Raw genomic sequence first — 288,358 nt, forward strand, 5'->3', positions numbered from 1 at the left:
TATTTCTTTCGCTGTAGAGTATTTTTCAGCAGCATTACTGGAAATAATGTTCCAGATATTTTCCAAGAAATGTGGTTTCAACTGCGCTACTAGGGTGATTGAATTTACAAATTTGGAATTGTGCTTCCACCTTATAAAACCAAATTACAGGTTTATCCGTCCAAAACGGGGGTATTTTTATGCTGATCGCACTCGCTTCCAATGATGTCGGAGTATCAGGCATTGCGAAACGGTGTTCAGTCCAAAAAAACGAATAAGTCCACTAAAGTCCAAGGTCAACATTGTTAAGAAACGTTAATGCTATGTTTAATTAGTTACTACTAAGATTCATATTTAAAAAAAAAAAAAAAAAAAAAAATTCTTAACTCCATGTTGTTTATTCGGTAAATTGCTGACTACAAAATCTTACAGGTTACCACAGCAATGATACAATCAATCCGCGCACCACCACGTTTTTCATAACAAATCAGGTTATTTTTACATTTATGTTTTATGGTTTAAAACTGTGAGCCTTCGTGGCGGGTCGGAGAGTTAGATGGCTGACTTACATTCATGTTTAACAAAAGTTTTATTAGTTAACAGAAAATATATAAAAATTAATACAATGCTTTAAACACTTACAATATTTGCTGTAAAAATTAATAATTATTATTTGCAGTTACAGTACTATATAAATTTTACTCATAAATAATGAGAAGAATAAGGAATTTTTATCGAATGCTTCATGATTATTATGTAAATTATTTAAAATTCATTTTTAATTATTTTAAAACTACGCTTTATTGCATTGTATTGCTCTAGATCTACTGAAAAAGACTGAACTTTTATTAACACTTAGAAATTAATCTGAATAAGATTTGTGTTGTCGTTGTATTGTAATAGTTTTTATTTTATTTATTTTTTCCACCGATCACTATCGAAAGAGAAAAAAATTTTTAATCAGGTTTAAAATAACAGGAAACATAAACACTAATTTGAGGTCTAAAGTACATTTTTAATTCCATAAGATTCAATAAAGCTTATTATTTTTTAGATTGACATCTCTTGCCCAAAGAGAACTGTAGCGCCACCCGTGGCAGTGACCAGAACTAACAAAAAATAAGTCATTTTAACGAAGTTTTAAAAGTTCTGATGTATTATTTTAATAGCCAAATGAACAATAAGCGAGGGTTTATTATTATTATTATTTTGGACGAATATTATAAAATTCAAGAATATATAGTTTTCCACAATCAATTTTCAATATTTCTGCTCGTGCAATTTTGAAGCAGAACTTTTATCTATTTATATTCCATTTCACTTTAATTTTCTTAATAAAAAATTAATAGTACGTTTAAAATATAAAATGATTCATGAAAAAAAAATGATGTAATCATATTCTCGTAATATACCTTTAAATTAAAAGATTTTTAGAACTTGATAAGCATTTAACAAGTTTAGTGTTTTTCTGAACTATTAAATTACATTTACTCTTTTGAGAAACGTTCTTTCAGATCATATATCTTTTATTTCACATAATCACCCCTATTTATTAACTCATTATTATACTAACACTCCGAATATTTTTTTAAACTTCAAAAGTGATTTCCGAATTACACTCTTTTACTTAATCTTGGAGCATGCAGATCATATTCAAAATAATACCAGTGCTAAATTGAAACAATCAAAATATTGTGAACTGATTTCATTAATAAGATAATGAAAATAATTAATATTTAACATATTATGTAAAAAAGGCAAAAAAGCATTTGCGAAATTCATGTGTTTATTTAAAGGGATTTGTTAAATAGGACTTTTCATAACTTACTTATAATATAAGTAATTTAATAAATATCAATGCTAGAAATATGCATTCACAAGATGAAAATTATTATATAAGTAAAAATAATTAGCAAAAATTAAAATGCCACAAATATTCCATATCAAAAACGGAACACTTATTCGATATTTTCTTTCATTCAAAACGTAAATGAATAAGAATTTAATTGGTTGTTTGCTTTTATCTGAACAGAATCTTCTCATTCTGGACTTTTCTTTCTTAGAGGTATTTTTTCTTTCGTAACATTATCAGCGTTCACATTCATGTCGCTGATGACAAACAAGCAGAGTACAGACAGAAATAAAATAAGTAATATTAAAATGTCAAAGCGTAAGCAAAATATATGATACTCTCTCTATCTTTTCTTCACACAGAGTCAGGGCACTAATAACGATTTCGGTCTTTAGTTCTGGACTTTACGATCGTTCGTCAAACTCCTGAGTGAAGGTCCCGCTTCCTACTTAAAACCACAGAGAAGGAGACTGCTTTCTCTGTGCTTAATACATATCCTGCGAAGAAAGAGAACATTTCCATGAATGAGGGCGCTGCAGTCACTCCTACTGACTAGACACGGATACTTTTTTTTTATGTTTATGAACTCCCGAAGGAGTTCCCAAAAATTGCCTCAGCCGACGGTATTTCACGTCGACAGGGCGGGGTATTGGGAAAAGTTTTCAACTAGCAATAGTCACGCCTCGGTAGAACCTCATTGGCTATGACACTGCCTCTGCGCAAAGCTAACAAATTTACGATGAAGAAATTCTATATGTAAATTTTCTTTCTAAAAATAGTGGTGGATATAATAAGAGTAATTTTTTGAAAGGGCATCGATTCTGGGAACATTGCAGAAATAATATTGAAAGGTTGAATGCAAGCTAAAGTAAGAATCAAACACCCATGTTTCATTTATTAAATGTTTTATTTCAAGCATATTATATAAAGTAAATGTACAGCGTATATTTGTGCGTAGAATGTTGAATTGAACTATGTGTAGACATTCAGTTAAAACAAAATAAAACAGGACTTGAACAAAATCTGACAAAGAAAATAAAAGTTAATGCTTCGTCTGCTTTTCTTTGGATTTTACTGCATGACTGAAAGAAGAAAATAAAGTAGAATATTACGACTATTTGTCTACATTGCTTATTGTTGTCATTTCAAAATTATTACTGAAAGCTTGAATTTGGTCCACCCTTCAGTATGAAATACTAACAACGAATTCGTTCCTCACAATGAAGATTAAGAATAATCGAGCGAATTCATCGGAAAAAAAATAATAATAAAATATTGGATTCATTCTCATTAAGCCCCATTCCGTAAGTTATCACACTTGCATAACTGTATAATTGAACTATTTCCTACTCCTGTGACGCTTGCCAACTCAGGTTGCCCTTCAATGTACGGCAAGCGGAGAGAAGGACAGCACGATTCACAGTGCGAGCGCTCTCCGACAGGGGTTCGGGGACTTTCCCCAGAGCAAATGAGTTACAGATGAACTCGGACGCAGCTCCGAAAGCAAGTTGAGAACTAATCCAATGCTTCACTCCTGAAATTGTTTATTTATACTCTTATTTAGTTGTAAAATTAAAAAGTGGTAGATTATAGTACGATTTATTTTAGTATGCTGAATGTTTCTGATTTAGAATAGTGTGCAAAGGCGTCATATACTATGTTTTAATACAATTCTAAAGAAGAAAGGCATAACTGTTCGAATTTTAAAGAGTACTTGTATGTACTATTTTCACCCTTCTGCGTACTCTCTCGAACGATAAAAATTTCAATTTGGAACTTTGATGTATCAGAAGTTTCTTAGGAAACATCCGTCGGCAGTACAAATAAATTTAAACATTCAATACAATATCTTTTAGGAGAATAGAAGATTGAAACCAATTTATAAACGCTTGAAAATGGTTGATTCCATAGCGTACGTCGCGCCCTCTACAAGAGTGAGGATTTTCTATTTGGAATACAGAATGGGCTATAGACATTATTTTTTCACTATTTACCATAGAAAATTGTCTTAAACTTTAGAAATTTCCATATATGTCTTTTTATAATTTCTATGGTGAATATATATGGTGGAACGAATTTATAAATGCTCCGAAAATGGTCGATGCCAGAGAGTATGTCGCAAGGAACTAGCGCCCTCTATAAGAATGAGAATTTTCTATTTGGAATAGAGAATGGGCTATAGACATTATTTTTGACATTTTATGACAGGCAATTGCCGTAATCTTTAGAAATTTCCATATGTGTCTTTTTATAATTTCTATTGTGAAACGCATCGTCAAATGAGCTTCGGTTGAACTAGCTTTCTGTAAGGAATTTCTCATACTAATGGACCATTTGTTGAAGAATGAATTTAGGACTAAATACAGAATGGGTGAAGGAGAAGTTCCCTCGCGCTAAGCATCTTTTAGAGGGTATATACAAATTACTGGCTTCCACTGAAGTTTTTTAATGAACAGATCGTCGGTTAAACAGAAGAAAGTGGCTTCTATAAGAGTAATAGTTAATATTATTATTTAACTTTTTGTATACACTTAACAATTCGCACTCGGATGGTGCCTTTCACGCATCATTCAAGACGGTGCATCGTTTTGACGTTATATTTATTTACGTTTTAATTTAAATTTTTTTTTTACAAAAAATTTCTCTAAAGAATGGTAATAAGATGTAGATTAACTTTTCGGTAAAATTCAACTTAAAACTATAATATATATATATATATATATATATATATATATATATATATATATATATATATATATATATATATATATTTCATAGCAATAAGCAAGTTCTTGTGCTAGCTGAAAAATTTTGAATCGAATTACTTTTCCGAGAACAAAGGGTTAAAAGAGCTTTTGGAATATTGATATTGAAGAAGTAATGCAATGTCGCCGCAGGATCGGGCCATTGTTAATCTCTCTGCCTTTGATTCCTATGTGCACCAATTGCATCTCACGAAATATAACATTTTATATAAGATTCGGCAATCGCATCATTCTCATTGTCGATAATCTTCTCAATTGGAAAAATTATTACAATCTTCGGAATCATCAAGTGTGTGTGCATACTTTTCAAGTAATAACGTACTTTTATCCGCTCACATTGAGAACAGCGTAACTTGACATTTACTTCAGATATTTTAATAACTTACACTTTATACGAATGTCACAAAGTATCTAACAGATAATAATAAAAAAAGAGATAAATAAACAGAAACTATATATATATATATATATATATATATATATATATATATATATATATATATATATATATATATATATATATATATATATATATATATATATATATATATATATATATATATATATATATATATATATATATATATATATATATTATTTTTTATATCTGCTGTTGAACATTTCAATGTTATTTTTATTTTGCAATATGAATTTTGATTACAGAGAAAAGCATTTTTAAACCGTAATCGGTCACACGAGGTGCATTGATAAATTGAACCTTCCGAAATATTTTGGGGAAAACGACTGAGATTCTTGTTACAGTTTTTCTTCAGAAATATCTTTAATAATGGGGTTAGAGTTAAAAATAGATAAACAGATTTTGGATAAATCAGGTTATTCACTCAACAATTTTTTATTTGGTATGCTTTCTGATTTTTTACGTTTTATATTTAATGCCAGTTCTCACATTATTCCATGACTCTAACCTGTTATATTTGGCCAACAGCTCCTTTCCAGAAACTACATCACTTTCAAGATATTTAAATCCACAACATTTAGCTAATTGAGGAGTTATTTCCCAACTGAATATTGCTATTGCATAACGAGCAAATTTGATCTGCATTCACATAAATAATAAAGGTTTGTTAGGTGACATTTCTATCAATATTTTTATTTTGTAATGAAGTCATTCAAACCATATATAGGCCACAACGCAAGCATTAATAAATTGGATCATCTGAAAAATAATAGTTAATGCTTTACCCCATAAATTTACTGTTGAAAGATACTTATTAATTCTGTAACATGTAAAAGTTGAATATTTCAATATTTAAAATTCACACGCCTAAAAATTTCTGTGTTTTCTTCACTTTCTACATTCCCTTTGTTGATATTTTGGTTGGTAAATTGAAAGGGACTTGCTCCTCAAAGATTGCACAGTGACCGATTCTCTAGCAAACAATTAGCTGACTCGATAAACTTTAGAGCTAACATTTCGGTATCTCCGCTGAACCGTATTCCAAACGCTTTAATGACTGGTGTATAATCTCCCCGTATAATAGAGGCTCTAATAATAAATAAAAATACATTGTACCTAATATGCAGTGCCCATTGTAGATAACATTTCATTTTCGTTGTATTTTCTGAAGCTTTCTTAAAGATAAGCTTTGTACCTGAAATTAGTAAGTAAAATATTAATAGAATATAATATATAGAATCTGACTAATATGCACGATTGAATACTTTTCTGGTTCGCTCAACAGAAATACAAGAACAGTCCTAACTGCCAAAAAATTGTGCATCCCAAAAGTTTGTGGAGGTGGCGATTGTCAGCCAAACCAGGTGCAATAGTTGGAATCCACTGCCTAATCAAAGTATTTTCGGCGTAAAATACGGACTCGTGGGACATTTGTAGTGAATATCCGGGGCTTCTATCTATAATTTCTTTTCCATGACTCCAATTTAACGAGTACATGATGCAAGTGATTTTGAAAAAAAAAAAAAAAAAAAAAAAAAAATGGCGAACATTATTAATAGTTAAAGAATGTAAAAGAAAAATGTTGACTTTAAGGAAACCTTTAAACGAATAAGAATGACAAGAAAGAGACTGCATAGCTTCAACCGAAAATTAATTTGCATCTCAAGAACTGCTTCAATTTTCGTCTTCAGCGCTTTTCAGCAATATTTTGTCTACTCAACTGCCGCACCAATTGTATATTACTTCTGTTTTTCCCTCTGCTCCTTACTAACTCAAACTGAGTAGAAGTTCCTAGGCACTAAATCTTAGGGATGACGAATATTTTCAGAGCGGTTATCACGTAACCAATATCAAAAAGTCATAAATACAAGTGATCAATACTTTTCAAAGAGGGGTGTGATTCAAATCCTTCATACGATCTTACTGATGATATTTACTAGAAACTAACAATCGATACGATATCACTGAAATTTGCCGGAGCGGTGACGATACGATCTGTTCAATGGAAGCTCTCGAAAGAAATCTGTGATTGGATTGAAAAGTGAACAGACCGGTTATTGGAATTATCGTATCGTATCATTAAATTGCATATCACTGAAATTTATCGCAGCGGTGATTTCACCGGAAAGGGCGAAGTCACCACTCCACTTTACGGGAGTGACCGATATTCGTATTTGATGATGCACTATTCCATACAGATAATTTTTTATTGCTCGTGACATGATTGACTTTGATTACATGTACTCTGTTTACTGCTCGCGCCATCTATTGGTAGAATATAGGACTAAAGTAAACATTTTAAAGAAATGACATATATTTTTAACTCATCTTTTCCAGAAAATGGCTCACTCTAATAAATAAATTAAATAAATAGTTTTGAGAAAAAAAATAAAATTTAAGAAGTAAGCTGAAACAGATAAATTAATTCAATCACACGTTAATTAAATTAGTAAATTAAGTATTAATTACAATTAATAAATTTTATATTTAATATTAAGTAATAATTTTTAATTAATAATATGATTGAAATAACAGATATTTGGAACGCATATTTAAAAAATAACAATAGCAATATTATTTGTTATTCAAAAAATCGTGGATTATGCATCTCTACTAAATCTCTTCACGCATTTAATTAACGTCCAGTGTTTGTAGCGTAAAAATTTATTTGATTATTCCTTTGATTTTCTTTTTAGTTTAAAATGTGAAAAGAAATTTTAAATTGTATATGTTTTAACAGAAATTTTGAGATGCACTGTTTATCAGAAGAAATATATAGGATGCGAGTCCGAATCTGATTTCTATACAAAACATGCATGCACAAAGGTGGCCACACTGTCCTTAATAAAATTGAGGCTTGAAGTCGAATTGTTAATCTCTTTGGAAATTCATTAAATGCAGAGATGAAAGTTTCTTTTTTTCTTTTTTTTTTTTTAATGTACAATGCAGAAAAAATTACAGAGCGAGGAGGGGGTTAAAATAAAGTTGAACATTTTAAATCATCATTAAGTCAGGAATTTTTCATAATTAAATAATATAATTAAAGGGTTGAAACTTAATTAAGCAATTTACATTATCATTATTAAAAGAAAGGAGAATATAATACTGCCAAAAGCTTTTTTACGTATCCTTAATTGTAGAGAAATATTAAATTCAAAGAATATTTTTAGTTTAAAATTTCATTTTAAAATTGCAGTGAGATCATTATGTTGTATTTTATTGACTGGTTCTATGAAGCTTATCTGTATGAAAGTATTTAGAACTTTGAAAATATTTGTATGATTTTACATTTTTTTGATATTTAATGAGTTTATATAAAAGAATAATTCAGTTAGATATTAAATATCATCAAATTATATAATGGTCTATAAAATACTTTATTTTATATAAATTTATGGTTATATTCGCCAACAAGAGACGACATCGTTTTGAACAACTATATTAAGATAACCATATATTTTCCTTTCGTTTCTCAGACGTTTGTAAACTTTCACAAGCTTTATGTGATTTATAAACATTACGATATTTAAAATTTAACGAGAACTTTGTTCAGTTACACTGATTGTGACAGAGAAATGATTGTTCGCAAAGCCAATGAGTATTGAAAAAATGACATTCGTTACTTAAATGGTCATCCGACAAAAGTGTGAAAGAGAAATTGAAGGATATTGAAAAAGAAGGAGTTTTAAGACCTGAAATGACTTCAAGTGATCTTTTTGATTTATTGTTATTAATGACCAATATTCATTGATTCTAATCACTGAAAACAACAACAACGTAATTTAAAAAAAAATAACGATTTGGATTGTTTTTGAACTTTGTGAAAGTAAATATATTATAATCTCTAGGTGCTATTTAGTATCAGCCTTGACAACTACTTGTATAAATATTATCTATCGAAATATTAAAAATAAAAGCAGTCTTACTTTCGGCCTTTTATCTGCGTCTCGAAGTAGATGGCTATCAAAATGAATTAAGGCGTTTAGCCGAGTTTTACACTAGGTAATTAAGTGCATTTTATTAAGTCAATCTGTACACAAAACCAAGGGACAGAACGTGCGAAAGAGTAAAAAAAGTTTAAAGGTTGAACATAGCCAAAAGAAAGCAGTGGCGATTGGAGCAACCGCCTGGAGCCCGAGGCTATCTCCTGTCTTGGTCAAATATGAGACTTGGCTTCTGACTGCTACTTGAACTGCCAGTTTCCTGTAAATGAAATGAGAAAAGCTCTTGTGCTCAATCTGAATTGGCACTGGAAGACTGGGAGAGGGAGACGGGAAAAGATGTCAGGACCAATAGCAAAGCTGCTTCTCAGGAGAGTAGGAGAGGTTCAGACATGTGGGACTTTGCCGAACTTCTGGGACTGCTTAGTTATTTTCTATCGTTCATGGTGAGTTAATGAAGTTTGCGTTGAATAGGTGGGCGGGTGAGATAGAACTTATTCAAGGATAGCACTAAGAAGGATGTGTTTTCTCTCTTCTTTAGATGTTCCTTTTAATTTAGGTGCTTCCTTGATGAGTCCGGGGAATTCTTTTAGTCACTTTCTTTTCTCTGTGTGAGATTCAATGATTTCTTTGATTTCAGAGCTATTAGGGAGGTTGGATTCATCTGCTTCATCTGAGACTTTCTTAGGGAGGCGGGTGTAAGAGTTGGAACGATTGGGTGTATCGGGTTGACTAAGAGAGATTCAGGTTTCTGTCTATTGAAGAGTTTTTTTAAAGAGTAATTATAAGTGAGTGGTAAATATAATTTGGATATATGCCAAAATTCTGAGAAGGGAGAATGCTTTACGGATAATTTTGCACGAATGATTATATATGATTTAAAGTCGCATGATGAGTTGATGAGCTATTAAATCAAGTAGATTGAAAGGGCTTGTTAATTTAGTCCTCATAGTACTGCAAAACTTGCATTCACGAAAGCAGCCAAGCATAGAGAATGGATGCACTTTATCTAAATCAAATGCAATCTGGACTTGAAACTGTTCTTTTCTCTTGAATGCTTGGTAACTTATTTTAAATAAAATTTAGTTAATTGCAACACTTGAATTCGAACAATGTAAGTATATTAATAACATATAAAATGCAGCAAGATACAGTCAGATACATCATTACCTTGGAGATTTATTCCAAAATGAAATTTTTTCATTATTAACTACATCAATAATAGCGAAAATTCCAGTCTTGGTAAAAAAAAAAAAAAAAAAAAAAAAAAAAAAAAAAAAAAAGAGGAGCATGCTTTTTTTTTTTTTTTTTAGACTTACTCTAGATTTAAGTCACTTCAGAGAAATTTCATTTGAAGGCAGAGTTATTGATATGAAGGTAATTCCGATTTATATTCTCTAGCTTTCATCCTGCTTTAGATTCACCCAGACCAGAAATAGGACAATTATTTTATTTAAAAGCTTATATATATATATATATATATATATTAATGGCAAGAGATATCATAATGATTTTTCAGTATAAAGTGAAAAAAAATATCTATTTAGAAATATTTATCCAAACTAGACATTTCCTTGTTCATCTATTTCATTGAATTTAGTATTGAATAATGCTTTCAAGAAACGCTTGAGATTGTTAGCTTCTTTATTGTTTAAGAATTTTTTCTTTTTCTGCATTTCTTTATAGCAAAAGCATTTTTAAAACTAATCTTACTTTATAGCCTATTATCAAGACTAAGAGGAAATTTAAGGAGAAAACAATAAAACCCCTGAAACTGCAATTAAATGAAGCAATAAAAATTTTTAACATATTAACAGAAGATGACGCCCAAGATGAAATAAAACAATAATAATGAAGCTCGAAAATAGCCACCTGGTTATGATTTCTTAATTCAACAATAAGTGAATCGATTAAACTATACAATAAAATAATTAAGAGTTTTTTTTTAATTCTTCTTGACGTGATGCGACTTTAATATACTAAGGATGCCCCAGCTTTATTGACTAGCCTTGTTACTATTAATCTCCCTTTAAAAAGCTCAAAATGATATTTCGTGCTGCACAGATATATTCGATTAAGAATGTACATGCATAAACAGAGCAAAGATCCATAGTTATAATTTAAAGTAGAATTTTTTTAAACAGTTATGAATACTGTTTTGAATTCCAATAAAGAAAGGTTTAATTCTTTTATTAAAAGTAACACATTGTATTAATTTCTGCCTGAATTCAAGAATATGTCCGAAATAAAATGTAATGCATTGTTAAATTTATCTTGTGCAGATTTTGATATTTCTTTAGAAGATATTTTAATGAAATATTAAGTTTACAGTCGGCATTTGCTTGTTATCGAGAATCTTATTGGTCAATTAATTAAATTTGACACCGATTCATGAAATTATTGTAACAATTTTCTCACGCAATATTAAAAACATTTAATTTTGTTTGAAATAAAAAAAAATCATTCATTTACTTTAGTTAAATATTAAAATAAACTGAAATCAGTGATCATATCAGAAATTCTATTAGTTTCTTTGGTTTCTCTCTTCCTTTGTATCCAATTCTTTTCGTTTAAAAGAATTCATAATGCGTCCTTCCACCAGAGAAGATTTATCTGCATCTCGAATGCTTATATCTTTTTACTACTCTCCTTATTGTTACAGAATGGACTCCATCTGTAATCTTTAAGAATAATTAGATGTTGTTGAATAGATTTCTGATCGGATTTGATGGTTTATTGTCATTTGAATGTGAATGATCTAGAATTTCTCTAATTACCATTACCGTTTGTGGTTGTCTAGAGATGGCTATTTAGGTTTCGGGAACTGCTCGCAACGCTTCAAGAGACAACATACCAGGATTGTTTAAAATTGATACATTTAGAAATTTGTAGTCTCTTTGTTATGGTTCATTTGGTTTTACAGTGATTTTGTCCGCACTTGAGATATCCCGAATGACTGTCATAATTATCTCAACTACTGTAAAAATAACTGCAGTTCCAGAACTGTATCACATGAATTTCTGAATGCTTTCTATTTTAATTTTACGACAAAGAAGGGTGTTAATTTTTCAACATTAAAATATCTAGCAACTTGAACAAAATGCATGGGCTAGGATTATTTTTGTTCTTTGTTGAATTAGTTAGACCGCAGTTTTGACTACAGAATTTAATTTATGATTCTTATATCATGGTTGGAAAAGTGATAGCTTTATCTTTTATTTAATTTAGTACCAAAAATGAATTGTTAGCTTTCAGTTACTTTGAGTTCTCGGGAATTTACTAATTTCTCGGACTGAGAGAATACACACACACACACACACACACACACACACACACACACAACACACACACACACACACACACACACACACACACACACACACACACACACACAGTCTATTGGAAAAGGTTTTTTTAAAGCTTCTGTGGCTATTCGTGTCTCTGTTAACTTTGACATATAGATCGCAAATTTCACAATAAGTCAAGAAATCAAAAATATCTCACTTGCTGGATGAAACGATATTTCCATATTCTTTTGAGCTAGAATAATTCATTTGTCCGTTTGGATTTTTGAAGGAGATTTCCAAAGTAATTTTAATTATAGTATAACAATTTCATTACTCAAAAGAAATATTTTCTTCAATTGCTAGCTTGTCATGAGCTAGAAGCTAGCCAAAAGCTCAAATGCTATGATATTATTAGTATCGTTTGTTCCCTAGGCGCCCATGATATTTTAACCTTCTTCATTCGAACTCATTTGTGACTTAATCGTTCAAAACATAAGCTAACATGAAAATGAATCAGGTTAGAGGTTTGATGAAGGTGCAGGAGATGAACATCGAAATCATGGGGCAGCTATGTGGAAAGTCTTTACTTGGAAATTGAACCCTCATGGTCTTTACTGTTATACATATATAATATTTCTTCCCTGTGCAGTACTGCTGGTAAGAAAAATAGTTTTACAGATATAGGAAAGGCTGCAGAATAAATACCGAATCAATGACCACTGGAGTAAGCAATAATTTTAGCAATCAAAATGAAGGATACCGAATTTTTAAAATCTTAGAAATACATGCATTAAGATTTGAATTTCGGGCGTTTGTTTTAGAACATTCGATTTCCTGTCATGGAGGCTATTAAATTTCGAAGGACGGAGGGACGGAGTCAGTAGTCCAAAAATCGAGCTGAGAGAAGCGAACAGTCAAGTGAATAATTTCTTTGGGGTCTTGATCACTAGCGATTTTTTTTCTGCACGCTTCGTGCTGTTACGATTTTTTAACAATCATTTGCTACTTATGTGCTGTTGTTTTCGTGTACACTTCAGCTGTGTGTATTTTGCTACCAAGGATTTGTGTTTTCGTGTAGGATAAAGAGTCGTTATTCATTAATAAATCTGCTGAATTCTTCACCATATATCCTCAGGATGAATCTCCCATTAGTTTTATGTCGAAAGAGTTTTTTTTTTCCTTAAGCATGGTTTAATTTCTGTAATCGATTGATTTATGTTGATGCTAATCGGTTTAAATCCTCTTATCAATTAAATTCTTGGTTCTTCTTCAGGAGTTGTAGTTGATAAACCCATCATTAAATGTATTTCAATACTTGCCTTACTCCTTTTTGTCGCTGATATTCATCAATGAAGTTTACAATGTTTTAATGTTGCATTTAGAATAACAATTCTTTCAATATTCATCATTCCTTAATACGCAACCATTCTATCCACTCCTAAGGGATATGACACACACTTTCGATTAGACATCAATTGGTCCATTGCCGGTAATTCCTCAAATCCGGATTTTATCATTCACTTGACGGATTCGGATTCGTAGAACTTGTTTTGAGTAAACGTCACGTTGAGTAATCTGTTGTTATTTCTATCAATCACAGTCAATCATTCGTATAACAACAGAAACATGTTTATATTAAATATCTTATAAAAAAAGTAACAATCTTGATTTAAAAAAGAATGGCTTGGCAAACTTTATGCAATGAAGTTGAATTTTTAACACAGGTAAGCACAAATATCTTTAATAAAAATCGGTTTCAGGTGTGTGCTGTTAATATTATTTATATATAATGCATATTTGTGATATATATACATTACTATTTGGTAGGCATTTTACTGATTTTATGCTTTAGTGTTTATTTAACACGATTTCAAACAAATAAAATCTCTAATTTTCAGTCCTTCTTCAATGAAATTTACCCTCTAAAAATCGGATAGAAAAATTGTTCTATTGAAAATACATATATATCATACTTAAGTCCTTTTACCTAGAATCTGATGGTTCCAAATAATTTTGTATGATAAATGATAGGTAGTTTGATTAACATTGCAAATGTATGAGAATGATCTTTAACAGAAAATCTATTTTTGCGTTAATTCCGGAAGAAATCAAAGTGGCTTAAAAATTGCATTAAATACAGAGACTGAAATTGATATTTCGGATAATAAATAGCGTAAAACGTTTGAAACGTCTGTATTGATATACATTTTTGATTAAATAAAGATTGGAATATTAAAAAAATAAAATATTGTCTTGTAGTACCGGGAATATTTTTGTGTGTTTTGTTCTTAAGAAATTCTGTAATAGGGAAAATAAACCAGTACACACCTAGTAATCCATAAAAATTAGCATATTTTTGAAAGTAAAGGCAATATAGATTTATTATAAAGCCTTATATAATTAATGCTCTAATAAAAATTGTAATTTATAATCTAATAATTACTGTTTTCTCTACAAAGGCTACTTGAAACGGAAAATTATGGAAATGTTATAGCTAATTGAGGCCCTGATTCTTTTGTATGATACATTCCATAGTAATAATAATATAACTGTATTTTTCTTCCTTATGCTCCATTAATATTCATTTAAATATAAATTCTACAATAATTTTTTATATCTCAAGCACTTTTTGTATAAAGTTATTTTATAATTCAATTAAATTATATTACTTGTTGATGTTTTTGTCTGGTACGATTCATTATTTATGAAGTTCACCTTTATTTTTTTTTTTCAAGATTGTGTCGTGTCACCTTTTGTCTAGTATTTTCAATATTGCCGTAGTAGGTTAGCTCTGAACTTTTCATGATATAACTTACTGTAACACTGTTCCTGAATAGAAAAACAGAAATTTGTTTTAGCCTATCCTTTATTGCAATTATAATCTGATGTTTCTTTAGGGACACCAAAGTATGATATGGAATTGCGAGATAATCTTAATCCCTTTTCCAGCATTTCATAATATTTCCTGATCATACTAAATAAGTGACCAGTTAATGTGGATGGTAATTTCTTCCTAGAATTTGAATTTTAGGCACTTGTTTATTAACTACATGCAAATGATTTATTGAAAAAAAAAACTGCCAACAATGTTGCATTTAATGCAATCAGATCGTCAGATACATCATGTTAATCATAGCTAAAAAATGACTATGTTTACCTATCATTAAGCCAAAATTTTGTTAATATACTAGTAATAGATTTTATTTTTCTCCAATTATAATATGATCGATTGTTTTAGCGAATTGTTTATTTCCATTCGAGTAATTTCTAAAAAAATATAGAAAAATAATAGTGATGCTATTTTGAATTTTATCTAGTTTTTATATCTTAAAAGCTGCTGTACAATAGAAAAATTTTTACGTATAAATATTTCTGATTCTTTAAAGTTAATTGAAACTTATAAATGGGGGAAACTTATAATGGGTTATAATGGGTCATCATTTTTCTGAGACTTAAAACTAGCAAAATCAATTAGTGAAAACATCTCTACATTCTTAGAAAGATTCAGCAAATAAGATGGTAATCTTATTGATTACTATTATCATATCACATGGCAATTACAGCCCTTTTTGTGCTACAAATTATTAGATCTAATCTTATTGTACCTAAACTAATTGGAAATTTAAATGGATGTATGGATAGTTATTTACCGATGTATCTCTTTAAGCAAATTACATTCAAGTTCATCAAGAAGGAAGACATTGAAATTACTTCAGTTAAAAAAGTAAATAAAAAGAGCAGAAAATTTTCCATAAATAAAGATGAAAGGAAAAAGTATTTAAAATAGTATTAAATTGTACAGAAAATCTTAATTTAATAATTATATTTTGGTACTTTTGTTAGCAAGATTCTAATCATCACCAGCCCTGTATGTTGATGCCGTGGCATTTGTATTATTATTCATCAATATCGACGAGACTTATTATTATGATTTAGTGGCAGCTCTGCTAATAATATGACATTTGTTTTTAATTTATTAGATGCTAAAAATAGTTAACTGATTTGCTTGTTACAATTATTGAATTTTTAAATTTATATAAAATTTATATTTAATTGTATAATAGATAATCATAGACATTATAATTCAGTACAGAAGTTCTTTGAAATCTATAAGCATTGAATGAAAGAAATCTATAAGCATTGAATCAAAGAAATAAAACATTCCTAAAATAAAAGATGCTATTAGATGTTTTAGAAAAACCTATACTTAAGAAATTGAATTTAATTTTAACGCCAATTTTCTGTGATTTATTAAAATAGACTAATTTGTCAATTATAAACTGATACATATATTACCTTTAGGACAATTTGTATGTTAATTAAATGAACTGATTTTAATTACTTTAATGCAGTACAAAGATGTTCGAGTGTGATGAAATATTGAAATGTTTTTAGAGTATTTGATTATTTTTTTTAAAGTTATTTACTTTTAATTTCTGTGTAGTTATGGGGAAAAAAAGCCATCCAGATTTATTTTGCAATTGATAAACTTATGTGAAAACTAAAAGTACCATTTTAAAGATAGTAATGAATATTAAAAGAAAGCTGCTTCTGAAATTTTTGTAAGGGGCTGTCCAAATATTTAAAATTGTACAAACTTTGAAATTTTCTATGGCAACACCCTTTTTTCAATGAATAAATTTTTCGGGGAAAAAATACTTAAAGTACACCTTTGGTTAATATGCTATGAATACATTAGGAGATATTTGACATTTTCAGTTAAGGGGTTGTTTCTATAATCAGATGTGTAATATTTACATATTCTCTGGATGTTGGTAGTAGTATTTTTATTTATCATACTTTTAAAGCCATTTTAGTGCTTCAATCCAGATGGTAAAATCATTTACTATTTCATTCATGACAAAATATTTGCAATGGAAATTTTAGAAGAGTACAGATTTGTTTCAAGAAAAAAATATTCAAAATCATTGCAAGTTTTATTTAAATTGCACCCAAGTCTGATTTTTCGTTACACTGAAGGCACTAAAATAGAAAGTTTTATTGTATGAGTAAAAGATATAAGATTAAATATATTTTTTATTATTTAAATGAAATGTTCAATTTTATAATGAAAATGAATACTAGGCCAATTCAGAGAGAGAAAAAAAAGTAACTGATTTTTATTTTTTGTGTGCTTTATTCTTGCATGTCTTTATCATTATATATTATCATCACAGTTTATTATTCATAAATAGACATGAAATGATACTCTGCTTTATTTTACAAGTGTACAAAAAAGTAGTTCATTTCATTCTCTGATAAATTTCATATGAAAAATAAATAAATAAAAGATTTTTACTCACCGATGCAATTTTTTCCCATGCTTTATAGGCAACCACGTACTCTATGAAAATGGTTTTTGTTTGCCAAATATTTTATTGTCTGAAATCAAGTATACAAGATATGTGTGTGTTATAGATATGAAAAGAAAATTGCAGAACATCACTAAACATTCATTCATATCTTTAATTTCTATTACTGTTGCATTTTTTAACGCTATAATTAATTTTGCTGCTTCTTATATAAATAGAAATTCAAAAAGAGGTATAGCTATAAGAATTATTATATATAACTGTAAGAGTAATTATATATAAGTATTATTATGTACAACTGTACGAATAATTATTATATGTAGATAATTATTCCTTTAAATGCCTTTAAGAAATACCACCTTAATAAACTAATAATCAAAAACTAATTCAATAATCAAAAATTTATGTTAGAACATATTTGTTTAAACAAAACAAGTTAATGTAATTAAATTGGGATTAAAAAATTAAATATTTATTAATAAACTACATTAAATACATTAATTAAAGGAATAAAATGAATTGCAAATTGTAATGTTATGCTATTACAATTATACACATACACACTCTTACACAATATCAATATTAAAGGCTTGATAAATAATGTTTGGTTTTTTAACATTCCATTCATGATTATATATGATAATTACAATTATGGTAGATTAATCTTATGAAATTTGAGACTTGTGTAAGAATTATTGAGCACTTAAATAAATATCAGTATATTTAAGCAAACAGAAATGGCCTTTTTCTAGTTAGAAAATAGGGAGTTGTTTGTTATCCATAAATTATTAAATGAAATAATTTGCCAGAAGGTTTTTAAAATTAAATAGTTAAATTCTACAAAGCAATAACTACAAAAAAAGATCCAATTTGTCGGGAATATGTTATATTCTGATATTACATGAACTCATGAGTAAAAACAGCATTTTAATGCCTAAGAAAGATCTGTCGACATTTTGAAATTTGTGAATATGCCCATAAAGGCATCATTTTTGTAACAATGCAGAAACTTTTATATAATAGGAAAACTACTTGGAGGATTGAGGTGAAATTTTACATAATCCCATAAAGTGACCTTGTAATTTGATTCATGCAAAAATGGTGCAATTAAAAAAATGTTTAAACTCCAAATTTGTAACTTTTTTTCCCATATTAAAAATTACTTTTTTATGTTAAATATGCATGCAAAAATGTCTAGAATACCTTATATTTTCATAATGAAAAGAGTTTAGGTCAATAACTTTAAATTTTTAAGATATGAATAAAAGTTCAAAATTTAATTTTAATGTTAAAAAGTCAAAAATTTGCTAGCTTACTATTTCAAAACAAATAGGCCTAAGCTAATGAAACTTTTGATGCAGTTTTAAATTCTTATGAGAAAAATGGGTGTTACAATTGAAAATTGTGAAGTGTGCTCTTATTTCAATATATAGACAATCCCTTACAAACTTTTTAATTAAAAAATTTTTAAGAGTGCATTAAGCCTTTTCAAATATTATCTTTTTTTTTTTTATTGTTCAATAAAGGATGCCAGAATAAAACTTTATTGATCCTTTATTCCCCCCCCCCTTCTACTCTGCATTATTTTTATATAATTATTTAAAAGCTTTATTAAATTTGTTTCTAAAAATATTTGTTGTGTATTGTTTCAGCATCCGGAAGTTGGGTTAGCCGTTACTGATTCCACTGCACCAGTGCCAGGATATCTTTTCGGGGAAATAAATGGTAAAATGCTAATTATAATATAGTTCAAACAATTATTTATTTTAATCATAAGAAAAGGACTTAAATTAGGCATCTCAAAATTAGAATCTATGCTTTTTTAATGTCGGACATTTAGAAAGGAATTTTTAAGTTATATGACACAATTATTTCTATCAAGCAAATTGTTGCATTGGACCAGTATTACTTTATAAAGTTGCATTTTCTTTCCATTATGTTGGTATTTATACATGTTATATTTCTTTTTGTCTTAAAAACATAAATTGGAAAAATTTAATATTTTAGAATTGTGATAATTTAATGCCTTTATTTTTCAATTAATAATGAGATTTTCTTCTTTTTTCTTTTGCAGCTATAACCTATGTTGACTATGGAAATCACTGTAAACCTCTGGTAAATTTTCTAATATCCAGATTAGAAGCTAATTCTCCTTTAGTTTCCACAAAGGTAATTGTTAGTGAAATATGTATTGCTTTTAGAAGATAATTTATTTATTATACTGAATATAAGCTTTGAATATACATGATTATATAAAACTTATCTAAAGTTATTCATATATATATGATTGGTTTAAATGATATATAGTTGCTTTATTCTGATTTTGTATTTATATGTTTTTTTTCTAAAGCTTTTCTTAACTGTAAATATTGAGTTTTTTTTTTGTAGAGATTTAAATTATTTTTACTGAATATAAATATTTGCTTAGAAATTCTTTCTATGTTCTTTGCAATTTCAAAAGGTTTTTTTTGGAAATTATTTATTAAATTAATGTGTAGAGGGTACAGCAAAGTTAATTTTTAAAAAACATTGTGATATTAATCCTCCATACCAAAGACTCTCTATAATTTTTATACTTCATGAATAAGAATAAAAAATATTTTTAATTGTCCTAAAAGCATTTTCTGCTTAAAAAACCCCCAATTGTAAATGAAATGTCTGAAATCTAAATATAAAAAAAATTAATTTATATTATTCTTTTATATTAATAAATGATACTTTTTGGTTTTAATAAAATATAAACATACTAAACATTGTAATGATTGGTGGATAATAATATATAATATACCAATTGTTAAGATTTATTACTGGGCAAGTTTGATGAATGGTCTTATTTCATGGCAACCAATTTTAATACATTGGGCTTTATCTTCAGTAATTTAACATGCAAGTCGGGCTCAAGTTACAACCAGGCCCTACATTTGTTTTTAATTGATGGTTGTAGGGCTTGAGAGCTTTGTGAAATCAGCTCAGATTCTAGTTTCACTAAGATACAATGTGTTTAGAAAAGTGCAATGTAAGAGAAATCATAAGCTGAAATGGCCCTTTAATTCTGGAAGTGAAATTGTTATTAAAAAATCTATTGCTGTTTTTCGTAATAATTTCTAGCTAGCATATTGCTATGGATGCATAGCAATTGCTAGCATATTGCTATTGATGGAATATGTCAATTCCTATATCATCAGTAGCCAAACACTTTACTATTTACATAAGAAGCTTTGTACAGTAAATAGAATAAAAAGGACTTATGATTACTTTTATTTCTAAAAATTTGTTGACTCAAAACTTTCAGTGTTTGATTGAATATAAGCTTTGTGCATTTCACAATAAGTGACATCATTGTCTTCTCAATCAAGATAGTCTAAGAATTTAAAAGTGATGGCACAACATTTGCTTTACCATTATTTCTGGGCAGTTTTAAAACAGTATTTTTTTTGTTAATAATAAGTCAATCCTTGTGCACCACAAAGTACAGCACAAGGCTTACAGAAGTAAGTAGAATCAACTACATACATAGATAAAAATATGTACATATAAAAATAAGGATATAAACAACAGGAAAAAATAAACAACAAAACTAATTAAAAATTGAAGCAGCAAAGCAGCAATAAATTTAAAAAGCAGCAATAAATTTACAGAATGAGAAAAAAGCCATTTTGTGGTAGACCAAAACATGAAGCGGAGGTGGAAACTTAATATTACAGGCATCGAGATCCACAATAAAATCTCTTCTCCCTTCAGTAAGTTTGGAGCAATTAAAAAGCAAGTGTTCGACATTTTGAACTCCATCCACACCGCAAGAGCACAGATCACTGTTCGATAATCCAAATTTCTTGAGATAGTACTTGAAATTACCGTGTCCAGTAAGAAATTTTGTTAAGTAAAATTCATTGAAGAAATATTTGTTATTCAACCTTTGAAAAATTGTAAGGAAAAATAATTTAGTTAAAAACAGTATTGGGAGCAAGAATTTCCTCATTTTTCTCTTGATTTTCATTTTGTAATTCCATCTTCCCCAATATTATAGCCAATTTGCAAGTTCCACAAGTGTTATAATCAGCAGAATTCAGTAAGTGATTATTAATTATTTCTTCATTAGTGATTACTTCATTTATAGATACTTCAGGGGTGTTTGTGCTCCGGGGAAACCCCGGAATTCCGGGGATTTTGAACTTCGATACCCGGAAATTCCGGGGATCGTCGTTCAAAAGGAAGTAGGAATAATAATGAATTATTTATTTTGATCTGGGCGATTTTGTTTGCTTTGAAAGCAGAAAACGCAATGTCAGCGTGTGTGGTGAAAACTTTTCCTTTCTTTCTCCAAAGGCAGTGATAATGCGTGAAAAGGGGGAAAAAACTTCTTTTTTGTTCTTTCCTTATTGCGAGTTATGACTCATTCCCCCGTTTCTCGGACATTCTCTTCTGGATTCTTTTCGGCAAGTAGGCGCGGCAGAAAAAAAAAGGGAGAGACTTCGCGACCAGATGTGCGATCACGTGACTCTGGGTTCAAAGGTCTTATCTCTCCTGGCGTCGCGCCAATTATACTCTGTTTCACCCTAACTTGGCAGTAGTGTATATTCTAGGCAAGCCGAATCGCAGTCGTTGTCAGGGGAACTGGGTTACTTTAAAGTACGAAGTTACTAGAAATGCAGATCGCTGGCGAAACTTTATCTCGCAAATTTTTCGCCAAATAGTAAATATTTATTTTCTTTATTATATTATCACTTTATCGGATAATTAATTGTTTCCTTATTTTCATCATTTTTTCAATATTATTGATACATTATTTTAATAAATCATTAATGTTATTTCATTTCGTTTCATCGTTTCTCAAAAGAAAACCCTAAATCTTTCAATATTCTGTAAAGCTTAGTTCGGCTAATGTTTTTCGAAAAGATATTTGTATCATCGTTCACATCTTTTAAAACTTTATCTAATGTTGGGATCTCATTTCTACTAAAAAATGCATGGATTTTTCGTCAAATACAGGATAATGTAAAATTATCATATTTTACAAGACCTGAATGTTTACCTACTGAGCCAGGTCGCTTCTTTCCAGGGATACTTAAAGGACTGGATGCCTTTATTTCTTTTTTCAAAAGGAAAACTGTTCATTGCGAAACACCTGTAAGGTGCGAAACTTTATCGACGATTTGATTGATAGAATCTTGAGGGTTTTCTCGGAGTTGAGAATAAACATTTAATATGTTTCTGCATGCTGCACTTTTTGTTGGTTTTACTCGTCTTGAAGGTGTGCACAGCGTAGTCGGTGATAACACTTTCTCTTTTTCAGACATTTTAGAAGTGAATAAAATGACGAATCGAATAAATATTCAACAATGAAAACTAATAACTACTAATGTGATTAACAGTATCAAAAATATCAGCTGTTAAAAAAGCGAGAATAAAAAAGTAGGAAAGATGATAACGGTTGCGAACTGAATGAAACTGAGTTGGCGGAGACGTAAAAGAAAAGCGCGCCAAATATTTGACCTTGAAGACCGGTTCTAGCCAAAGTGGAATCTTTTAGTTTTATTCGTTCGCTTTATTTACAAAATACTTAACAGATAAGCACTTCTAACTTGAGAATAATTTTAAATACATACTGATAAAAAAAGGATTTATGTAATTTATGATATTATTTGATAAATTTCCGCGCATTTTAAGTATTTTAAAGTCGGAATTGATGGGGAACTCTTTCCCAACGCGGAGCGTCACATTTTCTGCCTTTTACAATACTGCCAAGTTAGGGTGAAACAGAGTATAGTAGAGAAGGGGGATTTTTCGCCGTATTAGCTATTTGTCATTGATCGCTTCGCAACTTTTTTTTCTCCGCTGTGTAAAATTTTCGTTTCTCTTATTGAAATATTTTTTTATTTATGTACGCAAGAGAATTTCACTTTGAAATTTCAGCATACGAAACAGAAATTACCCCTTAAAAATTCATATCTAATTAGTTTTACAGCATTAGATTCAGAGCTAAGAGGTAAAACCAGTACAATATTAGCTTTTGAAAAATTATCATCTTTTATGTCCCATATTTTTAGTGATAATGAAAAGTCAAAAGTAGAAGCTGAAATAAGGTTATACCAGAGTGATATTGATATCACCAAAGAAATGCTCTACACATCTAATGAAAGTGGAAATCAAGTCAAGTGTACAATTGATAAATATTGGTCTAAAGTTTTTAATTTAAAAGATGATTTCACAAATGATTATAAGTATCCTACATTGGCTAAATTGGTCAAAGCCTGCCTTAGCTGCTTCCATGGCCATTAGTGGAAAGTGCATTCAACTTAATAGATACACTTGTCACTGACTATAGAACCTCTCTTAAGATTGATTCCCTAGATGCAGTGCAGACTATTAAATATGATTTAATGGCTTCTAAAGAAACCTCATGTGAAAAATATGGCTCAAAAAATCCAATGACTGATCCAATTCACAAAGATCTCTTACTGAATATGTACAGAAGTTGGAAAACATATCAAGAGGACTTAAAAACATGTATTTCAGATGAGTCACCTATAAAAGTCTCTGAAAAACCTTCTACATTAGCAGAAAAGCAAACTGCTTCTACCTCTGCATGTGCAGTTCTCGAGGAAATTTCTTCAACTGTAAATGAGGAAAATAAAAGTCAATCTTCCTGCAATTATGAAGTTCACCACAAAAGAAAGACAAGCCCACAAACATCAGAAAATAAAAAAAAGCAGCAGAAATAAGATAATTTTTTTAAAGAATTAATTCAGGTAATTTAAAATATTTGCATAAAATGTAGTAGTTTATATGTTTGAAAATTTATGGTTATTAATTTTGCAAAAAAAGTAATTCATTGAACTTTTATAATTAGGTCATTCAATATTTCATAATTGTAATTTTTCATTTCTCTCCCCCCCCCTTCTCGAAACTCCAAAATGCCGGTAGTAAGTCCGTAAAAGTTTCAGGGGATTTTTTGGGGTCCCACAAACACCCCTGATACTTGAACAGCTGTAACTTTTTCTAATCATTTTCTTTCATTTTTATAGCTTTTGCAATCTTTTCTTAATTGATGCAATATTGATGCAGAAGTGTACAATAGTGTCGATATCAGTTTCCTGAGATAGTAATAATAACAAAACAAAACAACAACAACAAAAAAAAAAGTCAAAATTTTGAAATGTCCATGGTTAGCTTCCAAATGACTCAGAATGCAACTGTCATGAAACTGGAAATTATTAAGGAATCGAAACTCTATTAAGGAATCAATTTTATATTATATGGTTTTAAAGTCCTCAGAAGTCCAATGCCTTTGTTCCCATGTTAAATAAAGCAAAGTGACAAATATCATATGAAATGATGTTAGGAGCTTATTATTTGGAAAATTAAATTATATTTAAGTTATTAAAAACATAAAAAAAATTGCTTAAATTAAATTTTACTCCATAAATTTGTCTAGAAAATAAAATGTTTGAAAGGAAATTCTTAGAATTATAATGTTACTTTTCTCAAAAGATTTAGTGTGATATTGTGAATAGTTTCTATTATTGTTTACTTTTTTTCAAATGGAATAATTTGGTCTTCAGTATATTTACACTTGTAGCTTAATGTTTTTAAAATTCAGTTATTGAAAATTCTTTTTGTAACTTTTAGGTATTGAAGCTTCTTTTATATCTTGTTAAAAATGGACATGCAGAAATGGTAGAAGAAGTAAAGTTTCATGAAGTAGCATTGAAAGAGGCTTTGAGTAAGTCATTATGCTTTCATTATGTTTAATTTCTTTTTTTCTAAAATATCTATTTTGCATAAGTATATATATGTAAACATTAGCTGCATTTAGCAACCAACTCGTTTCTCTGATGTAGTAGTGGTTTAGTTTCATTTCAACCAAATCTCTTAAAAATGACATTTATTAAACTATGTTTAATAATTACAACTTTACTCTGCTACTTTTATCACTAGCAAATACTGATTCCTTGTAATAATTGTTGCTTCAAACATCAAATTTTTTAGGAAAGTTTAAAGATGCTTTTGCGAATGTAATAGTCAGTTATGCTTAGATTTTGGTGTACTTTCTGTAAAACTGGATAACATATATTTGAGTTAATTTTTGAGCATAGAATTATGGATATAATTTTAAATAAACAAACCAAGTTTTTGTGAAACATCAGCAGTCTGAAGAGATCAGAATTAAATTCAAGAAATAATGTGATAATATCAAATTAATTTTTATGTTATTGATATGTTACCTACTTTTAAAGGTTATTTTTATTTTAACAAAAAATATTATTTCTTAATTTAATTTCATTAATTTGCCTGCTTTTGCCTCTCTTAATACCCAAAAGTAATTTTTTTGCTTCTTGTGAAAAACCTAATATTATTAATGCAGTGTGTTTATTTTGAATCATGATGAAAAATGGATAAAATTAGATTTTTGACTATCGATCCACAACTGTTTATATATTTGAATTATTATTTTGATTTTGCTCTTTTTTTTTTTTCAAATATTGAGCAAATTTTTTTTTTTTTTTTTTTTTTTTGTATGTGCAGTTTCTACCATACTTTGAAAATGAACATTTTAAAATAATTATTTTTTACAGGGAAATCGATTGCATTACATTGAAATTGCTTTCTGCTTTGGTAGATTTAAGCACATTTCAGTTTTATTTATTTTGTTAGAATATTTTTATCTTTTCATATGAATCCAAATCTGATCTTCATAATTTACTGATTATATATACATTGTATTTATTTATTTTCAAATACAGATTTCAAAATTACATATATTTGTCTGTTCATGAAGTTTAGTTAATTAAACTTCAATTTTTTTTTTTTAATTTAGGTTTTTATGGAGTTCCTGATGATCTCCATGGAAAAGCATTTTATGAAAATATTCGCAAAATGGCTAAGGTATAGTTTGTAGATTTTCAATTTCATATTTAGAGGTTTTTAAAAATGCTTATTTTTTCTAAATCATATAATTAATTCTATTTGCAATATCATTTAAATTTGTGTACTTTCATTAATATGTATAGCCACAAATATACCAGAATTGATCTAGATGCACAATATATTTTCATTTAAGCAAATTTGAATTTGCATTTAAAATATATTTAATATATACCATACTAAAACTTTTAATTTGCAAGTTTTTCAAAGTTTGAAATCATTTGAAAATCTCTACTAATATAGAAAAATCTATGCATGCTTGTCTGGATATTCTATAAACCATGTCACTGATCTAGAGGTACCAAATATGACACAAATATGATATATAAAAAATCGGAGGAAGAAAATATACACCTCAGAGCAAATTTTGTGAAATTTTAATTTATTAAAAAATGAGATTTTGATATTTTCAGCGATAATTTCCCAAAATATAATTTTATCAAAATCATTGTTAAACCATTTTAAAATATTGACTTTATACTGACATAAGTTTAGTTATTGTGCAATTTTCTATACAATTTTGTTAATTAAAAGTATTTTTAGCACAATTTTTAACTATATTTTCCATATTAAAATGGAATACACACCATTTCCAATGTTTGATTAAATATTTAATTGCTTGACTTTCTTCCATTGTTGAAAGCAAAGGAAGAAGGATTCTAATTATTATGTGTGCAATTTAAATGCAGAAAGAAAAAAAGAAATTTTATCACTTCAAAAGACAAACTAAATTAGAAGATAGATTACTGGACAATTATGTTTTTAATAGCACCATGGTATTATGGAACTTGACTCCATTAGCAAGGGGCAGGTACACAATACACAGACCTGTTGTAAGACTATTAAAATTATGTGCTTTTAATGCACTCAAAAATACATTGTTGGGGGAATCATGGATATGCATAAGAGATGTAATTGAAATTTAACACAATAAATATTTCCGATAAATCAGGGTATTCACCAATTTTCACCATTTTTCTTGGTTGGTGCAAATAAAAATGTGTTATTCCTAAAGATTATTTTTTTCATTGTTTTTCTCAATGTTGAATATGAATTATTAGCTCTTAACTTCCTTTCTTTGGCTAAAATAATATTCTGCATATATATATATATATATATATATATATATATATATATATATATATATATATATATATATATATATATATATATATATATATATATATATATATTATTTTTCCTTGGAATTATGAAATGTATTAATTTTTTTGAAAATATATAAAAATGTATTTTGTTTTCTAAGATTTTTAGTAATTTTTCTGCATGATTCATTTATTTTTATAAATAGCATTACTCTTTTTTATTTAGTTATTACTTAAAATTTTATGGTATGAATATTTATTATGTTTTCACTTTAAAACACCAATTTGATTGTTCAAATGAATTATAATTACTTTCTAGAAGTATTTAATGTCAAGGCTTAAAAAAATAACATGATGAATAAAAAGTTTCAAATTGCATTTCTTCTTTACCCTAAAACTGATTCTTTTGACAGTACACATTATTATGCCATTTTCTTATCAATGACATAATAATATACTTTTATACTTTCTTTATATACTTTTATTGTTGCCATTATTGTATTGAAAGTATTGACTAATTTTTATCATAGAATAATCTTTTAATTTTTTACTTATTTAAGTTTTCATATTCTGTTTTAAAGTGGACTGAATAAGATAATTTCAATATTCTTATATGTTGTTAATTCATGACACTTTCCTTAAAAAAAAAAAAGGATCGGTTGATTTGATTAGATTTGTATTGTAATACTCAAAGCGAGGTATTAAACACCATTTCGTTCCAGACATTTTTTTAGTTCTTTAATTTCTATTTTGTTTTACAGGAGATTTTAGACTATGTATTTTCAGAAGATAAAAGAACACATGAAAACGTTCTTCCACCTGGTAAATTTTTTTGAAAAAATTATATATGTGGTAATTTTTTCTGGTTATTGAACTATTATAGAATAATGTGTTCTTTATATATATAATTATTATCCACTTTTTTATTTTTGCTTTTTCAGTTGTCTCTTATAAAAACTTAATATTCTATTGATGCTGACATCCTGTTCTTTTCCTTTGTATTTTCCGCTTTGTTTTTTCACTTCACTGTTTTTTTCAAAGTATTACACAAAGCTTGTCTTACAATTTCATGGCAGGCTTTTTACATAACATACTTATAATATTTTATTTGAATAAGCTAGAATCTAGAGCCTAAACTTAATTTAATAGCAAAAAATAACAATCTATATATTGAAAAGAATAATAAATTTTTTTTATATTACATTGTCTTTGGTATCAGATACTATAAAATATATTAAAGCAGAACACATCAAATATTTACTGAATCTGAAACTTTTGATTTCTAATTAAAGTGAATTGAATTGCATGATTGAATTTTGAATCTGGATTCTGTTATTTCAAAGTTTTTGTTTCATGTATTATTTATTTATTTTTTAAATTATAAATCCTTCAGATAATTTATTTTGAATATGAAATTGTAGAAGTTTTTTCCTTCTGTTTTTAAGTTTATCATTCCTAAACTAGGAGAGTGTTTCTTTTCATTCTTTATTTATCAAAAACTGTGAAAAGGTAATCTGAATATTGTATTATTTTTTATAATAAAATACAATCAATCTCAATATTCTATATTTTTTTCTCTTGCACATAATATTAAATTTTGAAATGATACCATTTAGGTATTTTGCTTGACATTCTGAATTTATTAAAATTTTTATTTATGTGCTTTCTTATAAATTTTAGTTTTTTTTTCAAAAATCCCTTTTTGCAATTTTTATATTATTAAAAGGAGTGGATAAGTTTTATCTAAAATATACTGAATTCCATTTTTAATGGTGGTAGTCTGATTTTTTTTGTTAGTTAAATGCAGTCATTATTAACTATGACAAATATTTCTATGATTGTTAGTATTTATAAGTGTTTTTTATTAGTACAAAGATGATCTTATAGATTATTTTAAATTAGAAAACTAATTTTTTTTGGCAAAAAAAAAGATAATAATAATAAATGTATATTTTTAGCATCAAAAAGAAAATGTTAATTGCTCTGAAATTTAATTTTTTCTGAACCAGTTTTCTTACCTCTTAAATTTTGAAAGTGGAGGAAGTTTTTTAAAACATTCATTGAATGTTTTAAAAAATCCAAATCAAATCAATCCAAACATTCATCTTAACATATTCCAGAATTTCAAGGTTTTCAAAAGTATTGAATATTTTTTGTTCCATTATTTTATAGTAGTATGTTTATAGTCTGTTTGCAGACTGTTCTTTATATTTTGGGAGTTAAAGAATCTATGGACACTATGTGGGAAAAAAAAAAACCTCTTAGAAATTTAGAGATTGAAATTCGTTTGTTGATTTATAATCAGACTAACAAATTAATGAATTTTTCTATGGGATCCCTTGAATATTCATAATATGTCCACATGATATAAGCACATGATTTCATGCCATATATTTGCTACCATTTGAGGAAGAAGAAACCATAGCATAGCATGGTATACTATTTCTGTTCCATAAATATATTACAAACTACTTAATTGATATTTGTTTCAAATTTCGAATGCAATTATTAAAAAAAACAAAAACACTTATAACATTATTTATCAGACTCTGAGAACAACTGTTATGTAAAACAAAAGTCAGTTGATTTGTTAACCTAAGTTTTAATGAGTTTATAAATTTTCAGCTGAATGTGCAATCAATTAGTCTCTCTCTCTCTTATATATATATATATATATATATATATATATATATATATATATATATATATATATATATATATATATATATATATATATATATATATATATATGTCCAAAATATTTGATTGATAATGTTATAATCTCTGTATGAAATTGTATTGTTTCTAATAAGACAAAAATTTATTATGTGAAAATTTAATAAAATTAGTTTAATAAACACTTTTATTAGTGTATAGAAATAATTTTTTATTTTAATTACTTTCTACTTTTTAATTTTTAACTTATTATTATTAATGTTTATAATTTTTTTTCCACAAATTCACTATCAACTAGCCCCATTTATATGAAATAAAATTATATTAGATTAAATAATTGATAGTTGATTTCTGAAAATATTGAGATGGTAAATGGACATTGAGAGAGCACACTTACATATTTAATTTTCAAACTACACATTTGGAAATGAGTGAAATATTGACTTAAAAATTTCACTTTTACAAACATTAAAAAGACTAATTAAGTGCCTTTGTTACAGCTGCATCTGAGTTGACTGGTTATGGATCAAGTGCAAATTCAAAAAACCTCCAAGGATTTGGCTTTTCTTTAAAAACTCAAAGTAAGTTTATTTTTGTATCAATCTCATGAACTTGCAATATAAAATCCTTTTAAAACTATCTGTATCATTTTATTAAGCATATATCAATTTGTATCCTTATTTAGTCAGCACAATTTAAACTGTCAAGTTGTCAGCTAAATTTGAAACTTAACATATTTACTATGATATATACGATTAACATATATACATTATTATTTAACATATATACAGTATCCATTAACATTTATACTATATTACGATTAATATATTTACATGATATATAAAAAGACATGTCAAGACTAAATTAAGCTATGCTTTTTTTTCAGGCAATGCAAGTTTTGTAGGGTTCCCTTTTCTCCTCAAATTTCTGGAACCAAATTTTTTTATTGATTTTAATTTTTTATAGATATATGTTACATTAGTGTGTATTTAATTTTTTAAGTAACAAATATTATTACAAACTAAAATATAAAAACATTTCATTGTGATGATAAATTCTTGAGACGATGTTCTGACATGCAACAGAAATATTAACAAAACTCTTGCAGCATAACTGGAAATGGCAGTTTAAATTTTGTCATTGTACTAATGATGATTTGAATATTATATAGATCTTTATATGAAAATGTAATTAGGTTTTGCACCATTTTATTTTGTTCTTCATATAGTGAAAAAAATTTCAATTTTTTTACTCTTGGTTTTTTTTTTTATTTGTGCTGCTTCTTCAAATTTGAAATCCAGAATTTTTTATAACTCTCTTCCCTTATTTTATTCTTTTTATACATTAATACTACATAGCATCTTAGGGGCGGAAATTCAAATAAAAGTAATCAAATAAAAGTACTAATAAAAGTTTTTAAAATAATGTTTCAGAATCTGTGTCTGAAAAGATGAGTGATGGTATTTCAAATTTTGTTGAAAAGTTATTGCCATCAAATAAGCCAGTAGAAACTGCCCATGTTTCTCACTTGAGTGAAGCTTTACCACAGTATAAGCCATTGATCATTAATAGGAGTATTCCAGATTGTGAAGAAGTCCCTTCCCAATTAAGACCTTCGCCTGTACAAATGCCTGTACCAACTCTTAGAACCAAAAAGAAAGCTAGTGGTAAGTCTGATTTGATATTGATACAAAATGTTTTAACTTCTTAAAAAAAAGGAATTAGATAATTTCACTTTCTAATTGCTTTAAAAAATGATGCATGCCACCTTGAATTGTGTGCACCAACTCTGACATTTTTTTTTTTCCAAATTGAAACCAATTTTATATAAAATTTTATGCCCTATGATCAAAATATGACTTCATTCCCCCACTATATGATAAGCTTTATTAAATTATAATTTTCTATGAATTTTTATTTATAATTTAATATTTTAACTATTAAATTTTAAAATAATTAATGTACTTAAACTCTCTATGCTATAAAATATATTGCAACTAGGAAACAAAACAATATCTCATAGAAATACAAAAAAAAAAAGGAATAAATTTAAAAATTTAGAATTTTCTTTTTTTATTGACAACATTATCAGATTTTTTTACAAAACATAAATTCTCCACTGTTGTCAGTATGCAAGATGTAATCTCAATTTTTGTAAATAGCATAAAAAGCTGAATTTGTTTAGCTCTGATATGACAGTGTCGGGATCAATGCTTTCTCAGTATGTTAAGTGGTTTTTTTTTTTGTTTATGTTTTGTTAATGAGTAGGTAACCAAGTTTATTTTTTTAATAAGCACTGAATTATAAAAGTTTTTACCATTGTGCAAACCTCCTTCATCTAAAAGATTGAATTCAACAGTCCAGATTAATTTCTATTTCACAAGAAAACAAAAACAAAAATTTAACTTATCCATTTACTTACATGACTTAAATTTATATATCCTAATCTCTAAAAATTTAATGTGGCTCTACAGAAAATATTGTGGTTTACACTGTTATAAAGATTGAAACTCATTATCTGTAAAATTTTCTTGCCACTATAATCCCCTTTGTATTGTTTCAAGTGTCATTAGTATTTCTTATTCTTATGGTAATTTTTTAATAACCTTCTCATTATTCACTGTAACATTTATTACATTTTGTTACAATTTCCAAAATGTCATCCTTCATATAATATTTATTAGTTTTCATACCTTTCAGATGATGCAATTTCTTGCTCACCTGATTTATTTGATACTGCTGAATATTTTTGCAGTATTTTGTAGAGGGAGGAAAAAAGACAAAATAAAAACTTTATTTGAAAAAATTTTGCTATATGGAAATTATTTTTTGTAATATGGTGAATAAATAATATTTAAATGTTATTCAAAATCAACATTCAATAGGAAATTTGATTAAGTAGTAAACTTGATCAAATTTGAGTTTTTTTAATAGAGACTTTTTGATTCTGGAATTCATTAAATTTGACTGTTAGTGGTAGGAGGCTCTATAGAATCTTTAATGTTGCAAGAAAGAATGAAATTGCAAATTGTAAGATCTAAGGAACTACATAATAAGGGCTAAATTATCATTACCTTATCCGTTAATCCAAAGTCAAATTATTTTTGCAGAGTGATTGTGGTAGCTCGTACAGAAAAGTGAAAATATAGAGATAAAGATTAATAATGTGTTCTTAATCCTGTAATCAGTATTAAAGAGGGTGATTTACATTTTTTAATTTTAAAACTCTGTGATAATTAGTTTTATTCCATACTTATTATAATTTAATTGAAAATAAAAAAAAACCTTCAATCAAGCAAAAACACATTTTTTCTCTAAAACTTAAAAAAGAAAAAAAGGGGGGGGGGTATTGTTTTAATCTTAATGCTAAAAAATGTGCATTTGAAATAAACTGTTGTTAGTCTGTTAACAATCTGTTAAATCGGATTGTTAACAGACAGCAGATTAATTACAAAAGTTGCAATAGAAAATGTTATGCTTGCTTGGACTATAAAGGACACACAGAAATAATAAAAACTGTTTGCATCAATAGATTTAACAAAGGCATTAACATTTTTCTTAATATTATAAACCCAATAAATGATATAACTCAAAAAACTCATCATTTGTTTTTTTCCCCTGAAATTGTGAATCATAAATATATATATATAGGCATGTATATGTCATAATTAGCAAAGTTTACTGTAAGAAAATTAAGAATATATTGCAAAAAGAAAAAAATAACCCTTTAGTATTTGTATTTAGCTGCCACTGAAAAAAATAGTTAAGATTCAAAATTAAAATATATATATATATATATAATATATGATTTTTTTTTCTATGAGAGAGTCAGTATCTGAATTAGAACTTGACAATTTCCATTTGAAACCACTTTTAATGTTCAATTTATTTTTGAACTTCTGTTTAAAAGAATCTAAACTTGAAGAAGCATATTTATATATATCACTAGTATCCTGCAGATCGTAGGTTTCAAACTACTGACATATATCAAAAATCATTGTCATTTCAAAACATTCCTCCTTATTGAAATATGTCATTTTTTAGGAGAACTTAATACCAAGCACACAACTGCAAGTAAAGAATGTTAGTTCAGCATTGGTATATCTTTTTATGTTTACCTTTCTTAAATGCTCAATTTCTCAAGTTTTTCTTGCCTTCTTAATAAAATTAAGCAGTGATCCGCCTATCAATGTGAACAGCAATATATGTGATTTGCAAAAGGTTTTACAATTCATGATGATTGGATGATATATTATTAAATACATATATGCACGGCAGTTTTTCTGCATTGAGTAAATTTGCATTTTCCAAAATAAATATCTCAGTATAAATTTGTGATAAACTTCTCCAAATTTTGAAATAAGCATATCTCTGTAAATTTTGCAAAAATGGAATGAAATTTTTATGTGCATGGTTGAATGTAAGAATTAAAGAATTAGTGTAAGAATAATTACCTTACTAACTGTCACTTTTATATAAAAGTTTGATATTTTTTTAAAAACTTTTTATTATCAATTTCTGCTGAAGCCGAAATTTTTTCATACATTTGCCTATTTTATTTAATGAATCTAAGTAAAATGCCAAGTGCTATGTTTAGTGAAATAAACACCTTGTTCCTCATTTTTTGAGGTACATTATATAAATATAATCCTTTGTATGCACACCTTTCAAATTATAATTTCTATAGTTTTCATTTCCTCAGCTAGGTATCTTTCCTGATCAACTTTTTGAGCCTCTTAAAACACTAATTCCTTATCTGTACCTTAAAATATTTTTTTAAAAATTGAAAAATTGTTTATTTTTTTATTGATTTTATAAACTATTTCAAGAATTCTGTAAAACCATTTTTTTCTTTCTGAACAACTCTAATCTTTTTCAAATAATTCTATAATATGTTATTACATTGTATATTACATTGTATAAATCATCATCATGAAAAAAGCATTTAGTTTGAGACATTTTCTGTTCCGTTTTAGTTTACAAGCCTGGTCGTCCAGGTGGTGGATGGGATGATTCTGAAGATGAAGAAATCGAAGCAGAAATGGCTGTTCCCGAAGAAATCAGTCACAAAAGCTGTACATCTGTTGACTCTATAGATTTTAGGTAAATTGCAACAAACAATTTTCATTATTAAGAAACAATTTTGTTTTAAATCTTTTATTAATTAGTATTTTACTAGAACATTATTGTTCAATTGCTGAAAATATCTTGATTTTTAATATTTCTTATGAAGTTATGTGTCCTTCAAAAAGGGAAGGGGTAAAGATATTAGGTATGTTTTATAAAATCTCTTACAACCATTTTCATAGCTTTTAATTTTTTTTTAAAAAATGTGATTATACCAGCGTGTGGCATTTTCGTCCATGAAGAGCCATTTTTAGAATATTTATCAAAATAATATTTATGGAGTTCAGCAACCTTAATTATAAACTATATAGTTTATTTAAAATTAAGCTTAAGTTTTCTTTTTATGTTGAATTAATTTTTGTTTGTTTGAAATATGTTGAAATAAAATATGTTGCATTTCAATTACTTAACAACAGCATCACAATAGTCATAATTATAAAATGCGTTCCTTACAGAGAAATTATTTTAAATATTTTTACATATAAACTATTCTTTTTTTTTGTATGAAAAAATACTCAGAAATTTCAAAAGTTTTTTTTTTTTTTTTTTTTTTTTTTTTTTAAATATTTAGCTGATATTAATCATAAAAATAAACTTGGTGTTTCATAAGAAAAAGAAACATAATATATAAAAGAAAGAAAAATAGCATATAATTTCGAATGAGATTTCTGTTACTGAAATTCTGGAAAAGAAAAGTTTGTCAGATATTGGCGAGTATGACATTATTGTTATTTTTAAACATACAAAATATTACTTGATAATTTAGAAATATTTGTAGATTGCTGTTTCTTGAATGATACTTTCTTTACTACTTTTCATCTTTTTTTTTTTTTTTTTTTTTTTTTTTTTTAATTCTAAATTCTGCTATATGATTTAAAAATTTTGCTTTCAATGGCAAGTAAGATTTATTACTTGTAATTGTGAAGTAAATCAGGTCTATCATTTTTTAGGTTGAACAAATAACTTGTATGAATTCTCTTCAAGAATAGATGATTTTTTTTTTTTTTTTTTTGAGGTTGCAAGATTTGATATGATTGATCTGCATGATTTTGAGGTTGTATTTCTAGTTTTGTTTGACCTCTAAGAATTTGTCAATAACAGCAATAAGTAATTTCATATGAAAAACATGCTAATGCATGTTACAGGATATTTGAAGTATTCGGAAATTGGTATTTTCATTTATCTATATTATCAATCAATAATCATTTACATTCTAAAATCAAATTTAATGGAATAAATAATTTTTTTAAAAATAAAATTTGTTTAATTGTATCACTGATTTCTTCAAATGACATTTTACTTATAGCATCTGTGGATATTTACTTTTACTCTTTTTTTTTTCTTTTTAAAAAGTTTTACATTTTATCATTTTTTTTTAACCTATTACCATTTTTATCATTCTTGATTTGTTAGGTTTTACTTTTTTGTCATTTGAGTATTGCCAATCTTTTCCAGTACTCACCATTTCCAATTATTTAGTTGTTTTGTATTGTTGCTTTAAATTATATGAAATTTATATTCTGTTGTATTTTTTAAAATACATTTTTCAAGCCAGCTATTTATTGATTTAATATTTCTATTTCAGTAAAATTGAATTTAAGGAAGTTACTGTGGATTGGGTGGATGAACACAAAGTTGTAGATGAATTTACAGTAAATGCAAAACTAAATAAATTAGATAATACAACTATATTATCGCTTGCAAAAAGGTAAGAATTTTGTTTAATTTACTCATTCTTAATTGTTTTGAAGTTTATATTTTCCTATATTAGTCCTTAATTGTTTGAATGATAGTATTCTGAAAGTTTTAATACAAATCAGAACATGTCTATCAAACCTGCAAATACTGAACTTAGTAAAAAAAAAAAAAAAATTTATGAGTTTTGTAAAGTCTTAAATTCTATTTTTTTCTACCGGAAATAAATATATTAATTATGAAATTTAGATTCTGTATTTTGAGAGGCTCTTAAAAATTTATAAAGAATTTAAGAAATTATCTCCAGTAATAAATATGCCCTTATTAATTCCCAAATGATTTTATTTGTACATAGAAATAACCATGATATTATTTGTTTTTACAGACTTAGAAAACTATTATTAGATTATAGGTATATTGTGTATTAGGATTTATTTGATTTAAAGATTTGATATTTTAAAAAAAATGAACATACAGGAATGAATTAAATTTTACACAGTTCAGAAATATACACAAGATATTATGTAACAACTTTTAAGTATTCCGTGGGACTTCAGTGATTGCACAATACATGCTGACCAATTACTTAAATTATACCCATATACATTGATTATCTTAATATTACTTCATTTATAAAAACTACCGTTTCAGATTCAATTATAAATAAGCTGCCTTAATATCTGCAGAATATGCATTTTTTTTTCTTAATAAAGCAAATTTCTTAAATTATTATTCAGCTCTTGAAAAAAAATTCAGTTTGTCGAAATTTATTTCAATAATAATATTTTTTTTATTGTTTAATGAGTAAAATTATTAATTAGAAATGTAATACTTATTTAAGAATGTTATTTAATTAAGTCAGATTGCAAAGAAATATTATTTCCATACCTTCGTCTATACTATGAATTTAGATATTGGTAATATTTTGATTCCAGTCTTGTCAAGATTTTAATTTGTTGGGGTTACAATTCAGATTACACACTCTGACAAAGAACAGATAGTCAGTTATGTTAAACAAATGATGAAACCATAATGTAAGTGTCAAAGCTTGAATTTCTGTGCACTTCATCCAGCATTTACAAAATTTTCTGCTAAGGACTCTTTTTATGTCAGTAAGGCAATCATTTTTTTTTTATATAAACATAAAATATCAATTAAATAAATCATTTATATAAATGATGGAAACTTGAAATCTTGAAATCTGTCTAAGAGTACCTAATAAATCTGCCTATCAGAAGTGAAATAAAAATTACCTTTTACTATTTATTTGCAATCAAAAATTGTCAGATAAGATTTTTGATACATCCTAAATAGTTCTATATAAATCCCTAACAAGGTTTTAGGTTGTTGTCTCCCTATGCTAAATAAAAATTTATGAGAGGTATTTTTGCATTTCATTATTAAATATAATATAACATGCGTAGGTGTATATAATATTAATCCTTTTTCTAAGCATAGAGTAAACTTTAGTCTAATTTTTTCCTCTGTTTTTCTTTCTGTTCAACTTATTTTATCGTAACTAAAACATTATTATCTGAGATGGCAATTTTTTGGATTATTTTAATCATGAGAATTATTTGAATTTCTTATGTAAAATTCCTTATTAATACTTTACTCGCGTTTATGGTGTAGCTTTTTGTAAGTTATATTCCCCGTTCTATTATAAATAAATTATATAGAATAATTGTATATTCATAATCTTGCAGGGACCTGGCTAATTTTTGCAGCTGGTTATTTTAAAAGTTTTTAATAAATTTTTCGTAAAAATAATTTTCTAGTTTAAAATTTTCTAAAAATTCTGTAAAAAATGTTTTTAAGGTTCAGTTTCTGAATTTATTTATAATGGAATTGTTTTATTATTTTTTCTGATCAAATATTTCTAACCACTTAAAAAAATCAGTGCTGGTTTCTTCAAAAATAAATTGTTTTTAGAGCTTTATTATATATATATATATGTATGTACGTATGTGTGTGTGTAAAACATGATATAATATAAAATAAAATTATGTGCAAGTTTTGACATGTTGAATTAAATACTGATATTTTCCCACTTCTATGTTTAAAATTCTAACAGAAGTTTTTCTGCTAATTTTATTTTTGGGAAAAATACACTTCAGTTGAGTCAAATATACAAATAAACATGTTCAAATTTACATATGAACTGCATATGAACTTTTATTTGTGTAAAAGATTATTGTGATTTATTTGTTTAAATGATAACCAACTTGATATGAAAGTGCCTAATTTTAAATAACAAGGAAAATTAAAAAACAACCCCAACTGGGATGCAGTGTTACTAATTTTTGTTTCATATGAAATTGTTGACTATGTCACCAATGGTGGACAGCCCTCTTTCATTTTTATTTCATATTGGAAAAGTGATTTAAACTTAATGAGCTGAACTTCTAAATTTGATAACTTTAGTGAAAATGATCTGAATGAAAACACTGCACATTTTCTAAGTGTAAAAATTGCAATAGAATTTTCCAGCTGCAACCGCCATGTTCTTATAGTCAAATGTGACTTTTGCACCAGTAAACCATATACAAACAACCAGCAATTATTATATCAATTAAAAAAATATTCATTTCGTATGAAAGCTCACAATCTCTTAAATACATAGTCAATGCCTTTTCCCCTTTTCAATTTTTGAAAGAAGTTTCAAAAACACTATTTCGCTGTATATTTTCAATGAAAGAAATCAGAACTAAGTTTCCCTGTTAACTAACAGGAAGTCAATTTCAACAATTTATTTCAAAATGAAAGCTTATGATGTTAAGATACATTAACAGAAGTTCATTTTCTAGAATTATAGCAAAATAAAATCTCTAGTGCTCAGTTTTGACAATTAGATCAACTGGCAATTAATTTTGCTACTTATCTGTATTGCAATCCATTTGGTATGCTTTATGTATATTGTATAAGTATGATTAAAAGAGGACTTCCGTTTTGAGTGTTAAAATGTGGTCATCAAAATTGGTGAGAATTGCTGAATGAATGCTTAGGATTGGACATCTGTGCACCAAAAATAGATAATTACATTTCTCCTCAGTTATTTTACATAAAAATTGTGTATAGACAGTGTGGTTTCTAAACTTGTGTAATTTTTATTAAGGCAGTTGAAATAATTTTGTTTTTTCAGATGTTCATCATTAAACTGTGACAAAGTGCTTAGTTTTCTTGTTGAAAAATTATCAGAAAATGAGGAAAATGTTCAATTGGTAACAATGTGTTTTCATTTCTTATGCTCTCTCCTTCTGTGTGATATATATATATATATATAAGTTTTATGACCTTAAATATTGATTTCGTAGCTGATTTTATAATAACTTCAAATGATATTTATTCATTTAAAAGGAATCTTTAATGTTAATGAATATTTGTTTCTTTTTTATTCATTTTATGATAGTAAATTATTGTTTTTCCACTACTATTTGTTTAAAAGATTAAATTTGAAAATCAATGTATAATTTGAATATGGATCTAAAGTGGGAATTTAAAATATGCATAATTTATCTAAGTATAAAAAATGTTCAATAAATTAAATATATAATTTTATTATTATATTTTAATACTCTTAACATTTTACATTTTTTTTTCAAGAATTAAATAATTGAAGGGATAAACTATTGAGAGTAAGATTTTATATACATTAAAAAATATTTAATTTTTGAAAAGATTTTAATTATTGTAAAGTATCTATGATTCCATGATATTTTGCAATTTGAAGTTGTTATTATTTTTAGTTATGGATATTTCTATAAAGGCATTCTTTAGACAGAAAATTTTTAAGGCATTTCTTTTGATATAAAAATTTCTCTTTATTTTAGAGAGCTTTGGTTTTTATGGAATATTTATTGTTCCATGACATTATCACCTTGGAGTCATTGCTGAAAATTGTTCTTCCTTCTTTGAAGGAACTAAATGAAAAAGAAGATGAAATTCCTACTGCAGTTAAAGTCAAAGCCAAAAAGGTGATTACTATTTCATAAATTCATATCTTTCTCTTGTAATTCATCTGAAAAATTCTTTTTCTTGTAAGAATTATAATTGCTAGTTCTAGTTTTAAGTTTCATTTTGAGTTTTTATTCTTATTCAAATTAAATGTTCTTTTATTCTTATTTATAGTTTTTACTTATCCTATTTTAAATCTATTTTTTTAAAATTTCATTTGATTTTTCAATCCTTATTGAAGCAAGAGTTAAAAATTTTAGAAGGCACTGAAGATAGTTTTATTCTTTGACATAATTTTTAATAATTCACAGAAAAAAAATAGCTAGTTGTATTGCATTTGTATTCCTTTAGAAAAAAATAATGATTTAATTCTTTGATATTTACTGTTATGGCTTGGATATTGTTATGGGGCCAGGAATTGTAAAAATATATTTTTACAAAGTTATTTTCAGATTGTCCTAAACATTTCAAAGAAAGTAATTGTTAATTTTTAAAAAGTAAAATTGGCCAAAAGTATTTGTTACAAATGCAACACTTTTTGAGAGTGTTATTTTTTCGTGTCAATAAAAGATAGTATCAAATAATTGATTGAGATAGATAGATTGCACATTAAAAAATTCTAATTACATAAGTTTTGAGGAGTAATTAATATACCAAGGCAGTTAAATTATGTGTCTGCTAATCCTTTTTTTTCAATTCATTTAATTATATTTAATAATTGAATGAAAAATTGTTAATACAATTGTAGTGTTGGGCAGGTATACTGAAATAAATAATTTTTTGCAATAAAACATGTTGTTACAAATTCAGTGAATAATCTTAGCAATAGGCTGTTTGTTGTGAATTAAAAAAAAAATGATATTGACAAAAAATGAACATTTGATAAAATATGCAGCATAAGTTTAGCAGAATATAAATTTTCAGTGGTATAGCACAGTATTATGTCTTTGGGAATTTGTATTCTACTCAATCTTTGCTGTATATTTTAATATTACCAGTTGTACGCAACATACTAAATAAAATATAGTCTAGAAAGCTTTTTAAATATTTTAAAAAAAAAGGGCTCAAAGGATTTGCCTTATGAAGTAATGTTTTCTGTGTTGTTATTCATATGTTATTTTTTTGTTTTATTATTATTTTATATTCCTTTGAATTTGCAATGCCCACATCATTTTTATGCATATGCCTGTTTTTTTTTTCTGTTTAATTCTCCGATAGATCCCCATTACTTAACCCTCTCTTGCATTGATAAATTCATTTTAAAATGATTTTTTACCCTGCATGTCTGACTTCTTAAAGTATGTAAATGATCGTTTTGGATACCCTGTATTGCCCTATATTTTATTTATTAAATTTAGATTTTTAAAAAAAATGCATTTTAATTTATTTTAAAATTTTCTATTATGCTCTATACTATGAAATTTATATTATATTTATTTATTTGCAGATAATCTTAATTATTGAAAATTTAAATAGAATTTGCCAACAACGACAGTCAAAACAACTTGCAGATACTTTGATTCCTTGCAACAGCTAATGAATATGAAATAAGTATAAACATATATATATATATATATATATATATATATATATATATATCAAAATGCATTATATGTATAATAATGTAAATAAAAAAAAATGTTGACTAAAATTTTGTTTAAAAAATTTTTTTTATTTTGATTATATTTTAACACATAAGTTTGTTGCTAAATAAAGATTTAAATTATGATCAGATTACTGGAAGCATATCTATATATATAAAACGCTAACATTCGTGGCAAAAAAATCATTCTTTTGTCTTATTGCCAATGGTATTAATCAAACATAAACAAACTATCATAGGAATTCCAGATTGCTTCATTGAACGTTTGTACGGTTGCATTGAATTTATCGCTCTACTTAGATGATAAATGGAGCTGCAAAATATTATTGGAAATGTTCTGAATGGGCTCATTCTGTCTAAAAAGTCCATTCAGGGAGAGGAAAAAGTTTATAAAAGAAATCAGGGAACATGCTTCAAACAAAGCTTAATCGAGTGCAAATATAGGCTTTGTTGTCGGCAGATGAGTTATTGCCATGACTTGCCTACAAAAATGGATATCCAAACCTTTCAAAACAATTACTTTAGATTCAAAGACTGAACACGGTGTCTTATTAATGATGTCAATTTGATTTCTGTATAATTCCCCTCTCCCTTAATTTAAATTTTTAAAAAAAATTGAATTTGATACACAATCTGTTTTTGAATTTTACGATGGAATTGGAATTCATCTATCAAAACATTCGATCGTCTGCTTTTGCAATTATTAGTAAGATTTTCACTTCCTCTTTTATTTTGCTCATATACATTTTTTTTTAATTTGCAGTAAACTAACTTGTTTGATTTCATGTTTTTCAGTTGTATCAAATAACAAGGTGAAATTTTTTAAAAAAAACCCATTCCATATTAATCATTTAACATCCAAAAAAAAATCAATAATCTAGGCACACAAGTTAGTTAGTAAAGGTGGCTGGTTTCTATTATTTCACAAGGACTGATGTATAGATAAATTAGCACCGTTTGAGCAGTGTAAATCGTGACCTGTTGGTATGGTCTTGGTTTCATGGCATGAAATGTCTGAAGAACATTTTTAATTCTTCTGAACATTCACAATTTATGTAAATTTGATATTCTTAATATTTAGTTACGAGTTAAGTGTTCTTGCATTTGAAGAAGTTTTGGCATAGGTATCATGAATCATCTGACTCCAGGTCAAATAGCTTAGGATGATTTTATTAGATCATTTGTATCTTTATAAATCTTATAAAATATGAAGCTACAAGCAATATATAGACATCCTTGTTCTTTATTTAGGAGTACAGATATAGGATTTTTGCCTTATGTTTACAAAGACATTTTTTTAAAATCAATTTTCAGTTTTTAAAAATTCATATCTATGTATTGGTATGGGTTAACTTTTGTCAAGAATTTAGAATTTGCTGAATCTCTCATATGATCTTTGGAGAGTTTTGGGCGATTAATCCATGACATGCGGTTAATAGTATCCGAAAATCCAATTTGTGTTTTAGACGCATTTTTTTCAATCGATTGAAACAAAAATTATACCAATTACAATTATGATTACAAAACCACATACCAAATTTGATATATTTAAGTCATTGCATTTTTGAGTTAACTTGTTTACATGTTTGTAAAAGAACAGGCTGACAACCGATTTCTTGTTGGATTTGCTGAAAATTTGATATGTGGTCTGCTATAGATTTTAGAGAGATATTTATGCCGAATTTTATCCATCTAGCTCTCTGCTTTTTGTAATTCTCGTGTTAATTTATATTCGAACAGCTAAACAGACTGACTTTCTCTAAATTGATTTTGTTCAAAATTTGATAGATATTTACAAACGTGGTACAAAGGCCATGTACCACATGCCACCCGTCTAGCTGAAAGCAGAGAGCGACAGACAGACGGTCAGACATTTTCCAGAAACATATTTTTTGAATTCTCAGAGGTCTACAGTATTCTTCAAAATTTCATGTTTGAATTTTATGACAATTGCAATAGTTTCTCCTTGCATGCTTCATAATAAGCGAAAGTGTAAAAAAATTGCACACTTCTTCTTCTGGATCAGTAGGATCTTCTCCATCTTGTTCATAATCATTTCTAACTGCGTTTTCAATAGTGGTTACATTCGGAATGATGCAGTTGAACTTAACTGCATGACATAAGAGAGAATAAAATTACATGCGTTTTACTTGCTATTCTGTTGAAATATAACAACACTTTTATCTACTTTTTTTGTCATATGTCGAAAATCCCCTTGTTACTAGTCTAATTACTATTGATCTGTAGATATAAAGTACAGAAAAAAATCAGCAAAATTATTAAACTGAAATATTTTCTTGCATTATACTGTACCGCATACTATATTTTATATGGTATAAAAAATCGCTGCATTGTCTGTGACCTTAATGAATTCAATTGTAAAAGACATTCTTTCCTTAGGGAACTGAAAAGCTGATTTTTCTCATTTCAATTATTTCCTACTCTTTGGCTTTTATTTTACCATTTTGTTATTACTATGCAATCTTATTGTTTCTGATATTTTCTATAATATGATGCCATTCACATGGGTTGGAAATTTAAATGCTTTAATCGATTAATTGATAGTTAAATTCTGAAAATAAGTTTAAGGCATAAAATAATGATTTTTCATGAAGTTTCTGCAAATGAAAGAAATGTGAAAACTTTACTGCATCAAGAAGTGAGTGCAAAAACAAATTCCGTCTTTTCAAACATGAGACATTAATTGAAAAAGTGTAAAATAGTTCGCCAACAGGTGGCGTGACAAGAATAAATTACGTCAGGAATTAAAGTATTGGATCACCTTCGTCTTATTTTATTTTAAAAAGCAAAATGAACTCCCTAACTTCGTAGGATATTTTTAGTTTCTTCTCCTCAGCCACTGCTGATAAGAGTTTTAACGTGGTTGGATTTAAGTATGCTACGCTATTAAGGAAATTAGCTGATTTTTGTCTCCTAAAATATTTAATATGTCGAAAAATTATGATCGTATTTTTACGTGCTTGTAAAGGATTACTCAAACTGTGGCAGAGAGTTTCGTAGAAAAATATGATACTCTCCTCATCTCCAGAAGTTGTAATTTATATATTTATTTCAGTTTGTACCGAATTATTTTGCCTTTTTTTCTTTATGCGTATCCTAAAACTTTTAAATAAATGCAGTATAACCTCGTTTTTACTTTCCTTTGACCTTTCATTGGTCTCCCTCAAATAATTCATATTTAGAATGTATTATAATCCGAATGAATGTTTGTGCCATAAGATTATTGTAATTATTGAATGTATTCAGATTGTACTTGAAATAATTTATATTCAGAATGAATGTATTATTTTATATTCAGAATGTTTTAAAATCCACAAAATTACTTTTATGAACATTTCTACTTCTCACTGTTTACATTAAATTATTCAATTACAAAGATCGAAAAACAAAGCTTAATAGTATTATAAACTAAAAAAAGAATTCGAATAATAATGGCAACATCTTTGGAAGGAAATAAAAATGATTTCGATATTTTTTTATGAGCCTGAATGGCAGATAGAAGAGATAAACAATTAGCGAAACAAATAGAAATCCGTTTTGTATGGCATATTTCAGTAGATAGTGGTAAATGTGGCTTTCATCTGAAATAAATGTTTGTTAATATTGTAAATTGTATATATTGTATTATTTATTTATTTTTTTTGCATTAAGAGGAAAGATATGTGTTGAATCTTAAGTGATTTATTATCTGTTCTAAGATAAACAAATTAAAAGTACAGTGCACTCCCGAGTATCCGGTTCGCGACTACCCGGTTTTCGTACTATCCGTCCTTGTTTTCTGTTATAGTAATTAAAGGCAGGAACTAGGAAGGCAAAGGCGTTGCATTGGCAACATTGCCAAGGCATCGAAAGCGGGCGTCTGCTACGATCCTCCTACATGCCATGTGCAAAATTGGACAGGAAAAAGCAGGGTTCTGCTCGTTGTTCATTGTTCCGTCAGTGTGTAACGGACCTCAATTGTTGCCGTTGGTCCTGATTATAACTGCACAGTACGTACAGTATTTGTAAATTGTACTTAGAGCGTTTAAATGTTTTTCTAAGTGTACCACAGTGAAAATTTCAAAATGAATGATGGATGTGACTTTGGAGGAGAAATTACGCCCTATACAGCGACTAGACTCTGGTATAACAGCAAAGAATGTAGCTCCGGAGTTATATAAACATATATAAATTACCAGTAGAGAGCCTCCTATTTTAACTCGATACGTTACCGGCAACTGCTTCTTGCATTCACCAGGCTGCTGCCATGTCCACATTCTACTTGGCTTGAGATAAATGGAGGCCTTAGTACTCAATAAGAAGCGATACAAGACGTATCATAACAGTTAGTTTAATATAAAAACTTTATCTTTTTGCATTGGCGGGCAAAGAAATGAGTTCATAAAACTCCAGCCTATCTGGCTTTTTTGTTATTCGGCCTGCCCTTCCGCTACATTGGACCGGGTACTAGAGTGTGTACTGTATATATTAACTACCTTTCTCCTGGTCATGGAGAGCAGAATAACAAAAGGAGAGTAGCATCAGAAAGTAATCCACTCTGGATATTTATATGAGAATGAAATTCTGTACAATATTAATATTGTGCGTTTGTGAAACAATTACCTTTATTTTCTTTCCGAACAGTTTTGACTTGGATTTTCACTTGCGTACTGTTTAAATCCCCCATTCCTCTACTTCCTTGAAAAGTGTAAAGGCAGGGTAATAATCATTCTTTCAGTGTGTTTTTTAACCTCTTCGCCTTCCGTAACGCGTCTAGCGCGTTCAAGTGAAACTTCTGCAGGGCGGCCGTAACGCGTTTCAAGCGTTCTTTTAGAGTTTAAAACTTTTTTTAAATGTTTACTTGTTTGAGTTTTTATTTTTGTTTGTTCTAATGAGGCGAAAAACAGAGAACTGCTGGGGAGATATTTTCGCGGACGGGAGAGGAAGGCGAAAGGGTTAATGTTTTTAGGGTTGAATGTGTATAACTTTTAAAAACATAAATGAATGATGTGCTTTTTTTTTTTTACGTTTATATTGTGTATTTTTTTGTCGTTTATTTTGTGATGAATTGTTCTTTGTGTGTCCATTTAATGTTGTCTATTTTGTACTTTACGGCATTGCAGAAAATCTAATAACTTAGATTAGCGCGCATTCTCAAATAAATGAATAAATTAATTTCCTTAATATTACAAAGCATAAAGTCTGTAATTAATAGTCTTGTTAATAGTTACATATATCTTGTGGTAAATAAAATTTGATTTTGAGCTCCAACATTCATTTGCATGTCTGGCGATTTATGAATTACTAGCCGCCTTTGGCGACCAGCCGGTTCGCCAGTATTACCGCTAGCTAAAATTTTCAATAAAATATTTTAAGTAACTGGTCTCTTAATAGATTCGCAAACAAAACATTTTTAATCTTCAAATTTTGATAGTCATACCAAACTTATACTGTCGTTTCGTTCAACTTACTATATATATTTTCCTAATTTGTTGTCATTTACAGTAAAACTTCAACTTTAATTTAAAGTGGAAATGCTGAAATTGAAATTAATATAAAGATATTTTTTAATAAAACAAAGCGTTTTATTTTATTTATCATCTTTATTGTTATTTATTTATTATTATTTTTTATTGAATATGAGTATTGCAAACAGAATCGCTCGGTATTTAAGTCTTATGTGAACTACAAATTATTTTTCATAATTTATGTAATGTCAAAAGAATAATTCCACAAAAATTTCTCAGATTCAGCATAAAATTCAGTTTTTAGTTTTGCTTTCAAAAGGATTGAAATGAAATCGATAGTAATATTTTGTTCCGGCTTATAAATATATTTAAAAAATTATGAATTCTAAATTTAATGCAGTAAGGTATCATATTCTGAGTAATATTCTGGACACACCAAATTTTAAATAAATGAATGAATGTTTCTATTTTCCACGATCGACTAAGATTTATTTATGAAGTTTTGAATGTTAAAAATTTAGAAAAACTCAACATTTTCATAATCTTAGGTCAATTAATCTTGAGAAACCTGCGCGCTGATTGGCGTATTTTCTTTGAAACGATCGATGGAAAATATAAAATTATCCTTTTTTTATTGAATAGTGATATTCAAATTTTCATAAATAAGTAATTGATTTAGTTGATTGGAATTTAACTCTTTTTATTTAAAATATTAGTGTTTCAAGAACATTTTGTTAAACGTGATTTCCACAGCAGAAGCTTTATGTAAAATCAAAAATTCGTTATTTATTGAATCAAGTTACATATAATCTTTTTCCATTTAGACCATTTTAGCAGATTTGTGTCTATTGCTAAAGGTTTACAAATTAGCTGTGTGGCCCCGATTTGAATGGATATCCTGTTCATATTAAACAAAACTTGCCTTAAAATGTAACTGATTTATTGGATTAATAATATAGAGAGTGTAAAAGATCATAAAATAATTTTTCTTGAATTTATTTTTTAGAAAAAATAATATTTCATATTTGTTTCATTTTCTACAGACGCCTGCTGAAATTTATATTTTGCAGATTTCATTTCCAAAAAGATTTAATTTATTTTTAATTGGAGCTTTAATCAATGTGATGGCAACACTTTGAAAAGAGCTAATTTTTTCCCATGACTGCAAAACGTGCTCGTGCAGCTTAAATTTTATTTTTATTTTGTAAGAAAAAAATTGTTGAAAAATATAGTTGAAATATTTATTTAAAAATTAATTAAAAATAGAAACTTAATTTTAAGGTTAAAACATTGGTATCGTTTAAAAGGCAAATTTTTGATCTTTAACTTCATTTAAAAATCTTTTTTATGTGGTAATATTTTCGGAAGTTATAGCAGAAACACGCCAAAATTTCGCTTAATTTTTAACTAAATAAAATTCTAATTAAAAATTCGAAAAAATAACCCCCAGGTGCACATTTCCGGCCTCCAAGGTATACATGTGCCAAATTTGGTAGCTGTAGGTTGAATGGTCTGGCCTGTAGAGCGCCAACACACACACATTGAGTTTTATTATAAGTATAGATAACCGATTAGGTCAGAAATTAAATTTCTTTGTCAGCATCAATTTAAATGCAAAATTTCGGCGACATACAGGGTGTTTATAAAGTCCCGGACCCATTTTGATGTTTAATAACTCATAAAATAATAAAGATATAAACACACTTATGGCATTTATTGATGGAATAACTCATATATTTTCCTTTTCAGGTTTGAATATTTTTACTTTTGTAAATATCGTCTGCGGGTGTGGTTAATTTCAGATAATTTCATTTTCCAGTCTAAATATCTGTACTTTTCTAAATATTGTCTGCTTATTAATTGCATTTTTCTCTCTTTTGTTTTTGGCAACTATTGCAATGTTATGTTTACTTTTGATGTGTTTGTTCTATGTAGTACTTTTGTATGTGATGTTTTATTCGAGAGGATATTAAGGAGAATGCATACACCACAAGAGAAAGCACAGATTTTATGGTGGTTCATAGAAATGAAATCGATAGTGCAAGCACAGAGAAATTTCAGAAGAATTTACCAAAAAGATCCTCCATCCAAAAACAGCATCTTGCGGTGGAAAAAGAATTTTCTAGAAATTGGAAGTATCGAAGATAAGAAACGTTCCAGACGTCCTTGCACAAGTGATTTTGATGTTGAGCGTGTCAGAGAGACATTTTTACTCAATCCTAGAATATCTGTGAGATCAGCGGCAACAGAATTGGATATGCCAATTTCGACGGTGTACAAGGTTATTAAGAAAAAATTAAGACTACAGGCATACAAAGTTCAAATTGTTCAAGTTTTGGAACCGAACGATAGGCCTAGGAGGATGGCCTTTGCAACAGATATGCTAAGGAGGATAGAAGATGCTGCTGATTTTCTGAAGAGCATAATGTTCTCCGAAGAAGCATCCTTTCATGTTTCTGGCATTGTTAATCGCCATAAAGTGCGGAAATGGCTCTGTGGATGCCGACATGCTTGTCGCTACCTGGCGTGAAATTGACTATCGACTTGATATTCTCCGTGCGACGAAGGGGGCACACGTGGAAGTTCATTGACAAGGGTCATGAAACTTTTTGAGTCTATTTAACCATTTATGTTATTAATTTAAATCTATCTTTATTATTTTATGAGTTATTAAACATCAAAATGGATCCGGGACTTTATAAACACCCTGTATTATTTCAATCTCGGAATTTTCAATTAATGCAATGAAGAAGAAGAAAATACGAAATATCGCAACCAACTTCAAGAAAGTGTACTGCCCAGCTGACCAAGTCAATTAGATAAAAGAATTTCACGATCATGATTTCTAATACCTAATTTCCAGATAGTTAGTTATATATATCTAAAAGGAAAAATCGTTCTTAAAAGAAGTGAAGAACACTAATTTATGCAGTTTGTGTCAATAAATGTTTCCGATAAATAACGAATTTCATATTTTTATACAGACCTTTGACCCTATGAGTCATCATTAATAAAATATTATTGAGACACTCACATTTTAAATATAAAAGGAAGACTCTCTCTATAGCGACTAAAATTGAGTGGCTAATAAATATTTTAATATTACTATCTTCAATATTTTTTTAACCACTCCATTGATTTTCTCAAAGAAGACAGCCAATCAGTGTCCATATTTTCATCAAGGCTGATTAATTTAAAATTGTGAAATTGTTGTTTGTCCTAAAATAGCGATATTCAAATCTTCATAACTCGGTCAGATCTGGTGGTAGGAAGAATTTTTTTTTTTTAAATTTAAAAGTTGGATTGCCTAGAATATTTCACCAATTATGATTCTTTATGATTAAAGGACTGTATTTAGACTTTTTCAGTATATTTATCGATTGAAATAAAAGAAAATATTATTATTTTTGTCTTTTAAATTCTTTTGAAAATAAACTAAAAGCGGAATTTTATGGCGAATCAAAGAAATTTTTATTGAATATTATTTTGAGACATTATTTAAATTATTAAAAAAAATATTCTCTAGTGTATACATAAGACTTCAATGCCGAATGACTCAGTTTTCTGTACTCATATTTTTGAAAAACATTCTTGGTTTCAGCAAAGTAGTATTAAATATTAGTACAGGGTGGTCAAAAAAAAACTTCCCCTATATATGAAGCCCTAGCGGCCTATCCGCTCGACCAATCGAACCAAAATTTCAGACATGGTTGTTTGAAGGTATGTGCTGGAGATTGTGATGATTCTAAACAACGCAGAGCTCAAGGTTACGGTTATAGTGAGAGAATTTTGAAATTTTCGAATGGCAACACCCACTTTTTCCTTGCGCAAATTGATCAGTGTATTGAAAAACCACAAATGACGTTGGAACGATTAGCGTGTGACGAAAATTGCCGGCGTAAAGCATTTGCAAAGAAGAGCATTATAAAGGACTAATGACAATACAGAGAGGAAAGAAAAAAAAAAAGCTTTTATTGGAGTGGAAAGTTATAATTACAGGTTTTCAACATGTTCGCCTTCGCAGGTGACAACGCATTGCATTCGGAAGATTGTGGACAACAATGTCGAACGTAACATGAAAGAAGGAATCTGCATAACTTCACGCGTGTTATTACATCTTGCAATTCTGACACATCTCCTGGACCAAGCGTGTACACCTTAGATTTCAGATAAACCCAGAAGCAGAAATCCATAGAAGTGTGGTCGGGGATCGCGGTGGCCACGAAACCTCAAAGTTATGAGAGAGGACTCTATCACCAAAGTGTTGTTACAGCACTGATCGAACACATTGGGTGACGTGTTGAGGAGCCCCATCTTGCATCCATACAATGCCACTAATGACATTTCGTTGCTACTGTTTAACCCTGTGAATTATGCAAGGTGCGTCAAAGCTCCTGCTCTCAGTGTTGTCATTAGTCCTTTATAATGCTCTTCTTTGTAAATGATTTACGCCGCTAATTTTCGTCACACGCTAATCGTTCCAATTCCATTTGTGGTTTTTCAATACGCTAATCAATTTGCGCAAGGACAAAGTGGGTGTTGCCATTGAAAATTTCGAAATTCTCTCACTGTAACCGTAACCGTGAGCTCTGCGTTGTTTAAAATCATCACAATCTCCAGCGCATACCTTCAAACAACCATGTCTGAAATTTTGGTTCGATTGGTTGAGCGGATAGGCCGCTAGGGTTTCATATATAGGGGAAGTTTTTTTTTGACCACCCTGTATATAATATTAGTATTTTGTATTAAATGAAGTTTAATTTATACCGCTTCAATTTAAAGTTCAAATTTTACAGGAGCTGACAGATCAGAGAGTACGATGAACAAAATGGATCATAAGACTTCCATAATATTATGAGTTAAATAACGATCAAAATCTTAAGTTTAAAAATATTTTGTTGAAGAAGCTATTTAGAGACTGAGTTACATAAATTATTTAATTAAAATTTTATCGAACATTAAACCTGGCAAAAAAGCTGGGAGCCACAAGCGGCTAGTAATTAAAAGTTCGATTATATTCGGCTGAGCAGATTTTTTTTCCGAGCAATCAGAAACAATTTTTTACAGTAACCCTGTATTTGAACTGAATTTAGTTTTATTTTTTGAATATCTGCAATTGATATTTGAAGTAATAAAACTACATTTAAAACGAAAATTATTTAAATTCGGGAAACTCTTTCTATGGATGTATCATATGGAGATATACGTATAACACCATTTGCCAGTTCATACCCTGTTTCACATTGTTAGTTTAAATTGCCGTTAACTACCGTCTTTCTTCACTTGTGAAAGCAATAAAATAAACAGATTCAAACAACACTTTTATTACTTACTCGTGCACGAATAATGCAGAGAAAGTATTACAATATTCAGAAATATGATTTCTGTTGATCGATGTACATATTTTAGACATTCTTGAGTCCGTAAAAGACATTTTTGGAATCACTATTCGTACATCGACCTATGACTGAGTAGGTCTCATTTTAACGATGCGCGGTAGCTGGCCATTAAGAGTTTTCAGTGTAGCTTGCAGCCAGATTGCAGTTTTCTCTATAGTTAATATTCACGAAATGTTCATACAAAAATGACGAAAAAAAAAAAAAAACATCGTTCATAAGCAAGAAGAATTGGTGATTATTTGTTTTTTCTCTATGAGATTCAAATTAAAACCATATGAAGCACTGTTTGTATTAGGATCTTGAGACTAGTACTTTTCGACGATTATACTTCACTGATTGTACACAGAAAGATGAGCAGTTCCCTATTAGCACTCATATATTATACAATATTGTATGATATTACACAATATTCGCAATATTGTATGATATTACACAATATTCGCAATATTGTATGATATCACACAATATTCGTAATATTGTATGATATTACACAATATTCGCAATATTATATGGTATTACACAATATTCGCAATATTGTATGATATTACACAATAGTCGCAATATTGTATGATATTACACAATATTCGCAATATTGTATGATATTACACAATATTCGTAATATTGTATGGTATTACACAATATTCGCAATATTGTATGATATTACACAATATTCGTAATATTGTATGATATTACACAATATTCGCAATATTGTATGGTATTACACAATATTCGTAATCTTGTATGATATTACACAATATTCGTAATATTGTATGATATTACACAATATTCGCAATATTGTATGATATTACACAATATTCGTAATCTTGTATGATATTACACAATATTCGCAATATTATATGGTATTACACAATATTCGCAATATTGTATGATATTACACAATATTCGTAATATTGTATGATATTACACAATATTCGCAATATTATATGGTATTACACAATATTCGCAATATTGTATGATATTACACAATATTCGTAATATTGTATGATATTACACAATATTCGCAATATTGTATGGTATTACACAATATTCGTAATCTTGTATGATATTACACAATATTCGTAATATTGTATGATATTACACAATATTCGCAATATTGTATGATATTACACAATATTCGTAATATTGTATGATATTACACAATATTCGCAATATTATATGGTATTACACAATATTCGCAATATTGTATGATATTACACAATATTCGTAATATTGTATGATATTACACAATATTCGCAATATTGTATGGTATTACACAATATTCGTAATCTTGTATGATATTACACAATATTCGCAATATTGTATGATATTACACAATATTCGTAATATTGTATGGTATTACACAATATTCGCAATATTGTATGATATTACACAATATTCGTAATATTGTATGATATTACACAATATTCGTAATCTTGTATGATATTACACAATATTCGCAATATTGTATGATATTACACAATATTCGCAATATTGTATGATATTACACAATATTCGTAATCTGGTATGATATTACACAATATTCGCAATATTGTATGATATTACACAATATTCGTAATATTGTATGGTATTACACAATATTCGCAATATTGTATGATATTACACAATATTCGTAATATTGTATGATATTACACAATATTCGTAATCTTGTATGATATTACACAATATTCGCAATATTGTATGATATTACACAATATTCGCAATATTGTATGATATTACACAATATTCGTAATATTATATGGTATTACACAATATTCGCAATATTGTATGATATTACACAATATTCGTAATCTTGTATGATATTACACAATATTCGCAATATTGTATGGTATTACACAATATTCGCAATATTGTATGATATTACACAATATTCGTAATATTATATGGTATTACACAATATTCGCAATATTGTATGATATTACACAATATTCGTAATCTTGTATGATATTACACAATATTCGCAATATTGTATGATATTACAGAATATTTGCAATATTGTATGATACTGTATTACATTAAATTATATAATGTAATATTGAACAATAATGAATAATATTGTACAACAGAATGTACTACTAAGGTTATTGAGCCTCCTATTTTTGCTTATAATCTGAGTTCAATATGTGCTAAATGTGAAAAGTTATACACATTCAACCCTAAAAACATTAACCCTTTCGCCTTCCTCTCCCGTCCGCGAAAATATCTCCCCAGCAGTTCTCTGTTTTTCGCCTCATTAGAACAAACAAAAATAAAAACTCAAACAAGTAAACATTTAAAAAAAGTTTTAAACTCTAAAAGTACGCTTGAAACGCGTTACGGCCGCCCTGCAGAAGTTTCACTTGAACGCGCTAGACGCGTTACGGAAGGCGAAGAGGTTAAAAAACAAACTGAAAGAATGATTATTACCCTGCCTTTACACTTTTCAAGGAAGTAGAGGAATGGGGGATTTAAACAGTATGCAAGTGAAAATCCTTTCATCTTTCCTCTGAACCCTGTTTTTTTTGTTTTGTTCTTTTTCATAGTTGATAAAATACACACACACACACACACCTGACGCATGTGAAAGAGCTCCGAAGGTTTCCGAATCCGAGAATGAACAGTGCAGTGAAGTGAATTCGTGTTATTTTTATTTCATAAAGTTAGTGATGTATACAGCATCGTTGCTTGATGCTACTTTTTTTTTAGTATGTGCATGTGGGGCAATAGCCTTATCTGCACAAAATGCTCAACAACATTATTGCAACATCTACACGACATTTGCCGGTATTCAGACTGTTGGGAATGCCGTGCAATAACTTGTACGAAGACAGGATTAAGTACGTTTGCTAAATAGTCATTCATCTCCACTGGACTCATGTGCAGAGTTGTCTCAACAAATGTGCGCATCTTATAATAGAATAATACGGCTTTCCATCAGAATTCTAGCTAAGAATTTGAGTGCGTGCAGCCCAAGAAAAATACTTACGAAATAAAATAATTAAAGACAAAAAGAGTCAGTTGGAGCTTGCAATTGAACGAAAATAATTAAGACATCAAAGAATTAAGGAGGAAAAAGAGAGCCAATTGCTTTTTGATTAAAGTCTTAACATTTGTATTTTTTAAAATATGTTTTTTTAGGTAGTTTTTGTTAACCTTGATTGTATATTTGATTAATTTCAAAGAACATTATCAAAATGTGTTTTTTCTATGTCTTTAGTTAATACGATTATATAATTACGTTGTTGACGGATTTGGGAATTGAAAAGATTTTAATTAAAACGTCACAAGCAAAGATTTATTTTCAGCTGATTTTTATTAATATTTACAGTTGATAAAGCAAAGGCAATCCAGTCTTCAATAAACAACAATAATTCAAACTAGCTCACTCACCGAGTGCGGGAAAAATTCAAAACGCTACTCGACAAATGGATTTAGATTTTCATTCAAATTCAGCAGTTTCATCTCGTCAATGATCGCGTGTCACATTTTACTCAATGAAAACAAAACAGTAACTGACTCATCGACGTCTATAGTAAGCAGACTTCTGAATTTTTTGGAAAAGAGCAGAAACTTTCCCAAACGTGATGCCAAAAGCCTTACTAACAAGTCAAATAAGTTCAACTACACGTTTCATAACAATTTACTGACTATTTAATTTGATGCTTAAAATATGTCCAATCATTCATTTCGTAAATCTTTTTATGTATTTAAAATTATTCATGGGTATATAAAAAAAGCTTATTTAATTTATTAGGTATAAAAATATTCAAATAAACGCATTTTAAACGATATAATACTTTTAAATAATATGATGTATAAATTTATATATATTTATACAATGCAAACGTAAATTTTTTTTAATGCAAAATTTTTATTGCATTCATTTGTGACAAATTCATCAATAATTTTTGTGTGATCTAAATTTTCTAAATCACTTTGTTCTATTGATAAAATACATAAAAACAACAACTTTAAACTTAGATTCATCGATTGATAATTTAGGCTATTTTAAAGATGGTGAAATTTTTTATTCAAATTAAAATAAAATCATTCTAGTAGACATTTAAGCGTTATCGGATAAAGAGCACCTATGGGAGATTGCCTATTGGGGCCGTTTGATAAAATGGCCCAGCCCTCGTTATCCGAGGAAGATCCAGTAACATACGAGGAAATTTCTTTTTGGTTTTGTATTTTCTTTCTTTTTGTTTAGTCAGAAAAAAAAAGGCGTTTTCTTGTTCCGCTGTAAATAGTGCCGGTTCTTTTATTAGTTTCCAGCAACTTCTAGAATGCTTTTGAAGTGCTCAATAACTGTGTGCAAATGTGATTATCGACACTTTCGTCAAAAACAACCCTCTTCGTTCTTAGGGATAACTGTTTGCAAACTGTTTTCTTTCATCAATGTCTAAAATCCTCCCTGAACGCCCACTCAATTAGGAGGATCACTGCTTGGATTGCGGAGTCCCAGCCCCAAAGAGGATTACGCATTGGAGGATCCAACTAACTGAGAATGTTTCTTCTCAAAATTGTTTCACAAAAAAGGGTCATCAAAACCCCTTTTCTCATAGATCAAACAAATACATTCTGAAAAGCTGAACTACGTTTGCTTGTAAGCGAGAAAATTTTATTTTGACGACAAGTTAACCAGGCTAAACGTTTAAGAATTTCTAATGTTAAGTTTTGTTTCCTTAAATACCACGTATATGATACCATTAAATACCACGTAATATGATGCCATTAAATACCACGTATATGATACCATTAAATACTTCGTATATGATACCATTAAATACCACGTAATATGATATCATTAAATACCACGTATATGATACGTACCTGTGAATGTCTATGTTCTATTTTTCCGGGAAAATTACTGAAATTGTTTGTAATGTTAGTCAAAAACAGCATTTCCTTCATGACCATTATTAGTTGAATTAAGTTTCAACTCATTCCATTGTAACTTTTTAAGACCTAAACAATAATGATTTTAAAAGAAATATGGAAACATTTTAATTGAAATTTTATGTGTTAGTCATTAGTCAGCTCAAATCTATTTGATTTTGGATTGTTTTTATGATAGAGTTCATTGATATAAGACATGTTTGCTCAGTGCGTTATTTTAAGATTTAAAAATACAAATACTATACGATATTGTATGGCATGGGTCGATATTCGCAATATCGCTTAATATTGTGGAATATTTATTACTATCTTATGATATCGCATAATATTGTGCATCAGGTTGTGCTACTGGAACTTATTTGATTTTAAATGATTATTCATCATTGTACCACAGATTCGAAGTGCTCATAAATATGATTCAGGATTGCTCTCCGTTTTTTCCTTGAACTGAATATTGTTGGAAAGTATGTTTGTGGCTGGAAGAGTTCTTTGTGACTCTTTCAAAACATTTCATTGAGATAGGCTAGATAAATGTTGAAAAACATGTTTATTTTGAGACCGTTCTGTGCAATTTTATGTCTCACGCATCAACTCCAGTAATACCATAATATTGCAAAATATTTTGGAAAATACAGTACACTACCGAGTATCCGGTTCTCGACAATCTGGTTTCCGTACTATCCGGCCTAGTTTTTTTTAAAATCATAATTAAATGAGAAAGCTAAAATGCAGAAGCTGTCATCTATTAAGAACTTTTCAAAAACTAAAAACTGTCAGTTTTGACTCTTATGTTAGGGTTACCTTTTCATATCTGTGTAATCATTTATCGAATGAAAAGTAAAATCAGTTTAAGTCGATTTTCTTAAGAATTATTACCTACGATCTAAATAAATGTTTTGTTTATGTTTCCTACATTTAAGTTAGGCATTACAGAAATTATGTTAAAATATGGTTTATATCCTTTAACTTATTTTTGATCTAATAAATTCTTGAAACTTGCAGTGCAATATATAAACATATATAAACTACCAGTACAGAGCTTTCTATTTTAATTCGCCATCTTACCGGCCAAGTTTACGGCATCTTACCGGCAACTGTTTCTATGATTCATCGGGCTGTGGCTGTGTTCACATTGAGATAAATGGAAAGCTTCGTACTCAATAAGAAGTGAGAAAATACCTATTGTAACAGTGAGTTTTGGTATAAAACTTTGTCTTATTCTATTGTTGGGCAAAGAAATGAGTTCACAGAACTCCAGGTTTCTCCGGATATTTTGTTATTCGGCCGGCCCTTCTGCTACATGAGGTCGGATACTCGGGAATGTTAACTATTGACAATATTGTGAATACCGTGGAATATCGTATCAACAATATTATACAATATATACCATTATTTAAAAAGCCTGAAAATTTAAAGAGCGTTGGTACAGAAAAATTCTAGCCCAAAAATATTAGCTTCAGCGTAATAATTCTTTTAATTCGAAATTCCATTCCAAAAATTAACTGCAGCAATTTTTTACTAAAAGTCGAAAATTGTATAATATTATGCAATAGTAAACTTCTGACAATTTCTTATTGATAAATGAATGGAATTCTAAAATAAATACAATTCTACACTGCAAATTCTATTTTCGATTAACAATATCGTGAACATTTCGTTTTTCAAAGTTGCTCAGCATTGTGATGTTAATACTGTAAATTCTGTGTTTAACAGGTTTCTCATTTATTATGTGCTTTGTCTGAAGTAAATAGGTAATCCGGATTTATTCTTTTATATTCTGATTTTATATGAACTGATTTAAAGAAAAACATCCGACTTTTAATAAAATGTCCTATTTGGTTCTTTATTTATTTAAAGTAAAATAAAATAATATTAAAAATGAGTAAAGGAAATAAATAAGGGAAATCAAAAGGAGTTAAATAAAAAAATAAGCTGCGTGTAGATATGACGAATTTTTCTTTTTGAAAAATTCTTCGTTTAAGTTTTATTCTAAATAGAACATGTCAAAACTATAATTTTGTTTTACAGGAAACTTTGTTTTATCTTTTTTTTAATAGTGACATCATTTCTTATAAACAAAGGCATTTGCATGCCTTTTATTTCAGTTGCTTTTTTTTGTTAGGGTTTTTTATAAAAATAAAGTGATTTTTATACTTTATAAATAAAATATTAAACAAAAGTGGAACTAAGATAATAATAATAATATGGAATTAATATTAAAAAAATTAATCAAAATGGAACTCAAATAATGTTGTGGAGGCAAAATTGACTACATCTACTCAAGGCTGTATTACTTCTCTGGTGACACTGATTTTAATTTTTTTATCGTCTCCTTGACTTAAATTTTGTACCTCACCATTTAGTTTAAACTGAGAAAGCGAAATTTTACTTTGGCACGATTAACAAAAGTTCTTTTTCCTAATCTTAAGAGAATTCTGGTGCAGTTTATAATGATGTTTATATGCGTAAAATGTTGCACTTACATCGATTTGAAATGGGTCAATTTATGCTCGTATGGCGCATGCCAAATGCGCAGAGCCGATTCCATTTCGGATGCTATTGCGCATCTTGAAAGAAAGATATGATGTCATATCACAAAGTTAAATAACATGAAGTTAAGTGACATGCGCAGCTGTGTTTCTCATGTTATTGTTATGGTTTTGCAAATTGTACCGGATGTATTAAGTCGAATTGTACCGTATTTATTTTCCACTCTCTTCCTTTATCTCACTTATTAAAGAAACGCAATTTTTTTAAAAAAATTATTAGTTTAGCTTTAGTGCAAAATTTATGTTTCTTTTTTCTTATATATAGAATACTTGAAGAGGAGCTAATGGAGTGATGGGGGAAAAAAATCGATGTTCAGCTTTTCTGAACTTTTGTAAGAGCTACAATTTCTTGAGACAGAAAGAACCATTTTTGTAATTCTGTTCTGTATTGATGAAATGTGACAAGCAAGACAAATGAAATTTAGTATGCTGTCTATAGAGCAAAATCATATATTTCTATCAGTTTTAGACCCTATTCATCAACGGATTGACTATCACTTTGTTCATCTATCTGCATGTACGAGAAAAAAAAAAGAAAAAAAAAAAACTGAAAAGTACAAGAACTAAGAAAAATGAAACTTGGTAAGCGCCAAAATTGTAGGTTTATATTAAATTTTGGTCTCTATCAGAGGCCCAAAATGCATGATCCATTTTCTTCAACATACTACGAAGATAAACTCAATGCGCGTTGTATTGATGAAATATACATAAAAGTCGAGAAGAGAACCCATATCTGCTTAAAACATGGATTGTTCGATGACTGTGTTTTGTTATATTCTCCGTAACAAAATAGGACACATTCACTCATTTCGAGGTCGAAATAAAACAAAACTTGTCATTCTGTTCCCAATTATCTATGAAACGGTATCTATCATCTGTTTCTCTATCAATAGAGAAAGGGATATTTTAAAACGAACTATTGTTTAATTGCAAAATGCGATATAGGAAGTCATCTGTTTGAGATATAAAAACCAATACGTAAAGAAATATCAGGTAGATAATGGAAATTGCGAAAATAAACGAATGGAATAGTTGGAAATTCGTTATATACAAACGTAGAGAGTTAGTAGCTCAGAAAATAATGGAAAAAGTCGAATGCTGACAGCAACTATTCGTCGTCGATCTTATCTCACGTGTTTGTGTGTTGTTCTTGCGCTACCTAAATTGATCTAGAATTGGTTGTTTTAACATCTGTGTTTTGCCGCCGAATTCCTTTATCTTACAGAAAGACACCGACGCTCACTTTCTCACGTGCTACTTATCTTGGACGCTGTTAAAAATGGTTTTATACGGAACCATCGCAGATTGAAAATCGTTTGCCGTTCCTCTTCCAGTAGTTTCATCTGAAAAAATTAATTTTTCAACTGTTTTGTCTCAAGATGGGAATTTACACACATGAGTCAGATTGTAAGTACTTTTCATTTTCTTTTCATATGCTCAATATGAACTGAATGCATTGTTGGTAGAATATTTTATTCATAGATGTGTGTTAATATGTCTAATTGAAAATGAGAGGAATCACATAAAAAAAAGTCGGATTGAAATAAACAGGGCATGAAAATAAAAGAAAATGGCAATTTTTAATTTAAAAATGATAATAAAAATTTATATTTATTATGTAATAAGAAAATAATGCATTAAAAATAAAAAAAATATTAAATACATCAAGATTTTTAATAAATAAGAGATTTCTTGCTCTTTGAATAGAACAAGTGTGCAATAAAAATTCAAAATAAATATTGCTATTCACATCTAAGGTCATTAATTTTTTTTAAAAGACATAAAGTTATTTATTACCTTTTTATTTGAATCAATTCCACCGTAGTACAAACCTTGAGTTAATGACGGATCTCAGAAAATTATTCACTGTAAATTCAAGGTACAAATATTTTAATCATCAAAAATAATTCAGAAATAAGGAAAAAAAATTATATTTTCTGAATTTGACTTAGAATGAATCATAAGAAACGATATTTTAGCTTCATGTATATAATAAGTTATAGGAACCAGAAAAAAAAAAGAATTTGAATTACCGAAGAATTAGCGGTAAGAATACCATTTGAATTAGTCAAGTTCCACAATATTAATTGATCGATCACACAGTTCATGATTAAATATGTTTTCTTGCCTTGATCAGAAAAAATGATGTTCCTATCCGTATGGTTATTTTCTTTTGACATTCTGAATACTATATTAATGCTGTCAGGTTTTCCGTAGGGATGAATAAATTATGAAGGAGAATATAATAAAGAATGATTTAATTTTAGAGCATTTTTCATTCTTTGCATTTCCCCTTTTTTAGCAAAAATTTCAAAATATTAAAAAAATAACAGAGTAAATATATGACGAGACAAAACACAAATAAAAAAAAAAACTTGCAATACCAAGGCGCAAAAAAGAATAATGTATAAAAAAAGGAGAAGGGGGGGCAAAATCCAAATCAAAATGGTAACGCATTCTGAATATAAGGTTCAAAGTAAAAATAATACATAAAATTAATTAATATAAAAACACTATATCTTGATAATTGGCAGAAGCATTTAGTTTTTTGAATTATGATAAAAATTGAAACATGATACAGAAACTATAACAAATTGAAGGAAGCATAGCAATTCTTCAACTCTACAGAAATGAAAAACAAATATAAGCTGTTACTCACTCACTCACTCACTCAATCACTCACTCACACACACACACACACACACACACACACACACACACACACACACACACACACACACACACACACTCACTCACTCACTCACACTCACACTCACACTCACACTCACACACACTGTAGTTTTCATTGAAAAATTAAAAAAGTGTTTTAGTTATTCCATTTGTCCTTGATATTTATTCTTTCCATCCCCCCCCTTTGCTTTAACGTGCCTCTCTCATAATGAAATTCGTCGGACGGCTTTCATGCAAGATTTTTAATCGGTTGATTGACTTGCAAAATATATTCTATTTTAAATATTTAAATTTTGGTTACATGCATTTCTGATGCAAAAGACTCATTTGCCAATGGTGTAGCGAGAGGAAAATTTACTGCATAATTTTAATATCATAAGTGAAATTGGATAAAAATAAGACCTAAGCCGCGGGAGTCATTTACTCTGGCTACGCCAGCATATAATACACGGTGTGTAAACGTTTTCATAATTACATTTTCTTTTTATAGAACATTCGAAATAAGGAATAAAAATTCTTGTTACGGGTCATTTAAATCGCATCAAATACCCTAAAATAATGTAAGCGTAAAAATTAAACTATTATCTTATTATTATTATTATACATTTGATGACTTACAATAACAATTCTCCAGTATAATTTACTCTATGCAATACGATTATAGACGAAATTGGTGATATAAAATTTTCCAGAAAGCTGGTTGTGAAATATTCATTTCACATCTGGTAGGAAATGCTTATTTTTGTAATCTGAACCTGAAAAAAAAATTCCCTACTTTCGCCTATTACAACTTGTGAAATGCTTGGTTTTTAAAAACTCTTTCTTTCGTGTAAACAACCTGTCTTCTGGAATGGTGAAACCACCATAGGATATTATGATGATCTCGCTTATCTAATCCACATTATTTTTTTTCAGATTACTGAAAGCACTGAAACAAGCGATTAAACTTTCTCATATTTTAAAACATAAAAAAAGTGTTCTGCTCATTAGTCTCCATTTTGGGCATGTGACATTGGAATAAACTTCGTTACTTAACGAACGAATGAAAATGTGCTTTTGGTGCTACTTGTTGACTTGGTGATCTTATACGTTGCTTGTCTACTAACGTGCCCAAGCAGCGCATCATTTCGTGAAATTTGTAAAAGTAATATTACAAAATATTTAATCAAATATATAAAGAGATCGAATGTAAATAAGTTCTTAATAATATTGTAATATATTTTTTCATGATAATGTGTAATGCTATACAGTATTGTATAATATTATGTACATTATTGTACAATATACGATACAATATTGATTATATATACATATTATATACAATATTGATTAATATTATATAATATTGAAAATGTAAAAATTAATTTATTAAATTACTGGTTTTTTTTATCTTCGTACATTCTAGTAGATTCTCTCGATTATTCTCTCCATTGCTTCTAACATTTTTTTTTTCACGGTGATTGCAAATAAGTTTGATTTTCTGGCCCTTTTAGTTGAATAATCAATGCAAAATGAAGGAAGCCTGTTGGATTTAAAATATTTGGACTCATAGGGATATATTATGGATACGGAGTATCACTTGAGGAGTTTTGATTCACGTGAAGCATTATCACATCTAATTTTGAATAATCCTTTAAATTAAATTAATTTTTAATTTACTATGCAATTTAAGATCAAAGGAGAGAATTTCAGTCGTAACTAAAATTTTAGAATAAATTTAGAAAGTTACGTTAAAAAATAAATAGTTTTAAAAGTGCGAGACATATTTTTTTGGAAGCCATTTACTGTTGTTTAGGTTTGATTTAAGTTATAAACAACAACATTCCATAAAAAAAATAAAAAAAAAACCCTCCCGTTAATTAATTAACAAATAAAACTGTGAAACATAGATTATTTTTCGAAGCTTTTGGTATTTTCCTTTTACAGAATACATTTGTAAGAGCTTATAATATCAGTATTAAACAACAGTGTCATTTGAAATAAGCATTAATGCTTAGTTTTTTTTTACATTGTGTAGTGAGATGATTTAAAATGAGATGTGAAATTAACACATACATTTTTGCATTGTTGAAAATTAAATCCAGTTTTAAATGTTACTACGTATCAATTACACGATATTATTAAGTTCATATTGAACAGTGTTAATCAAACGTAAAATTTACAAAATAGTTTTCATTGTATAGATATGAGATGTTGGTATCTATTGACTTCAAGAATACTTTTACTTTTAAAAATCCACTTTTCTTTTTGATTTCAAAAAATTTCTTCTTTCCTCTTAAAAATTTACAATGCATAGCTTTTTTTATCTCATTTTCAGTGCATTAGTGATGTTTTTACCATTTGTGATATTTTTGAAATATTTTCAAAATTAAGTAGACATTTTCCATATTTTCAAATGCGCTTTTTGTCTTCTTATATAGCCTAGATAAACATAAAATTTATAATATCGTTGTTATTGTGTTGTATAACATAAGTTTCAGCATCTTAAAGAATAATTGCCCTAGTGCATTTTCCAGTTCAATAATAATTCAAATTTTAGTGATGTTGGCCAAGTGCAGTAATAACTGAAATTTTATTGATATCTGGAGTCAAAATTAATATTTTTTTTAATATCTTTGAAAATTTAGAATTTTGGAAGTATTCATCCATTTTATACGATATTTTGGTATAGTATTCTATTTTGTGTTCTTTTGTATTCATAATAATGACGCGGTGACATGGTGGTAAGGTCTCGGCTTCGGAGCCGGAGAGTTTCTGGTTCGAGATACTATTCCACTGAAGAACCGTCGTGTAATTGGACCTGGTGCATGCTAAGTCCGTCAGGGGCAAATGCCCTTCCGCTGATATGGTGCTTAATCTTGGAGAGGGGGAGCCAGCTCAAGCATCTTCCTCGTCGTATGGCCACTGTTCAAGTTAGGTCCGTCCCAAAATAGCCCTAGTGTTGCGGTAAAACAGGACGTTAATATAACTAGCTTAGTATTCATAATATTATATAGCATTATGCAATTATTTTATAACATTCCTGTTCCTTTTAGGATGTGAAATTATTATTTTAAATAGTGAGAAGAATGTATTCCTTCTTCTTCTACTTTATTTGTTTTGAAGGGTGTGATTTATATTTTTAAAGGATTTAAATAATTCCCAAACCCCTTTGATTATTTTGTAATTACTTTCTGCTGCTGTGATGCCGTCATGAAGTCAAGAGGATGTAAGTCGCCACCATAAACTAATCGAAATAGGCATCGAATTGTTGCTGTAACCTTTCTGCGATGTTGCATTTTATGTCCAAATGGCGACATTTTGAGTAAATGGCCTCGAAAGAAAATGTTTTCAACTCTTTGAAACTGATTTCTACTGGACAGTAATGATATAAAGCTTCCACGCCTCATTCTTCCCTAATGCTATGTTCCATCGCCAAAATGGCGCTTCCAGAATCCGATGTCATGAACTCGAGATCCATCTTCTCTCGTTGCATCTCCATTTATTAAGTTTGCTTTTTGATTCGCTTCGACCCATTGTTGAGGAACTCTCTTCTGGCTTTTAGTTTTCTTTCGCCGTGTTGTCTGTCTCCCGTTTTCATCGACCCCAGCTTGGAATCGATTCTCGTCTTTGGAACTGCGAGATCTTTCAAGAAATGACGTATGGTTCTGCCGGGCTGTCGTCATAAATGGCGCCTTGGAGAAACGAACTTTCATAAAAGGATGGAGAAACTGCTGCTAAAGCATGTCTTTATGGAATGGGGAGTGATTACGGTGGAGTATTTTTAGATGGGGAAGCTTTTCTTGAAGAAAGCACTTCGTGATCTCTTCGATGTGGAAATCATTTATGATTTTGGCCAATGAAACAAGACACTCGGATGCATTTTGTGGGAGCTAAGAGTCTGAAGTGAGGAGTTTATTTTAGGTCTTAATGAGTTTGCGCCTTAGATATTAGTAATCTGTTTTCATCTATGATAATGCCGAGACCTAGTTGGTTATTTTGCATCATAATAAGATACAATGAGCAAAGGAGGTTCATCCGTTAGGGCTGCAGAGTTGTAAATTTCCCTGAAATTGTTTACGAAGTTTTCTTGTTCTTAATCTTGTTTAATTATTTTCCACGTTGATGGTTTGATGAACAGCAAAAATGAAAATTATAATATTAAAAATAAAGAAAAAAAAAAGGCAGAAAAGAAATCAATAATCAAAAGATACATAACTTGGGGTTACTGGAGAAGCAGTAAAAAGACCCAGCTTCGGATAGCATTCCCACTACACGATATAAAAGGCAAAAATTATTTCCATTGAATTTGGCGGTGGCTGGGTTCTTCTGGATTAAGTTTGATGCACTGCTAACTGTATGAGGATTTTTCTTTCTCTTGATTTTTCTTTCTTGCATTTTCCTCATCATCTGTTTTACTATTCTGGTTTCGCTTTCCCGTCGCTCCGATGGAAACTCACCTGTTGTAAAGCCCATTCATTTGAAAGTATTGTAATCGTCAAAAAATTCGAATTCGAGGCTTTGGCGAATTTTCACGTTTTAGACCTACCAGAGCACGAAAAATATGTTCCTGGAAAATGTCTGTCTGCTTGTGACAAAGGTTATCTAACGATGTGAAATTTAGTATACGGTCTTCACATCAAATTCTTAGACTTCGGTTAAAGTTTGAACAAAATCTATTTAGTAAAAGTCTTCCTGTCCGCCTGTTTGATTATATGTAAACACGATAATACAAAAAGAAGAGAGTTGGATGGTTAAAATTTGGTACACTGATTTGACATGTGTTATGTAGACATCTTTCAAATTTTAAGCCAAATCCAAAGGGTTTTTTTTAATGTCCACCAGTCTGTACTTTCAGAAGCATGTAAACGCAATTTACAAAATTTGGCATGCGATTTTGTGAACTGCATTTGTAGTTACGTCACATTTTGTTTTCTGTTAGTTGGGAAAACGCATCCAAGATGCTAATTTTCCTTTAATATAGAGCATGCGAGTTTTGGAGAGAAAACTAACTCTTGCTGATCATCTGTTAGAAGTTACTCATCGAAAAAAGATACGCGTATATTTTTCTAAAATACAATAATGATGATTACAGTGAAATAATTCTAGACTATTTAGAAGCTATGTTACGTTTTTAAGAATTGTATATTAATTATATCCTCTTGTGAAATAGTTTTTGCAAAGCTGTTTCCCTTCTGAAATGACGAGCCACAACTGCATGAGAAAAATGAAACTTTCTGCAAGTTCAACATTTTAGGAATACATTTAACTTTTAGATTTCATGATTATTTAATTTAGTTATGCCTACGATTCATTTTGAAATAACGTGAGGTCAGATGTATTTGGATCAACTTCGTCAATCTGAGCTGTTATCAGAAGCTGAAAGTCATAAATGACATCTTTTCTTTCTCTGAATCTCCGAAACAGAGAAGCGACACTTGACATCAGATTTAACATACACTTTAGCGGAACAGTACAAGTCGAGGTCTCATCACCAATGATAACGGAATGTAGAAAAACTTAATTATATTCTTTTACAAAGGAGATTTGGAAGAAGAAACAAGAAGATTCTTACTCTTTTCTTCTAAGCAACTGGAATAAATGATCTATGGTGCCCTTTGATTGCTTTCTGTACTATCAATCCTAATCCAAGCGCTTAATTTTTGTATAGAAGTTGTACAAGCTCGAGACAAAGGGGAAAATTCGCTGATATATCATCTGTGTAGTCTTAATTAGTTTAACAAGATTAACGTTCCATTTGGGAAGCTGTTGGGGTGTTATTTTGGGATGAATCTGACTGTGGGTATTTACACATTTTTTTAACGGTTTTGACCAAGAATTTAAATAAGCAAGTGTTTTGAAATAAAAATTTCTTGAAATAGCTTTTTATTTGAAATGAGAAGTATTGATAATAATTTTAGATTTATTCTTCTTTCAAAATGTGACATACAAACAAGTTGTGAATTAAAGGTTATGCTTTTGTGCTTTCTGAAGATAAATATTCCTATTTTATACTTCAAAAACGTTATGAAATGCATGCTAATTAAATTTATAAGTGGTAAATGAACAATAGTTTTAATTGAAAAGGAAAACAATCAATCATTCCTTCTATATGGAAAGAAGACTTCAAAGGAATATCCGAAAAAGGTAGCACTGTTTCAAATATTTCTACTGTGAAGTCGCTGGTAACAAGACGCCGACGCAGAAATCAGTTGCAAAGTTTTTAAATACATCTGCAGCAATAATAAATGAAAAATTATAAACAACGATTTATAACTCAAAAAATATTTAAAAAATATTATGTTTACCAATTTTTGCCGACACATGAAGTTAAACGCAAAACATTTTATAAAAACTAGAGAAAATTAAGGGGTTTATGATTATTGCTGATTTTTCTACAATGACGAATTAAAAATAAAAAGAGAGAGAAAAATGCTAATATCAACTAAAGTTATACGTCCTATACTTGAAGAAGAAATTCCATTAAAAAAATCCCAATGACTTTCAAAGAGTGATATTTCATCAAGCCGTAGCTATAAGTCATACTTCGAAAGGTAAAATGAAGATTGATACAAATATTTCATATATACCTTTCAACAACTTTTCGCGTTTTGCTATGGTACTTTTTGTTTTATTGAAAAGAGCTTATTTTAAGCTTCCCACGATTGATAGATTCTGGAAAATAGCAGAAGACGAATGGAAATGAATACCTTCGGATCTATTCTATTATGGGAATAAGACAGCGATAAGAAATTTAATCCTAGATGGACTTCACAAATATGGTAGATTTTTTGGTGCGGTCGCGGTTGGAATTCACTATCCCCCAGTTCCAAACTGTCTATAAGGAAAAATCTTAAGTAACTTTATGACTTATATGAAACAAGATATTCTGATTTTCTGAGCCCAGAACATTTCAGATTTTGGACGAAACGAGTGATTCACATACCGAGGCACCAAATCGGAGGCCGTATCTTCCCCATCTGTAATTCGGAACGTATGGTATTTTCATAGCATTAATGATAGAAGAACCTTCCCAGATTTTGTCAACATTCAAATAATTAAGGTATAAAACTGAGAGTACTCGCTAAGAAAAAGTGATCAAACATTGCAAAATTGGGGAGGAATAAATTCTTCAACAGCTTATTTCTTACTTTATGATTTATTTCTTCAAATTTGAATCAAATGGATGATTTAAAAAATATTTTTAAATAAATCTTTTATCCAAAAATAAAATTCTTGGGTCAGGTTACTCAAAACTGGAATGAATGATGGACGAAAAATCAGGCAAATACTGGATAATCCGAGGTGTCTAATCACTTTGTGTAGACCCTTAACAAGTATAAAATAAGTATGAATAATTCTTTTCATTAATTCTATATTTCCTGTTTCAGAGTTATAAATGAATACATTTGGTTAAGGGAATTTCCCTAAATCCATTTCACCACTTTTTATAAAATAATTTTGCAAAATCTATTATTATTTTCAAAAATATATTGTATACTAAAATGCAAAATTAAATAAGTTAGAAAAAAAGATCATCGCTTTCTTCTAGGTGTCTGTTTGGTAGATACTCCTATGCGCCATTTATTTGGAGACATTCTAGAGAATTATCTATTGTTCAATAATTCTTATCGAACTCTTTGATTCCATTCCGAAACTAACATACTTCTGGTTTATGGTGCTGCTCTATATGATACGATGGATTAGAAATATAAGCTGGGGGGGGGGGGGGAGATAACTTTTACTGATATAGTAGGAAGCTTTAAAGATCTGTTGCAAAATTTGTAGTATTTTTGGTAAGGCATGAATCTTTTTAAAGTTTAGTAATCAGATAAAACAATGTTTTTTTTAAAAATAATTTGTAATATGTATTTTAATTATTTGTAATCGATTAAAATACGACTGAAGATGAGATTATTTTTGAAATTACAATGTGCAAAAAGTAAAAATACAGAATATGTGAATTTGGCATCATAAATGAGTAAAAAGTTTTTTATTTTCTCAAAAGAATTACAATATTGTGAACAAAAAATCTGAATAAACGAATTCTTTTGGGGAACAAAAACTCAAGCAAAAAAAAAAAAAAAAAAACACTTCCGTGCAATTGATAACGTAAAACACAACACAAACGTAAAACGATTTGCCGTATATACGTTAGCTTTTATGATGCAGAGGAAATCGGCTGCCATTATCTCTGGTGCAGCAGGTGGCAGTGAGCGTATGTTCCTTCCTGCCTCCGAAGCGTACTTTTTCCCTCTCTGTCATTCGAACTGCTGCAATCGTCTGCTGAAGGAATGGCGTTCGACAGAATAAAAAAGGCCACCATGCCACAAGAAAAGCAGGACGACTCCGAATCAATAAATGAAAATTCTGACAGCTCAAAACCTGAACCAAAAGGTACAGTAAATCACGCACTATGAGTAATTTTTAGATGATGCTAGAACTGCACAAGAAAGCAAAGTTTCACACATCTTGCCATTTTTAAATATTTTTTCTTTCAGTGATCCAGTACATGGATAATATTTTGAAAAGAAATTTTCATACTGTTTACAGAAAGCGCTGAAGTGAAAGGCGCTATGAAATCTTGAGTTGACTTTTTTGCCCTCGAATGAAAGTGACTTTCGTGAAATAAATGTTCATTTGAACTTTTTCTTCAAGTTTCAAAATTTTCATTATATAATCGATCATTTTTAATAATTATACTACGCATTTATTTATGTAAGATGCCTTTTATCTTTGAGGAAATTGTTTTGCTGAAATTATAGAAATATTTAAGATTGCCTAATAATAATAATTTAACTGAAAAATAAGATTTCTTTTAAATTTCTTTATTTTCAAGACTTTATTTATATATGATATCAATGAAATTTTAACAAATTTTTTCGAAAAAGAAAATTTGATGAATAAACGAACAAATTGTAAAAAATTCTCGTCGATTAAAATGACTCCTTTTTTCCCTAGAAATTGATAATGGAAATAAATAAATAATAGCGGCGAATTATTATTTATAATTCGCCTCTAAATTAGTCTTTAAAATTTTAGAAACACAGGCACAAAACAAATCATTTGGCAATAAATGTAGAGATAAGTGTATTTAGAATATCAGTTAAAAATCCATTTCGTGTAATTGTTTTTTATCCGCTATCATTTTACTTGATAAGGTATTCTAATCAGTGGATATTTTTTCTGTGACCAATTTATTGGCAGTTTAGTTTTCATATACTTTTGCGGATCGTCCAAATTATAAAGAATCCCCTCCATACCCCCGCCATTTCTAAGCATTTTTTTTCTTTCTTAAATATTCTTAATAGGTTTTCTTTTAGTTTTAAAGATCTCCAAAGAGTTGTTGGATTCATTTTCAGAATTTGTTACTCATTCTTATTCAGAATCTCCTTTTTATTCTTATTGCTTGTGTTTCAAGAAAGAATGTATATTTCCAGAATTTGAAAAACAGCAATTTTTTTAAACTCAAATGAATACGAAAAATTGTAACTAAAGAACTAACTTTTAGAAGCTGTTTCCGTATTAAAGAAATAGTGTTAACTTTACGAATTTCCGCAGAATGGGGTGGTTTTAAATAGAACCAAATCAATTTTTTGTTACTATTTAGGCAATTTACGTTAAAAAAAGCAACTATACTTGAAAGACAGATAGGAATGTGCTAAATAAAGAAGAAATATAATTTACACAATGAATGATTAGAATTTTTTTTTCTTATGACATTCATTGTTACCTTATATTCTTCTCCTAATGATTTCTGCTTTATACGCTTTTAGGATTTTTGTTTTTACCTCTTGATTTTTAATTTTTTTTAATACTAGTAACAGCATTTTTAAACAGCTTTTTTGTATTTATTATTTTATAATTTTTAGTCTTTATTTCTTATGGTGTTCATTATGACTTAAAAAAAAAAGAAAGATATCACAGCTGCTTAACCATATGCAAAGCACTGTACCAAATCGACCCATTTTTTAGAGAAGTTAGTAATTATACTCTAAATAGCTTTGTAAAATTTCATCTTGAAAAAATATACAATTCTACACAATAATTAATATTTCAGTTCATATTTGCAATTATCCTAATCTAAGAGGATTTTTTAACATCTCTTTTAGTAGTATTTTTTAATTGCCAATTGCAATTAACCATTTTAATCAAAAATATGGATGTCAAAATAAAACTATAAAAATTTGATATTCTGGAGAAATATTCTGTAATTTTAATGATATTAATATTTTTAACTTTCATTAAATATCCAAGAGTTTCTTGCCCTTGCCTTTTAATTGCTATATATTACTGTTTAATTTCCGATAAAAAAATATTATCTAGTGATTTTTACTGCATTACAAACACGGTGTTTGAAAACTTCCCTTTTTATAATTGTCTATTTTTTTAGTTTTTAATAGATTTTGTGATTCTTGATTACAATATTAGGTTATCTAAAAGTAATCCAGTAGCTTCATATAACTTCAGAACTCTACTATAAAAGAGAAAAACGATTCCGACTTAAAAAGAAGCGTTTACAAACAGAAGATTTCGACATTTAAAAGCTTTTTTATTTTATTTTCACACACTGGATTTTTTTTGAAAAGTTAAAGCACTTTTTTATATTTATTATTAAAGAGTTTTTATATGATATTTTGGATTAATAACCGGGGATAATTGAGAGTTTACTGTATTTGTTTGTACATTTTAAGGTACAAAGTCTTCTTTATATTTGCATTTCAATTGCACTGTTGTCGTCAATTATATTGATTAAAAGATATTGTGCTTTAAACTAACCGTCTTCATTGCCTTTATAGGCTCACGGAATTAATAGCATTCATTCCGTCATGTCAACTGTCCTTATTGAGCTACAATTTATCACACTAAATGAAAGTAATAGCTCAAATGATATTTGTCCAATAAACATAGAGTATTCTGATTGGTTAGCAATGCTCACAAAGCGGCGAATTTAATTAACGAATGAGATCATTCTAGTTGCTGGGGCTGGGAACTCTGCCAAAGTTTCATTTTGTAATATCTCTCGAAAATGGAAAGTGATGAGGGATGGAAAGGGAGAATTGGGATAGTTGATGATGTATGCAAATATCGTTTGCATTTACGAATAGAAGGAAATAAGAATTGGGAAATTTGGTACAGTGATTGGATCCGGAAGATTCTGACAAGATTTCTTCTTTCTCATAGAGAATGCACAGTTAAGGAGTGTTTTTTTAAAGATTTATTTCGGAAAAGAGGATTGTTGATGGATAGGCAACCATTGATAATTAATATAAGGGTCATAATTTTTCATATGAAATAAAAATTGGCGAAATAGACACTGCATTTGTGATTGGGGGGCTCAATCGGGTTTCTTTCTTTCCATAGAGAATGTATAGTGAAGTAGTATTTTAACATTTCTCAGGTAAACGGATGGAAGAAAGAGGCCAATGATTATTCAATATCCAAGGGTTATGAACTGTCACCTGAACTATTGTCGAAAGGGGGAGGCCTACTGGTTCTTTGGTTTTTCTAATAATTTTAAATATATAGATAATTTATGGGAAAATACTATATTATTTTAAAGATCATGCTTCATTGCATTTTACTAATTTGGGTCAAAATGAAGGAATGGGAGGAATGGAATCAATGACAAAATGACACCTCAGGACGTCACTGACTCAATAAAACATTTCAAGGCATTGCATTAAAAAGGAGTCAAAATGACTAAGTTTTATACACTTGTGCGTTTCGGCAATATTAAATAATTTTTTTGTATGTAAAAGTTATCGTTGCTTTATAATTAAGAGTAGATTTTGAAAAATAATATGAGCACAGACGAGTTTCCAAAATTATAATCTTTGAATGTTTATATAAAAGTTTCGAATCTTTAAAAAAAAATTTCCCTCTTTATCCATGGACGTATTCCCTTCTCATGCGCAATAGTATTATCTATATAGAAATAATATGCAGAAAAACTGTTCAACTTCTATGAGCTTTTCCCAGTTCTTCTTTAATTTTGTAAGCAATTCGTATGTAATTTATATTTATCATATTTCACATATTTACATAGTTCCTTGCACTTATTTATGACAGCAATAATTTCAACATCCGTTGAATATAAGAAACTCTCTTCTTAAATGCTCACATTTTTCCCCTTAAAATGATAGCACCAGCTCCAGAGATTCCATTTCAGTAAAAAGATAAATATACCTACATATGTAAAACATTTTTTAATGGTAAAAGGGGATATAAATATTTAAATAGGATTTCGTAGCCTTTCATTCAACTTAACTGGTTTCTTTATTGTAAAGATGGAATTTTTCAATTGAATTTTCCTTCATTTCATAATAATCTAAGTTCTTGTCATTTGACATAATGATGCATTATTTATGCTATAGATTTGAAAGAAATATTTTAAATTATATTTTGATGTAAAATAATTCTTAATTTAATTTAAGTTTGATTTTTGTACCAATAAAAAGTCACCTGTAGTGAAAAATGTGAATTTAAAATTCCGTAATATTTATAATAATGAAAGCTAAATTAAAACTAAGAAGTGGAGAATAGTTAAAAAAGAATTGTACTTAATACGCATATGAAACTATTTTTAAGAGTGTTTTTATTTTATATATTATTAAATTACAATTGAAAATTTTACCTATACTTGTTTCCTTGTTTATTTTTCATAACTAATATTGTAAAAAGGAGCAAAAGTATATGTTTCCATTTAAAGTGGAAGGGCACGGAAGTGGTTAAATTCCTTGTTTGAGAACCTCTGCTGCCATTTTTTCTTGCTAAAATGTGATTTTTTTATATTTTCAAGAAAGTGCTTTCTAGTTATGTGGCATTAAATGGATGTTGCTAATATTTAAAAAGAAATTTAGCAGACATTTTTCGAATGATACGAAAAACATTCATTAATCGGTAATGGTATTATGTCATTTTTAAAGTCCTCTTTAATTAAATTTTAAAAAAATCTTCTTTTAATTAGTTAAAGAAAAGGTCCTTGAAATTTGTGTAGTATTTATATAGACATATAATTTCTATTATTCAAGAATTTTAAAATTTCGTAAAGAAAAAAATAATTTATAGTTTTGAATCTCATCTGTTATAACCTAAAGTTTATTATTTATCGAAAAAGTACGAATAAATCTTTAAAAAAAATGAAAAAGAGTACTTTTTTGAAAATATGCATTTTTATTTAATTGTCACTATGTTTAATTTAAAATGTGTTTTTATAGCAATTAAATATTAAAAGAAAAACTACTCTGAATAGACCTTACTTTTATATGATATTCATTTTTACTATGCCAAAATTAGAAAAAGAAATTTTTTAAAAATTAAACAAAAAGTTGCAAATAGTAGAAAAAATTAAAATGTAAGCGGATTAAAAGAAAGAGATTTATCAGAAAGAAATTCTAATGAATGTTATCATTAAGATGGAAAGAAAAGGGGAAAAAATAAATAAGAAAATGCTAAAGCAGTAAAATGCCATTACCTTTAAATTTAACTCTTACTTTCGATGTAATTACGGCTTGATAATTTCATTTCTGTTCTAGATTTAATTAAAAATCGAAAACAATCCGAAAATACAGTTTCTATTTCTAAAAATGTCTCAATTTTAATATAGCAATGAAATTCTTCTTCTTTCTATAAGTGCGCATATTTGCATCTTTTTCTGAAAATGAAAAGTATCAGTATGCAATTGTTTCCACAAACTTTAAATCGAAGAAGCTAGAAATTAATTTTTAAAATTAGATATTTCATTAAAGACAGCTAAAAACTTTTTGGATGTATTTGAAAATGAAAATGAAACAATAAAAGAGAGAAGCTTTTGACTTTTTAAAATTAGAGAGGAAAATTGGAAATAAAATCTACAAATTAAAGAAATTTGTTGTATATTTCTCTTAGAAGCCATCTGATAAATACACATAACAAACTTGTAAATTAAAACGTAATAAGCAAAATAAATGAAATTTGGTATGTCATCTTAGGTCCAAAGTTGAAGATGAGCACACGACAATGAATTGAACCAGGCATTGGAAAGGAATCCAAACCGTAATTTCTCACTTTTATTATATTTCACGCCGATACATAGCTAAACACAAGGGAGATAGTGTTACGTAATTGACAGATGAATTTTCCCCCTGTTGTTATTCATGTGCTTTGTTCTCTTTTGAAATTAAAAATTTAGCTAGCAGCTTTCAGTGACCAGCTCTTTTCATACTTTCCGCATATTTAAAATAACTAGAAAAAGTAAAGAAACCAATCCTCAAGCCAAGCCACTGTATCGATTTTGCCAATTTTTAATTGAAATAAACGCTGATGATATAAATGCGTTATTAATTTCCTCCTGCCTATTTTTCTCAATTTTTGAGAAAAGTCTCAAAGCCATTATTCCATTACGCATTCTCAATGAAAAAAAATTGTAAAGTTCCCTGTCATAATGACTAAATAAAATATGTATAGATTTCTCGAATTTTTACATTATGTGAAAGAACAAGACCCCCTAAATATTTATCTTAAATTGTTTGTCCTTTTTATCCCAGTTTAGAAGATATTGCAAAATAGACAGCGTTCCAAACATTTAGATTGATTTCGGTAATTATTTTTTTTTCACTTTTCAAATATAGCTAACTAATCAGAATTCTGTATCATTATTATTATAAAATAGTAATTTAAAATGCCACTTTTTTTCTATTTTGATAAGATATATTTCATCAAAATGTGTTCTCATCACTAAATTAATTGGTCGCTATTACCATCATTAATAGGGTCGCTCAAAGGGCTTAGCGTTGATAAAATTAATTTAATCATAGTGTTGATTTTAACGAACTACATCTTATTGTAACGAAAGTAAATTTCAAGTAATAAAAGTGAGCAAAAGTTTTATTTAGATTATATTTGCATAATAATAATTCATAATAATGAATTCTCTTTTGTTATCTGTACTAAGTGATGAAATTATAAAGACGGTGACGAAAATGGGCCGTTTAGTTCTCTAGACTGAAGGCTATCAGCGTTTAATCGAGCAATATCTTTCGAAATGGAGAGGAAAGGGATTAACAACCATAGAAGACATATTTAAGAATCATAATATCCAAACGAATTAAAAATTTCGAAATCTCTCCTGTAGTTCGGTCTCACGAAATCTGTGAATAACAAATCAGGTATGGTAAGCTCAATCCCTTTTTTTAATCCCTCTGTCAGGGATTAAAAAATAAGGGATTTTTCTGAGAGGAAAACATAAATAACATAAAAATACATTTTATGTTATTGTATTTTTGCTTATAAGTGGTCGTAATCTTCTAATTTATTATTTTGTTTTTCTTTTCTGTAAAAATAGTGTATCTCTTAGTCCTAATTTCAGGGGATTTTCGAGTCACGAGGAATCAATTGTTGGACTTTTTAGTCTGTTTTTCCTTACAGAAAAAAACCCTTTTTTTGAATCCCTGTCTGAGGGTGATCCTTGAGAAAGTCTTCAGGCCGGATTCTTATTTTATTTAGTTTATTTTTGTTCCTTTTTTTCCTATTAACTTGTTTTTTATTACTATTTTATTTACTATATATATATATATATATTGGAAGGTATGAACTTTCATAGGAAATTAAAGTTATCAAAATCGTTTCAGCGATTACGGCTGAGAAACTCTATTACAAGATTTCTCCTTTGAGAAAGCATTGAGAAATAGCGTTTTTTCGATTTTTCTCTGAACTAAAGGGTTCAGGAAGGGCGGCGAAGATTGAGGAGATATTTAGAGGCCATGAACTTTCATAACAACCGTAAAGATGCTAATCGGACCAGTGTTAGACTGATTAATTGGTTTTGCTTATTATTTGAAATTTATAAATGAAACCCCATCAGCGAGTAGTTGTTATCCCATCATCTATATATTTAAAATAATTGGAAAAAACAAACAACCCTCCCACCGTTTCTCCAGTCACAAACGCTGAACCGATTTCACCCATTTTTATTTCATATGAAATGAATGCCACCAGTGTTCATACGAATACCATGTCAAATATGTGATGCCCTTCTCCAACCACAGTCTGTTCTCAGACATATATTTTAAAAGCAATAGTTCGTTGTGTATTTGTAGGAAAAAAACCTGACAGAATTCGCGAATCCTATCTACTAAATTAAGGAATTATGAAAAAAAAAAAAATGAATTCATAAAAAAAGGAATTGGTAAAATCGGACCTGTGAATGGAACGGGATGGGGTATTGATTCATTAGTTTTGTTTATTTTTTAATTGTATAAATCAAATGTGTTTGATTTTTGTCTCTAAATTGTTGACACACACGGAGATAAAATAACTTCGTTATTTTTTATGAATATCTGGAAGCGAATAGCAATTTTGAAAACTTACTTATGTCGTCACACATCACATTGCACAAGGCCGTCTTGGAATGCGACATTTAAAGATGCGTTGTTTCTTGTCATCTTAGTCATTTGACCACAATTCGAAGATATAAGAGATTCGTTTTCAAAGTGTCAGTGTTTTTCAAAACGAGGCTTTTGTATTACTAAACTGAGCTAAACATTGAAAAGGAATACGATTTTTATATCTATCGTAATATCTTTAATGACCTTGAACAGCATTTCTGAATGTCCTTTTTGTTACTGCTTATTGCTTTATTGAAAGAATTGAAAAAAGCAATTTATTCAAAAGATGAAGAAATCATAATGCACCGCCTTCGAGAAGACATTGCGTAGAATTTCAGGAATGAATGTCTCTGGCAGGTGTTACTCACAATGAGTTAGTGATTTCTGTAACCTGTGACTGAAATATAGTCGGTACAAGGTTACGATTTATGGCTATATGCAGTCATTTTTCTATAATAAACTGTTATCTAAATACCTAACTGTAAATTTTTTTTTAAAAATTAAAAGACTTTGAACTTTTAGACTGAAAATTTGTAGTATGAAAATAGTTTAAAATTAGTGTCCCTGTTTTTATATTATTTTTAAAATATCAATTCTTAATTATATCGGAGATGAAAAGAAGTCACAAATTGAATATCGTCCCAACACGCATATATAAATTCAACAAAAAAGGGAAATGTTATTAAGATATGTATATAATTCAGCCTATTTTTAAAGATTTATTAAAATAAAAAAAACGAATAAAATAAAATTAAATTCATTAAAAAGTTATTTTTAAATTTAAATTAATATACCCCGAAATTAAGAAACAAATTAACTTTCTGTGAATTTTTACTTGAAAATCCAATTAAAATTTTGAATTTTTGTTTCCATAAATTCTTATTAAAAACAAGAGAGCGTTGAATTTGGTGATTGCAGCACAAGTGGTCTCTGCCGTTGAGCATTTTGAAAGATTTTGCATCATAACGTATATCTCATGCCGTAATTCGCTGATATTATCCAGTTTTAAACAATTTTACAATAAATCAGTCGATATTATTCGCATATTCTCTAATAAAAGTATTATCCCTATTCCCCTACAAAACACTGTGGACTTTGGAAATGACCATGAAAGCCAAAAATGCTCAAATTTTTATATTAGAATCCTGTACATGATAATTTCCTGTTTCTTAGTAAAGAAAACTGAATGTATATATTTTGCACACCTTCTGTCGACCGATTGAAACCAAAACCCCTCAGGGCCAAACGTTCTCCCGCTGGTGTGATGTGGAAGTTTGGAGAAGGGGTGCCAGCTCAGGTATTGTACTCGTCATGTAACCGCGGTTCAAAATTACGAGGTCCTTCCCGAAAATAGCCCTAATGGTCCTTTAAAATGGGACGTTAATACAACTAAACTAAATCAAACGAAACTTATACCAAATTTCATTTATTGTTGTTGCGAGTTTGAGTAATCGTGTTTACAAGCATGAGAAAGAACAGATGGATAGAGGATGAATTCCTGATTTGCAGAACATATTTAGTTCGGAATTCGATATGGATTTGCACTTCAGATGCTACATCCGCAAATTTTAAGTATACAGTTCTTTGAATTTTGTAGTAATTGTGTTTTCCTACGCTTGGACAACTAGACAGACATAATTTCTGAAAATGGATTTCGTTCTATATTTGATAGAAATATACGAACTCAGGATAAAGCACATACCAAATTTCATCCATCTTGTTCAAAGCATTTTTGAATAATCTTGTTCACAGGCAGACAGACATAATTTGAAAAATGTGCTTTTTGGACTTTTAAAGGTTTGAAACATGGAGATTCGCCAAAACTCGAATTCGAAGTTTTCGATTAAAATGCTTTATCTTTGCATATGAAAAAGTAAAAATACAACTAAGAATGTGAAACTGAATGTAAAAAACGATTGAAAGAAACTAAACAATGTCACTATTATTGAAAGTAACAAAGTTAACTCATTAGCGAACAAAAAATATATTAGTTATTGTTCTGTGTTGGAGTTATTCCTTGTATAAATTAGCTAATATTATGATTGTAAATAATTAAATAAAAAGGCAAAAATATATTTCGTATATAAAATGAATAAATTTTATTTTCTTTCAAATCTAATGACGAAAAAATATAGTTTTTATAGTAAAATTATTAAATAAATAGTGTTTAGATTGTCCTTAAAAATTCCTTATTTTTTACTACTTTCTTTATAATCGTTTCAAACCGGGATCTTGATTTTTTTTCTTTCGAGAAATACTGCCATGAATTCTAGCGAAAGAACCCCATCATTGTTTTCTTGTCAGATTAGCAAAATTTGTTTACACAATTAATTAAAATCAATAAAAAATTCTGGTGTAGGAAGTTAGAGAATGGAAATATGGGCCCTGAGACTTGCATTGCCTACTTCACCCAGACTTGATTACGTGTACTGGAAGGAGATGGAAACAAATAGCATCACACGCAAAGTAAGGCAAAGTATATGCAGTTTATTGTTAACTGTTATATGGATATTTTTATAATACTTCATGTGAAGTTATATGATTATGACTTTACATGAACTACTCCGTTATGCAGTACAATTTTTTCAATAACTTTTTCAAATCAGATCATTAACTTTGCGTTTATTAAATGAATGAATGCGCAGGTGAAATATTTTAAAACTAATTCTTTTGGTAATGCTATTTTAAAGCATTAATACATTCAATATCGTCGGAGTCATTGGTAGCCTGCACTTGACTTGCTGACACAGGTGACCGGAGCGCCCAGATTTCTAGAAAGACATGATTTAAACAAATGTCAATACTGGTGAATTTTTCATCATTACTACAGTTACTATAATGGTGTGAAGAAAGTATTGCATTATAAAACATCTAAAATAATTTTATTTATCTATAAAATGTAAGTCTATTGTTTTTGCACATTGTAATGAGTCGCATTGAAGCACTTCAAATAAAGAAAGGTTGAACCAACATAGTCTTTACAATATGTCATAGCTCCGTCGTACAACTTTTTTTGCAATTGCCCTTCTTAGTTACTCTGAATATTTTTCATAAAACGTTTTGCAAAATATTCTCAAAGTTCTAATCATTTCTGTCAATGCTTTTAATTTGTATCGTGTTTTCCTAGCAAGATTTTACCTGGAGAAATTCAAATCTCGATTTCCTTATTGTAGCATTTTGTTAACACTTTCAATGTTGTGAGAATCACCAGGGACCGGCATTCGAATTAACTGTGGCACAGAGAGGATCAACAGTGATCCACATTAAATAAATTCAAACATGATTATACACTGTAACACATGTGCTGTAGATAATATTTTAACATTACAATATACTTCTGAGTATCCGGTTCGAGACTAGCCAGCTTCCCTACTATCTGGCTTAATTTTCTTTTATCACTCTTAAACGAGGAAGGCAAGGCGTTGCATTGGCAATATTGCCAAAGCATTGGAAACGGGTTTCTGCTACGATCCGCCTACGTGTCTTATGCAAAATGCAAATTGTGTTAGGAAAAGAGCAGCGTTCTAGTTGTTGTTTATTGCCATTTATTTAAGATTTTTCAAAAAACCAAAAGCTGTAAAATTTGATTCATAACTGAGGGTTACCTTTTCATATCTGTGTCATCATTTATCAGTGAAACATAAAATCAGTTTGAGTCCATTTTCTTAAGAATGAGACCTACGATTTACGTTAATGTTTTCTTTATGTTTCCTGCATTTAAGGTAGGTATTATAGAATTTATATTAAACTGTGAACAATCCCTTAACCCTTTAACTTACTTTTTCTAACTTTACTTTCTTTACTTACTTCGCTTCTAATAAATTCTTGAAACGTGCAGTGCAGTATATGCACTTATATAAACTACCAATACAGAGCCTTCTGTTTTAACTTGACACATTACCGGCAACTGCTTTTATGATTCACCCGGCCGAGTTCACATTCTACGTGGTTTGAGATAAATGGAGGGCTTAGTGCTCAATAAGAAGTGAGAAGTTACCTATTATAACAGTGAGTTTTGATAAAATCTTTGTCTTCTGGTATTGGTGGGCAAAGAAATGAGTTCATAGAACTGCGGCGTATCGGCCTGCCCATTCGCCTCCTTGGGCCGAATACATGGGACTCTACTGTATATGTATTGCATTATAAAAAAACTGATCGCGGCATCATAATAAATCCCTGTGAAACTCATGCGAGATTCAAGGTGTGGCAACAATTAGTCTTACTTATTAATTAAAAATTATTCCTTTTTTAATGAAATTTCCTGCTGAAGTTGGATTTGAAACCAAGAAATTAAGTTTAATATTCATACCAGGAGTAAGAAAAGTACGAAATAAAAATCAAAATCATATCCTGAAGTTTTGAAAAAACCCTTTTCTCCAAAGAAAGGAATTCCTCGTTAAAAATGAACGAGATAGGATCCAATCCACTTTAAAAACAGTTAACCACCTCTCACATGCCATTACTCTTACCATTCCTAATCCTTATGAGATTACAGATCTTTCGATTCGGATGTTTGCTCTTTTGTTTTTATCTCCGCGCACGTGATAGCGGGTTGCAGTTACAGTTAGTGCAGCGCTCGCGAACCTTTTCTTTTCCGATTCTAATTTTGATCCATCGTTCGATTCGTTTTTATTTTCTTTCCCACCAACCAATCGATTCCAAGTAGTAGTGCAAGGAAAGAGGTCAGGAAGATGCTAGTTCAGGGCTTCTTTTTTTTTTCTTTGACTCGGTTTCTTGGATGGAATTCGCTATTCTTCTGCATAAACCATGGAGCAAAAATTGACTCGATTCAATGTTGTTTGGTTCCTTTTTTTGTTTGTTTGTTTCCTAGATTTTTTTCAAAGGAAAGAAACTGGAAGAAGAAACGATAAACGACTGAAATCTTTTGAAGTTTTGAAGGAACTTTTTTATTCAGATGTTTCATCATTCTAAATTTTTTATCTACAAAGGTTATTTAATCTTTTATAAGATTGAATACTAGCAATCCTACGAAAAGTGATCTAGTGATGATTATTTATAGTGATATATATTAAGAGCAAAATTATTTCATAGTTAATCTAATAATAATGAATTTATCAGAAAAGGCTTTTGAAAAAGCACGGCTCCTTGTATTTTAAAAATAGATTTTTTTTCCTTTTAACATTATATATAATATAATATTTCATTTCCTACATATAATATTTATTTTACATATAATATTTATTATGTTTATTTTAATTTTTATATTTTATTCTTTATTTCAAAAAATTATTATTAAAAGCATCATAAAAACGTGAAACTAATTCCTTTTAAGATTCAATGAGTAAAATATAATGAAATCAATCGATTAATTGTAAATTGAATTTTGAACATTTAAAAAAAATATTGGCTTCGAGAACATTCAAGATTTTAAAATTTCAAATCACTATAATATCAATAAACAAGAAAAAAAACTGATTTTAACATTCCATCTTTATAATCATGAAACAAGTGAAATTAAGTAATAGTGTATATAAAAAGAAAAAGAATGTAGAACATACAGTGAATTAAAAAAAATAACTGCTTTTTAATTTCAAACAAGCATTAAGCAAATTCTGTTTGATACGTCAATGCTCTATTTTGAGTAAAAGATGTACGTAGCTTGTCCAATAAATATGCTAATAGTAGCCATAATTTTATTCCGTCAATATTTAAGATAAAAAAAATTGCTCTCCTTCAGAACACTTTCCATAACAGTATATTTACCCTGTTCTCATTTCCAATGTTCAAAGGAACTCTTACTGAAGAGCCCTTGGGAATCAGGCTTTTCAGCTACCATTTTGTCGTTCCCATATTCTTCCAGTATCCCTTCATGAGAATATTTTGAATTTTAGACACGCAAAATTTATTAAAATGCTCAAGTTCAGTGAATAGCCTGGGTAATACAGGAAAGTGACAGAATTGCGGTCAGGAACTTATGAATAATCCTTGATGAATGTGCAGAGATCTGGCACGATTTTGCATGCAATTTTTTTCTTACTCGTTATTCAATTTATTAAAGAATGGCAACATAATTTTAGCCTGATCTCTTTTGCGCATGCTGAGGAAGCTTGAAGAGTAGACTAATGATTTAGTTGTTCATTTCGAAACGTGAGGAGATTTCTCGTCGAGAAGTTATAAGAGATTACATTTTCTTCTCCAAGAAACTCTTCTGCAGAATTAAAACAAGATGTTAATAAATTAGTTAGATGATAAGGTCTTTACTCATTTAGATAAAATAAATTTGAATAAATTTGCTCTCTAAATTTTCACATCACTTAAAAGTGAGTATGCTTGAACATTGAGAACACATTCAACTTGCTTCAAGTGCATATATACGGGAAGAATGAAATGAGATGGATGAATGGGATGGTGATCTTCGTTCAACGGCTAATTCAATAATAAGTGGAAAATACAAAGTGCGTATGAAAAGTACGGCGAATCGGAACGTAAAACAAATTATGGGAACAAAATATCTTTATTCTCCTTCAAAGTAACATCCATTGGCCACAATACATTTTTGACATCGTTGATAAAGCTGTTGGAATGAGTCAGCGAAGGCCTCTTTTGGGATGGAGCGAAGCACAGATGCCACACGTGTCGTTGGATGTCTGGTACGTCTGCAAAGCGTGTGTCCTTCAGGATCCCCTTGAGGCGAGGAAACAAAAATAAGGAAGTCCGTAGGCACCAAATCAGGTGAATACGGTGGGTGTGCGAGGAAGTTACACGGTGTTTGCCAAGAAGTTGTGTGCACGGATCGCAGTATGGAGACGGACGTTGGTCATGTAATAGACTCCTGTACCAGTTTTATCAGTCCTGTAAAACTATGGACGAAAACGTTGGATGCTTAATAGTAACCTTTTTTCCCAATTTAAAACACAACTTCATGTTAATCCGTAGATACATTTCAATTTGACGTGAGTTTTCGTACAACACGCCATTCGACTGCCCGTAGAAGGATAATCTGCGTCAATTCTTACGCTCCTTACTACATAGCGTCTCTCCATAGGTCTGAAGTGAGTATGGGATGCGCTAAGATAGAACCTGGGACCTTGTAGTTAGCAGTCCAGTAACTAAACCATTTTACAAAAAAAGCTCTTCGGGTAGAAGAGCTGCTACTGGCTTATATGCTATTCACCACAGGTCCCACCCTGCGCATGAGCCTGACCGCATTTCTCACTCACGTTACTTTTGAGATATTCAATCATTGACCAAACTTTTTAGACGCACTTTTTAATATCAAGCAAACGAATCTTTTTTTGAAGCCTCGTTCTGAGTAGAGCAGTAATCAAAGACATACTAAATTCGCATGATAAATAATATCAAGCAAACGGGTCTCTTATGGTTCTGCCAATCCGAAATATTGTTCCCCTACGAAGATTTTACAAATATTTTAATGGTTGTTGATGGATACCAGATAGACGAATATTTCAACATTGGCGATGCATTTGGCGAAAAAAGTGAAAGCTCCTGAAACTATTGGAATTTTGACAATATGTTGTTTAGGAGAGATGATATGATATCTTTCTAGAAGCTTATTTGTCTTGTCATAGAGACTATAAAAGCTCACGAGACAGAGCTCAAGAAGTAATCGAGTCGTTTCATCGGACGGATTCAACAGCATTCCTGCAATAACAAACAATTTTCAATTCATCTTCTATAATAACTTAAATAATTACAAAAAATAAAACCATTTTATTAAAAGGTATTTAGATATATTAAACACCTTCATGCATAGAGCAAAATTTAATTACATTTTTTTAGTAAAACATTTTGACTTCTGAAAATTATTGAAGAAATAAGTGTATATGTATATAGAATTCATTGAAAAAGTTGAATTAGAGATTTTGAAAAATTCTATATTTTAGATCTTCCTCAAAACGAGGAGGATATTTTTGGAAGCGAAGTAACTAAGTAGATAGATAAAATTCAGTACCTGTATTCAGTAAGAAAAGTCTAAACTCTGAAATAGATTTTGAACGAATTACGTTAATGAGTAAATTGTTTTTATATCCTTGTATGTGTGAATGTAAATATTCCTAAACAAGATCTAGATAAATACAAATTGATATGTAATCTTGACTTTAAATTTGTAGATCAATTTCAAATTTGAGATTCATTGATTAACTTAAGTTTATCCCAAAAAAAGTACTCGATTATTTCGTTATGCAGCAAAGTTAAACAGAAATCTTTCACTATTGTGTGAACATACAAGGAAGTCCAAAGTAGAAAATTCATCTTGGTTGCTCCAAATTCATCCAACACCCTTTTTATTATTGATTTTCTCAGACACTCTTCAATGTTGGATCCATACACCTGTAATTTCCTAAATTGGAACGATATAGCCTCGAAAGAAATTTATCATAATCATAATAACAGTTACCTAGCCGATTTAAAAATAAATTCAGATATATTTAGTGAAAACTCGAGCGAAGCGGTTATTACAGCAACGGAAATGCTTCTTTCATATCTTTTGTTTATCTTGCAATTTCGAAAATCGCACTGTTTGCAGAGATCTTCAAATATCTGGGAAATAAAATAAAGACACGAAAGCGATCCTTTACTTCGCCTGCTTTCAAAGATTAAAATTTTGTTTTTCTGAGTCACAGATAACTTTACATCAATTGGTTTCAGACATGAAAACTGTCAAAATATTTACTTTGTGAGAAGCACTGCAGCGACTTTTGTATACAAATATTTATCAATCGACAGAGCAAAATGAAGTTTGCTGGTATGTAATATATCGGATATATTTAGCCTTAAGTAATGGAAACAGATTCTGTGAATTTTAGAAATAATATCTGATATAAAAAATAATAGAATTTTATTCGTTATTTGCTACCAACTGGTATTAATTCATTTCTAGTTACTAACGAAGTTCAACCCAGTGTTGCTTAAATTTTAATTTAATATTTTCATGATTATTTTTTTAAATGTGCATATTATTTTTAATATAAATATACTCTAATTAAAATATTATAATACACAAATTCTTACTGTCTACAAATTATTTTTAAGTAAAATAAGATTTCATCTGCTCAAAATGATTTTTTAAAAACTCGTAGTGATTAGAAAATCATCCCGTATCTAATGGTTTTTAAAATATTGTCGAAAATTAATTCTTTCTTAAGTATTAGCATTTTATAAAAAAAGATTTAAAACTGGATTTAGCATTGTGAAGGGCATCTTTAAATTATATAAATCTAATAATTAAAAATATTTGCAATGTACTTTAATTTAATAAGGATAGTAAAATTAAAATGAATCTTTTCTATTGAAGGATACAAAGTTTTTAATTAAAAAATAACTAATTATCATATACATTTTATTAAATTTCATTTACTTTGTCAGCAAAATTTAAAAAAAAATTACTGAGTATTCTGAACTTTAACGATTATACAATAGTTACAGTAACTTTATTTTTAAACTAACTTACGTAAACTATTAATGAATTTTATTTTTATTTCTTTACATTTCAAAGTTAAATTGCGTTTGACAAAATTTATACGAAGAAAATCGCTTTAAAATATATAAAAGGATAAATAATTAATTTCAGTCTTAACAATTATCTAAATTTGTAAGCTTTTATTATTGTTCCGTAGTTTAATTTAATTTACATCTCGTACATTTATTCTTAATTGTGTAATATCAGTTTATAGAAGAGAGAGCGAATCATTCATACGATGAATGGAATTTTTCATTTCCATTTTTTTCTCGATTTTTAAAGGAAAGGAACTTTTTTAGATTCATTTCCTTTCAAAATGTTTAACTTACAATTTTATTTAATGTTTTGATGCAATAAAAAAGACATTTATATTTTTTCCTTCTTTCAAGATAGGACTTAAAACATTTTTCCAAACATCGTATAAGCAACAATTATGTTTAACTGCAAAATAACTAAAATAAAAATACAGTAAGGAAATCTGAAGAAGATCGCTTTCATATGCAAATTACTATCTCAAATTGAGGAAAAGCTGCTTTCTGATGAGTATTCAAATTAAAAATAAAAGAAACAAAAATCCACTATTTTGATTCCATTTCCATTAAAAGCTTGCATTCATTCGCTTTTGTCCACAATTGATTATGATTTGTAAATCACCCAAAATGGAATGATTTTTATTTCAGCATTTCTTTGATATTTATAGCATTCAATTATCTGTGAATGCCATCAGTTTTGCATTTCACGATTTTTTTCTTCATTATTATGGTTGTTGCATGAGATAAATAAAAAATTAAGTTCATGATCGCGAAGATATTTCAAAACATCGTGGAAATTATAAAAAGAGATTCGCTACAATTAAACAGACAAAGAAGGACACACCTTCAAGCTTGCATAAATATCTTGCACTATTATTTATTTTTATTAAATATTTATAATTTTTTTATTTTATATTTTACTTTGTTTTTTTTCAATATATGCAGTACAGATTTGTATATGAAAAATTCAGCGGCTCTATATTCGAACTTTATGCAATTCGGCACCTCTTGACGGATTCGAACAAATTTATCATATGTGTTTCTTAGTACCTAGCAGAATTTACATTACTTTAAAAAATGTGTCACGATACTCTAAAGGGGGTGGAATGGGAATGAAAATATGTTGCTGTTTTCTACCATAACTTTGGAACATATCATCACACACAAACTATTTTTACACCCTATTAAAATTTAAAAAAAATTAGCTTTTCAAGGACCTTAATTATATATTGATTTTATTTTTTTAAATCAATTTTTTCAAAATCAATTTAAGCAGGATTTTTATGAATTTCATTTTTTATCGGATTGTTACACTTATTTCATTCTTCAGTGATACTTATTATTCGCTTTTCTTTTTAATCAGGATTAAATTTATTTATTCAAGATAATTTCCATTTTTCTTTCATTAATTATATATAAAACAAATAATTTTTCTTCTTATCTAAATTTGAAGTTAGATATACTAGGCAATTTATTTAAAATTTCCAGTTAAATATTTTTAAAATTCAGAAAGGTATATGTGTTGCAATGAGTTGGATTTCAGTTGCTCTGCGGGAGACATTAAAAATGGAGTTTTTCTTCAAAATTTTTTTAGAAACTTAAATCTTTTATTAATTATATTAAATTTTATTAAAGTTATAAATGTGTCAAATATCCTTGCATACTTATAAATGCAGTGCATTATTTAAATTCTACTGCATTATGTGACGATATATCATGACCCCATACTGTATATATTGTAGCGACAGTTTGGAGAATGTCTGCTTTTGTTTCAAAATGATGGTCCTCTTGTGAAGAAAACATGGGATGAACAGAATTGGTTTACTGACAATTTGTCTGGCTTGTTCAGATTTTAAAACTGAAATTCATAGAATATTTAGGGAAGGAATTGGAACATAGAATTCAAGATATGCCATAACGTCCCAGATCAGTGACAGAAAATCCTGTAAAAACAATCCAAAAATTAATGTAAAGCATTCTTTATTCGTAGCAGACATTATTACAGCAAAAGAGGGCATCATCTAGGAGATACTGGATCAATAAAGTATACAGGTATCTGAAGGATTTTAGTTATATAATGAATATCAAATAGTATAATGCGACAATTCTATTGCTTGTTCAAGTAATAGAATTACATAATAATATTAATTGCTATACGTGATTAATTCAGTGTAATTTAAATTTCTATAAAAGAACTTTGAGTTATTAAGCATATTTCTGATCTTTACATAATTCAATAAAAAATGAGAAAGATTCACATTAAAAAAATAATATCAATAAATGGAGAAAAACTGCTATTAGCTTTTGTTAGTGAGAAACTGTAATTCAACTGGCTTCAAAGCTGACATCTTTTTGAATTTTAATAGCATTCAAACAGAATTTTTTATACAGAATATCTGGTATACAGTACCTTGTAATTAAAAAAAGAAGAAATATAGAATGTTTCACAAATGCGCAGTTAAAAATTATTTACTATATCTATTTATTTTTATTAGAAAATTCAAAATGTTTACTTCGAATTTGAATATAATGCTTGACTGCCTATTGTCGTCGCATATTTTATATGATATGATTTGATTGGGAATTTTACATGTTATAAGTAAAGGGCATAAGGAGCATTTAAAAAACATCTTAAAATCCTCTAATATGAGTGGTATTCTTATGTTTATGTTCATGTATTGCGCACAGCAGACAAAACTAATGTTCAAAGTCGCAGATCATTGCATTTTTTGAAAAGTGGAAATAATTTATATCTTCAACCATTCACGTTGGTCCCCTAAATATTCTTATGATAAATTCTTCAACGGAAATCAAACAACGAGTTCAAGCATACTCTTTATATAACTGACGTTCAAGGGAGATATCCAGAAAAACGTGCCAGTCAAGAAGCAAAAGGTTTATCAATTTACGAACCACTATATAAATTTGTATTTTTCCCCTTTTCACATCTTCTTGGATATCATATTTTATTACCATATCTTTTGTTTGCTTCACAACCAGCTTTTATGATTCCTGCTTTCCTTAGAGAAATAAATAAGAAATAATAATATGTATAAGTGTGGAAATTTATACTAAAAGTTTTTAAAAACAATTATAACGCATTACAGAATTTCACTGGATCTGATAAAAGTATGAATCTAAATAAAAAACGGTTTAATTTTTAAATTTGACTTCATAATCGAAAAAAAAAATCCCTATGATGAAGCTATAAAGATTCTTAAATTAGGAAGGTGTTTTCAGAATAATGGAAACGCCCTGATCATTTTTACATCCAGGTGTTGTTCCCTTCTCTCTAAACTCACTTTGTTACACCCTTCAACTACATACAAATGATTCATTTTGTTTTGAACATAGTTCTTCTGAAGCTTTTAATTAAAATCCTCGAACTGATTAATATACTTCCACTAAAGAAAGCTCAAATATTGAGCAGAAACAAGCCACCAGAAAGCTACCGTTAAATGAACGTCTTTCCAAAAACTGAGCATGAAGAGAATTGGAGGCAGTTATGCATGTTGGAACCAAATACCGTTTGAAGGATTTCGGATTCTCTATTAAGTGTATACGTCAGAATGTGTAGATTGGAATGCAAAATGGAATAAAGTGTCATAGATTTAAGAATGTAACTAATGCGCCTTTTATGAATGTTGATATTCATCCATTTGTTTTGTAGAAAAAAGGCATTATTGTAGATTTCGGTGACAATAACGCAAAAGAGAAAAATGATCGTAGGAAAGGAGTTTTCACATTCAGTTTTCACCTTAATTCAGAGTTATCAAAAATATTAACAGCGAGAATATTCGACAAAAAGTACAAACGTACATTTTGGTATATATCGCATTCTTTTGGCCTACACTGTTTTTCTAATTTATTTGCGAATAATTTAATACCTTATAAGATTTAAAAGCCAATACGGTTGGAATTCGACTTAAATTAATAATACTGATGAACACTAATGGTGATGTGAATAATAATAATAATAATAATAATAATAATAATAATAATAAAACCGAGATAAAATCAGCGAAAAGGAATGCTTGTTTACTGTCACAAAAGTAATCGGAGGAGTCGAAATCCATTTTCCTCTCTCTTTACAGGAAACTATCACTGTTGACTTTTTGTATAATTTTTTTGATTCAAGGAGAAACTGGTGTACAATTCGTTAGCAATATTTTTTAAACTTTACGATGCTACGAAAAGACTTCAATTTTTCTCCATTATTATGATTCAATTGCGAAAATCATGACCAGCAGCAGATGAGGGAAAAGAAATTGTGAGAAAGTATTTTGAACTTATATAGCTTTAGAATGGAATTTGATGAAACAAAATTTTGGGATGGCAAGTTTTAGAGTTAATAATAAGAAAATAAAAAATCTATGCAACCCAGTAGTTAAAATGAAGCCGCAGTTTAAGTGTTTTAAAAATAATTATGTTTAAAACGTGAATAAATTGAAATTGTTATATACAAACATACGTACGCACACACACACACTCGAACGCTCTCTCTCGCACTCACGGGATAGCTAAAAAAATGAATAAGTTTCATGAATGAAATTCGATACGTAATCCTAACAACAAAATGTATGTATGAATGAATGGTGATCTGTGTGAAATATGAGCTCAACGAATCAAAGAAAAGAAAGAGACTATAAAATACAACACACACACACACACACACACACACACACACACACACACACACACACACACACACACACACACACACACACACACACACACACACACACACACACACACACAAAAAAGGCTCGAATATGTATATAAGAAAAGTATAGGGGGAAAGCGGCCAGCAGGTTTCTGTATTGTGGTGCGGGAACTCCTATCTCTCGAGTTGAGCATTAAGCAGATGGTTCCTGATTGCATAACCACTTTCACTCATTTTTTTCCTTGTTAAACCCACACTCTACATAGAACGATATGTCATCATCTGAGAAAAGTTTTAGAAATCAATAATATTGATTCAACGACACATTACAGATAAGATATCCGGGAAACCACTTCAGAATGAGCAGGTCGGCCGTGCTTCCTTGCTTCGCTAAGATAAAAGAAAAATGAATTCAATTAACGATGTTTGAGCGGGCGACGAAATGTTTTATGCTTCAGCAAAGAAGCCGAGACGCTCCATTAATAAGAAAACCAGATGATTATGCTATCCTGAAATTTCAATTTTACGACCTGCTTTACACAACGCAATGCCGTCGAAATAATTTCTATGATAAAATCTACAGCAGAGTTTTTTTTTTCCTCCTTAGTTACACAGAGGGAATGTTCGACAATCATAATAGGTATATACTCCCATTCGAAAATCCCTTGAATGATTAAAATAATAAAATTTTACGCTGTTTAAGTAAAAAAAAAAAAAAAAAAAATGTATTGCAGAAAAAATTAGAGTCCTGTCTACATTTTTATATAGTCCTGTGAAATAATTACTATATTTAGTAAAATAACCTAGATACAATAATATTTTAAACAAAAACAATTTCGTTCTTCTTCGACAAAATCTGTGTGAGTTGTAAAGCTTTGAATATCATTATTTAGGACAATCAATGGCCATATATATATAAAACATCGTTCAGTGACAGTTGGATCTTCCTTGAGGCAGTTATTGAAATGGTCTAAAAATTATAAAAACTTGCTATTCAAAGCAATCAAGAATGTAACTTGCCCAGAAAAATCTATAACGCAAGCGTAGTTAAAAATATCATCATCTCTTTGTTCGGTGTCATTATTACACGTGAATTTTAACTTCTGTTTTAGTTTCAAATAACTCAGACATTTGGTTATCATTTGGCCGTCATATTAATTTAGTTGAAATGAATTAATATGACGGCCAAAGTTATGAAAACCCCCAATATCTCTCATGCGCATAATATGTACATTACCTTACAAATCATATTAAAAATAAATATTGTAAGATTTAAGGATAATGTCGGATTTCTAACCAAGCACGACAAAATTGTACCAACCTTCTAAAAACACGCCACTTTGGATGATTATAAGATATGATAAGAAATAACTTTTTGGGTTGCAATAAAAATGTGAAGTGTTATATTTAGCCAAATATCCTCCAAAAAAAATTCCAATTTTGGTGAAAGGACTTTAATTTTAAGTAAAGTCATAAATATTATATTTTTAAAATTATGCACATATAAAAAAGAAAGCTATTAAAATGTTTTTTAGACAGAAATTTCGCTTTACCCTCATTCTATGAAATTTTATGAACCTTTTTAACCGAGAGCTTAGCTTTTGATAAATAGTTGCTGCCCAACAATCTATATAAATTATTTGATATCCGGCGGTTTTTAATAATATTTTGTAGTTATCAATAAACCAAGTGGAAGTTTGAATTATGTGCAGCTATAAAAACAAAGCATTCAGTGAAGCAGTTTGAAATGGTCATACGACGTTTTTCTTATCTTTGACTGCTATCATAATAGCGATTTCTGTTCAATGCCCTTTAGTGTTTTAAAAATATAGATGTTTAAATGGACAGGTTTTTTTCGTAAAGTTTAGGATTTTGTAATTAATTTTTAACTTTGAAATAAAAATGAATTATGAAATCGTAAACTTCATATTTTATTTACATTTTTTAAGTTAGACTGTAGCAAAGGTGAGTGAAAGGAGGTCAATGCGTATTTATGCTGATTCATTATATTTTCATTTCAGAGACTAGTTAAAGATTATGGCCAATACTTTCTTTCAGCTTTTAAAAAAAATTTGTATTTGTCATTGTATTTTTTTTATCTGTTAGTGGATTATTATGCGTTCAATACCATTTTGGTCATTCGCTTTTATTTTGAGAGTTTTAAACTTTATGCGTAGAGAAAATAATATCACAAGGAAGCAAAAATTACCAATAGAAGGAATTTCCTGATTACAAAACGAAGCAAAATCAATTTACATGTTTAACCAGATCTGAAATATCATTAGCACCACATATTCTACTAGATGGTCACATCTTCTAATAAAAAAGGATGCATATAAATTTGATTTACCGTAGACTCCCGATTATCCGCGGGCGGGTTATCCGCGCCTACCGCACTAAGTTTTTTTTTTTTTTTTTTTTTTGCTTTCAAGCAAAGAGAAAATGCTTCCAAAGCAAGAAACAAACACAAATGACTGATTTCTTCCAAAAGGTGTAGTTTTACAGTTATGCTTTTGTAATTACATAATACATTACAGTATTAAAACAGTACATATGTATTAATTTTTCTGTGTATCCTTGGCGCCTCTCGTAAGTACAAAGCACTTTTCTGTTTTCATTAACAAAATGCATTTTAGGTTAGTTTTGAGTGATATACTAAAATATTAAGCGTTAGTTAAACATTTCCTGCTGTTTATTTTACGTTTTATTGTACCTAAAACGATTTTTCAAAGTCGGTTCTTTTTTGCTATACCCGTTTTTAGCTTTTTCCAGATAATCCGCGATTTTTGTTATCCGCGGCGGCCGCGCCACCCAATTCCGCGGATAATCGGGAGTGTACTGTATGTGAATTTTTCAACAGTACTTTTATTGACTCGAGCAAGATAAAATATAATTTTCCTTGCCATTTAATACATTATTACGATTTCTGACGATCTGAAAATTAACTTTTGAGCCCACACTCTATATTTAGCTTATACAATATAATTATGCTAAATGATGTGAAAATAATGTATCAGATAAAAAACTATAGTTTTTTTTAAATGATTTTTTTTTCTTTTCACGCTTAATTATAGTTATAAAGGCATTAGAGTTTTACTATTTAATTAGTATTTAATAAAATTATAATGTGATTATTATATATGCCTTAAGAGGCCTTGATTGATTTGCAATAAGATCTAGGATTTATTAAGAAAAATGCTAGGTAAACTTTGGTGCCGAAAAGAGTGATTGGGGAAATTAGCTTTAAATTTGACGTTGAAGGTCAGCCCCCCCCTTCCCCTGTCGTGGAGTGGAATTTAAAAAAAAAATGTATTGTAGATTACGCTTTAAAAACGTTCAAAAAGTTCATCTCAAAACTAACGTAAATACCGCCGTGGTAAAAAAGCATTCGGAATCTTCATTTGAAATGCACCTATATCAGATATTGTATTCAATCTTTTACCAAACACTTCTACAGTATCAATAAAAATCTGGCAACAGTCAGAAATGCACTTCATTTTTTGCCTGAAAATAAATGAATTTTTTTTTAATGAGATAAGAATTTTAACTTTGATGATTTTCCAAAATGGCGAATGTAACTGAACAAAGAATGCACATTAAAATCTAGTAAATGAATTATGGTTTGAAAGTCTGTCCGCTTCATTTTATCATCAAGATGTCAAACGGCTCAAATAATTTGTGTTTAGTCATCTTCGTTTAACTGTTACAGACAATAAATACTGAGCAACAACAACAAATCTCTTTGTCTCTTCTTGATCCCATTTCTAGATCATTCATTAGACACAAGAAAAATCTACTGCAAATTTTGAAAGGGTTTCACAAAAACGACTTTAAGGCCCATTTCAGTCACTGGATAAATCATTGAAAGAAGCACATTGCAACAGAAAGAGATTACTTTGATGGAGATGCAATAAATAATGCTTTTATTTCATGTCATCCTTCCGGTATGTATTGATCGTGGTAGCATATAATAAACAGTGAATATGACCTTCACGAAATCGATATACATAGCTGAGATTAACGTGAACTAAGTCACAAATCCGAGAGTGCCTGAAGTGGAGAGGTTATTACAACCGTCTTCAACACTGCGTCACATCCTTATTCGATAGAAAATAAAAAATATCTTCTTCAAGACAAAGATTCAACACCTCATGTTGATGTTTAGAAAAAAAAAATCTCCATCATCTTTCAAAATTTTAAATCGGCTTCCGTCTTTTACCATTTTCAAGATAACTTTTTATTCACTTCTTCAAGAAATTGCTAAAGAACTTTTATAAAATCGTGTCAACTCTATTAAATAACCTTTGTGATAGACAGCTTTATTTTGCAATTTTTGGCGTGCCAAATTCTTTTTTTCGCTTTCCAGTCACATGACAAGACTTCGTCATGCGAAGAATTAAAGCAAGCAGAGACTTCTCGGTGAAAACTCTGGCATTTATCCGAAGAGAAAGTGACAGAAGCATCGACGACACGTCATTCGGGTTGATCGCACAGGTGTCAAAAAAGAATAAGTGGAGGTTTTATCATGCTACCACAGAGTCCATTTCTGTATGAGGGTTATTCGTATATGCGTCCGTTCTGACCTTGGCAGAAGTGCCTTCAATTCTTTGAGACACCTGTCCGGTTTGTACTTTTTAAATACAAGGTAATATTTACAGAAAAACTAAATAGCAAGAACTTTTTTCTTTTGATTTTGTCGCCTACTTAGATAATATAAAACTTTTTGCTAGCTTCGTAGCATAGTGAGGAAAACCGAATATGTATTATGCGCTCTTTCCTTTCAATGGATTGTGTCTAAAATTTGATACAACTTAAACTGTCGATACTACATATCACTTATCTAGCTCGCTTCGTTTTAATCATTATTACATTTTAATGTAGACCAACAGACAATCGAACCGTTGTCTAATTTAGCACCAAATCTGACGTAAATCTAAATGATGATAAAACCATGTATTAAATTTCGTCTCTCGTAGAATTTTTCAGTTATTCTTTGACATATAAATAGATGGACTTCTCATAGAAGGACCGAGTCCCAAAATAGATAAAAAATATATAATAATGATGAAAAATAAAATTTTACCATCCCTTCTTATTTAAATCAAATTATCCAAATAGCATAACATAACATAAAATTCATTACAGTTAACGTAACATAGCATATCATAGCATAATTCCAAGCCCCTGCCTTCATAACTTTTAAGATTATTTGAATAGTGTCAGAGACATGAAGACAAATCACACTTCCTGAGGTGGGTGGTCTCTCTTGAAGGTTTCTCTTCAGAATTCCAACGCCAAAATGTAGTTATTAAAATTAAACAGAAAAAAAAATTAAAAGGAGAAAAAACAAACAACTAAAATGTGAACAAAAAAGTGAAAGAGTATAATAAGTTAAAGAAATAAAAAAGAAATAAATGAATAAAAGTATAAAACACAGGCATACACATAAAAATAAAGTGAAGAAAAAAACTAAAATAATTTTGTAAATAAAAAAATGCTTGAAAAATCCATGAAAATCAGAAAAAAATAATTTAGTTTAAAAAGATAGTCTTAGATTTTTATGATAAAAAAAAAGTTCGATTTAAAACATGGGATTTGTTGTTCCTCTCGAAATATTGCCCTATAACTGATACGAACCTACTCCTAATTTCTGTCACTAAAAGAAAATGATGCTTTCATGAAGGGATAAATGAGCTCTTTTGTTTAAACTAATTCCTCCCATTGCAAGAGATAATTACTTTACTTTACTTATATTAACGTCTGGTTTTAAAGCAACACTAGGGCTATTTTGGGACTGACCTCGTAATTTTGAACCGCGGTCAGATGTCGAGGACGACACCTGAGCTAGCACAACCCTCTCCAAGCTTCCACACTGCACCAGCGGGAGGTGCAAGAGATAGAGAAAGGTGATAACCGGTATTGATATTTTAAGATGATGCTGTATTTGAAAAGAGCGGAGGAAATTTCATGTTGGTCGGTAAGCAATTCACTTCACTGGGAGAAGAAATGAGTTCTCTTTAAAAGCGTAGAGGAAAACAATGGAATCTAGATGGAAAAGATATGTTTCATTTTGAGTACATATAGCATTTCATGGATTTTCTTTCTTGACGTTGTCCCTTGGCATGTGCCATACGGTATGAGGTTAAGAGGAGGCATTCAGTAACTTAATCGATTGGGATACTATTTCCTCCATAGGGCAATATGGAGTTTCCATAAGATGGATTGCATGGAAATAGAATGAGAAAGGCACATATAATGTTAAAAAAAAAATCGTTTTGTGTCCAGTTGATTGGTTGCGCTCTTATTTTAAAGTGATATTATGAGTAGGTCTTTATTCATGTTCATCATTCCAAGCCATTTGACAACTGGCCATCATATTTTGGCGCATTATTGTTTTGGTGCCAAATTTTCAAAAACTGAGCGGCGTTTCAAGCAAATTTTCACTATCTGTCTGCTACTTGGGCCAAGTATGTCTGCTTCTTTATTTCGGGTAAAAACAAAATGAAGTCTGATCCGTGACCCTCTCAGAAGGATTTTCTGAGCTAAAGCATATCGATTGCCAATCCTTTAAAAGGTTTAATTTCGTAAAAAACACAATCCTGGTTAAACGACAATGTATTCAAAATTACTCAAATATATTTTTGCGTCTTTGAGTTGCCGTAATCCCATATGCACAGAAGCGATAAACTTAGAATTCGAGGATTTCATCCAAAACTTTACAGATATATATTATTTTAATGACAAATTCGACAACATGGTGACAAAATTTCTTTCGTGAGCGTGGTAAGGTAGAGGCTTCGGAACCGGAGGGTTTCAGGTTCGAGATCGGATTCCACCAAAGAATCGTCGTGTAAGCAGGTCTGCTGCACGTTAAATCCGTCGGGGCCAAACATCGAACCGCTGGTTTGGTGTTGAAGTTTGAAGAGTGTGTGTGTGTGTGGGGGGTGCCAGCTCAGATGTCATCCTCGTCATCTGACCGTGGTTTAAAATTACGAGGTCAGTCCCAAAATAGCCCTAGTGTTGCTTTAAAACCAGACGTTAATGTAAGTAAAGTAAAGTAACTATCTCTTGAAATGGGAGGAATTATTTTAAACTAAAGAGTTTGTCATCCCTTCATCAAAGAAGCATCATTCTCTTTTGGTAGCCGAAATTAGGAGTGGGTTCGTTTCAATTATAGGGCAATATTTCGAGAGGAACAACAAATCAAGAACTGTTGTGTAAGTGGGTTTGGTAAACGTTAAATCCGTCGGGGCTAAACATCGAACCGCTGGTAAGGTATGGAAGTTTGGCGAAGGGGGGTGGGTGCCAACTCAGGTGTTGTTTTCGTCATCTGACCACGGTTCAAAATGATGAGGTGCGTCTGAAATCCTTGCATTACTTCCTTGAGTCCATGAGTTCTTGTATTGCTTTAAAACGGGAAAGTAATATAACTGAACTAAATTCATGACCGATTTTGAGTTATCATATTTAAAAAATTAGATGGCTTTTTGGAACCAAGGAGGCTTAAACAGGAATGTCATCAACAACCCGCTGCTGAGTTCTTTGAGGATTTTTATTTTGTTCTCCGTACACCAAAAAAAATTTAAAATAGAATTAAAATACTGGCAATACATCTTTTCAAACATTTTAATAATAAAAAGATCCCTCAAAAAACAAATTGCCCTTTTGTTTTCGAGCCTCCATTAAACGGGAAAATAACTATAATTATTCTAAATGATATATCGCAGCAGAAAATTACCATTTAGCAGCCGTTCCATTGTGGGTTCAAAGGAGCCGTGTTTATGTACAAAATTAGGTAAACAAGATAAAAGCTGTAATAGGAAGACAATGGGAGTGAGCCGTTCGAAATCTAAACAGAGTTAATTATCCATTAAAAGGACGGAGCGACGTCTTTTGAGACATTTCGCTGTGAAAGGGGAGAGATTTATGCTTCAGTGATGCTCTCTTCTTTGGAACTGTTAATTAAAGTTCGTTCTGCAGACTCAGGTTTAATCCCCGAGATCCATCGTCTTTGTGTGATGCTGAAGAGTGTACAATTGTTAAAAATGAGCAGGGATGAGATAATTAGTTTTATGAATGAATAATTGACGAGCTTTTATTTAAAAATCTAAAGGCTTTAAACCTAAAGGATGCGGACACTTGGCCAATTTGTTATTCATAGTCATTTTGTTATTCATAGTTATTCAGTCATTTCTTCGTGCTGTTTTAAAACGCAATTCCAATTTATCTTTATATATAAAAGGGGTCATATACACGCCCGTTTTTATCGTCACTAGGCACGCGTATGTTGATGGCGTATAGAAATAAAATGGGGCACGGTAATGAATTAGCATATGTGTGAATTACGGTCATAAAATATTAAAGATTCGAAATGACATTTTTTAAATTTATTTAATATCAAATAGTAACCATAGAAGGTTACTTCAACCATCCCGAAGGCACACTGAAATTTTGAATGATCGGAACGTCGTCACAGCTTAGGCGAGAACTATGTCCCAATTACCATCACCAGCCACAAAATAACACTTCCCGGAGGAGGCGTGTCCCGTTATCAGCAGAGGATATTTGACCTCACACCATTTCTCTACCCAACAAGGGGGCAAGAGCACATATCATACCGAATATTTGACATCCCCATGCCTGAAGTGCGCCCCCCCCCCCTACCCCGAGGTATACGTTAAGTAGTGAATTCGTTTTTTTAAAAATGTATTTTCAAAAATATTCTCCATATATTCTCATCTAAGAACTATAATTTTTAGATTATTGCTAACCTTAATACCCGTGTTTTCATCTACTTTTTCTATCCTATATGTTGTTAAGAAATAACCAAGCACAAATACAATAGCAAACACAAAACATACAGCTTTTATACTCAGCTCCTTTAAAAGTTTTAAAGTTCACAAGCGTATTTAATCTGAAGATTTGGGTAACAAATATTTTTAATTTCAAATTTGGTACATACATATAAAGATTACTTGGAGCTATTAATATTATAATAGAATTTTGAATTGAAACATTGAGTTTCTAGTTTCACACTGTATTTTATAAGCGATTAAATATTATTTTAAGATATTAACAACATAAGAAAAGGCAATCTAAAAGCTCTTTTGTGTCAGAAATAGGCCTAAGAGTTAATATTTGATGTAATAACTCATATTGATGCCATTGATGACATGAATATATTGCAAGTAAACAATTTTCTCGGAATAAAATGCAATGTGAGCATTGAAAATGCCAATACGTATATAAATAAAAAGTTATTTAGTAATTATTTTTGGTTATATCTATTTATTTTCTTCTAAAATATTTTTTGACTTATAGCAGATTTTATGACCTGCGTTCATTTTCGCTCTATTCCACAAGCCTTGTTATTTAAAATTTCAATAATATCTAATCAAATATATTTAAAATACAATGCTTACATTCTAAACTTGATGATATGGCAAGAATAAAGAACAATTACAAACAAACAAAAAAACCTCACCTTTCAATTTCAGATATTACGAAGTGAAAGGCCAAACGTCTGTAAATGAAAAACTGAAAGTAAATGTTTGTTTAAAAATGTTAAAAATAGGGATTGGTTTTCCCGAAATTTTCTCGCAAATTGTCTAAAAAATGGTGTTATTCCAGAAAATGGCTGAATAATATTGGCTTACAATTGTTTCAGAATATGAATATCACGATATTGTAGTTGGCTTACAATGATTAGGCAATACGAAATATAACTTAATTTTTTTGTGGATTAAGCATTTTTACCGAATCTATAGGGTGATCTTCGGCGAATTTTTTGGCAATTCATTCCTGACATGCGATTAATAGTATCTTAATATAGAATTTGCGTTTTAGACACGTTTTCTCCAACCGAATGAAACTAGAATATGGAACAAAACTCTACTCGTAGTCACAAAATGACATGCAAAATTTCATATATTTAGGTTTTTGCATTTTTGAGTTATCGCGTTTACAGGCTTCTGAAAATACAAGTGAAAAGACGATCCAGTTAGATTTGGCACAAAGCTTGTAATGTAGATGTTAGATATGCGCACTCACCTTTATTCATCTAATTCTCTTCATTTTGTAGTTACCGTGTTAATTTATATGCAAACATACAAAATTTCTTTGAACGAATTTTATTCAAAATTTGACAAAAATCTACAAAATTGGTGTAAAGATTGTATACCAGAAAGACAGACATCTCATCCTTATCTTTGAAAATATGATTGGCATTTTAAATTAGTGAAAGTAAAGAGCGACCTGGCAAGCGGTGGCGAAACTGAGTTAAAAATATTCAGATTACAATTGTTGAAATACATTCAATGTTTTGATTCTAAAAAATTATATTTTGGAATATTTTAAAGCATAAATGAAATGAACATAGATGAAAGAATGTTTTAAAATGTTTTCAATATATTCTTGTTTCCAGTTCTGGCCAGCTTCAATAAGCACTAGGTAATGTCTAATAAAAAATACAAAATTTAAAAAAATAATTATAAAATATGTATTATTCCATTGATGATATTTTATTATTTAACAAAACTTTTTAATAACTATACAAAATAATTATATATTTTAAATGTAAAAAAAAGAGAAACGGCTCCCAACTAACTTATCCCATCAATCACTTTCTTTCTGTCAATCTCCTCACTTCCAATAACACCATTCTAATCAGGAGGTTCCGGCGCGTCTAGTCCAGTTATATTATCAGAGAAATCATCAAACTATGGAACATCTCTCTCTTTTCTGTTTTAAGTTATTCAATGGGTCTTCCTAAATAGGCCAATATATTTGTTCTCCGATGTTTGGGCGGTTAGAGGCAAGAAAGATGAAAATGTGGAAATATTGATTTTCCAAATGGAAAGCGAAATTTAAGTTGAAAGTTAGAGCTACTATAAAAATCTACAATATGAGGTGCTAAATTTTAAGATAGGTTCATTCAATTTTTAAAAATTTTTGCATTCCCTTTAAGAACTGTTGCATAGAAAGGGATACTTGGTAAAAAATTTCAGGTCGATAGATACATCGTGTTTTTGTCGAAGTATACAGAGTCAAAATTGTTTAAAAGGGCTTTTGATATCCATTCAAATTAGATGTAAAAAATGTGATTTGAAAGGGTCTATTTGTGTCTAGAAAAGAGTCTATTCTATGGTTTTTAAAATTTGTTACAATAATCGATTAAAAAAATGAAAATGAAAATGGAATTTAAAGGGACCCCCCCCCCTTCCTCAATTTTTAGTAACCGTTTTCGAAAGATATTAAACAGCAGTTAGCTCACGCATTAAAGTGCCTGGTTTGAGCCATCAGAAAATGAGTTCAGACATAATCATTGATGCAAAATTTAAAGTTCACTACTTTTTCTGGTAATTGTGAAGTATTGCACTTTTTCATGTCAAAGCATCATTTGAGTGAGCAAAATATGCGATTACTTTACTGTTCAGATTCTTCTGTGAAAAGGAGGCTTCGGTATTGGAAAAATATTCATAAATCGAGCAACTGGTTTAGGATTTGGAGTTTTCATCCAATCTATTGTGTCCAAGTAATGAGTGCTGGAATGGGACGTTAGTTGCTGAATAGGATACTTTTTTGACTATTCAATTATCAGGGCTTAATGTCTGACTTGCACTTTTATATTCCTATGTCATTTTTTTTTCATCCGTTTGTTCGAAAGATATTGTAACACATCTTTAAATTTGTCCCATGAATACCAAAATACTCTGTATTCAATACGGCATGTATCACAAATCACAAACTGCCGACTCCGACCAGCCAGGAGGCACACGGAAACACTTGAATGACCGGACTGGCACGACAGCAATACTGGCGGAAACTGTAGTTGAGTCTTAAGGGCCATCAGCGGCCACGGTACAACTCTTCCCTAAGGTCTCGTCATCGGTGGAAGGAACCAGAGCCCCGTCTTTTCGTGTATCCACAAGGGGGGCAAGAACCAACCACAATGCCGGAAGCTTCTCATCCTCAATTATGGGTGCTTCCCCCCCCCCCCATGTGGGACCAATACGGCTTATAAAACAAAATGGTGGCGCATGGCTGTAGTTAAAAAATAAAAATGTAGAGTCTTTATCCGTTTAAAAATAAAATCCCAGTTTTTACATACAATCAAACAAAAATCCTTCAAAAAAGACCTGTCTTTGATCAGATCATACTAATTAAGATTAAAACTTCCTTATGACTCATCAGGAAAATTAATTTTACAGAACTTGAATAAATATCTAAAGAATATTTTATTTGAATGACTAATTAGTTGGCTAGACATCCATTCCCGCATGAGAAGAGACGGTGCCTCTTTTATTAATCAACCAGAAATTAGAACGAACAAACAAAGCATAAAGTGCATTCCGGCTTTGATATTTAATTTCATTATCAACAGCCATTTGTTGAATGGATTAGACTGTGTCTATAGCAAATGCTAATTTAGTAAAAGATAGTTAAAATCTTTTTTACTAATATGTCAAAACTCAGCTGAGAGCATGCAGCCCAAATGAATAGTTTTTAGTTTTGAAGTAAAATCCAAAACTCATTGAGGCAGAAGATTTTCTGGGAATTTATTGCGTGCCTCTACTGAATAGAAAACCATAGTTTTCTTGAATAATCCCCTGGAATGAATAGAAATACCCTTCATCCAAAGAATAAAATACGCTTCAAAAAAGAGGCTCCTGAATTCTAATTTATTTTTATCGGTGCCACGAGCTGTCTGATGTAGATTCTGGATTTCAAAAATTCTATTTTAGGATGTTGAAAGGGAAGTTTAAAAAGCTTATTTCATTGCTTACAACCCTAAAAGACTTCTGAAAGGAAGTATGTATTTAAATTTGAACTGCTTCCTGGAAACTTAAAGATTCCGTGAGATACTTTATGAATGAAAATTCTTTCGACATTTTTCATTTTCTCTTGAATAAAGAATCAATACGACCCATCTTTGGGTTATTGAAGATTGAACATCCTCCTTTAAAATCATTTCTTTTTTTTATAAAAGCGTTGCGTAAGAACTATTTTTTTCAAAATGAAGGGATGAACTAGGAAAGTTTTTTTTTCTCCCAAAGTAACAAGATATGTCTAATATTTGATAATTATTCTTTTTCTTTTTTTAATTTTCAGTGTTTTGCTGTAATAAACCAGCCGGAGGGGTCTCACCAAAATTTTCTCTCATAGATTTTAATAAACTTGTCATGCCAGAGAGCGCTTCACATAACATTGGAGTACAATAGTTACGAAATCTTTCAAACTCTCGAGCTCTAATTATTGATATACTTTCTCAAAATTAAAAAATTATTTAAAAAATAATTTTAATTTGTCTATGATTATAGATGCCAGCCTTCTTTGATTTTAGTGTTTACAAGAGAGAAAGAATTGTAATCGAAAAATGAGATCACGAGATCTTAATTGATTTCAATGCTTTAAATTTACCTTAACCCTGATAAAAAATTTTTAGAATTATATAAATCTGTCTATTAAAATATTTAAAAAATGGTGCAAGTCAACTGAAATTCGGTTTTATTTACCTATACCCATATCACGTTGTCTATCGATCCATCCGTCCGTCCATGTGTATCCAGATCGGATGATCAAATAAGAAAAGTAATCAATTACTATGGGCCTTGCAACTTTAGATAATACTAAGGGCTCGATTTTTTTTCTTCTCATTTTTCATACTTTTATTTCATGCACGAACAAATTATATTTATGAGAGAGATTAATTATAAGATTAATTATGAGATTAATTATATTACGTGCAAGAGTCATGCAAAAACAAACTATAATTAGTGTTAACCTTTTAGAATATCATTTTTTTCTGTTTTCAAATTTGCTTGCAGATTAGTGTGTTCCAGTCTGTTTCGTCTTTGACTGATGAATCGACACCTCTAGAAAAATTTGTATTAAAAATTAAGTAAAAAGTTTTGAAATATGTTTTTACCTTTTTTAAAAAAAGTTAATATTAAATAATTTTTTTTCATCCGAAATATTTAAAATAATTACCTAGAAGGTAAACCATAACCAATTGTTTTGTAATTTTACTTTGTTACAATATTTGTTATTTAAAATCTGCTTTTAAAAGATTTATTAAAAATTCTGTTTCGTAACTCAAAAATCAATACTAAACATTTGATTTTGGATGTTACGGAGGAAGTTTCTGAAATGTTCATGTCTGTAGATTTCCAAAAGATTTAAGCTTTCTTTGATGATGATGGAAATTTCCATCATAACATTTAGTGAATAAAAAATGGTACTCAAAACAGGTGCACAGTCAATGGGTTGTTGCTGGCAACTTTTTTCACTACTATTGCGTAATAAGGAAAGTAGCTGTCATTTCTCTATTGTTGTGGTTGGAAGAAAAGTGCGATTTCTTTAATATTTTTATAACTAAACTAAGATTTATTTTTTTGCTAATAAAAGCGATAATGAGTGGAGAAATTTAAAAGAGTGAATATTGGAGATCATGTACTGAGCTTAACATTTAAATTTGCATTTTGATGGATCTTCCAATCATACTGTTTTTTAAAATTATTTTGTATTATATATTTATACTACTATTTTTTAAAATATTTTTCTTTTAATCTAGAGCATGAATTATACCACCCTGATTTATTTCCCCCAAAAAGAAAAAAAATCATGAAAAGAAGGGTTAATCAGGCATGAAAACATAACAATTTTAAACACAACAAGCTAAAGGGATAAAATTTGACATGTAATTTTACTCCTGGTTTCACAGACCTATATTGATATCTGGACCAAATATCGCAATGGCTCAACAGTCTGGATATTCGAACAAGAATAATAGGATCAAAATGCTCTATTCTCTTTCACATACGACGAAGCTAAGCAAAAAGAGCGGTACGCTGAGGTTGATTGATGATTGAATGGATGGGGTTTACTGGAGCAAAATATATTTTTGACTGTACAGCGCTAAACATGACATAGGATTCGTAAACATAGGATTATGCAAACATAGGATTCGTAAAAAAGTATATGATCGTATATTAAGAGGTTAATTAAATTCTGTTCTTTGTTACAAATAGTCAATTTGTTGATCTGAATAAAAAATGTGAAATCCTGAAAAAAATCTGAAAAATCAAACTGTGGAAATAACCGAATATGTCGAAATAATAAATTTTATACTGATTTAACATAAGTGTTTGTATCCTTTTATTTCAAAACATTCATTAAAATAAGGACAAATATCACATCATTTTCTGTTTCCTACCGCTGGTGTGGTGTGGAAATTTGGATTGGGGGAGGGCAAGCTCAGGTGTCGTCCTCGTCATCTGATTGCGGCTCAAAATTGAGTCCCGAAGTAGCCTTTGTGTTGCTTTAAAACAGGACTTTAATATAACTAAGCTAAAATTAAACCACAGCGTTTTCTGAATCATCAAATGATCTTCTACAATGTTGAACTCAAAACAAAAAAAAAAATTATGCTGCACGAGATATGTAAAAATATCCTTGTGAGTCCCTTATGTAAAACTCGAAACTCCAAATTAATTTAAAAAACATTAAAATGCATTTTCCATTTAGCTTTCTTGCCAGTTTGGAGCATTTCAAATTCATGAGTTCTTGAATTGTGTAATCGTTCCCTGAGGATTCAGATTACGACAGCGTTATTCTCCCGACCGCAACAGATTAATTAATCTCATTAAGACAGGAGTCCTGAGTCAGCACTCGAAGAAAGCGGAGGCGTCGGAAAGCGCTATCCATTAAGCCTCCTCGAGACGCGCTTGTTTTTCTCTGAGTCATTAAATTTAATGCCCCAGACACCGAGGAAGCGAACTGTTTGGTTCCCGTTTGTGACGCTGTGGTTTAGACGATTAACAGCACTTTGTAAAGACATAAGTTTTGGTGAGAGACGACTCTCGCTTTGTGAATGCTGCGCCGAAAGCAGTTTGTAATTCTATTAAGCAAATTATCCAATTTTATTTCCGTTGTTGTTGGTCTTGTTTTGAAGCTATGTAGGAGCTGTTTCCTGACCAACACCATTGATTTCGACTGCGATTTGAGCCGGCTGAAACATGTTTCACTCGAGCATCATGAACGAGAGATATTCGTTAGATTTGCATGTCAAACGGAGATGAGGGAAGGGGTGCAGTGGCTTAGTGATATGGTCCTGATTTCAAAATGGTAGAGCTAATTACAACAAAGATCTGTTGTTATACATGATACCTGCAGAATAAATGTTTTCAAGCTTATTTCATCTGAAAGTCTGGAGAGTGGGATGTCTACTCAGGCATTCATCTTAGTTTAAAATTGTAAGGTTTATTTCATCTTAGCCTTCATATTACATCAAAATGAAAATGTTAATTCAACAACTCCACTCACTTATGAATTTATGTCGAAGACATTTGAGTCTTTATCACACTTGAGGTCACAGTGGCCTGATAGTAAGGTATCGGCTTCGGAACCGGAGGTCTTCAGGTTCAAGACACGATTCCACCGAAGAACCGTCGTGTAAGCAGGTTTGCTGCATTTTAAATCAGTCAGGGCTAAATGCCCTCCCGCTTATGTGGTGTGGAAGTTTGGAGAGGGGTGTTCTAGCTCAAATGTCGCCCTCGTCGCCTGACCGCGGTTCAAAAGTAAGAGGTCCACCCGAAAATAGCCCAAGTGTTGCTTTAAGAACGAGAAGTTAATGTACCTAATATAAACTAAACTTTATCATCTAATATATAAAAATTATTTTTTGTTTGTTCGTACCTTATGCGCTGCTGTACCGTTCAACCGATTGCGATGAAAATTTTCCAACTTATTGCTTGCACTTAGGCGAATGTTATATTTTAAAATTGACAAAAGACAAACGGCAAACAGCACACATGTCTTTCTCAGTTAATCGCACATATATCAGATAAAACAAAATTATTATGATTGATGCCAATCAATGGGAGTGAAATGAAATCAAAAACATTTAGTGCAAGAGCTAATTTTTTCCTTCTCATTAATGAATAGTCATCTACACAGGATGTTGCCATTATTGAGCACAATATTTTGTCTGAGCTAAACCGACAAAAGCATACTGTCAGACTGGCAGTATGCTTTCATTTCACACTTCATCCATTAATGGTGATTGATTTTCTACTTTTCGTTCAGTCCGCATCAGTCACCGTTGACTGACAATATCAGTTTAGTTCAAGATTAGTTCATTCACTGCTGACTGACAATATCAGTTTAGTTCAAGATTAGTTCATTCACTGCTGACTGACAATATCAGTTTAGTTCAAGATTAGTTCATTCACTGCTGACTGACAATATCAGTTTAGTTCAAGATTAGTTCATTCACTGCTGACTGACAATATCAGTTTAGTTCAAGATTAGTTCATTCACTGCTGACTGACAATATCAGTTTAGTTCAAGATTAGTTCATTCACTGCTGACTGACAATATCAGTTTAGTTCAAGATTAGTTCATTCACTGCTGACTGACAATATCAGTTTAGTTCAAGATTAGTTCATTCACTGCTGACTGACAATATACATTTTTTAAAATATATTCTCTTAATAAATTTGAATCTGGAGATCACAAAATAATGCACCTCAATGCATGGCCTTTTACCGCAACTTTACTTAGATTTCTGGTTGTTAGCGTGTTAAAGAAATCGAGTATTGCAGACTAAAAGGAAGAAAGCAAAAATGGGTTTGCTACTTAACATTTTTATCTTAGAATAGCTTGAAAAAGATAATAGTCTAGTATATCAATATTTTCCAAGGACTTGCCTTTGGAACTGAGTTACTAAACTTAAAATGAAAGTGTTTGTTTACATCTAAGATTAGAGTAAATAAGAACGAACAGTTTCAATGGGAGAATATTTCGCAATTCATTTTTTTCTTTCGCTACCTTTATTCTATTATCAGTGAAATCAGTTCAGAATGAAGGTCTTTAATGTAATTGCGTGTTGTTTCTGCTTTTTGCTCCCAAATCTTTCACATCTTCAATCTCAGAATACAGCCCAATTTTCATTTAAAAAGAGAAGCATTTTCATCCACTTTTTTATGATAAACTCACGACTTTAAAGAATCGCATGATTTTTTAAAATGCGATATTTCTTTTTTGTTGTGATAAAGCGAATTATTTCAGATCCGGGTAAGGTAACGATAACATGATGGTAATGTTTTATTTCTTCATCCATCACGTTAGAACGCTGCAAAAATCCAGGTTAGCTGATTGTCACATATAGCTCTCAATTTCACTCCTAAGCTAAAAGCTTCAGTGGTGCTATTTATTGTGACTTTGAGGCCGTGGTGCCCTAATGGTAAGGACTCGGCTTCGGAACCCGGTTTCACTGAAAAGCTATCGTGTAAGCGGATCTGGAACACTCTAAATCCGTCAGGGCCCGATGGTGTGGTGCGGAAGTTTGGAGAGTGGGTGACAGCCAAGGTATCATCCTCGTCATCTGACATCGGTTCAAAATGACGAAGTCTGTCCTAAAATAGCACTAGTGTTGCTTTTAAATGGGACTAAGACTTATTGCGACTTTGATTCGATGGCTTTATACAGCTTCGAACTGCATCCAGTTAGCATCCCAACATAAAATAGGCTTTAGCTGATTGCGGAGCTGAACCGTAAGAAATCATTAGATGCATAGAAATTTTGATGTGTGCTTTTTTTCATATCAGTGATTTGAGTTGTCATTAGATGGTAAAAGAGAGGTAAATGAAATGGTATATTGCATAATGTTCGATTCTCGCACCAAAATGTATCTTTATGCTAATTGACGGAAATGTTTTGTTCTGGATCCATTATTAACCTTCAGTTGCTTTTGTAAATCAATTTTAATGAATTTTTTAAATTCTAATTGTAAGACTTAGAATTTTCTGCCAATTATCACCATGTAAAATTGAATCTTGGTTGTCAGCTTCTTTTTGTATTTATTTATTTATTTGTTTGAACGTTTGCCGCCACTCCTTAAAATATTCAAAAGAAATTCAGCACATACGTTTCATAGCCTTTAACTATGGTACAAAAAGTTTATTGTCCTTTTTAAAAAGGAGTGAAAAAGAATTAGTAAGATTTTGGCTCACAGCTTCAAATTTTATCATTACTCAAAATGTACTTTTAGATAATCTAAAAAAGAAAAAAATTAGCTTTCCAGTGACATAAATTTCATTCTCGAATTATTGTTTCTTTGATTTTGATTCATTTTTCACTATTAATTTAAAGGATTCGTAACAATTCGTTTTTTGATTTCGAGATATCAATTTTTTTTTGTTTAATCATTTCTATTATTTTCACGTTTTGGTTAATATTAAAGTTAGGTTGTTTCTTCTGATTTTTTTCACTTTTGCTTTTATTTCTTAATACGAATGCATTTCAATTTGCGAGTGTAATAACTTAACTTTAAATACTGTTTTTTAAAACTGCTGTCATTTTTTTATTGCTTGTCTTACTTTTCTGTCATATTTCAGCTCTTTCAAATTTTTGATTTCTCATTTGACATATCAATTACCTTTCTAATTATAAATTTATAACGAACATTTTCATCTAGCTTTGACAAACTACAAACTATAACTAATGGGAAACAAGGTTGCATTTGCACCACATACAAATACAAAAGTTTGAATCCTGCGCCTTTCAGAACACAAAAATGGAATCAGACTTCTAGTCTCCACAGCTCTTAAATAGTTAAGTTGATTCCAACGAAGAACATTGGAAGTGAAATCTTCTGGAAGGGAATCAATTACTATGTGAAGCCTCCGCTCTCTGGCATACTGTTCTTCCCCATCTTTCTTAATCGAGCAACATTGGATACATTCTTTTTACCATGATAGTGTTTATCAGCTGGATAGTCTGTAATTGAATCATTCGAATAGTTCAAAATGTTCACTTGGGTAAACTATTGGATTTAAAATTGGGGAATTTGGCACAGAGTTACTTCTGGAATAGAAAGATATCAATAAGAAAAGGTTTTTCAACTAAAAAGTTTCTTCAATATCTTTGGAGCACAAAAAGACACTTTTACAAAAATGCAAAAAATGAGCGTTTCAGTGAAAGCGATTTCATTTCGTGTAATTTTTATCTTCTGATTTTAATAAATTTTTAAAAATATTTATGTTTTGAAACAATACTTTTTAATTATTGTTTCAAAATATAAATATTGAAACACGAATTGAAATAATATTAAACACCTCATGTCTTTTTTTATGTACGTATGATGAATGCTATAATTATGTCATTTCTAAAAATGTGTTCTTAAGAACTGATAAATAAAACTTATAAAGTTATCACAGTACCCTATTTGTGCTGAAGGTTCGAATCAATTAAAAAAATTTGTGTGTAAAGAAAAAATTAAACGAATCTTGAATAAAAAAAATTGGGAAGATCTAACATCAGTTACAAAAAAAGATCTATGAGATTCATAATTATGAATATGAATGGAGCCCAAATCAGTATTCAGCCTTCTTTGCACTATGAGAGGGCTTCGCCACTTAGCATATAATTTAGAAACATGATCTAATGACGAATAAGATACACAAAGCCACACCCTATTGCCTTACCTTTCATATCACACTAACATGAGGGAAACTGATCCCCGAAGACAATTTTAATATAAACCAGTTATACTAGCATTTCGTTCGTATTTGCGACCAATAAATCCCTTATTGATAAGCGAAGGTTTTGCCAGATAAAGTCACCAAGGGTCTGAAAGGGCCTTTCATAATTCCAAAATGTTGCTTCCTCCTGGGAGGTTTTGTTTCTAGGACGATTCGGACTCCTCTGCGACTAGTATACGTGATCATTCTGGGTGTCATTATCCAAATTCAAGCTCCTTCAAGCATCTGTTACTCACACTGCAGCTGAATCAAATATGAAAAGGAAAATGGCTCTCATCGGTGCAATAAACTAATAAACCACTTTTTATACGGAAGAGTTCCTGCTGAGGAATTCTATCTGGAGACAAAATTTCCTGCTTTTTTCATCTCTTCAGTCTTATTTTCTAGAGCCTCTGACATGAATCCGATGAAGAAAGACCCCTTGCCTGCAGGAAGCTGGTGGTAAAATTCCGAGTTCGAACCTGATAAGTTCCAAACTCCCACCCAGAGTGTCTTTTAAGATCCACTGTGTCTATGGTCCTGTTAATGTTATATGTGACTTCGAACGTCAACCATCCTCCGTCTAATGTGAAGGCTGATTTAGAAAAAGAACGTATGTGGGCATCTTTCTCGTCAGCTGAAGGCCACCATGGCCTGGTGGTGAGTCTCGGCTTCGCAACTGGAGGCCTTCAGATTTGAGACACGATTCCACCGAAGAACCGTCGTATTAGCGCGTCTGGTGTAAGTTAAATCCGTCGGGGCCAAACGTCCTCCCCCTAATCTGGTGTGGAAGTCTGGGGAGGGGGGTGCCAGCTCATATGTCGCACTCGTCATCTGACCTCGGTTGAAAATTACAAGGTCTGTCCCAAAATAGCTCTGGTGTTTCTTTAAAACGGGATGTTAATATAACTACACTAAATTTCTGCCGGCGTCCTGGCATAGGGGTTGCGCGTCTTCCCCGTGATCTGGGCGTCCCGGTTTCGAATCCCGGTTTGGGCATGATTGTTCTTCCGTTGTTCTATCTGTGAGATGTGTGAATGTGCCCTCCTGTAAAAAGGGGTTGTGCAAGCGAATGTGTGATGCCTGAATAGCAAAGTCGTACTCTTGGCCCTAGTTGGCGCTACTGTAAAAACAAGAGACGCTCCCCCTCCAGCTTAAATCGCTGTCTTCGTAACAGCGGGCTTGTCCGTGGCAAGTGCCATAAGAAACAACAACTACTACAACAAATTTCTTGTCAGCTGATTGCATTTGAAATTGAATTTGATATCCGTTACGATAGAAGCTATAATATTGTTTCAAATGGAGCTTAATACGACTAAAACCAAACCAATCAATTCTCCATTTTATCACAAATGTGATCAGAACATTGAGCGAACTCACAACTTCCTGCATACTGGAGCCTGATGTTGCACAAAGAAATGTGGGACTGCTCACCCTGAAGTCATTTAAATCTTAAATGACCCCTTAGTTTTATGATTATGATGCAGATATCATTATAGTGCTATGATGCAATAGTGATGAAATAATTATGGTACGTGCATAAATGCGGAAGGTTTGGTCTTTATTCCCTTCCTTTCATGCACTTTTTTTGTTACTAATACAAAACTGCATTAAGATTTTAAATTAGTTTTAGCATCTTTTATTTTATGGCTGTTCTTTTTTATATTAGATGAATCCATTTTATTAGACGTCTCTTTAGTGTGCATAAAAATATTTTTATAAGCCTCCATAAAGACTTTTTATATCCAAAAAAAGAGGTTAATAATGTTTCTGCTGCATATTTTTTATGATTTTTTTCTAATCCTTAATTTAAAATATTAGCGATAGAAAAGTTTTTGCTTCTTTTTGACAAGCGCGTGCTTAACTGTCGACCGGGAAATAAACTCTCAATTAGTTCGTGGTTCAAAGAAAAAAAATTGTTCGTGTTTTTCTTTCAGTCGGGCCATTGCTGCTTTTGAAAGCAAAGGAAAAATTCAATTGATTTCTGTTCCACCGTGGACTTTTTTTCTGCAATAAAAGACTTTATCGATCTACCTTTAAGGGAAAAGAAATGAATATGGCCGGCGTATCCGTGGTATGTATGTTGTTTGGCAGACATCGAAATTTATCACTGAGTCTATTCTATCTCACAGTTTTATATGGCTATCTTACCAGAAAATGTAAATGTTAACAGAATGCATAAAGTTAAGTTTCAGTTGAATATCTACACGGGGTCTAAAATACAGATAGGAGCATGGGAAGTTTCGTTGGGCTTATATTAGAAAATTAAAAATATAAGTCAAAGATCAAACTCGTTAGTGAAATGAGTTGAAACTCCACTCTTAAAATGTTATAAACCTGATTATTTTATGGTCTTAATTTTTAAATATTATACTCAGGAAGTATTTCATGGAGTATTTACTATGTAATGTTTCATTGCATAATTTTTAACTATGATAAATTTTCTATCATTTATCTTTAATAATGCGCTTACATAATTTTTTAATTAATCTAACTTCACTTTTAAATAAATGAAAAATAAGTATCAAATATTTAAATGAACATCGTGAACTATGTCTTGAAATCCGATTTTGTCAAACATTTCTTTTCTTTGAGATGAGTATTGATAGATATTTAAAATTGTATGTCTGACTCGTAATGTTAAATTAAAAAAAAAAAAAATGAAATAATAATTTTTTCTTTTAATCAATCTTGACGGAGAAAAATTTTTAGCATTTTTTGTTGTTGTTTTTGGAAGAGTATATTGGTGATCTATTTTAACATCCATTAATTGTCTTTATTATTAATAAGGTATCGATCAGATTTTAAGTTATTCAATAGGAAAAAGAAAATAAATTTATTTTCTGTATTATTATATAATTGACATAGAAATTTCAGGTGACATTGAAAATTCAGGTGCATATTTGTTCAGGTGAAATGTTCAGGTTTAATGGTTTAAAAGTATAAAATTCATAACTACCATGCAGAAAAAAAAAGTGACTGCTAGAGGTTCTGAATCGATTGTAAGAAAATTTCTACCTCAAGTATCAAATTCAGGAATAGCTTATGTTAGGCAAGGTCTGAAAGCCTTTTGTTTTTAAAAAAATCTTCCTTCAGCTACCAGATTATGGTGGTATTATTGGTTTGTAAAATTTCAGTTGCTTTTGTTTTGTACTTATTCGTGCTGGCTTTCTCGACGCAGTATTTTTAACCTTTAAATTGTAATAATCATGTAACACGTACTGTTTTATAAGTCTTATACAATTATATTTATTATGATTACCTCCTTATTGTGCTTCTTTGTTCATTACGCTCAAGCTTTTCTAATTCAATTTTTAAAAAATTCAGCATATTATTAGAAAGCAAAAGATCAAATTAAAATATAAAATGTTTAAAAATATGCAAGCTTAACAGATTCATTACTTATGAAGTTAAACATTAGCTGCAATTATCACAGTATTCCAACATTTTATTTAAAAAAAACATGCTTTAATATGAAATCTCTTCAATATGGAAATAAGAAAAATGTTCATATCTTGATTCACCAATAATGGGAGAAAAAGCATAAAATTTTAGTTGCGACAATGGAAATGGTTTGAGTATCAATTACAAAACTGAAAGTACTGTTACAAATTATACATAAAATCAGCTTTGAATTAAACCGAGAAAATATTTTTTAGCAATTAAAATTTTTTTATAGAAACTAAATTAATTAAAAAGATAAAATGAATTTTATATCGGTTTAACAATTGTTTTTGTGCCATAATGATTACAAAAGCTATAGTAGAAAAGAAATTAGCCTAATTTCTAATTAAAATTTAAAAAAAAACCCTTCTAAGTGCACTTTTGTATTTTTCAAATTTATATCTCAGGTAAATTTGATAACTGTAGGTAAAACAGCCTAGACAGTAAAGCAATAGCACTTGCATACGTACATGCTTATATTAAATAAGATATCTGCATTACAATTTGAATTTAAAATATGTATGCAATCTGAATACTCGTTTAAAATTATTAATAAGGTTTAAAGGATATTACAATATTAAAGATAAGTTTGCTTCCATTAAAAAAATTTATGAAAAGCTCAAAAGGTGAAGAAAATCGAATTTTGTATAACGAAAGATACATCTGATGATTACAAAAAAGCCAGTTAAAAGCTAAAGATATTAAATTTTTTGTACTATCAACTAAATAGTGTAAGCAAGACAAGTTGCATATTTAGTTTGGAATCCGTTAACAAATCTATTTTAAAGAGAACTAAAGTTTTTAAAACAATTAGTTTCATTGAGCTAGTCATTCTTTGAATCTTATTTAACAGTCGTAATAAAACTGTATCTTATTTTATTACGTTTGAGACTTGGAGGCTTTGTGAGCGATAAAGTTTGCTCGTAACATCCAATCGACACATAAATTTACGACTCCGCAGGAAATTCATTATATACTCTGTATCATTAAACTGGTACGCAGTTGTTTGCTTTGTAGATCATGAAAGTTAAAGGCATCATTATGAATGTTGTTTCAAATGACACAACAAAGCCATTACGACTGCTAAATAAAAGCGTGAAACCGAAAGTTGATTCGGGTTTTTATTATCTTTCTAATGGTCAGAATGCGTTAATGCTACTTGAATAATTGGTTCCCTGTGAATACATTTTATAACGATTATGTTATGTTTGAAAAGTTCCTTTTTCAGTTAACTTTCAACTCGATGTTGAAATCGGAATACTTGTAGTTTCGAGATAGGTAATTTTTATTAAGAGTATTAATAAAACGTATTAAGAGCATCTAATACGTAAAATTCCTAGTTTTAATTTTACAATTATAACTGATTAGTCTACTTATTGGGTATTAATTAATATCTAGATATAGAATTTAAGTCTAAACACTTTTAATTCGTTTCATGTTTATAAATGTTTCATAATTAACACGCATATTCTGTATTAATTATAAAATACCACCTTTGCTAATTTCACATGGAACGTCTGGCCGATATGATCTCATTATGTGTTGAATATTTAGTTGTGGAATTGCAACATACAAGTTAATTTATGCATTCATTCATAATGCATTTATTTTACTTCAGGCTTATGGAGTTGAAACACAGTCTTTTTTTAAATATCTATGTTCTGTATTACATTAAATGTTTTCAAGCCATTTCAGTAAAGATGAGAATTTTGAAAGATTTAAAAACATTGAACATTTACTCGAATTGTTTCTAGTACTACTCTTCGCTTCACCGATGACTTTTATCCCTCATAGCGATACGAGCAAATTCAGTACCATTACCGGTGCGAATGTGCGAATTTTTTTTTGCCTCTTAATGTATTAAATTTTTGAAATTTTGTTCGCGTACAAGTTTTGGATATCGATATACTGTTTTAACATTTTCAGAACTTAATCAGCAGTTATCTATTAAATTAAATTCCGTATCTGTGGTATTACCTGCTTAAATGATTTAAAAATAAAGTGGAAAATTAGTAAAATAAAAAACATTTTGTTTGATGTAGTGATAAATGTTTTTGTGAATAGTTTTTAGTAAAATTTATTGAACTTAGAGACGTCTATTTAAGCTTGAGTTACGATGTGGAATTGTCTGATATATTAGTTGTGTTGCCTAAAAATTCAACATTCTCTAAAGTGTCTCGAGGGATTTTGGTAATCTGATATCATTATCTCTGCTTCGAGGTTAGAGGTATTCTGTCGAATATCTATGTATGTTCCAGTGGAATAATATTCTAGACATCGTTTCTCAGTCATTTCGTACTATTTTGTAGGCTAAGCCGTTAGAGCATAACATAAAATTTTTATGCCGTTGCTTAAAGTCTTACAAGAAAATTTTTGCATCTAAAGACAAAAGTGTTTTTGCTTGAATAATTTAATAGCCCACAATTATCCTGTCAATTGCAGTAAAAGTGAAAATAAAATCACCCTCCTCCCCTTAGGTTAGAGAATTAAAATTGGGGTGTCAAAGATGGAGGGAAATTGTCGATTTGAATTTTTTTCTTATAATTGGCATGAAAATCTATAAGTTATATGAAAACAAACAATCCCAATAATTCTTTTGTAGATTTAAAATAGAATTATAGTAAATCAATGATGTTTCTAAATTTTTTTCTGCAATTAGCAATTTTTTGAAATTTTTCAGTGCACAATGCGCCCAATGAAATATTTTGTTTTCAAAAGAATCCATCGATGATATCTAGATTATTATGATCGTTGTTGTTGGTCATTGTTGTTCGGTTAAAGTAGGAATTGGATTTAATTTATGCTTTGGGTATTATAGTGTACTAATAGTTATTGTGGTCGTCTTGTAAAGAGCTATGTTATACGAAATGATAGGCGAAATTGGTATATAATTATAATATTATGAGTTCCGATACCCTAAAACATGGACTTTTTAGTTTTTTTTTTAAAGTTCTGTTTTGATGATGCTGTAGTGATGATGGTTGTCACGAATAAAGACTGACACCTTCAAAAGTGCCACTATTGCAGCTGTCGATTACTGTTAAACTACATTACTGCTTTTTAAGAAAATCCAATAATTGTTTTCTTATTAAATTTATAAGGATTTTTAAATGCATGTTTATGATTGAAGTATTCATAATATGTATGGCGAAGCCTTAAAACTGAAAATTTTGATATTTCAAATTATTTTTAAATATTTTCACCCGAATAGGCTTTTGCCCTTTATGTTGAGCCAATAAAACAATCAGAAAAATGAATTGCTCGATTATAAAAAATAAGGACAGTTTCAAGATGTGTTAGTTTCGATTTCGAGAAATACTGTTTTAGATACGACTTGTTCCAATAAAAAAAATCTAATATTTTACTACCATCAATGTTTGCTCAAAGAGATCGAAAGATTTCAATCTAGGAAACACTCTTAAATTTTTAATATAAGATACAAACATCAACCCTTTAAGAGAAATATTCACTTCACCTCAACGATTTGGTTAGTTTCCATCGTCTATTTTGGCCATGATTAGAATTTCAAAATGTATAATCTTTGAGAAGCACTTTGCAAATATTTTCGAGAAAAATTGAACTAGAAAATTTCGATTTGTTTGTTCATTTCCGCGCCGCCCGTAGCCAGTTACGTATGCATGATGCCTTTGAATTAAATTTAGTAGCTGTCTATTTTGCATCTTTTATGTAATACTAAACATAGATATGACTATGCAAAAATACTGTATAATCTCTGAATAACAATGAATTTTTTTTAATCTCTGATAAAAAGAGCATACCTTCAAAAGCAAATAAACAATATTATTTATATGAAATATCGATCTTTTTGAATATATTTATAATTGGCTATTAATATTCTATAACAGAGGATAGTACGGATTTGGATATTTTTTCTTGGCCTGTGAAAAGATTGAACATGAGGAAACGTAGCTTCTCGTTTAACTTCATTGTTAAACGTTAAGGTAAATACAACAGCTATGAATAAAGTAAAGTTAAGCTATGAACAAGAAAATTTTTAAGTAAATATCGCTTCGAATCTGTAATATTGCTTCCCTTCATGGTTAGTTTCATGGTAGCTAAGAGATTTTTTTAGATATTTTAATGGTGCAGAATGGATGACCGCTCAACGAACCCCAAACTTGGCGACATCCTTAACTGCCATTTGCCGACTTTAGCAGTAAAAACGAACATTTCTGAAACAACAAGAATATATGCGCTATCTCGATAAAGGTGAAAATAGGATATCCTTCTAGAAGCTATTTTGTCCTGTCTGGAAATCAAAAAAACCAAGACAGAGCTCAAGCGATCAATTAAGTGAAATCTTTTTTAGAATTACTGATCCCTAGCAAGTTCTGAGTGTTTTGCGATTTTACTTATTTTAAGAACGATTTATTTCTTGTGTGTTGATTTCTGCAAGTGCTGTTTTGTGTACGCTTTGTCAGTGTTCTTTTACCTGCGTTTTTTGTATCCGTGTAGAATAAAGCTTCATACGTACTATTATTGACCCTGTTGTTACCACCTATCCATTAGGGGGAGTTTGTTATAATATAGCATCTATAAAGCACAGAACGAAGTATTACGATGCTGGTCGTAGAAGTACGAGAAACGGGAATCATTTCCGCATCTCTAACACATTCCGTGAATCCAAAACTTTGCCCTATGAGACTTTGACTTTAGAATGAGCAATTATAATACTTCAAAGAAGTAAAGACAAATTACGATTTTTTAAAACAGAAATTATGAAAATACGAATGAATGGAATCTTGTGACAATTTGCTCTACACATTTGTAGCTGAGAAAAAAGCATTGAATTTATTTTCTAGCCAAGTTTGAAATTCTCTATTCGTTGATCAAAAAAAAAAAATAAGAAACATGCTAAAGTTCAGCAATCCCTCAACAAAGAATCCTCAAACAATTTCATCTTTCAAAGTTTTGCTCCAAAAGTCGATTTTTAATAAGCGCCACCTATAATTTTTCTTTAATTAGGAAATTTTTTTCCCTATGTCGATCAATTATGTTTTCTTGATATTAAGGAGGATATCCTTTGTCCCTAAAGGTCCCAATTAGTTCATTAAAACTGTTTTTCTTCTAAATTTATTGTTTATACCCTTTGCACTCGCAAAAGTAATTCGATGCATAATTATTCACCTAATACAAGAACTTTTTTATTGCTTCTAAAAATATATATAATTGTTTTAAGTCGAATTCTCTCATTTAATTTGCATCTTCTTGCTATTTTGCAGTATTTTTAACATTCAAAATTAAATAATTGAATAAATAAATAAAACGTCAAAATGATGTACCGTTTTCAATGATTGAGTTCACCATCCTAGGGCAAAGGGTTAATAATTGGCCATTTTGATGCATTCGTTTTTCGAACGGTCGCGGTGGCCTGGTGGTAAGGCGGTCAGATGACAGACCCTTCGGAACCAGAGGGTTTCAAGTTCGAAACCCTTGTTGTTTTAAAACGGGGCGTTAATATAACTAATACTAATTTTTAGAAAGTAAAAAAAAAAATGAATGAAAAAAATTGTAAGAGCAAGAAAGACCCAGAGATTTCGACATATGCAATGGAGCATTCACCAACTAGACTGAACTTTTCAACCACGTCTCAATTTTATAAACTTGATATTTCCTTAGAACTTTCTACAAAACGGGCTCAGCAAATTATACCTTTTGAAGTTCGTCAGACCTTCACAAGGAATGAAAATTAATTGAATTCGTGTGAAAACGTACGTCGATCCTCTTGAAAATTAACTTAGAAGATTTTAAGAGATCTCTTAAATTTTAAGAGATTCTGATTAATGTATTCAACAGCAAACGATACTTTTAAAGACGAGGCCTCAAGCTTTCAAATAATTTCGCGTTTTAATAAAAATGCTAAATACTCTTTTAACGAAGTAGACGTTTTGTCATATTGTTTTCACTCCACTGTCTTCAGAAGCAGATCTTTTTGAAACCGACGGAAGAGGAGGATGGAAAGATTTGCATTTTCATAATCGGGTTCTCTCAGGCCGTCATGTAATCGTGATTATAAAAGTGGTCTGAATAAATTAATCCAAAAAGATGAGCTAATTTCTTATTTCTCGCTACATTAATTCAGACAACCATTATTTTTATCAACTTTTAGCCAGTAGTAGTAACTGAAGAGTGGTTGTTTCGTTATTAATCTTGAGAGCTCTTTGTCTGAGAAACAGGAATGTGCGTTACCGTTCTCAACACACTGAAAAATAAGATTTTTGCAGCAAGCTCTTGATTATCCGGCCTTCGTATTATATGATTTAGTCAAATAAATTCTCTTTAATAAAATCGTAAATAAGTGGAATTTCCGAAAATTAAAAATTGTTATTTGGACTTTTATTCTTACAAGAGGAGCGTACGGGGTTGAAATCTGAGATCGGGATGAGATTTAGTATGATGATAGTATGCGTTTAGAATGTTCATTCATGAAAATATTAAAACGCAATGGCCAGTCAATTTTGAGAAAATGGTCCTCAAACCTGTGGTAAAGCTTATAACTTGACTCCCGTGCCGATGATCCCGATGGCATGTTTGTCTAGGTAACCGTCTCGTGTACGGAAGGTCAGGGTTCGAACCTAAATAGGATTTTTTTTTCTTTTTTAATAACTTTTATTCAATTTAAAATTTACAAATACTCTTAATGTTTTTAATTTTTTTCATCCAAAATAAATATTTATTATCAAAATACATAATAAAATTAAAATTTTAAAAGAAAAAAAATTATAAATACAGAAGTATTTTTTAAACAAAGTAAAATTATTTAAATTTAATTAACTATTTGCAGATAGTTTTAATTAATACGCTACTTATTTTTATGCGAGTATAAATATTTATTATTTCAATTCTTAAATTGTAATTTAATATTTAAAAAAATAGTTATAAATATAACATAAAGGGTGATAATGATTAATTATAAATACTTACATCATAAACAAATTATTCAATATTTCTAAAAAAAATTATCCTATATATACATATACTTTCGATTATAGACAAGAACCAAAATGATAACTATAGTAAAAACATTGGAAACAAAATATATTTCGACATCTTGCACAATTGATAAATGATGATTGTCCACAAGAGGAAGGTTTCTTTAAGAGATGTATGGGAAAACAACTTCATTTGCATTTAAAAATCTTTCACCAGAAAGTTGGGCAGCGTACTATGCATATCTTATTAAAAATTTGTGATGACAATTGATAGTGTACAATTAATTGAATTTTTACACTATCTTCGCAAGAATTTATTTCTTGATCATGTTCGATTAAATCTTCGTCAAGTTAGAATTGATAATTTATTATTATTAAAATCCAGGAATTTGAAAATTAATTGTTTGAAAATGATGGAAGCAAGTTAAATTATCTGTAGCCATTAATATTACGTTTTTAATTATTTTTCCTTTAATCATTAAATTATAATTTAAGTACTAAAAAAATAAACATTTATCCTTGCATAAAAATAAGTAGCGCATTAATTAAAACTATCTGTAAATAATTAATTAAAATTAAATAATTTTTTTTAAAAAAATGTATCTGTATTTATAAATTTTTCTTTTAAAATTTTAATTTTATTATGTATTTCGACAATAAATATTTTGGATGAAAAAAAAAATTAAAACCTATCAAGAGTATTTGTAAAGTTTGAAATGAATAAAAGTTATTAAAAAAGAAATTCCTAGCCAAGTTCGAAACCTCACCCTCCGTATACGAGTCGGTTACCTAGACAACCATGTCATCGGGATCATCGGGAGTCAAGTTATCAGTATATAAGCTATATCAAAAGTTTGAGGACCATTTTCTCAAAATTGATATGCCATTGCGTTTTAATATTTTCATAAATGAACATTCTAAATGTATACTATCATTATACTAAAGCTCATCCCGATCTCAGATTTCAACCCTGTGACCTCCCCTTGTTAGCCTAAATTGAAGTATCTAATATTTATTTTTTTTATTTTATTTCAAAAGTGCATATAATCATTAAAGTCTAATGTATATTTTGTTTTCTATAAATGGGCAAGTCTTGTTTAAATTTATCTTAAGGCATACATAATACTATTAATAATTTTTATTCTGTGAAAACTATTTAAAGCATACAATACATAATGAAGTTCTAGAAAATAAGAACAAGAGATAGGAAACATCAGAAAATATAAAGTGCGTGTTTCGTTCCAAAGCATTTATTTTTAATGTTACAGTTGGAACAAGAAATACAGGTGGGTGGAGAAATGAGTGAAAAGATGTATGAATAGGGGGTTGGACCACACTTTGACTAAATTACAGATTGTATGTGACGCAGTATTGTTATAAAGAGGTCATGAACAAAATTTATTGGAATATAAAACCATTCTTCTTCTATAGCAGTCTGTAATTCCGAAAGAGTATAGATACTGGAGGAAATCGAGTAAGGAGTTTACATTCCAAATTTCCCCACAAATATTCAAGCCAAGAATGGCTGACGGGGCAAGTATGATGTTATATTTCTCCTCATGTTCGGGGACTAGGTGACCTGGTGGTAAAATCTCGGTTCGTGAGCCGTAGAGTTTCAAGTTTGAGACCCTATTCCACCGAAGAACCGTCGTGTAAGGGGATCTGTTGCACGTTAAATCCGTCAGGGCCCGACGTCCTCCCGCTGGTGTGGTGGTGTGGAGATGGGGATGCCAACTATCGTCCTCGTCATCTGACCGCGGTTCAAAATTACGAGGTCTGTTCCAAATTATCCCTAGTGTTACTTAAAATGGAACATTAATATAACTAAAACTAAAAATTCATCTCATGCTCTTCAAACCATTTTCGGAAGAATTCAGCAGTGTGGATAGGAGTGTTATCTTGATAAATTGGAGATTCTTGGGGAAATAAAGTGTGGTGAAAAGGTTGCAGCTGATCTCCCGTAAGATCGACTTAATGAGAATCTACAACCTTCCCATATAAAGTAACCAGAGGTTCAAAACCACACGAATATGTCGCATCCCATATCACAAGAAATCACTTCCATCTCTACAGTGGATAAGAGGCAAACAAGAGTAAATGCTTCTGTGGTCGTTCTTTACACATGTGTCCATTTTCCTGAAATATGGTGAAAGTTGATTCATCAGACCAGATGACTTATTGCCGCTGTTCTGGAGTCCAGTTTCTGTGTGTTTTACACACTGAAAATCATGGAGTGAGGTTACAAATGGTTTACAAATTTCAACTTTTCTATAAGCTTTTGAAGCATGAAGTTCCCTTCGAACAGCTTTTGATGAAATGGGGTTACGGATATAAGTGTTCTCATACGGTTATCTAGGATAAAGATTGCTTTCGCTTTCTGGACTCTGTGACTCAGCATCTTTTATCGCTCTTAATAAGCTTTCCTTTGCTTCCCTTGTTAATCTCCTGTCATAACGGCGGAAACAGTACTCCTCGCACGCCCCAAATAATTGGCTGTTTCCATCACCAAGCAAACTGAATTCCTAGAATCATGCCATTTTCAAATTCTAATGACTGGTCTCACATCATTATTGAGTTTATCAGAAGGTACAGGTAGACGCATGCAACCCCTATGGCAGATATTGAGCGATTGATCCTTATTTTTCGTAATTACTGGGGGAAGACTTGAGTCTAAAGTGATAAGTGTGAACTGCTTCTTTGAAATGGGCTATGACTTTTTCATGGGTGTTCGTATTATTTTTCACACCCATTTGTAAACCTATCTGACTTTTTCTGTAATTTGGTTTGCTCTTAGGTGTCTTTAGATCGGATAATTGCGAATCTACCACAGTTCCTTTCATATTTCCATGAAGTTGCTTATTTTTGTCTTCATTGAATCTGTATTGTCCATTTGATGATGCTGTAGTTAAAGTAATATCCAAGTTGAATATTGTTCCGAGGGGTTGGACATTCTATTCAATGATTGTTTGATTTAAAAAAGAAAATCTAGTCGCATAAGGAGGGGAAAATATTTAGTATAGATTCCAGGCCTTCTATAAGCACCAGCTAACTTAAGTTGATGATCATTTTGAAATTGTGTAAATAAGTAGACATTTTTTTTTTATCCAGAAGCAATGCCACCTCGTTGATGCAGGATAAAATATTATTCACATAAGTATTTTTCTGTAATGAAAGATAACATATTAATAATATGTTGGATGGATATTTCTGGAATGGATAATTGAATGGATATTTCTGTAATTTGAATGTTCATATTTTTCTGTATACATTTGAGAATTAAATATCAAAGATCATACTAGTATTGCTTTAAGGGACCAGTGAAATAATGGTGGAAATGGTGAAAAAGTGTACCTACCAGGAAACAACACATGACTACTCCGCCCCGCCTAATTAAAGGCATTCGGGTTAAATCTGAATGACAGGACAGACGCCGCAGCATTGGCGGAAACTAAGGTTAAATCCTAAGAGCCATCAATGGATAGGTACAACTTTTCCTGTTGAAAGCATATCCCGCCATCGTAGCCAAACCCCACCACTTCTATACCCACTCGGGCGATGAGAACCAACCACCATGCCAGAAGCCTCTCATCTTCATATGAGTCGCTCTCATTGGGAGAAGCAATTTAACATAAGTAAAAAATTCTCTTAAGAAACACATTATTACTGTTGAGCATCGTTATTGAACGTTATTACCATTATAGATTACTTCATTTTCATTGCCATTATTTGAATGAAATAATATATTTCCTGACATTACTCTGCCTTTGTTATGCCTGTTATCTATAGAATACAGTAAGGATGGTAGTTAAAATATCATGTAATATGTTCATGTAAATGGGTGACCATTCATAGTAAGGATGTGGAATTATTTAAGACGGAAAAAAATACTCTTTTTGCATGAACCATTCATATTTTTAAATTAGTATTTGTATGTAGAATCTTAACAAATATTTATTCGTGATAAAAGTAATTTCTGCTTCCTATTGAAAGTATATTCCAAAATGGATTTCTGTTTGCTTCTCATATTCCTTATTCTTTCTCTTTTCCTTTCAAATTCATAAAGATGATTTACGCTACTTTCACATTCTCGCCTATAGATGGCTCCCCAAGCGTTTGTCTTTTTCCTCTGTCGAGCTGCTAATTGTGGCATAAAATGTAGGAAAAGTAACATTTTATTTAAGCTCGAGGATTTTAGCACATTTGAATATTAGAAATCTGAGAGTCATAAAAAAAAATCTACTCGCAAATTTTAATGTAGACGAAGATAAAATGTTATAAATACAATATTATACTAAAATTAGTATATTTTATTTAAAATTAAAACCAATTTACATATTTTCTTCTGAAATAGGAAATTTACTACATGCTATCAATACTTTATAAAATATCGATAAAAAGTGTTTTGAAATCTTGTAATTTTCCATCTGCTTATTTTCATTATTATTTTTGGTCTGTGTACCGTTACACCTTCATCCTTTGCTTTTCCATCGTTTTTTCAGTCAATTTTAGATTATTTCCTTATCCTGAAGACAGAGTGTGAAAAGAACAAAATAGAATGGCCTACATCTACTTGAGTGTGCGTTTCCTCTTCACTCGCTCATTAAATAATTCTACATTTCTTCGGTCTACATTTTAGAATGAAATCCGAGTTTTTATAGGCCCCATTACTTTGAGATTCCCAGTTGATTGGGTATCGGATAAGAGAGATCGGATGAGAAGTTTTTTTTCCCTCTCATAAATTTTGATGCATGACGGCAGAGTTCGACAAATTCATGATATGATGGTCATAGGTTCCAGAATGGATTATACTCCAGATTTACTGAATCTGAACATGCTGTATATGAACTCTATTTGGAGGGCGGGGGGTTGATTTTTGCTAATAGTATGATGTATAAGTTTGGAAAATGGAAAGAATTTTTCCACGAATATTTTCTTTTTATCCGTGACAAACACAGCATGACAAAAATGTGTATTTTCTTTGAATATAAAACTCGCTCATTCAGATAGTATTAATCTGTATAATCTCTTTATACTATAACGTTTTAATATTTTGAAAATAAATTATTTAATTAATTTTAATCAAGTTTTAATTTCATGTGAGAGATGGTTACTTTTAATGTATGATAAGAAAAACCGATTACAATGTTCATAATATTTATAATAATAAATAATAAAATATATTTAAAAATAAATCGCAAATATTTTCGAATCACTTTTAATAGTGTATTAGAAATTTTATCAAAAGTATAGAAGCCTAAACAAAATTACAAAAACGTGCAGATCAATCAAAAATACTGTAATTTATCTACTATAAACATAAAAAAATATTAAAAAATATATAAATTTTAATTCTTTAACCTGTAACTTACAATTTAGTTTCCAGCTACATTATTTTTAATTGCATTTTTTCCTTCTAATATCCTAATAAGGGTTTCTGAAAATTTTCTTTACATGCATCAAGTAGAAATTTGGTATTTGTAATATTTTACGACGAAATATGAATTGTATTAATACCAATGATTGAATGCTTCTCTCCGTCTGGGTTAGTTTTATTTCCGAGCCATTTGCTTCGTCGCTTTTTAATTGAAATATATACACAAGCGAAATGAACTTCATATAAACTTTTTTTATTTTAGAACAATTTTCTGGTCTCAAGTTTTGAAATAAAAAAAAATTTAAATACATGAAATGAGAAAATAAAATAAAAAAAAAACATTTTAAATAAATATGAACAATTTTAAGAAATATTTATATATAATTATATATATATAATGTTTTCATATATAAGATAAGTTATTCCTTAATTCTTTAAATTTTAAATATAATTTGTAAGAAAATGCAACTCTTAATCGCGAACGTTGAAACCTGAGACCATTTCTAAAAGTAAGTTATCATAAAAATTCTTTCGAAGAAAAATAAAAAAAAAAAAATTCATTAAATAAAAATATTTTAAAGAATTTTCAATTATAATTATTAAATAGCACATCCGATTATTAGAATTGTAGTATTCTTTTGAAACATAATTTTTAATTCAATACCGTAAAATATCTAAACTATTTACCGGATATTTTTCCTATTAATATTAAATGCTTGAAAGGAAATCAGGCACACATTAATGAAACGGAATGTTTGAATGTAAACTGTGAGCACACTTTGAAAATGCTCTATAGGTTATTCAGAATTTTAGACAGGTTTTCAGAATCTCGTACTGGCGCCCTCTTTTCTTCTTGGACCCGAGACCTTGGAATATTATCTTTTTCAACCCTTTTGCTGGACTGTTTGCTTTTGTAATGCTCTGAACAGGAATGCTTCAGTTCAAATCAATTTATGCGTAACTAAAGTGGAGAAGGCAGGGCAAATGCCTTGGATTCAAAATTACAGTTTAAAAAATTGTAGCCAGAAAAGTATATATTCTATTATTCCCAGTTTAAGATTCATATATTGAATTTGCTTAAATATATTCTTTATAATTAGTTATGTAAAGGGCAGTTATTATAACTTAAATTTGTTTGATCAACGATAAATAATTTTGAAGTCTTTCTAACCGCTATAGTAGTTAAATGTGATGCCTAATATCTAGTATAAAATTGCAAACATTATAAATATAATAATTGTACGCACCAAAATTTATTTCAAATAATGAATTTTTATGTTTTCGTAGTTTTCGATTTATTGTCTCGCTGGTTGCAACAATTAATGTTTCAGTGTAAAAAAAAAAAACAAAAAAAAAAAACCAATTAATTAAATTAAAATTGGCTGATATTATGAAATTGATGTAAATAATTTGATTGACCAACTGATCATTCAAGGCATTTAGTTTGTAACAATACATAATATTAATTCAAAAATTTTATTAACAGCAATTAATAACAATTTTAGTATAACATTTTTATTAGTAAACATAAGTATAACAATTTTATTATTTCGGCTTAGTTTCAAATTCAGTATAAACATTTCTTATCGTGAAATTTCACTAGGAAATAAGCGGATTGCGGTTTTTAAAATGCGGACATGGATGCCATTTGATATACTCTGAGCACCATTTTACGCAAATACGCCTCTCAAATCATTATTTATTCTCTGACATGATTCGCTTTCGTAGTTACCGTCACATGTATTTATACAATTATATAATACATTGAAAGGTTCTTTAACCATCATCTGGCCGGGCAGCGAAAGTCCTTGAACATGAAAAACAGGTTTCTTCCGCTGCCTCATCAGTATTCTCGATCCGTTTCCTTCCCGTTGTCTTCGTACTTACGGCGGCGCGAGTGCGCGAAATTTGCACTTTTACCGGCAAAAAATTCTTACATAGCGGAGTCTGTCGGAACGCGATGAGACACTTCTAACTTCTGCGAAGCGACATTAGAATAGAAAGCATTCAGCGTTTACATAAGCTGTAAAATAATACTTCGCTAAAAGGACTCGCTTGAATATACAAGTAAATATTGTTTTATATTTTAGATATGATTTTTAAGATTTTTTAATTAGAATTTTCTTCTAGTTATAGCGAATAACTATATTTCCTGAATGGTACAAATGTTGAATCCTTGAACCAATTGTTTTTCACTGTTTTCTAGAAAATAGAGATATGGTACTGTCTTGGTTTCTCGCTTGGGAAATGACAGTTCCTAAACATGTTGTATGTTAAATTGCCATAGGGAATTTAATATCCTCCATTGATGTGGCTTGGAATTTTTAAGGATGGGATTTCAGCATAAGAGTCTTTGTCACCAGCTGATTCCCCCCTCCCACCTTTTCAAAATTATCTGTATCATCTTGGAATAATCTTCATTGAACTTAGAAATAAGATGTTAAATAAAATTTTTATTGAATTAATTTAAATGCCTTGTTATAACCCTAAAGAGCGAGTGATGCTAATGACAGAGCTTCTCCTAGACATATGGAAAATGGAGAACCTTATTTTTCTGTTTTTTACATTTTTTATGTATATGTTGTTTAAATGCTTGAATCCTCGTTTTAAATAAGTTTTGAGAGTTTTATCACCCTCATTTAAGTAATCTCTCGCCTGTCTAAAGTTTTCATCCTGCCAAAGAATGCAATGATTTGATAAGCTTCGGAATGATATCGATTGCTGGTTTGGATCTTCCAGAATCCCAGAATCGATATCTCAGAAAACTTGCTGTATGAGTGAGGTTGAGGCTTGTTAACGTTATCATTGGTGTTCAAATATCTAGAAGGTTGGAATGTGAAATATTGGAAAAAGGAGGTGCAGTTTGGTATAACATTGTTGCTGGCCTAGGATCAAATCCTATAGTTCGCATCCTTCAGTTTGCATGTGGTACCAACATTTTAATCACTCTGACATGGTTCTTTAAGATGTTAACAATTTTGTCTATTTCTCATGAGAACTCGTTCTAGAAGGTAACGGAAGCTACATAGTAATATTTGAACAAGTCATTCTACGAAGTTCCATATCTTGGTCAAATGTGTTATTTTGAACTTTCGAAAGTAATTTTTTTATAATGGTACTTGATGGAATATGGGAAAGAATAAACCATTTCATAACTCATTTAAATAATATTCATTTTAACATGGAAATGCAAATGCTTGTATTTTCATTCGTGAATTAAAATATCCAATAAAGAATCAATCAGGTTTATCAACTCAACAATCAGCAAAATTACTATAAATTTAGTATACATACTGTTTTGAAACAAATTTAAAATTGGTGAAATGAAAATTAATTATAACGAAATAATTGGATTCCAACCCAGACGAAATCTGTATAGATAGTAGCTATATATATATATATATATATATATATATATATATATATATATATATATAATATTTCAATTCGAATACCGATTTGTTATGAATATTGTTGTGCTAAAACTTTTTCTATATTTAAATAATTTATTGTTAATTATAATGAATTCAAAGGGAAACGAATTGCTATTAATAGCAAATATTTCGATGAATATACTCTGGAATGGATTCGTTACATTGAAATGCCAATACAAAACATGAGTTATGAAAGCAAGCATCTAAGAAATATCATTTAATGCAAATTACAAAGTTGCGATTTCAAAAATAAATGATTAGGTAAATAGCTAATAATCATAATAACTAGATAAATAACTAATAAGCATGTCATAAGTCACTGGAATATTTAAAAAAAATTCTATAAATACTATTGTCAGTGAGTAAATTTTTGAAGCCTTTGGATCTTTTTAAATTTTTAGAGCATACAGGTTTGAAACCCTTTTCCTACCTAATAGCCGATTACTGTTTCTCATCAGATCTGTGACTGAAAACAAATCTTTCCCCTGGAGTGGAATCAAATTTTAATGAGAAGAGTGTCGATCTATCTATTTTCCCATCACCAAAACACAGCTTGAAGTTAACAAGCTTATTATATTTTTCAAAACAGGGTAGTGAAATCAAATAGAAATGAAATTGATTAATGGAATTGGTTCTCTACTCATACTTTGTGTGCGTATTTCAGAATGGCATCTTTAATCGATTTGCTTTCTCAAAAAATGTTGATTATTTTAGTAACTGCACAAAAAACATTATTACGTATGTAACTCATTTATTTTTAAACTTAATTACTCTTTTTACAAATTTCTAAGCAAATTTTATCTAAGAAATCAGTTTAATTTTAAAATTATTAATTATTTTGATTCTCAAATTATTTCTGTCAATTTATTTAATTAACTTCTTTTAAGTTATAATAGTGCGAATAAATAGGTAATATAGGTTTAAAATTTAAAAGCCAATTGATTTAATTCCAGAAGTTGGATATTGATGGATGAAACAATTAGTCTTTTAATATTATAAATTATGTTTCCTTGATTATTTAAGTGTATCCTTAACCTTCTGTAATTGCATTTTCTCAAATTCTCGCAACTCTATCCGAAATATTTAATATAAAAAACATTCTTTATAATAAAAATAACTTGTCTATTTGTGACAATAACTTGTTTTCGAATTTCTAATTTGAAACATTACAACACGCTAATGCCTTTTTTGATTAATCTATCTCGATTTCATCAGACATTGCTATATTATATGTAACTGATTTTAAAATCCTAATTTACAGAAAGAATATTTTTAATCTGTTTGTTAGTCTTAAAATAACTTTTTATTGCTAGTTTTCGTCCACCCCCCCCCCACTTAACAAATTTCTCATCTAGTCTCGCCATCTGTAAATTGAAAAACAGCATAAAAATATTATCTCGTATAAATGTCGCACCTTCGTATGTATTTAAAAAAGTATGGTATGTGTGTGTGTGGGGGGGGGGGTGTATGCTAATTTCTTGATGTCCTGGTATCTTTATTCTGATATTTTACAATAATTGAGTAAACTATACCATTTTTGTTAACTAAATAGTTTAAAAATTTTAGAATAATTTAGTAACGTTAATACTAGTTAATTATAATACGAGAAGTTATACATCATTCAATATGGGGAAGTATTGCATACTGCATAGCAAGCACTGAGGATGATCTAATTTAAACCTACTATCTTTATAAATTCATTTTTGGAAGAAAGTTTTTAAAAATTATTAGAATAAATTTTCATCCTTAATGGTCGTAAGTCACTTCTCTCTTGACAAAAATGTTCTGTCAGCTATGTCGTGTACAAAAATCTAGTATTCGATAAGGATTAAGGAATTTTAGGATTTTTATGAATTGAATTTAAATTAAGAAGTTGGCTTAAAAATTCGAAATATTTCATATTTTGATCTAATATTTCAGCCATGCACCGTTTCGAACTGAAACACATCGCGGAGCTGTTTTATAAGAGTTCCACGACAAAAGAAGAGAAAACGCCGATTGTTAAGAACAGCACCAAAGTCCCCGACAGCGGAAGCATCACAAAGGAATCGAACATGAACGGAGCCCTCGATTCGAAATCGACTTACGACAGTTTGATCGGAGCAGATGCGGACTCTGGCGAGGAGGACTCGGATATCCCGCCCAAGATGACCTTGCTACGGAAGCTTTGTTTCTTATTGTCACTGAATGGAGGGATCGTGTACGTGGCAGCACTGCTATGGTGGATACCTTGCCGACATCCCCTTTGCATGTCCACGCAAAACTGGACAGTCAATATCAGTAGTCGTAAGTATAATTTGTTTCATTTTCATGCCAGTGGCGTGCATTCAACCGAAGTTGATGAACAATGTTTCTCAGACGTGTCTTATATATAATGTATTCTAAAACACACGAAAAGAACATTGTTTTGTCTGAACGGATGAGCAATAAAACGGATTTCACAGTAAACCTCCTTTTCTTTCAGTATTTTTGATTTCCCAGGCGCTATGTTGAAAATGTGTTTTGTCTAAAACTTTTATAGAATTATCAATAGCTATTATGAGATTAATATAGCTTACTTAGCTATATAGATACTTAATATAGCTTATAATAAAGTATATACAGTACACTCTAGAGTATTCGATTCGCGACTACCCAGACTTTGTTTTATCCGACCTAGTTTTCTTCTATCATAGTTAAATCAGAAAGGCAAGGCGTTGCATTTGCAACATTGTCAGGGCATTGGAAGCGGGCTACAACTGTAATCTATTAAGGACTTTATCGAAACCTAAAAACTAAGTTTTTATTCATATCTTAGAATTAGTTTTTAACATCTGTGAAATAATTTATCAGTGAAAAATAAAATCAGTTTGAGTCAATTTTCTGAAGAATTAGCCCTACAATTTGATGTTTTTTTTTCCTGCATTTAAATAAGGCATTAAAAAATTAGTTTAAATGTGATTTACTTTTTCTCTAATAAATCCTTGAAACGTGCAACGCAGTATATAAACATAAACTACAAGTACATAGCCTTCTATTTTAATTCGATACGTTACCGGCAACGGCTTCTATGATTCACCGGGACGCGGCCACGTTCTCATTCTACTTGACTCAAGATAAATGCAGGATTTGTTATTCAAAAAGAAATGGGAAAATACGCATTGTAATAGCAAGTTTTGATATAAAAAAAACTTTGTATTCTGGGCAAAGAAATGAGTTCGTAGAACTCCGGCCTATTCGGCTTTTTTGTTAGCCGGACTAACCCTCCGCCACATTAGGCCGGATACTCGGGAAGTGTACTGTATTTAAAATGGCTTACAAACCGAAGTTTGTAACAATGCATAATATCACAATTTTGTTTTAGATTCTGAGATTTCATGCTCGGTAATTTAATATACATGAAATTTGAAAGAGAAAATCTCAAATTTAATGATTCGAAATGATTCATTCTGTTGCAGGAACTAGAAATAAACTCATTTTCAAGTAATTTGGAAATTAGAACTGCGATTCCTTTCGATCCCTTAGCTTTAATATTTTTGGGTTCCCTCATCAGAAATAACTTTAGAAACCGCACTAGGTTGAGAAAGGAAACTTATTGAAACTGATATTGTGCTTATTAGAATGAGAAATCTTACCGATTCGGATTTAAAGAAATATTCAAAGGGAAGATGTATGTAAGAAGCGAGACAGGTGGATGAAAATTTCTAAGGCCAGGTCTAGAATGGTCCATCGGTCAGAGATAAGACGACCAAATAACTCTATTTTCAATAGCATGCTAATTTTATTCGTGAGGATTATGCATGATTTGAAATTATCTTTTTACATTCATTTTAACAGAGGTTCTGAGTGAGATTAAGGCCACGGAGGCTTGGTAGTAAGGTCTCGGCTTCGGAACCGGAGAGCTTCAGGTTTGAGACCCGATTCCACCGACGAACCGTTATGTAAGTGGGTCTGGTGCGCATTAAATCCTTCGGTGCCAAACGTCCTCCAGCTTGTGTGGTGTGGGGAGGGGGGCCAGCTCAAGTGTCGTCCTCTTCATCTGATCGAGGTTCAAAATGACGAGGTTCGTCCCAAAATAACTGCTAGTGTTGCTTTTAAACCGGACGTTAATACAACTAAACTGAGCGAGATTAAATGAATATACATGAAATGAATCGAGAGAAGGTGAAAGAGAGGAGTTAATAAAATTTCTAGGAGATAGTTAAAGCTTAATTAAGAATTAAATAATAATGAATGTAAGTTTTTAATTCTTACTAATTGTTTAATTCTTTTACGAGATTGTAGAGATGTTATTTTGTGCGTTTTGTCAAAGTGGATGGGGATACATTTTAATGCCCAATACTTCAGAACGAGATCTGTTCTCGGAGGATCTGTGTATAGATTGTGTATCAGCTTACTTGCAGAAAGAAATTTTACTGCCATCTTCATCACTTCATTACTTCGAATTAGAGGTTTTGACTTCCCTTTCACACACACACACACACACACACACACACACACACACACACACACACACACACACACACACACACACACACACACACACACACACACACACACACACACACACACACACACACACACACACACACACACACACACACACACACACACACACACACACACACACACACCGAGTTCTGAAAACACATTTTTGGCATTATGTTCTGCCCGTCTGTCTGATATAGATAACTTAAAGGCTTTGAGCTAGACTAAATAAATTCAGTTTGAGGACTTTCTGTCAAAGATTAAACGAAATCCCTTCTGAGGAAATCTGTTTTGCCCGAGTATAAGTGAAAACAATAATTACATAACGTAATAAGCTAGATAGATGAAATTTGGTACACACATCACATCTAAAGTGCATGCTCTTAAATTTTGAACAAAATTTGTCAAAGAATCGACCGTCTGTAGGTCCGTACTTTCTCTTGCATGTAAACGCTGCTATAACTGAAAAACGCAAAGACTTAGATGAATGAAATTTGGTATGTTATAAATAATATTGTAGTTCTGCATTAATATTTAGTTTCAGTCGACGCATTTAAAATATTTGTTCGATTTTTGGGTACTTATTGCTAAATATCTGGGATTAATTGCCATCATATGATAGATTCGGTAAAAATGCTAACTTCAAGCCGAAGAGGAATGTTTCGTATTGACTGTTCGACGCTATCATGCAAAGCATTTGCGGCGTTATCATTCGACTACAATTTTATGCGGAAGAAGGAGGATAGGATCTCTATTGAAGTATGCGAGAAAGTTTTGGGAAGACCCCTTCCGCTGGATTGCAACGAGGTTCGCTTTTTACTATTAAACCATTGTAGGACAGAATGAAACTGTTGGGGCCCTTAAGCTTTTTGGGTTAAAAAAGGAAGTTTTGGGCCTCTTCTTTTATATCCTCGATTTCTGAAATCTTCTATTTTTACTGAATATCGCAGATCTAGTCTGTATTTAAGAGAGCCTTAAATTTCAAACCCTATGTCATAAATAAAAAAAAAAATATTTTAATCGCAAACCAATTTAAAGAAGTAGTTTGTGTCTCGCATGTGAAATGAATTCAAGTTTAGAAGTAATTTTAAACAATATCATTATTTTAAACGATTAAACAAAATTTATATTTTAATATAAATTTTAATTTTTATATTTTAAATACTCTAAAGTGAAAAGCTTTAGAGTATTTAAAATGTAAATGCTCTATTGTGGAGTTTCAAGCAAACGGTTGAGTTGCCCGTTAGTAAACCTAATATTTAATAACACTATGGATGTTTTTGAGAATAGGAAGATATCCCGAGGATATTCTAAATTTTAAATGATACTTTATTTCAATTTAAATCGGTTCAAATGCAAGATCTTTATAAATGAAATAAAACAACTATAAAATTAAAATCGTGTAAAAAATTAAAAAAAAAACTTTGCCTTGCCTTTAAATGTGTGGAGCCTCTTGGCAGTTACCTACTTTCTCTTTTTGATAATCATTACCAACTAACCATTTGTCGCAAGCGCCATTTTCATTAACTTGACAAATCCTCTATTTCCATGCTCTTCTCTGGAGTAGTTATTTCTACCATTTTGACATGCAGCGTCTGTTCTGGAAGCAGCAATATTCTGATACTTGAAGATGCAACAATGCATTAATTTTGCTGATTACAGAATTTCTACTATTCAGATGCATGATCTTAATAAAAGAAATAAATGAACAATTTTTATGTATGCCATATGCTACAGACTTGTCGAAATGAAATCCCCCCTCCCAATTCAGACAGCTATGTACAGCGGTGTAAAACGTAGAATTTTGTTTACGGACACTACAGACCATGCGCTCGAGATTATTGGAAAAAAAAATCAGCATAAGAAGTCTCAGATGACATTCAAACCATGGCAAAATGGTCTGCGTAATTTCTGTATTAATCATTTCAACTCTTTCCATCGCAAACTATTGCATCCACAGCGGAACGTAATAAATCCTCACTGATTCCATGAATAACGCTGTCTTTCAAATGGTTGTCCTTCAGATGGAATAATGTTGTCTTCTGACCAATGTTGAGGGTTGCTCTCCATGGACCTGATATTTTATGAATCTTCATAACCGAAGGTCGCACAGAGTGTATATGGCAAGCGAGAAGGCCACTCTTTTTGAAAACAAAGACTGATCACATGTCCGTAGGTGAAAATTTGCCATAAAACTTGTTTAAAGCTACGATGAATATAGGGAGGTGCACCGTCTTGCATAAAAATTATTCTGAAATTACAAATGCTTTCAGTATGATATTTTAGTGACGGGGCTGAGTTACAAACCGTGTTTAGTCCCCAAATACGCTTATTATTTTTTCTTTTTGAGCAGGAATTCTCCAAATTTCGTATTCACAAAGTTTCATTTGCAACAACAGAAAAGCGAAAATACTAGCAAAATGGAATGGAAGCGTTGTTTTCCCTAAGGTGGTTGCCATGTGGCGATCATTTGAATTGCTGGCTCTTGTTCCACGCGAAAAAAGACGAAAGGAATGATTCAATTTTATATCTACCAAATTGAGATTAATGGCAGATTAAATGAACAAGCAAGATAAACATATGACATCTTAAAAATTCATAGTCTGTTAGCCGGAATTAAGAATAAAAATCAATATCAAAGCTCTTCTACCATCGGAAACACTATATCCTAAAGCCTTTAATTCGAATCTATTTACTATTAAGACTTTTATTAATAGTAGTGAATTTTATTTAATATTTTTATACATTAACTGCTTTCGAAGGCCAGCTGTACGTCCGCTATCTATATATTTGCAACAACTGACTAGGGCAAAAGAACTAGTTCTGAAAGTAAAAACACTGAAATCAATTTCACCTATTTTTTTATTTCTCATCTCCAAATATATCATCACCATCCATTTTTGAAAAGATGGTGATGATTCACTATCAGAAGCACTACTTCACTGTAAATTCTTTAGTAGAGAAAAAAACTTGACTGAACTCCCAGTCACAACCACTGAAAATATCTTATGTTCCGATTTCGCTCATTTCTCCTGCCATAAAGAGAAAAACTAAACTTGGATAGTGAATCCAACTTTTACAACTGAGCAGTTTTCACTCATTTGAAAGCAGAAATCAACAATCAAAATGCCCCATCATTATTATGTAATTATATTTCAAAATAGCATTTTCTTTTGATTTGAAAATATATATTTTATCAAAATTATCGACATGACTCTATTAGTGCCATTAATAGGGCAGCCGAAGATGGCTAGAGATAATAATTTTCCTCTCAATCCATCTTGATGAATTACATCTTATCATAATAAAATTATAATTGCAATAATATAAGTAAAAATTGCAAAATAATAGAGCATTCCCATTGATTAGCTAAACTTCAAAATGATGAAATAATTCAAGTTGGCTTCGAAAATTGACGAAATATGTCCAGTGAAGGTTTACGTCAAAGAATTATCGAACTATCTCACTAAATGGAAATGAAAGATGGCAGGTGAATGTTAATGGCATATATTAAGATCGTGAGATTTCATATGAAATTAGAAATGTTCGAAATCATTTCATCAGTTAAAGGGAAGAAATCTGTAACGAGTTTCCTATACAGACAATGTACACTGTGATACAGTATATGGATACTTCAAATTTGGCTCATTTTCCCTAATATCTCAAGAACTCGACGAAATGGATGAAAAGGATTGTGGCCTATTCTGTTGAACAGAAAGCAGATGTTAATTTGGCTTTTAAAACAATGATTTTAATTATTTTGTGAACCATTTGCATGAATTTTCAGAAGGATGTAAGGATTCGTTAAAATGCTAAATTACTGTATAAGAAATCCTTTTTACTGTATACGAAACATAGAGAAAATGTTATAATCGTTAAAAAATCTAATTCGAGATATTACTGAATCTATGCCATTCAGACCTCTCAGAGACGGAAAAGCACATTTTTGGTTTCATATCCATCTGTTTGTCTGGCAAAGGTAAATCAAGAAAGCTTTAAGCTAGACTAATGACATTTGGTATATAGTCCTTAAACAGAATTTGTAGATTTTGAATGTAAACATACAAATGAAGCCTGTTTGGCTGAATGTTCAAATGCAAGTGAAATCAATAGCTCCAAATCGTAAAGAGTTAGATAAATAAAATTTGGTACACAGGTGTAACATCTGAAAGTAGATTTTTATGAACATATCTGTCAATGGGTTGACCATCTATCGATTTTAACTTTCGCATGTATCTAAGCACAATCATTCATAACACACGCAAACGACAGTGAATGAAATTCGGTATGTGATCTTATGACTATATGGTGCGTTTATGAATGAAAGTTAAAATCGACAGATGGTCAACCCATTGACAGATATGTTCATAAAAATCTACTTTTAGATGTTACACCTGTGTACCAAATTTTATGATGTTTCGTGGTTCACAATGATGGTTACAATCGGTAAAAAAAATGGTACCCGAAATACTTATTAGATCAACAGATTAAGTAAAATTGTTAGTCACTCCAGAGATCTAAATTTCGTACGATTGCTCGCCAGCACCATGCAAGGCATTCGCGGCTTTACCGAAAATCCACAACTTTAAGTGGGTGCGATACATTTTAGGGAATTGTAAATTTTATGATTATGATATTTTAGAATAAACAATTGCGTATTGCAATTGTTTAAGTAATAATAATAATAAAAATATTAAATGCGAAGGAAAAAAAGGACATTTGAAAGCTACAAAACTTAAAGAAATCGGAAATTCCCCTCTGTTCAAAACAGCTTGGACGTTACCGTATGTTCCGAAAAAAATATTTTATAAAGAACCAAACAAAAAAAAGTATTCGATAAGAAAACAGCAGAAAAAAAATAAATAAATAAAAAATTTTTAAAAAAATCCGGTTTTTAGTTTCTTTCAGTTGAAAAAAAAAACATTTATTCGTTCCGAGAAACGGAACTGTAAGAAAGATGTTCCGAATATAAAAGAAACTGCTTTAAGTCTCTAGTTCAAAATGCTTGTTCTTTCAAATTCTGAAGAAGTATTTTCGTCTGTAGCCCCTAGTATTCATCATACATCAGCTCTTTTTTTATAAAAGAGCGAAGAATTATTTCTAATGCTCTGCTCTCGTGATAGATAACACGTGGAGTGTCCAGAATACTTCAAGTAACAATAAGCTTTAAAAAATTCACGTGTGTTCCCGTCTTACTGTCATCATATATTTAAATAATGCATCTTACTATAAAGAAGAAATTTAAGAAGACATTTTGAGGCAGGAAGCATTTTAGATTGATAGATTCCTTTAGACATGAGTAGCAATCAATGCTTTAAGTGCGCCATTTGACATATGTCTACTATTTTTGTGATAAAGCCGAGAGTGAAACTTTATATTGAACTCGTTTCGTTTTTCAGTTATTTTGTTCACCCAATCTGGGAGGGGGGCAGGTCATCTCCCCAAAACATTATCATCGGATGCTCTCTAAAGTTGTTACCCAAGAGGACCTCTTGTAATGTATTGGTGTACAATAATTATGGATATCAATGTTTGGAGGAAATATGGAATTTTTACTGAATCTAACGTGTTTTCCTTGGAGAGTATTTTGTCGATTAATCATTGACATGTGGTTAAATAGAATCAGAACATCGAATTTGTGTTTTAGACGAGTTTTTCCCAACCGACTTAACGCTGCAGTGACCTGGTGGTAAGGTCTCGGCTTCAGAACCAGAGGGTTTCAGGCTCGTGACCCAATTCCACTGATGAGCCGTCATGTAAAGCGGGCGGGCTCACACACACACACACACACACACATATATATAATATTACGTTAGTATGTAACAATATACTTCTTTCTTCGAGGAAAAATTCCTCAAACTCTTAAAATTCTTAATTTTTAATTTTTTTTTTTTGTGATACATTCAATAGATTAATAATATAATCTTATTCATTTCTTTGCCTCTTGTAATAGATTAACCAACAGTGAAACTTACAAATTCTTGGGAAGCTCAAGGCTAATGATCATAAGATAATTAAGCAATTCTTTTGTTTTCTGTGTTAGTATTAATTATGTTTAAATCCATTACTTCCAAGCGTATTTTTTTCTTTGCTAGAACTTGTCATCTTAGTCTCAAAAGGCGAGCAAAAAATTCCTCTAAGAAAATGTTACTTCAGACTCAAAAACTTGTAAAACAGCTGCTGCATTGACCCGACGATGAGGAACAATTACCCTCGAATAAACATTCCTTCTTAGAATTCTTTTCTTCACTAAAGCGCATTAGCTCGCGCCATTGGTTTCATTTCAGCGAATAATTAACATTGTTGCTTTTGGTTGCTTCAGCTCTTTTTCCACTCTTTTTATAGACCTTTTTTTCTTTTTCCTTTCCAGAGCTTGCGACAAACATGGAAATAAAATCTACTCAGCTGTCGTCTTCATTATTGTTCGGGATTGCGGACCAAAATGGCGGGAAACTTGCCTCTCTCTCTATGGCCAGTGGAACAATAGGTTGGGAAAGAAACACAGGCATCATTTTGAAGGACGTGTTTTGCGATTTGAATTATTTCAGTGATGAAAGTACGAATATTCCTGACTGTATTGGGACAGCGTATAACTATATTAGCGCCTTCAATGCTTCCAGTGGTAAGTAAATTTGAACTGCTTCCCTAATTTAAACGACATTTTCCGAAACCTTGCTATAAGGTTCGGCTTCAAAGAGTTACAGGTTTGAGACCCGTTTCCACCAAAGAACCGTCCACAGTATTGTAAGCGGGTTTGGTGCACGTTAAATCCATCGGGGCCAAGCGTACTCCTGCTGATGTGGTGCGGAAGTTAGGAGAAGGGGTGCCAGTTCAGGTGTCATCCTTGACATTTGGCCACGGTTCAAAATTACGAAGTCCGTCCCCAAATAGTCCTACTATTATTTTAATACGGGACGTTAATATAAATGATCTGAACTGAACTTAAACCTTGTATTAATACCAGTACTTGTATCAAGAGTAACTGGGATCTGAAAAAAAACCCAAAGAAAAAATGCAAATAATAATCGTTAGGAATTGAATAATACAAATCACATTAATACGATAAATATAAAATAAAATCTATATTATCCATACAAATAAAATATCCATATCCATTTCACAAACATTTATTGATACAATAAATCCATTTGAAATTCAGTTATGTTCTCATTTCAAATTCATATACTAACAATTATTCTCACCGTAATCAAATACATCAATATAAGCATCAATTCAGTACAGTCAAGTATCTACTATAATTTTATATGTTAAAAAGGAATACTTATTTAATCAATTAAATATAAGACCACAATAACACAAAATTTAGATGCTACTTGCATCAGAATGATACCCGCTTCAAAGACATTAACTTCTCATGAAAGTTCCAACAGTTCATTAACAATGATTGGTCCTTCACTAGCTATAATAGGTCTAAATAGATACATAAGAAGAAGAGTTTCATAATTCTTTGGGGAATATTTAGTCCTTATATCTTTGAACATGTTGTATCCGTAGATGTAGTAGGAAAAGTTATCCTTATGAAGTTCACAACAGCCATCTTTTTTGAAAAAAAAAATCGTTTGATAAGTATGAAAGATTCCAAGACCAATGAGTAGTTAGTTCAAGTAAACATTTACATAATATCTCCAAGTCACCCTGGGTCTCAGTTTGAAAAGACTCCTTGTTTCTTTTTAGGGTTTTCCTGCTCTCCTGACGTTTAAGAGATTTCTCAAGTCTAAACGTAATTTATGGTATTGATATTCCAAAAATAAAGCTTGTTTCCTAGACAAAGTTCCTTGTTTTAGACAAAGAATCAACTTTTACATTACCAACTATGTACTTACATGAACTTTAATTTCACATCTGTTATTTGCCTTATTGTGAATCCATTTTTTTTATTTCAAAAATAAATTCCACATCATATTATGGTGATTCAAGCGTTCTATAAAATGAATCTTTAATTCGTACATATTTGGAATTTTACATTTAAATACTCTTTTTTTTTTCTAGTATGGTATTCTTAATTGTTGGAATTCTGCAAGAAAAATTTGGGATTCTGCTTTATTGTTGGACTTTCAAGAAAACTCTTTGGACAGCTTCTCAAAAATAAATAGCTACATTAAATTCAATTCTATCGTCACAATTATGAAACATTGGTATATACGTTATTGCTTCAATACCAGTACAATCCTTAAAATTCCATGCCATTTTGTTATTTTTCCAAGGATGGTCGGAAAGGAAAGTTATCTAATTTGCTCCGATTACACTCTATTAATTATTAAATTTTGTTGAAGTTCCAATAGATTAAACTTATGTCTTTTAAAAGATTGTAAGAAATTCCGCTAAAATCTGCTCAACAGTAAATATAGTCCGATAACAATTAATGCAAAGTAAGGCATGCCATTTTAGCTGAACTAAATTTCTTTACATAAATATTACACCTTTATACAAAGTTCAATATTAGTGCGTGTATATTACAATTCTCTTTAATAAAAGCTTATGAATATCGATTCTATATCGAAATTCCTAGTAGCTGACACAGTACAAGCTGTCGCAATCTTTTTTGAGTGCTAGACAGATGTTGCTTAAACGAAGTTTCTAATTCTAAATACAATTTGTTACCTGGCTCTCAGGAATTGGAAGTACGACGTAAGAATTGCATATCAGACGTGTCTATTTTGATAAGTTAAGAGATAGAAGTAAATCAAAGTTCATCATATCTGGCTGCATTTCCCTCTTTCATAACGTGCGATTCATTATGTCTGTAATAAAAAAATGCGCGGCGTAAATGCAAGGGATTTATCTCACCGTTATAATTTTGTCGTCTCAAATTTTCCCCTTCTAGAGAAATGCAGTTTCTATCGGAGGTCAAAGATCTGTCGCCCGTTCAATTATTTATCCATATACAAGCTGCATTATTAAACAGGTTTCTTCCTCCCTTCTTTCCTATGTATTAATCTGGTGGTCCCCAAAGTTTTGCCCGTGTCTGATTGACTTTTGTTCAGATTTATGAGTAGATCCATTAAGAATAAGGGAAGACATGTAGAGGCGGCGTTAGTAGGGGGGCAATTGGCCTCCTGTCAGCAACCATTTGTCCCCCCTCGTCAGCGAGATTGAGAGTTTTATCTGTAAAATTCAGCACCACTTCAGGATGGTTGTGGAGAGCTGTACATTAACAAATATTATAATTTAAAAGCCACCTTAAAGTTTATATGTTACAAACAGTCGAAATATCCAAGTAACTGTTGAAGCGTTTTGATTCTATTTGGCAAACTAATCGATAGGGTGCAGGTCAAAAAGATGCCGGATTTTGGGGGCACTTTTTGATCGTCCGACTAAGAACTAAATGCAATGGTTGTGGAAGGCATTAAGTTCACAGATTTCTAGAAGTTTGATTCAAATGCTCTTTATCAAGCTTATAATTTACACTACTTTTGGCAATATATCCGAAGGTGATATATTGATAAGAGTTGAATATATTAATGAAAGCGAAATAGTGGCATTCTGCCGACAAGTTTTGGAGAGCCGGCTATAAACTTAATGGGATGGATGTTGGCGGCATCAAGTTCGCCAACTTTCAGACATTGGATTTTAATGTCGTTCAGTCAGCTATTGTTTCACTACATTTTGTAGAATAATCAATCTGGCAAGTGAATAAGACGCTGCATTTTTGTCAAACGCTGTCTTTCTGTCAAGGTGTTACCATAGGTTATGAAAAAAAAATTGTTTTCATTGAGATTTTTTTTTTTTTTTGCCAGTAAAAATAATATGAATATGCCGATTTTTTATAATATGAATATGCCGATAGAGTTGTTCTTTCTAATTCGGAATTCAATGAATAATAATTCTAAAATGAATCGTCGTTTTATTCGTCTAATTATTTCCTCGGTAAAAAATTGGTAAATTTATTCTATTTATTTCACTGTCATAGTTCTCTGTCTAAAATCTAGTTAATGGTTAAATTTAATGGCACTCTTTTCTCTCGATTATCTTATGTCATATGCATACTTAATGCAATCAGAAATTCTTTGATGTAATCAAATTATGTCAATTCATTATAAATCACTGGAATAAGTATATTGTATGATTGTAAATTGTTTATTTTATCAGTAAAATGTTTTTGCAATCTAATTTATTGGGTTGCAATTATTATACTAAAGAAATATTACCGACTGCAATTGAAGACAAAAAGTAAATGCATGTGCTATGATGGCGTTTTAGCTACATAAAAGAGCTTATCCAAGTACGCACCAAATTTGTTAAATTACTAAACAAATCCTTCGGATTCTACATTCAATATGATAACTAAGTAATCGGCGAAAATATTTTTTTCTTTTTCATTTTTTTTCTTTTACTCTTATTGGCAAGAACTGTAAAATTTACTAGCACTTTTAAAGACTTGGAATAAGGGTGTCTTCATAAAAGAGTGTTTAAGACTTATTCATAAGATATTTATATATAACACATTAACCACTTGATATACGAATTTACTTAATTTCCCAATTAGATGGCCCATTTGCGGCAATTGCTATTATTCTAATTTCTAGAATATGAAGGCATTTTAGGTAATGCTGCGTCTTCAAGCGATTTTTGCATTTTAAATTATTTAATACTTTCACTTAATTACATATTAAAAATTTAGTTATTCGAAGCTTGAATCACACTCGTCATCGTATACGAAGGGGTTAAAAAAAATCTAATGCATTCAACTGAGGATATAAAACTCGCTTTATGGGAGAATGAAGTTTACAATAGCTTCGAGGGAAAAACGTATTTGACTCTAAGAGCATGTGCCTAAAATTTAGATAGATACATATTCAAGTTCTAATTGATTTTTTTAAATAAAAAATGCATTGGTTTTTTTAAAATCTTAAATATACATTTTAATACAAGGGGAATCTAATGTTTAAATAGTCCATTTTTCACAAATACATTCTTTCCTATCTTACCTAAAATAGTAAGTTTGTACACATATTTTCTCCAACCATTTCAAAAAACAATAACATCATTATATTTTTTCTGCATTCTATATTGTTCGTATCCGAACTATAGAATTTTTTTGCTGTGGACGCGCGCTTATTAACTTTCGATTTCGAAATGCATCTGAATTCCTGCCCGTTATTGAAATTCTTTTTTAAAATTATTTTAGGTAGTATCTAAGCTAAAAGCAAATTTTGGCGAAAACATCGGTTTTTTAAAATTTATTATTCTAGTTTTCTAAAGTTTCTTTTACAAAACTTTTTGAATTTAGTTTCTATATTTTGATTTTTTAATTAGAATTTTAATTAAAAATTAGGCGAAATTTTGGCGTTTTTCCGCTATAACCTTCGCAAATATTATCGTGCAAAAATGATTTTTACATCAAGTTAAAAGTTCAAAAAGAAATTTTAAAATGATTAAAATGTTTTAACCTATAAATTGCATTTCTATTTTTAAGGAATTTAAATAATACTTTAATCATATCTTTAATTTATTTCGCGCAAAATAAATATAAAATGTAAGCTGCAAGAGTATGTTGCACGTTAAGGGGAAAAAAATTAACTTTTATCAACGTGTTGCCATCACAAAGATAGAAATTTAAATTAGAAAATAAGTTAATAATTATTGCAAATTAAACAGATAAAAGTGTCATTTTCAGCACGTGCCTGTATGAAATGAATGAAATACGAGATATAATATTTTCTAAAAAATAAATGCAATGTAAAGTTTTCTATGATCTTTTACAATATCTACATTCTTACAAATCAGGTTTATTGAAGGTAAACACGGTTTAATATATATCCTTTTAATTCAGAGTCCAATGGCTAATTTGTAAACCTTTAATAATAAAATTACATGTGTCAAAATCGTCTAAATGAAGTAAATAATTATATTTTATGTAACATGAGCCAATAAAGGCTCTAATAAATTACAAAAGTTTTATCTGTAACCTCTGTTCTGTGAATCATATGTAACAAAATAGTTTTGAAACACTAGTTTTTTAAATAGAAAGGGCTTTATACCAATCAATTAAATCAATCACTAAAACTGACTGACTTTTGAAAATTTGAATATCACTATTCAATAAAAACGGGTGATTTTAAACCATTTCATAGACCGTCTCGAAGAAAATACAACTTCCCAGGTTTTCTCAAGAATGATTGGTCTAAGGTTATGAAAATATTGTTTGTTCTGAAATTGTAATATTCCAACATCATAAATCGGCCAGTTTTCATTGTAGAAAGTAGAAACATTTATTTAAAAGTTGGAGTGTGAAGAATATTTTTTAATTATATTTATATACCTGAGCAAAATAATATATTATTATTGACGTCATTTAAATATTTTTGAAATAAAAGCAAACTGAATTTTACGATGAATCAGAGAAATTCTTAATGAATAATTCTTTGAAATACTCCATAAATAAAATTATGTAATTCACATGAGACATCATTGCCGAAGGACTCTGCTTTAAGTTCTTATATTTTATTAGAAGGACATGCTTGGTTTCAATGCTTTTATATTAATTGCAATTTAATCATCTTCCCTTTAATTTAAAGTGGAAGTCTAACGGGCGCTGTCAGAAAATTAAAGGAAAGTATGCAGAAAGTCTTAGTCTCCATAACAGTAGAATATCAAAATATGAAGCTTGAAATATTCTTCAGAAGAAGCTATTATGAGATCAAGTAACATAAAATAATTTATTGAAACTTTTAACGAGCATTTATATTGGCGAACCGGCTGGTCGCCAAAGGCGGCTAGTAATAAATAAAAGAAAACGATGCATATTTTCTCAAATTTATCAAAATAGACTTAACAGAACGAATCATTTGCAATTTTATTATATTAATATATTGTTGAAAAAAATCTAATATTGAACATTCATTAAAAGGTTTCTCATAAAGTGTACTGTCAGAATCTCAAAGTGGCTAAATTCGCTATTGGCCATCAGACTTATTAACTCTATAATTTTATCCTTGCAATTTTCTCTTATAAAAACTTCAAAACTTTAAAAAAGATTAATGGCTCTAATTAATCAGTCTGGCTTATACGCCATCATATGGTTGCCATTTCGATTAGCAAAATTTCTTGAAATCTTAATATCTGCATTAACACATTCCGAAAGTATATATTAGAAAAGTCTGGTTCCGCAAGTAATTTGCAAGTTCATAATTACTCGGGACTTAGAATAAAAGTGCGCTTTTATTACTTTCTGTTCCGATCTGTTCACTGATTAATTAGTTAATATATTTTGACTAAGCGTACAGTTTTCAAATAAAAGTTACTTCAGTTCCTGTGAGATAAAATGAAGTCACGTGAAGGAAAAAAAAATACAAATATGAGAGTAGGTTTTTTATGATTGCATAGTAGAAAATAATGTTTCTTGTTATAGAAGTTTATTTTTGTGTTAAAAATTTTTTACTGAAAATCGGTAATCCATGACTTCTGATTACAAAATTTATATCATTAGAAATTACATGTTGTCTTTTATGTCAAAGATACTATATCTATAAATACAATACTATATTTATAAATATACTATACTATATATATAAATATATACTATACTATATTTATAAATACAATATCTCGAAATTTTACCACTTTGTATTATTCCATAAATACAAAGTGGTAAAATTTCGAGATATTGTTTTTATTCAGTCGCTCTTTCATTTCAGTAGCTGAGTTTTTAAGTTTTAGTTCAACTTGTTAAGTGACAAAATGTAGTTTTGATAAATTCCGCCAAAAAATAAAACATGTATTCTCAGATTATCAAATTTATAATAATAAAACAGAAAATAATAGTCAAAACGAAATTTGTCACTTGACTAAATTGCGTTTTGACTATTTGTGTTATAACCCTCTCGAATGTGAATGAAGTGTGTAATATATCGAAGTAGCCATTTTGTTTATTGTAACATCACAGGAAAACATTTCCTTTCTTTACATTTTCCGTAAACATGTCGGGCCAGTACAAATAAATCAATTTATTGGCTTCCTTTGAGAGATTTGTACTAAAATGTTCTAAAAAATGCATAGAATAACATGTAACCGTGCTGTAACATTGATTTGAAATGGACTAAGGGGCTTGTTTTGGATTTTATGAATGCCTTGACGATTTGTAAAAACTTCACATCATGAAATCAAGGATTTTTGATCTCAAGGATTCCAACAATTCAACTGAGGGAATTGAAGAATCATCATCCTCACCTTGAGGAACAGAAGATAGCTAATTCTAAGATTCCATTTTTTGGATTGATCGAGCGACCTCGCATGGAATAAAGCACGGAATTTAAAGATATAAATTGTCGGTTGTCCACCTACTCAACTTCATAAGTATCAATTCCCTTCAAAAATATCTTTTGTGTACCCGCAAAACGAGATTTTAACCAAATAAATAACATGGTTAACTATTCAGTATTTTTTAACGTTTTATTGTACGGAATGTTATAAAATATCTGCCGTGATTGTAAAAGCTGGTATTCGATTTTTTTGCCTTTTAAGAATGTGCGATATAATGGAATATGATTAGGAAATGGTACTTTGTGGTGGCGAAGAGTGGTAAGGAAATAGTTATAAATGAAGGTGTTTTTCACATCGGGTATAGTTAATTCGGTTATCATTTGATATACGTCCAAGTAATACGATAAGTTTTTGTGCTAAGGTGGTAAGATCTCGGCTTTCTGTACGGATTATATTAGCTTCGAAAACCAGTTTGACCCAAGAACCGCTATTTAAGCGAGTTTAGTACACGTTAAATCTGTCAGGGACAAATGTCTTCTCGTTATTAGGATGCGGAATTTGGAAAGGAGGTGCCAGCTCAGGTGTCGTTCATATTATCCGAGAGAGATATATGTTCAAATTTCACTTCCGTCCCAAAATAGCACTAGTGTTTACAAAAAAAGAAAGAAATCGGGGCATTAATATAACTAAATATGTTCTACATCACATGCTTATTGACAGCTAGGTCGTTATACGGCCGCACGTTTAAATATTTATAAAAATATCTTTCTTGATTTGAGTTTAAATTACATTTCGTCTGCTTCTTACGTATGTAGCGATATATTGTATTCAGTATCAACAACAGAAATTATAATTTGTGGACTGCCACAATCCCCCATTTCCGCATATTCCATCCTTTAAATGTTGATACCTTAGGTTTACCTTCTGACTGCTCTATTTTTAAAATCAGTATTTAGATGCGACATTTGCAAATAAGTTCAAATATTGTTTAAATAAAACGACTGATTCTATATATGGCACGGCAACAATATGATGTAATAAAAATCTGTAATCGTGAAAATAAACACTCCAAATTGCGAAAAACACGGTGCAATAGAAAATGGACTGATTGCCAACCTGCGGAAATCGCTAGGTTAAGCAGGTGGAGGGTTAATTTTATAGACATTGAATAAACATGAATTTGTAAGAATTGTATATTTATTTTTAAAAAAATCCTAATTTACTCAACAAACATTTTCGAAACATTTGTTATCATGGGAAGAGAATAAAATCATTTCCCAAAGGTAGCTCCACATTTTGAAGCGATAATAATATGCTACTTGTTATTTATCCCATGCGATCTACTTTCATATAAATCTTTGCCTAATGAGGTTACCTGGATTTCTTTCCACCTTACTTTATAAAATGCAAGCAACATTATTTTTTATTTATGGGCTGGGAATAGGATTTAATAGTCCAGTAGCTCAGAAAATGATTAAACCGATGATGCTTTGGGATCTCTCACTCAACAAGATTCGCATTCTAAAGAGAAAAAAAGCTTCACCATCTGCATTTTTCCGCCATTAAAAATTCAGCTTTCCTGAATTATTTTTCTACGCGTTTAAGAATTCATATCCCTTTCTTTCCAAACTTTCTTCCATTTATTTTCAGTCTTCGTTTTTGCATAATGCATGCCGCCTCGCAAAGCAGACTGAAGAACCACTCGCCGGCAGTTTTGAGTCTTGTTTATGATCAGCATGCCATGCCGTAGAAGTCGTAGACTTGTGTAATAAAAGAATTTATGCTTATGTGTTGAAGACATTATGCTTGTTTGCAACTTGTTACTTTCTCGTTTAAAAAATATAAAGAAAATGTTGTAACCATAAAAAAAAAAACTACGAACTCGATATTTTGACGAATCTCCATGTTTTATAGACCTCTCTGAGTTTAAACACATTTTTTGGTATTATGTCTATTTGTCCGTCTACATATGACAAAGGTGCTTGAAACGGATGAAATTTGCTATAGGGTCTTTATACACAATTTGAAGATTTCTATGAAACTTTAGGCAGAATTCATTTACAGGAGGTCTGTCCGGCTGTTGGAATATAATCTAACACAATAACTATTGAACGAAGACAGTTGGATAGATAAAATTTAGTACACAGATTTAACATGTGTATTGTAGGTATCTGTCAAATGTTGAGCCAAATCCAAAGAAGGCCCGATCATCTGCCCATTCATACTTTCAGAAGTATGTAAACACGATAACTTGAAAATGCAATAACAAACGCATCCAATTCGATATGATTTTGAGACGGCCATTGCAGTTCTGTCACAGTTTGGTCTCCATCGTCTGGGGAAAAACGCCTCTAAAACACGAATTCACCTTTATTAGAGAGTATGAGAGAAAGTTTTGAGGAGATCATTCCTCTGGTTAACAAACTTCCATGGCCCTTTTATTATAATTTTGCATTTAAAATAGCTCTTACTGATCTGGTAAGCCTATAGATTTCCTACATTTCTTCAGCTATTGCAAATGAATGGGTGTCATTGTGAATAAAAATCTTGATGGCTGTTTTAGCTGTTGAAGGACCCGTCTCATTTTTATTTTGCATAGATTAATATCTTTACAAACTTAATTCCTCTTTTTTATAATTGATTTTTTGAGAGAAGATAATGAAATAATGGAATGCAATATAATACTTTGGAAATCGGTTAAATGGAGTGTTTTCAAATCGAATGTATCCAGATTCCTTAAGTTCCTGCTAACATAATGTAATCACGGCACATATAAGATACAAATTTATTTGGTTAATCTGAAATTGGAATGAGATATTGTAAATTTAAAAAAAAATGTTTTAATGAGCTGAATAAGTTCGTATGCTTCGTTTTTAGTCATTAAATAGATAGTTTTTAAGATGAGTAACACGATGACATACATGGAGTCGAAAGTTTATCATTGACTCTAGTACTTGTTTGTTTATTTATTCAATAAAAATCAATGAAACTTTATTTTGAAATAAAACTTGGATCACGTTAAATAAAAATGAATGATCGAAACATTTTTAAGCGACAAGAAATAATGAAAGCTTTGTTTCAAAGTCTCATTTTTTAGTTTGTCGTCATTTTTAATGTGGCAAACGCAAAAAGAGCCAGGCAATCCAAATATCCTGATCCGAATGCCCCCGAGTCCTGCGAAAACAGTTCCTTTCTCCGCTTCGACTCTTAGAGTGTATACAAATTTTAGCTCTTTACTGAAATGTTTATTTTGAATTTTCACCTGGTGAATTGGTGTATGCTTTAGTTTTATATACTCTTTATTAAAATTATTTAATTTTGAAATGTGCTGAACTTAAAGTACTTAGAAATTTAAGAGCACCAGAAATTAGTTTATTAAAATTGCAAATTTTATTTCCAGTTATAAATAATCGTTTTACTCTAATAACTTTTAGTTCTCTTTTTAAACACGGCTTAGTTGAATGAAACAACCTTGCTTGAAATGAAACAACTTCCATTCGATAATGAATTGCATGAACATTGCAAACAATGATTTATTTTATCTGATACATCAGGTAAAATCATAAGTGAATATGTATATATGTAATCTGTACGAAAAATGGCATTTTTATGTAAACGAGTCATTGCAATTTCTTATGAAGGATTCTTTTTAATATTTGTTTTAAAATATCATTTCTATCAAAACCCCGAATTGGACAAATAAGTGCAAAATAAATTCCGTTTATTTTAAAATAAACGCACCCATACTAAAAGTTGAATTATAACATAAAAGTTGTTCCAAATACGATTTTTTTCATCATTTCTATGGAAAATAGTAGCACATTTTGACTTCTTTAAAAACTTCTTTTTGTTATACGACTATGATGTTTTTCAACAAATATTATATCTAACTTTCAAAACAGTCTTTTTCGAATGCGTTTCTTGAATTTCATCTTTCCAATTTCGATTGAAAATAAAACGTATTCTGAAGCAGGAGAAACCAATTTATATTTTATTGTAACTCTTACCCGTTGGCTTAGATACTTTTTCGCATCGCAAACCGAACAAATACTTGACATGGAGTCTACATTCACCATGCTTTCATACTTACTAAGCACTTCTATTCCATTGTGTAACATTCAAAGTTAACATTTTTTCCTCAGCTTTTCTAACTTTTTTATATTTAAGTCGCGCTTTCTCTTCAGTGACTCGCTGCATTTTTTCCCCATGAATATTCGCTTCAAATCTGCGTTATTTTTTTCAACAGTTTCTATCTTTAATCTGCATTCTTTTTCAGCATTTTCCGATTCCTCCTATTTTGTTTTGTTTTGTTTTACATTTTTACGCTGCTGAAGATTTGTCAAAAATAGCAAGTTTTTTTTAAAAATAAAGATTCAAACTTCATTTTCTCTTTACATGTGGACGCACAAGAAGAAACAACAAGAGATTCTTTACACAATAACACTTTATTTTATCTAATTTAAAACGTAAATTTAAAAATCTTTTAATGAGCAGAATATTCTACAAAATATGCACTGCAAAATAAAATACAAAATGACAAAAAAAAAGTGATTTAAAAATTAAAATACGAAAACATAATATATCATCTTGTGTGACAGTCATCATAAAAATAAAATTCTACGCTGCGTGCGCAAATGTGTCATCACTATATTTTATCTATTGCACATATACTACGTGGGAAATAAATGCAGAATACGTGGAGACATGTGGAATTCAAAATCTTTGCCTCAAATGTTACTGCACAGGCTTGTTATCATCAAACTGATAGTGAAGTTTCGCAAGAAGAAAAACGGGAGAAATAAAGAGGGGAAATTGGAAAATTTACGCAGGAAGGTATTTAAAAGGAAGATTTAACTAGAAAAAGGATTCCTGATCTTAAAAATGATACAAGAATAAATTCTACAACGAGAATGTATTTAAATCTTTCGAACTTGCTACTTAATATTTTACAAATATAATTAATTCAACTATTAAAAATTGCATGATGCTAATTCATTATTAACCCATTACATTAATTTCATTTTGCTAGTCCATTACTGTGCGAAATTTGGTCCCGATATGTTAACCGCTGCGGGGGAAGGGGGGGGGGAGTAGACTGAAAACGTCTCGCATGCACACACATATCATATATAATATTTAAAAGGGTAGATAAAAAACAACTATCTAAAGTTACAAGAAAATAAAAGATCGTTGAAAGATTGAATATAAATTGGAAATTTGATTATATTGTCTGTACATAGTCAGCGTGGCTCAAGAGTAAAGTACGCGCTTGCAATGCTCAAGGTCAAGGGTTCGCATCTCAGCCAAGTAGCATTAATTTAAAGGTTGAACTTAATTTGAATTTCTTATTATTCATTTTTTAATGTTCCAGAAGCTTCTAGAACTTTCAATGACCTTCTTTATAATTCTAGATTATTCTGTATAGGTATAAGTTCCACAAGTAGTGGGATGAGTTCTTTGCCTGCATGTTACGAGTTGCTTAAAACTAATAAACTTGATATAGTGCTACTTTGTGACTTATTATTCTTTGCATCTTCGTGACAATATTCATGATGCATTTTATTTTTAGAGAAGCATTATTAACTTTTTTCTAAAATATCACTAGCAATTAATTTTTCTTTGCATATCATTTTCCACGCCTCTAGCTTTTGCATCTTTATTTGGTCAGTTATTCTTAATGGAAATATTATTTACTTACTAGCAAACAAATAAAAAAAACCTTTTCTAAAGGCATTCTTTTTGTGTTATCTTATTTTTCCGAGTTCAATTTATGTTTAATTCTGTTATAAAATTTGTGGAATCTTGAAAAAAAAATTTTTTTTCAAAATGTTTACCTATGATACGATTTGTATTGAATAATATGTTAACCCTTCTTTGATATGTTTTTTTTTTTCGAAATAAATCGGTGATATAATTTATGCTCTATATTAAAGGTAAAAGGTTTTTAAAAATCCTAATATAAATAGATAATATTAAAATAATTTTAAATAGTATGGTGGAAAAATCCACCATCATGCAAATTTACATGTTAAGCTCATTACAAAATTTTCAATGTCCTCTTCTAAATTTCTCCACTTATTATCAATTTTATTAGCAAAAAAAAATCTCAGGTAAGTTATAAAAAATATTTAAGAAATCGTACGTTTTTTCCAACCACAGCAAACAGCGGACCGACAAGTTCAAACCCCGCTATAATGATAGTGACATTTGATATTTTTAGACAGCTACCCTCCCTATTACGCAATAGTCGTGGAAAAATTTTCCTGATTCAACCAATTTACACCTGTTTTGAGTACATATTTTTTTTTTTTGTTCACTAAATGTAATGGTGGAAATTTCTATCATCATTCAAAGAAGTGTTAACTTATAATTTTTGATTAATTTATAAGAAATTACGAGAGTATAACTTTTTTTGTTATCTGAAACACGCAAACATAAAAATTTGAAAAAAAAAAAAAAAAGAGTAGAATTTTAATTAGGATATTCCATCTTTACAAACATGAAACAAGTTAAATAAAATCACGTAAAAATACAAGCATTTTCTCTATCTTCAGGTGCCATGTTATGGGAGAGGAACATTACAGATGCCTCCGGCGTGACCATTCGCAAAGTTGTGTTAGCAGGGAAGCCTTCGACGGGCCCTCTCCTCATAGCCCTCAGCGATGAGGAAATGTTTCTGTTGGTGGCTAAAAATGGCACGCTGGTGTCGACCATCGACCTTCCCTGCTCGGGGACGGTCGGGCTGAAGCTGGTGGGATCGTGGTCAGCTGAGAACGCATCGTCCTGGACTCTTGTTTGCGAATATGGAGATAGTCTCGGTAAGTCTCTTCATTTTAAATGTAAATTTAATGTGTTTGATATTCGCCAGCTCAGAAATTAGATAACCTCTCCGATACCCTACGGTAAATGAGAATTTAATATTCAGCCATATTTCATGTTCCTTTACAACTATTTATTAAATAGGTAAAGTTGGCAAGTACCTAGGGTGTCGCAGCCCGTGTGTTTCGGAGTCTCTATTTTTTTTTTCGGTATCTTCAGAACAATTTAATTTTGTATTTTTATTGAATTTGCAAAGGTGGTGCTCTCGAGCTTATTAAAATTAAAGTTTGGAACATTATTCTAATAACAATTTTAATTGCCTTTTGCAAATCTAATATTACGTTGCTTATAATTCTAAAAGAAAAAATAGGTTTATTTATAATGAAAAGAAGTCCGAACTCATAATTAAATCAAATTAAATTGTGTTAAAAAGTCTTCACTTTTTTTTTACTGTTTTGCATAAAATTTTTTTGAATATTAATTTTGAATTTTTTTATCTGCGATATACTGAAATCAAATTCCTTGAAAATGAGTCACAATTAACATTTTATTATTCCATTTAGTCAAAAATTTGTTACTTAAAATTATTCATGTAGAGATTAAATCAAAATCAATAAAGATATCTCATTTTGAAAGTGGATGAATGAGAAAAAGAACCTTGGAGGGTTTAATCAAGGCCTGTATTTCAAACATTAAATTTTTATGATTGGAACATATTTCAGCTATAGCAAACGGATCTGATAAGTAACAGTTCAATGTCATTGTGACAATTCCATTTTGCAATAAGGAATAATGGAAAAATAATAAGAGCATAACCATTCTAACATCATCGAACAGAAATTAAGGGTAGGTCACATATATTAAAGCAAAATATTTTTGTAACAAGATGTAAGATTGCAAAAGCAAAAAGTGATCGATGCAGGGGGGCTTATTTGCCAATGAATTTAGTAACAAAAAATGAGTCCTTTAGGTAAGGTGTTCCACTCTCTTAAATAATTCATAATCGCATAAAAATGAAAACATTATACAAGTCACAGGCACAGCCAGTGGTAGAATGGCAAGCATAATTATTAGTATAAACGATGAAATACCTATAATTTATGTGCAAAGAATTTGTTATTCGAAGCTTTGCATATTGTTATCATGCAGTTGTGGCCTGCTGTTACAAATCTACATCTCGTTAATCCAGTGTTGCACATACTGGTGTTTCCGTTTCTTTTACTTAAGTCAATTGCAATGAGGGTCTATAGTGATTTCCCTTTGCAACCTTAGTTTCAACTTTAAAAAAAATGATTTGCTTCTAATTGTTTAATCTTCGCTTAAAAATTGCCCTATCAATTCAAAACTATCTTGTATATTAAATGGGAAAAAAAAGTTGCAGTTGTAGTAGAAGTGAGAAATAATGATCATGGGTATTAGCATTTCTGATCTGTGAATTCCTGTCTTTCCCCTGTTATCATATATCTTAATGTCTTTGTTTTATAATTAACAGCCCTATTTTGAACATTATTTTGTGTTGAGAGCTCTTTTTAAAAGACAAAAGTTGCGATCAGAAGCATCCTTGTTTTCATCAATGTTGACAGTGGAAAACACTGTTACTTAACTGTTTGTCTGTTTCAAGGTGGTAGAAGCAACTCATTATCAATAATGTAAATGCATTTCAAAGTTTCATTCGTAAGTTTTATTTAAAAAAAACTTCCATTCTTTAAAAGCTAAACCAATGAATACAAATTTCTTTTTTCTTTTTTTTTTTTTTTCTAAGTCGCGAAACACGGTGCATGCCTCAACTTGAGGTTTCTTGATTCTTAACATCTAGCTACTAATAGTTTCGAAAGCAGTACCTACTCTTTGAACGAGAAATAACACTTTAAATCGTTTTAGATAATTCTGTTAAATGAAGAAAAAAAATGACGCTTTTTTATACACAATTAAGAGAAATCCATCTTTAATTTAATCCTTCGCAATTTGAAAATTAATGAAATTATTTACATTTGAGCATAAGGATTCCTTTTAGTGCTTAGAAATCTCAAATAGTTATAGATTTACTATAATTTCGGAAAATGAATGTGAAAATGTTTGCTCTTATACGACTTTCATAATAATCATTATCCAGTGAAGACGGCCCATGTGCATCCTGCACAATGGACGTAGAAAGGACAAAGATGGAAAGGTTTCGCTTTATTTGGGTTGTGTATTGTACATTTTGGGAGATGAGAATGGATATGGTGTTACAGCATGCACGTTTGTTTTGTGATATATATTGTACAATAACTCCATTCAGATGAAATTTCAGTTATAAACAATCGAAATACCTGTCTTTTGTGTAGTTTATTTTTTTTTATCAACTAATATATCATTCAAGCGATTTCTTTGCATTTTAATATCGTGCATGCATTGCAAACGATTCATTTATTCATATATTTGATAAATTGTCAAAAGTTTATCGTAAACTTTTCATCTATTTTCATTTACTTCATTTGAATTTATTATTTTTGAAACAGCTTCATAATTTCGATTATTTTGTGTAATATTTTCCCGGAAAAATGCGACGCAGGGATAAAGCCTAGTGATGAATAGCGGAATATTTTTCAGAACATTTTCGCAGAAATTAATTGAATGCTATTTTTGTTCTGAAATCATTCTTGGCGGATTATTTGGCGAAAATAGTGACAACCTAGCAAACATGCTGTGCAAATAAGACAAAGTATCTGGCAAAAGCAAACCTTAAGAGTTTTCCTTCTTTCCTATCCATTGATTTGTAGCAAGTGTCACGGAAAATAATATCGTCACAGAACATCTATCGAACTGAAGCACCGGCCACATGTTAACTCTCACGGCCGCCATTACAATCCGGAGAACAAAGAGCGGTGCAGGTGGTCTTGGAGATTGTTTTCGTACAACCCTCAGAATTCCCTGTCATGTCTTTGCCATCTCATGCTGCTCTATGATGTCATTACCCTGCCTGCAGGAGCCATAAAACTTTCAAGAATGATCAATAAAATGATTTCTATTAAGCAGCTTTATATACTTCCACGTTTTATGGAGAAGCGTTAGAGGCGAAATAATGGACGTGACGGTTACAGAGGAATTTGTAATTTCAAAGTTAGATAAAAGAAAGATCAGCGTTGGGCTTATGAATTTCTTTGAAATCCTCTTCTTTTTTTATTGTTATTGTCACTAGAACTGGATTTAAACATGTTGGGTCTTCAGGCAATCCGTTTCTCCACCCACTCCGCTTTTTCTTTCCGACTTCGAAAACTACATGTTTATTTATAGTTTTTAATTTAATCTATAGTTTATACTAATTAAATTAACTTTCTAGTTTTTTAAAAACAAATATGACAAATAAAATAAGAATGCCATTAATCACTTATTGTTTTCTTTAAGATTTAATAATTTGTATAAGAGGAATTTCAATTTTTTTAAATAGTAAAAATAAGCTAATCGAAAAAGTTGACTTCTACCAAAAAGTTGACTTTCTCCTCTTCCCGGGGCCACGGTGGCACTGATGGTAAGGTCCCGGCTTCGAAACAGGAGGGTTTCAGATTCGAGACCGATTCCACCGAAGAACCGCCGTGTAAGGGGTCTGGTGCACGCTAAATCTAAATCCGTCGGGACCAAACGTCTTCTCTTTAGTGTGGTGTAGAAGTTTGGAGAAGGGGGATCAGCTCAGGTGTCGTCCTCGTCCTCTGACCGTGGTTCAAAATGATGAGGTCCGTTCCAAAATAGTTCTAGTGTTGCTTTCAAACTGGACGCTAATATAACTGAACTAAATTATCCTCTGACAAAATAGCCAACCACAAAAAATTTGGTAATACTGATCATCAAACAAAGGAAAAGAATAGTGAAAGACAGAAAACATAAGAAATCCTGAAACTTTATCAAATTAAAATGGAATATTTATTAAGTTCAAGGACGCATCCTTTTCAGTCAATGAAAGCAAAGCCAGATTGCCTTGAAAATGCCGAGGAAAAAACTCCTCGTGACCCATCCAAAGTTGCGGGAATGCTTCAGAAAAGCCTACCTTTTCGATGTAGTTCTGATTCAGACGTGATGCACGAGTTTTTGAGCTCAACTCAAGTCTTGTGCGGACGCTGAATTTGAAAGCCTGCCACTCATACTGAACTATGGATCATGTGACATTTTAATTCTTTGTACTCGAGGATTAAAATCATTAACTAATTGTTTTCTTTAAGATTTAATAATTAAGTGGACTTTCAATTTTTTTTTACATAGTAAAAATAAGCTAATCAAATATTCTAAGGTCACCATTCAAATATTCTAAGGTCATCATTCAAGACAGTGCATAATTTTGACGTTTCATTTATTTATTTTTCAATTTTGATTGTTAAAAATACCTACAGAAATAGTGAAAAGATGCAAATTAACTTTTCAGAGAAATTCAACCTGAAACAATTATATATATTTATTTTTCGGGACAATAAGCAAGTCCTTGTATTAAGTGAATAATTTTGCAACGAATTACTTTTCCGAGTTGGTCAAATAATGCACATAAAATTTGGTATCAATTTAATTTTAAAATTCATCATGCATTTTGCTCAAAAAAAAAAAAATAGTTCGAAATGTCCTATTTTATAATGATTTATCATGTTCGGCATTTCAAATGTCTATTTTCATCCGATTTTAATGCGTCAGTGAGTTTATTCTTTGCTCGGAAACTTTTCTATCAAGCAATGTTTCGAAAAAACTCAACATCAAAGAAGCTACGATATAGAAAAACATTCAATGATTCGAAATATGTTAAGGCATTGACGAGTAATAAAATTCTAAAAAAATTTGCAATAGTTGCGCATACTTAGAAATCCTTTGGAATAGCCGATATGAATTAAATTCACTAAATAAATTAGAATATTGGATATTAGAATTAAATATTGAAATAATTCGTAGATGGAATTAAGATTTTCTTTTACTGTTTCTACGCTGGTTTTATAACGCATTGCGTAGTATAATGCTCGGTTTTATGTTTAATTTATGAAGTTATAGGAATTATTTTAAAAAACACAGGTACCTTCCTTATATACGATTATTTCTTAAATTTCGAAATCATATTTAAGATGTTAGCAAGCATTCGGATATTTAGTTATAGAATTAAATTATTTTGATCCTCCTGTAACATTAGAGCAGGGGTGGGTAGACTTTTCCAACATACCGATTACTTTTAATTTTTTGAAGGTGTTGATGCCACCCAATGGCGCAAGTGTGAGGAGCTAAAAATAGATCTACAATATTTATTGTAACTTATACGGAATATGTACTTATCTACTTAACTGCAAACATAATAACAATAACCACAAATATAATATAAAATGATGCACTTAATATCAAACAATTCAAAATACATTGGAAAATAAATAATTTTCATTCTAAATTTAGTTCTAGTAATATTTAGAAGAATATTTTTTCCGCCAATTTTGAATATCTCGGTATATAATTATTAACTGCTAATCTTTCACTGGATTCTAAGTGGTCTTATATGAGACGGGAACGATATGCATCTTAATTATGTTTATCGTTGAAAATGCAGATTCACACAGGTAAGTGGAGCCCAAAGAACGATGTTAAATGATATGCAACTTTTTTTAGGATAATTTACTTCGACCATTAGATTCAAAAAGTTATGCTTAGGTTCTGAACTACGTGCTTTAGAAATGCCATTTTGAAAGAGAAAAAATTCATTTTCCTCAAGCGATAAAGAGAATGTATAATTTAAATTTTCAGTTATTTATTCCTCATCAACATTGCCAAATGAGTAACACATGAATGTAACAATTGGCTCTAGTCTAGTAAATTCTTGAAAACATCCCTCGAATTCGGGGCGAAGTTTTATTATTTCATCACAATATTTCTCGTTGTTTAATGTACTCCGCTTTTAAATAACTCCTCAGAAATATTTTTGTAATTTCTCATCGGTGTTCGATAAATGTTTCTTATAGTGTGAGAGTCTTGGATCTTAGTAAAGGCAGTCGCCTAAAATTGTCTTGGTGGTCCACTGGTCGATCGCAATCGACTCAATGTCCACCCCTGCTTTAGAGCATGCTGTAAAATGCCTCAATGTAAAAAGGGGATCTAAATTTTCATATATCACACAGGGTCAGAAAAAACTCTTTAGGGGACCCTTAGGTGATGGAAATCTCGAGCTCCTTTTTAACTCCAAACTTTAAAACCTAATATTATTTATCGATTGTAATTTAATTTTTACGCAAGTAGTTTATAATATCAAATTTTGACGAACTGAAATAATAAAATCCTTAATTTTAAATCATTTTCTAAAAAGTTGGTTTCAATGTATTACGTATGAAAAATGCTGAAATTTAAAAGTAATTTTAAGCAAAATAGTAGAAAAATAGCAAAACTTTTCTTAACCTGTATTATATATAAATAAGAATTGACATTTTTTCTTAAATTATAAATCTTCGCATTTTTTTTTGAATTATAAAAAAACATACAAAGCCTGCATATTTTAATTCAGGAATGTTAGCGGAATAATATTCCAAATTTAATTAAAACTATATCTTGTCTTAGTTTGTATAAGTTCACACAGCCTTTAAAATTAAATGAATGCACACAATTAAGTAAAATGTCGCAAAAAATATCTCGAGGACCCTCTTGAATTCCAATTCAGTTTGCTATTTCGCTTATTCAACAATCGAGCCCTGCCGTTGCATAGAAACGGCGCTCTAAAGGGTGTTTCAAAAAGAACTATTGTAAGAGGATTTACGTTATCGTTGAACCTTTTATTTGGAAACTGTCATTAATTAAGACATACTGTCAAAATGCCCTCATATTGGAAATGATTTAAATTTTTGCACCGTGTTATGTTGAGAAACGTTGCCATGCTGAAAAGTTGTTTGTAGTGTAGAAATTCTCTATTATAAAGCTACTACGGTACCTTGTCCATGCCAGATAATAGGGCCACGGTGGCTTGGTGGTAAGGTATCGGCTTCAGAACATGAGGGCTTCAGGTTCGAGGTCCGATTCCATCGGAGAACCGTCGTGTAAGCGGGTCTTGTGCACTCTAGATCTGCAGTCATCCCTCTTGTGTGGTGGGGAATTTTGGAAAGAGGGGATTCCAACTGAGGTGTCGTCCTCGTCATCTAACCATGGTTCAAAATGACGAGGCCCGTCTCAAAATAGCGTTAATGTTGCTTTAGAATGGGGCGTTAATATAACTAAACCGAACCATGCCAGATAAGTCTTCGGCTAATTGAAATTACAAGTTACTTTTCTATCATCTGGCCAATTTGAAATTTCAAAAATCGTACAGATGCTTAAAATTGAAACAAATTCATAATTTTTTTTAATGTAAAAACAATAAAGTTTTAAAAATGATTATATTTATTATATTATGAAAATTACACATTTCCGAAAATTACATAATTCCGATGGTCTTTCAATTTAGAAGGTCTTAAGAATTCACTGTATATGCAAATCTCACTTACCCATTACATACTTTTACTTCAATGACGTATATTTCGAATTTCACCTTTCAAACATATTAGAAACGTAATAGTTAGTGTAATAGTAGGATAAGTTGAATAAATATTATAAAAACCTTATTTATAATTGGGTGTAGTACTAATTTTTTTGAATACCAAGTGTCTGTCTTAAGATCATTCTAACAGCATCTTAAAATCAAGCATTAGTCTAACAGCACAAGGATCGATTCTCCCAAATGCTGTTGGGTATGAAAAAAAAAAGATTAATAATATATAGAGGAAAAAGCACTGCTTAAAAACATTATTAAACAATTTGTTATTCAAGGGTGACTAACTTTATAAAATAAAGTTACATATTTTAATATCGTCACTCTATTTTTTTTAACAAAGCCCCTTGGTTTTGACATGAGTACTTTTTTTCATTTTAATTAAAATAAAAAATATATATTATACAGAAAAATTGCTTTTGTATTAGGTGCTTTTAAAAATGCTGTTTAAGATATTTTCGAGGGTAAAAAAAAAACTCTTTTTATGATTAAGGTTCTTTTATTTAGGCATTGCAATAAGCAGTGAAAACGAATCCTTTTTAATGTTCTCGTTTAGGAAGTGTAGAGAAAGTATAGTTATCGTCAAAAAATTCGGGCTCCAGATGTCTGTCTGTGAACAAGATAATTAAAACACTCATTGAGCTATTCTGCTGAAATTTGGTACATGGAATTCTGACCAAATTTGTAGATTTCTGACAAATTTTGAACGAAATCCATTTAGGGTGTCTGCTTATCTTTTCGTGCACGAATGCACTGGATGACTACAAAATATAAAGAGCTAGGTAAATAAAATTTGGTAGCAGATTTACCTATGGATACTTATCATACTGAAACTTAGCTAAGTATAAATTAAAATTGATTTTGTTCAAAATTTGATAAGTGAAACAGTTGACCGTTTATCAGATTGCACTTTCTCGCATTTAAACGTAATAACTCATAATCACTTGGACAAAAAGACGTCCGAAATGCACGTTCTAGAAATAAATTCGGTAAAAATGTCGGATTCTTATTTGTTTTTCTTAATTATTGTTTACCAATACCATGCAAGATATTTGCGATTTTACCCAAGGTCCTCACATTTATGCGGGATATAGAACTTTAATCGGAGAACATGCGAGAATTTTTCGGGAGACCACTTCCGCTTTTTTCATATATCATAGTAGTTTTTATAAAACATATTCCAATTTAAAAATTGATATAGAATTATGAATTTTCTGTTTCGTCGAGCAATTGTTTTTACATTTCATCTGTATGGTTTTTCACTCTGATATTTTTAGTTAATTGTTAAATTTCGAAGATAAGGAAAATAAAATTCAAACTTCATAAAATAAAAAGCAGTGATATCATTTTTATGAAAGGATATTTCCAAGTGATGTTCATCTCTGCCAATCCTAGTTTCCAACCTTCACTGTATATGCAATGGATTTTTAAACCCCGCCACAAATTTTGTAAGCAGGAAACATTTGAAATTATGACACAACACTAAGAAATTTATTTTGCCGGAGGTAATATTAATGGTAATTATAAATTGTTGATTTAATATCAGCAGGGAAAGTTCCAGAATACTTTTCAGGAGACAGTAAGAAAAGTCCAGATCACTTATCTGGTAAACTAAAGAAAGGTCCATAAACTTCTGGAACACGAAATAAAGGATAACATAAATCAAGGAATTAAATATTTACACAAATGTTCAATCTTAGTGTCGCTAGTGGGATTCGAACTCACGATCTCTTGATTGCGAGACTAGTGTGGTGACCATTCGGCTATAGAGTCGATTGATTCTTTTCAATACGGCAATATTTCCTTGCGCAATGGAGTTTGGCACGATTTGAAGCAGTATATTAAGACATTAAAGACCGCTCTCGAATTTTCTCGTGTTTTGCGTCCCAGCTGTTAAGGACAGCTCACGAGTTTTACTCGTGTTGCGTGTACTGTCTGTTCTTGTCTCATAAATAACAATGTTATGATTTTAGAATGTACGAGTTTGCCTCAAAAAGTGCTGTCCCAGACGTATATCTTCCGATTTCTTTGCGGTCCTTAACGTGTTAAATATTTGCTTTTGGTTGGTTATGAATCGATTTAGCCGAAAAGACATGAAAACGAGATCTCGTAGCCCGGCCACTAAAACCGAGAAATCAGGTGACCCATATGCAATGTGTTAACAGAAGAACTAATGTACAATTAGTATGGTTGAGTATTGTATTGGACATAAGTATTTTACTCATCATTATATACTTAACTCAGAGCAAGCCCCAGCTTGTTCTTAATGTAATGTAGATTTTACTGTCCGTCATAATTTAATCGAGTTTGACAGTTTAAAAAAATCATAGAAGCTAATGATTTGGAGATTCCCATCCTCATTTGCTCGAATTATTGGGAGATCTTCCACATCCTTGTTTTTTCTCATTTCTTGCTGAAATTGATTTTGTGAAGGTCGTCTAATTCGATGTCCTTGTGGTTCATCAGAGCCTTGCACGCTTCCTTTATTTTTTTTCTAAAATCCTGAGCACATGTATCCTATTTATGCATTGTTTGTCACTGTAGGTCTATCTTGGCCCTAGTGCCATAAAACAATAACTCACTCACTTGCTCATTTTCCAACATTTTTTTATTGGCCGCGGTGGCCTGCTGGTAAGGTTTCGGTTTCCGAAACAGAACGCTGCAGGTTCGAGACCCCATTCCAATGACAAACCGTCGTGTAAGCGGGTCTGATGAATTTTAAATCCGTCGGGGCCAAAAGTCCTACTGTTGGTGTGGTTTGGAAGTCTGGAGAGCTACGTGCCAGCTCATGTGTCGTCTTCGTTATCTGACCACGGTTCAAAATGACGAGTCCGTCCAAAAATAGCCCTAGTGTTGCTTTAAAACGGGACGTTAGTATAACTAAATTTAAACCAACATTTTTTATTACTCCAGTGACAGTATGTTTGACTGAATGGATTTTGCCATCTTGAGTTCAAAATTTAAGAGAACAATCTGTAACCAATTCTTTTTCCTGATATCCAGTGAATGGTGAATCTCAAATGAGAGACGATATTACAATCTTGAATCTAGAAAATAGGGTGAATAAAGAGATGAAAAAATTACTGTAATAGGTTAGAAGGCAAGTGCACAATTGAATCAGAGTGAAAATAACAGAATAACTATATATTCAGGTCAACAAAATAATTTGTGAAAGAGTGAAAGTTATTTCAGATAAAAAAAAATTACGTGGGTACATTGCGAAATTTTATATAAACTTTAAAAGGACTTTAAACATTTTAAAATCACTATATACATAAATTCCTTTTTTTCTGAAATCAAGTACGCGTTTTCATTTTTCATTTTATAATTTTAATATTATATATTTAAATTGACCGGATTTAGTGAACTAGGATTTCTACAAACAGCATTATAATGTGTGAACTCTTAAATTATAAAAGTATTTCCAGTTATCCGAAGAAATAACTTTCTTTTCCGGCATCGACGAGATACTTTCATTGATATAAATGGGATTGATTCTACTGCATTTGTCTAATTGTCATGACGAAATGTCGGGACACTGGTCAAAGATAATAAGTACTCCTTTTTACATGTTCTCGTCATCAGTGGATCCAATTTTTCGGGGGTTTATCGCCAGAAATCTTCTTTTAAATACGAGATGGAACATGGATTTTTTTATACCAAGAGAATAGCATTATTAAATAAAAGCAATGACTCGAAAAAGCAATGAGCAAATGAAAATCTAACCATTTCTATTTAACAATAAAATTCCCGATCTAAAGAGGCGCGATATATTTTCGATTCAACCTGTTTGTCTAAAATATGCAAGAAAAAGCAAAACATATTTTCACATTATGCTGTTTCCTTGTTCCTTATTCGCTCTCAACTTCTAATTAATAATACCTAAATAATTACTTCTCTATGGCTTAGATAAAAAATTTTTTAGTCTTGGCATTTACCGCAGATATGCAAAAATTGTTTGGAGTTTTCAATCTAGATTCGGTATTATATAATTGATCTTGGGAAAGAATGTAGGTTTAAGGAAGATAGCGCAGCTTTTAGAAAATATCCGCCCACTTCATTAATTATAATGGCGAAAGCATAACCAAGACTTTGAAAGTCGAACTGCATATCATTTGAGATAAGAAAAATATTGAAGAAATGTGATGTTCGCTTGGAATGAATTACGCCGAGAGTAAGTTTGTTGACGCATTCATTACGTAATACGGATTTTATCATAATATTTAAATATAAGTGGTGGAATTTTGGGTAGTTCGGCAGGAAAATAAAGTAATATCAGCATCAGTCATATTTTAAAGGTTTGTAAATCGTAGAATTTTAAGGAATTCTTTAAAGATGATTTCATTTATATTATGAACTTCCAATTCACATCCGTAGTGTTTTAGAACTTTTAATATCCGAAATTGCTTTAATATTAAATCAAATAATCATGAGCCTCGGTGATATGACTGTAATATTAATAGAAAAAAGAAGTGCCTAAATTTCAGACACTCAAAAGTAAAAAGTAAAAAAAGTTGAAGATCAATAGTTATAATTCAAAATATAAAGGGAATGTCTTGATTATAAAGGATGATTGTAATACATATTGTAATACATGTAATTGTTACATAATAAAATACGTAACCCTGTAATAAAAATTGACTGAGACATAGGTGAAAATTGAGTATTATTCAATGAAATTGTTTCCGCATTTTTATTTATTGACTATCAACTAAAGCTTAATAAATTAGAGAAAATTTAGTATTGGTATCAACGAGTGTTTAGTACATTAAATAAAGATCAGAAAATAAGTTTTAAATAAGTTCCGAGTTAATTCTTTTTTTGGAAGCATAACACTAATGAATGGGAACGGATAGATAATAAAATTAAATGAAAAATGATATATTAATTATTGACTAAATAATTCAAATGTCAATCGAATAAAAAGCTAAAAGTATGTCATTAACCAGAAGGCGTGGCCTCCCTAATTTTCGAGCCTACACCTTAATCCTTTCACTCGATTTTTGAGATTTGGGTTACAAAACGAATGCTCAAATTTATTATTTTCAGAATCCAGTAGATGAGTGTTTTCAGCTTCTTAGTATGCATTTGGAGGCCTCTACGTCAAACGACTGAAACTAAAATCCGACCTAACTACAATTTTAATACCAATATACCAAATTTCCTTTATCTAAGCAGTTGCATTTTTATATGCAGTACACTCTCGAGTATCCGGTTCGTGACTACCCGGCTTCCGTACTATTTGGCCTAGTTTTCTTTATCGTTATTCATTGAGGAAGGCAAGGTATGGCATTGGAAACATTGCTAAGACATTGGGAGCGAGCGTCTTCTAAGATCCTCCTACGTGTCGCATGCAAAATACAAGTTGTGACAGGAAAAAGAAAGTCTCGTTGTTCATTGTTTCCTCAGTGTGTAATGGACCTCAATTGTCGCCACTATTACTGATTATAACTTCTCAGTACATTATTTGTAAATTGTTCTTGGGGTATGCTTAGTGTTTTCTTTAAGTATACCACTGTGAAGTGTGAAGAATTCATGTTAAAATCTGAACAGTTTATCCTTTAACTAATTTTTTTCTAATAAATTCTTGCATTGCAGTATATAAACATATATAAACTATCAGCACAGAGCCTTCTATTTTAACTCTACACACTACCGGAAACTGTTTCTATGTTTCAGCAGACCGCGGCCGCGTTCACATTCCAAGTGGCTTGAGATGAATGGCGAGCGTAGCATTCAATAAGAAATGAGAATATACGTATTATTATAACAGTCAGTTTTGGTATTACTTTGTCTTCTGACAGTGGTGGCCAAAGAAATGAGTTCACAGGACTCCAGAAAATCCGACTTTTTTGTTGTCCGATCTGCACTTCCGCCACATTAGGCTGGATACTCCAGAGTATACTATAATTTGTTTACAAGAATGCAAATATATAGGTCGATCTACAGATGGTCAAATATTTAAAAAAAATAGATGAAGATTTGACATATTTCTGTGCTTTTGATGCTAAAATTGTTTCCAATTTATCTACTTGGTTTTTACATCTTTTAATTATGGCGTACTTTTGCAATCAAATGACCGAATTTTCGAGTGGATAGATTTTAATTCCAAAGCTTATAGATATCTTCAAATTAACATATTTCATATGTCTATCTCGCATCATTTTTGATTTATCGTGTTCACAAACAAACATAAAGCATCAGATAAATTCCAAAAATATGCAGGCCGCTTTGGCCTAGCAGTAAGGTATCGGTTGCAGAACTGGAAGATTCTAGGTTTGAAACACGATTCTATTAAAAGATCTGCCATATATGCGGGCCTGGGACACGTCAAATCTGACGCCGTTGGCCAAATGAGGATGGCCGTAGGAGTGATGAGGTAATTTAAAAAAAGTGGATGCAGGTCAGATATCGTCCTCTTCATCTGACCATAGTTCAAAATTACGCGGTCTGTCTTAAAATAGCTCAAATGTTATATAAAAGATCTGCATGAAAGCTACTAAACCTATCCAAAAATGTTTTTCAAATTTGAGCAGGTCTAAAACATAGAAATTCGTCAATCTCCCGATTGAATTTTTTTTTACGATTACAGTGCTCTGTGCATATACATTTTATGCAAAAAAAGAAAAGGACATTGCAGACTTGGCAGGAATTTGTCACTTTTAAAATATATGATAAAACTATGTCTAGTATTAAAAGAAATTGTAATAATATTAGACGGTGATTAAATGCATTTTATAGCTTATTAAAATAAGTACTCGTAGTTCGAAATCAATGTAAAAATGAAAATCTCCGAAGACATTTGTTCTTGAAATTGGAAAAGTACGTGAATAATAAATGATTAAAGGATGAAATATGTTTATAATCTCAACTGCGAGAACAGAAAAAAAAAAAACCATTGGAATTATGTGAAACGAGACAAAAATAAAACCTGAATTAAGAAGGAATGCTAGAGGGTGTACATTGTACGACTCGCATTGCATTTCGTACCCTGTATCCGTTGTCAACATTCCCTTTTTTCTTCTAGTGTACACATAGAAACCAAAAAATGCCATAATTGTCAAAAAATTTGACATCGTGATTTTGACAACCTGTTTCTAAAAAACGCATTTGGAGAAAATGTCTAATAGAAAAATGTTTGAACATGAAAATTCAAAAATGTTTAGAACTAAACATATGGTATGCGGTTTTACTCTAAATGTGAGAATTATTCATTTATACAAAATTCGTTCGCAAGAATTTTGTCTGCTCGCCCCAGCGCAAGTGAACATAATTGCAAAGTACAGCTGTAGCATGTAAAATGAAGATCCCAACCAAAATGATATCCGTCAAAGGTTTGACCCTCCGTCGGTTTATACATTCGCATATATATATATTATATATATATATATATATATAATATACGTATGGATTTGAATAAATGAAAGTATCTGATCTTTTTATTAAAAGTTTAGTTCTGTGTCAAATTTTAGGTTCAATGTAATGAAAAAAGTGAGGAAAAAATGAGTATTAGGTTTTCTTTACTATATTACAAAGCACAAAGCGGACTTATGCACTGATACTGGAAATAAAAATCTGAGAATTTCTGTCAGTCTTTCCAAAGATTATAATATTTTGGAAGATAAATGAGGGGAGGATGATTACATATTTATTAGAAACTATGCAAGATAGTTTCGAGAAGATGGCTCTTTGTAGTTTATCAACTGCCTCTCAACTTTTACAGGAAAGAAAGTATGAATGGATCGGATTCTTTTTCCAACTTCTAATACAAAACACGTTACTTTGAGAAACATTTTTCTTTTTGAGCGAATGTATGGTCTATAAGTATTAAATTCCATTGCACAAACAAGAATTCTTTCATATAATTTCGATATTTATAAAACTGTTAGTTGTTTCATTTATTTTAGACAATGATTCTGTTTTGCTTTTGGAATTTATACAAATAATTTTTAAATTATTTAAAGACTAATTCTTTTAAATTCGATCTTGTATGCATAGTTTATATATAATGTTTAGGTAATTACATATCTGTTACCTAAACACGATCCGTGCATTTATACATCTGTATAATTAACATATTTGATATATTTCTTGTCATTGTTTATGTGGTATATATAATTGGTTTTTAAATATTAAGTACATAATTCATCATATAGATTTAAAATATTTAGATGTTTTCAATGTTTAAGATTAAGGAAAATGGACGTAAAATTTCTTTGCTGCATTAAATTTATTTTAAAATAGAGGGAGTAAGAGAAAAACACTTGGTAATGATAAAGTACTTCATTAATACGATAGGATGCAAAAATTCGGTGCGTCATTTTCTCCCTTTCTAGGAATCGGTAGTATACATCTGCGGTACCAATGCCATGTCTAGGGAATTGATGAATGAATGAAAAAATTTGTATGGTTCTAATTTTAATAAACATGGGAAATAATATAAAATTGTTTCAAAATATCCGGAAACAATTAAAGCTAAAAACAAAATTTAGGAAATTTACTTAATAAAATATTTAAAGACACATTACATTGAATGTACATAAAATGCTGCTTCAACTAAAGCACAAACGAAACTGTTCAAAAGAGAAAAGCAAAATTTGAGCAAGATTCAGGATTATTGTGCATCAAAAAATAGAAATAAAAAAATGAATCGGACTTGAAGACTTCATCAAAATACAGGTAGGGATTCAAATATAAATAAGGCAAAACATAAAAAGAAATGTGAGCATCAAATCTTGGTAAACAAGAATAAAAAATTAACTACAAATTTAGTAAGACGACTAAATATTTAGAAGTTCAAACAACTAAACTACAAAGAAAATTATCTTCTAAAAAGGTTTGAACAATAACTGAAAAAATGGCTTACCTGATCCCTTTCTTATTTCAGATTGAATGTTTGAATTTCTCAGTTGATGTTTTATCGTATCTGTATTTTGTATTTTAACTCACTCTTCCGAAACAAATTTAGGAATTTGTGATTTTCTTAATTTGTTTCACTGAATTTGTAGCTTTATTTTATTTTTGTTTATCTAGATTTGAGTTTTGAATTTTTTAAATGTTGGTATTTTAACTCATTTGTATTATTTATTAATTATATTCCACTAGAACATTTCTTGATTTTCGGGTTACAGACGATCAATTTTTGAATGAAAGTCAAACAAGTCACAGAAAAAGAAATTTTTCTACCTTAAGGTGACCTCTAATCAAGTCTTCAGGTCCAATTCATTTTTATTCCTATTTTTTAAATACTTAAATAATCTTTAGTCTTGAATAATTTCTTTTTCCTTTTTGAAGTTATTTCCCTTTTTTTCAAAGATCCAATAGACTCCATTGAAGAACTTAGTTTTCCAAAACGCAAATGTAAAAAGGTTCTGTGAACTAGTTTGTTTCATAATGCCGCACTTGATATCCATAGACACTTAGCTTACAGACTTTGTTTAGTTAAATGTCTATTTGTATACATATAAATATTTGATACGTGCGATAAATAAGGATTTTTCCCCATTTTTATTATAACTAACCGCCTTTGTGACCAACTTGTTCGCCCGGACTGACTTTTGGAGCTGTTAAATATCAATGCAGAATGCATATTTAAAAAAATGTCGCCTTTTTTATTAAATATTCAATTAAATTCATATTTTTCTAAGTCAAAACCAATTATAAAATAGACAAATTTAAAAATAATATTTACTACGAAATGAAAGACGAAGTAAAAATCCTCCTTTAGAATGAAAGTACAAAGAAAGCATTTTATTTTAAAATTTTAACATTGGCAAAAGCACGTGACTGAGTGTTTTGATGGATGAATTGGATTTTCATTATATTAAAAATTCGTTATTTCATATAGTTATTACATTAATAAATTTATTAATTAAAGAGAATATTGTACCGAAATGAAATTGGCATTTTTAAAAAAGGTAATTGTTTCAGTTTTAAGGTGATGCAAAAACCCTTTTTTGAGAATACTTTTGGAAGATATGGTCATTAATTTCTATAAGTAAGCCATAGCGATTACCTATCTGGCAGCAGTTAAGCCTATTGACGCATAGCGATTGAACTTCGTTTGACGCCTATTTCGTTTTCTTTTACACCTTCTTACTTTCGAGTGTATAGAATTTTTGGTAAGCCTTATCCAAAGCATATCTAATTATATTTTTCAACTTCATTCATTAGTGAAGCATTGAATTAAGTTCATCTGTAATAACATTGCATGAAGTAATTTGAAACATTCGTAAAATGATTTATTTCCATTTCATTGCTGCCATTCTATAATGTGAAATAAAAGCGATTTTTGCGGATCATACGGTAGTGCCTATATATCAATGCTTTATTTCAAAATTATTTCCATATGTTGTAAAATACTAGCACTATCTTAAAGAAGCACTTGTAAATTAGTACTTTTAAATAAATTAGTATTAGTATAATTAAACTTTAATAATCAAAATTGTTTGGTAATATTTCATTAAGACCTCTTTTCATGTATATCGTTTTACATCAGTCCATTGAAAATTCGGTATTTTTTTACTTATATCTAAAGATCAAAATCGCATAATTCCACGATTCAACTTTCGAATACAAAAATATATTTAGCATATGTATCGAATTGATAAATTGTGATGGATCTATGACATCTAATCCAACGTAGCGATGTTTATTTTTTTTTAAATTTAGTAATTGAGTCGGAATATCATATCGAAAAGACAATGATTTGCTTAAATGTCCGTCCTTACGGTCATATAGAAATCCAAATAATTCTGAATGGTCTAAATAGGACGTATCCCCTCCCCCCCTTCTGCTAAATGAATTCATAGGTCATAAGGTTCAAATATGGTTAATCTGGAATATTAAATGAAATGAATGTCCCTTCAATAAGATATTCCTAGTTGTACCTTTTCGTCAAATCTCGTGTCATTGAAGAGATGGTAACAAGTGTTGCATGTGTAAAGATTCCGTTCTGCGGTTTGATTTTAAATGTTCATCCCAATCTCGAGTAAGACGAGAGTCATCGGCCAAACGGTGCCCACCGATGCAATGGCCTGCACCCCGCCTCAACCGCAAAGAACACAATCGATTATTCTGTCGGTCGGATTGAAGGGGGTGGGAGTGAGGGTGACTTGAAGCAGGCAACCGTCTAATCGATTTCTCTTTTCCGATTGTTTTGCAGAGGTCTGGACTTTCCTGGAGGAGGAAGTGCTGAACCTTGCCGAAGATTATGACGAGGGCCCCCCCTTCCGCCTTTTGTTCAGGTAAGAAAGAGAATCCTTTCTTTGACGGCCAGCCCGCAGGCGGGTATCGAAGCTTTAGAGAACACGACCGGGAGCTTTGGGAAGAGGATGATGGTTATGTAGCATTTTCCGAGAACTGTTCATTTTCATGACTGAAAGGATTACTGATTTCTAATGGGCTGTGCAGATGATATGCTAGATTTTTTTTTAGTGTACTGGTTGGTGGAGGTACTTGAACTTGAAACCTCAGATTTTAACCATTCGTGAAATTATCTGCGGAAAGTTTTTAAAAACTGTTGTTCACAGTACTATATACTCCTTTCTTATTGTATCACTACAAATTTACCACTGACATTTATTACGAATAAGGTGACTCAAATAATGCAAATGGGACGATATAATTACCAAACGTTCGAAAGGAGTAAAATCGCACTGTTCATCTTTAAATCTCGAGATTAACAATTTTCAATGGTTGTGCTTCATTTAGAAATGGTACGAAGAAAGATGAATGGTTGTGACGTCTCCTAATATCGCGAATAATCTCGGTTCATCCTATTATTAAATGAAAACATCTTCTCCTTTCATTTTTCCCTCCCCCCCCTTTATTTTACTAAAATAAACACCTCCTTACGCATGCGCAAAGACCTAAAAGGTTTCCGAATCCGAAAATGAACAGTATTTTTATTTCCAAAATCTCGTTTCAAAAAGTCAGGTTTTTGGTGGCTTTATCTTGTAGGTGATTGAAGATAGTATTTAATGACAATTAAAGCGTCACTTACAAATATAAAATGTTGTGCGGATGAAAATGCTAAATTCTGAATAGATCTGAATCGTAGTTTGTGGTTGTCTATTTAATACATCATAAACTCATTTGGAGATCATAGATCACACGTGCTTGGAGAACTGAATATGATATAAAATAATGCACTAATAAATAAATACTGGATAATAAGCTATGTAAGATAATTCCGATTATATTATTTAGTACACTTTAAGCCAGTCTATCAGATCGATCGTCCTTTATGTATAGTGAAAATTTAAAAATACATTCACAGAGGGGTCTTTCCCGTTATCTGACAGCGACCGAAAATTGAAATTCGTTCTTCACAAATGGATTCAAAATAAGACATTTTGGTAACAAATGAATGATTTCAAAAATAATGAACTAGGATAATTTCCACCTATACATAGAAAATCGAACTGTTTGGAATAATTGCCTGAACTGGATAAGTTTTTAGGGTAGGCCAAATGTACAGAAAATATACCTTTATAATACAACTCGGGATCCCAAACGGAAAATTAGTAGTACAAGAGGCTATTAAATTATCGGATGACTTCAAAAAAAATGAGTTACTCGTGATACCATCAAAGGAAACGAAATACCATAAAGGAACGATATTTTGACTGCAGTTTCTTTAAAGCATATGCCCAAAAGTGATGTGAAAAACAATAGCTCATTTTCAGATAATGCGAAAAAAATGTGAAGAATTTTTAATTTCATTTTAATTGAAAACCAATCTTTAGAATAAAAGCACAAATAACGTTGGAACAATCTTTCCAACTTAAAAAAACACCGAAGCTTGGCTGGCTGAAATGGGGCCTCACAAAATAGATTTTTTTATTTTTTATAATCGCACTATATTTTACTAACTCGCACTATTCATCTCTTTACATTTGTGATTCTGCGGTCTATTTCAAAAAAAAAAAAAAAAAAAAAAAAAAAAGACTCTCATCTATATACCCAACATGATAATGCAATCTGAAACTTGATCAGTGACTCAATAGTTCAAGGGAGGCTGCAAAGCTACAGCTTCCTCTGTCAAAAATTAAAATCAGAGGGAATGGTCTCCACAAATCTTTCTCGCATGCTCTGTAATGAAAGAGAATCTATGGGTGAATCCGAGAATAACTTGTAGGGCGTTGGAGTATAATAGTTATGAAATGGGAACACCTGGAATTTCTTATTCGTATTGAATCTATGGGTGATCCTTGGTGAGGTTTTTTTTTGCCCTTCACCCCGGGCATGTAATTAATAGTATGCAAAAATTCGAATTTGGGTTTTGGATACATTTTATTTCAACCGATTGAAACAAATATTTAGCCAGAAGCTACACTTATAGTTACAAAATCCCATATCAAACTTGATATATTTTAGTCATTGCATTTTTGAGCTATCGCGTTTATCTTTTTCGCAAAGTACAGATGAAGACAACCTCTTGTTGAATTTGGCTCAAAAGTTGATAAATGTCTATACTATACATCATAAATATATGTGCCGAATTTTACTTATCTAGACTCTCTTCGTCTTGGAGTTATCGTGTTCGTTATATTCGAACAGACAAACTTCCTTTGAACGCATTTTGCTCAAAATGGATAAAAACCTAAAAATTGGGTGTAACAATCCAATACCAAATTTCAGCCGTCTAGTTTAAAGCTCTTTGTGTTATATTTGTCACAATGAAACATTTCCCAAAACTGTTTTTCAAATGAGGGAAATTTAAAACACGGAGATTCCCCAAAATCTCTATTTCGATTATTTTTTTTTTTTTTTTGACAATTACAATACTTCCTCTTTATATCGTATGAGAAATGAAACATTATTATTTGTCTATTCTTCCGTCTTAGTAGTATTATAGAAACTAAAGAATATCTTTTTAAGGCAATGAATAATCTAGAGTCACAAGAGAAGTTAAGAAAATTCATTGTCATTCTATGAAATTCCAACTAAATGAAAGAGCTTCTTAAGAAACGGCTTTCAGTGCGTCTCGGACATCGTCTCAAAATAACAAAACTCTTTCCCAAAGTATCTCGTGCTGTTTCAAAACAGAATGTTAATTTAGTTTAAATATACATAATTAAATGCAGTAACAAGTTTGAAGAAATTATTCATTTCGATGGCCTTATCTGAGTTTGAATATTTGCGTTAGCGAGAAGAAAGCTTTTTGAACCAGAATCACTCTTTAATCCTCGGATTGTACATTTGGTTTTCCTTTTTTTCACCTCATATTCATCCATTGTTTGAAATTTCTACGAACCTTTCCGTTTGTATTATTACAAAAGTATATCTATATAAAGGAAAGATGTTCCAATAACTTCAGCTCATGTTTTTATAATAGAAAGAACATTCCAAATGTAATCTTTTACACTTGGGTAACCCACTTCTTAAACTATAACTTTAAAATGGGAGTAGATATAATTATTTTATAAACAATTTTATTATTATAAAACAATTTTTAAATGATTTACTTCTATTATTTATCTTATATATAATGATGTAATGTTATAAAAAGTAGTAATTTTAATAAGATAGTATTTAATCCTATTTATTTGAATACATAATTATACTTTCTTTCTTGCTTCATTACAAAACTGCAACTTTGATTTATGAGTTCCTAGTCTTTAACTTTGCCTAGAATTAAAATTGTTTTTTTTTCAACTGTGAACTAAGTTACAAATGAGTGTGTTAATCATTAAAATTAGCAGAAAGCGGGGGCTGGAACAATTTGGTTAAGAGGGTATTTGCTCTGTTTATCGGAGAAGAAATTTAAAGAAAAAATTTTCCGTTTAATTTAATGAAAAGAAATTCCAAAAGTGTAAATAGAAAAAATTTTACCTATATTCGAATAAAATCCCTTTTTGATTGGTTGAAATAATCTATTTTAAATTAAATATTATTAAGTAGTATTCGCAAATTCATAATAAGCGGAATGCTTTTTAATTAAAAATCGAACTACGGAAAGGAATATATTTGAGATTTATTCTGTTAATCCGGATGTCTGGGCCCTTCATTTGCGTCCACTCAATTATTTATTTCCTCATCACGCATTTTAATGCTGTCATAATTAATTTCGAAGTGCTTTTTTTATGGACTTTTCAAAACCAATTGACCTAATTTTGCACGTTCTCAGCATATTTTCTTGGTATTCTGTCGGTATAAATACCCCCCCCCCCATACACACGCGAATGATTTAACGATTTCAGCAATATCCCTCTTTCCATTTGATAAAGCTGCATTCCAACTTTTTTTTTTCCTTCCAAGTATTGATTTTGATGCGAAAATACTTCCTATTTTATTAAACTCGTCTTTCTTTCGCTTTCTTGAAACGTCTGACAAACATCAGTTCTCAAGTGAAATATAAATAAAGTTTAGGAGAACGCATTTTATTCATCTGTGTTTTGTGCACTCTTTGATTAAATGGGGGTTTATTTTTTTAAGCTATTTATTTTATTGGAGGTTGAAAGAAAATAGATTTTTAAAGATAAGATCTTGAAATTTGTTTTATTTCTAATTTTGAATATCGGCATAAAATTTTAACATGTGTACAGAAAATAAGAAGAGTAAAAATTATTTGAATAAGAAAATTTCGTTATTCGGCAATGTAAAGACTGGATACTTTAATCGTGGTCTAATACACGATTTCTAAATCGATAGAGAAGAATTGTACTTCCGGTTGGAAAAACGATTTAAATGACGCGTTTTGAGTAAATAGGCCAATAAATGCACTTATGAAAAATAATGTCTAAAACTTTATACCATTTCCAGGATTTATATGTCAAAATCTGTTAAATATTTTTGTTGCCATTTTTAAGGAGAAAAAAAAATCCTCCTTTTATAAGATAGACTTTTATCATTTTATATCAGGCAACGGATATTTCGAGGACTCGCAGTGATTTGATTGGTGGATTTTCCTTCAAATACGAACCAAGGTAATCTAATATCGTCTAAATTACTGATCATTTTAAACTTTAACATCTAAGAAAGAGCCGCGGTGGCCTGATGGTAAGATCTCGGCTTTGGAGCTGGAGGGTTTCAGGTTCAAAACCAGATTCCATCGAAGAACCGTCGTGTAAGCGGGCCTGTACACATTCAATCCGTCTGGACCAAACGTCCTCCCGTTGGTGTGTTGTGGAAGTCGGGAGATGGGGAGTGCCAACTCAGGTATCGTCCTCGTCCTCTGACCATGGTTCAAAATAATGAGGTCCGTCCCAAAATAGCCTAGTGTTGATTTAAAACGGGGTGTTAATAAAACTAAACCAAACTTCATCATTTTAGATCAATCAACGGGTACCTCAAGGATTCACCGTGTTTTGTTTAGTGAATTTTCCTCCATGTGCCTTTAACGTAAAATAAAATTATTTAAATAGTGATTGTTTTAAACTTTCACTTTTAAGATAGTTAAAAAAAATTTGAATTAAAATTCCTATTTAGAATCCATTTTCTTATTTAAAAATGTAATAAATTATTTCATTATGAAAGTTTTTTTTTAAACGATGGAAATATAATGCAACATTACTGTGCAGCATAGTATTAAAAGGAACTCGACTATACGAATTATTGATGCTTCTAATTTTCACTTAAATTCTTTGTTAAACTCTCAGGGATTTTGAAATTAAGATTGGTTTAAAAAAATTCTCTTTCTACATTATAAGATTTTTTCTAATGGTTATTCGTTACTAAATATTTTAAAGAATTCATAATTTTTCATTCGACTCGACTTTTTTTCATGCACCACGACGGAATAAAATCTATAATCTGAATAAAGCTTATGAAAGTTATCTTTCCGAAACTGTCTTGAGTTATTACCCTAGTTTTATTAAAAGGCGAGTTCATTTCCAGTCTTACGAATAATCCATCTTGTCCAATAATGCCATGGCAAGATACATAGAATAGTGAAATACGTCGGAAGCTCTTTTGAAGTGCATTTGACATATCGAGAGCCATTCGTTCTCGCACGGTCTTAAGACTGTAATGCATCTACTTTGTTGCTTAGCAACAAAGCAAACGATAAAATATTCAGTATGCCATTAGCTTTCTTTAAAAGTATAATTACTTTGAATAATAACTCATCGCCAGATCGTTTGCTTTTAAAGAATGTAAGCCGACTGTCTGCAGACATTTAAATTGAGAAATTTTATTTCAATTATATTACCGAACCCAACTGAAGTGAAGCTAGAATTGGAATTTAAAAATAGGTAAGGTATATATGAATACATAAAAATGGAATATATACGTATACATATCGCTTCAGAGGACATGTTAAGTATTAATGCATATTTGTCGCCTTTGGCGACCAGCTTGTTTGTCTAAATTAGAAATGATTAATATGAAATAAATAATTTTTGTCTTTCAATTCTTTCACGTCCACGCAAGCATAATAATCTCACAACGCAAGAGAGATGTCATAAAATTGCATATGTTTTTCAAGAATGGTAATGTGAATCCAATTTTCGTCTAATAATGGGATGACTCTCCGTTGATCTGAGCATTAGCAGACGATTCAAAGATCCAGATGAATGAATTTTGATACAGGAACTTTACATATGAACTCTGTAGATCTCTGCCAAATTTTGGAATAAATCCTTCTAAAGATAATATCTCCATGTGTAGAAGTACACTATAATTCAAATGCAGCAAGAAAGATAAGCTGTTTTTTGGTTTCGACACCAAATGAGTAGATTTGTATCAAATTATGAACCTATTCGAAGGTTTGAAATATGATCCTAAAATGAGCTGTCAAAAATAATACTGGCTGAAATGTGGAAACTTATGATAAATCTAAGCGAAGAAAACTCTCGATTAAATTTCTTTTTCTTGAATGAATGGATGTATCAGTCGGAGAATTCTGCTTTGTACGAATTCAGGAACCAGCACTTAAAAAAAAAATATATCTTTTATCATGTTAATACATTCCATTCCAAATATTTTCTCTTAAAAGTGTAGTTTATTTTCACCTAAGGATTGATTTACTTTGCTATTATATTAAAATCCATGTTATAGCAGATAATAAGAAATAATACCAATGCCAAAAGCATAGTACGCTAATCCAGCCCCCCCACCCCTCAAAAAACCTACAGACACCATAAAAAAGCTCGTTATTTTTTAGTAGAATAATAAACCTTGATGTTATTTTATTCTAGCAAGAATTCATGACCGTAGTACTTCGTGTTAATGTTATGTCAATAACCGATACCGTTTGATGTTGCCAGTCATTTGAAAAGTATTGAATGCGACAATGAAATGGGCGAAAATATTTTCAACTGTGTTTTAGCACAGTTCATTTAGGTTTTAGATGCTCTGTACGATTTCATGCAGTTAAAAGTCAGTTCCTATCTTAATGAAGCTGCCAAACTTTAAATTATTTGAAATTTTGAATGGTGGAAGAACCTTTTACAGTCCGCAGAAGAAATTCATTTTTCATCTTCATGATTTTATTTAAGAGAATTTTTCAATTTTTCCTTGTTATCGTGGATGCATCCTGATGCCAGACATGAGATTTCAGTCACGCACGGATGTTCTCCTTGGATCCATTGCATTTTTCAAGATATGCAAGAATCTGAGAGACATAAATCAGCGAATTTTCAGACAAATCTTTTGATGCCTTTCGTTGAAGGATTGCCCGAAGAGGGTAGATCCTTTTAAAGAATCTGAATTTTTCAGAAGATTTGGGCAGCTTTTTAAAAAACATGGCATATAAATGGATGTATCGAACTGTTCAAAATAAGGCGCAGATAGAGTGCAGCGGGCAAGTGACGCTCGGAACTTGCTATATTTTGATGTTTATCTGTTAAGTTTCGTAAAGCAAAAATGATTCAAAATACGTTAAAAGGCAGACTCATGGGAACTTAGAGTTACTAAATGTGGTTTGTCATTACTTTTTGGCTAATAGCTGATTTATTAGAAAGAAATTTCAAGATTATAAATTTGAAAATGAATACTCTTTGAGTGCTTCATCGGTAATTTTGGAGCATATTAAAGCACAAGTTATTTTTACATCACCTTAAAATTTGAAAATCAGCTTTTCGATGCAGCTTATTTTATTTATGAATAATTTTCTCTCATTTTAATATATTTAAAGTCGTTTTCAAAAACTATTTTCTAGTAACGATTTTCATTATTTTATTTTGCACTATAACATTAATAAATTTGTTAAATGTGTCTTTTTTATTAAATATATTTTTGTGTGTATATTATTGTTTCTATATCATGAAAATAAATTTTTGAAAGTAAAATAGGTATTAAAAAATGTAGTTCTGGAATGGATTCATTTACGATGTTCTGAACTGAAAGCTCCAATCTTTTATAAATATTTCATTCCATTAGTAAGCAATTTCGATGGAAGCATTTATATATAAAGCCAACTGAGGGATGCAATCAGTTTTTATCTCCATTCTCCTGCTTGCATGAATCATATCCTCTTTAATTTCACGAATTTAAGTAAACGAACAATGTTTTACCAATTGTTTTTATTATGTGACAAAACATAGTAAATTTCGAATGATCTTCAAGATTGGTTGCTTGCCCATTCACGGATATATTCAAAGAGATTAAAAAAAAAACAACCTCAATCTCTTTACAACCTTTTTGACACTTATATAATTTTTACTTATAGCTGGGAGCCTACTTATATAATTTTATAAAATATTTTTCTATATGCGCATGCTTTTTGGTTTACTTTTTTTTAAAAAAAAGGTAATTTGTTTTTGTGTTTGAATCAAAATCCCTATTTCGATTGTGGTTGTAGCTTTTCAACGATTTTTTGGGAAGAAAAAAAGTAAACATATGTGTATTATATTAACAAGTAAAATTACCGTGAAACCCGACTTAAAGAGAAGCATTAATTCTCATTATAAGAAATTTAAGATTATCTTCTGTTTTTAACCCTTATTTTCACAATGATGAAAATTTCCATCATTACATTTAGTGAACAAAAAATGGTATTCAAAAACAGGTCCACGGCAAATGAGTTGTTGCTGGCAGCTTTTTTCACAACTATTGCGTAATAATTAACATAGCTGTAAAAAAAAAAAAAATCAAATGTCACAATCATTATAGCGAGTGTGAACTTGCCATTCCGCTGTTTGTTATGATTGGAAGAAACGTGTCATTTCTTGAATATTTATTTTATAATCAATCTGAGATTTATTGTTAGTAATAGCGATAATGAATGGATACATTTAGAAGAGGGACACTGAAGATTTTGTACCGAGCTTAACATGTCAATTTGCATGATGATGGACATTTCCATGACATTGTTTTTTATTATCTTATATTATATTTTTATGCTAGGATTTTTTAAACATTTTTTCTTTAATCAAGAGCATGAATTATATCACTTTGATTTATTTCGCGAAAAAAGAAAAAAAAATCATGCAAAGAAGAGTTAATTCTGGAAGGGATTCTAGTCTATTTTTCGGATCTATATTGACTAAATGCGTAAACACTCAAATTCGAGATGTATTTATTCTCGAATGTACCTTATCTCTATATTTATTCTTCTGCCGTATTCTCTCCTAATGTTCACTTAATCTTACAAATAACAAGAATGTAAGACACATTAATGCAGCAATTGTCTTGTCTGATTAATGGTTAAAGGCATTTACCTTAAAGCAGTTTTGAAAAGACCTTTTCTCTACATCGATATATCATTCGATATAGAAAAGATGGTAGCAGAAAAGACACAAATAATCAGAAATAAATTCTGAGCTTTACATTTTTTTTAATATTGTCTTCAAAATAATTCTATTTTGCTTTAAAAATAGCAAGTTTTGCTTTTATTGTGGCCACATAAATTCAGACTTTGATTATTTGGCTCATGATTGTATTCACTCTTAACATTAAATAATGGATTTGAAATGAAAGAATGGTAGACGAAAGGTTTTAAATTTACTCGGATATAAGCGTTCCATTTGGGAAAATCTTTGTTAGTAGCATTTATTGGTTTATTTAATATCCGAAATGAATAAATCATAAATTCTTTTGCAATAGCAACTACAGTTTTTCACTTGTATCCTACACTAAAACTTCTCTAAAAAAAAAGGAATAATTCTAGATTTAAGCTGCACTTTCTTTAATAGAAAATCTATCCAGTATTTTGGAGTCTGCATTTCCGACGCAGCAGTTAAATAAATGCTCTCGTCTGGAGAGTGAAGCCCGCGATAATAAAATATATCTTTTATCAAACTGATGCTCCAGTTTTGGCTGCATGACGTGTCGAGCCGTCTTGGGAAGCGGCCAAATAGGAACCAAAGTGTTCTTAGAAAGGTCAACAGTTCTCTGCCGTTGTTTTTCGGATTTTATTTGAAATATGCATTTTTTTTGCTCAACTTCTTGCATCAAATATAAAAATCTCTATTCGGAATTTTTGACAGATTCTACTTTAATATTACAAATGAATTAAATTATCTTGTGCCTGCTGTGCCCTGTAGGATTTATTTTAAATCAAAACTTAAACTTAGAATAAATATTCTATTTTCAGATTCTTTTATAACGAAAATCGGTGATGGTAATATGAGAACTTTGAAGCAAGATTCTTCATTTTTAACAAATATTTCTCATAGTCATCAACAAATTATTTTTTAGATCCATAGTAATGTATCATATATTTGTTACAAAAAAGGAATTTCTAATTTTAGTTAAAGTATCAACCGTGTAATTATTTATAAGACTTTTTTTAAATCACATTTTTTTTAAATGTACTTTATTTAAAATGTTATAATTTTGGACTTGCAAATTTGGTTCGATTCAATTTGATAATTCTAACTGTACTAAAACAAACTTTTTCACACACACAAAAAAAAGAAAGAGCTCAAACTACGAATGTCACTGTCTTCAAAGTAAATCATTTTGTTTTTTACAAATTTTATAATAAAGCTTCATACTTCATTTTGTGCTGTTTTTGCAGATAGATAAAAGATGTATTCTCTGGCTGTTTATACCCAGACTAAAGATAATTTCTTCAAAACAGTTAAAATTCACTAAAGATAATATTTCTTCAAAACTGTTAAAATTCAAACACCTTGCGATATGAAGGAAATTTCTTGCGATATTTTACATAATTTGAGAAAATGATGCATTTATATACGTTAGTAACTTTGAAAATTTCTTCAACTGATGTTTTAGTATCCGTTACTTTTTTAATAGATTCCTAAGCGTACATACGGCGTACAGTTAAATAAGTTCTCAGTTAATACGGTTAAATAATGTTAATAAAATGTAATGCATTTAAATAAATATTCAGTTAAATAAATGCATGAATGTATATTAATAATAATCTGAATATATACGATGTTTTAAAATCCAACTTTAAAAGTAATAAACTTTTTTTGTTTATTACATAAAAAACAAAGAATGGTTTTAAAACCAGATAGATGAGCTTGATGTGTCGCTCGCTACTATTGTGATTGGGTTTCATCACGAAGTATTGGGTATTCTTCAAAATGTTTCACTATCATTGAGAAATGCGCTTACTTTCCTAATATCCTGCTCATTACTTTCAAAGTGTAAATGATCGGCAAATGAATTTCGGGACAATTACGTGCCATGGACCGAACAACATTTTTTAGGCTTGCCACGCATGCTCTGTTTACTGGCCGTCTTATAACTGGCCGAGTGTAAACCCACCTTATTTTATTATTTGGAGAAAGAATATAAGTTAAGATGTAAAGTTTTCTATGAAGCTTTTATTCTTATTAAAATGTTTTTGATATGCTTATCATTTCATTGTTAATGAACGTTACTACCAATGACAGAAAAAAAATCCAGAACTTTTGTCTAAAACATAGTTTGTGATAATATTTTAGATTATGAGATAAGCCTGCCTTTATTTTTTATACTCTTAATTATGGCAACACTAAGGAGATCACACAAAGAAAGTATTTAGTATCGTCTAAGTGTATTTTATCGTATATATGCAGTTACTAAAGCAATGAAAAGTGTTATAAAACATGTTTAAAATATTTTTAAACTAGCCCCATTTGATGACCAGTTTGTTCATCCAAATTACTGCCTATTTAAACAATCAATATTGAATAGTTAAGTCTTAGCGATTGTTCATCTGGCGATGGTAAAGTCTGTATTGGCGCTTGATAAACTTTGTATGGTATCAATTTCTAGATTTGTTTTTTACGTCCAATTTCTTCTTTCTGAATGGGATGCGAGTCCATTTCAGAGCACTTCTAATAATAGTTTGCACTTCCAGTAATTTACAAATCGTTGAATTAAATACAGTTATAAAAAGATTAAATATGAAAGTCTGAAATGCTCGTATGTGATTTGTTTAAATTTGTCTGTTGTCATTTACAATGATAATAATAAAAACGATTTCTGATCCGCGTATGTTAGCGTTTTATATGTATAGGTAAGACTGGAGAAATTGTACGAAATTAAAAGTAAGCGTCATTGAAAGTAAATATTTTGAACTTATTTTGAAAATAGTTTTTGTGGAATTCGTTTTGAAGTGAACGATGGCAAATGTTAATTTTTATTCAAAATTTAATCATTTTTTTAAAAGTATGAGTATCGATTGCCCTATAAAATTTTACGCCTAATAGTTGGTAATAAGACATCCAGCAGGCTGTCTGTGAAACGCTTCAAACAATTTTTGTACCTTGCATATCGCACCATACAATTTATATATAGTATCCAGCCTATAAATTTTCTCTCCAAACTCTGCTGTTCTGCATCTTTTACTTTTTCCATCATTGTAGCTGATACGGTTAAATGGTGGAGAAATAAGTAAATATCGAATGGTAGCAAATCGGAACTGTGGTTTGGATGACTGTTTTCACTTTTTAAGTGCTCATTTAACTTGAATATATCTTCAGCAATATATAATTAAAGACAGTAATTACATTCTTCTTTTCAATTTATGAAGTAGTCAAGAACCAAGTATAAATATTAGTCTCTGTCCCTCAATTTTAGATCGCACAGATGAAATATGAGTGTTCCAATGAAAAGCCGTCCATCCGTCTCCTCAAGATAAGATCAAGTTAAATATCTAATTCAAGATCTTTACAAATTTCCTAGAAATTTTCAAATTTGCTTTTGTCAGTCGCTGTACCACCGAGTCTGTTTCTTAAACATGTTTGGCAGACTTCTTCCTTAGCTCAAACCAATTTCGTGTTATTTGCCATATAGCGAAAAGTAGCCTTCCAGAACTGATTAGGCAGCCAAATATTTTTCACCTTTTGACTTGTTCTAATTATTCTACATAATATTCTTTTCATTATTTGTATTAGATGTGTTTGATTTAGTATGTCATGTCCTCTGTATTCTGTATATTCTTCGCTTTGTGTATGCATTTTTTTTTCATAATCTCTTTTTTTTTTGTGCTGGCTTCTTATTTTCACACTATTTTACTTTTTATATAATTCCCTTCTGCATGCAGTTTCATTTCAATTTAATTCTTACACCTTTCTTCCTTTCTATGCCTATCTAACTGAAATTGGATTAAAGTGATTCTCCATTTAATAACAATTCGAAACCAAATGCTCCTCTGCACTTCCTTAAAAGCTTTTGTGTAACTTTAATGTCTGATACAAATTTGATAAAATCGTCGACTCTTTTTAACCTAGGTGTTTGGTGCGGTATTGCCTACATTGACTTTTAAGCTATAAAGCCCCAAACAAAAACAGACTTCACTTAGTCAAAATCGGTACAATACATCAGACCTCGGATGATTTTCTGCGAATCTGGCAGGGAGGGAATTTCTAAAATGGAATTCTTTCATCTTCTTTGCTGTATCGGGAAAAGAAAGGAGAATCTCCTGAAGAAAATAAATCCTTTTTTGCCGCATGCCCTGTCAAGCTGCTTGCGCAATTTTCGCTGTTCCGCGCTCTCCCAGGGGGTTTCTGGTTATAAATCAAGAGCAGACGATTTAAAATGGGAAAAACTCTGTACCAAATCAGAGGAAAAATCTAACATTTATAAAAACGGGGGAATCAATTCTTGTAAATGTCGGGGGATTTAATTTTCCTTTTTTTTTTAGTTTTTTGTATATGTTGAATATTAGTGAAGTTTGAAGTTTTAAAATAGGAATTGCCAAACAGCCATAAATTTGATAAACTGACAAAGAAAAATTGTACTGTTTTGTGAGAATTTGTGGGAAGTAAAATCTTCCTCAATAAGCACTCAGTGAACCAGCACTGCAAAGTAAATACATAGTAAATTTATTTAAGGCCTATGCATGATGTCTTTATATCTTAAAGGCTGCCTTTAAGGCATATAAAAACGCAGGATCTTTTAATCCAAAATTAAATAATTTTTCAATAAAGACCTTTAGAAGAATGAATATAATAGTAAAAATTTGATTTAATAGTTTCAAAATTAATTACAAATATTCACAACAGGTGACGCTATAAACAATAGTCACGATATAGAGTGAATATAGCTAGTTATCTCCTATCTGGAAAAAGGATAACTAGTTATAAAGGACCATAATGACATTGTAACTGATAAGAAACGTGCACCTTTTGCAACAAAGATGTGTCATACAGGTAATCAAACTTTCGGTTACTTTTCATAACACATTAATGCAAGTGTGCTTATGTGCAAGATGGTTTAGGAGAACAGTGCTTTTAAACATATCGCCACAGACGCAGGGAATAAGATCGTTAGAATATGTAAGTCGATCTGTGTCTATTTCAGTAAATATGGAATATTTTGAAGCAATGATTATTTTGGAAGTATTTTTCAAGAAAGATAATACCCGCTGCTTTTCGTTGTGTTAAACACAAGTCTTGCATAAACTGCGAAATGCATGGCAATGGCGTTACGGGGACGCTTAAGCATAATAATGTTTTCGCCTTCAATCATCAGTGGTTGGGATTGTTGTTTCATTCCTTGATACTTAGAACCGTCTTATTAAAAAAAAAAATTTAAAGTGTCGGGGACATTTATAACCTTTCCCCTTGCTCCCCTGGTCTTATGTTCCTGGTGCCTGATCGGTACTTAAATGCTTTTACGAGAAGGATTTCCAAAATCGCAACGAGCCTTTCAGTACTGATCGTTGTTTCGAGTTTTCGAGATCTTTTCAAAGAATATGTTTGAGATGACAGTGTACAGGGCCTCTTGAAATCATTACATTTGTAACTAATTTTAAGATTTTCATATGAATGTTTCAACTTTTTCAAATTTATACTGCTGATTTTGTTCCATTAATATCCATTGTGGATTTAATTTTAAATGAAATTCTTTGTGGTTCACTATCTACGATTTTTTTACAGATAAATAGGGACATAGAAAAAAAAATATCATTTTTTTTCAAAAATTATGACTTTATATCCTTTTGTCTTCATTTGTGCGAATAAGTACTTGTACAATTGTCAAAAAAAGAACACTTCTGCAACTTATATGTTACTTAACATCGCATCTTTCACAAAATTCGTGTCAATAAAAATGACCTAAAGGGACAGGCTTTTTATGATAGACAAATTGATTAACCGAGTTGATTAACATATTTAATAAATTACTGTCTCAAAATTTTTTCAAATTTGAAAATCGAGATTTTTTTAGTAATTCTGTTCAGCGGGTCCTTTATATGCATTTGTATCGAACTTCATTCTAAAATTCACGGTAGTTTCCGAGATAATAGTGTATGCTGAAAACTCCGTTCAAATCAAACTAACCCACAGGGCACCATATATTAAGTAAATCTCAGCTCAAAATAAGATTTGCGTTTTTATTCACACGGCAGAATAACAGATTTATCTTTATCACGAGCAGGGTTTTTTAAAATATAATTTTTAAGTATTGAATAATTTCTATTACAGTCAATTAATCGTTTAGCCTTTTTCGTCGATCCCATCCTAAGAAATATAATCTTAATTTTTATTATTAATTTAAAATCATAAAAACCATTAAAAAAATCAAAATGAGAGGCGAAAACTGTAAGAACATTTTAAGCCAATGAAATTGTCGGTGCTTATAAAAAGAGGGAATTTTATTTTCAAATGGAAGTATTGTTAAAAGAATAGGAAATTTAAGTTTAATGGAGTTATTTTATTGCAATAAAAATATTACCTTTTTGCACGGAAGTTAATAATATTTTAATTATTTCAATGCTCTAATTAAATGTTAAATATTTAAAAATTTATGTGTTAATAATTAAAATACTAAAATTTTAAATTACGAAATTATTACATTACGAATTAATTTTAAATTACAAAAATTTAAAATTATGAGAAGCTAAACATTAATCAGCGGGATGAAATTTTATTTGGTTAAAGAACTGCATGAATGTGATATTTAGGATGATGTAATAATATTTGAAATAAACATTTTTTTTTTATTTCTTCCGATATGAATTATACGACTGAATGTATAAATAACTGCTAAACAATTTCTTTATTTTCAAATTATTTAATTTACTGAATGGTAAGAAATGGTACGGACTTCTCTGGTTTTTATTTTCTTGCAAACGATAACTGCTGGTAAAGAGTGAAAATTAAAGATTCCTAAACTCAATCTGCCCTGCAGTCAAATTTTATATCGTCTGAACGTAAAAACATTTATTTCTTTAAAGAAAATAAAATTCATATTAAAATCGTTTGATCTAAAAATTAATTTGCTATTTACAGAACTGCGGTATTATAATGGCTGTTAAATCTCTTGTTCTGTGAAGAGTACATCTATAAATACAACTTTAATAAACAGCACCTCAAAAAGTGGGCGTTGTAAAACAATTGTAGGGATTTTACAATTTTTTTAGATATACAGTGAAAGTCAAAAGAAAGTAAACACCAACTTTTCATGTATAAAATGCTTTATTTCAAATGCATTATTGACTTATAATGTAAAACAAATACTTAAAATTAAATGTTCATTTAATTAGAATTTAACAGCTTATAAATGTTAAGCTAAAACAAAATACAAAAAGAAATAGCTCAATTTAAACAAATGTCTAGCCAACTTTCTGAGTCAAAAAAAAGTAAACAGATAACTCTGATAGCAAAATAGAATGAAAAAAATTAGCAATTAATACTTTGTTTGCTTTCCTTTAGATTTTATTACAGCTTTTAACCTTCTAGGCATAGATGCTACCAATTTTTTCGTCAGTTCGGTCGGGATTTTCTGCCATTCTTCCAAGATAGTTTTTTTCAATTCTTTATTTGAAACCGTTCTTTGGCGTACTTTTTTATCTAAATATGCCCATAAATGTTCAATGGGGTTGAGGTCTGGAGACTGCGGAGGATGGTCTAAAGTCTTGGGTGTCCGATATAGTAACCATTCTTTTACAATTTTAGATGTGTGTTTTGGATCGTTGTCATGCTGGAAGATCCAAGTTCGTGACAGTCCTAATTTCTCAACACTGGGGCCAACATTTTCTTTTAAAATATTTAAGTAGCCTATTTTATCCATCGTAGATTCGATAAATACCAAATTTCCGACCCCTGCTGCCGCCATACATCCCCAGACCATAATAGAGCCACCCCCATGTTTAATTGTTTTAACTGTACATTTATCATCAAATTCTTCGTTCTTCGATCGCCATATTTTCGACTGCTTTTTAGGGGCCAAAATTTCAAATTTTTTTTCATCACTAAATAAAATATTATTCCAAAAATTTAAATCATTTTTTTCGTACTTCCTAGCAAAATTCAGGCGCTTATTTTGATTTGTTTTCGATATGAATGGCTTTTTACGCGGTATCCTACCATGTAACCCATGATCATTAAGAGTTCTTCTTATAGTACTTGCGCTTACTGATTTTCCTGATGTCTGAGATACATTTTGCGCTATCTTTACAGCACTTTCAGCTAGATTTTGTTTTATCTCTCGTACTACAGTTCTAACTTCTGCATCAGTAAGTCTTCTTGGTCTTCCTGTTCTTTCAAAATCCTTAATCTGCTTATACTTCGTATATTTGTCAATGATTTTTTTGACCGTGCAATGATTCCTTTGGACAATTTGTCCTATTTCACGTAATGATTTTCCGTTTTTCTTCAAATTTATTATTATTTTTCTCGTTTCTAGTGATGTTTGTTTCCCCATATCCAGTTTTCTAAAAATGTTCCAGAAAATTTCAGAAATTAACAGAAGAGCGAAATGTACATCAAGAATTCACTTTTGTTTAAGATTCTGTGAAAAAAAAGTGGTGGCACTTACAAAATTGATAACGTTATAGTGAAAGACTTGTCAGTGTTTACTTTTTTTTGACGCTCAAAAATGGGTGTATTTTTTGATTAAGCGGCTTATTTCTTCTTGTAATTACAATTTGTTTAATATTTATAACGATTTAAATATTTTAATATTAATTATTTAACTATGCAATATTAATTTATGTTACAAGTCAATAATATATTTGCTATATATTGTTTCACACATGAAAAATTAGTGTTTACTTTTTTTTGACTCGCACTGTATTCAAAACGATTCAGGATATGCACAGGACTTTTTGGATTCCGGCATTTTATCATGTTTACTTTGCTCTTATTCAAAAGTTGTACTATGTTGCAATAATCTTTTTTCCAACATCCAAGTTTAAAATTCACAAAAGAAATTAAATTTGTGCTATTTATACATTTATTTGATGATTTTATAAAACACGATATTTTAGGTAAGTCAAAAATTTTTTGAGAAATATTCAATAGTTTCCGAGATATTGCCGAAAGCTCGTAAGATTTATTTAACAATGGAAGCTTCCATTTTCAAAACCCTATAACTTTCGAAATTATCATCAGAATTCAGGACAACAAATCAATTAAAAAAAAATCTGAATTTCCATAATGGAAAAATTCCGAAATAGTAGTTAATTATGTTAATTAATTTTGTTTGGAACAAACCTATCTTCTCGTGTCATTTTCAATGACACTAAATTTGTGGAGATGCGATAATAAGAAATGTAACACCGCCTGTAACTTTATTTTTTAATTGTTGATGACTGTATTAGTATAAACTATGTCCTCCTTTAACAGTAATTATCTCAGGAATTTATTATAGCATTGATTCTACTGAATACCAATTTTTTTAATTCATTGTGTGCACAAAGTTTTACAGCATTCGGTTATTTTTTAAAAATTTATTATTAATTTTATTGAATGGCTTATTTTACATAAATGTCTCATCAAAATATATCCCAGGTTTTCTATTGGAATTCATTCTGTTGAAATTGTAAAATGATTAACTAATTTTATTTTCTAATATTCATTGTTCCATTTTCAATTAAAATGAGTTCAAATCATAATTGCTAAAAATGAAGAATACTAATTTGTATCATTTCTATGTATTATTCATCAAATATTCAGCAGGGATTATCATTTTCTTTGAAAAAAAATCACGTAATATTTACTTTAGGAGGTGTATTGCAATATAACAGTAATGATTGGTTCTTAAGGGCACAAAGTTGCTTCATCTAATGCCGTTTGCTTTATAATATTAACACATTGTATACAGGTCACGATATCTCTCGCTTTTAGCAGGCCAAATGTTATGGACCTGCTAAACGGGGTCACGACACTTCTCGTTATATTGGCTTTCATAATCGCGTTATAACCACATATATCTCACAACGGGTCACGACATATCTCGTTCATAGTTTTAGACTAAATAGATGCATAATCAACCAGAGGCAAATATTTAACATATTAAGGACCGTAAAGAAATCTGAAGACGTAAGCCAAGGACAGCACGCTTTTAGGCAAACTTGTACGTTCTAAAATCCTCAATTTTGTTATTTATGAAGCAATAACCGACAGGACACGCAACACGAGAAAACTCATGGGCGGTTCGTAATGTCTTAAAACAAGACACTGTTGCAAATCGTGCCGAATACCACTGCACAAGGGAATATGGTTTATCAAATATCACACTTTAAAGCATTATTCAAGTGTATGAAATAATAGTTCAAAACCTTATATAATAAATATATGTATAAAATATTTATCAATATTTAAAAATACTTTAAGTAATTGTTTAATACCTAATACGTTGAGCTCGCAGAGTGCCGTACGCGGTGTGTTAAAAAAAGCGAGTTTTATTAAAGAAAATTACTTTTTTTTTCAGTTAACTGTTTATAATTTGATCTTTTTGGCTCATGCTAAAATTATTTATTTCCATTTTATCAATGAAACAATTTCTATTGTTTTTGCTCTTCTTCCAATCAGGCTTCTAGATGTTTTCGGCATTTCATTGAATTGCATCAAAACCGACAGTCAATGAAATCTCATTGTTTGTTCTTATTTTTGGTTGATTAGTTTTGATATTCAAGATTAGAATTTCATCGTTCCGTGGAAGTGTTTCTCATTTGTTTCTCTTTTGAAGAGATTATGAATCAAGTGACTTGCATGCCCCGAAAATCTTTGTTGCATTTGTTTGACCTACACCGAATACAGGAAAAATGTCTCACGCTAATTAGAAAGCAATCTTTAAAAGTAATCATTTTTATATTTCTTTGGAGTATCTATATTTCATTTTTAAATACTCGGAAGCAAAATATATTTCCAAGGAAAAATTCTAACAACCGTCTTTCACACACGAAACTCATCATTGAAACTCATCATCGGCGAATTGTTTTCGCCGATTTAAATCGATCAAAACACATTTTTTTATTGCGAATTTTAGCAGTAACACTTTCTTAAGATTATAATATAGATTTAATCCTGTATTATATTAATAAAATTAAAATTTGGTATTCATATCATATTTCTGTTTAAAAAAAGAGCGAATCTATCACAATTAATAGTTTGCTTATGCTCAAAGTAGATTACAGATTTAAGAAGCATTTTATATGGCCTTTTCAAAATAATTCTGAAGAGTGTAAATCTTTACTTTTACTGTATGTGCAATTCTGTGAATGATATACTCGAGGGCTTGATTGAACTTAAATACGGATTTTGACCAGGTCCAAATTTGGTACAGATATACAATGCTGGTGTGAGGCTTAATTTCATGTTTCTCTTTTGAAGCTATCGTGTATCTTTTCAATGGTATGTATGAACAAATGTAATCTCAAAAATGAATTTTCGAATTAGAGGGGATAAAAATAAATTTATTTGCCTTGAGATTGAAATATTTCAGAGGGGTACGCTATTTTGTGTGTATATTTAAAATGAGTTGTTTCTATCCTGTTTGGTTCATTATATTTAATTGGAGTTGTTAGAGCAAGTCAAGTGTAAGAAAATGAATGTCGTATTTTTCTTTATATCAAATAAATTTGTTTGCCTCAGAATGAGACATTTATTCCCTGCCCTTAAGGATAAATGATTGTAGAAATGGGAGGTGATGCAGATGAATCGTTCAAGCTGCATCATTCGTCAAAGCAATACCTTCGAGAGGAAGTGAATGCATTTTAATGTACGGATATCACAAATGCAGCTGGTGGATCGGTTTCATCCCAATCAGTATATCTATGCTATTCATTTGGAACATAAATAGGCGGTTACATGCATGACATAAATAGGCGATTGTAAAATTTAAATCTCTTAATGCTTTTCCTATTTTTTGAAGTTTAACAAATTTTGAAAATTTATATTTATTTTATTTTGAAAATTTTTAAGATCGTATTTCACGATCATTTTTCAAACAAGTTCTTTTTTCTGCAAACACTTCAGATTGAAAGAGAAGTAGTTCTTAAATCTAAAAGCAAATTCTTAATTGAAAATCACCAGGCAGCTACTGTACGCTGACAGATTTATTACTTGAATGAACACTCAGTACTGTTCAAAATCCCTGGCCTTAAAGGGAAGATGATACTCGGGAAGCTTACCCTTTGTTGGAGGAAAGCAAAAACATACCCAGCCGGTTTAAGAATGTTCTGTCACTTTTTTACAGCAAATTGTGTCCACCTTTAACCTGATTGCGGCCGTTTTAAAACATTCTGAAGTTATACAGCGGCGCTCGATGGGATAGAGTACGGTTGAATGAAATTCAAAATTTTTTCTCAATAATTAGGTTTTGTATGAGAAATAATTAAAGTTGGTTTAAAATGACCACATTTAATCTGTCAGAAAAATCGTATAAAGGGAAAAAAATCTTCATAAATCGGAATTTTATAAATTTTTTTTCTTGCCTCAGGGGAAGTGGCCCCCGAGGTTTACGAATTTTCAACCTACTCCTGCAGCCGCTGAATGTAAATGGTGAATCTTTCAGCAAAAACCAATAACACCAGGGATATGGCATTGCGTTTTTCACCCTTCATTTTAGCGGCATTTACATCCCATTTATTCCTCCCTCGGCATTCTTTTAATGTAAAAACTCGCTCTTTTCCAAACTTAATGACCGCTTGTTGCAGATCAATATTTTATCAATGTATATTATGCACTGCATTATACTGTCGGCTTTAAAAATGCATTATAAAGTCCAAGAATAAAAAATATTGGTCTTATTTTAAAATAAATTTTATTATGATTGATAAAACTGCACTCCTGCTAATTAACATGAATATTAAAAAAATATTATCCTCAAAAGTTAGATTAATTCTTACCAATTTTATTTAAACCTGTTGGTCAATACGAACTATAATAACAAATTATTGTTGATTATAGCTGACGCTTTTTTTGATACATTTGAACAAGGAATAGTATTCCGGATTTTGCTACCAATTTTTATAACTTGTTCTGATAATCGAATAGTTCATTCATTTCAAGCTTTTGAAAGGTAAGATATGTTGTACTGTTCAACCGCTTACATATTACCTATTCTTATTTTTCATTATTAACAAAATTCTGTGCTTTACAAGATTATATTTTATTTTTCTGAGCTAAGGCTGTCTACTGCCATAAGTAAACGATTAAAGTTTTGCATCCATTTATACCCCTTCATGCATAAAATTTCATCTCATTTCATTCCAGTTTAAAGACTGTATTCAATAAAAAATAGTTTGCTAGAATATGAAAACTGTCGTTTCAAGACCTTAAAAAAATTCGTTTAAAAATAATTTACCATAACTGGAAACGATTAAAAGTGTCAACAATTGTTTACATTTACGTTTATATAAAGCTTTTTTAATATACAATTCAAAAGCATTGGCATTCATTTTTGGAAAAGTTTTGAAAGTATTTGCAGCAAATGACTGGAATTTAATTGGTTCATTGGCGGAATGAAAAAGATGTCCATGTTTGAGGGAGAACATTTTCTATTAAAAGAGTTCTGGCGTCTGCTGTATCAAATGAATCAGATTTAAGTATTCATTCTTCAACTACCACAACAAGGCGAATTTTGAGCCCAATTTTATTGTATAGTAAAGATGATTAAGCCACGTTTTGATTTAAAACTTGGTTAGAAATCTGCAATTTTAGTGACAATACTGTCTCAAATTTGCATGTAAATCATCGTGTTCTCATGCAAAAAGACAGGCAGACGGATTTAGTTTAAGATTAGACGAAGATCTACAATTTTGGTGTGATAATCGCACACAAAACATCCCACAATCAGTTCATTGCGTTTATAAAGTTGAGCTAAGTATCATGTTGACAAACACTCAACCATGTGGCTCAGCGTTCATTCCGTTGGCGCATTTGTTCCAAAATGTTATTTCAATTTTAAAGGTCTAGAAAAAAGAAATGGTTGGATTTTTTTACAGATTCATAAAGGTATTCAACCTAAAGTTCGTCCATTTTTGCAGTGAAATTTTTGGATAATTACTATAATTTATCTTATTTGAAAAGTGGAAACTAACATTTTTAATAAAGTTTTATCCTTGTAACGACTGCAATATCTTTTATTTGGTAAGCTTCAAGATTTCGGTTTGGCATGTTTGTTTGAGTGCATAAGAGGACTTCTTGCTACCATTGAGCCTGAGTAGATTCCCTTTCTTTGTTGGATAAAAATGTGACTTGGAAACCACATAACAAAACATTTTCTTTGTATGAAACAAGAATACAAAAAGGGAAATAAAATAAAATTCGTGATTTTCTTTTCTTAAATCAATTTCGGAAACCTTGTTAGCTGAACTTCGCTAGTCTATGCGATGAAAAGGGGAAAATGAAATCCTAGGAGGAAATCGAATATTCAAGCTCTTTCTTCCACTTCAGAGCGAAATGTGATTGCATCCCAAATTAGAAAAGATGAGGCGATGGAGAAAGCGCTCGCGAATAAAAGTTGCAAGCGTAATTAAATGGATTTTCGCTCTAAAACCTAATAAAAAAATATCTTTTTCCCATAGCTATAATTCCTTTTGGCTTTGAAGATAAAAAAGATGAATTTACTCTGAATAGCAGAATTACAAGATTTGCAAATCCTCATTTGTAGCTTAATAGCTTTTGATATCTTTCGATGCTGATGCAGAGTGATAGTATTAAAATGTTTATAAACGTAATTATAACATTTGTATCCACTTTGCGATTTTTTATTTCTGGAGTAAAATTCGATTGTTTTAGAAATGATTTACTTGCATTGTTTCGTATCATCCTAAATTAAAATTTTCCACAAATACCCAATTATCTTCTTTCTTATCTACTTTCAAGGGGCCGCGGTGGCCTGATGGTAAACTCTCGGCATCAGGGCCGGAGAATTGCCGATTTTACCGTCGTGTAAGTGTGGTCTGGTGAACGTTAAATCCGTCGTGGCAAACGTCCTCCCTTTGGCGTAATGTGGAAGTTTGAAGAGGAGGGTTGCTAGATAAGGTGCGGTCCTCGTCATCTGATCGTGGTTAAAAATGACGAGGTCCGTCCTAAAATAGCCCTAGTGTTGCTTTAAAAGCGGGACGTTAATATAACTAATCTACTCTTCGAAATTTTGAAGAACTTTCCAATTTAGGCCACTCTTCTTAAAGGAACCCCATTTTTGAAATTATTTTATTATGTCTGTTGGCTTGTATGTAAACTTGATAACTTCGAAATGAAACCAATTGGACGTGTGAATTTAGTATTCGATATTTATACCGGCGTTGTATATATATTTGAAATTTTGAATAAAAGTTGCCAAGGCAATCTAAACCAGCCACCCGAAGGAATGTGAACACGATAACTCGAAAACACAATGAGGTAGAAAGGGAAATGAGACGCATCGTTTTATACTAGAAGTATAGACTTGTTTTGAGAGTTGTAGTAGATTTTACATGAAGTGGTCTTATCAATTCTTGCAGTTTGAATATGATAACTGAAAAATAGAACAATAAAAAATTCCTGTATGGTTAAAATACCGGAAATGTACATCTATATAACTTGTATCCAACTGGTGAAAGAATAAGCTCCAAAAAGTGTCTTCAAATATTATTTCATTCTACGACTAGGCAAGAGCAAAAAGCTGCATATAATGTCTAAATGTATGGGAAAATGGATTGGAGAGCATTCTAATGAATTTTATATAGATTTATTTTCATCTTTTCGCTATTCCCTTTTGTAGAATTAATATTTTGTGCATAAAATTAGTGTGGTAATGCTTTTCTATAATGTATTCTGCAATTTTACTATTTTTTTGTTCCCAAAAATAGGAATTCAAATTAACTTGCAGAAGTTTGAATTGAGGAAAAAAATTGCCTTTAATAACAAAAAAGCAATTTCCATAAGAATTCACAATGCGCTAAAAAGCCTCGAGCTTTAGATTTAATTAGCTGAACATTCAGTTTTTGTTAAGTAGTGGATGCATCGTAAAAGGGCGATCGGTCCGTAAATTTTTTTAAAAGCTTCGACAGAAAGTAATGGAACAAATTGTTGCTCGAAGAATAAAGAACAATTTCTGACAAAATTGTAGCGAGATGCAGGTACATGGACAAAAAAAGAGGGGGGAGATGAGCTTTTAATTTTAATCTTTTTTCCTGGTCCTTTGATGAATTGCTAATTTTATTGAAACTAATTTTTTTTTAAATATGACACAAAAGAAACGACATTAATGTAAATTGTTTTATTTTTTGGGCAGAAATTTTGGCTGTAAAAAACATTTTAATTTCTCTCAAACATGTCAAATAACACTGGCTTTATCTTTAGATTAGGATGGAAAGAAATACCAAAATAGCCTTTAAAAGTAGAATTCAAACAAACAAGAAATTCTAAATTTTTGCTAAATACTAGTTCTGCAATGCACACCCAATATACATACAGTATCGGTTTGTTTTATTTCTGAAATGTAGCAATAATCATTAAACAGGGTGATCATGATGGTTACAACTACGACTTGCATGTAACTTACTTTCTGTATCTGTAACATATTTCTGCAAATTTCTTATGCTCTGGTTATTAAAATAAAAGAATTTCTTACGAGTAACAGTCACTTTATTAACAAAAAGCACAGCACAGAGACATTCACTAACACACGAAAGGAACAAGAACAGAACTACGCCGTAGCTTTTTTAACATCAGATCATGCTATATAAAATTCTGACATCAAACAGTGATGTAATGGAAGACCAATCAGAGATCGCGCATTACATCCCTTCAAATTCTCTATTACGTAAAGGTTATGATGTCACACGTGCGATCAAGGACGAATTCGTGAATATGAAATAATCCAATGGCGTCGCAACAATGATTAAATAAGTTAATTGCAAAGACTGTAGCTGAGTTAACGCATCACCATTTCCATAAGCATATGAATATGGAGAATTATATAATGTGCATGTGCATATGTAGCGTTCTTTGGCAGAAGTAATGAATAAAGGAGTGTCTTCAGATAGTTTTATTCTTCAATTTTGGACTTTTTTTTAAATTTAGAAGAATTTAAAATTTCTTTTATTTAAACGCCGGTTTGGAAACAAAGTGACATGCTATAGAGCAGCAGAAAGAAGAAAACTTGAGTCGCTTTACTTTCAGGTGATGTTGCAACTCAACGGTAAATACTTCCAGAAACTATCTTTCAGAAATAAGAGAAGATCGGTAGGGAGAGGACCTTTAAATTTAAGCGATAGTAAAAAAAAAATAATTTTAAAGGCACATTTACATTAAATCTATATAATATGTAATGCAAAGTAATATTTTTCGACCATAGATAAACAAGGTGCTGCAGGATTATTTGCAATCCTTGTAATGCAATATACTGTATGATATAATAAAACATTGTTCGATATCATACATCATTATCAAGAATTTTGTAATATATGATGCGGCGACTGTTGCACTCTGCAATGTATAGACAATAATATAGATTAGGACACTAAAATAAGCTATAAAAATGATAGACTGGTACATTTTGTGATTGCCTCAAATTCATCTAAAAATTTTCTCCATGCATGTTTTTTGACATTTAACTGGATTTTCATACTTGGAATTTACTCGTTGACTTTACTTTTTTCATTTTAGGTTACAAAATATGTCCAATAAATTCTTTACGAGTAGGGTGAAATATATTCATGCTCAAAATAGCACTATCGACTGCATTGCAGATTGCCTCTATTGATCTGTCAGATATTCATTATTATATTGTCCTTTTAAATCGATTTGATTGTCCACATACCTGGAGCACACTACCCCTTTTTAAAGATTACAAAAATGACAAGGTCAAACAATCTTCAAAGTACAAGACAAAGTAAAGATAAAAAAATCTTTCGTTGGAAAATCTGAGCTTCGCATTTGGCTGAAATCTCCAGATTTTAGACTTTTCGAAGTCTGGGGGGGGGGGGGAAACTTGTCATTTCCAGAATCACGTCTGATAACTCGAAAACACAAAGATAAGTAAACTTAAGCAAAAGAAATTTGGTATTTAAAGCATAATTGCAGATTTCTGTCAAATTACGGAAGAAATTGTTCATTCACATGCTTATGAACATTACTCAAAAGCATTACTAATGAGTAGGATATTTGGTGCAGAATTTTATCATCAGTCATAAATGTATATAAATGGTTTGACGAAGGAAAAACCGAAACTAGCTGTAACATTTGCAAAATTATGAATGTGTTAAAAGTATTTACGTTTTTTGATAGTAATTACTTTTTTACAGCTTACTTATTCATTCATAATTAAGGAATAATACTACTTGCACGTGAACACCCAAGAATCACGAAGGACCGCGGTGGCCTCCTGGTAAACACTCGGCTTCGGAACCGGAGGGTTTCAGACTCCAGACCCGATTCCATCGAAGCACCGTCATGTAAGTGGGTCTGGTGCACGTTAAATCCATCAGGGCCAAACGACCTCCCGCTGGTGTGTTATGGAAGTTTGGAGAGGGGTGCTAGCTCAGGTGTCGCCCTGGTCATTTGATCGCGATTCAAAATTGCGAGGTCCGTCCCAAAATAGAATTAACGTTGCTTTAAAAAGCGGGACGTTAATAAATTATACTAAACTAAACCCTTCACAAATGAGGGAGTTACGCTCCTTATTTGCTCCACTCACAAACACCACGCTACGATTCTTTTGGGATCACTAAGTAATCCTAGCTCGCTTACCGTATAACTATGCACTTCTGTTCGTAATAAAAAGACATAAATACATTCCTTGCTAAAAGCAAAGTTAAATTATTTAAATTGCTAACCTAAAAATTTCATGAATTACTGAAAACTAAATTTCTAAAATTAAAATTTTTTTGGTAGCAGTGAGAAATTATGAAAATATATAAAATATATATTCTAAGATGTTTAAAAATCAAAATTGAGGTTGCTTTTTCTTTCCCTGCTTATATAAGGCGTATTTCATCAAAGTGGATCGACACAATGTTAATAAAACTGAAATGTCGACTTAAGATGCCAGGTATTAATGTTTTTATGTGGCTCCACTTTGATAAATTACATCTTATCTCAAAGTAATTTTTGATTATTTTCATCGTATTATGTTAAACTATATTAAAGGAATAATGATAGAGAATTTTGAGTGGTTAGACGTTTTTCAAAGTGTCGAAATCGATTGGCGATTTTCACATAGTTCGGAAACTTCACTCCGTACTCGAAAAAAAAGTTTACTTTTTCCGAATATTCCGATCTTCTTATGAATGATTCTTCAACATTTTCATTTATAAAAACTTCCATTTCATAAAAGCTTTTGATTTATAATTGAAACTCCCAGCCTTAAGCTCATCTTTACGTATTATCTGACCCCAAAATATAATTTTCTCAGATTTTTCGCCGTGCCAAGGATGTAAACAATCCAAACGTGCGTGCAGTTACCAAATGAAAAACAATAAATTTTGCCTGCTCTGTATCTACATAAGCGTTTTATTTATATATATATATATAAATATGTATCAGGAAGCATTGTGCCATTTTGTTGATTTTAGTACTAGAAATATTTTCTCAATATCTTCAATTACAACTTGCATCAAGTATTGGGCAAGTCGTAACAATAAAATAAATTTCCTCGTCATTATTTTATTAAAGTATATAACGTATTTGGTAATTATCACTTGGTGTTGTGATGTAATAAATGATATCAAATGACTTACGATGATATATATATAATTTAACTAAGCAAGATAAGTCAATCTGCATCAGAACTGCAGTCAACACAAGCAAAATCTGTCTTCCTATCGCATACATTTTGTACACAAATTTTACAAATTAAGTATTGAATCGATTCTACACCACAATTGCGAACTATAGTAGTCTGTTTAGAATCTTTTGGCTACAGGATCAACGTGTTCGAATACCGAATTCTCCGACGAACAGCAGTATAAACGGGCGTGCTCGTTAAATTTATTGGAACTGAACGTCTTGCCACTGGCGTGGCTCGACAGAAGAAGAGTCAACTCAAGTGCCGTTTTCTTGCTCAAAATTGCTTGATCTGTCCCAAAATCTTAACGTTACTGCTTTTGATTTTAATGTAACATATTGAAATATATCATCATTACAGAGATAATACATAAGTAATACATCTATATACATAAGTAAAAGAGATGCGTTGCATGCAAAACCAGGTAAAATCATTCTTCTTATCTGTATTTAAGTTTAAAATCCTCGACATCTTTTTTTCTTTTCCCACCTGAAATTTTTCTCTCCTTAATCTTTTCCCTTTTTTTCTAATTTTCATTTCTTATTTATAGCATTTCTTTTCCACCGTTGCTTCTTTATCAAATAGGAAAATTATAGTAATAATTATTTTTCATTACATAGATTCTGTCGGAGATGAATCCTCAGAGAGATATCTGGTATTTCCGGGTGCGAGTTTATATGTGAAAAAGAATGTCTAACTATATGAATCACTCGCAAATAAAGATAAATCTCACAAGTTGAAATACGTTATAATTTGCTTCTCGATTTTATTACAACTTTTCCTATGGCATAGTTTCGGTCATATTTGTTTTACAAAAAAATATTGAGATTTGTAAAAATTAAAGCAGTTTTTTGAAAACTTAACAATAGAAAGCGATAAGTAAAAACATTTCGTAAAATGAGTGAGTTATTTTTTTAAATGTAGTTTCCTCTTTGCTAGTTAAAACGAAGTACGTGTTCACTACTTTTCACAACCAGTTTCGACTGTCCACTGACTGCTCTGATATAATAGTGTTCATCAGAAGAATATTTAGTGGAAGCTCTGAATTAAAAGTAAAATTTATTCAATTAATCTGAAATTAAAATAAAATTGAAAACAATTAAAATCTGTTAACTTTTAGCTATTTTTAAATTGCGTAATGTGCGTGTTACAACTACCCTCTGAGAGAATTAAAATAGATTCTGTCGGTTCGCTTTGTGGATATGTGAACACAACATATTCGATGCACGAATTTCGATATAAGGACTTGATATCAATCTACATCAGATTTGGAATTGTATCCGGTCTGTAGGAAAACTAATCCGGAAATGCATATTCGATCCTTTTATGACAAAATCTTAGTTTCGAAGTGAACGCGGCGTATTGTATGAGTATAGGGGGTGAGTTTGGGAACACCACTCCCACTTACTACCAGTGGGAATGGTGTTCACCAAATATTCTTCACATATTCTCTAATAAAGTTCTTTTTCAATCACCATAAAATTTTGGATCTTGTGTAAGCCTGCAAATATCTTGTATGGCATTTGTGAACAATAGATAGGTAATATTCATCTATGGTGTGAAAGCATTTTTAACTCAATCGATCGTGTATTTCTCGGTGAAATTTTTGACGATTGATTTCTGGCTTGGCTAATAGTACTCGAAAATTGAATTTATGTTTATGACATAGTTACGCTTATATTCTCAATCACATGCGAAATTTGATTCATCTAAATCATTGCGTTTTTTAGTTATCGTGTTTATATGCTTCTTCAGACCGACAGACGGTCAACGTCTTTTTGGAGTTGACTCAAAATGTGTTTGGAGAGTATCTACATTATAGATGTTAAACCTGTGTACTGAATTTTATCTATCTATCAAGCTATCTTCGTTTTTTAGTTATAGAGTTCACTTATGTGAGACGCATAGACACATTTCTTATGGAACTTGTAGATTTCAATTAAATTTTGGACAATTTTGGGTGTAAGGACCCTATATCAAATTTCATCCATCTAGCTCAAATCGGTTCTGAGTTAACTTCGTCACAGATAGGCAACCGTAATGCAAAAAAAAAAAAAAAAAGGGGGGGGGGGCAAAATAATTTTTAAACTCTGGGAGGTTTAAAACGTGGAGATTCGTCAAAATGTCCTGATCGAATGTTTCGACGATTGCAGTACTTTTTCTATACTTCGTATGCAAGAAAGTAAAATTTCGAGTGGAGAGCTCTTGTTGGTTTCATGATCTTTGCTTAGTATTTATGAAGTAATCTTTTACGTTTATCCATAGAAGTAAATACAGATTTTCCGTTTAAATTAACTACAACAGCAGTTATCTAAAGTTTTCCAAAGAATCATCTGGAATGTTAGTTTTGATGGTGTCGTGTTTCTCCTGTGACTGTCTTTAAATTTATAACTCATCTAATTACATTATTGATGATATACGTACAATGCGTGTTCCATTATTATTTAAATTTGTTTTTTTCTGTCTGTCAAGCACAAGTGATAAAAACTAATCATAATCGTATCTTTGCGAGATTAAACGTCTTGAATCTCTGGCCATTGAGCGTGGCCGGTATCAGCAAAATTTCTGACTCTAGTCCTTGAACTTTTACAGCAGGGGGAGCGGCAACGCTGGGTCGATGGATCTGGCCGGTGACGTCACGAAGACTCCAAACTCCCTCGCACTCTCTTGGGCCGATAGCGTCGTCATGGTTACGGACCAAGCACCTTTCCATCACCTCCGAAAGTCGTGGGAGCGACGCTTCGGGGACACCTCGGCTGTCACGTGAGTCCTGTTTTTGTTCCTTTTGACGATGGGTCGTTTTATGGGCAGAAGAAATGGGTCAGCGGGAGCATTAATAGAATGGTGCATTCCTCATTATTTGAATAAGACGTGAAAAAGTGGATGGCCCCGTTAATTGCCCGTCATTAATTCTTCTTGGAGGAGTTCCAAACAGCAAACAGGATGGAGCTGTGCAAAGTTCAGCTCTGATGAGAAGTTCATTCTTAACTTAAATGTGACTTTTTAATTATGAAAATCCTTTTGCTCTTTCGTTAATGAACTTGTTGAATTCAGTCCGTTTTGAGACATTTGCGTCTGAGAGCAGGTTCAAATGCAGCACGACTGCATTAAAAAAAAGAATTAAGAGAAATGTAGAACACTTTAAACTTATTTCCTAGATCAAAATAATTCATACCAATTCTCGTAAAATGAACGAAAAATATAGAGAGATCAACTATTCAAAATAAATTTCATGCCATTCAAATGTAAGCAGTGAAGCCACATACTTCGTGATTATAAACATTCAAAATTTCCCATCGCGAGTAAAGGCAAATCGGTAGAATATCATCCTGTTAATGTGCCAATTCATAGGTCTCTTAACGCAACAAATAAAACCTGAAAATGCCACACTCTTGTATACTTATTGCATTTCCCCTCAGATCAAGAATTTACTCTTGGAGACTCAGGCTCTAAGAGTAGCGACTGTGCCATGTCGATTTTACGGTCATTCACATACTATCAGAATGCCCTGTCTACAATCATCAACGAATACGCTATTTTAATACATCATGTCCGAGTATCAGTGACTGAGTGGGAGAAAATCCCCATTGTAACATTTTTACATTTCTGAAAACAATTGGATTTTATCATCATATTTAAATAGCAAATCTTTTTCACTTTTAACCTTGTTTACTATAGTGAACACTTCGTATTTTAAAATCTGAATTTGATTTTTACTGAAATAATTCGCCGTACCATTAGACCAGAAACTTCTACCATACTATTGGCGCAGCATGGCCAAATATGGCCCTTGCGCCAAAAAAATCGCAAACTAACTAACTAAGAGTAGCGACTGAGATATTATAGGAAGTAGCAAAATGCTACTTGTAATCCACATTTATATCTTTCTATGAAAGATGAAATATAGTAGCACTAAATAATAATTTCAGAAAAAAAAAAAAAGACATAAACAAGTTTTATTTGTATTTCATACCTCTATAGTAGTGTTTGTACCAAAAAGCAAGTATGTTCAGAACGATGTACTGAAGAATGGAAGCAACTTTTATACTCCATATTTTAATACTTACTCTCAGAAGAATTGAATTTTTTTTGTTTAAAATGTTAGAGGAAAGTTAAAATGTTATGATTTAAATGTTATTAAATACCTTATAAAAGTAGGCAACTGTACAAAAAAATGAATGTATTGCTAAAAATTATGAAATCTTATTAGCCGAAACAACATAAACATAATTCATTTAGAGTGTATTTCAAATTAAATGTATTTTTAACGGTTTAAAAATGAAATATTACGCCATAATTAGAATGACAAGCAATCAGAAATTTGATTATATATTATCAATGCTGCTGATACATGTAAAATTCTTAACTGTTTTGGCTGAAATTTGTCACACAACATTTTACGAACTAGTGTAAAAAAAAAAGTTTGAGATAGAATTTGATGTAGAAATAATTGCATTATGAAATGGAAATTCTTTTTATTTTTTTAAAAGTTAATAATTTTGTGGCAAAGCTTTTGCGAATTTAATTTATTCTTTTACTTTCTCCGTCTTTTTCTAAGAATTATTACTATTTAGTTTATTATCGAGATTTAGTAAGTCATCTAACTTTATTTTCTTTAATCTTTTACGCTGAGAAATGAATACGGCCTTTTAAGGTAAGCCTATGTGCTCTAAATGCATCACAGAGAATAGGGTGAAACACAAAGTAGAAATATACTCTCATCGCTTTGTTTTACCATTGTACTCGCTTGTGCCTTCATTATAACACGCTAAACAAGTAACATATCAACAAGTAACACGCAAGTAATATATCGATGTGAATTCTAATGTGTATCAGTCTTGACAATTCGATCGGTACCTGGGCATAAAATTATTTTATGGCATATTCGGCTTTAAAATTGACACTATTGCACAAACGTTTCATTCTTGTCCTGTCTAAATACGGCTGATAGTTGGCCTACTGTCATTTTCTATTCATAATGTATCAGCCCGGCTTGCACAATGTTTGATGTGCTAATAAAATAAATAAAAATCGCAAATAATGTTGTAATGATGGAATAAATCGCGCTCTTTAAAAGAGAGATCAGAAATCAAAGTTCGAGCATTGCGTAAAGCAACATGTCATCAGATGGTAAAGTATGCAGTTATACTTTCCGTAAAGATAAGATTCCTCCCAGGGGTGGCCGCGGGGGCCTGTTAGTAAGGAACTGGAGGGCTTCAGGTTTGAAACCCGATTCCACCGAAGAGTCGTCGTGTAAGCGGGTCTAATGCACGTTAAATTCTTCGGAGCCAGACGTCCTCCTACTCATATGGTATGGAAGTTTGGAGAGGGGGTGTCATTTCAGGTGTTGACCTCGTCATCTGACCGCAGTTCAAAATTACAAGGCACGTCCCAAAATAGCTCTAGTCTTGGTTTAAAACGTGAGGAACCAACCAAACCTTCTCTGTGGGGTACCTCAGTCATGGGGAGGCAATGTTTTCGGAATAGTGGTTAGTTCTTACTGGCCTGGTGAGTACAGAAATGTTGAGAATTCAGCTACCACTTACCGAAGTCGGGCCGTGCGTCCTTTAGAAGAGACCCTACAGTGGCCCGTGATCACCTTCAGAAATCAACCTTAGCTCCAGAACAATGCTGTTGAGGTGTTCGGGTATTCATATTTTTCCTAGTGCTTCGAGTGTGTCGGATTAGCCGTTTATGGGCATGGTTTTCATACAGATGTAGAGCAATCCACATGAAAATTCCAGCTACGGAATGAATAATTGTAAAATCTTATAAATTACAAATCCTAAATGCCGATCACGATTTGATTACTTTACTAGAGAATGAATTTATATTATGCATAAGAGATTTAATCAAAATGAAACGCAACTAATATTCCTTGTGAACCAATGAATCGTCATAGGCCGATTGTGTAAATTGGAATGAAATGAATCTTCGGTTGAAAACCGTCATCATTGTTCAGTCAAACATTCCCCATTATAGGATCCATTCGATAATTAGAGAATCATGAAATTGCTTTCATTTGACGTACCCGAATGGACTAAATTACCATTTCAGATTTAGTTTAATTACGAAAACAAATGAAAAGCAGTACATTTTTTCCCTAAATGATGCTACTTTTACCCTTTTGATAAATTCCTGTGTGCCCAAGGCAGACTGTAATATAAACATCTTTCATTCACCTTACAGGAGCATAGTTTCTGGACGCTTTACAAATCCCAAAGAAATTCAGATCGCCGTCACAGTTCAAGTTGGAACCAATACCACGGTATGTTTTGAAGCTCTTACTTTTTCTTTGTCAGTTCATTTCTTGTTAATTATGAGCTGTAAATGTACATTTTTTTTCTATATTTACATTGGTCACTTATTTGTTACTGCACTCGTCTCGTTTTTGAAGGATTTTTGCTAATCGTGTCATTCTTTCATTCACACTCAATTTATGTGGAATACCTCATCTGATATATCTTTACACGCTGTTATTTAAATAACTCATTTTAGCTTTTTAAAAAAAAATTCTGAAATTGATATTTTTATATGACAGAACATTGAGAATTTGCATCGTTGCAGGCTTCCTGGTGTAATATAATTTTGGAAATAGCTTTTAATTGAATCAATATTTTATAGTTTTGATTTTATATAAGTTATATAAATGTTGAATTTGAGATGCAATTTATCTTCTTAATATTTACAATAATAAAATACAGAAGGCTGTGTTAATGAGCCGACACATTTAAAAGGTTGTTACTAAGCATCACAATTGGAAGAAACTGCAATGGACCGTCAAATTCGAAGAGTTGTTACTAAGCATAAAGAGAGAAAAAAATGCAATTGGACGAACAAAATCGGAGGTTGTTATTAAGCATGAAGGTGAATAGAAGCTGCAATAGAACTCGAAGGGCTCATACTAGGTATCAAAAGGAATAAAAATGCTCAGATAGACAAATTCAGAGGATAGTTATTTAGTATCAAGAAACGGAAAAAAAAAATTGCAATGATATTACAAATCTCATTGAAATCGCGAGAAACGTCTGCAGTTTTCGAAAAGGCATTGCAGTTGAATAGGCATTGTTAACATACATAATGCACACATGTGATTAATTAATAATTCTTATATCGTGGGAGTTTCATTGGAGGTTTAATGCCCATGCGTAAGTTGGAATCCTCGTTGGTTATCCCTTGGGACTTTATTTGTTGCACGAATGGGTGAATAGAGCAACGTATTTTGTTTTGCTGCAACGCATTCTCCCGAAATTGCGAAATGTGCCGATCGCACAGCAGCAAAGCGTATAGTTCATATAGGATGGTACTCCTGCATTGGGCCGGGTTTAGCTCTCTTAGGGCTCCGAGGCAATAAAGTCTCTGGGCCCTCTTTACCTCCACCCCTTTTAAGTAGGTAATATTTTGTATTTAACTTTATATCATTATAAGCAATTTTAAGTAACAAATTTTGTCAACTTGAAATGTGTAAAATATTAAAAGGTGATCGCTTTCAATATTCAGCATATCAAGTATATACAAAATTAAAATTTAAAAATAATTTTACACAAGATACTATAAAAAAAGACTCAACGCTTTTTAACACAATCTAGATAAAATTTAACTATAGAGTCGGACAATTTAAAATTATAAAACACCATTTTTTAAAAATTACAAAGTAATATAAAACTTACAAAAGATAATTACGAATGTTGTTAGAAAAACGTTCACAAATTTATACGATATTTAATTTTGATCCGAATAGTTAATGCACGACCTTGGTAAATTCAATAAAAGTGTAAAATCAAGATACTCCTTAAATATTACAATTTCGAGGCTTTTGTTCTCCTCTTCAAAGTTGCGGACCCCTAGGCAGTTACCTACTTTGCCTCATTGGTAACCTGGTACTGGCCCCTGCATAATTTCTCCACGAAGTGCATACTTCGATGTTACATATCGGAAGAAGTGGATTGAAAGCGGAGCACTCATTGCTTGTATTCCACTTATTCCTGCTCTTAATCCTTGTGATTTTTTTTTCCTTTGAGACATTTTAAATCATTCGATGCCAATGGATTAATGGATGAACTCATCTCGAGGATTGCTGTTGGTGCAGCAGACATGAAAAGGGTATTTGATCTCTTCGATCACATCCTGAAATCCTCTTCATTAAATATACTTTTTTGTTATTCTACTTCTTGTCCTCCCAACCTGCACCTAAACACCGTGCGTGCTCCCTCAATTTATTCCACTGCAATTTTTTTTATGCCTACTAATAATTCTCAGATTTGGACTCTCCATTAACAGAGCATCCTATATATTAAAGACTAAAATATTGAAAATAAACTTTTTAATTAAAATTTCTTAAGTTTTTCAACACATCACTCTTGTAGGTTATTTTCCTGGAACTTTTTTTAGTAAATTAAAAATGGCATATTCTAAAAACTTTCTTATTTGCTCCTTTTTAGTTTTGTAAACATTCTATTATAACAAATTAGGAAATATATTAATCAGTCTTCCTAAAATTTGGTATCGGATGGTGTTTTTCATATGGAATCGAAGTTAAATATAATTTTTTTTTTCTTGAAGTATTAAAATCTAATTCTTAATGTTAAGAAATGAATGAAAAATGTTACTATGAAATTCCATCTCTGCAAACACGAAGAAATGGGCAGTTCTTTTTACTTTCTCGCATATTAAGTATGTGAGAAAAAAGTGAAAATAAAAAAGCGAGCTCGAGATTTTGATCTATCTCCAAGTTTCAGACTTCTCAGAGTCCGGAAAACATTCTTTTTGTAAACCCGATATTTCAAAAGCACTGAGCCTTGATGATATTATTTGGGATATGGTCTTTATATCAAATTTATAAATTTCTGTCATTTTGAATGAAGTAAATTTTGAGGAAATTTGTCTGCGCGGATCTCCGAATACAACTTAACAAGCTAATTACAAACCGAAGATAATTAAATGAATAACATTTGATACACTAACATTTAAAGTATAGATAGATATGAAAGTTGAAATCAAATCCTTTAAAACTTGGACAGTCTATCGGTCTGTATTTTTGCATGTGAATGAATGTAAGAACTCAAAAATCTCCCCCCCAAATCAAATTTGGCATATGGGTTTAAGTACAACATTATGTCAAATTTGTTTCCAATAGTGGTTGGAAAAAAGACGTGAAAAACATATTCAGTTTTTAGGTATTTCAAGCATGTGAACCACATGCAATATCGACAAAGCTGGCAAGCTAATATGCTTTTACTTCATTTGTTTCCGCCAATAGTATGTGGCAATGAATACACAAATGCCGATTTATTTTTGTATATTGTAAGCACATAACACACATGAGAAACACTGAAAATAAAAGTATGAGTACTCGATGCGTTCACGGCCTTTTCAAAAGTACTTTTTTTTTCGCAAGCAGGGCATGGAAATAATACATTTATTTGAGAGTATGCAAGAAAGATTAGGGACTCTGCATCCGTGAATTTTATTATTTATCATGATCAATAAATAGTTTTACAATAGGTCATAACTAATGGAAATTATGAGAAACAAATTATTAGTGGAATTTATGAATAGGAATATATATTACAAGCTCTCTTTTGAAAAAAGAATAGAGAGGGAAAAATCTAGCACCCGTGCGAAAACTGTATATTGAATTTTTTTGTCATTTCTGATATCATAAAATGTTATTTAATATCGAAAAAGAAAGAGCCGAGTTCTTTTATTTGCCCCGTTTATTGTTAAATTCGCACTTAGAATCGATTTGATTTTTCTTCCAACCTGGAAAAAAAGAACACGGCATTCTTTAACTGGAATATTGGCATTCTGCCAGGAATCTTTCATGATTCGTTGTCTTTATCGCCCAGTAGCCTGCCTGCTATTTTACTTCTGATAATAGAACACATTTAGTAGATAGATTTATATAGGACGGAAATATAGGGCTTGTTTGAGGATAATTTGATTGTAGTATTCATTGAAAATTTCAATTCGAATCAAAATTTTTTATTTACATTGTTGAATTTATAAATCAGAATTTTAAACGTGGAACTTAATAAGCTTTCATCCCCAGCACTAGTTGAAACTTGTTTAGGAAAATATGGAATCTTATCCTTCGGAAAAAGAGAAAAGAAAACGAGATGCATAAATACAAGTTGTCAGATATCGTTGTTCATTCTGATTGCAGTGTTCGAAAGTAAGCGATTCAGTTTCAAAATGTCATAAGAGCAAAATCCTACAAGTTCATGGGCCGCGGTGGCCTAGTGGTAAGGTCTCGGCTTCGGAACCGAAAAGTTTCAGGTTCGATTCCACCGAAGAACCGCCGTGTAAGCGGGTCTAGCACATGTTAAATCCGTTGGGACCAAACGTCCTCCCGCTGGTATGGTGTGAACATTTGAAGAGGGGGGTACTAGCTCAGTTGTGGTCCTTGTTATTTTGAGCGCTGTTCCAAAGTACGACGTCTGTCCCAAAATAGTCCTAGTATTGATTTCAAACTGGATGCTAATATAACTAAATGAAGCTAAACCCACAAGTGCATGGCGGAGCTCACGCCTCTGAGAAACTTTCATTTTCCATGTTCCATTTACTTAATGCGTGTCTGCCATTCTGCTTTCGGAGACAAATATATTCTACCTTTCGCTTTTCTTAAATTAGAATAATGGTGACTTCCCTGCTTTGCACGCATAACGTTCCCACCCTTGTCTTGTATATCTCATTTTTTATAGGTCTGATTTGAGCTTTGCAGATATATAAAAACACTTTTATATCATTTTCAAAATGTTAGTTAATAAATTGATATCTAATATTTTAATCTCTTAGATGAAGAATTGTTCATCATTTTCTGCTGCATATGACAAAACTACTTTGGATTTATATTCATATTCACAGAATACTTCACAAAATTAATGTAGACATGAAATTATATATATAATTGAAAGGCTACTTAAAGGCATAGATTGAAATGAATGGGATCGGGAAAAATGAAAATTTCTGCCCTTATGAAAATTTTTTTTTAAATAATGTAACCTACTTATTAATTTTTTTTACACATTTAAAAATGGAAAAAGAATTTGTTCTGGAATATTGTGATTAGTTATCTCTTCTTGTTGAGAGTTTGGGAAACAAGAGGTGGATATAGGGATTAAAAAATCTGTTTGATTTCTGGAATTTTTCTATTTTATATCAAAAATTACTTTGAAGTTTTGATATAACACATTTCGCGTTCGTTTTAGTTCATTTTTCGGATTTAAAAAAGTTCAGTTTTATTATTGTTACGAAAGTTTTTCATTCTGAATTCTGATAATAAGTAGGAAACTGGAATGCAGAAACTAAACTGAACTCTTTTCTCTGAAAAAGTAAGCAAATAGTTGATAGGAAAGGAATGAACAGTTACGAATGGTACAGTCTTTTTAATGATAAAATGGATATGATAGGAACCTGAATCTCAGATGGCATCTAGAATCCAATTATGATTGATATAAGGAGAAACGGGTGCTAATATGAATTCTTTTAAATGAAAACTAGTGTAAAAAGATTTTAAAAACAACAAACAGTTTTCTTAACAAAGCAGTTTTCTAGAAAAAAAAACTTATTGACGGGAAGGAAATAAAGAAATTTAAAACTGTGAAGCCATTTTTTACAGTAGCTTGAAAATAATACACTTCTCATGCCAGGGAACGCCTTGAATGGTCTTAGCGTATAATAATTGAATAATATTAACTTTTGGCATGAATTTATCAATTTGAATCTATCGCGAAGATTTTGCCGATGAATAGATTGTATGCGATTATCAATATATAAAAATAAAATTTATATTTTAAACACATTTTGTTTCAACTGACCGAAACAAAAATTTGATATAGAGCGATACTTGTAGTCACAAAATCATATGCCAAATGTGATAGATTAAAGTCATTGTATTTTGAGTGATCGAGTTTGTACATTTCTGAAAGCAGACAGACAGACAGACAGACGACCAACCCCTTGTTAGATTTGGCTCAATATTTAACAGGCTCCTACATTATAGATATGTTTGTGTACCTAATTTTATCTATAGAGATCACTTCTTTTCATAGTTATCGTGCTTTCGGACACCTGGAAGATATTTCTTCTACATGAATCGTACTACAAATTTGACAGAAATCTACACATTTGGTATAAAGAAAATATACCAAATTTCCCCCATCTAGCTCAAAGCGTTTTAGTTATTTTTTTATCACATACGAAAGAAAGAAATGTGTTTTCCAAACTCTGGGTGGTCTAAAGCATGGAGATTCATGAACATTTCGAGTACGAATGTTTTGACGATTGCAATACTGTCTCCATATTACGTATACGAGAAAGTAAAAAGTTCCCTTTCTATAAATACTGAATCAGTCTGAAATAGAATGTAGTGTTTTAGGCCTGAAGCGTCTTTTGTATTTTTAAAACCTTATTTTTAACTCTATTATGAACTTAAGGAGCCCACAAAAAATGCATTAATACAATGATCACCTCAACGGCCTGTCTATATGCAGTAGCAAAAATGCTTTTTTAAAAAATATAATTAACATTAATGTTAAAAATATATTTAAAACTAAAAATATGCGAATCAGATAGACGATTATTTTTCGAATTTAAAATTGAACATTTAATTTACGTACAAAAAAATACGCTTGTAAATGTATAAAAATGTTAATACTTCGATTCGTTTCTCAATAAAAGTTTTGCAAAAAAGGCTTTAATAGTGACTACATACAGAAGTGCGTGCCACATTTGAAAGCTCAAAGTCCAACAGTCTACCTTGCAATCGGTCACAACAAATCCTGTCTATACTGCCTCGTTCAGTGGTAGCGGGGTGGTCGGCTGTACCCAAGAGAGAGCCTACCCTGCAAAATGTTTTAAACGGTTTTTAAGTCATGCTTGTCGAGTCACGCTATTTACCTATAACATTAAACCTATAAACAATTTTAAAAACTCCTGCAAAATGTGAAGCTTCGATACAAGGTAGAAGCCTATCGAATTGCATTCTAAGAGAAGGCTGTTACAAAAGTGAAAATGCGCAGATAGCAACATTTATTTTGAATCGATTTACTTTCGTATTTATGTCCGATTTACTTTTGCAAAATAAGGTGAAATTTTTATTTTTGTACATATTTGCGCCAATTAATTCAGCAACACATTTCTTGAACCGAAAGTACAGGACCAAATAAAAAGTTTCATTTTAATTGTTTTTGATATTGGCTGATTGACAATTTGCAGAAAAGGGTTATTCTTTATCTCCTTTTACATGATAGACTTCTAAAATCATCGCATGGCAATCGACTTCATGCTAAATGGATTCATTCATTCAGAATATACTCAAGTTCGAGCAAATTCCCTTTTGAACGTTTTATTTTTTTTACTCCGAATTTTGGCTTATATTTTTAAATTTTCCTTTTCTTATTCCAGCTTCACATTCTGGAGACCAGAAATGGCACGTCTGAAGTGGCGACCAGTCTGGGATGGCGAAGTGTGATGTCGATGCGAAAGATTGCCAGTGGAGAAAGGACGATAGACACGCTCGTCATAGAAGCCGTAAGTATACTCGCATTCAACTTCCTTTTACTCAAATTTTAAATAATTTTAATTTTTTTCTGGAATTCGAAGAATGATTCGACAAAATTTCGATTTCATTTGCTCAATTTTTGATAATTTGGTACCTAGGTATAAGTTTATTGTTTTTGCTATGTTTTTTTTTGAGGGGGGGGGGTACTAATTTCCACCCAAAGATATAAAAATCTTTGAGATTCAATGCAAATAACTTTGAAAATAGAGGGAAAGTCAACTGATCCTTTATATAAAAATAAATATATTTGATATATCCATGCTCAATTCGTGACTATTACCAAAATTTGTAGTCACAACTTGAAAGATTTTTAACTCGTTTATTTTCAGCCTCTGCGCCTTCTCGGGGCATTCTATGCTTGGTAAATTTATTTCTTGCCATTTTTTGAAATTCTAAAATTTTTAGAATTAAAAAAAAGAAATAAGAATAAAATAACAAAAGTTAAAAATTATTACCGGTGTCATACACGTCTTTACTACTTGCATACTTGCAATAAAATTTAAATTTTTTTAATGAATATAAATTTAAAATGAATTCATCTCAAGATATGTCCTGGCTTATTGACTTATTCAATCATTTATTTTGTTAATCATTGTAATATTGTCTTTTAAATCTCGATATTACATGCAGCCTACAATATGAAAATTTTATAGAAGATTTAACTGTATTCTAATACAATTAGTATCGGAATTTGATTACAATTGAAAGGTTGTTGAATATGTTGGTAGTTATTTTTAAAAATGAATTAAAATTGGATACTCAATGCTTAAGGTGTCCAAACGCTATTCACTGTTTTAAGTTTACCACATATAAAATCTTCTTAAATCCAGATGTAGGTATTGTTTATTTTCGGATTTAGTAACCCTTCACAATTTTGCGCATGCGTCAGTTCATTTTTTCGAAAAAGGGTTGAGAAGAAAGATGAAAAGATATATTTGGCAATAGGGATCATCCATGGAATAAAGAGGAGTAAAATATCACTTCTTGCCTACCATCCCGTTGCGATGTGGAAACGTCGAAAAATATTGGTCTTGGGATTTTGAAATGAACAATAGCTGGTGGAAACGCTTAATCACTGTAAAAGAATTATACGAATTAATTTTTGTAAAAAAATGATTAAACTTTGGGCATAATTTTGAATGAGAATTTAAAAAGGTGTTTTCTTTTTGACAAAAAAAAAATGTAATTTTAAATATATGTAACCACCAAACTGTGAGATACAATTTTTACACAGCTAAAAGTGTTTTTCACCAGCGATTCTGAAGGATGCCATTATGTTCACCAAGCATGAATTATTGTTGTGTAATTATGTAATTCTTGTCATAGGTATGCGTAGGTAGGTCGCACTTACAAATAACAGAGATACTGTTTAAGAAATGAAGTAATGATGTTCTGAATGTGCAAAACTTTATTTTTGATTTTCTTTGATCGAGACAGGCATATCGTTTATGCACAATCTTTTCCAAACTGTTCCTTTTCAGACATTCTCTTCTTGGCCTAACCACAAAGCAAGAAGTAAATGAACCTATTTTGCAAAGCCAAAGGCATAAAAGATGCCATGTTCTTCAATACGAAACACTGTCTTGCTTTCTTTTAAATACATCGTTTACTAAATGAATGCTTTCTTATTCATGCCCATCAAAAAACACAGTGAGTTAGATCGTTCCATGATTGGAAAACCGGAAATGGAAAATGTAATATTCTTTAAGTATTTTTTAAGGTATATGTTGAAAATGAAGCGTTGATTAGTTGTTTTCACGTACAGTTAAGGTGACAGTCAATACTATAGGCATCTCAAATGATGGCATTTTTATTCGCATATAATCACTTCGGAATTTGTATTTGTACCGTCATTTCCTCTGTAGATTCGATTTTGTATTTGAACTGAGAAAGAATCAGAAATTTAAAAATTCTTTGCATGGGGTTGGATGAAACTAAAATGATCACTCAAATGGTCCAACCGATTTCAGTTTATTTTTCACATCTTTATCTGAAATTTATTGAAAATTAGAATAAGTAAAATGGAAATAAAAAAAAGCATAACTATTGATTACGGTATCCACCCTATTTCAAATAAGACGAAATATGTGCATTTCCTCCCTTCACTTTCTTTACAAAATCGACGGCCAAGTCTTTATTTCTGTGGGACAAGCTCATCTATCATCGATAGGAAAATGTCAGGAACTTTTTTTGATATATTTTTACAGCTTAGCGGAAGGAAGCAATTCTCTTTTGGATGACTGAAGAAAATGTGAGAATTTGGTCTTCCATGTTCCTTATGCCTACTAAAATACATCGTGTCCACACTAGTCGCAAACTTAAAGCTGATTTCCATACTGTTAGAGATGCATATACTTCAATTTTAAAAACACTCCAAATGGCATGAATTATAATTTGTGGAATTTAAGTCCGTAAATGCGTTGGAAAAAAAATTAAGATTTCAAGTTTTTTTACAGTACTTTTTTTAAAACCAAGTTTTATACAGTACCTCAGACAGTATTGAAAATCTTCTGAATTCGTGTAAAATATCAATTGTAAAAAGTGCCGATATATTAAAATTTTGAATTTCTTAAATACAGTACAGTCCCGAGTATCCGGTTTGTGACTATCCGGCTTCCCTACTATCCGGCCTAGGTTTTCAAAAACTAAAAATTGTAAATTTTAACTCTTATCTTAGGGTTACCTTTTCGCATCTGGATCATCATTTATCAGTGAAAAATAAAATCAGTTTGAGTTAATTTTCTTAAGAATTAGGCCGACGATTTACGCTAATGTTTTGTTTATGTTTCCAGCATTTAAACTGGGCATTACAGAATTTACGTTAAAATGTGAACTTTCTATATCCTTAAACTTACTTTTTCTCAAAGAAATTCTTGAAACGAGCAGTGCAGTATATAAACAGACATAAACTACCAGTACAGAGCCTTCTATTTTAACTCGACACGGTACCGGCAACTGCTTCTTTGATTCACCGGACGTTGCTGCGTTCACATTGAGTTAAATGGAGGGTTTAGTACTCAATAAGAATTGAGAAAATACATATTATAATAGTGAATTTTGGTATAAAAACTTCTGGTATTCTGGACAAAGAAACGAGTTCATAGAATTCGGCCTATCCGGCTTTTTTGTCATCCGACACCTGCCCTTCCGGATAGGATGCCTGGATACTCGGGAGTGTATTGTAGTTTAAATCGAAAATGAATCCTGTCCATTTCCGGATGATTTTAATTAAATATATTAATCATTTAGTATACAATGACAAGTACGATTCGCGTATCAATTTTTTTTTTAATTTTAAATCTGCAATAAAGTGAAAATATTAAGTAATCTAAAAATCTATTAAAAACGCTTCAATATCTCAAATGCCCTTATATTATTATAGAAATTAAAATAATATTAATAAATGTCCCAAATAGGATGTGTCATTTAATTAGAAAGTTAAATAAATTCGTAGGTCAAAGGATTAAGTGTGCATACCATATTGGTTATAATATTTTGTGAGTTTTGATACTTACAAATCCATTGAAGATTATTTGAACATTTTTACATCCATTTCACGATCCATTTACGTTTAAAAAAATATGAAACTATCTCTTTAGAACGGCTTTCTAACTCACAAATGGGAAAATTCCTCTTTAGAGTGGAATTTCCTCATCTGGGAGTTAGAATGCCGGTTCATTTTTCACGTGCTTTATGCATTTTTTCCGCGTACGGAGTTTTATTGCCAAGCAGAAAATCATAATGTTTCGGGTCTTTGACGTCACAGCATGTTTTGAACGGATGACGTCATCCGATTCATATTTTTACGCCCAGTTACTTGAAAGTGAGGATTTTTCTTCTGTCAATAAAAATATTTTCAATCATTTTAAAGTCAAAGAAAAAAGCAACGATTTTTTTTTCATATATGATGTTGCTTTCTTTGAAACGGGAGAGTAAAGAATGGATGGCGGATGTGTAACGCATTTATGTATATATATAATAGAATATAAATAAACTTTATTCGAAAATCTAACGGATAACGAGACACAAAAAATGCAGCTGACATAGTTGAGATCAAAACGAAAATGTCTAAAAATGGCTAAATTCACAAAAAACATGATGCGCGTGCAGAAAAGCTGCGATATGCAGTTACAGGTACTAAAGTCACGTTCAGACGGAATAGCTAAGTGGCAGGATTTTCAGATTGCTGATCGCGGAAGCGAAGTTGGATTCTGTAGATCTGCAGTGCGACTGGATCATAATGAGCTTAAAAAAATAGAAATATCGTGAGAAAAATGCAGCTCATACGACAACAGCAAAGTGTCCTGGAAAAGTGTCTTTTTTTATAAGTTCGCTTATCAAACCCAGAACTTAAAGTTATTTTAACTGAGCGGACAAACTGTCAGAAAAATTCTAGAAATTTTTTTAAATCAAATGTACGGATATCAAAGTTTAAATTATAAATAAGTAGGATAAGTAAGTAAAGTTTAAATATATATATCAAAGTTAAATTATAAATAAGTAAATTCTCTAAGTATATCAGAAGTTGAATCATTTACAATATTTAATGTTGATTTAATACCTTAAGATTTTTCTATTTGACATCTATTGCAAGCTAATTTCATTATGGTCTTGTTTCTAACGCCTCACGCGCTTTCAATTTTCGTTTTAACCTCCATATCTTTTGAAAAATTATTTGATATCTTAATTATTAATAAAACTGTGCTTTAATTAATTTTAATATTTTTTGCTTTTTACATTGCATTTCACTACTCGTTATAATAACTGTTTGGAAATCTTTTAGAATCAGTTTTTCTCTCATTCAGAAGATGGCACTTATCTCAATATATCAAAAATAAAGAAAATAAAGCGATTGTTTCATTGTTCTGAAAATATTAAAATGCTGTACTGGCATCGGGAGAACGCTAGTATGCAGAATTTTGAAAATTTTCTACATCAGGAAGCCGTGATTGATCCATCGCAAAGTCCCATGTCTATAAATATTAAACAATTTTACCAGCGGAATAATTTAACCACTGTAAGATTAAAGATTTTGCCGTTACTATCGCACAGAAATTTAAATTATTTAAACTGCAATATTCAAGGCAGATATTGTTATTTTTTTTTCCTCGTGAATTTTTTAATTTTGTAATCTTGCATTGATTTGTACGTAACATGCAAAAAATACAGAATTTTTTTTACATGAATGACTAATTAAGCCATGTCATCAATAAAATACTCAGAGTATTCGAATATTCTAATCAAATGACTTAGTCACTGATAGATGTTAGAGCAACGTAATCGCACATTACATCATTTACTTTCAGTATCAGTACGCCAAAAAAAATAGAGCTATTTCATTATTTAAATAGTAATTTCTGTTGGCTGTCTGCTTATTTTTATCAACTGTTTCTAAATCCTGTCTGAAGTTTATATTCTTGAATGAACTGCATTTTAATATTCATGCTTTTTATGCTTGCCAGAATAGAGATAGATGGTAATAGAAACTGTTTATTTTGAAATTTAATAACGCATTCATTAATTTATGCAAACTTGTAGTAATAGTAATAATGGATGAGGATTTTTATTTTTTCGAAGTGCCCCTGAAGTGAAAAACTCATGTTTTTCGAATTCGATATATCATTACACATTCTCTCATTATTTAGCCCAAACAAGGGGGCCCCAAGGAAAAATCTTTTTATTCTTTATTAATTCAAGTCCTTCATGCTTTACCTTCATCTGTTTCTGGAACATTGTTTGCGGATGATCTAAATATCTCCTATGATAATAATAATAATAGGATGACCAGCTCCAGAGAATTGTTAACAAAATTATTGTATTATGCAATGTTATGAGAACTCGCCCTTCTCCTGAAAAAGGTCTCCACCCTGATCATCTTCACCATATGACAGATTGCAATCTTTGCTTAAAAAAGTAGGTTTGTGATATTTCACAGTAATTCCCCACATGTTCTACATTTGTGAAAAAAAATAATAAATCGCACGCTATTTGGAAAAAAACTTCTTATTTATCAATTTGTGACATTTTCCTGTTGATTATGGATACGAAATTTCTAGTTCCGTTGTCTCTGCTTTATGAATTTGAACATTACTTGAATCTTTATAATCAACATACCAAGCTATCCAATACGTGTTATTTTTATAAGATATTGTTTGTCGGTACTAATTTTCCAACTGTGCAAATCTGTCCGATGGATTTTCTATCCATTCAGCCTTGCGATATTCTAGAAATGACCCTTTATAATCTATTTTACCAGCATTGCAAAGTTACTAAGATTATTTTCCAAGAATAATTTTTATCATCGACATCCATTTCAGAATACACTCCCATTTTTACTGATAGTCCCAAAACAGCATGTCCTGTAGAGAGTTCTGTAATCATTGCTCAAAATAACTACAGTCGCCGATAGCATATGTTCTGTTTTCATAGTTTAACTAATGAGGTTTTTTGTTTAACAATTTGCGGTGGAGAGCAGTGTCAAGCACGTCGAGATGGTTTTGTCAAAGAATCGCCAACAGCGTGCTTACACGCTTCAGAAAGCAGCTATCGCTGAAGTAAAAATGGCGTGCGCGACGCGCCGACTGAGATGGTTTGACAGAGCTCATTTTACAGGGGAACAATCTTAGGTAAAAAATAAAAAAAATTCAGTCAGAAGATATTAATCTTTTACCAATTTCAGTAAAGTATTTGTTGCTTTTTATGGCCTCTCGACGACTTATAATGGTACAGTTTTAGCAAGCACATCTGTGTTTCTTGCCATCGCGAGTAGTTAAGTTTTTTTAGATTTCATGAACAAATTTGACTGCGCTTCTAGCAGCATAAGCGGTCTTGTCGATTTCTGCCATCTCCATAATAACAGGCATTCGATGGTTTGAAATATACTTTTACAAATTTAGGCTACTAGATCTCTAAAAGGCCGTGTTACATTAAACTACGCATTAAACTGTCATGGTTAATTATCCCTAGGTGAGAACTAAATGTGTAACTAGATTTCTCATCGATCGTATCCGTTTCACCCCTTGTTGTCTGATAAATGATATTCTTCATGCTTAATATGCTCCACTCATTTTACGGAGTGGAGCCTATTTTTTTGGGTAGATTTTTTAAAATTCATATTTACTCTGAATATATTTAAAATATTATCGACTACCCATTTTTTAAAACATTTTCAAACATTTGTGACTTTATCGGAGAAACATTCCCTTTGGAACTTTAAGTTATCGAGATTTACGGTCATGGTTAAATTTTACGAATTTTACAATTTTATTCTTGTAGTCATCTTTCGCACAGATTACTTTATTTTATTATTGGATTGTTTTACCTTTTTTACATCTAGACCTTTACATCTTGCTTATGTCTCCAGAATGTTTAGCACAACATATCCAAAAAATCTAGTTCTTGTTCCATAAAATCCGAGATAATAAGCAAAACTAGATTTGGCGATTTTTCGTCAAGATTTCAAAGACTTCTATGCGCCCTCCATTTTGTCCTGTATTCATAAATCAGATTAAATCGGGAAATGGATTTTCAATGTTATCGATTTGTTGATCGATGTTGAATCTTCAGCGCAGAAAATATGCAATTTGCAAAGAAATGAAAGCCCAAAACCTTTCTAATAAATAGCATTAGTTACCATGGTAATAAGATCCACCCTCAAACACTGAGTTCAAGCTTTTCAATTTCTCTTACGTGCTGTGAATAATTTATCATCGATGATTGTGTAAGAAAGGGAAAAAACTGAATCGATTTTGATGTTCATTCTGTTTGATACGCTAAAAACAATCTAGTATTTGCGTTTAGAATAATTTTTATTTCACGAGGAAACCTCAAGGTAACGAATTGGAAATATCAACCTCTTCTAATCCAGAAAGTAATTTAAAAGCTGTAAATCTGCAAGAATAGGTTATGTAATAGTATAAATATTTAACAAATTATTATTTATCTGTAGGATAAAAGATTTAAAAGATAGGTTTATGGTTAAATGTACAAGAAATGACTTTTCAGGGATTAGAAAAAGTTTGGCATGAAGACAGGATATTGCACTAGCCATAGTCAGAATAACACATGTGGCTAAATTAATTTTTACTTTTTTCTAATTAAACATAAGCATAGAGAAAAGGTTAGAATAAGTTAGAGATAAAAGACAAATTGGGAGACGATTGAAAAATATCTATTGTACATCGCTAGTTTAAAGACCAAACCACGTTCAGAGACGAATTTTTAAACAATGATGTTTTCCTGTTTAAAAAAAAGTTTTCCATCGCAAAATCTCTCGGAATTTTCTAGAAATTTACATAAATTCAGACAGAATATAAAATGTTAACAAGATCCTCTAAAAAAAATGGCGACACCTATAAAACTAAAACATTTAAAAGATAAATTATGACTATTTTTTGACGTATAAAATTGGAGGATCTTAAGTTCAAATGGAGTTATTTTTTTATATATTTTATTTGAATTAAATGTTTACAAGTTGTTCTGTTTTGCTTAAGTAAGTTAATAATTATATATATTTATTTTGTATTATTAGTTCATAATACATTTAAAATAATACATTTTCTAAATCAATCGTGAGTGTTTACTTTCTTTTGACTTTCACTGTAGGTATCACGGCAATGAACGTGTTAAATTATTTTCAGATAAACTTATTTTTAATCTAGAATATTTATACAGAACACTATAATAGAAAACCCGTACAAAAGTATAAAGGATCGATGTCACTTAGTTTATTCTCTTCATTTGGAAAAAGATTGAAATGCTATTCATCCTTAATAGTTTTGTCATCTACATTGTTTGAACGTTTCTCTTCAATCCAATAAGTCCATCCGCTGTGATTCTGTCATTAGATGACACTTCCCTGTTTGGAATAAAAATGTTTTAATCTCCCTCGATTGTGGTCTTTCATCAGACGATAATTGATTTCTTGTAATTAATTTTCAGTTTCCTTCCCAATTTGCTGCTCAAAAAATTCATAAAAATCTATCACTCGTTTGATTATGGTTAATCGACTTTTATATACTACACTCCCATCAATTAATTAGCTTCGGATGAGTCTACCGAGTAAATAACAACTTTTATCACCATCTGAGCTCGATTAATGAATCTTCTCGTCCATTCTGAAAATCCTTTTGGGTTTAAAAATAGTGCTGTTAAGAGATTTTGCCAGACTGAGTGAAAATCGGCATTTCCGCTAGCTATTAAGAGGTGAACGGCATTCAGATATCGATTGAGCATGCTGCCTCGTCCGATTTGGAGGAAGTATAATTTAATGAGACTCCAGTGGATGCATATCGTTATCCTTCGGCGAATCTCGGACAAGAATCGATGCCACCTTGCGGGAAAGTGAATTGTCCGTTGCTTCTGCATTTTACGTGTCTGAGATCTTTTTCTGACATGACGAACCCTTTTAACTATATTTGAAGAATGTGCTTTATACATGCATCAAAAGGAGGGGGGAGGGGATAGAATTTCTGAGTGTGACTAGACGTTTCGTACTTCGTCTATTTGATCCAATTCTTGCAGAAGTGGCCACACCAAAATGTATTAATAAATAGCAAAATAAGGGTGTAACCTCCTCTTACTAAATATTGTAGAAAATGGGTGAGCTTTGAATAACATGAGAACTCAGATTTTTATTCTTAGTCTCGCACATGAGCATTTTGTACTTCGTAATATATTGAAATTCGAATACGCATTTGGACTTCTATTGATATAAAAAATTTGATATAGAATTACAATTTTAGTTGTAAGAACGCATAGCAATTTCATTTATTTGAGTTGCGGTTTTGAGTTATCAGATTTTATTTGTGCCATTGTACTGGACAATGGCTTATGAACAAGATTATAGAATTTAGAATCAATGGTTTGATTCTAAATTTGATATAAACCTACCATTTGGATACTTAATTTTTGTATCAAATTTGATCCATTAGCTCTTCGTTTTTTAATTTTCATTTCTTAATATTTCAGCAGACAAATGCCTTTAAATAGATTTTACTTAACTTGATAGGAAGCAGCAAATTGAATGTTAAAAACAGATACCAAATTTCATCCGTCTGTACGTTATCATACTCACAGACAGGCAGATATCGTTCCAACCAGCGGGAATGGTCTAACCAACATTTTCTTGCTCACTTTCTAATAAAAGTGTGCAAGGAATGTTTTGCACCACCCACGTAAAAAAATTGTACTGCTGGGATAAGGCAGAGATAGTCTTGCATGCCATTTGCATATAATAGTTGCGAAATATTAACCTTTAGGGAGACAATATCATTATTTTTCAGAATTTATCGTGAAATCTCTGGCGAGTTTTTGGCGTATCCTCTTTTGCATATGATTAATATTATTCGAAAATCAAATTTTATGGTTTAGACTCATTTCTCACAAACTTCAAATCAAAATTTGAAAGAGAATTGCAGTTGTGGATACAAAATCACATACAAGATATATTCAACTTAATTTATATTTTAACTATGAGTTAAACTGATATATTTAAACTATTTCGTTTTTAAAGGATCGAGTTTACATATTTCTAAAAGTAAAAACTGATAATTGTTCCACCTTTTGTTGGATTTGGCTAAAAATTTGACAGGTTTCTGCATTATAAATCTTAAACCCGTGTTTAGATCTATAATGAAGAATTATTATTTTATCTATCTAGCTCTTTTCATTTTGACAGATAGGTTTCCTTTGAAGAAATTTTGATCACAACTTGCTATCATTCGAAATTTTCAACGATAAGAATACTCTCTATATTTCGTATACGAAAAAGTAAAAAATGTCTTTTTGGATTCAAGGGGACTTGAAACGTGGGATTGCATCTTATTTTTTTTAATAATATTTTCTTTGTTTATGAGAAATTAAAAATGTCTTTAGTAGAATTAAATATTTGAAATAGTTGTTTACATGAAGGAAAAAATAAAAATAAGAATAATTTTACAGAAAGTTGTCATTTTTAGAAATCCAAACTCTCGACTTCTATTGCATTTTTGGTGATTGACAAAAAATTACTTTTAAAAATTTATTTGGTTTTCAGCTATGTGTTACTACTTAAAATTGGCGTTGAAAGAAGATTTTGTCCCATAAACAAGTAACTTTTAAATCTTCAATAATATAAGAAATTGAAACTGAATGACTCTAATCTGGGAGGACTTTCAACTAATTATTGTGTTAATGTATATATGTTTGCATAGGTTTCTGAGGTTAATGAAAGGCTATAACTCCAAAAATATTACATAAAAGTGTAAAGCCTGTTCAATTGAATCATCGTATTGAAGCATGCCTAATTAAATGCTGCAGCTAAATTTGAATTTTATTTTATTTCTGTAACCTGATGCGAAGTCGTGAATTTTCTTTAGGGGCATGTTTTCTTTGTTTCTATTCATAGTAGAAGAAATTCTTCTCAATGAGCGAAGGATAAAAGTAAGTTACTTTTTAAAAGAAATGTGTATGACAGAGAATTCAGTCATTAGATTTTCATCCAAAAAAAATACTATTGCTAAATAGGTGATAGTATAAAAGCATTCTGAATAGAAAGTGGCAACTCAAACGGAAACGAAGTATTTGATTAAAATTGTTACTTGCGTACGCGCCATTTACTTATTTATATATTCACTTGGTTCATTTCCCTTGTTAGTTAATGCTATTGAAAAGGATTTACTTATTTCTGAGCATTGGGGAAATTAATATGCCAAATAATTTATTTTCTTATAATTAAACCTTTATATAGGGAAAAGTAATTCATGCATAATTCACCTAATATAAGGCATTGTTTATTGCTCCGAAAAAAGCATAAATTTCTCCGAAAAAGTAATCTATATCTTATTACCACTTAGTAGATATTTTTAACAAACAAAATTTAAAAAAATAAATAAAACGTTAAAATATGCACCATGTAATATTTCCATCAATACCGATCAAATAAGAGTATAGTAACAAAATAATTCTTTTATTTGCAGATTTATATATTTACAAAGAGCAACTTGTTTTCGTCTAGCTTAATATTATTTACACAAATCAAACAACAGTTTAATCACGAAATAATTCCACGATCAAATCGGAGAATATGTCTCAAAAAAAAAACCCGCTAACAGGCTGTTAGCTCTCAAGCTACTCCAGGGCAGCTCCAGAAAGCAGTTGATCTTTATCGGATGGACCCTAACACAGAAGGCCGAATCACACGGAGCTTCTCAAAAAATCGGGAACCATTTTTCCGCGCTCCGAAGCCTCTCCGATTTCTAATTCGAAGCCTTTCTCTTCTCTGAAAAAAAAAATACCTCGTTTTATTTTAATCAGATATCTGCCTCCGGTTTCATATTCCTGAACTTGAGTTCCCTATCACCCAATAGCTGCTCAGCAACGCTTCCTCAATGCCTTAACACGAATGAGGGAGTGTCTGTTAAGGAAACATCTTTGTGACCGTCTGCCTATTGAGCCCATGTCAGCTAGTCAATTCGTGATTAACACCGGCTGAATTTTAATTAGATTTGACACTTAATGACCATAGTTGTTGGTGATTGATCGATTCTTCATGAGTTGAGGAGTCTCTTCATAAAAGGAGAAAAATGTTTAGCATTTTGACATTCCTCTTCCTTGAAGACTTGATGAATCTATTTGAAACGACGGGATAAATGTTTTCCCACATCTTGATATAGTAACAATTGATCAGACGCAATGACTTTCCTAGTTAAAAAGATCCACATCTGGAGATCCATATGCACTTAATTAAGTGTGGGAAAGCGGGAACACTACATCTGGTCTGGATGCCGTAAAGCATGTGAGGGAAAGGAGAAACATTATACCGTCTTGAAAGGTCCTTGAGAGTAGAAAACCTAGAGCAAATGGTTAACCTATAAATCGCATTATTTAGAGTTTGCAATAGGGTTGAGAATTAAAAAAAGCAAGGAAATGAAAGAATAGCGAGAGGCCTGATAAAAAGAAATTTAATGAAATTCAATTTTGTATAATCTGAGTGTAAATAGAATCCGAAGAGATTTCTTATTCGATATAAAAGAATTTTTGATACGTTTTACGATATCAAAATCTCATCAAATGAATCGTATCATCGTAGGAACAGTATCATTACCTCATTTATACTCTACTTATGCACTTTTACAGTTTTTGCTTTCAATTAAGCATCGACATTTTCCCTAACATCAGACAACCGCCGAATGTTAAATGAAGTGAGAACACGGAATGAATAGGAGAGTAAACCGAAGCAGAGAATGTCTGATGTACAAGTTCGGTATCGCTAATGGATTCCGCAAATCAAGCCTGCGCTCTGGCCGGGTCCATTCTTCACTTCATGACCTGACATCATGGAAGTCCACAATTATCTAAACTGCTCACATTTATGCCATTAGAGGAATATCTAGACAAGTTACAATTACATTGAAAATTGAAGTGGGATATTCGAGTGTTGCGTGCAACCTCCATTTATCTCAATGTAGCCGGTTTTGCAAATATGAAGCGAACGTGACAGTTTTGATTTTGAATTGATGGAAGAGGGTATGAAATTGAAATGAACTGGAAATCGTAGCCATCAGAGATGCAAATTTTATTGACAATAGGAAAGACTATGAATTATTACTCGCACTATTTACAGTTTGTAATGGTTGGTTTGAAGTACCGTGCATTTAGGATATTTGCAGGAATTTCGATTCTTCAAATCTTTTTGACGCTTATTCTTAAAATGATGCCAGCTGATAAAAAAAATGAGATGTAACGTTAAAGCTTGCCTAATCAAACTCTAATAAAAATTGGATCTTCACATAGCTTTGTTAATTTTGCAGACAGTAATATTTCTTGTATTCAATTCTTACTCGGTGAAATTTTTCCGACAAAAATAATCAGAAAATGTATCGATTTTAAATGGACGTAGAAATACGACTTTTAAGATGAAATTTTAAAAATGTTAATAAATTTTTATTGTCTGCTATTTTAGTTTAGAATATATATATATATTATTTTATGTGAAGCAGAATGCAGTTTGAAGACAATGAAGAGACTTGATATTTCGTGACGTCATTTTATTTCATTTTGAAGAAGCCGGCATATGTACAAGAGATGAAGACACAGAAAGAGAATGAGGAAAACGCTCTTGGACATTTTATCCCTGGTCTTATATAACCTATGATTTTGATAGGGAAAACATTTCTTCATAGTGCTAATATATTAATAAGATTCCGATAGGGATTTCTGACGCATGTCAATCACATGTAAGGGAAACACAGGGATCTTTTAAAAAAGAATGTGCTTACTGGACATTTTTTACCCCTTCACGCCGAGCGTGTGAAAGTATCGGCGTTTAGCCAATTCAGAAATTTTATAAAGCTTCTCTTGAATTAAGTAGAGACAGTGGAATTGCATCACGAAATAAGAGAATGAACTTATTATGGGCTAAATTAAGATAAAATCTTGGAAATTAATTAAATTGAAATTATAGTTAAAATAGCATTATATATATATATATATATATATATATATATAATATAAACCCTTTGCACTCGAAAAGATAAATCAATTTATAATTATTCATTTAATACAGGAACCGGTGTTTATTACACCAAAAAAAATAAATGCATACAATTGTTATAAGTTGTAGATTCATTTTTCAGGGAAACTCAACTTTTTAACATTCTGTAGGTATTTTTAACAATTAATTTTTTTTTTAAATTTCAAAATGTTACATCTACTTGAATGTTGACCGGGAGAATGTCGAGTGCAAAGATAAATAGGTTTCCAGCCAGATAAGTGAAAAAGAATGGGATAAATGAGCCCTGAAGTGGGGGAATTAAAATACTAACTATGAGAATCAATTATTCATAATTATAAAATTATAATATATTTAACTATTACAAAACATCTTCAAAAATGGCAGGTGTTAACTTTAAAATGGGTTTTATGTGCAAAGTTTTGTAACAATGAAATAATTAGATCGAATTATTTAAGTAGATTTTTCAGATCAATGCAGTAAAATCGGGAAAGTAATAGAAACTTTGAGAGTACGCTTCCCAGTGTTTGGTAATAATTTTAGTCATTCAACAGTTACTGCAAATCGCACGACTTCTAGTCTTTATTGCTTTTCTAATACTTGTATTGAAGCATGTAATTAATTTAGCTCTTTTCACTTCGAAAATGAATAAGATGTATAATTATATATGTGCAAGTGTAAGGAATCCTTTTATTGCTTAGTAGGCTCAAAAATAATTTTTGGTTTATTATAATTACTAAAGCCTAATGTGAAAGCTTTGCTATTGTGACTTTTAGAATAATCATTATCCAACAAGAATATGAAATATCCTGGGGAATGGCAAGTCGGACTCGATCTAAAAATACAAAATGTTTATAACTCTTTTCGCATGTGCGTTGCAAATGCGTGGACCTTGTTTTGGTTACTGGCGGAATAAATTTATAAATGTTTAATATTTTTCTTTGCGTATTGGTGGTTTATCTTAAACATTTTGGAGTTTCTATCCAAGTGAAACTAAGCAATTTTCGACACATCTTCCCTTTCTCATTCTATAACTCCACTTGAAAGCCAGACTGATTGTTAATCAGGAAAGACCATAATAGTAATTCACAGAACCATAAAAATTAAACACCAACCTAATTCTACTTTTGTTTCATTTGTGGGAAAAACATAATGTTTTAAGATATCTGGTGTTAAGAGTGTACTACATTATTTTTGTTTGCAAACTACATGCATACAATAATTTTCGATAAAAATGTTAAAACCTGAACTGGAAGTTATAATTTTCACAAAGATATGTCTTCCATAAAGGAACGAATGAAATTGTCTTGAAATACAAAACAGATTTGGTTAGTTTCTTCTAAAAGAAAATAAAAGCACTGAAAATATCAATTACGACAGTTAAAGTTTATCTCATCGAAACGCATATTGTAAAACCCTTTTCAGTTAGTAAATTAAGAACTTTCTCTCTAGCATTTAAGAAATCACTATTCATCGCGTAAAGAATCATTAAAATTTTCTATATCTTCTGGTATTTGGGGATTCGGGAACATTCAAAAGACCCTTCCATTTTGAAATTCAAAGGTCCTGTGTTGGGCCAACAGGAGATTTGCTCTTCGCTGCAAATAAGACTTCTCGCCAAATTTCATTCATATTTTTGCTCTTATATTCTTTTTCTCTCAATAACAAGAGAAGTTTTATTTTCCGAATTTGAACAATGGCAGATATAGATTTCACAACTGAACGCACCTTTTAATTCTTTCATCTATTCATTTATTTGATCTTCTAATTATATAACATCCAATTTGGGATATTTATTATCATTATTATCTACTAAAATAGTAAAGAACAAAACTAATATTTACGCGTGCCTAAGCGATTTTTATTCTCTTTTGATTTATTCACAATCAATAATTCTGTATGTCCATGCGCGAATGAGACACTGCATTCTACGCAAAAGGATGAAAGGAACATTGGAATAGTATAATGATTTGAGCAGCTTTTGTTGAAAGAATGAGCGTTCTAAAAGGGCATAAATCATGTTGCAGCATGCGAACAACGAAGAAAGCCGAGAATCCTGAATTTAACAAAACCCATTATGGAATCTTAATATTTATTAATTCACAATTCTATAGAGAGGTTCTTGAGAGTCTGGCCAGAAGATCCCTGTTCATTAAGGAAATAGTGAGCAAAAAAAAAAAAAAAATGGACAAGATTAAAATTTAGTGTCACACGAACGTGTATAATTCTTTTTTTTTCCTTTCAGATATCCTCAAATGAAACGGAAAAGAATCCTTCCAATTTGCCTTCCAAACTGTCGAGAAGAGAATATATGACGGTGAAGTACTCGAAGAAGACGCCCGAATTTGAAAACATAGCTACAGCTGATGTCTACGGTAAGTTACTGACATTTTTTTAATTAATATTATATCTTAATATTGCGATATTGGGTGTCATTATACACTTATTGGTACATATAGTAAGTTCTTTCCAACTGAACATACAAGTGAAGCTACTTTCTTTCTATATCTTTTCTTATCCGGACTTCTTTCTATATCTTTTCATTAAGCGTGGCTGTTATAAATAGAGAAATTTTATGCATCTTGATTTAACATACCCAATTAAGTTTAAATCCGCTGCAGCTTTTCGGACAATTCCTAGAGTAATAGGATACAAATACAAAAATCTCAGTTGAGTGATTGGACAGCTCAAACATATCAAAATAGATCTATCAAATGAATTCAAACAGAGAAATAAGTGTCCAGCAGCCGTGAATGATGAGAAGTTGAAAGGAGTCGAAGGTGGAGAATCCACCCACAAACACCCGAAAACGTGTAGCGTTCATTCCAGAGTTTCTCATCAATTCGCTCCACAAGTCGTTGAGTAAGGGACAGGAAACTGTTTCGGGAAAAATTTCATAGGGTAGTGACTCTTTTACTCCATCTGATACTGCATCCGACTTCAGCTGAAATTTTGAGTTCCGACTCCAAAATAGTGCACATGTTACGGCCAAACAGAACTTAAATGGATGAATTGGGGCATTCTCTAAGAGGAGAGAATATCCACAAAAATCCAAAAACAGTGGTTTAATATCTGTAAAATAAGCCAAATAGCGTTTAAAAAAGTTTATGATCAGCTTGGAATTTTGCTCTGATAATTCACTTTGATATACAGGGTGTTTATAAAGTCCCGGACCCATTTTGATGTTTAATAACTCATAAAATAATAAAGATAGATTTAAATTAATAACATAAATGGTTAAATAGACTCAAAGTTTCATGACCCTTGTCAATGAACTTCCACGTGTGCCCCCTTCGTCGCACGGAGAATATCAAGTCGATAGTCAATTTCACGCCAGGTAGCGACAAGCATGTCGGCATCCACAGAGCCATTTCCGCACTTTATGGCGATTAACAATGCCAGAAACATGAAAGGATGCTTCTTCGGAGAACATTATGCTCTTCAGAAAATCAGCAGCATCTTCTATCCTCCTTAGCATATCTGTTGCAAAGGCCATCCTCCTAGGTCTATCGTTCGGTTCCAAAACTTGAACAATTTGAACTTTGTATGCATGCAGTCTTAATTTTTTCTTAATAACCTTGTACACCGTCGAAATTGGCATATCCAATTCTGTTGCCGCTGATCTCACAGATATTCTAGGATTGTGTAAAAATGTCTCTCTGACACGCTCAACATCAAAATCACTTGTGCAAGGACGTCTGGAACGTTTCTTATCTTCGATACTTCCAATTTCTAGAAAATTCTTTTTCCACCGCAAGATGCTGTTTTTGGATGGAGGATCTTTTTGGTAAATTCTTCTGAAATTTCTCTGTGCTTGCACTATCGATTTCGTTTCTATGAACCACCATAAAATCTGTGCTTTCTCTTGTGGTGTATGCATTCTCCTTAATATCCGCTCGAATAAAACATCACATACAAAAGTACTACATAGAACAAACACATCAAAAGTAAACATAACATTGCAATAGTTGCCAAAAACAAAAGAGAGAAAAATGCAATTAATAAGCAGACAATATTTAGAAAAGTACAGATATTTAGACTGGAAAATGAAATTATCTGAAATTAACCACACGCGCAGACGCTATTTACAAAAGTAAAAATATTCAAACCTGAAAAGGAAAATATGAGTTATTCCATCAATAAATGTCATAAGTGTGTTTATATCTTTATTATTTTATGAGTTATTAAACATCAAAATGGGTCCGGGACTTTATAAACACCCTGTATATTAGGTCGTCAATATATTGCAGTGATTATATAATTGAACTTATTTTTCTTTAAAAATATATAATGTTGTATAAATTGGTTTCAAAAGAATAAAAAAGCTGCTTTGTTATGGGATCAAAGGTTATTTTCAAATAATGCGTTGGTTTGTGGTGGCTTAGTGACTCATCTTCGGCTATGGGACTGGATTTACATTTCTGTCCACCATCCCGTTATGTACTGACTAGATTGACTGTTATAGAAAAGTCTTGATGTACTTGTAGGCAACTTCACAGGCAGAAAAATAATTCCGAAATTTTAAAATGAAAGAAAGCCCGTTACTCTTTTTGACAGAATATTTGATATACCTATTAAGTAAAAGTTTATTGCTTAGTTTAAGCTGAAAAAAAAAAAACGTGCATGATTTTTTTGATGGCAGAAAATGCCCTATTTTTTAAATCTGTCCAATTACATGTTAGGAATCAATTCAGATGATATAGGTCATGTGATAAACATTGCACAAGCGTTTTGTTGTTTCTTTTCTTCCTTTTCCAAGATCTTCCATGAATTTCAGAATTTGAATTGAGACAGTTGATTTTCTGATTATTATCGATATATTTTATAAATTTACTTATGTTAACGAAATATTTGTTTTGATGAGCGCACTTCAAAAACTCAGCAGTTCCGGGAAAGCAGATATGCATTTATATATTTAAGTGTAACCAACTTTGGCGGTGTTATTACCTCAAAAATATTTTTAAGCACCAAATTATTATAAATATTTAATCACTGTTATTTTAATAGCGTTCCATCTGCTCTGTTCATTGTGCACATGAACATTCTAAAAGAAATATAATTACCACAATGACCTTACAGGATCATAAAAAGAAATTACCGGCGCAATATAACTTCTAATGGCGCGAGGTTTTTATCGGTTACTGTAATCATCATGTGAGCTGTGCAGATAGTAAGCATAATATTTCATTCTTAGCTTTCAACAACAACAAAATCAATTTATTCAAAAAGAATTTTAGGAAGTTAGGGCGGAAAAACCGATAAAATGTCTAATTTCGCCACTTTGTAACTGTACTGAACCAACCAAAATATTTTTGTAAGTACAATTAAAAATAGTACTTTCATATAATGCCACAAGTTTTAGATCATCAAAGTTGATTGACATGAGTAAATTTATATTATTAATGTGGTGATCGAATATCTGGTCACTGAAGGCGGGTATTTAATTACCATTAAGTATCCGTCAAGTATCAGGTTTTAAAATGTCTTTATTTTTACATTTTGCTAAATAATATACCAAGTCCAAAAAAATTCCATATCATTGAAGGCGGTGAATCTGGCAATTCCAAATAAGTATCTAGGTCATTAAAGGCGGATAATTAAATACCATTCAGTGAAATTAGTATTGGTGAATATGTAGAGACTCTGCTAGAATTATTTAGTTTTGCATATATGTGACTTTAGCAGTGAAAAATAAAAATTCATTACCATGAGGTTAAATGATGGTTACCCAAATATTTACTAGAAGTTAATGTCATTTATAACTGTACTAGTGTGCATTCTTTTTTCGGCACAATCTCACTTTATTTTACGGTTTTTAGTTTTTATTTTAGAATTTGTTTCCATTTTTTTTAGTACATATAAGGAATACTTTAAATTCACATATTGATGATGACGATATTTTTGAAACAACGATGCCTGTTTTTCAAGTTTGTATTGACTTTATGGTCTAAAAGAGGGCCACGGTGATCTGGTGGTAAGATCCCATTTTCGAGAACAAAGGGATTCCAGGTTCGAGATACGATTCCACCAAAAAATCATCGTGTAAGCGGGTCTGATGCACGTTATATCCGTCGGAGCCAAATGTCTTCATTCTGGTGTGGTGTGGTGCGGAAGATTGGATAAGGGGTAGGTGCCGGCTCAGATGTCTTCCTCGTCATCTGACCATGTTTCACAATTACGAGGTTCGCCCCAAAATTTGCCTCATGTTGCTTTAAAAAGGGACTTTAATATAACCAAACAAACAATTGTGGCCTAAAAATTCTAGATTTGATGCCGGATTCCTCTGAAAATCCGCGATGTATGAGGGACTCTTACAAACTTAAACTGACGTCGAGAGTGGAATGCTCCTACACAGGAGGTGTCATCTCAAGTATCTTCCATCCTGATCAAAGTTCAAAATATCTGTGTTTCTTCGAAACGGAACATTAATGTAACTAAAATAATATCTGGACAGTGGAATTAACGAACTTTTCTTTTTTCAGATTCCACTTTCAGCCAGTTCGCAGAAGGCGCAGCTAATCTTCTGATTGCCAGTCAAAGCCAAGATTCTAGCAATGTCATCAGCCGATACGTTCTAATAAGCAAGCCAGAAGACAAGTGTGGCTAAAAAAACATTATAGCCAAATTGTGAATCAGAAAACCAGAGTTTTGACCTCTTTGCTTTGTGGAAGAGAGGATCTGATAGCTCAAAATGGCTAGTTTAATTATTAACATACATTTAAATAAATGTTTTGTACTTTTGTTGAGTTTCATGCAGATACGAAGCATTGTCTTGTTAATCTTAACTTTTTTCGTCATTACATTTCTCAGTGATTAAAAATCCAATATGTTTTAAAGTGTTATAACATTTAAACGTGTCCATGGGAAAGCTTTCAGCGTTTATTTCACGCCTATGAAAATTTACGGGTATAAAAATTAAATTTTGTTAATTCATTTAGTGATGTAATCATTTCGTAGTCAGTTTATTTTCTAAAAAAAAGCTAAAATTTAAAATTATTTAGAAGCTTTATTACGTTTATATAAATAAATAAATCTAAACTTTTTTATTAATATGTTTTATAACTTAAAATATCTGTGATACGTTTCACCATTTTGTTAGGAATTTTAGAATTTTAGCTCGTATATTTCAATTTCCAGCTGCTGTGCTATTTGATTAACAGCTTAACTATGCATATTATTTGGATTGTTCGTGAAATACTGAAAGTTGAAATTTATAACCTGAGATATCATTGTGAAAGCAATGCAATGAGCTTTAAATATTTTTGATGAATGTGTATGTTTGAAATTGTTGTATCAAGTTTTAAAATGTCTTTATTTTTACGTTTTATTTGTGTAATAAAAATTTGTTTTAATTTCTGTTTTGTGTAATTCATTGAATATTTTCAAATTATATAAAACATGCGTTGATTTGCTAATTTCCAATGAGGACAAAGATAAATTCAAGAGTAAATGGTTATTTATAATTTTTGCAGCATCTTGCCAATCTACAAGTTTAGGAAAAAAGTTGTGCAAGTTATAAAAAAGAAATGAAATTTCTTTTTTAGAAAAAGCAGAGTGCAAAATGATATATTTTGTATAGCCTTTTATATTTTATATTTTCATATTTTGTACATCAAAGTTTATTTTGATGAAAAGAGCATAAAAATGTATAGAACTTTAATTAAATTACCTAAATCATAATAAGTATATAATGTTAAAGATGTAAAAAAAATTTTAAAATATCGGACTTGATAGCTTTTTTTATTACGATAAATCTTCATCACGATTTTCCTTGATAGAAAAGCTTTTTCTATAATTTCGAGGATCTATTTCTTTTCTGTACTTTCCAAAATTCATCCATCGTGGTTTGTTTTAAAAAGAGCTCTTGTCAACAGCTAATGGAACAATAATCCATTGGCGAAACATCAGGAGACTTTGTAGGAATATGTTGAAAAGATATAAATGCAATATATTTCATATTTTCAATAAAAGCAGGGTACTTTTTGAAATATGATTCTCAGCTTCGTCTTGAAGTTTCACTCTTTAAAAATCGGGATAAAAGGATGGAATTTCTGCTCTAAATAGCAGATATAAAACTTTACAGTTTGAGTTGATTTTGACATTTTCTTTCATTCTTATAAATTTCTTAATGTATGAGAATTCTGCGATAATCAAAATTCTCTTATCGACTTAAAAAAGGTTTATACAATTTTTTTCTTCATTTTCTATAATAAATAGACTTATTTTTACTGCATTCCTTTAGGTAAATACAACCTTCTCCAAGGATCGCAATGCATCTCCATCCCCTTCATGTTAATTAATTTTTTATATAGAATTCTATAAACTGCATTGTGTTGATATCCAAGCTTCGGCAAAAGCTTGCGAATATTAGGCTTTTTAACTTATTTTAAAGTTGTAAATCAGCGGGTGCGTACTTGTTTCGGATATTCGTTTGGAGACTTCTTTCCTTGCAGAAGCAATGATTGACAGTTTCCGATTAATAATGGTGCAATTTTTGAACTTAGAAATTTTAATAACATGCATTTCGCAACATTTTTGAATTACGGAATAGGAATATTCAGAAAGCGCTAAGGCATATCCTTCAATCCATATCCTATTTATATGAGGTATTTTGAAAAGAATAAAAGTAGTAGATAATATTTTTAATTTCAAATAATATGCAGCCAGAAACTTTTATTCCAAAATATGCTTTTAAAAATATTCCTTACACATCTTTAGAAGGATTTTGGTAAGTATACTCTCTGTATGTCTAATATTTTCAAAACTTATTCATCAGTTAATAACTAAATTTTGTATTTCTATACGAGTTTGAGGAACGATATTTAAACTATTTCATTAAGTATAGATATTTAATCTATTTTTTTAACTGAGTTTGTGTGTAGGCTCAAATGATACTATTATTTAGTTTAAACAGTCGGAAAATATCTGAGTGTGTATATATATATATATATATATATATATATATATAAAATATGTAATGATATTTTTAACTGATTTCAATTCTAATTAATGTACAAAGTTTTGTCTTAATTTAGCCCATAGTAAGTTCATTCTCTTATTTCTTGATCCAATTCCACTTTCTCAACTTAATTAAATCAAGAGAAGCTTTGCAAAATTGCTGAATCGGCTAAAAGCCTAACTTTCCCACACTCCGCTTGAAGGGCTAGAAAATGTCCAATAAGCACGTTCTTTTTTAAAAGATCCTTGTGTTTCTCCTGCCTAGTCGACGCGTGTAGCAAAAAATCCTTATCGAAATCTTAATAATCTATTAGCACTGTAAAAAAATATTTTCACTATCCATATCTCATGCTATATAAGACGAGGGATAATTTATTTCGCTCTTCATCTTCCCGGCTTCTGCTTTTGTGGCGCATTGTGGCAGACGTGACATGTCCGCGGCTACTTGTAAATAATCATGCCTGCCACTCGGAAGAAAATAAAACGAATTTAAACTATTCGAAGTCTTCACTGCTTTTCGCATTTGCATTCTGCTTCACATAAAATAGTGCTTATATATATATATTCTTAAGCAGCTAAGCATTTTGATTTTGAAAAGAGAATTATTCTTTGAGCAATAGAATAATAGAATTTTCAAATAATATTCGCTTGAATTATTTCTGAAAGATTATTTATAATTTGATATAAAATAGACAATTTATGCTCATTCGTTGCTCCTATAACTCCTCTTTTTAAATTTTGGAATACAATGCACAAGAGAAAACTACATGCAATTACAGGATAGAATACTGCAATTAAGGTGACGTGGTGGTAAAATCTAGTCTTCGAGATGGGAGGTTGCAGTTTCGTAACTTCTTTCTGTTTTAACGAAGAATAAATATGTAAGCGGACCTGTTGTGTGTTAAAATGGCTGAATCAAATAATATCTTATTAAAAAGACATAGAAATTTGGGAGAAGAATGTCAGTTTCAATATGATCGTAATTTGACCATAATACAAAAATACAAGTCCGTCCCCAAATCGCTTAAGTATTGCTTCCCATAAGGACGTAAATAAAACTGAACTGCAGCATGGCATCAAATGTGCGGGCGGATAACAGATGGTATGGAAAGTAACGTCTGCCATATGGCAGTGATATTACTGTCCCCTTCTTTATTGCTTATTTATTTCTTGGTAAATCAATGCTTAATACTTAAATCAGCAGATCACTTCAAGATAAATAATATTAGAGATATTGAAACAGAAAAGAGCAACATTCGTCTAAAAATGAACTCCTTTTTATTTTCTCGTTTATGAAGCACAGGAAATGTATTGTAATTATGAAGAAAAAAAAATCAAACTCCAGATTTGGCATATCTTAAAGTTTCAGACATGTTAGGAATCGAAGAATACATCTTTGGCATTATATCTGTCTGTACGTTCTGTGACAAAGATAAATTAAAAACGCTTAGAACTAGACAAATGAAAGATGACGTTACATAAAATTTATAGATTCCTATCACATTTTGAGCAAACTCTATTCAAAGAAAATCTACCCGAGTGCTAGAATATAAGTTACACGATAACCACAAAAGGAAAAGAACTAGATGGAAAAAAAATCGGTGCACAGATTTAACATCTATAGATATCTGTCAAATTTTAAACCAGCTGCAATAAGGAGCTGACTGTCTATCGGATTGTACTTTCAGAAACATATAAATGCGATAACTTAAAAAGCAACTTGAATATATCAAATTTGATATGGGATTTTATGACTACAAATGGAGTTTTATTAAATTTTCGTTTCGGAAATATGTGTCTGAAACAGAACTTCGATTTTCCTTTACTATGAATCGTATGCTAGGGTTTAATCATCAAAAAAAATCTCCAAGAATTGCACAATGGATTCAGTAAAAAATCTAAATTCTCGCCATAGGTCAATGCTTCGTAACTATTGTATGCCAATGCCATGCTAGGCATTCTCTGGGAAACGCCATCATTAAAGAGTATGCGAGAAAGTTTTGGGAAGACTACTTCCACTGGTTTCTCTTCTAATTTCCCCCTTTTGAAACTGTAGTTGCAGCGCGTGATTTCTGATGTAATTATAATGAATTCTCACTTGATACGCTTTAAGAGAGTTGTAACATTAAATACGCATCTTGCCTTGGCAGCAAGACGTGGTAATTTCAATTAGCAAAAGAAATAGTATAATTTTATATTGAATGGCATGCACGTTGCTTTTTACATATGGCTTGATTGCATTACCTAATGGACAGTTAGATAAAAAGGGAGAGTATTTGAAAAGCCAATACATTGTTTACGACGCATCCGAAACGTGAAATGCATCGATATATGTGGCCCCTATGGCTCCTGTGTCAATATTGTAACTGAAATAGTGATTTATAAACATAGAAATTGAGCTATTTCACAAAATAAAACATAAAGAGCAATAATTATTCTATATTTCAATTAAAGTGATTTTTATAACTCAGAAAACAATAATGAACTGAATGGGAAAATTCGGTATCGGACTCCTTCGGACTCAATTCCTTTAACTTTCAAAACCAGTCATTCAAGCAATTATAAAAATCGATTTGAAAGATGCCAGTTTAATCTCTGATCATTGAAATAATATATCAAATTAATCTTAAAAGAAATATGCAACTTTAAACTGAATGAAGAACTATAAATACAACTATAGGTACATGTTTCAACTCTACGCTTATTTTTGAAAAAAATAAAATGTAGCGTTCCTGCACTGGAATTCCTTTCATTTTAAAAACAAGAAATAACATCTGTTTCCGACAAATCGTTCGTTCCGAACATACGAGTAGGTTCATTGTGTCCAGGAGGCTGAAATACGACGCATGTTAAGAGAAAAATATTGCAATTCAGAGGAACAGTTAGACTAAGAATAGCGTGAGATTTAATATTCTACTCAGGAAACTCATTTATAAAATTATAATGTTTTAAAAAGGGTTATTTAATATATGTATAATACAAAAACTAAGATTTTTTAAATATTTTTTTCTACTTTTTTCAATAATTTGGTCTCCGGACTAATGATATTTTTTCAAATTCAATGTGCCTCAGGCATCCCTGGAATAATCTGTCTTTTATAATCCCTAGATGTTATCACTTGCATTTATATTGTGTTTAATGCTCAAAGAGGACAATATAAACTGGATTCAAATAAATAAAGAATGAATGAATAATTACTAATCCTGACAAAATGAATAATTTTAAATATGAAGTATTAGTATTTCTAAACGTTTCTTTTCCAACTTCTTTTTTCTTTTACAAGCAAATAATAAATTGAGCTGAAGAGAACTTACTATTATTTTTATGAAGGCAATATGAACAAATGGAAGATTTACTTCATTTTTTTTAAAGTTTTAGCAGTAAAATGATTTATATTTAATTTAGTTTTATCTGTCATGTTGTAAGAAATATATCAATTAAAGAAAAATCATTGTACCTTTTGTCAGTTAATGCTAATTTGATGCAACAAAAAATTACCCAGTAAAGGGAACATGCTTTGTAGAGAAGAGTATCACAGGAACTATAAACATAATACCAAAGGAAACAAAAAATTCTACTGTCAGCGGTAAGGTCTGATAAGATCCCGGCTATGAGATTGGAGGATTCCAAATTCGAGATGTTAATCCAGATGCACATGAAATCCACCGGGAATAAACATCCTCTCGTTGGTGTGGTGTGGAAGTTTGGAGTAGAGGCACAGCTCATGCGTCATCCTCGTCATCTGAACGAAGCTCAAAATTTCAACGGTCGTCTCAAAATGACTTCATTGTTTTGAAAAGGGACTTAGTGTAAATGAACCTAAACCTAATAAATTGACAGCTCAGACCTCAACAATATTTCACTTTTATGAATCGTATGATGGCTTTATTAAGTATTTTACATACAATATAGTTTTGTGATTACCATAACAAAAGATATTTAAGAGTGTGTTTAAATGATAAACCTCTTTTATTGATATTTGATCGTTTGTAATAAATGTGAGAAAGATCATAAGAATAGTGAATGTTCATTCGATGCTTTATATATTAATCTCAAAGAATAACAATGAAAAATTCAAAACAAATTATGATATAAAACATTATTATAGAGGCAGAGGATGCAATATTTTTTTAAAAAAGAGATTAAATTCTTGAAAAAAAAAAGAATATTGTCAGTTATTGAATTAAAAATGCTTTATCATTTATTTATGAAAATTATTGTTATCATTCAGTATTTTATTTTCTTATCTTTACCGATTCATTAAACTTGCATTCATTTTTGACGCTACATATATGCATTTATAAACAGAGTTCTTTATTTCGAATCATGATCAGAAGATGAGGAAAATACTATTATTCATTCTCCATCTCCATCACATCAAAATAGAAACTACTAACTAGTCTGATCTACTACAAAACAGAAACTACTAACTAGTCAAAACTAGTCTGATCTACACTAATAAATGCAATAAATAGATTTTTTTTTTTGAAATCTGGTCTTGATACTGGAATAACAAAGCTCTTGCTTTGTTATTTCTGTATCTTTTTCCAGTATTTTTGTTATTCCAGTTTTTTTTTCTTTAATTTAGAAATCATTACGGGTTTTTAATAATTGGGCACGCAAATCGTTTCATTCAACAGCAACTCAGATAATGGAGCTCGAATACTCCGCGCTGAATTGCACTCGTTAATGATGTCATATCTAAGAACGCTCAGTAAAACAGCGACCCATTTTTCTTCCGCAGTTGGGCATTCAACAGTTTGACACTAAAATTTTATACCATATTTTATTCATTAACAGCGCATCGCGTGATATCTGACTTCGAAACGAAATACGTGTGGAAAGCGAAAAACGAAAAATAATAGTTAAAGTGCCGACCATCACGCAATAGCCTCATATTTTGAGAATTCAGTTTAGAATGCGAAGAGCCGAGGCTGCCGTTTGATGCGGAGGGAGCCTTGAAGGGTATTTAATATACAGTACCTGTTTTAGTAAGTTTTTCAGCAGTTGCATTTAAAAAGAGACGGAGAAGATATCTAAAAGAATAGTAAAAAATGGTTTTAATATAGAAAACGGTTTTATAAAAGATTCATTTAAGTAAATATTTTGCATGAAAAGTGATACCTGTTCTTTTGCAATGAAATATTCTATTTAAACGAATGACTGTAAACAACTATTACTTAATTCACATTTTTTTAAATACCAAACTCTAAAAATATGTTTCAATATGATAGAGAGTTATTAACCTTTTGAGCTGTCGATAGCTGCAGATTTCCAATTAGGTAATTTTCTGCTGATTATCTTTTTTGATTGGTGAAACTCCACATCCTCAAATTTTTACTTTTTGAATTCAATTGGATTTTTATGGATATATTTAAGCTGTATTTATTTTAACTGCATTTCATTCAATTTTCATATTTGGCACTTATAATTAGAACGAATTCCGATTTGTTTAGCGCAGTATGGTCAAAACGATGGGTTCTTGCACTATAAAAATTCCAACTAGGTCATCTAGGCTGATACCTAAAGCCACTTGAATGAGATTGGGAAACAAACAGTGGATTAAAAATTTTGTTTTTCTAATTGCAAAACACAAATCGTTTATATTACAAATTCTACGAATGATAGAATATTTGCATAATACTAACACTTTATGAAGTATATTCGATCAAACTCCTGTATGTTTCATAACATTCATGTCATTATTGGATTATCTATAAAGAAAGAAAATGGTTTCAGTAACATTGTGTATAAACATCGAAGAAATGCAATCGTGTGTCATAATAATAAAAAAATAAGTAAAAACATTTTTGCAAAGGCTATAAAATAAAATATATTACCTTATATAAGTCATTAATCTATTAAAAATGAGCTGAAACGTAAAATCAAATTCGCTATCTTATTACAGAGGCATTACGTAATATGCATTGCCTTGGGCCTCAAAATACCTAAATCCGTTACTGATTGGCGCTAAAATTTCTCTGAAAATATCACAGCTAACCAATTTTTATCGGTCTATAAAACTCTACCCGTAACAAAAGTTATCAACAAAATGGGGTAAGGATAGGGAAATTCATTTCTGAATGAGACTTGGTATATTAAAAGTATACATTTTGAATATTTCCTCATCGAAATATAAAACGTAGTAACCATTCAATACTGGAAAAATCACCCTCAAACTTTCGGCATAGTTTATGTAATAACTATTTGGTACCCAGCGTGGTGCTGCCACGAAAGAAATAATTTCAAAAATATCCTTCGAAATTTGAAATAGTTATCTTGTTTCATTAGGAATGATAAAAGGAATGATATTTATTTTCATATCGGCAATGAGTTCATTCATTGAAATTGAATGATATATAAAGGAGAAATATAAATAGTATTTATTCTATTTTTTTTTACTTTAAGTATAATAATTGTAGCATGCCTATAACCTTCAGGCAAGTGCAAGCAATAAGTTGGCAAAGTTTCACCGCAATCGGATGAATAGTACGGCAGCACAAAAAAAAAAAAAAAAAGAAAAAAAATACGAACAAATAAACATTCATTTTTATATATTAGATACAGAAATAGCACTATGCCTATAACGTTTGCGCAAGTGCAGTAATAAGTTGGCAAAGTTTCATCGCAATCGGATAAACGGCAATAAGTTGGCAAAGTTTCATCGCAATCGGATAAACGGCAATAAGTTGGCAAAGTTTCACCGCAGTCGGATGAATAGTACGGCAGCACAAAAAAAAAAATACGAACAAATAAACATTCATTTTTATATATTAGATACAGAAATAGCACTATGCCTATAACCTTTGCGCAAGTGCAGTAATAAGTTGGCAAAGTTTCATCGCAATCGGATAAACGGCAATAAGTTGGCAAAGTTTCACCGCAGTCGGATGAATAGTACGGCAGCACAAAAAAAAAAATACGAACAAATAAACATTCATTTTTATATATTAGATACAGAAATAGCACTATGCCTATAACCTTTGCGCAAGTGCAGTAATAAGTTGGCAAAGTTTCATCGCAATCGGATAAACGGAAATAAGTTGGCAAAGTTTCACCGCAATCGGATGAATAGTACGGCAGCACAAAAAAAAAAAAAATACGAACAAATAAACATTCATTTTTATATATTAGATACAGAAATAGCACTATGCCTATAACCTTTGCGCAAGTGCAGTAATAAGTTGGCAAAGTTTCATCGCAATCGGATAAACGGCAATAAGTTGGCAAAGTTTCACCGCAATCGGATGAATAGTACGGCAGCACAAAAAATGCGAACAAATAAACATTCATTTTTATATATTAGATACAGAAATAGCACTATGCCTATAACCTTTGCGCAAGTGCAGTAATAAGTTGGCAAAGTTTCATCGCAATCGGATAAATGGTACGGCAGCGCATAAAATACGAACACACAAAAATTCATTTTTATATATTAGATAAGTTGTCAACACAGCCCATGCAAAACAGCATGGGCGGTGGCTAGCAACCTACTAATCAGGTGGAGTCCAATTGTGAATGGGTTGTTTGTCTATTTTTTGTGTTTTGAAGTTAATTTTAAATTAAATTATACATTAATAGATATTTTTTTAACAATATTAACCATTTGTACAAAAAATTACTGCTCATTTATAAGTTATTTGAATCGTATTTATTTTTTTAACTAAATAATCCTTTTAAATACAGCTTTTATGACAATAAAAAAAATATTTATATTTTTCCTTGTAAGTTTCTAAGTTTGTTATACCCTTGTAAGTTTTTATTCATATATTTTAAATTTTTGAGGCCTTTTTATTAGAAATCTGGTTATTTTACAAAAGCCAGATTTCTAATTATCATAAATACAATGGAAACAGAAAATATTTCGTATTTTTCAGAACTAATAACCGGCGACTGTGTGCATTCACAAGAGCGATATTTCTCTGGATATCCGTTAGAAAGCTTATCCTAAATTCTGGAGTACAAAAGACAAACGGCTACTCTCTTTTCCGTGTGTGTTCCAACTAAATTCGTAAATTTAGAACGACATGTTGTGACATTCTAATGGGTTTAAAATATTTGTAATAATGAAATATTTAATATCATTAAAGCTGTTTTAATGATTATTTAACTGCTTAAAAATTAAATTTTTACTATAATTCATTTATTTTAGGAATGAAAAATTATTTTACCGTCAAGAATAAGTAATATTTTAATAAAAAATATTTGCAGATAAAAATTTAATTTGAAGCTATTAATTTCAAAAAATAAATAGTTCAACTAATTACAAAGGACAGAACTTGATCACCTGCTTTACAAACTAATGCATTAAAAACCATGCTACTTCGCCATTGAATCATCTCCCTCATATTAGTTTATAAGCAATATCGAAAATTCGAAGATATAAGGAATTGGATGGCTAAAGCGCTTTACTGTTTTAATGATCAATCACCCAATAGCTTTAGGTTTACGACTAATGTATCATGTCACATACCAAATTGAATTTCTCAATCTGTGGCCTATTCTTGTAAATTCGGGTATCGCAAGTAACTTACTTTTACAATGAAGATAACTAATTGCAGTTCAATTCAATTAAATCTATATGCCTTTACAAGAAAATACCAGAACCCTCAAATCATGTTAAGATGGCTAAATAAAAAAAAATGAATAAAAATAATTAAACAAATAAATATACATAATGTTTTATATTTTAGTAAAGAAATGACTTAGTTATTCATTTATTGGAATGAGTTAGAGCAGTGCCAAATTTTTGTAGATATCTTCCCATAATTAACCTCTTAATTGTATTCCCAAAAGTGATATTCGAGCATTACAGAATTTATAAATTGAAATTAATTTATTTACAATGTTATAACACAAAACATTAATACATGAACTTTTCATCATTCTGAGGAAACACAGCTTAACAACATGAAAAAACGTTTTTTTTTTTTTTTTAAATTCTTATAGTAGAGAAAATAATATATTAATCAGTTAAAACTTGCAACTGAAATACGAAAAAAAATAAATTAGTACAAATACAAAGCCAATATAAACTCTATTAATTCTAAAAAACATAGAAAATAACATCTAATTAAAACACACACACACACACACACACACACACACACACACACACACACACACACACACACACACACACACACACACACACACACACACACACACACACACACACACACACACACACACACACACACACACACCAAACCTGATCTCATTTCTTAATCTCTGTTATATGGTTTGAAACTGTAAAATTCGACTGATCTTCAACACTATTATTAAATCCAAAATAATGGATTGGTCGAACTGTCAAACTAAATCCCACCGTTTCTATTTATAAACTACGAATTGAAACGTTCTTTTCACTCACTCAGCTGTTCAGAGAAATGTTGTTGATACACGACTTTTTTTTCAAGCAAATATCATCAACGATAAAATAGGGCGCTTCTAAACGACATTTGCATCAATTGATAGCAGCAAATGGAAAATAATTCTACACATTAAAATTGTTTCTAAAATTATCACATTATCAACACATTTTTTTTTTTGAATTTCTACTTAATGGCAACTCATCCATTGGGGTTGTAGTCTCCTCATCAAAATTTATTTTTAAAAATTTACTTTTTCAATTTTGATCTATTTTTCACATGGAAAATGCGTTGAACAATAAAGACAGCAGAAACGGAGAAAAGATAATAAAAACGTAGGAACAGAAAGTGGATCAATAAGTAGAAGACAAAAAAGTTATGGCTGGACACTAAAGCATCAAATTTTGCTTACTTTTGCTGTGCTATCGGACATAGTGAAAGTGAAGATAGACTTTTATTGAATTTGACGGTGATGCGCCTCGCATTCATTCATTTAGTTTTATGTCTTTGCCTTTTCTTGTTTGCCGTTATTTGATTATGTTTTTGAATGTACTTGCGTTTCCCTCTATTAAAATCCATTGTCTGAAAAAATATATGTTGATCTAAAATTTTCTAAAACACAAATCAAGTAATTACAATTAAAAATTTGGGGATATTTAAAGTTAAAACTGTTTTTAAAATCGTATTTCAATTATAATAGCCATCTCTGAGGACCAGTTTGTTAGTCTAGATTCTTGACTTTTGAGGCTGTTAAATTATTAACATGGCTGTTAAGTTATTAAAAAACATTTCACCTTGTTATTTGATACGATTCTAAACTAGGAATTCAATTGTTATAGCTTCCTGCAAATTAAAACATATATGCTAGTTTACGAAATAAAATCCTACATGGGAGTTAATGATTGGAAAAGAACTCGCGATTTAATGTTTTATTGGATGAGTTTGAATTCCATAAAAGCATTTAAAGCATTTCAAATAGCGTATCAAATTAAATAAAAAACATTACGAAAATTAAGGAAAGCACTCTACGGAAATAAAATTTATATCATTGAATAGGTAATTTTTAACTCTTAAGATAACAAAGACCATTTTTGTTAGAAAATGGTTTTGGAAGATATAAATATCAATTTCCATTGACAGTTTTTTATTGCAACCCTAAAAGCAATTTGTTACTATTTCTGGTATCCACTGTGGATAGTAGACATTTGACGACTTTCTGGATGATTGGCACGATTTTGACGTATTTTCTGAGAAACCGTACATTAATCTTAAGTCTTACAATAATTATTTATCTAGAATGGTTAAGCCTATTTTTGCCCCCGATTAAACTTTCTGCTTAAAACCAATGTCCTTATTTCTTTAATATCTTCTTTCCTCTGACTGCAAACTATCATCAAATCATTTCCATTAATATTTTGCAGCTCCATTCATTACCTAATCTAAGCAATAAATTCAACGCAACTGTGAAGTTCTTATGACGGTATCTTTAACTGCTGCCATTCGGCAATAAGTAATAAACTAATAAATGTGATTTTTGTGCCACATACTTTAACGTTATATATATATATATATATATATATATATATATATATATATATATATATATATATATATATATATATATATATATATATATATATATATATATATATAGATATAGATATAGATATAGATATAGATAGATAGATAGAGAGAGAGAGAGATTAATTAGGATTTTTTTTGCACTATTTTTGAACCACCAAGAGCTAATGATTCAAATGGTTCAAATGAACCATAAATTGATTTTGGCGTTGGAGCTGAAAAGAGACGAAACTTTAAAGTAGTTGGCTAAATTACATTTGTTTTTGATTCAACTTACAAATAATTTTGTTATATTCTCGTGAACTGATGAATTGCGCATATGAAAGAGGAAGTAAGATGGCATATAGCGATCGTCATGCTAATGTAAACATAGCATAGATTTTACTTCTACCAATATCCTTTGGTGATAGAGAAGAATTATCCATTCAGTTTGTGGTAAACATTCCGAACTCCATTAAAAAATTTAAGAACATAATTTTAACTTAAAATTTTTGAGAACATTTTTATTTTCTGGAACACAAAGTACAGAGGAAGTATTGTAATGACCAAACAACTCGAACTCAAGATTTTGACGAACCTTCTCGTCTTAGACCTCCCTGAGTTCCGAAGATACATTTTTGGAGAATGTCTGTCTATCCTTCTGTCTGTCTGTGACAAAGATAATTCAAAAAAAAATTTGAGTCAGACGAATAAAATTTAGTGCACTGTTTTCACATCGAATTTATAGACCTCTATCAAATGTTGGGCAAAATAAGTTCTGAGGAAATCTGTCTGCCGGCTGTTTGAATATAACTTAACACGATAATTACAAAACGAAGAGACAGAAAGATAAGATTCGGTATACAGATTTAACATTTATAGTGCAGACACCTGTCAAATTTTAAACCAAAAACTACAAAGGTTTGATTGTCTGCCGGTCTTTATTTTCAGAATCAGATAAAAGCGATAATCCAGAAATGCAATGACTGAAATACATGAAATTTGATATGAGTTTTGTTACTACAAGTGCAGTTTTGTCTCAAATCTTTGTTTCAAACGGTTAAGGGAAACGCGTCTATAACATATTAAAATAGAGCGTACGTATTCTAAGGATTAATCGCCAAATAACTCGCTAAGAATCACACGATAGACTCAGTAAAAATGTTAAATTCACGATAAAGGCTAAAGGTTATCACTAAATGAATCATTTCTTTTAAACTACTTGAAGCGCATCAGAAAATAAGAAACTTCAGCTTGAAGCAAAGGCATTTCTGACGAAGAACAGGTCATATTCTGTACGGGCATAATTGTGTTAAGTCTTTCTCGCAATTCCAGCTTCAAATGAGAGCGGGAACGTCAAATATTTCTTTTCCTATGCATTGGGGTTTGCTTTTAATTGGCAGAAAGGCTTATTTGGCAGTTTGCCATGAAACATCTCAATTCCCGATTCGGAATCAAAATTATTTGCCTCCAGCTTCGAATCGAATTTTCTGCAAATTGATACGGCGGAATAAGAACTCAGGGTTGAAAGGCGTCAAATGAACAACATGAAACGAATGATATTAATGAGATATTGGATATTAAGAAGAAAAATGCGTTGTATGTTTATTGGATTTAGTTATGATAGAGTAATGATTATGAAACTTCTTGATATTTTTATTTTGATAGATAGTCGGTGGCATTTACAAAAGTATATGAATATAGAAAGTAAAGAAACCTGGCTTCGAATGAATTCATTCGAAGGCAGATTTCTTTACTTTCTAAATCACATGAGTGCTTATTAAATCAACATTGCATGAAGAACTCAAAGTGGGACCGTCTTTTACTTAAAATATAAAAATTAATTCAGGAAATATTAATGAAAAATAATGCATATATCCACTGCTTTTTTTGTACTAATATGATGCATTTTGGTTATTTTCTCTTTTTATTGATAGAGTCGAATATTTGATACAGATTTGCAATGTTTCTGACAGATTCATATACTGAATTTCATTTGCCTAAGTAGATGTATAGTAGAGTTGACTTGAACATACAGTGGCTCAAAAAATTGAGAGTACACGCTTTTACTTGATAAATCCGACTTTCAATATAAATAACACATTACCGGGAAGTGCAAACATGTTTTTATTTTTACACATAACAAATGGTTTAATTTACAGTAAAAATAACGAAAAACCAACGACAAACTTCTAAATTGAAAAGTTTCAGAAGAATTTTATATAAGCATACATAGAATTTTGCCTCAAAAAATTGAGAATACACCAATGTAATTTTTGTAAAACTCGCATAGAAAGAACGTGTCAGTATTTAGTTGCATGTCTTAAGGCTTTTATCATGGCCTCTAAAGGTCGTGGCACCGATTCGACCTATTTTTGGTGGTATCTGAAGATATTTTACTTTATTCTTCTTGCATCACTTGTTTTAAATAGGTTTTGTTTCTTATTTTGTGTTGTTGGACCACTGCTTCGAGTGTGGCCCATAGATTTTCAATGGTATTGATGTCGGGGTACTGTGGTGGTGTGTGTAACTGCTGTTTATAATGAAAAAGACACCATATTTAGGCGTTACGTGCATTCTGTTTGGGGTCGTTGTCCAACTAGAAAACTAAATTTCCATCTAAACCCAAATTTTTAGCACTTTCTTTTAGATTGCTGTGAAGTATATCCAAGTAAACCATAACGTTTATAATGCCATCCATAAAAATTAAATTTCCCACCTCGGATGAAGCCATGCAACCTCAAATCATGACGGAGTCACCATCATGTTCAACTGTAGGACGTACATTTTTTTTGGATACAAAGCAGTATTAGGCATGCTCCATGCAGTACAATGGCTGTTCACTGCCAAAAATGTCGAGTTTTTTTTTCATTACTAGATATAGCTTCCTTCTAAAGGTTATTAGTCTTCAATTGGTGAGTTTTTGCAAACTTCAAATGCTTTTTCTGAATTTGCAAGCTGATGAACGGTTTATCTCTAACAATTCGACTTTTATATCCAGCTTGTCTAATGGCATTTCGCACAGTTTCAGCACTTGCATTTCTGCCTATGATTTGAAAATTTTCTGCAACAAGTTGAATGAACGATATGGTCGCAACAATCTAAAGAAAAGTGTTGAAAATTTGGGTTTAGATGGAAATTCCTTTTTCCAGTAGGACAAAGACCCCAAACAGAATGCACGTAACGTCAAAATATGCTGTCTTTTTCATTGTAAACAGCAGTTACACACACCACCACAGTACCCCGACATCAATGCCATTGAATATTCATGGTTCATACTCGAATAAGTGGTTCAAAAACACAAAATTAGAAACAAAACCCATTTAAAACAAGTGTTGCAAGAAAAATGGGATGAAATATCTTCAGATACCACCAAAAATGGGTCGAATCGGTACCATGACGTTTAGAGACCATTATAAGAGCCAAAAGACATAACTTAATAGTGACAATTTGTTTCTATGTGTGATATTGCAAAAATTTCATTGGCGTATTCTCAATTTTTTGAGGCAAAATTCTGCGTATGTTTATTTAAAATGCTTCTGAAACTTTTCAATTCAGAAGTTTTTCGTTGATTTTTTTTTTATTTTTACTCTAAATTAAACCATTTGTTATGTGTTAAAATAAAAAAAATGTTTGCACTTTTCGATAATGTGTTATTTATATTGAAAGTCGGATTTATCAAGTAAAAGTAAGGTGTGCTCTCAATTTTTTGAGCCACTGTACGTCAAATAGTTGACTTCACAAATCTACATGTCGACAGATTGTCAATTCTTACATTGATTGTGTACAAAATTCGATTTGGATCTATGATTCTAATAATAAATGCATTTGCTTAATTTCCTTCATTTGTCTATAAGCCGTTATTAAAATTATTGCATTGGCATGATATGGGTCGATGAAGAAATTGACTTCGAACTGAGGGATTTTATTCAAAATTTGACAAAATATGCACATTTGACGAAGATGCATATTCCAAATATTATGTCTGAGGCGTTATATTTATTAATCATTATGTTCCCAGAATGACAGGTGGCCATAAATTCTAACCAGCCGAAGTGGTCTTTCCGAAAGTTTCTCGCATACTATCCATTAAGGATCTTAACCTCCTTCATCTGCATAAAATTGTAAATATTGGATAAGGCAACAAAACTTTGTATGGTACTGCTGAACAACAGCTACGAAATAAAGATCTTCGACATAAATCTAGCCATTTTACTGAATCCGTCGTGAGAATATGCATATTGGGTGCTTTTTTGCCGGTCAATAGGCACCACATTTGACACGAAACGGTAGTTGTAGTCATATGATAACATACCGAATTTCATTGTCTTAAGGTATTGAGTTTGCATGCACGCGAAAGTACGATTGAAAGAAGGCCAACTGTTTCAAAGATTTGCTTTACAATTTGATAAATATTTATATTTTAGGTGCTTAACTTGGCTACAAAATTTTATCTACACAATTTTTTTTACGTTTTGTAGTTATACTTGAACAACTAGACAAACAGATAGACTCCTTGTGAATTTATTTCGTTCAAAATTTAATAGAAATCTAAACATTTGATCATAATTCTATGCACCAAATTTTTGCTTCTAACTCGAAACGTTTTTGAGTTATCGTGTTCACAAACAGAGAGGCTGATTGACTGACGGGCACAGGGCCAACGATGTGTATTTAGAACTCAGAGAGATATGAAACGTGGAGATTCGTCAAAATCTTGAGTTCGAATTATATGACAAATTCAATACTTCCTCTATACTTCGTATATAAGAAAGTAGAAACGCGTTTGAATTACAGAGGGTAGCCTGAGATAGGGTGATTCTTTCGAATGTCGAATTATTTGACATTTATAATACTTTTTTTCTATAATATTTCTTCACTTGAAAAAAAAATCAAGTTACTGCTTTCAAAATCCCAAGATGTGTGCCAGATATACTTCTGACATAGAAATCACACAATTGGTAAAAAAAAATAATCCGTGATTCATTTTTCTATTGCTTTATAGACGATAAGTTTCAGAGACGCACTTCAATTCGATGGCCATTTCTTAGTTACGGATTTCGTATCGAAGTTGACCTTTGAAACGATCAGAGTCATGGCAATATAACTCGAGACTTTTTGATTCTATATAAAAATGGTTACAATACATTCTAATTAGAAAGCAAAAATGCTAAATGTTTCATTATGTCCTTTAATGTTTTTAAAATGAAATTTCTTCAAGTTTCATAATTAATTGTTTTTACTTGGTACTTATTTTGTGATATCTCAATGTTTATTCGAATATTTTTATTTCGGCGTACATATTTTGCATGTAAATTAATTAAATCATGTTGCAGTGTAAAATAATTCATTTGTAATGTCAAATAAATTAATTATGATTATATAAACTACTTTTTAGTTTACAGGATTTTTTCTTATCAATAAAGCGCGTCTCTGATCCTATTCTGGTATATCTGGTGAAATACTTTGCCACTGAGCATTTAAAAATTTTCTTAAACGTAATTAATTTTACAGACGCTCTTAACTTATTATCTAGAGATAATAAGATTATAAGTAGGATACAGAATTTGTTAACATCAATATTAGTTTGGATGAAGAATGCTTCTGATCTTATTTTAAAAAATTAGAATTCTTTTTGCATTTATATGAATGTGTCATCTAGAAAAAGAATTTAAGGGAATAATATATTCTATCAGCCGCCTTTCTACAATAACTTCTCTGCAAAGTTAAAAATAGCAATAATTGCGAATATGTTAAAGTAAATAAAACAGCTATTCTTAGAATTTTATTTTCTCCATTTTCTTCATCCCAAAAATATATTGCGTAATATAAAAATTTAAGTGAAATGTCTGTCATTATCATGCATTTTTTTCTTGTTGTATTGATACTTAAAAAAATAATGTTATCTTATTTCATAAATATCTGTTTTTTCTAAGAATTAGATAGTTATTGCGACAATTTAAGTAGAAAATGACCGGAACCTCATTCAATATCCTCCATTATTTTTAAGTAGATTTAGGAATGTTAAAAATTGTATTGATTTTTCATGACACGATTTCATCTTTTTCATAAATCATGGCTCTTTAGAGCCCCAAGCCACCCACCGTTTAAAATCATAATATCATTTTTGTAGTGGAAGTTCTTCTACAACTGTAATTACTTGGAAATTAAGAGCTGAAAAGTTTTTCTCTTCCCTAATATCGACTATGTTTTAACCTAAACTTGTGATACTTTGTGAGTTTCATTAGTTGCGTTTTCTTTCTTCTTAGTAAATGGGGTGTATCTTCTCCCTCCTGCTTGTCGATTATTTTTTTAAAGTAAATATTCATGCGTTTTTTGCAGTTATCTATTACCATTTAGCCTCACCGGATTGGTACTACTGCAATCGGTACTCTTGATTTCATGTTTAATACATTTCTCTCCACGGTGTTGTGGCAACAAAATTCAAGAAAGAAAATCAATATTTTTTTTCTCTTGAAAATTCTAGCAGACGTCCGATATTTTTTTCAGCGATATTGTTTCCATTAGAGTACAATGAGACATGCTTTTTTCGATACTAGAATTATCGCAGTTTTTGTTCTCTACATCTTGAAAGAGTGGCCCCAGTTCAGGGAAATCAGTCATTTATTTGGACGTTGTCCAGATAAGATATAAGAACATAAAAGTGGAAGGAAAAAAAGTAAGCATTTGTACTGACTATCAAATATCAGTTGACATAACATTATTCCGAAGATGGATGTTTGTCCTAGAAATATGGATGCTATTTTATAAGTTTCATGAAAACATTCCGCTGAACAGATCTACAGTGATAAAAATATTTTTATATTTTCAGTCGCAGAATACTCATCGAACAATGGTTAATGCATAAAACATTGTAAGAGACACATTCTTGACTTTCTTGTTGCTTTCAAGTAAGAATATAATTGCAAATGTTAATTGGAATTCCCTGAGATCGCATATTATATCATCAAACATTATTAATTGACGTCAATAAACTTATTATCGTCATAAATATCATTTTCCACCGATGCGTTTTTAGCCATTTTTTTATTTTGTCATTTTGATCTTTTCGGCGATAATCTCGGAAAAAATGTATGATAGAAAAACTATTTTTATAACGTTTTACTTCCATGGTTGAAAATCCTAAATTTCCGACCTTTAGTTTGAAATATTGCAGATTATAATGTTACAGGCGTGATTTGTCTAGCTCGATTGCTTTAGTTAGTTGTGACATCAAGTGCAATTCTGTGTCGAAGTTTTATTTCAATCATCTGGGAAAAACACGTCTAAAACACAAATTCGATTTTAGTCTTTATTAATTGCGTGCCAAGGATGAAAAGCCGAAACATTCGCTAAGCATCACATGATAAATTCAGCAAAAATGCTAAATTCACGCCAAAGATAATATTTCTTAACTACTGTACGTCAATACCATGCAAGACGTTCTCCGCGGATAACACTTTTATTAGAGAGTAGGCAAGAAGATTTTTGTTTGTTGAAATTGCTATAAAACTGTCAGTGGCTTAGAGGGTGCACCTCTTTATCTGAAGCTTAGGATGGTCAGCAAGTCGTCCTTTCAAGCGTTCTATATCATGCTTGTGGGAACATGCTTTACCTGACAAATTATATATGCATCGCATCTGTGTTGAAGACTGTTCTATCATTTGACATCAAATAGATACAGAATCGAATCTCTGAAAAAAATCTACCCAACGGTTTGAAGCCTTTTCAATTGAAGATCATACGATCTTTCGTTTCTAGCTTTTAGAATTATAAGTTTCTTTTCAAAAATATTTTTATGTAGCTTCAAAAATGAACGTAAATTCAAACAATAAAATAAATAGATTCTTTTACAACAGGATGACGTAAATGTATTTCCCCGGTCATAGACATGTGAAGCTGAAAAAAATCGAGAATGAAACCGAATTTTCTATGCAGATTGTGGAAGACAGGAGAACGTGGATTTCACCTCAAAACCCACCCGCCTTTCACACGCTCAAAAAAGTGACAGAAACAGCTATGCTATATCTTATAAGTCAGCCCAATACAATTGTTGTTTGTGGGCCAGAGAATCTTAATGTTGATTCATAAAAGATTATTTTTATGACTTTCATATTTTATCTCTTTTATTTCTATGTTGATATTTCTTTTAACACTTGAACATCATTGGAGCTTTGAATAACCCTTTTTTTTTATCAACAACCGCTTTCGTACGGATAGATCAAAACTTCTCTGATCAGTGGCATTTGTTGCCATTTTTTTTGTGAAAATCATTTGGCCTATAATTTTTTGCTAGAGTCTCTGTCTAGAATTAAATTTCATTCTGCAGATGAGTGTTAGCTATAGGTGACTCGAAGAGAGGGAGGTTATTTTAAGGCCACTCTGTATATTTCCACTAAATGTTTGTAAAGCGTTCGAATGTTTTATAAAAACCCAGCGCAATTGTTTTTATTTGCACAAAATGTTAATTTTTTTTTTTAATCTTTTGAGCATTCCAAGTTACAGATACACATACTAAAGGAGATTTAGCACACAAATAATTTTACAAAATATTACAGCATTCATTTTGAAGAAGTAACAAGATAAATCGAGAACTTTCATTACATATTCAGAAATTTTATGAGATCCTTATTGCAGATATCTGATTTCAATACGATGTGGTGCGTAAATAATTAAAATTGTTTAATGTGGATAAAAATTCCTATCATGTCATTCGAACTCGCAGCAGATTAATTATCAAAGCTATATTACCTTGGGGGTAGGAAATTGAATTTGTAAGTCTTGAAATCGTACTTAAGTACGAAATATAAATAAATCAAATGTTCAAAGTTTCGACGTAATTAACGAATTACGCGATTGAGATATCAAGACAGCAACAGCTTGTATAAACAGTTAACTAATTAGAGAGGCGAAACTGAGGGGCGGATAATTAGTTAGAATGTTTTCAAAGATAACAGAAAATGAGACACGTGGAGTGCTGATGGGTAGAATAGGGAATTCATTGGCATGTAAGAATTGTCGTTAACACGCTGGAGGGGGATGATTTCCGGTACTACGACAAGCAAAATTTATTTCAGAAGTAGCTCTTTTCATCTCAACTTTCGGCCTATTCCATTTTTTGTCTTATCTTAGCATTTAAACATCCCATTTTAAAGTTGCATGAAGTGTCTTTTACACGATTTTTTTTTAAATATTTAAAAATGATGTCACCAATCTGACATTTGGTGTTTCACTGACTATTTGAAAGAAAAATTGTCCTGAATTATATTTCAAAATTTAATAAATGCTCCTATCCAATGCAAAATAAAATAAACTTTAATTGTTTCATTGGAAGTACCTACATTTAAACTTGATTGGGACATGTATTTCAACATTTTGAATGGGCTAGTAAAACAACTTTTCTTTTAACATTAATAAATCCTCATCACCATGATCATCAGTATAGTTTATAAATTTTATTTTCAGCTTGAAAGCCGCTGTAAGATCTCAGCTTCGAGATCGGAAGTTTCCAAATTCGATATCCCCTTCCACAGAAGACCAGTCGCGTTTGCGTGCCCTTAGCCCGGCGGGCTTGATGTACTTTGAATCTGTTTTCCGTTATCACATGCTCTCCTGTGGAAATTTGGACATGAGAATGCCACTTCAGATGTAATCCTTGTTATCTGACCGGGATTCAAATGTGTCGGAGGTCTGTCACAAAATAGCTCTCGTGTTAATACCTAACGGGACGTTAATATAAATAAACCAAATCCTTTTTAGTTAGCAGATATTTTAATTTGTTGACAACGTACAGAATGGAACGGTTTAAGTTCATATTCATGAGATAATGGAGTCGGCAAAAATTAACAAATACTTTTTGACAAGGCAAAAAGGTAAAAATGATAGCATAAGTTCGCTCTTGAAATAAAAATTGTTGCGAAATTCCCTTTTAGAGCTGTATTGCTTCAGGTAACATTAAATGCCTTTTTGATGCTAAAAATATTCTCATAATAGAAATGTAGCTCTAGTTTTTTTTATATATAAAATTGCTCATGGGATAAACTATCAATGGCGTTATAATGTGGAGGTTTTGAGGTGGCTAAACTAGTTACGTTAATATCCTTTTCGATATTTACCATCTCCCTGATCGAGCGTCTAGGCGTGAAAATATTTAGGCCATGCAGAAAGGCATTTTTATTCGCATTATAATGACTCCCAGAGTTCCTGAACCCAAAACATTGCAGTTGCTTCGCTTTATTTTCTTACTTTCGCTTTAACCATCCTTCAAAATTATTATTTTTTTTTCTGGAGGGGGGGGGGTCTTCCCGCTTGTTCTGAAGTATTTCCAATGTTCTAAAAATATATTAATCCAGAAAATTTAAGTGAAATATTAATTAATCTAATGGTAGTAGATGGATTGATTTAAACCAAATATTTCAAAGTGTTCGAAGTTGGCAGAGGACGAATGCACGGAATCAGCATAAAGAGACATTCATTCAAATTTTCATAGAACCGTTTCCTAGGATATACATTTTTTTAAAACCATAAAATCGCATTTAAAATCAATTACATGCCATTTTCTTCAAAATTGTAATCTGGAATTCCAATGATCGGTACTGAAATGTATTAGTTTTGATATTATGTTTTGGAAAACGGAAATAAGAATTTAAACATTATTTTTCTTTTTATATCGCTATAAAACAATCCTGATACCATCTTCATCGGTTTGAGTAATAACTTTTATTACTCCTAGAAAAGATATATAATAATTGTTACAATTGTAATCCACAGTTTCTGCAAATATCTTATGCTGTGGTTATTGAAATGAAGTATACTCATTGCTTAGGAATTAAAATCGCTTTATTAACACAAATCACAGCACAGAGACCTTCACCAATACACAAACAGAACTACGCTGTAGCGTTTCTGACATCGGATCATGCTATACGGAGCCGGCCTTCTCTTCAAAAGGACTTGGGTGCAAAAAGTCATTTGGGGTCCTAATTTTTTTGTAAAGCAAAAAAAAAAAAAAAAAAAAAAAAAAACCGAATAAAATACAAATTTGAATATATATTATAAATGCATATTTATTTCATGCGTGATTTTTTTTTTTTTTTTTTTTTTGCTAATACATCAATTACTTCAGAAAAATTACAATTTTTTGCAATTTCTTTTTCGATGTTTAATACAGCAAGTGCATTTAAGCGTTCTGAACATATACTTGACCAAAGATAATTTTTTATTCATTTTAATTTGCTGAAAGAGCGCGCAGCACTTGCTGTAGTAATTGGCAACGTAAAGAAACGTTTTAACACAGTAAATACATTTAGAAATAACGCATTATAATTATTAGTTAGTATGCATTGCAATATGTCTTGTGCGGTATTTACATCTCTTCCATTCAAAGTCAAAGCACGTAAGAAACAAACTTTTTGTATTAGATTTTCATTTACATCTGTGTTATAAAACTTTACAAAGTTTTTGGAACATTTTTCTAATTCATATTTTGGGTCTTATGACAAAGCCTGACGACAGCTACGCAAACACCTTCAATAGCTCTTAATCTCTTACTTAGAATCTTAGAATAAATTTCAATTTTTCTGGCTTCTTTGTGGTTTCTAAGGGTATAAGACTGAAATCATGTATAAAGCTTAAAGGATAAATGAGGAAGAAGGTATATAAATTATTTATATCATCATTTTTCAAAATATTAAGTTTTTTTCATGGATAATACAGATTCCTAATTAAAGACGAGTTTAACAGAAAATGAAAAAAACTACAAAATACTAATTATATTTACTAAATTCTATATTATTAAATTTTAACAAAATGAATGATTGCATTTCACTTTCCAGGGTTTGAGCATCATTTGTGCCATTTGAAGCTTCAATTCAGTTTCTGGACACTTTTTATAGTAAGACACAATAATTAAAGGTTTGGTAAGACTTAAGATTAATGTCCAGTTACTTGCAAAACATGACAAAATCATCCCAACTTTCTTAAAATTCATCAACAGTCAATCAAATAAGAATGGGTCGACGGTCTACCTAGTCAGGACTTATAATAATTAAATAATATAGTTTATACATAATACTTTAAGTATAGATTTATAGTTTACACTTATAATAGTTTAAAAGAAATTCGAACTCCATATTTTGACGAATCAGCATGTTTTAGATCTCCCACAATTTGAGAAACTTATTTTTTTAAATAAAATTACGCCTATGAGGGAACGCAATAAGTCAAAAGCGTTTTCAGCTTGATGGATGAAATTTTGCATTGGGTCTCTACTTCAGATTTTTAAATTTCTATCAAATTTTGAACAAAGTGCATTCAAAGGAAATTTGTCGATTCGGTGGTCCGAAAGTAATTTAACACGATAGCAACAAAACGAAGAACGCTAAATAAACAATATTTGATGTACAGATTTAACATGGAGGGGTCCAGTAGCTTCTGAAGATGAAGACCCCTGAGCACCCGAGGGCAGAAGTCTGACTTCCAGCTCATATGAAGATGGCACTCACACACTCGCGTGCACAACCCCTTTTCACAGAAGGGCTCTTTCACTCATCTCACAGATAGAACAACCACGCCCGAACCAGGATTCGAACCCGGGATGCCCACAGCACGGGGAAGACGCTCTACCCCTATGCCAGGAGTCGACGATTTAGCATCTAAAGTATTTCAAATTTGGATTGACCGCCTGTCGATCTGCTCGTTTGCAAGCTTGTAAGCGTAGTAACAGCGACTTAATCTGATAATTGATCTTATCATTAAAATATTTTGGCATGGAATTTTGAGTTTAATTTGGTTGACAAATGAGCGTCCAAAATGCACATTCGGTTTTCTTCATTATTTTACGAAGCACTAAACGCTCATGTAAGGGATTTTGAAAATTGGTGCTTCTTCAGTTAATGTTTTTTCTGCATTAGTTTCGCGTGAATTTTATCCTTCAGCATATTTTTGCGATTTTCTTCTCTTTTTCTTTCACTTTTCTTTTACCTTCCACTTCCTTTGTTTAACTAATTACTACACTGATTCGAGATGGTAATTTACCTCAAATACAGTACAGGGTAGAAACTTATTTCTTAACATATTACGTAAAAAGGAAATTTATTCTCAAATTTTACTGAACACATTTTTTTACAAATTTTAATCAATTTCAATCTCGATCGATGGTATTCGTTTTAAATCCCTCATGAAAAATCTAGTTAATATTCGAAAAAATTTATAAATTAAAACTCACATAATTTAATTAAATATTAACTCCCCTCTTTGCCCCGCCCACTAGTATTCTATGCTTGATTACTAGATTTATTCCATTGTTAACTTAGTAATAATCATTGGTTATAGTTCAGTTGTTATTGGATGCAGAAGGTTTCAACAATCAACTCTTATTATTGTTGTTAGCAGAAATATTACTGTTTAACGTTAAACAAACGCACAAAATACAAACAATATAATAGATGAAACAATGAATCCACCTTCTGCTGCTCTGTTAAGAATCATTTCTCTTTTTGCAACTGATCGTTGTGTGACTTTTTTTTTGCTGAGCTATGCGTGGTGTTTTTTGTGAACATTTCAATGAGGCTACGGCCATCGTTGGATGGATTGTCCTATGGACGATCTTGGAACTGTTGAAATATCACATGTTCCCTCACTTACCCACAATCGGAGATCTGTTTTTCAATCCCGATTTGAATCAAGATGTAGATTCACCATCCGTCCCAGTGGTTCGCTCCTACACGGTATACCTCCTACCAGGCTTTAGAACTTCCAGCGAAACTGGCTCCATCTGCAATCCAGAAGTCTGATATCTCTGTTGTAGAATCCTATACGGTCTACAAGCTGTGTTCTGCTCTGGGTTTGCCTGCACGGATGACTCCTGTCGGAATGTCAGTTGTAGAATCCTTTACGATGTACCAGTTCTGCTTAGCTTTGGATATTCCAGTGAGATACCGGTCGCAGAAGGACGCAGTTTAACATCAAAACTGTCGTCGGCTGCCCGATGCAGTTTTCAGATCAGAACTGTCTTCGCATGCAGCAATGGAGGGTGGGTGGGCGGGGAACAAAAGTAGCCCACCTCCACGTGGTGTTCCCTGGGCAACGGTGCAATTCTTTGGAACTGCATCGGCTAAGAGGCTACTCAAGTATGAAACAAATGAACTTTTTATTTAGTTTGACAAAACTACACATCTAATTTTTGAATTTGCGTTCTAATGCCCCATAATTTCATTACAAGCATCAAATTCAGAACATGCAGAACGTTTATTTATGGTAGAAACAACTACAATGTTTTTTAGATATACCTAACAATTATATTTCTTTTATCCTAAAAAAATAAAAAAAAGAATTTAAAATATGTATTTGACAAGGAATTATTGTAGAACTCACACATACAGAAAATCAGTAGCGTTGACAATCATAAATCTGAAGGAGGAATCTTATAATGATTTGAATTTGAAAAATTATAGTGACAAAAATTTACAAATTCATAACATAATTCATCGCCATATATTTATAGCCGGTTATGACAAAGTAGATTAAAGGCCTTATGGTCAGAGCCAGCCTTCTCTTCAAAGGAGCTTGGATGCAATAAATCATTTGGGGCCATAATTTTTTGTAAAGAAAAAAAATCTGAACATATATTATTAATGAGTGATTTTTTTATTGCTAATACATCAATTACTTCAGAAAAATTAATGCAATTACAAAAATTAAAATGCAATTTCTTTTTCGATGCTTGATACAGCAAGTGCATTTAAGCGTTCTGAACGCATGCTTGACCGAAAATAATTCTTTGTTAATTTTAATTTGCTGAAAGAGCGCTCAGCACTTGCTGTAGTAACTGGTAACGTAAAGAAAAGTTTTATCAATACATAGTGTTAAAACTTTTCTAACTAAAGTTTTAACTATTCAACTAAAAGTTTAACACTAACTTTTCTAATTAAAAGTTTTTCATAACTAAAAGTTTAACAATACATTTAGAAATAACTCATCATAATTATTATTTAGTATGCATTGCAATATGTCTTGTGAGTTATTTACATCTCTTTCTATCTCTTCTATTCAAAATCAAATCCCGTAACAAACAAATTTCTTGGATAAGATTTTCATCTACATCTGTGTTATAAAACTTTATACAGTTTTTGGAACATTTCTCTAATTCATATTTTTCTGAAGTTGTTATATCAGTGATTAATTTGAAATCAGAAAAACTATTTGGTATACTTTTAAACCAATCTTCTAATTGTACAACAAGAGTAGCAATTACAGTGTTAAAAAATATCTAAATTCCTCTACTGTTTTTTTTATAACTTCGGAACATAATATTTTTCTTTTTTTTTAATTTGTTTTTCAGGAAAATGTTCAAATTATATGTTAGCACTTTTGCTTCGTCAAAAATTGTGTTAACCCTTTCTAGCGCCATGGGAAGTATGCTTCCCACCAAATTTATCAATCTTTGTATGAAATTATGTAGGTTGGCATAAGTTCTGACAAATTTTTTTAGTAAGTCAGAATCTTAGATGCTTCAGTTCTTTATCTCATACAAAATGATGTGTCTTGATTTGTTACTTAATTATTAATTAACCAAATTATTTAATTAATCAAATTAAATTTATCTAATAAGCTAAATGAATCCCTTTTCTTATTCTAATTTCAAGCCTAAAAATATTTTAACATAATATGACTAGAAAAAAAATGGTCCTTTAAAGGGTTAAAGTTTGTCCTTAAATTTTGGATTTCAGTTTTAATTTTACTGATTAAATTGAAAACCGAGTCAAGAACAACTGTTTCTGCTTGAAATAATTTATTGATAGAGTTAATTTTGGAAAAATATTGCAAACAATACTATTAAACATAAAATAAATGATATTTCTTGCACCTAATAAACTTTTAGCTTCAGATATCGCTGTATTATTGTTACTTACATCATTTAAACATCAATAAATTCTTCTAAGGCGTTACAAGTTCCTTCTAACTGTGTATGCACTGCTTTTACCTAATCTATTTTGGCTTCCCAACGAGTGTCACGTAAGGGTTTAAGAGTAATGTTTAAATGCTTTGCAGAATTTCTCATCTTTTTCCCATTTCAGAAAATAAGCAATATAAACGTTTTAATATCCCAAAAAGTGTTTTTACTATATATACTGCTAGAAGTGGCATCACGAATTAATAAATTAAAGGAATGTGATAGGCAAAAAACATAAATTGCATGCGGATTTAGAGAATGTATTCTTGATTGCACTCCTTTATATTTCCCTTTCATGTTACTACCATTGTCATAAGCTTGACTTCTATAATTTATAATATATAAATCAAACTCAGTAAATCTTATCAATAGAGTTTCTGTTAGTCCTTCACCAGTCCCACCAGTTACTTCAATAAACCCTATAAATGACTCGTTTATAGTTTACCTTTTCTCTTCAAATTTTACATACCTAATAATAATCGAAGTTTGTGCCTTATGGGAAATATCAGGAGTACAATCCCTTTGAATACTATAGTAAATGGTTACTTTTATATGATGTTTAATTTTGTTAAGGATTTCATTTCCTAATGCAGATATAGTTTGTTCTTTTGGACAATGTGCTAAATGATGCACAATTCTATTTTTCGAATTTATTATTTTTCTTATATGATCTGTTAGCACAGGTCGTAATTACTTAATAATTCGATCAAACATAAAAAATTTCCATTATTAGGCTATCCTTTTATTTCGCGATTTCCTCGAAGTAGAAGATTAGAAAAATAGAATCATTTAATTTGATTTGCTTTACCAATAGTTGAACTTAATTTCGTCGTTTTAGTAATTCTTTCCAAACAATAAACGAATTAAAATGACAACTAGAACGTTCATAATCTTAGATTATAGTTGACAGCTTTCTCCTGTTATTATAGTCACCTATAAATCGTGTAGTTAGGCCATTTCTTCTTCTTTTGGAAAACAGTATACAACAAAAACAAGACATGGAGTGTTGCGTTTTTTAATAAATTAACCATCTGAGAAGTTGGGTTGTACCATTTGGCATTTTTTCAAAGTAATACGCAGTGGAAAATGATCTACCTTAGCACTTTAAGCAAAAAATCCATGTGTTGTATAGGTCTGCTTTAACACAAAACATTCTAAATTTATCAGTTATAATACTTGGCCATAAACCAGGATTATTTATACTCTCTTGATCGTATTTGTTATTGTTATTTCCGTCATTATTTTCTGATTCGGTCATATTTGTATAAACACACGGTTCTTCAACAAATCTCACCGTTTCAACATTTTCATTGTAAGACTGTGTAATTGGAGTAGAAATTTCTTCCTCAGTTGAAGTTTGAATTGTAATTTCTGAAGTGGAAGTAATTTCTTTTCCAGAATTACTTCGAAATCAAGAAAACTGATCTACTTGTGACTTCTTTGAAGTTTAGCTTTTCTTCTTTTCTTCTTCTGGTAATTTTCTTTTTTGACACCCAGAGCGATATTTCATTGGCATGGACATGGTTATATCTAACAGTATTAAGCAGTTTATAGAATGAATTATCAAATTAATATACGCATTACTCTACGCTATTAATAAGTGAGACAATTGACTGTAAATCTACTAAGAACACTTGCCCTGGACTATAATATGTACTGTAAACTTCGTATATTTCCAAATCAGTCGACTGCTCCATTTAAACTTCTTCCTTAATTCTTATTGCGGTCGTTTCCGGTGAAGAAGTAATGTAGTGTGCATTGCTAGAAATTGATCGTTTAATTTATCTTTGTTTTACTCTTCGTTTCAACAACTAAATATAAACAAATATGCACAGGTGCACACATAAAATATATTACATTAGATGTAGAAAAAAAGTAGATAGTTGATGATTTACAAGTCTATTTGAACCCAGCCTCATCCTCGACTTCTGGGAGCCTCATGCGTCCAGAAGTCGAGCCGCTCTGTCTAAACATGTCTGAATGGGATCTCCTTATTCATAAATGAACTCCCCTCCCCTTTTATAGGTATCACTGTGATCGTAGTCCAATAACAGCTTAAATCAAAGCCCAACCAGCCACATGGAAACAAACGTATACTTTCAGTATGTGTAAACGCTATTATTGTTCAGAACACTATTTTAATTCTTAATCACAGCGGGGTCCCTCAATCGCGAGGCCCCGTGCATAGCATGCACCTCTACCTCCAGATGTAATATTAAAACTCTGACATCAAACAATGATGTAATGGAAAACCAATCAGAGATCGCGCATTACATCCCTTCAAATTCTCTCTTACGAAAAGGTTATGATGTCACACGTGCGATCAAGGACGAATTCGTGAATATGAAATAATTCAATGGCGTCGCAACAATTATGGTAAGCATGAATTCATCTGTCAGATTTAGAATTCATGATTTCATCATCATTATAATCAATGGTTTAGTAAGATTTTTCCTGGTTCAATAGATCAATGGTTTAGTAAGATTTTTTAAAAACAATTTAATATTTAATACTCTTATTCCATCATTTATAGATTCATTACACTTAGCTTAGATAGTTTCAGTTTCAAACGTATTTATGCATTATTCTCTTATTATGTTTTCAGTCATTTCTCTTAAACTAATGAAGCCCTTCATTTTTTAAAAAAATTATTTTAACTGTAACCTCAACTATTAGCATTTATGCGATCTGTTATTGAAAATTGCTTGGATTAATATCTATAATAATATAATAATATAATTGCTTGGATTTTGACTCTACACGAAATATTTTGGAACAGACCGTTAATTTAACTCGTGCTAGGATAACAAGGACAACCTTTCTACGCTAGTGAATGAATGGTATTTAAATCTCGACTGAGTATCCGTACACATATGGATTTTTCCTTGAATCGAGTTTCGAACAGACGCTTCTTCCTGCTGAAAGTGAAGATTTTGATACGAAACGAACGTGTTTTATGCAATCTTGAGCCAACTGCCGTGAGGAGGATTCCATATTCATTATTATTCACTATTCCTATGGATATTTAAGTTGAGATGAAATGTAAAACAAATTTTTCACAATAAGTTTTCGAAAAAATTCATTATTAAAATCCATTCTATATTATATTATTTATATATGCATATGTCGAAAATGATTACATTCATCGAGTTCCGCAGTATGCATAGTAGTATTCAAGAACAGACTGGAAAACATCTTTCATTCCTACACTTCGAAAGTTTTCATAGCATTCTTACATAAATATTGGGTTTACCAGTCAGGGTTTTTTTACCTCCATACGCCTAATGCGTTACAAAATCGATAGGCTGGAGTTCTCCAGTGAAATCAGAAATAAACGAAGCTCTATATAGAAAGCAGACAATTCGAAACCACCCACTCCCGCAGACTGAGAATTTGTCCTTCATCGATCGAAAGGTACTTGTTAGGACAGATTTGGATTTTCAGGAGAAGATATATCGGAATTCTTTATCCATTTTTGATGTCGGCATTGAATTTTTAAACAAAAACTTAAAATATTCAAAATAATCTCAGAAGAATTTCAACATTTTTGTTAACTTTGTCATACAAGTCAACTTTTATTTTAAATGAACAAGCTATGCAATAGAACTTCTGGAATATGTAAGAAGTTTTGCAATTATATCAAAAAGTAAGTCACTTCACATTAGAAACAATAATAATATTTTGGAAACTTTTCACTTTGGGTTGAATTTTAAAAGGTGTTCCTGTAAATTCTGAGACACACTTCCTTTTTTTCTCTGTCAGAATAGTCTCCCATTTTAATGTTAGAGAAGATCTTGATTAAGTAGAAACACGTTTTTATTTTACACGTTTAACACGTTTTTATTTTATAGACTTCGGTCAGGTCAATAGTCTATCTCTTCTATAAACTTGATACAGCAGTCTTCTACGAAATAAACTCTGTGATAGCGAGCATTGCTCATACAAGGAATGTATAGCCGGTAACTTGGGTGTGGTGAAATGAAGGAAAAATAGTATCTTGCAGTGCAGCCGAATTGTTAATCCGCTTGATGATTATTCCTATACAATGTACATGTACAATGTAATACTTTTTCGTCATACAGCCTCTATATTTAGACTGCTGGAATAAAAAAAATGGGAATCCTTTCTCATGTCATATTTTCTTTATTTGACATTACGATGATGAACTGTCTTCATATCGAAATTCGTTGTTTATATATGAGAAATAAACACCACTCCACGCTACCGCAAATAAGTTGCGTTTGCAATATTTTACCTCACCTGGCCATGTCCTGCATTGGATTAATGAACAGTACTCTAGAGTACGTATGTTACTTATTATCTTTTTTATACTCATTTAAAATATTCACTACATCAGTGGATTTTAAATAGTTGGCGAAATGACTGGAATCAAGAAATAAATAACAAACTCCACAAAATAAAACCTAATATTAATCCCTGGATTTCATCTTTCAATCGGGAGCACGATGTCATTTTAACTCGATTGCATATGGCCTACTGTCATCTTTCACACTGATACTCCCTGTTAAGGAAGTCTCCACCCACTTGTGGTTCACGCAGTGTCCTTCTCACTTATTATTTATCACTTTTTAACAGGGGTCGTATTCAATTCTCAAACTCCTCCAAGTTTAATTTGTCTTTTCAACTTGGAGAGAGACTTCACATCAGTTTATTTATGTTCCTAAAAAGCATCGGTATTTAAAACAAAATCTGAATTGTTAACTTTATTTTAACTTCACAGGCTTTTAATGTTCATTTTATGGAACCCTCGTTTAATCCTCAAAATGAAACCTGTTTTGGTGCAGCATATCCTCGAAAAGGATCTTGCGCCAGGGAAAATTCACATCAATCGATATCATAACCCGCGGAAAAGAAGATGATAATAAGAATATTGCATACATATACAATCCAAAGGTAATCGGTAAAGGCATTTTAGTGCAATTTGTTTCTATGGGTTTTGTCCTGTATTCCAGAAAAGCTCACTTTGAAGTGAAGTGGCTTCTCTTACTATGAGCAGAAGGCGTTATTGTACGCTATTTGCAAATCTCTATCATAATTTGACCTTCTACAGCAATTCAATATCTATTACGAAATCGAATTTCACTTAAAAATATGCCAGGAAATTTGCTTTCCCGATTTTCTAATGTATTGCTTTGTAGCTGGTTAATTATTCAAAAAAAAAAAAAAAAATCGACAAATCGTGATGCTGAGGCACTTTTCATTAGATGTTTTCCAATTGAGTGCCCATTTTTTTGCAGAAAATATGTTTGTTTTGCAGATTTTTTTTGTTGCTTAATTTTATTGTACATTAAAGTAAATCAAAAATGTAATCCGGATCTTATTCTCTTGAAAGAATGGATTTAAAATTTATTAAAGAACGATATAAATATTTAAAATTTAAAAATAATATGTTATATGTCATTTATATATCTTAAGATGAATAGATAAACTCAATTCCAAGAAAAATTCTTCTTTACTTAGGGAAATCAACAAGCGAAAAATACGTGAACTCTGAAAGTAGAACTTTACAATAATTTCTCTTTGCCTATTTCAAGTAAAAGAAAGCTATAAAAGCAACAATTTGATTAATGAGCATTAAAATGTGCATTTATTTTCTGCATTTTATCATTGGTGATTTTAGTAAAAAAGCAGTAAAAACTAATTTTTCAGCTGTGGTCTATTGTTATTGTAATTTAAAGCTTTTGAAAGGATTATATAATTAGTATTATCAATCACTTTGCTTGAATAATTAATTTTCGTTTAAAATTATATAATTTTTAAAACCAAATATTTGAAGAATAGTATGATTTTACTCATACTGATAGCAAATATTGTAATTTTTTTCCCACAAAAATAGTTGCCTAAAGTAAAACTTTCGGAAAAAAATCGTATTAGTAGAATATATCAATAGTTAATAAGGAATTCAAGTCTATAGTATCGAAAATTTGCAAGTCTTTTTGAAGTGAGCCAAGATCTTCTATCAAGCTTGCGATTTTCATATCTCTTTTTTGGGTAGGTCTAGATTTGTGGTGAAAACTCCAACAATAACAATTATCTGAAATATCTGGGTGAGTTCATTGACTTTTTGCGGTAAAAATCAAATAAATCAAAAAGGCTGGTAAGATTAATTGTTTCTTCTATTATATGATCAAACTGATCCGTTTCTGATGTTGCCTCTGGCTTATTGTCGGGGGGAAAAACTGTTTTTTATGGTATATTTTTATGTTGGAATTTTGTATTTGCATCACATTTTAAAATGGAAATTTTTTCCAATCGGGAGTTGAAAATTATGAGCTGCGTAACTTCGTGTTCGCCTAAATCAGGAGTTTAATACTTCTGGCCGGGGTTCTAAGAAATAGTCCAAATATGAATTGAATTCAAAGCATTTATATAAAAAAAAAATGGTAAAATAAATTCGTAGCAGGAATAGACACGAAATAAATCGCGAATAATAAAAAAATTATAAAAACTTTCTCTGAAAATAATTATCAACCATTTTAGAGCTTTTAAAATATTATTAGTTAAATCACAATAATAAAAAAATAATTCATAACATGCAAAAAAGAAAAACAAAATTTTAATTTGTTCATTTTAGTTTCTCATATCTGAACACTTTTTATTTAATATGTAAAAAATGGCTGTAATAATAATTTATCAAAGAGTTCACTTGGATTATCCTAAAAAAATTTTCTGTAATAGTTTAAAAAATGATAAAGGCGCTAAAATAAAGTTTCTTTTTTCAAGAATATAAAGTACTTCAATACAATTCTTCTAATAATAAAATAAATAAAGGATTATATATGTCAAGGAGATAACCGGTTTATATAAGCTGTTTATATATGTAGCTGTTTATTTCTACAGTTTATTTCAAAGTTATCTTCATCCTAACCAAAAATAAGATAAAAACTGTTTAATTTACTACACAGAAAAGGACTGAAGAATTATTATATTCAATTCATAAAAAGTAATTATTTTATTCATTTATTTTTTTTTAAATTGAAGTAAAAATATTATTGTTTAAAAAGTCATAATTTTAAAATAATTTTGGGGCAATAACAAAAGTTAAAAACAGTGCCAAATTATATCACACCGAAAAACGTAGGATTTCTTTTATAGTTGGGAAAATCACAAGAAATGAAGGGTTTATGATTCAAATGACACATTTTTCGAAATAATTAAACTGTCTGAAATCACAACAGAATTATCCAACCATATTGTTTCCTAGTTTAAAATTTTCTGAAATTATATGAATATTTAAATTTAGAAGGATATTTTTTCATTTAATTCATATTTATAATTATTCTACTATAGCAAATTTAATAATTCGAGAGAACTTGTTGAATATTGATGTGGAGATAGAAAAAAAGCATTCTTCAGACACAACCATAAACTTTGCATGTACGTGATTTTAGTACATACTAAAGCAGAAGAAGTTCATATGTTTCACGATTTTGTGGTATAGGAAGGCGTAGCGAAAAGTATTGCCATAAATATCAACTTCTTTATTCCCAACAATACTTCAAAATGGTAATGTCTCTACCATCAAAGCTTAAGCGTTGTTCCAAAACATAGAGTAAAATCGCAGAAACGAGAGTGAATATTTCACATTTAATGAAACATTTTATAGGCAGTCTAAAAATATTAATTTTTTAATTCGGAACCCTTAATAGGATTAATTCGTCTTTATTTGGAGCATCAGTGTAAAAGACAACAAAAAATTATGTTAATACCCTAACTATATATTTAAAAAAAGTCAGATAGCTATAATATATTAGAGGAAATAAAACCTTATGATGCGAAAGTGTAAGAAAAAAATTCATAAATTAAAGACTCTACCACTCTGGTAATAAGCAAAATCATTAAAAGACATCAAGACATTATCTGATGAAGCTTATCTTTCCGCCTTATCTAACAGAAAGAATCAAAAAGCTATGACAGAAAAAAATGTATCGCTAAGTTTCGCAGCTGTAATTGAAATCCTTCCTCCGCTCAGAGTATCAAAGGCAAGACAAAAGATTCCTCAGGCGTTTCCATGGCAACCAAGTCGAGTTCCTCCACTCACGCGGAGTGATGTCGACACGAAGCCTGTACGTTAGCGGCTAAATTGAGTTAATTAAATGAGCTGAGAACAACTCAACTCGCAAACAAATTTTCCTTTGAAACAAAATGAAATTGGAAATTGAAAGTCTTTGAATAAATATTCGATAGCTCCTGGAAAGAAGAGAATTTCTTGTGGGTGGTGCTGTTGTTTTATCTTTGTTTGATGTTTAAAAGGAAAATATACTTTAAATTCGTGGTAATTTGTAGACGATATAAACTTGAATTTTACGCGTAGGATGTTAAAAGTAATTCGCTGGATTTTTATTTCATCTTCAGAATTGTTATTTTATCTTATGAGACTATGAATTTTAGATATGTTTTCCTTTTAACTACACCATTTTGAATAATATAAAAATATTTTTATCTGAAAAAGTTTTGAAAGATATAAAAAATTGAATAAAACTCTCAAAATTCGAAGCTTTATTAATAATGAAAGACTATTGTTATTTATTCGACTGCAAAAAAAATAAAAATAAAAATAAATAAATAAATAATAATAAAAAATGGAAACAAAAAGTAGGGTAGAATATCGACGGTGCGAAATCAAATACAATAATAAAATAGCCACCTTTAGCGACCAGCTTATTCGCCCAGATTATTGACGTTTCAGGCAGTTAAATATGAAATTGAAATGTAGATATTTTTAACTACCCCTTGTTACTTAATAAGACCAAAGAAATTACAAATATGAATTTATTTTAATAAGTCATAACAAATTATGACACGTGTAATTTAAAAAATGTATATACCACAAAATAAAAGTGAAAGTGAAAAATCTGCTTCAGAATTAATGCCCAAAGAAAGCATTTTTTAATGTTAATTTTAACATTGGTAAAACCATGAAATTGAATGTTTTCATGGATGTTTGAATTTCATAATATTAAAAATTAACTCTTGCAAATTGTGTAAAACCAAGAAAATCAAACCCTGTACAGAAGTAAAATTAATATCATTAAAAAGGTAATTTTTATAGTTTTAAGATAATGCAGAAATCTTTTTCGAAATTATAGTTTTGGAAAATACAGTCATCCATTTGCGTATGTAAGTCATAAAGTTTATCCATCTGGCAAAGGATAAGTATTTTTTCGTTTGTTATGACTTATGACACTTTACAAGCCCGCTGACAGTTATCTGTCAGCGATTTAAGTCGAGTGAGCGTCCATTGTTTTTACAGTAAGCAAGTAGGCCAAGAGTACGACTTAACTACTTCATGTGCCACATTCGCTTGCACAACCCGTTTTTACAGGGAACGCATTCACACACAAAGCACAGAAAAAGAACTACCATGCTCGAACCAGGACTCGAATCCAGAACGCCCAGATGACGGGGAAGACGCGCTAGCCCTATACCAGGGCGCCAGCTGCTTATATTCGTGCTATATTAAACATTGACATTTAGCTCTTGATCTTCTTTCGTCTGAATGAATCGAGTTTTTAGTGACCCTATCCAAAGCAATTTTAATCATATTTTGCAGCTTTATTTATTAATGAGACATTGAATCAAGTGCAGTCACATGGGTAATGACATCCAGACCAGATGTAATGTCTTCTGCTTTCCCACGCATACTTAAGTGTATACGGATCTCCAGATGTGGATTCTTTTAACTGGGAAAGTTATTGTGTCTGGTCAATTGTTACTATAACCAGGTGTGGAGAAACATATGTGTATCCCGTCGTTTTAAATAGATCCAACATGTCTTCAAGAGATAGGAACATGAAAACATCCAGATTCTAAATTTTTTTCCCTTATGAAGAGACTCCGCAAGTCATCAAGAAACGATCAATCACCAGCAACAATTATAATTAAGTGTCAAAACCCGGTGCACTTCAGCCTATAATAGCTGTGAATGGATTATAATTAACATGCTCTCAAGAGGAGTCGGCCACAAAAATGGATCCTTAACAGATACTCCCTCGATCGTGTTGAGACCATTCAGGAAGCATTATTGAACAGCTATTTGGTGACAGGGAGGTCAAGTTCGCCAATGAGAAACCAGAGGCGAATAGCTGATGGAAATAAAATGCCTTATTTTTTCACAAATGAGAGGAGAGAAAAGACTTCGAATTAGAATTCGGTGGGAGGAAACGTTATTACTGATTTTTGAGAAGCTCCGTCAGGTTTAGACTATTGTGTTAAGGTCCACCCGATAATGATCGGTAGATTCCTGGAGCGTACCTGAAGTAACCGTTTAGAGCTAACAGCTTGTCAAAGGTTTTTTTAGTGACTTTTTTTCCGATTTGACCGAAGAACTATTTCATGATTGACCTGTCATTTGATTTTTGAAAATAATATTTACCTAAAGGAGAACAAGTTGTTCTTTGTAAATATTAAGGCTGTAAATAAAAGAGTTATTTTATTATGCTACTCTCTTATTTCATCGATATTTCAAGATATTGCAATATACATGGAATATTTGGGGGAGGGGGGGACTGAAAATTCGTTGGGTGCTTGAAAAAATGCGCTGAAAAAAATGCTACTGTAATGCGTAGAGTTAAATTTATTTTTGAGTTGACGCTTCTTGTGTTAGACTTTATGATGATTGAATGCTATTGGAGATCTCGAGGAGCCCTGATATTTCGTCTGTTTAGTTATGACACACTAGTTTCATTCTGAAGCTGCGCGAAGATTTATAGCAATTAACCAGAGACCTCTCTCTTGAATTACATTATTAGGACATTGAAGAAATAGCATAATTTACATAAAAATGACGCTGAAATATATTACATATTAACTAATGCATCTATACTTTATTTTCAATATGTATATTTTTATGATCATATATTAGTATTTTATAATTAATTTCATTAATATTTAACTATAAGTATCGCTTTAAGGATGTACTGTATAAAAATTATATTTATTATTTTCCAAGATTAATTCTTTATCTGAATATGAAATTATATTATTATTATAATTTGATATTTCTTAAAAATTATGACAAATATTTCTTAAACGGAACACAACATTTGAGACTTCTAAGTTGCTGTAGTGTATCTTTACTTGTTCGAAAAAATGAGAGATTTATATGCACCAGCTTGTTTTACATACAAAAAATCCCAGCAATTTGAATTGTTAAAAAACATTTCAAAGGGCTCTAACAAAATACAAATTTGGCAGGTACCGGTACACTTTGTAGTATACTGTAACCACTTTTAGATTTAAAACAAGCCATGAATCATGCATCAAGCGGACATTTGATATTTTAGAAACTTGTCGATTGAACATTTATAGCATTAGATCAAGTTACTAAAATAAATAAAGGCCTTGTCACAATGAAATAAAATGAAAGAAATTGCGAGCAGTGAGTCATTAGTACACAGCATCTACGTTTAAACTTGAGTGAGATATAAATTTGCTCATTTCTAAGAGTTTAAAGATTAAAATTTAGCAGAATATAGAGAGATAAGATTTAATAAAATTCTTTGAATGAAGAGTACCATTAAGACGAATGTTTAAAATTTCCTCTCAAATAAAAAACATATATATTGTAAATTTCCCACTTTCTAATTTAATTCATCTTATCGCATTAAAAGTCTTAAAATGCAAACAAAATATCGATACAATAGAAAGATTTTTCTAGTGTCCTATGTAAAGCAGAAAATAAGCAAAATCATTTATGGCATTATGACGCAGATGCTTTGGAGAGAATAAACACGTTGATCTTGAGATACTTTCTATGTCTTTGAATGCGCGCGCATCTAGACTTGAAAAGAACCATGTCATGCATTAATGCATTTTTATTCATACTAAAATGACTCCCATAGTTCCTGCGCCAGAGCATCCGAGTTGCTTCTTCTTATTCGCTCGCTTTCTCTTTTTCCTCCGTCCAGAATTATCTTTCTTTTTTAATCATTATCTGCCCCGAGTTGCTTCTGTTATTCAAGGAATGTAGTAGCCTGGAAAATTTCGCTGAAATATTTATTAATCAAATGGAAATGAGTGGATTGGTATTTTAATCATCTCGTGTTTTACTCTCAACGAATTTATAGCACACAGTACTTCGTTAAAAAAAGTTTATGGAATTTTCATTTAGATTATTCATTCACATTTTCATTTCATCCCATTCTAAAATAACTATAATTTGATATTATAGAACTATTTTATTTATTCACTTAAAAGTAAATTCTGAAATCGAAAGTGCAATGAAGAAATACTAAACCGAATTTAATTCATTCTTAAATTGATTATTTCAATAGTCTTTTTTCAGAAAAATCTTAAAAGATGCGATTACGCTTATTCATTGTTTAATATTTCTCAACAATTCCGTTTCTGAGCAGCTGAAATTAAGAAATTGTTGTCATTAGTGAAGGAAAAGTGACAATCCTGAATGTATCCTTTTTATTCCGTTTCAAAAATGCATCATTATTACTAGAAACATATTAACTTTAGTATATAAATACACAAATGTTTATATACAAATGAGTCATTAAGAAGTCGTGTGTCACAGTTTAAATTGCATTTCAGTACCGAAAAATCTTTCCTTTTTTTTACTTAAAAGATATTTAATATTTAACATGCTTTTGCTGATCTTTTAAAAGATTTTTATTTAATTCCTTTCATGATTTTTAAGATGGAATTTTGCAAACGATTCTTCACTCACTTTCTGATGCGGTTTTTTTTTGTTGTTTTTTTTTACAAATATATAACATTATTAAAATTGCATAAATTTAATATTTTAAAATACTTTTTCCCTATTTAAAGATTGGAAATCTTGAAAATCAATTCACTTTTGATTTCTTATTCATGGCATCACTGAGATAGAATTTATGAAAAGAGTGTTTCTAAAGTCCATAAATTCCTATTCATTATTTATTAAAAATTAAAACATAAAATATAATGAACATTAAATATATTTTTTATTTTGAAGTATTGAAATGAAACAATATTCTTATTATTAATAATAATGTGACAAGAAAGAATAAAATTCTCGTGTGAGTGTCTATTGATTATTTCCATTTTGACCTTCATTACACAGATGTACCTATGTTTAAGAGATAGGCAAAAAGTATAAATTTTTGTACAAAAAAATGAATTGTGAGTGCTTACTGAAGCTAAAATATTGACGAGAAGAAAGTGTTATTGAGCAGTTAATGGATAAGCAAATATTTTGAGTCACATGATAGGCAACTCATGGCCAATAGTGAAGTGGTGCAATATGAAAAAAGCGCATATGTTATGAAACCGATTTATATTTTCAATTGATATTGAAAATAACATGAATTAAAGAACACATGGAGATATTTTAATCGTGGAGTAATTACAGATCAATTAAATAAGGCTTCACAAATTTTTTTTTATCAATTTGTGATTGCTAAAAGCTTTGATGATGTTTATGGGAATGATTTTATCCGTGGGGAAATTACAGATTAATTAAATAATGCCGCTAAATAAAAATAAAAAAAAATGTTTATGGATTTGGGATGGCTAAAATCCTTGAGGGATGTTTATGAAAATGATTTGAAGAAATGGAAGCCATTACTATATATTATGGTTTTGTCAAGCAGTCAAAAGTACGGTGAAGGAAAATCGTCAAAAGCAGATAGCAGCCTTAAGAAATGCCCGCTTATTACTCGCAGATTGGTAGAAGGGGTACAGACGAGCACAGGTACCAAAATACCACAACAAGACATGACCAAGAGATCAAAATGTACCGATTACTACTTCCAAATCCAGTGAGTAGCGTTCCATTCTTTAAGACAAAAGTAAAATAATTAGTAGCGTAATGAACATAGCAATTCGAATGAAGAGCAATGGAGAATAGTATTGTTACAAATAAAAAAGAGATTTTATTTTATTTGGATTTTATTTATGTCGAATGTTCAAAGTACTTGTACATTCGACCTAGTTTCAGAGCTGCCTATTCTTCAGCCAACAGTTTGGAAGTTGACTATTGTAACACAAAAAAAAAAAAAATGGTATACGATCTGAGGATTGTGCGTTTTAAATTAAAAAATGAACTATACAAATTTTAAAACATTTTATCAGGGATAAGAGTGTCTCACATAAGTAATTTCCATTGCATCATTGGAAACTGTTGCCATTTTATGAATTTTTCAACTATCATCGAGTGGCCTGTATGATCAATATTCTTTAAAGTGGAAGTATGCATCAGAGGGTGTAGAATTGTACTCATCAGGCCTAATCTTACAGAATTTAATTAATGGAAGTTTTATTAAGGGAATAATTAATTTTTATGATGACTTAAATGTCTAGGTTCATATATTTTCATTTTGTACTCTTCATTTTCTGTATATTCATATAAATTCATTATTTTTCTGCTTTAGGTTTTTTTTGTTAGCATAAAATGGTTGGATGTTGTTTTACTTTAAATAAAAAGTACAAAAAAAATATTTTTTTTTTCAAAATCTACGAAGTTTAATATTAAAAATGAGGGTCTAACCGATCACTCATTCTCATTTACTCACTCATTCTAGGTATACTTTAATTTTTCAGAAATGACATGAAAATTCTCATACGCTCTCATATTTATTCCTATATTTAAGTTCATCTACGTTTGCCTTTTAAAATACATTTTTTTAAAATTCTTTCTCAAAAAATATATTCTGCTAAGGGAAAGAATACGTGTTAAGGTTTAGTACTGCATGCAAGAATAATCTTTTCAAAATTCTGTTAAAATATCTACTTATATAAAGGATATTGATTTTTTAAAAATTTTCATTTAACAAATATTTTGTAAGTTATTGGATACTTGCTTGCTGTAGAGATGAAAGATTTTCTTTATTATATTTTGTCTTAGTACTTAAAAATATAAAGATCTGAACGCATTTGTTCAACTATTTATTGACGTCATTTATTTTATTAAAAATCCAAAAAGTGTGCTCTATAGCATTAATAAGGTCAAAACTTGTTTTTTGCTTTATTCCACTAGATCATTATTGAAAGCATAAACATACAGATTTGAGTTCATCGGCGAAACAGTTGCTTTTATCACTTTAATAACGTACAATGTAAGGCGAATTCTTTAAAAAAAATGAAAATGTTATTATCTTTGCAAGATTTTCAATAACTTCGTGACAATTACTTTCATTGCATCATTTTGTATATTTCTCTCAGGTATTTGAGTTCTATTCTTTTGCGATATTAAATGTTCTGCCTAAAATGTGTGTCGTTTTTACAAAATACTGTAAATATTGCATTGCTTATCCCAACTATTGCTCATGAAACGCTCATTATATGGCTTTAAAAGGTTAATATTCTTTTGAAAAAAGTACCTATTTGAATTTCTTATTTTTGGAAAATTGAATGTTGGCTGCAATAACGAGCAAAGAATTCCGAAATCTCTTCACCATAAAACTCAAATCTATATTAACAAGTACTTTCCGATCGATAAAGCGTCAAAGATTTAGTCTGCTAGCGTGGGTGGTTTCGCTTTATCTGGCTTCATTATAAAAATTCGTTTTTCCGTGACTTTACTCGAGTACCTTTATAATATAATATTTCAGTTGTATGAAGAGGAAAGCAAGACTAGAAATATTCAAACACTACAATTATTTAGAAAGGAGTTCTTTGTATTGAAATAAAAGATAATTCCAAACAATATATGAATTTAAACTTTTTTATTCCATGAATTTACAAGAAAGGGAATTATTTCCAAAATATGCACTTTGAGAAGTAAATGTTTAATCATAGGAGGGATTGTGATTCAAATAAAAAAGTTATTATGGAAGAGTGGTTGTGTGTGGAATTTCAATTCTGTTTAATATTGTAAAAAATCATTGAATCCTTTTTTCCATTGATTAAAAATTGTCTTTAAAATAAATTACTTTCTTTAAACTTTTCATATGAGCTGAATTTTTCTCTTCGTTTTAATAAACCATAGGACGATCTTACAAAATAGCTTGAGTGAGAATCTACCTTTTTAGCTTTTATTATGTATTTGTGCACAAGGTGACCATTGAAACTATGAAAGTTTAATATTTCTCACTTTTGTAATTGGAAATTAGAAGAATAAAGTAATGGTACAGACTTGGTCTCGTTGTCTGACCCTATTTTAGAATGATTAAAATTTATCAATGAAGATTCTCTGCAATTTTAAAATGAAACGTGAATATAATTAAATTTGCTTAATCGTTAATATTTTACGAAAATTAAAAAAACTGCAGCTAAAATTCAGAGTCAAAGAATTCATCAAACTACAACATGAAGCCTTAGTGTGATGGCATAAAATAACAAACAACAAACAAAAACTACACTAATACACTTAGTTAAAAAAAGTTAAAATCAGATAGTTGTAATATATCTCATGAAATGAAGTTTCACGATATTAAAATATAAGAGAGAAATTCATAATTTAAAGACACTGCCACACTCGCAAAGCTCAAAACTATTAAAAAGCGTTAAGAATTTTTTTTTCATTAAAAAATAAATAATAGGTTTGTAATAATTACCTGTAAATATTCCTCGTTTGTGTATTGTGGAAATTCGGGCAGGAAAGTATTGGCATAAAAGTCGTCTTCATTTCAAATGATGATGGGTTTTCCAGGAAAGCTTGATAATTCGCTTTCGCTTCATAACATTAGTTAAAAACATAGAAACAGAATTTAATCTTATTTATGTTTAGAATTTTATATAGAATTTTATAAAAATTTTATAGGCGGTATAAAACCTCACAATTTTTGTTTTCGTAACCATTAATAGAATTCATTTGTTTTTGTTTGGAGCTTCAGTGTGAAGCTCATGCTTAATAATAACAACCAAAATTATGCTAATACCCTATTTTTTTAAAAAAAGCCATATAGCTATAATATATTAGATGAAGTGAAATCTTAGGATACGACAGCGTAAGAAAAAACCTCATCAATTAAAGACTTTACCACTCTCGTCATAAACAAAATCATTAAAAGGCATCAGGACATTTATCTGATGAAGCTTATCTTTCCGCCTCATCTAATGGAGAGCATCAAAAAGCTACAAGAGAAGAAGAAAAAATGTATCACTAAGTTTCGCAGCTGTAATTGAAATCCTTCCTCCGCTCAGAAAACCGAAGGCAAGACAAAAGATTTCTCGAGTGTTTCCATGGCAACCAAGTCGAGTTCCTCCACTCACGCGGAGTGATGTCGACACGAAGCCTGTACGTTAGCGGCTAAATTGAGTTAATTAAATGAGCCGAGAACAACTCAACTCGCAAACAAAATTTTCCTTCGAGCAAAATGAAATTGGAAATTGAAAGCCTTTGAATAAATACT

At 30.6% G+C, this 288,358-nt stretch overlaps 2 protein-coding genes and 1 non-coding gene across 7 annotated transcripts; 2 read left to right on the forward strand and 1 right to left on the reverse strand.

Moving 5' to 3' along the window:
• Nucleotides 1–2,417: 2,417 nt before the first annotated feature.
• LOC129976779 (U4 spliceosomal RNA) lies at nt 2,418–2,558 on the reverse strand. The gene has a single exon (XR_008785201.1). It is a non-coding gene; the product is annotated as a U4 spliceosomal RNA (small nuclear RNA).
• An 11,185-nt stretch (nt 2,559–13,743) lies between these two features.
• On the forward strand, nt 13,744–42,585 carry LOC129976756 (AP-4 complex accessory subunit tepsin-like). Its single transcript, XM_056090487.1, has 13 exons — nt 13,744–13,966; nt 19,207–19,279; nt 19,629–19,723; nt 25,184–25,277; nt 26,373–26,440; nt 28,344–28,404; nt 30,759–30,839; nt 31,692–31,925; nt 35,235–35,361; nt 36,971–37,093; nt 40,223–40,301; nt 40,911–41,054; nt 42,482–42,585. Exons 1-13 carry the CDS (start codon nt 13,922–13,924, stop codon nt 42,569–42,571), a joined length of 1,314 nt encoding a protein of 437 aa, XP_055946462.1. The 5' UTR covers nt 13,744–13,921; the 3' UTR covers nt 42,572–42,585.
• Nucleotides 42,586–62,015: 19,430 nt separating this feature from the next.
• On the forward strand, nt 62,016–242,567 carry LOC129976061 (uncharacterized). Of its 5 annotated transcripts, none has more exons than XM_056089420.1 (10): nt 62,016–62,356; nt 135,771–136,136; nt 144,688–144,939; nt 159,095–159,358; nt 178,028–178,109; nt 209,749–209,919; nt 213,346–213,424; nt 220,564–220,689; nt 237,457–237,586; nt 241,694–242,567. In XM_056089420.1, the coding sequence occupies exons 1-10, from the start codon at nt 62,329–62,331 to the stop codon at nt 241,816–241,818; spliced, it is 1,623 nt and encodes a 540-aa protein (XP_055945395.1). In that variant the 5' UTR covers nt 62,016–62,328; the 3' UTR covers nt 241,819–242,567. The 5 variants fall into 5 exon arrangements, with proteins under 5 accessions (XP_055945395.1, XP_055945394.1, XP_055945396.1 ...); XM_056089419.1 differs by lacking the exon at nt 62,016–62,356 and adding an exon at nt 71,819–72,016; XM_056089421.1 differs by lacking the exon at nt 62,016–62,356 and adding an exon at nt 88,609–88,714.
• Nucleotides 242,568–288,358: the final 45,791 nt, after the last annotated feature.

The sequence above is a fragment of the Argiope bruennichi genome, chromosome 7 (genome assembly GCF_947563725.1).
Source record: "Argiope bruennichi chromosome 7, qqArgBrue1.1, whole genome shotgun sequence".
Taxonomy (NCBI): Eukaryota; Metazoa; Arthropoda; class Arachnida; order Araneae; family Araneidae; genus Argiope; species Argiope bruennichi.

Bases quoted from the DNA above. Each gene is read 5' to 3' on its own strand.
- LOC129976756 (XM_056090487.1), top strand. From the start codon at position 13,922: ATGGCTTGGCAAACTTTATGCAATGAAGTTGAATTTTTAACACAG. The intron at 19,724-25,183 runs GTAATTGTTAGT...TGTAACTTTTAG, and splicing joins CTCCTTTAGTTTCCACAAAG to GTATTGAAGCTTCTTTTATA. The intron at 26,441-28,343 runs GTATAGTTTGTA...TTTGTTTTACAG, and splicing joins ATATTCGCAAAATGGCTAAG to GAGATTTTAGACTATGTATT.
- LOC129976061 (XM_056089419.1), top strand. From the start codon at position 71,914: ATGGCGTTCGACAGAATAAAAAAGGCCACCATGCCACAAGAAAAGCAG. The intron at 72,017-135,770 runs GTACAGTAAATC...CTAATATTTCAG, and splicing joins CTCAAAACCTGAACCAAAAG to CCATGCACCGTTTCGAACTG. The intron at 220,690-237,456 runs GTAAGTATACTC...TTTTCCTTTCAG, and splicing joins ACACGCTCGTCATAGAAGCC to ATATCCTCAAATGAAACGGA.